General features: G+C 46.0%; 5 protein-coding genes and 1 pseudogene across 13 annotated transcripts; 2 read left to right on the top strand and 4 right to left on the bottom strand.

Annotated features, from left to right (window-relative positions):
- Positions 1 to 42,589: 42,589 nt before the first annotated feature.
- Positions 42,590 to 43,136, bottom strand: LOC112319731 (large ribosomal subunit protein eL21-like; annotated as a pseudogene).
- An 11,250-nt stretch (positions 43,137 to 54,386) lies between these two features.
- On the bottom strand, positions 54,387 to 79,542 carry MRPL22 (mitochondrial ribosomal protein L22). The gene is made up of 7 exons (XM_024577084.3): positions 79,450 to 79,542; positions 79,326 to 79,368; positions 68,433 to 68,568; positions 63,622 to 63,687; positions 62,755 to 62,832; positions 61,146 to 61,215; positions 54,387 to 54,683 (listed from the first exon to the last, which is right to left on the bottom strand). Exons 1-7 carry the CDS (start codon positions 79,475 to 79,477, stop codon positions 54,472 to 54,474), a joined length of 633 nt encoding a protein of 210 aa, XP_024432852.2. The 5' UTR covers positions 79,478 to 79,542; the 3' UTR covers positions 54,387 to 54,471.
- Positions 79,543 to 81,146: 1,604 nt separating this feature from the next.
- On the top strand, positions 81,147 to 119,066 carry GEMIN5 (gem nuclear organelle associated protein 5). 2 transcript variants are annotated; one of them, XM_024576994.3, is made up of 28 exons: positions 81,147 to 81,376; positions 82,300 to 82,460; positions 83,163 to 83,344; positions 86,073 to 86,224; positions 86,433 to 86,552; positions 88,463 to 88,592; positions 89,706 to 89,871; positions 90,708 to 90,920; positions 91,906 to 91,991; positions 94,026 to 94,108; positions 95,112 to 95,245; positions 96,802 to 96,875; positions 97,535 to 97,716; positions 98,280 to 98,419; positions 99,374 to 99,545; positions 100,165 to 100,401; positions 102,016 to 102,129; positions 102,539 to 102,661; positions 103,803 to 103,898; positions 104,331 to 104,468; positions 105,133 to 105,280; positions 109,933 to 110,052; positions 110,546 to 110,756; positions 112,261 to 112,509; positions 114,015 to 114,177; positions 114,720 to 115,224; positions 116,516 to 116,612; positions 117,179 to 119,066. In XM_024576994.3, exons 1-28 carry the CDS (start codon positions 81,211 to 81,213, stop codon positions 117,344 to 117,346), a joined length of 4,530 nt encoding a protein of 1,509 aa, XP_024432762.2. In that variant the 5' UTR covers positions 81,147 to 81,210; the 3' UTR covers positions 117,347 to 119,066. The 2 variants fall into 2 exon arrangements, with proteins under 2 accessions (XP_024432762.2, XP_045040894.2); XM_045184959.2 differs by having other exon boundaries at positions 103,800 to 103,898.
- A 1,901-nt stretch (positions 119,067 to 120,967) lies between these two features.
- Positions 120,968 to 139,226, bottom strand: CNOT8 (CCR4-NOT transcription complex subunit 8). 3 transcript variants are annotated; one of them, XM_045184961.3, is made up of 7 exons: positions 138,996 to 139,226; positions 130,767 to 130,950; positions 129,138 to 129,331; positions 126,388 to 126,549; positions 125,678 to 125,822; positions 124,286 to 124,396; positions 120,968 to 122,471 (listed from the first exon to the last, which is right to left on the bottom strand). In XM_045184961.3, exons 2-7 carry the CDS (start codon positions 130,881 to 130,883, stop codon positions 122,322 to 122,324), a joined length of 879 nt encoding a protein of 292 aa, XP_045040896.1. In that variant the 5' UTR covers positions 130,884 to 130,950; positions 138,996 to 139,226; the 3' UTR covers positions 120,968 to 122,321. The 3 variants fall into 3 exon arrangements, with proteins under 3 accessions (XP_045040896.1, XP_024432768.1, XP_045040895.1); XM_024577000.3 differs by lacking the exon at positions 138,996 to 139,226 and adding an exon at positions 138,775 to 138,947; XM_045184960.2 differs by lacking the exon at positions 138,996 to 139,226 and adding an exon at positions 138,571 to 138,693.
- Positions 139,227 to 145,701: 6,475 nt separating this feature from the next.
- On the top strand, positions 145,702 to 171,481 carry FAXDC2 (fatty acid hydroxylase domain containing 2). Its single transcript, XM_024576945.4, has 9 exons — positions 145,702 to 146,139; positions 159,128 to 159,175; positions 161,529 to 161,620; positions 161,736 to 161,839; positions 164,210 to 164,331; positions 167,245 to 167,450; positions 167,918 to 168,023; positions 168,445 to 168,611; positions 169,650 to 171,481. Exons 2-9 carry the CDS (start codon positions 159,128 to 159,130, stop codon positions 169,801 to 169,803), a joined length of 999 nt encoding a protein of 332 aa, XP_024432713.2. The 5' UTR covers positions 145,702 to 146,139; the 3' UTR covers positions 169,804 to 171,481.
- Positions 171,482 to 173,787: 2,306 nt separating this feature from the next.
- Positions 173,788 to 250,477, bottom strand: LARP1 (La ribonucleoprotein 1, translational regulator). 6 transcript variants are annotated; one of them, XM_053926998.2, is made up of 20 exons: positions 250,287 to 250,477; positions 194,625 to 194,686; positions 194,299 to 194,364; positions 193,723 to 193,779; positions 193,212 to 193,386; positions 191,908 to 192,036; positions 191,626 to 191,832; positions 191,365 to 191,527; positions 190,363 to 190,507; positions 187,277 to 187,451; positions 186,993 to 187,162; positions 185,153 to 185,545; positions 184,398 to 184,521; positions 184,062 to 184,267; positions 183,533 to 183,639; positions 182,583 to 182,734; positions 179,457 to 179,601; positions 177,707 to 177,816; positions 177,399 to 177,526; positions 173,788 to 176,042 (listed from the first exon to the last, which is right to left on the bottom strand). In XM_053926998.2, exons 5-20 carry the CDS (start codon positions 193,333 to 193,335, stop codon positions 175,833 to 175,835), a joined length of 2,688 nt encoding a protein of 895 aa, XP_053782973.1. In that variant the 5' UTR covers positions 193,336 to 193,386; positions 193,723 to 193,779; positions 194,299 to 194,364; positions 194,625 to 194,686; positions 250,287 to 250,477; the 3' UTR covers positions 173,788 to 175,832. The 6 variants fall into 6 exon arrangements, with proteins under 6 accessions (XP_053782973.1, XP_024432788.2, XP_024432787.2 ...); XM_024577020.4 differs by lacking the exon at positions 250,287 to 250,477 and adding an exon at positions 223,392 to 224,260 and having other exon boundaries at positions 185,153 to 185,542; XM_024577019.4 differs by lacking the exon at positions 250,287 to 250,477 and adding an exon at positions 223,392 to 224,259.
- Positions 250,478 to 288,358: the final 37,881 nt, after the last annotated feature.

Genomic DNA, 288,358 nt, shown 5'->3' with positions numbered 1-288,358 from the left:
TTCTAACAAGGCCTAATTCACAAGGCTGCCAGGGGGACTGAGAGACACAGGTCGCTCGAGTGCCCAGCTCAGGTACGCACTCCATCAACGCTGGCTGATACGATTGCAGCGAGGAAGAAGTCAGAGTGGAATCTATTTAAAACAGAACAAAAGGCCGCAGGGCAGGCTCCTTAGAAAGCAGACTCCAAGATGAAGTTTAGCGTGCAGGAGGTTTTATGAGGAGTGCTCTTGAGATCAATATGGGTGGAAGGGAAGGGAAGGGAAGGGAAGGGGAGGAAGAGGGAGGAAGCCAGGCTGTGATGCAGCCTAGCGGCAGCCACCCCACAAGGAGAGAGCTGAGGGGAAACCCACTGTTCAGAAATGACGCCCGTAGGACTGAGAAACCAGGACTTCATCACCACCCCCCGACTCCCCACCCCCGTGTCGGTCATTGGATGCAGGCCACCTGGGAGGGACTGACCTTGGCTAAGAGGACTCTCTACAACTTGGGCAGTCCCTCAAAGGGCCACCTGCATCCCAGAAGCCGGGACAAGTCCTCCAGCAGAGGGGCAACCGAGCAATAGATACAATGTGCCAAACACATCCACCAAACACACACACACACACACACACACACACAAGACAAAGCAAAAGCGTCCTCCGACCCTCTGGGAAGGAAAAAGGGCAGTCTGCAGACAGCAACCAAATCCAGTCATTTATTCGCTCATCACTTATTAATGCCTTACCATATGCCAGGCCCGGGGCTTAGGGCTTGTGAAACAGGTACCAATTCCATAGCAATAATAATAACGTTTTCTCTCAACTTTTTAAGGCATGGAAATAAAGTCAGGGAAACCCAAGAGGAAGAGATATCAAATCACTCGGAGCCAGGATATATTCTCAGGTGATCCGTCACCTGTCAGCCCAGTCTGGAAAGGTGTTAACGTGAATGAAGAAAGGAATGCGCAATGTCCCCCCCACCCCCAGTGATACATTAAGTTGTTCTCCCGGTGACTTAGTGCACTTGGCAAACTGTGTGCACTGCACAAAATTGAATTCCCAGGTTTGGGGAAGCCTGGGCTGGCTCGAGGTGCAAATGGATTTATTGCTTTAGGTACTTAAAATGCCTCCCACTAAATTTGTTGTGACCTTCTCCCCCTGCCCACAGCCCCACTTACCCACAGCCTGGGGCTGAGCAAAGGTTAACAGCGCACCCAATCAAACGAAAGCAGCCCCAGGGGGACAGGTCCCTGCTAGGTGAGGGATAGGGCAAAGTCCTTCAGGTGCTTGGAAGGCTTGGCTGCATTCCCCTCCCCGCTGCAGCAGCTTCAGCCCTCCAGGGCCCTCCCCACCCTGCCCTTGACCCGACTCACCCTCCCCATCTTGTCCTGTAAGGTATTCTCCCGAGGGGCCCTCAAGCACTGTTCTTTTGCACAATATAGCTCTTGCTTTTCTCAGTGACTTTCTCACCTGTTTGTGCCTTGTCTTCTCAAGAAGGTAGCAACTAACATTTCACATTTGCACAGCACAATACAACTTATGACCAGCTTCGGGGCCTCACCACCAGCGGAGAGGCAGGCCATGCTGGGAGGATCACTTCTACTCTGGAGGTGAGGCAAAGTGATGCCCAAGGTCACAGAGCAAAAAGGCAGGACAGACACCAAGCCTTCTGTACCACAAACTAGCCCCACTCACTGCCTCTCAGCCATGGGGACCAGGCCACGCGTTGGCAATGTGTCTTACACTCAGTAGGACAAATGATGCAGGTGACAGGCTGGGGGGATTACCTTGGAATCCACTGGGAGAATGGTCAGCCTCCCAGAGGCGCCCCATGCATGCAAATATCTTACCCAACTCCAGCTCACCTAGAGAAGCTGAAGGGCTTTTTTCCTCTCTGCATTACTATCAAGCCAAAGCAAAAAATTAAAATTTTGGAATAAAACATTTTTTCTTACCTTCTTTGTCCCAAACGATTTTAGGAAATATGATCCTCCAAGCCTGAATACTTTTCTTGTCAGTTAAGTTCTTGTTTTAAAATTTTCCCAGGCATTCCCTCTAAGAACGAGTCCTTGGCAGGTATTCAATCTACACCTTTTCTTGGACTCAGCAAACACTCACTGAGCACCTAGCTTGGCCAGACGCTGTGCTAAGTGCTGGGGTTCAGCTGCGGACCAGGCAGGCAGATTCCTGACCACAGGGGTCTTACAGTCTGCAGGATAACACAATTATTAAACAAGCAAGTACAGTGCAGGATTTAGTAACACCGCTCTTTGCAACACTGTTGATGGGCATTTAAAATAGCACAACCTTTATCAAGCGCAATTCTAGCCATAGCTATAAAAATTTCAAATGTGCATCACTTAGGACCCAGCAGATGCAAAAGTAACACAAAACAAACTGAAGTAAAACATCAGATACTAAAGGGCATACAGTTATAGACAGAAAAACATTCAAAAAATATTCATTTCAACATTGTTAGTAACAGCAAGAAAGGGGGGAAGGAGAAGGAAAAGAGGGAGGGAGAGAGGAATATAGGTTTTTAAAATTATGGTACATTCCTACAATAGAGTATTATGATGTCAATAAATGTATGAGTTATATCTATCTGTGCTGACTTGGGAAAACATTTATAAAATACGCTAAGCGAAAACAAGCGAGTTGGAAAACAATGTATGTATTATACATATCTATGTATGAGGACATGTCGCTAGCTATACCTATATAGGCACATATAGTCATGTATATGAGTATGTATTTAAAGTCAAAGGAACCCTGGTTGGTGTAGCTCAGTTGGTTGGAGCATCGTCCCGCACACCAAAAGGTCGTGGGTTCAATTCCTGGTCAGGGTACATACCTAGGTTGTGGGTTCAATCTCCACTTGGGGAGCATATGGGAAGCAAGTGATCGATATTTCTCTTTCATATCAATGTTTCTCTCTCCCCCTTCCTCTCTCTCTAAAATCAGTAAATGTATCCTTGGGTGAGAACTTAAAAAAAAAAAAAAACACTTTAAAGTCAAAGGAAAAAAATCAGAAAGGATACAGACCACACTGTCACCAGGGAATCTCTCAGAGGAATGGAATGGTAATGGTTTAAATTGATAAACTTCTGAACTACATGCAAAGTCACATTACTGTTGTAATTTTCAAAACCCAGTTTAGTAAAATGAGGAGTATGAGATGCTCTGACAGGGAAAGAAGAGAGTGCTATTTCTGAGCACCACAAAAGAGTTAGTCGCCCTGCACTTCTTGTCATTTTAATTGGTGTATCCTCTCTCTGATTCCGACCTGTCCCAGCAAGACCCCGAGCATTCTGCAATTTACAACCCCACCTAGCGGCAAACCCGAGTGAAATTCCAGCCGCCAAGCCTCTTAGTAGGGAAATACATTGTTTCGAACAAGGAGGGTGGATGTGATGGACTGCTTAGTTAAATGCCGTGAGATGCCTGGTGACTTGAAGGGGTCCTGGGGAGCCGCACTTACCTCACAGTTTGCTGTGAGGAGAGAATGAGCCAAGTATGTGTCAAGGCTATGATTCCCTGTCGACACACTTGCTGGCGCAAGAAACACAACTTCTCTCATTTTTTTATAAGGCAACTAAACTTCTATTTTGAGCTGGCAGAAACTTGTTTACAGTCGCTACAGTACCTCCGGCTCTATTCCCACCCCGACTACCGATGTGAGCATTTACACAAGAGTGGCAGGAGGATTTCGTCCAAGTTCATGGGGGGGGAGGGGGGGGAGAGCAGGGTGTCCGGGAGCCGTGATGCTGGGACTAGGGTCCAGGCCCACACAGGCTGTGGTAAGATGCCCCTGTGTCTTTGCATGTGGCTCCTCCAGGCCCAGCATCTCTCCCCAACTCCCCCAAGTTGGGCCACACCCCTTTCTGCTTTGACTGTGCCCTTCCTGGTGCTGAGCCCAGGGGCCGGGTGCAGGGTGTCCCTCTCCCAGGCCTACACAGTGCAGTGGTCTCATCATCACCTCTGTGCTCCTCTCCACATGGGGGTGTTTGTCGAGTCTGGATAGGGCTGCGGGGAGTTGCAAACGCCTCTGTCTTCCAACAGGCCTAAAGGTGGCTGATGGGAGCACAAAAGTCTGGAGGGTCTGCCCGACCTCTCCTGGGAGGAGGGAACACCGCACAGGGCCCAGTGGGGCGCCATGCAGGGAGGAGGGGAAGGGAAAGCATAAGCAGGAAAAAGAAGAGGCTGACGTGCCCTGTGCAAACGTGGTAGCATTGCTGATGTTTGGTCAGGGGCATGTCACTGCCTGGGCTTGAGTCCCCACTCCACCCCTCACTCAGAGAGGTCAAACGATTTCACTTTTCTTCAATGACAATGGCATCCATCTCAGGGGTCGTGGTAGGAACTGAGTGAGGTAGAGGGATGGATGCTGAATAGGTCTTGTCCCTTTCCATTCTGCTTACAAATAAAGACCAAAATTGGACGTGGGTCCATTGTAATTCGATTCAGAATGCTTTACCCACCACCCTCTGCCTAGGGGTGGGACGTGTCAATTGTCTGAACATGAACCTCATGCTGATATGGCTTATTCTCCTGAGGGATGAAGGACAGAGAGTAGTGTCATCTTCTATAGCTAAGCCTCTGGAAGGAGTGTCCAGGCCAACACCTCTTCAGGAATTGTAACTTCTCCCAGGGCTGCAGCTGGTTGGAACTAACGGCAGTATCTGCTCAAAGCCCCCTCGGGGCTTACTCTCAAAGGCTTGCTCAGAAAAGCCGACCACACATTCATACGTATCCTGTGAAGCCTTGAACCAAGGACCAAACCTCTCCCTGGACCGATGAAGGCAGAACCATCAGGAGGCTTGCTGACACAGCCTCCGGGGCTCTACCCCTCAGAGGGCTGACTCTGTGGGTCTGCAGTAGGGGCCAGGAATCTGCATTTCGAACAACTCCCTGGGAATGCTGCTGGGGTTGGTGGGAGACCATGCTCTGAGGACCACTGGATTAGGGAAAACACAGCTCAGTAGGAAGGGCCAAGAGGAACTCTAAGTCAGAGATTTGCACAGGGAACCCATTCTCCCTCAGGGTGAGCTTATAGGTGTCTCACAGGAAGGAGTGCAGTTCTCTTGGCATACTTGCTCGCTCTCACACCTATTGGCACTCTTTTTTTTTTCCATTAGAATGGAAGATGTTACATAGCTGGGGCCCAGGAAATTCCAGGCCTCATTGAGAAGACTTCCCCCAAGTGTCCCCAAACACTAGTCCAATATAAGCCACCAACACAGGACCAGGGAATCCACTATTCCCATAAACCCCACCCACACATTTCCTCCCGCCCATGTTCTGACAGGGAAGTCGATGTCCCAGGCCACTCTCGCCCTCTTGTGGCTTGGACCCCTCTTCCAGACTCAGGAAAGCAAGGCGGCCACTGGCCTGGACATCTGCCACTCACAAGTCCCTTCTCTAGACACTTCCCCCATGGGAGGAGATGGGGGGACCCTACTCCCTGCCATTTCAGGTTAGACCAGATATGAATAGACCTGACCCAAGGTCACCCAATCAGACTCACTCCTGGGCATTTGAAATTGGGATTCAGAGACATCCAGTCAGCGTCTGACATTGGCTGGGGCGATCATGATGCGGTTGCCAGAATTCACCAGACAGCCTGACAAGCAGAAGAAACTAATCTATAGAAAAACAGCACAGAGCAATGCACGCAGATGGAGACAGGACAAGCATATCCCTGTGGCATTCCAGACCCCAGCTCATATCCCTCCCTGGGGCCTTCCTTGCCCCCACCCCCCTTGAGTTCCACGTGATACTTGGTATCCTCATCATCGTTTTCTGTTTCCTGTATTAGCTAGCTCCACTCAGAATCTTGCATTTCCTCAGTCACCAGCTGTTCCTTGAGCATCCACACTGAGCCGGGTGCTGTCCTTGGTGCTGGAGAAACCGTGGTAAACACAACACGCATTCAGACCCCATGGAGATTACCTACAACCAGCTCCGTTATCTGCAACCCAGGACGCCAGTATAGAGAAATGCACACATGGGAGGAAAAGGTGTAGAAAACATATACAGTTTATTGAGCATCTACTATGTGCCAGGCATGCTGCTAAGTGCTTTACATTCACCTTCTCTCACAATAACCCTATGAGGCAGGTACTATTACCATCCTCCATCTGCTCAAGGACACATGGGATTCACACCTAGAGAGTCTGAATCTCGAGAGCCGCGAAGAACATTTACACTCACACACACAGAAAATCAGGCCAGCTGCATCAGCACAGAAAGGTGTCCTTTTGTTCTTTGTCAGGTGCTGGCCTCTCTGCTGCACCTCCACCCCAGAAGGCGACAAAAGTCAACCCCTCCCTCTTGGGAAATAACCTGGAGGAGCAGCTGGGCTTGATAATACTTTAATTGGACAAGGCCTTCCAAATGTGGCCTCCTGAGAACAGCAGGGATGCATTTCCACCCGCCTTTTAGAAAATGCTCCCTCCCTGGATTGCATATGAATGCTTTTAGGGAAATGCCAGAGAATCACTTCAAATGCTTTCCACCAGCGGGTCAGCACTTACCTACTGGATGCCTCCCCAGGAGCCCCATTCAGGCTCCCTCTCCGTTCCAACCCAGTCCACTCCCTACCAGAGCTGGGAGCAGCTCTGAACTGGATCGACGGAGGTGTGGAGAATCTCTGCCAACAGCCTCTCCCTGCTCAGTGTGAATGAGCAAAGCACTCAAAGGCCAGCCCAGGCTTCAAGCCTATAGAGCCTGGGAAGGACCCAGGCTTGTAAGAGGCAAGAGAGAGTAGGGAAGCAGGGTACAGAGACAGTGTATGCACCTCAGCTTCCTCATCTGCAAAGCTGGGAATCTCAGACCTGCCCCACCTAGGAATACATACCATTTACTGGGCACAGACACAGCGCTAAACACATTTGCACACCATTTTAAAGAACCCTAGTAGGAAGAGATGACTGCCACCCTTTTGTAAGTGACAAAACTGAAGTTCCAGAAGATACAACTGGTTCACATAGCTAGCAAATGGCAGAACATCATTTCCAAGTTCCATGCCCTTAGCTGGCTTCCCTCAACTTGTTTGGGAGGACAGAACTGGCTGTGAAAAGGGGAAAGGGCGGAGCCACCAGCATGTCCTCATAACTTGTCAGCAGTCAGCCTGACCCAGCTGGGTCTCTGCTTCCTTACCTCTCCCCACCCCCCCCATGAATTAAATTATCTGCTAACCCAGCAGGCAGGCTCCTTGGAACCATTTCTGGGATCCTAAAACAGGAGGCTTAACCCCAGAAGGCCTCAGCTGCCACCCAGCCCAGCAAGTTCACAGAGCTCTGACACAAGCATGCTGACAAATCCGTATTCCATCATCGTGGCTAGAGATCTTTAAAGACGGAAATCTGAGACGTGCCAGGGGAAGTGGGAAGTGGTATCAGAGTTTTTAGGCTTAGGATGCTTCTCTGAAGAACAGGAAATGTCTGCCTTAAAACCTCAGAGAGTGGAGCTTCTTGATAAGTTTGGGAAAACCTTTTTGAAACCCTTTCCGCCGCCCCGTACTCTCTGCTGGTAAAAATCACTCACACTCTCCATTAGTATTTTCTGCTTTGCTCTCACAGAAGCATCAGCATGAGCTTGCTCTCTCTCTCTCTCTCTCTCTCTCTCTCTCTCTCTCTATTCGTCCTTCCTGAATTCTCAAGGTTCTCAGCAGAAGAAAACAAAACTGAAACTGCCAAATATCCAGTTGTCTGTGGGAAAAGAAATCCTCACAGACACCTGCCTCAGAAACAGAAAGCTATGCTTTTATCCTACATTAGATCAGGTATGTCTCCATTTACAGAAGAGAATAACCAATATGTTAGAGCTAATTGTAACTCCCATGCAGTTTGTCCTTGTCATCCAGAGAAGACAGGATGGAAGCTCTATTAATGCCAGGCAGTATTGCCTTTTTCCACACTGCTCCGTCACCAGTGTGCAGAACAGTGCCTGACACACTGTGGGTCCTCAGTACATATTTTTTAACTCGTCCAGGCTCCACCCAGAGCTATGAATCAGAAACTCTGGGAGTGTGTGTTACAACTAGCCTTCCGGGAGACCCTGATGCACTCTCAAGTTTAAACGCCACTGGACTAAGCCCTGAGCAGTGTGGCTCAGTTCGTTGGAGCATCGTCCTCTACACTGAAAAGTTGTGAGTTCAGTTCCCAGTCAGGGCACATGCCTGTGTTGTGGGTTTGATCCCCTGGCTGATCAATGTTTCCCTCTCACATCGATGTCTCTCTCTCTCTGTCTCAAATCCATAAACATACTCTCGGGCAAGGATTTTTTTAAATATTACAAGTAGAACTACCACATGATTCAGCAATGCCTCTTCTGGGTATTTGTCCAAAAGAATTGAAATCAGGATGTCAAAAAGATATTGGCACTCCCACGTCCGTTGCAGCACTATTCACAACAGCCAAGATGTGGAAACAACCTAAATGCCCACTGACAGAGGAATGGATGAAAAAAATGTGGTAATACATGCAATGAGGTATTATGTGGCCTTAAAAAGGAAGTTCCAACCTGTGCTACAACATGGACGGACCTTGAAGACACCATGCGAAGTGTGATAAGCCAGTCACAGAAAGATAAATACTGCATGATTCCACTTATATGATGTATCTAAAATAGTCAAATTTGTAGAACCACAGAGTGAAACACACGGAAAATCAAAAAGGCTTTGAAGCAGGGTGCAGCCAAGAGGAGGGCCCCAAGAAGGGATTTATAATGGGGTCCAGGACTCGGGGTGTCCAGGAAATATTAGAAAAATGTATGTAGGATGTCTTCACCCCCACAGGCCTGAGCCAAGGGGGATGGGACACATGGAACAGGGCCATTCAGAGCTGTTTTGGGTAGCAAGAGCTTTGCAGCTAACCCCTGGCACAGTCATTTAACATATCTATAACCTTTAACTGGTTTCATGGATGTGTTAAGTAGCTGTGGCCATGCTTTGAGCCAGGGGGATGGGACCAAATTCCACCCAGGATGGGACTGGGAAGTAACTCCCCCTGGTTACAGGGCCTGCGTGAGAGCGTGGAGATGATTGGCTCCATGCCATGGGGCCACACCTGCCCAGACTTACTATGGCAGCCCAGTAAAGCTGGAAGAATACAGGGATGCTGGCAGGTGTAGCTGACTGTAGGAGGAGTCAGAAATGGGGCTGCAAAGGAAGATGGGCACTGGGATTTAAACCTAGGCCCGGCAGCCATAGAAAGAAGAGACCACGTGGCTTCAAAGAGTGGGGAGGACCACAAGGTTTTGGGGGAGAAAAGAGGAGACCACGCGGCTCCAAAGTAAATGGGGAGGAGACCATGCGGCTCTGAAGGAAGGAGTAGACCACGCAGCTCTGAAGTAAATGGGAGAACCACGAGGCTCTGAAGCAAGTAGATAGATAGAGGTCCATGTGGTTCTGAAGTGGGGAAAAGGACCACGCGGTTCTGAAGGAGAGTAGAGCGGACCACGAGGTTTTGGAGTGCTTCTTTTTGCCACGCGGCTTAGGCAGCAGGAGAGACTTTGCCAGGAAGAAAGGGGAGAAAGGACTCTTGCTGCTGGGCCATGAGAAGGTGCCACATGGCTTTGGATTAACTGGAGATGCAGCAGCCACACAGCTGATGGTGCCGGGAGCCTGAATCACGGACTTCTACTTCTTTTCCTGAGACACGGTACCCCGGACTGGGCACAGGGAGAGGGAAGGACTGTGCATCTGTGGGTATTCTAGAGGACTTTAGTATCTTATTGAAGACATTAGGTCATTATTCTAAGTTTGTGTAACTTTTAAATAAACAATTCCTTTCCTTTTCACCAGTCTCTGGCATTGAGAGACGTCTTTCCTCTGGTGGCGGGCATTGCGAACCTAGCAGGTGGGCGTGGGGGAAGGAACCTCCAGAGACAGAAAGGGGGAATCCTTTCTGTAATAATTTATCGTGAAGGAACCACCACCCGCCCCCCCCCCCCCCCTGCTCTGTAACAGCTTGGGCTTGCCCTGGCCGTGTGGCTCAGCTGGGTGGAGCGTCGTCCCATACACCAAAAACGTTGGGGGTTCGATCCCTGGTCAGGGCACATACAGGAGGCAACTGATCAACGTTTCTCTCTTCACTGTTTTTCTATGTTCTCTCTGCCCTCTTCCCCTTTGTCTAAACTCAATAAATATCCTCAGTGAAGATTTTTTTTTTTAATGTTTAAAAAGAAGGCATGGGCTTGACGGATTTAGTAAAATGAATCATTTTTACTGCTTCATCAAGGACCTTGACCTTTCTCTTAAAGCTACAAAGGGCCGCCGCCTTGATTCTCACGCGGACGCCGGCAGCACCCACCATGGCACTTGCACAGTCGGTGCACGTGTCAGCACAGTGAGGATCACAGAGTGAAACAGTGGTTGCCGGGCGGTGGGGAAGGGGACAAATGGGGGTTACTACTCCATGGGCACAAAGTTTCAGTAGAGCAAGGCCAGTAAATTCGAGAAGCCAGCTATCATCCGCAATACCACTATTGTACACATAAGACTTTGCTAGGAGGGCAGACCTCATGTGGAGGGTTCTCACCACAATAAAATAAAATAAAAACTTAAGCAATTAGTATTAGTAATAAATAAAAGTATTTTTAAAAGAAAAAAAGCTTTGGAATTAGAGGGTTCAAGTTCCACCCTTGCCACTTACTGGCTGAGGGATCTAGGGTGGCTCTCATCCTGTATTTCTCCGTCTTACAAAAACGGGATGCTAGCTCCCACTTCCAGGGAGGCTAGGATCAAATGACCAGTTGCACGTAGAGGTCAGTGTGACACTGGCCTTGCCCATGTAGCACCTGCAGCAGAGACCGTCCCACTGCACCCACACAAATGGCAAAGGCCTCACGAAGGAAGCATGGCTTCTTCCAACCTCCTCCTAAGGGGCAGATGTGCCAAGCCAGGGGGTTCTAAGACTCAGATGCCCACAGCCTGGTCCCCACCTGGACGGGAGGCATTCATAATCCCATTCAAAGTCCATGAAAGGCTCCTTTCCAGCCTCTCCTCGGTTCCAAGTCTGTTCCTCAACTCCCACCAGCTCCTGCCCTTTATTCCACTTTGGACAGTTTCCCGGTGTGTCTGGTGTGTGAAAAATTCTAGATGCTGCTAATCCTCAGTTTGCATATGAACAAAGGAAATGCTTTTCGTTCAGCTTAAACCTCTGAAGACACAAGCCAGGGGCTCACATAGGAGAGCAGCTGTCAGTACAGGCCAAGTGGGTAGCCTAGCAGAAGGAGGGGAGCCATGGGGACCACACCGTGATTCTCCACACGCCAAAGAGAAGCAAAGCCCCAAACCAAGAGCACCACAGACCGCATGACAGCAGGCTGAAAAATGCTGCCGACAAATCAATCCCCCGTCTTCGCAGTTTCCCAAGTCATTTAGCACAGAGGCATGTGCCACACTGGACCTGCTGAAATGAAAGACACGGCCAAATAGCTTTGACAAGTCGTGAGCCCATTTATTATGGCTTATAACCTCTACAAGGGAAAAGTTTGGAGCTGCTTTTTAGAATAAAACGCTTGTTTAAAACTTCATTCATTCGGCATTTACTGGACACTCATTCTGTATCAGGCACTGAGCTAGAGCCTGTGGATACAGCAGCAAACAAAAGAGAAATGGTTCCTACCCTCAGGGAAATTATATTCCAGGGGCACAGGCACACCGAACAAGTAGACAAAGAAGTAAAATAATTACTAATTGCAGGAAGCTCTGTGCAGGAAACAAATGAGGAGCTGACATGGAGGAAAAGAGTGAAGTTTGAGGAAAGAAGAGGTAACATTGTAGCTGAGACTCAAAGAACAAGGAAGGAAAGCCGTTACCAGAGATGTAGCATTGTATCAGTCCACGTATGTGGGATGCCCGGAAAGGCACATCCACAGACACAGAAAGGAGATTAGGGCTGCCTGGGGCTGGGAGGTGGGGATGGGGAGTGAGTGCAAATAAGCATGAGGTGTCTTTGGGGGGTGATGGGAATGTCCCAAAATTATTTTTGGTGGTTGCACAATTCTGTAAGTATACTAAAATCATTAAATAGTATATTTAAATTAAGTGAATTTTATGTCATAAAATTATCTTAATAAAATGAGAGAAAAAGAGGTATGGAGGGATGAACAGATAATGATAGAAATAGACAGACAGATGACTAGATAGATAGAGAATAGACAGAGGGAATGAGAGGCAGAGCCTGGAGCCCAGGAGCGGCCTAGTCTGCGAGCCCCTGGCCAGCCCTCACGAAGCTCTCCCAGGGCCTCTGGGCTGGCCAACATTCTAATCCCCGAATTAGAGGAACCCTATGGAACAGGACAGGTGTTTTTCATCTCACTTATCTTTCAGGTTGCTTTGATTTAAAACGAAGAACATACATTAATTACTAAGCATGCTACTTAACCTGATCTTGTCTGTATTATAACTGTGCCTGAATTCTGGTTAAAATAAAGAGAGAGAGAGAAACAGAGGCAGACAGAGAGAGGGCATGGAAGGTCACCACAGGTGGCATGGACGAGGGTTCTTCTGGGGGGAGGCACGTGGCCTGTGTGAGGAACAGAGGAGCCACCATGCTGGATGCAGCGAGAGGAAGGCGAGGAGAGTGAAGAGAACGCAGACCCGAGACCACACCTGGCCTCAGTGTCCACGGTGAGGGGAAAGGTGCTCTCACCTCTGAGTCCCTCAGGTCCTTCATGCTTTGGTGAAGAAACGAAGTGCAGAACATACAGGCAGGCCTGGTACACACTTGATGTTTTACCAACTGCTGCCCCACTCTTTCTCCCACTTGCTTTGCCCAACAGCCCACTCGGAGGAACTGGTTTTACGGCCTTCAGTTACCAGCTGAGGACCCTGACACACAGTAAGTCACAATGACTCGCCCCAGGTGGACGCAACTATTCACATGGGACCTAGGAATTACCTTTACATTATGAGCAAAATCTCTCCACATTTCAAACATCTACTTCCCCAATCCAGATTACCAATCTCCCTGTATCAGTTATCTCTCAAAGCATAACAAACCTCCCCAAAATTTAGTGGCTTCAGACAACACTTAATTTTGCTCAGAAATCTATGGGATAGCCAGACGATTCTGTTGATCAGACTCAACTGATCTTCCCTGGTCCCGCTCACATGTCTGCAGTCACCTGACTGGTCTGCTAGGACCTGGTTGGTCTATGATGACATCACTAACGTGTTAGGCAATTGGCTGACTGCTGGCTTGGGCAAAGGAAGTAACTGGGCCACATGTCTGCTGTTATGCAATAGGCTAGCAGAGCTTTTTTACATGGCCACTCTAAGTTTCTGAGAAAGCGAGGGGAGGGGAGGCCGCAGCTTAGAACTGGTACCTACCTCTCCTGCTGCATTCTGCTGGCCAGCCCAGAATCAAGGGGAAGGAAAATGGGTTCTACCTCATGATGCAAAGGGGTACGAAGACACATTGTAAGGCCATGAATACAGGGAGGCGGGAAGGATTATTGCCATGTTTGCAATCTATGAAAACTGCATTTCCACACACTGCAAGAGGTAAATTGCCCCCAAAGAGCTCATGATCAGGAATTATGCCCAGAGTCCTCCTCCCCTCTAGTCCCTGTCAGGTACCCACAGACACCTCTGGCTGTGAGGAAGAAGATTATTACATCTGTTCCTCAGTTTCCCTTCCCATCCCCACACCTCTGGCCCAGCCCCTCTCCCCTGGCCTGATGGATGGACAGAATGGGCCACTGATCCAGACTGGCTAAAGCTGCTGTAGCGAAGTACCACAGCTAGGTGGCTTGAAACAACGGAAATTTATTCTCTCACGGTTCTGGAGGCTAGAAATCCAAAGTCAAAATGTCAGCAGTGCTGGTTCCTACTCAAAGCTCTAGGGGAATTTGTTCCATGCTTCTCTCCCAGCTTCTGGTGGTGCCTGGCGATTCTCGGCATCCGTGGCTCGTGGCAGCATGGCTCCAGTCTCTACCTGTCCCCACATGGCACTCCCCCCACCCCCGTGTCTGTCTCCTCTGTTTCCTTATAAGGACCCCAGTCATCGGATGAGGGCCCATCTTAATCCAGTGTGATTTCATTTTAAAGAATTACATCTGCAAAGACCCCATTTCCAAATAAGGTCACCTTCTGAGGTTCCAGGTCAACGTGCGTTTTGGGGGCAACTACTTAACCCAGTACCATGATTCCCTGTTCCAAGTATTTGGAATCAAGACTTGGAAATACCTTTTGTCTTTATTGACTTTTGAACAGGAAAGACATATAAGGAGCCGAATGACCATTCCCTGCCACGCACACAAAAGCAGAGAAAGTCAGTCTGCAGAGAGGAAAAGAAGGAAGCAGATCTTTAGAAGCAGAGATGACAAATCATGCAAAACATGCTGAGACAGACCAAAAGACAGAGACAGACAGAAACGCTACACCTTGTTTTATGAGGGTTTCCAGAGCCCTGGCTCAGTCCCTCATGGGGCCAGGTTGCATTTCATAACCTTGAATTCCAAAAGCTACTCTGTATCCTTGCAATAAATTTCCCTCTTTGATATAGGTTAGCTTGAATGGATTATGTTTATTGCAACCTAAAGACTTCCATAAAGCCAGAGATGACATCATTGTCCTGCCAAGATGCTTCTTGGGGCCAGCCTGGCTACCGCTGCAGCAGGAAGGTGTCGGTCATGAAGTGGGAAGTCTTGTCCTGGACGTTACTGCTGTCTCCACTCATTGCACAATGTTACACATGAGGATGAGGTTCCCAGGCTTGCCACCAAAGCCTCTTTAATCTTGCAATGCTATTAGCGTGATAGCTCAGCGTAGACAATTAGGTGAAGGTATAAACCCACATACAAATAGTCACGTATATTCCCACAATCTCTTTTAGAGCCTGCCAAAATTAGGAACGTATCTGCCCTCAGTACTTAAATGATTCTTTGTTTTGTTTTTAATTTTCCAAGAAACACAGAGACACAAAGTGCTTTCACTATCCTTTTAATCTCAGCTAACTGCAGTATTTAGTGATTCCACAGCATATAATGGTCATTTTGGTCACTCAGTATCTTGTGAACATGTTATAGAAGTCTATCTTCGCCCTGGCTGGTGTGGCTCAGTGGATTGAGTGCTGGCCTGTGAACCAAAGGGTCACTGAGTTGATTCCCAGTCAGGTCACATGCCTGGGGTGCGGGCCAGGTCCCCAGTAGGGGGCGCACGAGAGGCGACCACACATTGACGTTTCTCTTTCTCCCTCCCAACCCCTCTGTCTAAAAATAAATAAATAAAATCTTAAAAAAACAAAAAGAAATCCATCTTCTCTGAGGATGAAGCCAGCACTCACCTAGTCTTCCTTGCAGCTCAAGTTTAAGCATGTGACCTAGCTCTGCCAATCAGACATAAGCAAGACTCCACGTTGAAAATGAACCACATGAGCAAGCAGGCACTGAGCCAGATCCATGCTTTAATGGGAGAGGTAGTGGCAGCGCTTCTGTGGTCCAGTCTCTAACGTTTTCAGCGCCAGTGCCAGTGTGCATGCTGAGCGGTAGTGCTGTGCCCCTGTTGAAGCACTTCCACGGTGTGAGCTGGGTCTGCTTCTGAGTAATTAGCCAGCCTCAAGCTTCATCTCTGGCCTTCTTAAAGATTCAGTGAGCCTCCTATACCCCTTAGTGAACTCCTTCCTCGAATAAACCAGCAAAAGTGGATTCTTTGCTTGCAACTAAGAACTCTGACTGATACATGGTATTCTGACATTGCTTCCCTTCCACCGTCCTTCCACCTGAAGGTAGGATTCCTCCACCATCCAGACTGTTCTGCAAGCCGGACAGCTGCAGGTGCAGGTGACTGCTCTGACCCCTTTCGCTGTTCGCCTGGACAGCGACTTAGAACCCACTCCTGCCCTGGAGACCCAGAAATGTGCATTACCTCACTCACAGAGAGGACTGTTTAATGGTTGGACCGTCGCTTTCGGTATAATGGGAAGTGTAAACTACACGATGCAAAACTGCGTAAAACATAATAATCCCAGTTTTGTAAAAATGTGGGTACACGGTCACATTTTTTGCATAGGAAAAAGCCTAGAAGGAGTGACTAGGCTGACAGATGTCATCTCCAGTTAGCCAGGTTGTGGTTTTACTGCAGCTGGTCCCCTGGTCACCTAGCTGGATTGAGGACAAGGAGACCACATTCCCTACTTCCACCTGATCCACTCAAAGTCAACACAAAATGCCGGGTTTCTTAAGAACAAAATGGGACTTATCTATTGGAGTTGCAGACAAATAAAGATTTGGCACTAACCCTGTGTTTTCTTGCTGTTCTACTCTAGGTCCCAGCAGGAGGTTTGCAAGATGCTAAGCATCGCCCTCAAGATAACATGGCTGGGGGAGGTTGCAACATTCACAATGGGCAAAGAGAAGCAATATGAGAGTTCAGCTCGCCGCTGGGTTCCTGCCAGAGATACTTGCTCTAGGGAAACCAAAGTGGTCAAGTGGCCTCACTGTGCCCGCTGATCGAATGGCTGTGACCTATGGCACACAGCCCATCATCTGAGCTCTGTCTACTCTCGATGCCTCCCTTGTTCCCAGCATCACTGGTCTCCCTCTCACAGAATCGTCTCTACAGAAGCAAGGGCAGAGCGTTCGCTGGTTATTTACTCATAAACAGGAGTAACAGTAAGATATCTAACAACCTGACGGGCACATCTGCCATCCAATCAGAACAGGTGCAGACAACAGCTCTCGGGGAGTATTCCAGAGGCTTCACTGTGCTTGGCATTGACCTTTTAGTTGTGGATCATGGGAAGGGCCAGGGCAGTGGGAGTACTGGGGTGGGATCACTCGGGCCTCCAAGCAGGATCCATTACCAACTGTATGGAGGTGATTCAATATTTTAACAACCAGGAAGGTCATATGAGTGCACAGTACCATCCACAGACCTGGGCAGGAGGGGTGCCTGCTCTGGCCCCCACATTTTAGATAGCCTCACGTGTCACAAAACATATATATGTTCACTTTAAATATCTTTATTAAATATAGGCACCTTCATCTGTCGGGGCTCGACACGAGGACGCATGGCCTGTCCCCTAAATACCTGCCGTCCAGACGCGCACGCGCAGGGCCCAGCGAAGCTGTTCTGCTCGGCCCTCGCCCTGTGTCCTTGAACAGAACCTGACCAAGTCTGAATGCCACAGAGGCTGTGGGCTGTGCCTCTGCTGATATCAGAGACAGTGATGCAGAAGGAGAGGAGGATTTGTGTGGTGGGAGTGCTTAGGTTAGAGCAGAGACAAGTTAATTAATTTGTCTAATCTTTCCACTAAGATAGCAAAATGTGATAGATTCTTGAATAATGAAGCATCATTTCCCAGTAGTGCTGAGTGTCCACTTTTTTTTTTTTTTTTTGCTTCTCTTTGTCCAATATGTTATTCCAGGCGTATGTACAAATTAGTGTGTATTCACGATTGTAGGTGGTGACTGAGGGATATTTACCATACTAAATAACTTACCTGTATGTCCTATCATGGAAAGATGGCCAAAATTCATTAGGTAAAAAAAAATAAGGTGCAGAACAATATGTACATTATGATACCATTTTTTTAAAATTTTACATACACAGAGATACACATTTGTACAGTCATGGTGAACTTCTGGGGTTTTCTGTCTTTCTGGGGACCCAGTGACAGGGGGTCTTACTCAATTTCATACCCTTCTGAAATGTTTGAATATTTTTTACTGTTACAGATTTCACTTTCAATTAATAAAAAGTGAACTTCCTTATACATTGAGTAAACTTCATTTTCTTTTTTATCTGTGTTTTCTAATTTTCTATGTTGAATGTATTATTTAGTGACTTCTAAAAATTCACTTCTAGTGAATGCATAAAAGTTATGGGAGGTGTAGACACCAGTCACTTTCCCTTATTAATTAGCCCAATGTACTTCCAAGGGTTTTCTGCCTCCATAACTGGGAACATGTGGCCTTCTAGTTGGGAAATGAAGCCACTGTGCAGGGTGTGTGTCTCTCTGTGTGTGAGAGACAGACAGAAAGACAGACAGACGGAGAAGGCAAGGACAGGGAGAGAGACAAAGACAGAATAATCACATCATCTGCCAAAATCTCCCTCGATGAGGGAGCCCAGGGAAGCAGCAACAGTAATCATGTTTTCTCCTGGGTGTGTCGGAAAACCTCCCCAGCATCACTCTCTTCCAGAACTCACAAGTCCAGGGCCACGTGGGGGGCATGGAGATTGCTAACAGGAGCTGAGGCAGAGAAAGAGCACAGTCCAGGCCCTGTTGGCAGGCTCATGTCAGCCCTGTAGACTGCAGGCCATTCACAGAGCCGCCGGCCAGCCGATCCTCCCCGGTCCCGGGTCATTCCAGCACCCACTGCAGCCCTCTGGCTTTGCACACGAGCTGTCCAAAACTTCGGAAGCAAGAAGTCTCCACAGTTTTGGGCTTCAGACCTCCAACTCCAAGTCCCTCAGCCTTCTTGTAAAAAAAAAGTGCCTATTAGCTCTATTTCATTTCTTCTCATTCTAAAAATCCACTAATTCATTTGGGGAATACAGGTTTCTTTTGATCTCTGATTGCCTGGCCATTCTTAATTGATAATCTGCCTTGAAAAAAAAGTCACCATTAGCTGCTCCACTTCAAATGCCCGAGGGCTTCAATTATGGAAGCCCCACTAGTTGAACAGAACTTTATTCCAAGGAGGCGAATCATTAAGGGACAGGGGACAGGGGAAGAGCAAGAGAAAGAAACAAAAAGAGAAATGGAGACACAGAGACCCAGAGTCTGACCACCAGACACAAGGAGGGAGGAGGCAGAGAAACAGAGAGAGAATGAATTCTTCAAACCTCCAACACCCAAACTGTCAGCCAGAAAGGCTTTCAGACCCTCCTGGCTGTTTTCTGAACTCAGACTTGGTGAAACTCCCCAGGCGCTTCCTCCTTCCTGCACCACAGATAAAAATAGGAAGCGGTGCTCCCTTTACCTGTCAGCTCCAGGGCGCTGGCAGCATCGGTGACCTTTCTAGCTCGCTTATCCATTATCCTAAAGGCCTCAGCATCCAGCAACCTTCAGAGTGAGCAAAAACGGGGTGGCACGGTGCCCTTGAAGATGCTTGAGTTGTGAAGGCTTAGGAGCAAAGCAGATGAGAATGGGGAAAAGGAAGCAAAAGAGGTGGTTTGTAGGGTGGGCAATGGTGGGGGGTGGGGAGGGATCTGGGAACAAGTTCAAAGGAAATAGACTTTACTACCAAGAACTTTGAAGTAATCAGCTCTTCTTAAAAGAATGCTCCGTTACGATGTCATTTATAGGTACCTTGGGTACAATTTCACTACTCAAGAAATATGTGTACAGTGTTCAATCACACCACTTCTGGCAGGAGTGGAATGCTTAAAATATCTGAGTAGAAGGCTTTTCTCTGGAATAGTTTATTGCAATGCAAAGCAATGTGTGCCCACGCGCGTGCGCACGCCCGAGCGACCTGACCCCAAGGTAGTGTCACAGGCACCCGAAAGCCCCACCGAGGTGACTGGCCACACCAAACCTTGTGTCCAGAGGCTCGGTGGCAAAGAAAGTCGGAATTCAACCCCCACAAAAACAGCTTGCAGATCACTGCTGCAGCATCTACTTAATTTTTTATCAATTTGCTTCGAAAAGCCTGACACAGGCATTTTCGAGCCCTAATCCAGGATGACTGCAGCTCTCCTCAGAAAATTTGATCAGCGAGCTAGTTGCTGAAGTCAGAGTCCAAATCCCTTAATCGGGGGAAACATGTTTTCAAATGATGATGCCACCTGGAAACGGCACCGCACCTTGTATTTTCCAAGTGCCTTCACCTGCACGGTCTCACGCGACCCTCCCCGGGGCTGGCGCTGGAGTCTGTGCCGTGCCCAAGCCTGTGCACCTGGGAAGCCATGTCCCAACTGCACCCTGTGGCTGAGTCAGGGACAAAGCCTCAACTTCCAGGGTCTTTCTGTGATGCCAAGGAAAACTTGCACGTTGACTGAGCCTCACAATTTTTTTTAATGAAATTTATTGAGGTGACATTGGTTAATGAGCAGAGACGTTTCACATGTACGTTTCTATGACGCAAGAGCAACACATTTTAATGTTGTGACTCCGCTAGCTCGGTGAGCGCTCACACTCAAGGTCCCCCCATCAGGGTCTCTGCTCCTCCTTCCATCTGGAACAGCCACTTCTTTCTCAGGATTCACGTCTTGGCTCCAAGGCCACCTCCTCAGAGAGGTCTGCCCTGACTGCCCCGCACTATGACATCGCTTGCTTCCTTGTGTACGTAGACGAACATTGACTACGTAGCAGTCTGTGAAATTACTTTCTGTGTTAGGGATCCTGTTGATGGCCCATTCCCCCACAAGAGCCACGAACAAGAGTCACTTGTTCACTCTCCTGCCTCCCACACCTACCACAACAGGTGCCCCAAAATATCTTCTGAGTGACGTAACCACTTCCTTGACACTCATAAACAACTTTGTAAAACAAAAAGGAAAGCATTATTATTCCCATTTTACAGATGGTGAAACTGAGACCCAGAATGATTAAGTGACTTGCTCAAGATCACACAACTAGAAACGGAGACTTGAGAAAAGAACCTGTGGGTTTGACATCAAGTCCAAGGCTACCTGCACCACATAGCTTTTTTAATACCAAAAGTTTGGGAAATGAGAAATTCTCATGAATCAAGAATTACTTTATGTGCCATCCATTCATTCATCAAAAATTCTGAGCAGTTACTAAGTCTACATAGTACATTAAACACTATGGTAGATAAAAGGATGTAAACAAGACACACTTTCTACCTACGAGGAGCGGACCGTCTTCTAAGGGAGTTAAAATAAGCACGCAAGCATCAACACGACAAAACAGAAGGTTTTAAGTGCTGCTATGGACCGAACTGTGCCTCCTCCACCAGATTTACATGTTGGAGTCTGACCCTCCACCACCTCAGAATGTAACCTTATCCGGAGTCAGCGCCTTTAAAGAGGTCAGTAAGGTTCAGGTGGTCAGATGAGTGGGCCCTAACCTGTGTGACAGTATTTGGAGATAAAGCCTTCAAAGAAGTGATCAAGTTAAAAAGCAGGCCCTATGGTGGGCCGCTAACCTCACCGCACTGGTGTCCTTACTGGAAGAGGGAGAGGCCCCAGGGTGCAAGGGCACAGAGAAAGGCCGCGTGAGGACACAGCAAGGGAGAGGCTGGCTGCAAGCAAAGGAGAGCAGCCTCCAGAGAAACCAGACCTGCCGACACCCTGATTTTGGGCTTCTAGCCTCCAGAACACTGAGAAAATAAGTTTCTGTGTTGAAGCCACCTAGTCGGTGGTATTTTGTTACAGCAGCCCTAGCAAACTGATACGCATGCCTTAACTGAAATGGAGAAAGAAGTTCAGAGACCAGTGAAAACTTTCAGTGAAGAAGACACCTGGCAATTTCTTAAAAGAGACTGAGTTTGATTTAGGGGTTTTTTTTTTACATAAAGATTTTATTTATTTATTTTTAGACTGAAGGGAAGGGAGGGAGAAAGTGAGAGAGAGAAATATCCATGTGTGGTTGCCTCTCACACACCCCCTACTGGGGACCTGGCCCAAAACCCAGGCATGTGCCCTGATTGGGAATCAAACTGGCGAACCTTTGGTTCGCAGGCTGGCACTCAACCCACTGAGCCACACAGGCCAGGGCTGATTTAGGTTTTTAAATGGCAGGTCAAATTTTGACATATGCAGTTGGAGGGGAGGGGGCAGCCAGCTTGAGTTGGAGGGGAGGGAGCAGCCAGCTTGACGCTGCCTTTCAAGGTCAGATTAAAGAACAGGATCTTATTTTGTTGCGGGTGGTTAGATCAAAACCAACACTGAGGAGCAGTCATCTGGCGTCCAGTGTAAAATGGGTTACGAAGGGAAGAGGAGGAAAACTTGAAGGACAGTTGGGAGATTCCATCAGTACTTCAGCCAAAAAGTGCTGGGGGCCTGTCACAGGGCATTCAAGGCTGGCGTGGACACTGTAGTCCTTGCCTTTGCAGCCTTCAGTCCCCTTTTCTGGTAAATGCTCCCTGACTCTCCTTTGGGACTCAGCATTCTCATCCTCATAGCTCGAGTTGTTGGAGGGAAAAGGACCCATGTGACGGAAGCATGCCCAAGGCCCGGCCAGTCTCCTGATTCCATTCTCCTGGCCACAGTGCTGTCCTAGTTTCTTAGGGCCAGGTGACTTCAGACAACAGAAGTTTATTTCCTCACAGTTCCGGAGGCTTGCAGTCTGAAATCCAGGTGTGGACAGGGCCACGCTCCCTCAGAAGCCTCTAGGGAGAATGCACCCTTTTTGAATTTTATTCAAAAAGACTCTATCTAGAACTTTTTCTGGAAATAATGGGAAAGACAAGCCTTATCCCCACAAAGTTCAATGTAAAGATTATGTAAACCAAGAGCTATCAGGGCCCCCCAGCCTACCATTAGAAAGGGACTGGCAGAAAGCAGAGCCTGAAGAAGGAGAAATGGAGCAAGGACTGATAGCATTCTCCAAGCCCCTGGATCCAACCATGCCTGATGCTGGACTTCTCAATCATGCAGATTATTACATTCTGTTTATTAATCCAACACAATTGGATCATTTAAAGCCAATAGCCCTAGGAAAATAGAATCAATAAGACTTGGGAAGTATCTGATAGCAGTAAGAGGAAAGCCAGAGCTACCTCCCAACCTGAGTTACTAGAAAAAAGTAAGCATGAGAATGAACAGAGGGAAATCTCTAGGAAAGTACGTTTTGGAGGAAAAATAATGAGGTTAATTTTGGGTTTCTTGAGCTTAAGACCCTAGGATGACATGAATGGGGCTATATTCTATAGGATGCAGGAAACATAAGAATCGGATACAAGGGAAAAATGATTATTGCCTGTCCTAAGTGTGATTTGTGCTAACACAGAGGGATGTGAGAGTTCAGTGCCAGAAACAGAAGTCACTGTAGACTTCTGTTTAGAAGTAGAACGAGGTTAGTACAGGGAATTAACTACTCCTGAAAAACAGCATTGAAGGCCAGGAGGGGCAGCAGTCAGGGCATCTCCAAGGGACTGTGGAGCTCAAGGCCATGCTACCATAGATAGAATCCCAAGGTCAGTAAGCTGCTGCCACCACTGTCCCTTAAAACCCTGGAGGCTGGTGGCTTGCCATTGGAATGCTGCCTCTTAACACATCTCCACCACCTAGTCTCCCAACAGCCGCAGCTGCAGACAGATCTCATGCAAGGGCAACTAACTGGTGGAACTTACCTTGTATCCGAAATCCTAGCTGCTAGAAAGATGTCTTAGCTCGCCAATCTCTCCACGCAGAAGGAAGAGGAAATGGCAGTTGAGAAAGGCACGTCGCAGATTCCATCACCAGGGATGAATGAATATGATGAATACAGTAAAGGAAGAATTAGTTGTCAGCGGGATCCCTGTACAGCCTTCAACGGGTGCCTTCGTGTGCTGCGTCTCCCTTTACCTGTCTCGGAAGTGAGGCAGCTGAACTGTGTGGTTTGCGAGGGTCTCTGTAGCCCAGCGATTTTAGAAGCCTGTGCAAGACACTCCAGCCCTGACTCAGAGCTAAACAATTGTCTTCCTGGGAGTATTATCTTCCCAGTCGACAGGCCAGCCCCACACATTTGAACATAATCATTACACACCTGGTGAGAAAGGCAGCCCCACATACGGTTTAATAATTCACGTTCTGATCCAATTACTGCAAATTCCATAAACAAGTGCTCATTAGAATACAGTCATTTCCTCCGAGCAAGCAGGGTTTTTAGAGGGGAAATTGCAATGATTATCTTCAAGATACAGACATGAATAATATAATCATTCCTCCTCTCCCCATTTCCCTTTCGTGAGGCCTCAGATGGGAGGCTTCCAGCCAGTAGCAGCTCAGTGCAGCCACCTGTCCCACTCTGGACCCTTTTGTCCCCTCAATATAAAGTCTTCTCTGTCTCCCCATCTCTTCATCAAAACACATCTGTCCTGGGTCCAGGGAGCTTAGGGATTTCCTAAGGGTCCTGTTTATTACTTACTCATGCTCACTTAACTTACTGCTGTACGTAAAATTGCAGGGAGTCTGGCGGGGCGATAACCAGGAGACTGACAGCGAGACAATTAACTGTATGGCTCTGAGCACTGGTGGCCTTTTTCTGGGTCTCAGAATCCCCAGCTCTAAAATAAGGGGATTGGACTAAACCAGGAATCCTTAACTTGGGGCACACAGGCAAGCCTTGGGGAATTTCAGCACTAGCCTAAATTGTATGCGTTAAGTTGGGTGTGAGGGACACTCTCGTCCCCAGTTTCTATTTAGAGAATAATGTGGTCCCAGAGACACTAACTCCATATCAACCCCAGGGCAGAGCAAGTGGTGCAGCTAAGACAATCAGTACTCTCTATTTCCCAGCTGAGGTGTTGGTTCAGAGAGGAGCATGTGCCTCAACATTACAATCAGATCAAGTCTTTGCTGGGAATGAGAGATACTCTTTCATGCTAGACATAAACAAGTAAGAATGAAATGCCAGGAACTTCCACCAGCTGTCTGGGAAGCTACAGGGGAGCTAGCCTTGGGATGAAGCTGACATTGTAGGAAGCAGAGCAGAGAGATATAAAGAAATGAGTGTCTTGGTGAAATTGTTAAAGTGCTAGATCAAGCTTTATCTGATTCCCCAGAAGTTTTTAGTTACATGAACCAGTAAATTTCCTCCACTGTTTAAACTGCTCTGCATAGGGCTTTCTATATAACTTGAAACATAAAGCAACTTAAATGATAGTATGTTTATTTGTGAAATGTCCTCAGGAGAGAAGCCATAGTTTCTGGGAGATCTTCAAAGGCATCTGTCACCTACAAAAAGATTTAAAATCCTTAAACTAGGAAAACCTCTAAGGTCCCTCACAGCATTAGCATTCTGTAATTGGATGAATCTGTAAGTTCTAAATTTCTGGTTTGACTGATGACATGTAACCCTTGCCATTGTGGAACAGTTTTATTTTTTAATAAATTTGAATTTTTCCATTACAAAAGAAATGCACCCTAGCTGGTGTAGCTTAGTGGATTGAACACCAGCCTGCGAACCAAAGGGTTACCGGTTCAATTCCCAGTCAGGGCACATGCCTGGGTTGTAGTCCAGGTCCCCAGCAGGGGGCATGCTAGAGACAACCACACACAAATATTTCTGTGCCTCTCTTTCTCCCCACTTCCCCTGTCTAAAAATAAAATAAATAAAATCATTTTTTAAAAAAAGAAATGCATATTCATTACAGAACATTTGTAAACTAAAAGAAAAAAAACTAAACAGAAAGACTACCAGTGTTAATATTTTGGGAATTTCCTCTTCAGATTTTCATTTTTCTATGCATAATCTTAGGGAGGCTTCCATGCAGTTGAATTCATATTATATGTGCATTTTGTATCACGCTTTTTTTCACCTGACATTGCCATGTAATTAATTCCCACATCATTACAAACCTTTTGTAAACAGCCTTCTAAAACGACTTAACATTCCACTGAATGGATATTCTGTAATTTGCCAGTCCTCAAATGAGTCTGATGCAGGGGGAGGAGGTGTTCATTTGTGTGCTTAGTTGTTCTGCTGTTCTCTCTCTTTTTGTACCCAAGGACTCCTTGCTGAATGCACAGGAGGAGCCGCCAGCCCTGGAGTGCCCATCCCAGCGTCGGACCACGGGGGAGGTGAGAGCACCATCCGCCCACAGGGGAAGTCCGGCCTTACCGTGGAGACAAGTCTTGTGGGGCATAGAGCTGTCCCTCCCATGACTTTTCCTCCACTTGGACAGAGCTCCACAGGGGTGCTCCTGGCTTCTCTCCCCACAGAGGGGGAGCACCCGCCCTGATGGGTGGGCTCAGGAAGGAGCCCCCTCACTGAGGGCCAGTGCACCCTCTGTTCCTTCATGCTGTGAGTTCAGCAGAATAGGCCCCAGTCTGGGCAGCCCTGCAGTGGCCCGTCCGTGTCCACGACAGGGTGAGAAGTCTTACTGTGGGGTTCGGTGATAAGAAGTCCCATTAATCTTCACAATCAGTTGGATTGGTGTAAAGGTGACATTTTGGTCACCTGTCTCCTTAAGTTTTGCCTTATCTCTCCACTGGTTCAGGACTCAGGCAGGGAGGAAGGATGCTATTTATCCAGCCCCTTCAAAACCACAACTAAGTCATTAACATCTTCCACTGCTGGCTGACTCTCTTCTCTTCCCCATCCCACAAGTAGGCTGTTGGGGTTTGGGACTCTGTTGAGCACACCTAGAGGAAGGTGAACCTTCTAGCCACCTCTGCACCTAGGCAATCAGTACTGTATTTGAGCCGATACCACAGACAACAGAAGTATTATTGATAATAGCCACTACCACTTATTGAGGGGTAATAACGTGTTAAATGCTTTAGCATTTAGTTCATGCTAACAAAACCCTATGAAGTGGATGTGGTCACCTGCATTTTACAAACAAGGAAACTGGAGTTCAGACTCACTTAGATGAAGGTCCCGGGAAGCCCATGCTCTTAACCTCCTGGCGCTGGTGCAGGCAGCCCTGCGGCTCCTCTGAGGTGGGGGGTGGTGGGGGGACAGGGAGGGTATGAGGAGCCTGTGCTCCCAGTGCACTCACCCAGCCCTGGTCATTCCACTAGGTGTGGGGCCCAGCCACGGCCCCTTTCTCACTGCATCAGTGTGGTTTCAAGGCACCTGATGGGGAATGGCTTCTGTTTTGAGGTAAAATTCACATAACATAAAATTCAGCACTTTAAATTGTACGATTGAGTGGCATTTGGTACAGTCATGCCTTTACCTGGTTCCAGAACATTTTTAATTGCCCCCAAAGGAAATGCCATTCAGCAGTCGTTCCCCATCCCCCACCCCAGGCTCTGGCAACCATCAGTCTGCTGTCTGTCTCCCCGGATTCACCTGTTCTGAATGTTTCGTATACCTGCCGCCACCTGTAGGAGATCTGCCGTGGGTGATAGCGGCTCACACTGTGCTCATTGTGTAGATAAAGGAGCAGAGGAGAGAATTCTTTCACTTTCCGTCTTCCCCTGACATCCCACTGGGCCATCGTGTGGCCTCTGGGCCTCCCCTGGCCAGTTCTCCCCCGACTCTCCCTTCACACGCACTCTAACACAACACAACACAACACTTCCCAGCCAGTGAGCGAGGAGCTGTGTCTCCTCCTGAGCAGATGACCCAGGATATCCAATGATTCAACCCCTTTCCTCTTGTCTCAGGACGGCCAAGACCACATGGCACTGGTTTTGATGAGGGTCCAGGAGTCCACACAGCAGCTGTTAGCCTGGACACAGGGCTCCTCCGTCAATCGAGTGATTGAACGGCCGCCTCCTCTCCCACCCCCATTAGCCTGGCATAGGACCTCTGAAAACAGCCTCCATCCTCATCACGTGTTAGCTCTCCTTTCCACCTGAATTCTAGTACTTCCCATAGTCGCTACGGCAGTGAGCAGTGAGACGACGGGTGGGGGTGCATACAGGGAGAGGCTGGGAAGGAATGACTTAGGGGAGCCAGGGCTTCAGTGCTGGAAAAGGACTGCGACACCTCTCAGGACCACCCTGCAGAAACATGTGCTCAGACAGAGACCACCTGGCTGCCTTTGGAAAACTGTATGGACACAGGGCACCTCCCTCGCAATATTCCCCTGGTCCTCACCTGACTCGAAGAAAGCGGCATTCACCGAGGGAAATCCCCACCATTTCCCAAGTCTGTTCCAATCGCTCGGCATCTCAGCCCAGCAGGAGAACCACCTCTATTCACATGGCAGGGAAGGGAAAGAGGACGAGTCCACGGGAGAACCAGGACAAAGGAGACACAACAGCCCTTGCCCCCTGTCCGGCCATGTCCCCCCCTGCCTTTTCTGAGTGTCATCTTGAATGTCCACTCACGATGGTGAGGCATCCTGGCTCTCCGCAGTCGTCGTTCTCGCGTTCCCCACCCCCACAAACACACACACCTCCAGCGTCCCCAAGTCAGCAGGCGAAGACTCAGGATCTCTTAGGGAGGTCATCGTGCAGCGGTTCCACTCATCAGTCAGGACATGAACGTTCTGTAGCTAACGACCCTCGCCTGAGACACTCAGCTGGAAGCCCGAACACCCCTGTCACTGATGTCCTCTGTGTCATTTTCCTAGGGCTGCCATAACAAGTGACCACAAACTGGGAGGCTTAAAACAACATTAAGTTATCATCTCACAGTTCCGGAGGCTAAAGTTCCAAAATCAAGGTATTGGCAAGGCCATGCTCCCCCCGAAGGTTCTGAGAAAGGATCTTTCTCTGCTGCTTCTGGCTTCAGGTGGCCGCCAGTAACCCTTGACGTTTGAGTTGTGGTAGGACCATTCCAGTGTCTGTCTCTGTGTTCCCATGGTGTCCCCACCGTATGTCTGTGTCCAAATCTCCCTCTTCTTATAAGTACACCAGTCATTGGATTAGAGCCCACCCTTACCAAGTATGACCTCATTTTAACTTCATTACATCTGCAGAGACCCTATTTCCAGTTAAGGTTGTGTTCACAGTTCCTGCAAGTTAATATTGGAACATATCTTTTGGGACAGTACAATTCGGCCCACCACACCGTCTAATAAGGACCAAACTGGAGGCCTGTGGCATATTAACAATAGCAAGATTTTCCTACTGTCCATGCCTGGGACCCCCCAAAATATATATTATCATCAATACCACAAAATACCAATAATTACTGAGCACTTACTAAGTGCCACACTCTGCACTATTTTATATGGATTTTCTTGTTAACCCTTATATTCACCCTATAAAGCAGGAACTATTATTAGCTCCATATCACAACTGAGGAAATTGAAGCTTTAGAATAGTAAGTAACTTACCCGAGGAATATAATGATTGGTCCAGGATTTGAACTGAACTCTCTCTAACCCCCAAAGCCCACCAGAGTTCTTCTGTACTTTACTTTCAAGCTAAGCTGTGTGACATTGGGCAAGTAGGCACCCCTATCTGGGCTTCAGTGCCCTTACCTGCAAAAACCAAATCTCCCCTAGGTTTCCAAGGGCTGTTCCTGCTGTGAAGCTGCTGCTTTAAGTCTTTTTTCCAATCACTCTGGCCAGCTGATTTACCTGTGAAACCCACTGCAGAAACACCTGCTTCCTCCCCACCCCTCCCCAAGAGCAGCCAGACACCTTATAGGGTGCATTTATGAAAGATTCAGATCAATAGGACGTCAAACACCTTTCACAAATTTCTGATATCAGGCTCTGCCAGCCTCATCAGAGGAAGTGATCAGTTTTATCTGCATTTATGCTTCAGGGAGAGCCTAACTGACCCATGGGGAAATTCCAGCTCCACCATCAACACATGCATCTTTACAGCACTTGGTGGGGGGAAAAACCTTGCATTTCTAATTTGTTTCTTATCAGCAGTGTGCTTCTGGAACTGACTGAGAACATCGAGTTTGCAATGTCTTTCACATGACTTAAATGAATAGTTCATATTCCAGTTCGAGAGAGCAGGAAGATGGAAGGGCCTTCCGTATTTCCTGATCCCTGCCCCCGGCGTTTTCCCTCTAGGCCACATTACGTGTGGGGCCCTGGACATCATGGCAGGATGGAAGCAAGCAAGGGAAGGGGGTGCGGAACGATGGGGTCAGAAGGTGACCCTAACTGGTGAAAAAACAAAGAACAGTGCTAAGTGTAAGCTGGAGCCAAAACGATCCCCCACTCCTACAGTGGATCACTTTTATTGGACACCACTGGTTCCAGGCATTTTCACTCGTAATGCTCTCAGCAGTTATGTGGAGCAGCTGTGTGATGGTCCCCCTTGCAGGGGCGAAAAAACAAGGCTCAGCTGGTAAACGAGATTCAGGACCAAGTGTGGCTCATTCCAAAGCCTCTTTGCTCCCCAGCCCAGGGGCCCAAGGACCACAAAAAATAAAACAGTCACCTCCCTCTTTCTAGAATTTACGTTGCTATCAGTGTCACAGCTGCCAGCTTCCAAGAGAATGCACTCTTTTTATTTATTTATTTTGTTCATGGAGGAGGAGACAAGATTTTACTCTAATAAAGCCAATAACAAATAAGATTCTTAGCTCAAGAGTCTCGGGCAGAATCAGTGCTGGAAAAGGATGCAGGAGCAAGGGGAGAAAGTAGCCCTCTTCAGCCCAAGTCCCCCTGCCTCTTGCTCCTGCTGCAAAGTCAGAATCAAGGGCCGACTGATCTCTGTGGTCTCCTAAGGCCTCCCCCTCATTCCCCCACCGCCCCCCATGCTGGCACTCAAGTCATGCAGACCTCGAGTCCAGTCCCAGCTCCACAAGCCTCCCTCAACCATAAGGTGAGGGTGATATTCATACCTCCCTCATAAACACCCTGAATCCCAACACGTCGCACTCCCTCCACTCTAGGGCCCCACTCAAGCCCAAATCCCTGCAATAAGCCCCTAATCTCCCTTCCTCCACTCATGCTCCCGCTAGCCACATCCACTACCCAGAAGGCACAGCGACCATATAACATGAGAAATACTCCTAAGTCTCGTAACTGTCTTGCTCAAAACAGTTTACAGTTTAAAAATCTCTTTGCTGTGGTCTTCGAGGCCCTCCCTTGTCTGCTTCCCTTACACTCTCCCCCTTGATCCCTCCACACCAACCACGTGGGCCTTCTGTTTCCTGAAACATTGCACAGTGAGGACGGTGGACGCCATTGAGTGAGCATGGGTGCTGTGTGGTCGTCACATTCAAAATGACTGAGTGAGTAGAGCAACGAATCTGTATCAAATTTTGCACTAAGTTTGAACACTCCCCCGTGGAAACTATTTGGATGATTCAGAAGGCCGCAGCTATGGACAACTGGTGACTGGCAGCTTTATCACGACAACACGCCTGCTCACGCATCACATCTCATGCAGAGTTTTTTGGCAAAACATCCAATCACCCAGGTGACTCAGCTCCCCTACAGCCCAGATTTGGCGCTCTGCAATTTCTGGCTTTTCCCCAAACTAAAATCACCTTTGAAAGAGAAGAGATTTAATTTTTCCCAAAACTAAAATCACCTTTGAAAGAGAAGAGATTTCATGATGAGATTCAGGAAAATAAGATGGGGCAGCTGATGGCAAGAACTGTGTGAGGTCCCAAGGTGCCTACCTTGAAGGGGACTGAGGTGTCATTGTCTTATGTATGATGTTTCTTGTATTTTCGTCAATAAATGTCTGTTTTTCATATTACAAGGCTGGACACCTTCTGGACAGACCTCGTATGTCATATAGATGGTGCTTAATAAATACTAGCAGAATGAATGAACGAATGAATGAGACCATGTAAGTTTTGGCCAAGACCGCCAATTGTTCTCCATATCCATTTCCCCCTCCTTCCTTTTAGTAATTAAAACCCCAGGTTGCAGTTGGACACATTACCACCCACCTCAAGGCTAAGTTTTCCAGACTCTCTTATAGCTACATTTGCCAATTTGACTAGGTTTGGGCCAACTAAGGTTGCCAGATAAGATACAGAATGCCAAGTTTACAGAATGTCAGAAAAACAACCAATTTTTAGTATAGTATATCCCAAATTAAAATTCCAATAATTGTTTTAGTATAAGTATGCTCCATTCAGAAAAAAAAAAATTATTGGATTTTTTTTATACGATCCAAGTGAAGCATAGTCACAGTGTAAATTTAAACAAAGAAACCAGTAAGATTTTGGGTTCTCCCAACATTGGTTCCCAGCTCCCTGGAGACACTTTGGAGTTCCATAACTCACAGCTTTGAGCTCTTGAAATAATCTCATGTCTGGAAACTCAGGGAGAAGAGGAGGAACCCAAAGTCCCTCTGCATGGGGGCTACCATTGGTCAGCCACAGGGCAGGGAGAAGTCTCTCTGGTCTCTGTGGAAAGTTCTTCCTTTACACCTGCCACCGCTGCTGCCTGGAACCCACTTCCCCACACCTTCATGTGGCTGGCTCTCTCCCTTCTTGGGGTCTCTGCTCCAATGTCATCTCTTTAGAGAGGTCTTCCATGACCACTCCATCTAAAAGAGAAGCCCCTGTCACCCTCCATCCTTTGGCCTGGCATTGTTTTTCTTTATGGCAACTACCACATCCTACTTGTTATTACGCGTCTAACTGGTTTATGTTCTGCCTTCCCAGGTAAAAGGTCAGCTCCAGGAGGACAGGGAATTGGTGTCTCTTGTTCACTGCTGTACCGCCAGCATCTCAAACGGTGCTCAGAGATGAAGAGGTTCTGGATAAATATTTTTGAATAAATGAATAAAAGATAGATATAGGCATGGATATAGACATAGATATGAATATACAGACAGATATATTGGTGTCACTACCAAGTCAGAGAGGCTTTACCAATGACTTCCTTCCACAGTGACAAGTGACAGAACTTCTATGTGCATCACGAGGCCGATGTTTTGCTAGAGAAAAAGCATTTTAGCATAAAGCTTGACTCCCAGGTGACGTGGAAACCTATGCCAGGTAGATGTAATGTTGCTTCAGAATGTCAGGACTAAAGGGATCTTAGATCCAAGCCCCTGCTGAGAAAACAGAGCCCAGGGAGGTGACGGGGGTCATGCTATGGCAGCAACTGGTATCTGCAAAGCACTTTTTAGTGTAGGAAACACCTTTTATTCACATCATTTTTTCTCATTTGATCCTCACAATTCCACTGGACAAGTGGTGGTAATATTGCTGGCATTATAATTATACAATCTATTAGCCTCCTGAACTATGCACTTAAGAGCGGTTAAGCTCTGGCTGGTGTGGCTCAGTGGACTGAGCACTGACCTGCAAACCAAAAGGTCTCCGGTTCAGTTCCTAGTCAGGGCACGTGCCTGGGTTGTGGGCCAGGTCACCAGGTGGGGGTGTGTGAGAGGCAACCAACTGATGATTCTTTGGAACATTAATGTTTCTCTCCCTCTCTTTCTCCCTCCCTTCTTCTCTCTCTAAACATAAATAAAATCTTTTCGAAAGATAGTTAAGATGGTAACTTTTATGTGTATTTCATCACAACTAAATATAAAACTTTCATATGCATAAAGTCTGTGGCTAATAGTTTCATATTTAACAGCCACTACTCTATTTTGCACAGGAAACAAGCTCAGAGAGGCTGTCACTTACTGGCTTCAACATGGGGACTTCTGAGACCAGCTCTGGGCCTGCCCCACAGGGAGAGGGCACCCTCACTCCACAAGCAGGCCAACAGCCCACTCCAGCTGCAAGATCAGCGCCCTGCGTTTGCTAAGGGGTCCCCTCATGAGCTTAACCCAGCACAGCTGCTCCAGCAACCTGGCGGCAGAGACCTGCCTCTTCCTTGACACTGTGCCGAGGGGCAGCTACTCCAACCAGACATCGGCTCAATACAGACCATGTGTCATTTACACTCACTTTTGTGACAATTAATTTGCTTGGGGATCAAGGTGTTCAGTGGTTAGATTAACAAAGAAAAATTAAATATTCCTGTGTCCTTTATCTCTTTGTTTTTCCACAGATAAGTCCTATCAGTGTCTACAAGATACTCGTATTGACAGCGTGTATCTATTCGACTTGCCTCCAAATTACACTTGAGAAACAAGAACACACCACAGTATTCTTGTACAGAAGTGGTGACCGCAGGGGGCCGGATATTAAAGAAAAACTTCCTGGCTTGAGACTCTAGTCCAGCAACAACTCGGTACAATGGGACTCGAAGAATCTGGCCCAAACGGGTCAGAGCTCAGTAAAGCCTTCTGGGAAAAACACATCTGGGGTTCCCGAGTCCCTATTTAATAGTGACACTGTACTGGGGACGCGGAAGGGTTTCGTCTCACACACCAGCTTGTGCTGATGTCGAAGCACTGTTCTGAGAAAGAGTGGGGGGCCCAGTTAGAGGAGCCCCAGTCACAGCGCGGAACAAACCATAATTTCATTTCCTTGCCTCCACCAGCTTCCCCACTTCACTGAGGCTGTGCTGGTCTCGTCCTGTGGGCTGCCCAGGGTCACTTCCATGTCAGGCCTCTTGGGGCAGGGCAGCATAAAGGTTAACTTAGGAACAGAGACCTGCGTCGGAATCTAAGCTCCATCGTTTACCACTTGTATGATCTTGGGAAGTTACCCAACATCACTGGTCTTGTTTTCTCATCTCAAAAAAAAAAGTGGGGGGATAATAATATCTCCCACCTCATAAGACTGTTGTGTGATTGAATGAGATAATATGTGCCAAGCACTGACTTGTGCAGTCCCGCTGGCAACAAGCGCTCACTAAATGAGCCATTACCAGACGCCCACAATGCCTGCTCGTGTGTTAGTCACGTCATACACTTCCACTTAGTGGTTACCTCCGGTTGATAGGATGGGTGACCTTTTAGTTGTTTTTCACTGTATTTTATTAACAGTAGGAAGTATTTATTGGGCGCATATTATGTGCGAGGCCCTACTGCAAGTGTTTCCTGTGTCTTAACTCATCTAATCCTCACGGAGTCCAATCATTCCATGGGTGGGAGGGGCGGGAACGAGCACCCAGGCAGTGTGGCTCCAGCACCTGCCCTCTTAGCTGCTCTCGTCTTGCTGTCTTTGCCAAGGAGTAGCTGTTACTTCAAATAATTTAAGATGCAAACTACACGCTTGTTGAGTGACTGTCAACTCCCATCTGAATGTGTAAGAACCTCAAGATTGGGAAATTGAGACGTCTTTTAACTCAGACTGAAATGTTTACGGAGAGCAGGGTGTTCGGCACTGGGCAGACGCTGGGAGGTGGGACCAAAGCGGTGGTGTCTCCTTTCAAGGTCTCGTGGATGTGGAAGGCGACTGACTCAGCATCGCCAACGGCTCACGTTTGTTTAGTGTGCCCCATGTGCCCCACCACTGTGCTAACAGCTTCGTCTCCTTTACCTCATCTAGTCCTCAGAACAAATCGATGAGATGGGTACAATTAATATCCCATCATGCAAGTGAGAAAACAAAGTCTCCAAATGGTAATACCTTGCTCAGGCTTCCAAAAAGAAATACCTGTATAGGCCAAGTGCCACGTGCTGCCACGGGAATGATTTACGTCCCTCTTTCCTTTCTCCACTGTGTCTTAAAAAGCAGGTCACCGGCTAGGTCCTGGAAACACTCCTGGCAAAGCGAATACCAACTTTTGAATGCACTCCCATCACTAAACATCAGTGCGTTTACCAGACAGTACATTCTGCATGCACACCCTCACAGAGCTAGGGAGTTCCGAAGACTCCCACTCTGAGTTTGTGGACCTCTTCTCACATCCTCCCTGGCACCTCTTTCCCACCTCCGGCACTTGCAGATGGCCTGAAGCTCAGGAGACCCTGCTGCCTTCCTGTTCTAGCCTGCTAATTCTCAATCGCAAGATGGTCTATTACACCTGATTTATGGCCTAACAGGGCTCAGTCTAGCCCACAACCTTGACCTTGTAAAATGCACAGGGGAGTGGGGGGAGAATTTACTAGTGACTGTGCTCATCTTAATGCACTGTAGGGAATTTTTTAAGTGAAAAAGTCTCAAGAAGCAGGGGCACTGCAAACAGCCAATTATGAATAACAATTGTGGGATGGCTGACTGCAGTTGATCTTCCAGCTCCTTGGGTTTTCATCTAATTAAATCTTTCATTTCCACCAGGCAGCGTGCACTGCAAGCCTGTGGCTGCCTTTGTCGGCAGGAGATAATCAATAGGAGAAATGTGGATGCATTTCAGCATTTATTAGCAGCTCAATTGGAAGTTGTTTTATTTTAATAACATCTTTGCCTTCTTTCTGTTCAGGGTAAATCGACAGCTTTGATGAATAAGAGACAACAGAAAACTGGTTTGTATTATCCCATTAAGAGTAAAGAAATCAGAGAATGAAAGGGAGCTGAGAGAGAAATTGAAAAACACTTTAAAGCTGCATTTTCTTTGTTCAAACAAAACAAAATGCCTTCCATTCACTTTAAAAGATCGTCAAACCTATCTGATTTCAGCTAGATATACCTTCCAAGACCATACCAATAAATTCCCTCTTTTGGAGGTTTTCCACCACTTCTATGTGCAGCTCATATTTAGTGAATCTTGGTTAATTTCCACTGGAGCTGCAATATGGATTAGAGAGAGCCAGGTACAAGATGAAATTTGTCCACCAGAAGTGAATGAACTCCAATGCCCAAATGCCCACAACCCCAGACGGTAGGCATGCTGGCGGAGGCCGGACACCTTAGGACAAACACAGGAGCAAGGCACTTACGACAACAACAACAAGGAGCCACAACAACAAGGCACTTACAAGAACCCACTGCGGGGTTTCAACTGGCCTGCGGGCCAGAAAGACCTCTCTTCGGAAATCCTGCCTGGTATGGCTCATCACTTACTTGACAGCATCATGGGAATATCTCTCATCCAAAAATCGGACAGTTTTGCCCCAGTGAGATACCACTTCACACCCATCAGGTTGGCGATTATCAAATAAATAAATGACAAGTGTTGGTGAGTCTGTGGGAAAATCAAGACCCTGTGCACTGTGGGAGTGGGGAGGGAATGTAAAATGGTGCAACCACTGTGGGAAACAGTTTGATGGTCCTTTAAAAAACTAAATGGAGAATTACCATATGATCCAGCAATTACACTTCTGGGTACATCATACCCAAAAGAAGTGTACGCAGGGACTTGAACAAATATTTGTACCCCAAGTTCATTACAACTATTCGCAATAGCCAAAATGTGGAAGCAACCCAAATGCCCATCAATGGATGAATGAATAAAAAAAGGGTGTATACAAACAATGAAATATTCTTCAGCCTTAGCAAGGAAACTGACACATGCGTGAACGAACTCTGCAAACATAATGCTCAGTGAAATAAGCCAGTCAAATTTTCTGAGGTACCTAGCTAGAGCAGCCAAATTCACAGAGACAGGAAGTCGAACGGTGGTTGCCAAGAGCTGGGGCAGAGGGAAGCATGGAGTGAGCGTCTAATGGGTGCAGAGTTTCAGCTGAGAAAGACAAAAGGTTCTGGAGGTGGATGGTGGCGATGGTGGCATGACAATCTGAATGTACTTACCGCCACAAAAGTGTACATTTTAAAAAGGCTAAGAGAGTCAATTTTATGTTATATATTTTTGACACACACACATACCAAATCTGTATATCTCAACCCCCAGGTATGGTTGTCCTCTGGTATTTCCCACCTGAGCATACAGCACATCCGTTCATCCAGCAGCTCCAGCCAGACACCTGGCACCAGCCCTGACACCTGCCCACTTCAGAGACCCCCATTGCCAAACGAATGCCCAGTCCACTTCCTGTCAGGCCCTGCCATCTCCTCTTACCTGAATTCTCAAACCACCTACCTAGTTTCCCCAGTCAGCTCAGGACCCACCCCCCAGGCCATTCTCCTCCAGCAACCAGACCCAGGTTTGACAGACACGAACCAGGTCCCGCTGCTCTTGGCTTCAACACTTCCCCCTGCCCTAGAATCAGATCTGGACCCCTCTCCAAGCCAGCGGACCTCCCTAAATTCCCCTGCGCCATATTCTCCCTCACTCTGTCCTTCCTCTAGCTCCTCAAACTCCCTAGGTTCCGTCCCCAAGCAGGGCCTTTGCCCACAGCACCCCTCTCCCTGGAACATTCTCCCCTCGTTGCTGGCCTGGCCAAAGACTCCTTTGCCATCAGGCCTCAGCACAAGTGGCACTTCCTCGAGGGCCCTTCACGGATGCCACATTGCAAAGAGAGTCCCTCTGCTCTCATCTCAAAGCACTCTCTTCTTTGCCTCCAGGGCACTTCTCACACTTCCATACTTGTGGATCCTCCCAGCCCGAAGCAGGAGACTGTCAGATCCTTGAGGATGGTGCCTTTGTCGGTGCCTCTGTCTGCCTTGGTCAATATTCCCAGTGCTGAGTCCAATACCTGGCCCAGAGTAGGTACCAATTTGTCCGAGGAATGAATAAGCAAAGGGATGCATGTTCTTCTAGGTCACAAAGAGAAGCAAACCCTGCCCTGAACCCAGACAGCCTCCACCTTTTCCGTTCTTAGGCGCTGGGGCTCTGATACCTCGCAGGGGTCTAAGGCCTGCTCCACCCACACTATCCCACACCCCAGCTCACAACTGCTTGGTGCTGGACCTACACACCCAAAGGTCCTCTGGCAAAGGGCCTTGCCTTTCCTGAGATAGGGGTAAGAGTGACGCTTTGTCAAAGACAAGGTACTGTAATTGATTGAGTTGTTTCCTGCGATGATATAAATCCACTGACAAATGCCACACAGCTGTTCATGCTCCTTGGTTTTCAATGTCACGCACCCTGCTGCATGAGTGAACAAATTCCTTGAAACAACCTGAGATCGGCGACACAGCTGGCATATAAAATCAGGTCTGTTGTTGCCAGGCTCCCCGGAGCGGTCCCGATCCCTTACCTCAGCAGGAATGATGACGCGGGGCTCCCTCACGGCTCTTCTCCCTTTGGCAAACCGTCTTCCCCGAGGTCACGCTCCAACAAACGGTAACTTGGGCAATGGCCAATGCTACAGTGATTATTATTGTTATTATGGACTCTATTTTACTCTCATTTAATTAGTAATTATTTTAAATTGCATGGCTGAAGAGCTGCTACAATGGGTGTTTCCTGGCAGTCAAGGGCTATTTCTCCATCCGTGCAGAAATACAGGCAATTTTGAGTCTGGTGGTTAGAGCTGTAGTGGCGAATCCCTCTTGATGCCACATGGCACAGGTGGCAAACACAAGGCCCACGGGCCGAATCTGGCCCTCCGCCTTGTTTTATCTGGCCCAGCACCTTGTTTCTACCCAGTGGCAGCGCCGAGCTCCTTGCCCCTAGTTAAGGACTAGTTACATTTATACAGCCCTAGAATTACATTTGGCCCCTTGAAGACAACTATGAGGCTAATGTGGCCCCAGGTGAAAATGAGTTTGACACTCCTGCCATACGGTGTCATCTAAGCTTGGTGTCTTTTTACAACAATAGTCTCACTTCTATTACCACTGAAGAGAAATATGTAAAACTGTTCTCTCTCTCGACAGAGCTCCCATGCCAGTGGGCCCTCGAGTGTCTGAGAGGAGGAAGCCTACCACCTTGCAGCACAGGTCGACCAGTTCCCTTCTGTGCACCACACAGAGGCTCAAGGTGGCAGCTGATACTTCACTGGCTCTGCCATGCGCTCGTCTTCTGTTGGGGTGACACCTAATGAATCGGGTAACAGACCAGGGCGAATCACAAACCTGTGTGGCCAGTGGGCACGTGGAAAGCAGCCTGGCTAGCACTCTTTTATGTTTTGCAGTATTTTAGGAGTAGTCTTGTTTCTACATTTAGGAGCAGCCTTATTTCTGCAAATAAATATGCTCTCTTCAAACCACTGAATCCAGGGGAACAAATAAGGAAGCACTCAACCAATGATGACGGAATGTTAAAAGGACACAGGGACCAACTTGTAGCGGCTCCCACTGGCCAAATCTGGGAGATTTTGTGCATTAACATAAATAGTGATCATAACTGATTGTAATCCACTGAGTAAAGTACTCAGTATCAGTACCCATGCTAAAGGAAATAAATAAATAAAAAGAAGAGAAAGCTCTTCTTTATAGTAGAAAGAAAACTAATAAACGTAGAAGGAATGATGACAGCATGAGAAAGTCACCCTTAGTCAACATTACAGTAGTAATTCAGCCAACAAACATCCGTGCATGTTAAACTCTACTGGGTGAACAGTGAACAAGGAAAGAGATATTTACATAGTAAATATGTAAATATTTAACTATCTCCTCACAAGACCCTTATTAATTATAAAAGGACTCCACAGTCACTTGACAGTAAAGACACAGCTGGAATATAAAACCAGGGGAGCCCCAGATTAAAAACACTAGTAACCAAACAGACATCATGTGCCCCCACGTGGGCTGCGATGAAAAAATATAAACACAGCATCTGGGACATCCCGGCCACAACGCGTAACCTGAGTCTGTCCAGGAGGAAAGAGATCAAGACCAAAATAAGGGAGATTTTGGTCTCCCTTATGGCCATTTTGTACTCCCTTTGGCCGTACAAAATGGACGGCCTACAAGTGTCCACCGTGTCCCTGTCCACCATGTCCATGCCACAAAACACCGACTCAGCCTATGACCCAGCAGTTCGACTTCCGTGCAAATACTCCAGCGAAGTTACAGCAAGGGCTCAGGTACCTGTGCACTCGTGTTCACAGCTGCGTTATTCACAATAGCCAAGAGGTGGAGGCAACCCAAGTGTCCAGTGATGGCTGAACAGATAAACAATGTGGAATAGTCACACAATGGAATCTTATTCAGCCTTAAAAAAAAAAGAAAGAAATTCTGACACATGCTACAGCATGGATGAACCTTGAAGATACTATGCTAAGTTAAATAAGCCAGTCACAAAAAAGGACAAATACTGCATGATTCTACTTGTATAAGGTACCCAGTGGTCAAACTCATAGAGACAGAAAGTAGAATGGTGGTTGCCAGGGGCTGGGGTGAGGGAGAAATGGGGAGATGCTGTTTTATGGGCACAGAGTTTCAACTTGGGAAATGAAAAGTTCTAGAGATGGATGGTGGTGATGGTTGTGCAAAGTGAATGTAACTAATGCCACAGAAGTGCACACTTACAAACGGCTACAAGGCTAAGTGTTAGGTTGTATGTATTTTACCACTGTAAAGAAAGCAATTCAAGCTTTCAAGTCAAACCTGGAACAGGGAGAAGGAGGTAATTTTTGGAGGTGGTAAGCTAATGGCACTGATAGTGATGATAGTTTTATAGGTGTATACTTATCTCCAAACACATCAAGTTATACATTAAATATCTACAGCTTTTTGTATGTCCATCATGTCTCAATATAGCAGTTTAAACAAACCTCGGTTCCTATTCTGACTCTGCCACTTACTAGCGCATAATCCTGGGCAAATTATTTAACTTCTTTGAACCTCTGGATTCTCATTTATAAAATAGAGACCATATTCAAGCTGAGGAGGAAGATAATATATTTAGCACAGTACCTGGCACACTGTAGGCATTTGAAAATATTAGCAAGACTATCAGTGCTTAGAGACATAAAATAACATACCATATATCTTCAGAAAACTATAGCTAGTTGGTATGGTTGGCATATGTGGTGATTAGCAGTGATGCTAGAATGAAAATCAGGTCTTTTGTGCCAAAATAAAGAGTTTAAACTTTGTCCTGAAGCTTGTGGAAGGTCCCTGGAAGTTGTGAACAGTGGGGGAAAATGCTAGAGAAGGCGGCAGAGAGAGGAGGGAAGAAAACACTAAGTTTCAGTTTTAGGGACATGGATGTCTGTATATTTCACTCAGTAATGGGCTTTCTCCTCTCCATTAACACAGATAATTAACACCATTGGCTTAAGGGAAAACAAATCATTAAAGGGAATGCCACACTTAACACTCTTACTTTGCACCCAACACTCAGAAGAGGGAACTGGGTGTAAGGTAACTGGCTACCCACTAAAGTCAAGTTACATTCAAGCACGAACTCCAGAAAGATGCTCTCCCCTCATCTCCCACTTGAATCACTGGATGGAGCGTACAGGGGCTTCCCGTGCTTCTGTGACTTAACCAAAGCTTCCCACTGCGTTCTCCATCTGTCCCCTGCCTTATGCCACGCTTCTTTGGACCCTGAACATCTGTGATGAGCAGGGCCGGGGCACAGGAGTTTTGCTCAGAGTACAACCTGCACAACAAGGCTGGCCTGTGTCACCCAACCTCCGCTCATTCACACTTCCTAACGTGGTTGTTGCACTACCACCGGGAATGCCATTCTAGACAGCTGCTCTCCACTGCTTTTTCTCTGCATCTGTAAGCTTGAGCTTTTACGTGAGAGCTCAAGGTGATGAAAAGAGGCGAAAAGCACACATTTCTCCTAGGAAAGCTGTTTTCCTGATCTGGTTCTGCTCAGTCCTCTAAATGAGATTTTTTACTTTACTAGGGTTTTTTTCCTAATTACATAGGTAATATACATTCCACCTAGAAAACAGCAAAAGTACAGAAGAACACAAAAATTAAAAATAAAAATTGCCCATAATCTTAAAATATTAATATATATCCTAGAAGGTTTTGTTTTCCTGGTTTTCTTTCTATGCGTAACTGAGTTACTCGTTTTTAAATTGGGCTCATGTTGTACACACATAAAAACTTACCTTTTAAAAAATAGCTATTCCTACATGCCAGAAAATATTCTTAGCACTCCACATGTTTTATGATTAACAGTGTACTATCAACACATCCCTATGTCATTCAAATTATAAAAACGTGTTTCGGTGGCTACAAGTACAGCACCCCGTCATGCGCACCAGGACCATGGCATCCAATGTATTGGTTGTTCCCCGCACAAGCCGTGGGCCTGGCACGGGGTGGGGTCTGCCTGGGGAAAGAGGAGGCACCCTTTCTAAGTCACACAGTGGTGCCATTTGGGCTAGCAAATGCCCAGGCATACAAAGGTAGGACAACCTAGCCAGTTTCCTGTCACGAGAATGCTTTAAGTCATTTCCAAATATCATGATTATAAATATCTTTGTGCACATCTTGCTAAATCAAAGAACAGACCGTTTTTGAGGCTCTTGTTAATGTTGCTGAACTTGCTCCCCTACAACTTCCCGATACCAGAGGTTTCCATTGCTTTTAATCCCAGACAAGTGAATGTGTGACAAGTATACACTTTTAATGGGCAACTATTTAATGACTAGAGAGAATGACTTTTTTTTTTTTTTCAGTATAGAAGTCTTTTATTTTTTTCACACTTATCATGCTATGAATTCATAGGAAATGGGTTCCAACAGCTCAGGTTCCTTTCCGTTAGTTCTCACAAAGTGTGCTTCTCTGGGTGGAGCAGGCTGATGCTTCAGTTGAACCCAGGTACCTTTCTCTTCAGCTTCCTTCTTTTTTTTTTATCATTTTCCTTCACACATTTCAGGAAGCTATCTTGACTCTTTGAGTCCTTAATATGCTCAATTCGTACATTAATTCTCTTGGCAAGAATCTTGCCCTTAACTTGTTTGTTTACGACAATGCCCATCGCATGCTGGGTGACCTTGTAGACTCTTCCAGTTTTGCCCTGGTAACATTTGTGGGTCATTCCTTCCTGAACAGTGCCCATTCCCTTGATATCTACAATATCACCTTTCTTGTAGATTTGCATGTATGTAGCCAAAGGAACAACTCCATGTTTTCTAAAAGGCCTAGAGAACATGTGACGGGTACCTCTCCTCTTTCCCTTTGTGTTAGTCATTTTGGCGAATTACTGGAAGATGGCGGTTTGGGCCAAAAAAGCAAGAATGACTATTTTTAAATGCTTTTTAGCAACATGTATTTCTTCCCTTGAAAAATGACCTACCCATATTCCTTGCCTGTTTTAGTATTGGGCTATTGGTCTTATTGATTTTAAGGGCTCTTTGTTTTTAAAGGATGTTGATCCTTTATCTGCAATATATCTTAATATTTTCCCCAACTGCATATTGTATTTCAATTCTGCTTGGATGTTTTAAAACCTGTGTGTCATTTTTAACTTCAGAATAGCCAAATCTATTGATCTTTTCCCTTTATGGTTCCTGCCTTTACTTTGATATGTGGAAAGCCTTTCTCCATTGCATGTCAGATGGAATTCACCCATATTTGTTTAAAATTTTTATTAAACATCTTATACCTGAGACCTAGGTTCTTTTAAACTGGCCTTGGTTTATAAGGCTCAGAGTCTGTTAATTGTGCTAAATCATGTGGCTGCTTTGGCTGAGCGCTTGGGGCAGGGAATGGGGAACTGGACGAGGAGAGGGCAGAGATTAATCTTTACCAATGGACTTAGCCTTTCTGTGCCTAACCTCTGTGTGTGTAAAATGTAGGAAATTACATTTGCACTCCAGTTTTACCTCTTTCTTTCTATTGGTCCTTGTACTGAAGGCTGCACAGTTGATGAATAATAATAAAACAAATGGCCATGTAATTGTCCTCCATATTATTGAGACAGAAAGAGAGAGAGACAGGCAGGGGGTGAAGGTGAGGAAGGGGCAGGGGAGGGAGAGACTTCTGCAATGGGCCTTTCCTCAGGGACACACTCCTCCTACCTCTTAGTAACCAGTACCCCAACTTCTGCGTGGCCTTTAAGCTTTTATCTCATATGCATTCATTATTTATATTTCCTTCGTATTTCTAAGTTTTTAATGGTTTTATTTTTTCATTAATACCTATTGTCCATTTGGAATCTATCTTACTATATGATGTAAGGAATCAAAAGCTATTTTCCCCCAAATGGTTTACCGATTATTTCACTGTTTATAGCACCGAACTGTCTTTCTGAAACTTTTGTTTGCTTGTTTTAATTTTTGGTCAGGTATCTTGAGATGTAGTTCTGTAAATTACATCTTTTAAGAGTAAGAGTGTAATTCTATAAATTCTGACAAATGCATCCAGTCATGTAGTCACCACCACAACCAGACAAGGAACTCCCATCATCCCAAAAGTCCCCTTGTGCCTTTTTGTAGTCGATTCTCCATTTCCACCCACCCACCCCCACTCCCAGCAACCTATACATAATTGTGCCTTTTCCTGAATATCAACCGAATATGATCATATAGTATACAGCCTTCCGAGACTGGCTTCTGTCCCTTAGCATAATGCCTTTGAGATTCACGCATGTTATTACTTCTGTCAGACACTCATCTTCTCTATGGGCAAGTAGTACTCCACTGGGTAGAGGCACCATGATTTACAGAGTCAACCTTTCACCCTAAGTACGATGCCAGCTGTAGGTTTTTGTAGATGTCCTTTATCAGATTCAGGAATTTCTAGTTTGCTGAGGTTGTTGGGGTTTGTTGGGGTTTTTTTAACTCATAAATGGATGTTCAATTATATCAAATGGCTTTCAGGCATCTACTGAACAACGCATCTCTGTCAGCTGCCCTGGGAGTAACAGCCTTTGCCACCCCAGAGACTTGAGGCTTTACTCTGCCGTCCAGGGCAGAGTGTCCAGGGCAGGGGGCACCTACTGATCACCTTCAGCCCTGTGGACCACAGAGTGTGCTGCCCTACCCCTAGAAGCTTAAGGCTTTAGATTTCTAAGAGGGAAGAATCCGGGGAATTCCATGGCATCTTGGGCATCCCCCCACCACCAGTTGCCGCTCCCTCGCCTGTACTCACAGGTGGGCTGGAGAGAGCCTCGCTCCTGCCCTGTGCCAACAGTTCTGTGAGCACCTAGTGGGAGTCTGGGGGGGGGGGGGGGCCTGTGTAGCTGACGGTGAACTCCTTCACTGTCTCAGCTATTCCAGGGCCCACGTGTGGATTTGGATGGTGGGCTATAGTTTGGCTGACTGCTTCCTATCCATGCGGAGAATGACGGGACCTCTGCTTACTGAGCTCCACTGGAGGGGAGACAGCCTGTGTAGCCCATCTCCCCTCTCAGAGCCTGTATCTCTTTGGAATTAGATTACTCGGTTGCCTCGCAAACTCATCTTTGTCATGGGCTCAACAAAAGCAATGGTTTCGTAGTTGACCATTTGCTCATTGTTAGGGCAGGAACCACGCACTTAGCAGCTTTCCACACCCTGAGAAGAAGCCTATGAGCGTCTCCGCTCCACCTTTATCCTATACCAAATGTGTATTTGAACCTGTGCGGGGCTATTTTTATTCTTCCACAGGAATCATGCTGCTTTGGTAATAAACCTTTCTTTCTAGCAGTGTAAGTCACCCCTCAATCTTCCAGAAATTCTTCAGCCTTTTATTAAGCTTCCCAGGTGACCTTAGAATTATATTGTCTAGTTAAAAAAATACTTTTGACATTTTTATTAGAATCGAAATGGCTGAAGTATTGAGTCGTGCCATCCAAGGATGTGGTATGCCTTACCACTGGTTTCAATCTTCAAGTTCCCCAATAAAGTTTTACAGCTTTATTTACATGGGTCCCCCATACATTTCTCATGTCAAGTTTATTCCTAGATATTTCACTATTTTAATGCCTTTTAAAATTGTATGTTCTGATAATTGTTAACTTAAGCATGTTTTGCACACTGATTTTGTAACCAACTGCTTTATTGAGCTCTCCTTACTTGTAATAATTTTTCAGTTGATTTTCTTGGGTCCCTAGGTATGCAATTATATGCACGTAATAATTTGTCTCCTGCTTACCAAAGATTTTTCATTTTGTCTTGCTGCATTCACTAAACTTTTAGGAAATATTAAATGGCCGTGGACAGGAGGCATACCTGACTTTGGCCAGAAACACCAGAACTGTTCCAGTGAGTATGATGATACCTGAGGCTGGTACGACAAATCCGATTACTCAACAAACACTCCAATCCCCTTTGAGCTTGTACTTGAGAGATGAAACAGCAGCCCCTAACATCCAGAAGCTGGCCAGGCACTTGCAACTAGTCCATGGGAGTAGCTGTTCCTCATGTTGGACATAAACCAACTCACACAACACCCATTCAGACAAGGTCACTCTGAGACCCTGATTAAATGAGGTCAAGCAAGTCCACACCATGATTTTGTCTAAGTGCAGATAAAAATAGGGTCACTGTGCCACCCACAAAATATCAAACATCCCCCTCTCTTGGTTAAAATGCGTGACTGTTATTTCTTTACCAATTATGCCTTTTTTCTCACCCTAGTTGGCCTTCCCAATATATGATATTTATTGAGATACTCTATCACAGAATTCTCACCCCCCACACACTTTGACAGCATCCAGCCTAGAGCGAATCCTTGCCTCCTTGGACTCTCCACAAATCAACCTATCAAAACCCAGATCCTGTAGTAGGTGCAAACACCCTCTTGTTGAGACAACCCATGGTTCCCCATGGTGGGTGCTCTCCCCCCTGGCAACGGTCAACCAGATGTGTGCAACTACAGTCGTGCTCATGGTGGTCTCTGGCTGCGGGAAACTGCCATACTTCAAGAGTCTGGAAAACTAAAAAGTCCATTTCCAGATTCTCTTGTAGCTCAGTTCAGTCATATGGCCTTTCTGCCAATCATTTATACCTATGCAAGGGTCAGATAAGGAAGAAAACATGAGGAGGCAGTCACGGGTTGGGAGAGTATGCGAGTATATGCTAGCAAGCACAGCACACAGGGATCTGGCCCTTTGGAGCAGCTAAGGTGGAATCCTAGTATTAAGCCCAGAGCATCGTGGGTAGTCTTTCTATCAGAACAGTCCTGTACTAGTAGACAAATTTTTTTTCTAGCTGTGTCATCCTGGCTGCATTGTTCTGGCTATGTTGCTCTAAAATCTAGTTCATGGGCCCACTTGGAAGTCCTTTCCTTGAGTTGTCTAATATTTTTAAATAATTCCCTTCTGCTTAAATTACCATATTTTGTCCTGCAGAAAGCACACCCACATTTTTGTGTGCATTATGCATGGGATTAAGTGATCATTATACCCATGTATAATGTGCATCCTTATTTTCCCCTCAAAAACTTAGGCAAAAGAGTACGCATTATACACGGCAAAATGTGGCCTTACAAGATGCTGTGATGAGAACCTTCTGCCTCAGTGTGGAGTCTCAGACTGAGGCACCACAGTAATAGGTAATAGGATGCCAAAATGATGTAAGAGTGTCACTTCCAACTCTCAAATATCATTCAAGCTCATCTTCTGGCCACTTCTAACTCAGAACCATATAGAGAAGGGGATGCTGCGAAGTGTAGTTCCAAGTGAACCAAGTGGGCCATAGAATGATCTAGCACATTCCTAAACAGGATTCTTAAATTTTTCCGTATTTTTATGCCCTTTGACCACAACTAATGTTTTTGTATTTTTTAAACTTAATCTCTATTGTAGTTTTTTTCCATTACCATTTGGTCCTTTTATAACTCCTTCCCCCAGCAATCACCACACTGTTGTCCATGTCCATGAGTCCTTTTTCCTTTTTGCTCAGTCCCTCCACCCCCTGAACTCCCCCGCCTCAGCTGTCATCCTGCTCTCCATCTATGAGTCTGTCCCCATTTTCCTTGTTAGTTCAGTTTGTTCATTAGATTCCACATATGAGTGAGATCATATGGTATTTCTTAATTGGGCTCATAGGATCTGTCCATCTCAATTTATTTTTCAAAGAACCAAGAGTTAGAAGTGTTCTGGTTTCAAGCAGATTATGTTTAAAGTTACTTTCAGAATAAATTTCTGGTTTTAGGGCAGTATAATTTTTAAAATTGGTCTATATAATTATTTGGGAGAATCTACTGAGGTCTTCTTCGTGATAAGCCTAGAATCAATCTTAGAAATTCTTACAGCCATTTGAAAAGCATAGGGATTCTCTGTCAGATAATTCGAAGTATTTATCACAGCTATTATACCATGTCAAAAACCACCTCAAATCTCAATGACTTAAACAATAGAGACATTCTCTTTCATGAGTCTGCAGGCCAGTTTGTAGTGATTTTTCTAGTCTCCACAGGGCTCATTCATGCCTGGGTAGTTTGGGCTGGATAGGCAGCTGTGCTGATGTAGGCGGGGCTCTCATATCCTTAGTGGTTAGCTGCCTGTAAGCTATGGGCACACAGCTCTCTTCCACATGGTCTCTCATCCTCCAGCAGGTTAGCTGGGGCTTATTTACGCTGTAGAAGCAGAGGTACCAGACAGAGGAAGCAAGCAAGGCCTAGACTGAAAACCTGCAGGCTGTCACTTCTGCCGTATTCTAGAGGCTAAAGAAGTCACAAAGTCAACCTAAATTTAAGAAGTCAAAACAGACTCCACCTCTTAACTAGAAGAACTGGAAAGATGCATTGCAAAAAGCATACAAAGAACAAAGATAGATAAACAGATTTAAAGCAGAATTTCTTACCCTGGAGTCCACTATGGGTAGTTGAAAGTTATAGATGACCTTCAGGAGATTTAGAAATTTTCTCAAATTGACTGCAGAATGTGTTCCTCCATATGTGCATCAGGTTCACTTAAACGTCTTTCCCTTAAATTCCACTGTTTGATATTAATATTACCCCCCCTTACTTTCCAGAGTGGGATTTTTATAAGTCTTCTCGAGCCATAAATGAAAATAATAATTCAAAGATGGCAGTGGAGGCAGACATGGCTCACTTCTTTGCACAACCACATCAAAATTACAACTAAAATATAGAACAACCATCACTCAGAACTGTCAGAAATCAAGTTGCATGGTAGTCTGACAACTATGGAATTAAAGAAACTACATCCACGCTGACTGAGCCAACAGGCTGGTACCATATCTGAGACTCCATCAACCTGGCTAACACTGTTTGACCCACCTTGGAGATGCCTGGAGTCTCTGTCCCACTCAACTTACAGGCCCACCCAACTTGCTTTTCCATATGAATGGCTGGTCTTGGCTTATGCTTCACAGCTTCCTCAATCCTATCAAACAAGCAACAGCTGGCCCCAGTGAGCGCCAGGCCTGGCACTAGCAGCAGCCAGCCTAGATTCATAGCTTGGCTTCTCCTGGGGATCTCCAAGCCCAGCATAAGCAGCAGCCATCTCAGATTGCTTTATAGCTCAGGCAGGGTGTCCCGGGGCAGAACACATGTGGGGGCTGACCTTGGCCTGCACCACATGGGAAACCCCAGGGCCAGCTACAGATCACGCTGGAGCACCACCACCCTGCCCCTGCATAGCTGATTCTCCACAGAGGGTGGAGGTTCGTGGTCAGTGGTCACAGCTAATCCTTACAGCTGACTGGCCTGGGTAAATCCCTCCCATTGATCTGCCAACAGCAACCAAAGTCCAACTACAACAGTGTGTACTCAGCCCACACAAAGGGCATAGCTCAAGTACCCAACCTGGGTGATAGGGGAGGCTGTGCCACTGGACCCTACAGGAAACCTACTACATTAGGCCACACTATGAAGACATAAAGTCAAAGCAGCTCTTCCTAATACATAGAAACAAACACAGGGAGGCTGCCACAATGAGGAGACAAAGAAACATGGCCCAAATGAAAGAACAGATCAAAACTCCAGAAAAAGAACTCAACAAAATGCAGATATGCAATCTATCATAGGCAGAGTACAAAACACTGGTTATAAGGATGCTCAAGGAACTTAGTGAGGACCTCAACAGCATAAAAAAGATCCAGTCAGAAACAAAGGATACACTAAGTGAAATAAAGAACAATTTACAGGGAAACAATAGTAGAGTGGATAAAGCCGATAATCAAATCAATACTATGGAACAAAAGGAAGCAAAAAGCAAGCAATCAGAACAAGAAGAAGAAAAAAGAATCCAAAAAATGAGGATAGTATAAGCAGCCTCTGATACAACTTTAAGAGGTCCAACATTCACATCATAGGGGTACCAGAAGGAGAAAATAAAGAGCAAGAAATTGGAAGTCTATTTGAAAAAATAATGAAAGAAAATTTCCCTAATTTGCTAACGAAATAGACATGCAAGTCCAGGAAGCACAGAGTCCCAAACAAGATGGATGCAAAGAGGCCCACTCTAAGGCACCTCATAATTAAAATGCCGAAGGTTAAAGATAGAGAATCTTAAAAGCAGCAAGAGAAAAGAAGTTAGTTACCTACAAGGGAGTTTCCATAAGACTATCAGCTGATTTCTCAAAAGAAAACTTTGCAGCCTAGAAGAGATTGGCAAGAAATAATCAAAGTCATGAAAAGCAGGGACCTACAGCCAAGATTGCTCTACCCAGCAGAGATATCATTTAGAATGAAAGGGCAGATAAAGAGCTTCCCAGATAAGAAAAAACTAACAGAGTTCATCATCATCAGACCATTATTATATGAAATGTTAAAGGGACTTCTTTAAGAAAAAGAAGATCAAAACTATGAACAATAAAATGGCAGAAAATACAAATCAATCAACAACTGAATCTAAAAAACAAACTAAGCAACCAATAGGAACAAAGACAGAATCATGGATACAGAGAGCATTTTCATAGTTGCCAGATGGTAGGGGGTGTGGGGGAATGGGTAAAGAGGTGAGGGGATTAAGAAGTACAAATAGGTAGTTACAGAATAGCCATGGGGATGTAAATTATAGTATAGGAAATGGAGTAGCTGAAGAACTTATACGCATGACCCATGGGCATGAACAATGATGGGGGATTGCCTGAGGGAGTGGGGGATGCTAGCTGGAGGGGGGCTAAAGGGGAAAATCAGGACAACTGTAATAGCATAATCAATAGAATATAATAAAAAATAATCCATTCAAGTTTCCATTGGACAAAATATTTTACTTCAGTGGACAAGTATGATTTACTTACCAATATTTCTTCTCTCCCATTCAACATATTTGTAATTCTATGATATATCCTACATCATATATTAACTGAATTTACAGTAGGCTTGTTTGACTTAAGAATAAAGGCTAAACTCTCATGTAGAGATCTGACCCTAGAGAGTTACTTCAGAGACAGAGGCTTAAGAAGAGATGTCCATTCCTAGAAGTGTTAATATCACACGCATGTGATGAGCCCTGCTTCAATAACTAAAATTGTTATTCCAACCTCTGTATTAAAATGAAATGCATGGAAAAACTCTAATTTTTGTTATCACTTACAGAAAAATACACCCATTTTATTTTGTGATGTTTGCAGTATACTTCACATGTCTTTCCCCCTGGGCTTATTGGGAACCTTATAAAGTTTGATAGATTTAACTAAGTCGGCACCAAAAAGAGTACATTACCCATCCACATCATGCCTCCCACATACATCTTGACTCATGGAAGGTTGAAGTGGTCCTAATGTTTATACTGTTAAAAAACCCAAGCTGCCATTCTGTTAACACAACTCTCTACTACTCCATATGAAATTTGTCCTTTTTATCCTTTCCCTTCATTCTATCTCTTTAAGGACATAAGTGTCCCCCCCCCCCCCCCCGATAAAAACAGTAACTGTGATTCAGGGCACCTTGATATCTCCTCCCATAGTCCTGTCCCTCTACTTTCATAATATTCAGCACAGTAAACACTTGCAATCACTGATTTCCAGTCTGTCTTTCCCATCCTAGCGTGAGCTGCGCGGAGCTGGGGCTGTCCTTTCACTGCCTGCATCCTTACCACCAGGCATATACTGGTTGTCAAATAAATTATGCTGGATAGAAAAACAAAAACAAAAGCTACCGTAACCTTTTTTTTTTTTTAATCCCATCAAATGTTAAAAGTCAGGAGGATGGTTACCTTTGGGGAAGAGAGGTGGACAGTGTTGGGGAGGGGCACGAAGGGGCTTCAGGGTTGCTATCGTGTTCTATTTCTTCAGCTGGTTACGCGGCATGTTCACCAGGTGGTCATTCACTGAACCACATACTTGCGATTGTGCACTTTCTCAAGGTGCTTCACTCCAACAAAAAGGTTGAAGTCTATCATAATTCTCTGACAAAGAAGAAGGAAATTACAAGCGCTCAGAGATCGCCATTATAATTTTAAAACATTAGTTTAAGAGTAATTAATAAATGTTAGTTTCTAAACATGTAAACTGCAAAAGCGGGGACCAAAAATGTTCCTACGTGTTAGAAAGGGCACTCTCCACCATGGACACTAGCCAGAGGTGTGCACTCTGCACCAGGCACAACGGGACAGACTCGTGAACTGAGGGGATGTGTACTGACAGGCTTACAGCAGTGCTGTGTATACACTGCTCCACGTTAGCCGTCATCACACTCTTTAACACACCAGAAGCGGTTCCAAATGAAGGCTTCGGCTTAGATCATTAGCAGACTTTCGTCATTAAAATTCAAGACCTGTTTTGTCCTTAACTTTTTCAGAATAGTTTTAACAGCCTGGTTGAAAGGTACAGCAGTACCTTCATTTACATAATTCATAGCTACGGAGTCCACATCACCACCTGGCTTGTTTTACTCACACCCACGCAAGTCAAAGCTCCAAGCCAGGCTAAGAATCATGGAGCTCCTGCACTAACAAACAGCAGAGAGACCCTCTGGCCCAGGGTTCTCCAGCATGCACATCACTGAGGCATTTGTTAAAAGTACAAGTTCCCTGGGATCCCACCCAGGTGCTGATTCACTTAGTCCAAGAGTAGGGCCCAGGAACTTGAATTTTTAACAAGTTATTCCAATGATTCTGGAGGAGGTAGTCTACAGAGAACACCAGGACTCTTGTCTTACAGATGAAAGAAATGGAGTCCAGGGAAGGAAGGGACCTGCCAGTCCTTTCTCGTTACTGAGTGTGCCAGAACTGGACAGAAGGTCACCTTTACCACTTGTGTTTTCCCATGATTCCATGCTACAATAGCTTAGGGCCCCAGAATGAATCTGTCCTAAACCTCTGTGGCTTATTCCACTGAGCCCTCTGCTTTTTTGCCCACACATGCGGCTCAATGAGGATGCACAAAATCCCATCTGTGTACTCATTGGCTATGCAATACTTTAGAAACCTAGCTGAAACCACAGCTCCAACACTTTCAAGCTCTGTGAACCTGAGATAGTTATTTGAATTTTGTGTGCTTTGGTTTCTTCCTGTATAAAGTGGCAAAACAATACTATGTTTGCAAGATGTGAAGCTAATGTAAAATAATACTAGCACAAAGCTTGGCAAATAATGAGTTTCCAGTAAATAGCTATGATTAATGTCAACTTAAAACAGGGCACTAGAGAAATTCTCCATTCGATTAGAAGAGTGTTCTCAAAGTGGGATCCCCTGCAACAGTATCACGTGGAAGTGCTTGCTTAAAACACAGATTTCTGGAACAAGACCTAGTGAATCAGAATCACTGGGGCAGAGCCTGGAAGTCTGCACCCAGACTATTCCTCTGCACACAAAAGTGTGAGAAACAATGAACCAGGGCTGTGGACAGAGTAGCTTCTTATCAATGAAAACAAGGGTATCAGGGAGAGCCCCATAGTACTGAACACGCTCAATACTAACAATTTTCCACTAACAAGAGGTAAATGGGCGCCACCTGCTGCCTTGTTTTAGAATGCAACGCTGAGGTGTGTTCAATTCCTCTCTCAGTAATTGAATTCACTCTGAAAAATGATTCAATCCTAAACAAGATATCCACACATTAGAAAATATTGTTAGAACGAGACATGAAAACAGTCTTTATTAATAACCAGAATAAAACTTTCTGAGTTAAAGGGTTTTTGGAGTTTTAGATTAAATATATCTAATAAGCTCCTGTAATTTCAGGTTACTGCCAAAACAGCCAAGGAAAATCAAGCCCCTCGGCCACCGGCCTACACCGACAGCGAAAGGAAAGCAGCAGCACAGGATGCCCTGACGCCTGCAATGAGACCACAGGCAGCTGTGCGCACCTCCAACACCGCCTCCCCCATGCCCAAGGGAAAACCAAGTGAAACAAGGAGAAGCTTTCTTGTCCTGTTCTCTACTCCTGTCCAGTAGCAACACTTCCACCTGCAGGACACTGGTTAAAAAGTTAACATTCCCTTCTAAAGGTACTCGAAAAAGCCTAGTGAATTACAGTCTGCTGCTAAGTTTAAAGCTGATGTGCCCTTCCAGATTGCTAATGCATAAAACATTCCCAGAGGCTCAGAGAGATGGGCAACCTTACAAAAAACTAGCAGTTGTACATCATATTTCAATAATTCAATGACAAGTCATAAAAAGCATTTGTCTTTAATTATTGTTGGGTTTTAGGAAATAAATGGCAAGCTATATACACTGTGGAGGCAGGAGTCCCCATCACAGAGTGTGAATGATGGTCCGGTTGCGAAGCTCCTGAATGTACTCTTGGGCGTGGGTGACTGCTGTCTTTGGCGCCTCGCGGGGAGGGGGAGTGCCTTCCACCAACTTCACAAAGTAATGGCAGTAAACCTTCTCCATGATCCCAAAGCGACCTCTGCCATGGTAGCGAATGCGTTTCAGGTACTGGCCTCTCCCTGAGGTGGACTCGGCTAGACAGGGAAGAAAAAGAGAATTGTAGGAGATGACTGTGCTCACAAGGCTACGCAGCCCAATCCGTTCAGTACTCTGTCCTTCCCCTGATTGGATTCTAAGGCTACATGAGCTCTCTGGCTGGCTAGAGCAGGCCTGTCTCAAAACACGGGTCTCCTGAATACCTACTGTGGACCAGGCTCTGTTCTAGGTGTTGAAGAAACAAGAGTGAACCAGACTAGCAAGGACCCTGCCTCCAAGCTGGGAACATTGCAGAGGAGAGAAAATAAACATGTCATTTCAGTTAGTGACAGGGACTATGACTAAAATAAAAGTGATGTGACAGAGACTGATGGGGTGTAGGGGGGCAATTTCAGAATGGGAGCGGGTGACAAGGGGCATCCTCGAGGAGGACACATTGGAGCTAAGACCAGATTGAATCATCCATGCAAAGATCTTGGGGCAAGGTGTCAGGGCAGAGGGAACAGCAAGCACGAAGGCCCAATGGTGGAAACACGCTTGACTGTTTCAGGAACAGAAAGAGGACCAGCCTGTTGAAGCACAGGAAGCAAGCAAAGAATGGTACAAACAGGGACCAGAAATGCAGGCAAGATTACATGGAGCCCTGGAGAGTCAGGTAAGGAGTTTTGATTTTATTCTAATTGTGATGAGGAGCCCCTGGAATCAATGGCTCACAGACATTGGTCCCTGCGCTGGCTCCATCAAACGGACCTAGGGAATGCATTTTAAATGCTGACGCTAAGACCCCGTCCCCGGACACTCTAATTTAGTATGCTTGAGGTGGGCCGTGGAAATTACATTCCGAGTGAACACCCCCACTCCCACCCCAACTCTGGTTCCCCGACAGTTTTAGGAACTCTAGCCTCACAACCGCCCCCTCTCCGCCCACTCCCCATTCTGCATGTCAAAGCCTGACCTGGTAAAATGTGAAGAAGTCTAGTACAGAAGAAGACAGCTGTTCACCCACAGTAAGTCAGAGTACTAACCACCTTTTGCCATTTTCTGAATTGATTGATATTTATTTCTTAGTTAATTTAATAAGCCTTTTAGAAGGCAAAAATCTATAGACTACCTATCAATTTAGTCCACGGCAACACTCTCCATGTGTATCGTCACACTGTGCTGTCACTTCACACACACAGGGACTGCACCAAAGTGCGCACCAGACAGCCCCTCACTGCAACCCACGGAAGGGGCCCCGGCAGGAGCGCCCTCGCTCTGCCCAACGGAAAGCTAAGGAGCCGGGGATTAGGAAAACTGCCTAGGGTCTCAGTAAGATAAGGAAAGCCACTGCCCTGGTACCAATTTCATCTACAGGGCACTAACGAAATGAGGTTAAGAATGTCCAAGGTGGTCAAAAGGTACAAGCTTCCAGTTATAAAAAAGGCAAGTCAAGGGGATGCAATGCATTGCATGGCAACTACAGCTAATAATACTGTACTGCATATTTCAAAGTTACCCAGTGAATAGAGCTCAGAAGCTCTCGTCATAGGAAAAAACAGTCTGCATCTATGTATGGTGATGGATGTCAACCAGACAGTGAGGTGGTCATTTCCCGACACATACAGATAGTGAACTATGTTGTACTGCTGAAACGAGTATAATGCTATATGCCAATTACACCTCAATAAAAAAATTTCAAGGAATTTCCAAAGAGGAAGCAGCATTATACAAATCACTTTATAATGAAGTGTCAGAGGTCCCCTAGACCCACCTGTCAGGAGGAAACGTACAAATAAGAACGGTGACGCTGGGAAGAGTGTGGGAAACTTCTACAGAGCATTTCACAAAAATGATGGCTGCTTCATCCACAACTACTTCTCTACCCAATGTGTGGCACCGACTTCTGAATGCTCTCAGATAAGGAACACACTCCGGTGAAAGAAGTTTCCATACTTACTCACAGTGCAGCGCTACACAACATATCAAAACACAGTGATCCACACTGTCAGGTCTATGCTAACTTCCATTTTCCTTCCATCTTCCCCCAAACACCGAAGAGTAGATGCTCATTACCTGCTAAATGCCAGTCATGACTGCATCCTCGGGCCCTGAAATATCATCTGCCTATCTTTATGGCACATAATGCCACCATTTTTTAATGTCCAAACAAAAACATAAATTCTTCTGGAACACCGGGATGAATACACTCTAATGTGAAAACACAACAGTCTCTCCGCAGTCTGAGTGCAACCAGGTCTGGGAATGCAGATTCCAAATCGGTTTTTGATCTCCCCTCCTCAAGTCTTTTCTCCACTAATTCTGCACATTGGGGGTTTCAAAGTGCATTTGTATGGAACCATTGCAGTTAAAATGAAACAATACATAGAAGCCCACTGTCGGGTGGGTCTGTTCCAGCTGAAACATGGGTGGGGACAGATTCAAAACCATGCCATTCATTCACCCAACTAATAGTTCTGAGCTCCTACTGGGTGCCAGGCTCTATCCTGGGCTCCAAGGACACAATAATGAACAAGATCTCGAGAAGCATTTCTGTTTGAACCAGCCCCACCCCTGGAGGCCACACAGCACAACTTCAAAACCATCGCTTACAGTTAATAGTCTTAAAGCACTGCCTTACTAACATAAAGCTCTTAAACAAAAACTTTCTATGGTTCTCCTTTCACATGGTTTTAACCAAATGCCACAGGCTGCTACGTTCACCTCTCTGGCACCGAGGCCCAATCCACCCTCCTTTCAGTTCTATCCTCGGTAGAATCCTCTACTTCCTTCACACTAGTCTACTCATCATACCACCCAACTATGGCTCCTTCCAAACTACATGCCTTTGCTCATGGGGCCACCTCACTTTGACAGTCATCTTTTCTCCTCAACACTTTCAGATCCCCCAAAGCCTCTCTCCAAAGGTCTAACTTTCTAATCCATACTGGCCTCCTCTTCTGTACACCAATTCCATTTATCTCTATTACTCTTTTTGGTCCCAAACCATGTAAGTGTTCATGTTTCCCCTTCTTCAACCAAACTTCTACTCCTTTTATATTGCCCCAGAAGTCCAGGCTCCACGAGAAATAGAAATGACTTTAAAACACACCTGCTGCTAATTAATGTCATGTTTCCAATACAGGCATCTCTGGTAAGTTCACTCAAATTCTAAACTAAGTTTCAAAGTTTTCCAAGAACGTATAATACTAAGAGTGTACATAGTTTTATTCCAACTCAGAAGAACAATTCATGCATCCCTCCAAAGGGTTACTACTGCCAAAGAACAAAACAACGTGTGCTAAACGTTTGAAACAAAAGACATACCATCACCTAACTAGGTGCGTAGTGTGCCCATGGAAGGCACTCAAACACCTTTTGAATGAAAGAAACATTAGGACATCTCAAAAATGGGAACAACTCTCTAAAGGAAATGCCCAACAGAAACCATGGATTTAAAGTAATGTCAATATTTCTGTTACTAATATTTAGGGGAATGAGAACCTTGAGGGTTTAACGTTAGTAACCCTCCCACCCCACCTCATCACTCTCAGCCCATAAGACTAATTTACAAAGTCAGTCGATCAGTTTCTCTAGTGAGTCACTCTAGATGCTGTGAATCACCAAGCAGTGACATTTTATTAGTCCATGTCCACTTGTTAAGGCTATTCACAGTGTCATCTGTCATCATTATAAGTTTGAAAGGGAAATGAACTTTCAAAGTCTGTGGTCATGCAACACCAGGTATTAGCTTTAGACTGATGACAGGCACTTGAAGGAATCACTGTATAATGAGAACATACGCTACCAAAGAGCACTTCCTTTAAAATACCTATGCTTGCTTATTTCAGGTGACAGAAGGAGCCACGGCTGAGATGAAATGGTAGCCAACAAGCAGCCAGTCTTTTGAAATCTTAAGAGAAGTCTATGGAATAAATTGTCTAGGCCTTTTCCAAGAACACAACACCATTTTATACTTACCTACGTTTTACAGGTTAGAATCACTAGGGGACATACCCAGGCCCCTCCCTAGGGCTTCAGATCCAGTAAGTCTATGGTAAGACCCTGGAATCTGTATTTTTCTTTTTATTTTTAATAGTTTAATTTATTTTTAGAGAGAGGGGAAGGGAAGGAGAAAGAAAGAGAGAGAAACATCAGTGTGTGGTTGCCTCTCATGCACACCCCCAATGGGGATCTGGCCCACAACCCAGGCGTGTGCCCTGACCCGAATCGAACTGACAACACTTTGGTTCGCAGGCTGGCACTCAATCCACTGAGCCACACCAGCCAGGGCTGGAATCTGTATTTTTAACAAGAACCTCAAATGATTCTTATCCGGGAAGTTTGGCAAATACAAGGATAAAATGTCTGATACATCACAGTAAGACACTTCATCTTCCTGAGCATACTCATCTCTTTTTCATCCATAATGAAAAGAGGCAATGAAATACTTAGCAAATGAGTTTTTAAATCATAAGACAAATCCAAACTACCTGTCCGACTTAAGAAAAAAGATTTTTGCCCTGGTTGGTGTGGTTTGGTGGACTGAGCATCAGCCTGAAAACCAAAAGGTAGCCAACTGGATTCCCAGTCAGGGCACACATGCCTGTGTTGCAGGCCAGGCCCCCCCCCCCAACCGGGGCGTGTGAGAAGCGACCAGTCTACGTTTCTCTCACACATCAGTGTTTCTCTCCCTCTCCTTCTCCCTCCCTTTCCTGCTCTCTAAAAATAAATAGTAAGTCAAATATATTTTTTTTAAAGAGAGATTTTCACATGGAACTACATGAAAAGAGGGTGCAGGTGGGGCAGAGATTTATCAGCAGAAACGTACCATAAGGAAACCGACGAGTTAAAGGCCCATTCACATAGGATTGGTTAAGTTTATTTCCGCTTAATGGCAACAATGGACTTTGTTCATTCATTTAGGGGGACAGGATTAAGCTCCTCACCTTATCTCTCTCTACTACAATTACTAATGTGGACTTAAAGACAAATTCTATTTCATTTGTGTCTGAATCCCATTACAAAGTATTGTCTATCAGCTAAGAAGCCCAAACATTCCTAAGAAACGGAATAAAATTAATTAAATTTGATTTGTTATTCAGCCACAGCACAGGAAAGGTCACCAAGAGGTCTTGAGTAAATGCTCTTGCTCTTCATCCACTTTGTCTCTTCCAATCATTCTGGGCTCTCCCAGCATTATTTACGCATGCTGCTCCCAGAAGAAAATGCCTATGATTAACTACTACGGCCCTGTGTCTTCTGAGTTGCCATACTGATTTCCTTCTGCATCCATGCATGTATGAGAAAATATTTAGTTGTACAGGTTTCAGCTTTAAAATAAGATACTTCAATTGAAAATCTCTACTCGTTTGAATTTCAGAAGTCTCTGTCTGGTTGGAGCATCAATTCCAGGTGAGCTGAGGCAAGACTTCGACTGAACGAGAATAAGTACCTCTACTAGCACAGCAGTTATGTGACAAAGCAGGGTTCAGATAATTTTTTTTACTCTAATTATTGAAAACTTGTAAGGTACAACTAATTTCACCAATAATGATTCAGCCTTTTTTCCTCTATTCGATTAGTAGTTCCCTATATCTTGAATTTAAAGTATCTTTAGATAAAATAATCCTTCTTTATAAAGGCTTGGCAAATGGAAAAAATTTTGCTTCGACATCAACATCTTTGTTTGATTACAAAACTGCTGAGGTTAGGAGTAATCGCTGCTGAAGTGAGAGAAAAACATTAACTCCAACTACTGTTTCACTTTACTGTGGAGTTGGGAGGGGGCAAGAGTTCTATAATAGATGTTGATCTCTTTCTGGAAAAAGGGCTATGTGAAGGTATGCTACAAAAAAAAAAAAAAAAATCTCTTATATTCTGTACAAACGCTTCCCAAAGCACTTCACTTACATGAGTTTAATCTGACGTGGAACGAGCACACAGAACCAGAGACAATGCTTCGGGATGTAACACTGAAGGGAAACAAATGCACCCGGGTCATCTGAGTCTCCCAAGGCACCTTGACATTTACAATTCAACAGATGTTCCACTCTGGTAACTAGACGGTTAACTCACAGGGCACCTTTGTAGATTAGGCACGAGGCTCAGCATATTATAAAAAGGATTGTTTTAAATCCACCTATGATCCCTTTATTTACCTCCTTCAGGTTGAGAAATAATTCATTTAGAACGAAATCAGTTATGTTCTTTCTTAGTTTTATTATGATTAAAGGCCCACTCTGTGTAACATCTTGGTATCTATTACTCAATAATTATTGGCAGTAGGTTTCACAGCCTCAGTCTTATTAAAGAACAGGTAACAATAAGGCAGTAAGGTTATTACCATTTACAACAGATTAACATTAGCATGCTGAAGGCTGAAGAATAAGCTATTACCAGCAATTTTCACTGGCAAACCCAGTCCTAAGTAATTAGGTGTCAAAGACTGTTGCTAGATAAAGAACTTGGCATCGCTGTTAGAGGAAATTGTCCAACACTAAAAAATTTAAAGATCTTACCTATGTATAAATTGGATCTGAATTCCACATTGTGGTCTCTCACTGCCATCTCTTGTGCTTCTAAAAGAATCTTAAACAAGGAAAAGAAAGGCATTCATATGGCGGACCCTGAACTAAAATGGAATTAAATTTCTCATTTCTTGCTGTTATCTCTATATGACTGCTAATCACATGCCTCCATTTTATAGTCAATTTTAAAAAGACAGTATCAAGTGATAATGGCACTAAGGAAAATGGATACATAAGCTTGCCTTCCTCAGACAAGAATTGCAAATGCGAGGAACACAGCCCATCCAGCTAAGTTTTCAATGGAATGTGTGCTGTGCGGGAGAAGATAGCAGCCCTCGTGGCAGTACCCTTGGTAATGAATATTGTGTCTTTGAGTCTAAAACTGGCCAAAAAGTTCAAGAAGCTCAAGAGCTAAATTTTATTGAGAATACTTAAACTTCAGATCCACCATAACCATTAAGACAAGAAGAGAAAATAATACTTAAAAATTTCCTTTAAGAATTATTAAATTTAAACCCCATACATATTTTGAATTCAGTCAACTTCCTCCAAAGCACATTTTTAAAAATAGGACAACTGTTGTTGGAAATAACAGGAACCAGATCTTTCACTCCTTTAAAGGTAAAAGAGCGCAGAACAAGGCTGGGTACGTAACGATGCTTAATAATTGCATTCTGAATTGAATTAAATATAGTCATTACCATGGAACTTCTTAAAAGCCTGAATCCATCAATCTTAACTATTCACCTACTAAACTAAAGGATAAGATCTGACTTCAGGTGAGAGATTTAACTGAGGGATGGTAAATAATGCTGATACCCCTAGATGTCTTCGAGACAGCTTTTCGAAACAAGAGCTGGCGCAATGACCGTCAGCACATTTATACACAGAATCAGCTATGTTTACAGCTGGGTCTTTAAAGATCATCCAATCCAATCCCACCTAGCTTATAAATTAAAGAAAACAGGACCAGACACATGAAGTGTCTTGCCAGCGGTCACAACAGAAATATCAGAGAAACGGCCAGACTCCAGGTCTCTGCACTCCAGGTCTCATGTTCTCCACCCAACTCATTAGAAAGTCATAAACTCTCAGCTGTGGAATTGACCAAAGAAAAGTGTTCTAAAAACTATATTGTCCTGACCAGTGTCAAAGTGAAAGGTTGCAGGTTTGATTCCCCATCAGGGCACATGCTTGGGTTTCGGGCCAGGTCCCCAGGTGGGGGAGTACAAGAGGCAACCGATCGATATTTCTCTCTCACATTGATTTTTCTCTCCCTCTCTTTCTCCTTCCCTTCCCCTCTCTGTAAAAATAAATAAAGAAAATCTTTTTTAAAGAAATAATATGTCAAGCCCCAAACCATTAAAAAATAAAATTTATCACTATCACTTCAAAGATAAACATCTGGTGTAAATAAAAGTATCTCAGGAAAAAAATGCTTAAAGCGCACTACATCCCAAAGGCATGAGAACATTAATAAAACTGAGCACCTAAATCTGTATTGTACGGCCTATGCATTAACACCCGGAAATTCAGAATTTAGGCTGAGCTTAACACCTGCAAGCCAACTATGCACCCCTTGCCCCAAATCTGAATTTACCTCTTTAATTATTTGGGCTCCTTTCTTGTCACTGAATTCCAATTGAGCCAAAGCCTGATCAATGGACATTCCTTGAATCTAGAGTTAAAGGGTAGCAGACAAGAAAAAATATATTAGTTTACAAAGTCAATGTTCTCTTTTCAATGAAAAGAAAAGGCCTTACATGATCTAACTTCTAAAAATAGCTAAGTAGTTATAAGTCAATTATATCCCAAACAAACTGGGGAAAAAAATTTTTTAATTAAAATAGTTAACTAAATGCAGGCAGAAGAGAAGTTTGAGAAGGGATGCCATCCTCATTAAGTTATAATCAAGCTTAAACACTGTTCACCATAAAACCTAGATTGTTAGTAGCTCAATAAAATTAAAGGAGAGGGCAGACATGGCAGAGAGAGGTCACGGTTGGCAAGGAGCACGCTGAGCACTGAAGGCAGCCCTTTCTCCTGTGGGATAAATGCATCACATGCATATTTGCTGTGCTTGTCTCCACTCATCCCGACATTTCATTAAAAACAAAAAACAAAAAACTTAGCAACAGTTTTGAAACACGTTGAATCAACTGTTACAGGTGAGTAAACCTGCTTTCTCCATTCTCTGGCTACAGCCAAATTCCTGATGCCTTTGTTCTAAATATCTACATATCCAATGTGACACATTTTCTCAGAAGAAAGGTGAAAATTAAGCAAAATTCCTCACCTCTGGGCAATCATCTTTGGATTACCTACCAGTTGCCTGAATATGCAGTTATACTCCTCGCTTTTTAGAGAAATTGCAGCATTTTTTTTTTTATTTTTCAAATCCTGGGGGAAAAGTCATAGCTTAGCTTCTTTTCCTAAGTATTACATGGTAACAGTCATTTTAGCTTACCAATTTTGCCAAATACCACATCTTGTCTCTGCTGTACTTTATTTGTCTTCGACAATGGTAGATTTCCTGCCAGATAGGAAAAAAACTTCAGCAAGTTTATATCAACAAAACAGCAACATACTGTTAATAAAGTTTTGACTTTCTATGCCCAATAAAAATGCTGCCATAAGAAATAAAAACATTATTAAGATTTTGCAGATTTCTTTTCCCTAAACAAGGTTATATATTTTCCAAAGTCTCACTATGATACAAAAAATTACTAAGGGAAAAATAGAAACTATAAAATTGCTAGTTTGTGCCAATATTTCCTATATTTTTATCCAGAAAAATAGTAAAAGATATGTGAAAAGCATTTTTAAAAAATTTAGTTGGTGAAAAGAACAAACAAACATAAAGGTACAAGATAAAAAGAGTCCACTGTTAGTGAAGAGAACAACTGTGAAACAGAGAAAGTAACTACTTTTATAGGAAAGCCAATATTCTGGGCATTTGGTCAAGAGCATGGGCACTGGAATCACACTGCCTGGGGGTTGGAATACTAGCTCTACCACTTACTAACCACAGGACCCCCGCTACTTAACCTCTCTCTGCCTAAATTTCCTCTTTAAAATAAAGGTAACAGTACCTGCTTCACAAAACTGTAAGTAAGGATTAAATAAAATAGCCTACATTTAAAAAAGCACCTTACATTGCCTAGCACGTGGTAAAATCTTAGTAAATGTTAGCTTTTGTTACCTTCTATTTACAGGGGTAGGTATATCCTATTTAATTTTTTTTTAATCAACCATCCATTAAACAATGTATGGTTTACAAAGCAATTATAAAGCCCAATATTTCATTGATCTGACACATGGAGTTCGGAGGGGAACATTTTACAATCCTTTTACACAGTGAAAATCGGAGAAGTCAAGTGACTCGTCCAAGACTGCAAAGCTTGTGAGAGACAGAGCTGTAACGGACGCAAGGGTGCCCTGCAGGGAGACATGCGCACACTCCTGATGCAACGTCTGGCAGGTACATCTTCAGAGTTCCCCTCCTGACTCCGAAACCCACATTCTTTCCATACCACATGCAGTTAAGTAACCTACACACTCAATGAGGGAACGTTAAACTAGGATATAATGTGCAAAATAGTTATTCGAATGAAGTAAAATTAGGTCTAAATTATGGAACATGTGAACCAGTAACTACATACTGCCACTTTAAAAGAATTAGGAAACATTTGTTAAGGCACACAATAGCAAGGACACCTCAGAATTTTCTAACGTTCTGACTCCCGCAGGAAATTTTCAAATGCTTTAGAAACAGCAGTTTTCTCCGGTGGCCACCTTTTAATCTGTACCAGATTTCATCTGAGTTGTAATAGAAGCTGACAGGCTGAAAACTGTAGCAATACCCTAATTACATTTTCAGCAGTAAAGTGTCTTGGGGAGCACGGAAGAGGAAAGAACTGTCGTGACTGATAATATTAATCTGCAAAAATTAACACACACAAAAAACCCTTTTATATAAAAACCTTTCAATTCTTGGTATCCCGTGGTGGGCTATCTTTAAACCTGAATTGCATATGATTATCTTCAAATTGTGTGAGAAGGATACTGTAATCCCGACAAGAGCATGGGAAAAAAGGGACTCGAGAGTTTACAAAAAAGGAGAAAGTTATCCAATCATCCTCTTCTAAAACTAAAAAGCTCAACTTTTACTTCAGGCAGGTGCAGTGCCTAAGGATACTTTCTGAAGAAAAACCAAAGTCTCAGTAAATAAGCCTAGCATGGCAAATAAAGTGGCAAAGTTCGAGGTCAGAAGGCCTGGTTAAATATCACTGATAGTAACTAGCCTATATGGTACATGAGGTAAAGTCGGGATATAATGCACAAAATAGTTATCCAATGAAAAGTAAGTCTAAATTATGAAACGTCAAAGCCAGGAACTTCTAAAGAAGTTAATTTATTTTTAAATGCATATAATAACTCAAATGACAAAAACAGTGTTACCTAATAAAAGTCCCTGCAAGAACTTCATGGGAATCCACATTAATAATGGATGAGCAAGACTTTTCATCAATATTTTAATTAATCCATGAATTGAAAATATGGCTGTTACAGAAATAGTTATTCAAACAGTTCTGATGTGCAGCGTGGGGCAAAAGCAGGTTTACCGTTTGTATGGAAAATGATACAGTAATAAATAACAATACAAGAATAAACTGTTTCGCATACTCAACTGTAAACCTACTTTGGCCTCATGATGTAGTCTCACTACACTTTTAATTTATTTAACATAGCCTTTTTCTCAAAGATACTGCAAAAGCAAACTCAAGCCCAAATTAAAAAGTAGGACTATCTGTAAAGAAACTGCATTAATTTCTGTCTTACTTTCTTTACCATGGTGAAACCACATGTAAGTTAAGTCTACACAGGCAACTACATTATTTGGGAATTTGTGCTAGCTAAATTAGACAGGTCGTCTTAAAAATAACAAGAGGGGCCTAAGACGTGCCTAAACTGTATGCCCCTAAGATGTACTTGGTACCCATCCGCTGTTATTGGTTCAACTACGTTTATTGATGCTGACGATCAGAATGAGGTAGAACGGGAAACATTATCTGGCCCTCTGTTAAGTTAGAAATGAAGCCAATTTTTAAAATGTCTGCAGCGAGCAGACTGGCAAATCCGAGGCGCGCTGCACGTGATGGCCCAGTGTACGAACTACGGGGCTAGATGAGCAAGTCATTTTCTGTTCATAAGGTGGGTATTTATGAAGGGCACTAATATTTTGGTCATAATAGGTATTAGTGATACACCAGTGTCAATTTACCAAATACAAGACAATAAAGTCAGAAAATATTAAGGTATTTTCCAAAAGTCCCCAAAAGGATTACTCACTAAAACAAAATCTGTGCAAAATAGAACATCTAATTAGGTTTCTCAAAGTGCCTACATAAGATCAAGCCAAAGGTCTTCACACAGGCACTTGTATAACAATTAGGAGAAATGATACAAAAAAGTTAATCAAAGTAGTTTCAGGAAATGTAATACAAAACAAACGGCTGGATCGACATTGTTCTTCACTTGCTGAAGTTAAGCGAGTGGCCTACTGGTAACTAGTTTGATTTTGACATTTGGGATACATCCTGCAGTACTTTGTTTTAATATCCGAAAAAGACTCCTTATGCAAAATATAAAATTTTGCTCTTAGATTCTGGACCTGACAAATACTATTATGACTTCTTTACTTCCAATTAATATCTAAGTTCAAAGAGCTCAAATAAGAAAGCTCATTAATTGTAGGAAATATTTATGATAAATTTTGCAAATATATAACATTTCTAAATTTTGGTTAATTACAAAATGGAGTCAATACTTAATAGTAGATTCTGTTGTAAATCTAACTTTTACGTTCTAATAGCACAATAAAATATAAAAATGAATAATGTATTTGTTTAAACTATTAACATCTCCTTCTCCTCCTATTTCCCAGCCAAGTGGGAACTCTTTAAATAAGTAAATTAACTCCCTTAAATTAGAAAAGAAAAATAAAACATAAAACTGTACTAATTCAGACCAATACCTAGACAGCAACTGAATCTTAATAAAATTGATGCTGTCAAGCTCCCAAATGGAAATACGTGGATGATACTGATTAGCCAGGAGACTTCAGTCCCAAAGGCCTTTAAAAGATGTATACTAAACTGTATGACTTATAATTAATACAGTAACTCTATTTCTAAAGTACTTAGCACAGTTTATTTTCTTAAGGATTCAAATGTTCCCATCTTGTTTATACTATTACTACTTGCTTAAACTTTTCAACAGATGTAAATATATTCAACAGAAAATTCACAATAAGCTGGAAATTACACATATCTCAAACAAGAGCAATCACAAGCAATTGAAGAAGGTAAAAGAATTCTGAGCAGCTAAAAATAAGATAAAGCTTGATTAAATTCAAACCTTAGGTTCAAAGGTTTGTGAATTATAAATCGACCAAGTGTGTCTATATTCAAATATAAAACATTGGAAAACCATATATGATTTAAATACTGGCCAATGGTTTAAGTCATTCTTGCCAACTCCTCACGCTCCATGATCAAGATCTGTGAGGAAGCCCTGGCTGGTGTGGCCCAGTGATTTGGGTGTCACTCTGCAAACCAAAAGGTCGTTGGTTCGATTCTAGTCAGAACACGTGCCTCGGCTGCAGGCCAGGCCCACAACCAACTGATGTGTCTCTCGTGCATTGATGCTTCTCTCCCTCTCTTTCTCCCTATCTGTCCCTCTCTCTAAAAATAAATAAATAAAAACTTCAAAAAATTCACTAGGAAGCCTCTTGGAATAAAAAATCAGCAAGTCTCAAACTATTAGCTCAGTTTTAGAGTTAAGGCTTCTATCCAGGAACTAAAGGAAGGCAGACAAATACAATCTTTTTAAACTTCCAAAGAGATAAATCTAATATATTTTCTTTATCCATTAAAGAATCATACCAATTGCTTTTTTTCTTTTCTCAGCATGGAATAATAAATCATTGCTAGCCACATAAGAGTGAGAATTCTTCATCAGAATTTAGAAATTGGCCCTGGCCAGTGTGGCTCAGTTGGTTGGGTGTCCTCCTGCAAAGCAAAAGGTGGCAGGTTTGATTCCCCGTCAGGACACTTGCCTGGGTTGCAGCAGGTTCAGTGCCCACTCAGGGTATACGCAGAAGGCAACCAAACAGTGTTTCTCTCCCTCTCTTTCTCCCTCCCTTCCCCCATTTCTAGAATCAAGAAAAGAAAAAAATATTTTTTAATTTAGAAATTAGTTCTACCCCAAACTTACTGCTGGTCTCCGAGGTTCTCCAGGCAGTTGTGGAGGATAAACAATTTTATTCTTCTTCTCCCATCTTCGAGAAACGTCAAGAGAAGCACTTGTGTGGATGTGTGACTGGGGTAAAACACTCTGAGATGAAAGAAGCCTGTAAAACAACAGATACTTAGAATCTTTTTGCAGAGCTTAGTATCTTCTGAACCATCTAGGCTTCATTTTGACAGAAACTACTTAAGGATCACGAGTGGATCTAGATATATTCACTAATAGAGGCTGCTTTTACATAAAATAGCACAAAGAGCTAGTTTATTCAAGGCTAAGAAGAGTGACAAGTTAATAACTTGCATAAGTCAAATAATAAATATTCACCCAAGATCTCTTGCTCTCACTAGCTAATAAATACTGACAGTATTATAAGTCAGCCCAGCTGGAAAGCAGATTTAAAGAAGACATAATGGATCCCTGACCTGACGAGTGGATTTCCTCAACTTTGTTGGGCAAGAAGACAAAGCATCATTTTACAATCCCTAAGAAATTAATCGATAAAGCCACCACAAAGTGTATCCTGATGGAAGAACATATCACCCACCATCCATGAAACAGTCTTTCCACAAAAAGTGAACCTGAACCGATCAAGCCTCTACATTCAATACAGGAAAAACAGAGACGGGAACATATCAAACAACACCAGGAGAATCACTCAGCAAAATACAAGATTTACAAAACCCTACAAGACAAAAACCCATTTTCTTCAACAAACTGTAAGTAGAGGGGGAGGGGGAGAGAGCTGAACAAAGAACCTAGAGATTAAGAGACTTAAGAGAAATAATTCATTTCAATGTGTAAACTATTATCATTTCAAAAGTATGACAGCTACTTAACCATTGGAAATTTGAATGTTAAATGGACATCTGATTCTTCTTTATGAGATATGCAGTGAAATATTTATGGAGGCAATAACACTGGGGCCGGGATTTGTTTCAAAATAAGACGGGGGAGAGTAGAGGCTACGGATAAAACAAGATTAGCCATGTGTTAAAAATTGTTGGAGCTGAGCGTTGGGTCCATGGGGTTCACCACACTGTCTGCTTTTGTGTACGTCTGGATACATCCAAGTAACGCATGGAACTTCAGTGTTTCCCTACCGCCCATGGTTAGAATCCGAACTCCTGCACAAGACACAGAAGGCCCTTCATAATCTAACCCCAACCAGGCCTGTCTGCTTGCTCATCTTATGACCTCGCCACACAGACATTATTTATTCCCTAAATAAGGCAATACTTCCGTACCTTTACCCTTTTGCTAATACTGTTTTCTCCCCCCTCAATGTCTCCTGAATGAAATGCTTGTCCTGTTTAAAGTTCCACCTCAAATGTCACCTCAGTGTGAAACATCATCTAGTCCCCCTCCCAGACAGCCATTCTCTCAGCTGTCTCAGTCCTTTGCTCTTCCAGCAATTTGGCAACGAGCTGGGCCACTGTACTATAATGAATTGGCTACAGAACAGTGAGTGCTGTAGTAAGGGTATAGATTTGAGCATCCTAAGGGCAAGTCTGACGTCTTTCACGTTCCAGCGCCAATGACAACATCTGGCATATGAACGATGAGTAAATACTTAACCCAGACTTCAGTGTACGGGCAGATTCCCACGCAATACATGGAACTGGATGACTTACTTGGCAAGGTCTTGGTTTGTAGCCCTCAAACCATTCAGACTAAAGAATTTTTTAAATCCAATCCTCTCCTAGTGGCTCATTTCTCCTCCTCTACCTCAAGTAACCATTTTATATCGTAATATTAAGATCAGTGCCATCTAAGTACCTGACAAAATTTGTACCTTTGCCATATGCATTTATATTCCAATGTTTTAAATGAAAAGCACAAAACTAGAACACACGATGTCAAAGGGCAGGACTTCCTAATGAAACTATAAGCCAGGTGATGAGGGCAGAGACCATGGAGTCAAGCAGACCTGGATCTAAATTCTAACTCTGATTTACTAAGTGAATGATCCTGGGGAAGTCACGTGACTTTCCAGATCTCAGTTTTCTCGACAGTAAAAGGAGTAATAACAGTAATCACTTCACAGGTTTCTTCAGAAGCTCAAATGAGATGCTGGAAGTTAAATACTTGACACCTACTAGGGCTCAATAAATTTTACATATTATATTTAGAATGAGGAGAATAATTCTTCATTTTGTTGTTGGTAGATGAATAATTAATGTGCCATATCCTACAGTGTCTGAGAGATGATAAACACTGATGGCTACTATTAATTTTATTTATTTTTTAAAAATGTGTTTACTGATTTGAGAGAGAGAGAACAAGACAGTGAGAGAGAGAGAGAGAAACATCAATGTGAGAGAGAGACATCGATGACTGGCTGCCTCCCACACACTCCCCAAGTGGGGACCAAACCCGCTACCTAGGTATGTGCCCCCACCGGAACCAAGCCCCCAACCTTTCGGTGTATGGGATGATGCTCCAAGCAATTGAGCCACACTGTCCAGGGCGCTAATATTAATTTTAAATTAAGCCCTTTGAACAGTTAATCTCTCCTGTTCTCAAAAAAAAAAAAAAAAAAAATCCTGTGAACTGTAAACTTTGTATCACACAATTTCAAATCTTCTCATGTTTACAGTCATGATCACTTATGTTTCTACTAAGCTGTAATTAACTTTGGGTACACTAAGTTCGCTACCTCTCTAGGACTCAGTTCTTTATCTATGAAAAGAGGAACTGGACTACATCGTCTCCAGGGTGTCTCTAAATGCACTTCTGTCTCTACTCCAAATAGACATGAGAAAGGTATTTTGGTCGTTTGAATGACCAAGTATGTATTTCTTATAAATCCCAATATCGTAATCCCCCATATCTAGCTCAGTGTCTTGTACTCAATCCTCAATACATTCGATGGATTGATGCTTAATAAATTAAACACACTTTGAATTAATAATGACAAAGCTTTATGAGTACCTATAATACTTTCAGGGCTCAAATTGTTCACAAAATGAATTATCAAGTAAATACATAAATTAATAAAATTAATTTATTATTATTTAAAATTTAATTATTAATAAAATAAAATTATTATTCCAAATTTGGTACTTAATTCAGAGGATTGGCTGTGGGAAAGAGGGGTGGGGTGGGTGGAGGGGGGCAAAAAGAAAAAAATTGGGACAACTGTAATAGAATAAACAATTTTAAAAAGTATGTTATTTGCAGGAACAATTATAGAGGACATATGGACAATAACAACGGGGGGTGGAAGCAGGGGAGGGAGGTGGAAAGGGCTGGGGTGGGGGGAGGGTAGGGGGAAAAGGCAGAAAACTGTACTTGAACAGCAATAAAAAAAAATAAAATAAATTTGTTTTAAAAAGTACATTAAATCCAAAGTTCTTATGTGCCCTCTCCTGGCCAGCTCTTAGAATAACACTAAATTTAAAAATATAAAATGCAACAATCATAAGGTAAAATTGAAAATAAAACCAATTCAAAACTTGAGGCTTTTATGACACCTTTTTTATGCGAGAAAGCTTATGAAGGGGTCAGTTGAGAAAACAAACTCAAGAAAAGGAAGCTGGTGGGATTAAAAAAATGTGGCATGGGTTATTGCTATTGTTTTCCAACAAACATTAAATTTTAAGTCTGCCTAGAGCTCCAGTTTACTGTTAGCATTCTAAAAGATTCTTAAATCTTCTTTTAAAAAAAAGCACTGAAAGACACCTATGATCAATTTTTATCATTTTGAAATTCAAGTGTCATCACTAATAATAGCCTTTCATTTACTACGAATCTCAAATCCCATTAACGTTACTGCATCTCCGTAAAGTGGGTGAAGGTGAGGAGCTGTGTACTTTCCAGAGCACTCGTACACACAGTGTACACACCGGTGGCCCGCCGTAAGGGGAGGCCGCCAGAACTCACGCAGAGAGCAGGTGGTAGACTGAAACTAGCATATGAAGCATTTCCTTGCTCTCATTATTCCAGTGTTTCCTATCTACCAATACTTGAGAATTAAGTGTATCACTTCTTGTACTCTACCCATAGTCTACAGGCACTGAAGAGTAGTAGATATAAGCCAAACTTTAGATTAAGAGTTAATTCAGTTTGGCAAAACAGCTGGATACAGAGTCAATACCCAGAAATCAAAGGCATTCCTGTACACCAACAACGAATTTGCAGAAACAGAAATCAGGAAAAAAATCCCATTCGATATAGCAACAAGAAAAATAAAGTACCTAGGAATAAACCTAACCAAGGAGGTAAAAGACCTGTACTCAGAAAACTACACAACACTGAAGAAAGAAATTAAGGAAGATACAAACAAATGGAAGCATGTACCATGTTCATGGATTGGAAGAATTAACATCATCAAAATGGCCATACTACCCAAAGCAATTTATAGATTCAATGCAATCCCTATTAGAGTACCCATGACATATTTCACAGATATAGAACAAACATTGCAGAAATTCATATGGAACCATAAACGACCTCGAATAGCAGCAGCAATTTAGAGAAAGAAGAACAAAGCAGGAGGGATCACAATACCTGATATCAAACTGTATTACAAGGCCACTGTAATCAAAACAGCCTGGTACTGGCATAAAAACAGGCACATAGACCAATGGAACAGAATAGAGAGCCCAGAAATAAACTCAAATCTATACGATCAATTAATATTCGACAAAGGAGGCAGGAGCATAAAATGGAGCAAAAACAGTCTCTTCAACAGATGGTGTTGGGAGATCTGGACAGCTACGTGCAAAAAAAATGAAACTCGATCACCAACTTACACCATACACGAAAATAAACTCAAGATGGATAAAAGACTTAAATATAAGTCGTAACACCATAAAAGTCCTTGAGGAAAACATTGGCAGGAAAATCTCAGACATTCCACGCAGCAACATCCTCACAGACACATCCCCTAAAGCAAGGGACATAAAGGAAAGAATAAACAAATGGGACCTCATCAAAATAAAAAGCTTCTGCAGGGCTAAAGAAAACAGCACCAAATTACAAAGAGAACCAACAGTATGGGAAAATATATTTGCCAATGATACCTCAGACAAGGGCCTGATCTCCAAAATATATAAAGAACTCACACGACTCCACTCCAGGAAGACAAACAACCCAATTAAAAAATGGGCAAAGGACTTGAACAGACACTTCTCCAAGGAAGACATACAGAGGGCCCAGAGACATATGAAAAGATGCTCAGCATCACTAGCCATCAGAGGGATGCAAATTAAAACCACAATGAGGTATCATCTCACACCAGTCAGAATGGCCAACATAAACAAATCCACAAACAAATGTTGGAGAGGATGTGGAGAAAAGGGAACCCTCGTGCACTGTTGGTGGGAATGCAGACTGGTGAGGCCACTGTGGAAAACAGTATGGAATTTCCTCAGAAAACTAAAAATGGAACTGCCCTTTGACCCAACAATTCTGCTGCTGGGATTATACCCTAAGAACACTGAAACACCAATCCAAAAGAAGCTGTGCACCCCAATGTTCATAGCAGCACAATTTACAATAGCCAAGTACTGGAAGCAACCGAAGTGCCCATCAGCAAACGAGTGGATCCAAAAACTATGGTATATTTACACAATGGAATTCTACGCAGCAGAGAGAAAGAAGGAGCTTATACCCTTTGCAACAGCATGGATGAAACTGGAGAGCATTATGCTAAGTGAAACAAGCCAGGAAGTGAGGGACAAATACCATATGATCTCACCTTTAACTGGAACATAAGCAATAGAAGGAAAAAGCAAACAAATTATAACCAGATTCATTGAAGTTAAGAACAATCTAACAATAGCCAGGGCGGGGGTGGGGGGGTGGGGGCGGGGATAGTTGGTAGAGGGGATTACAGGAACTACTATAAAGGACACATGGACAAAACCAAGGGGGAGGGTGGAGAGGGGGGAGGGAGGTGGGTTCAGCTGGGGTGGGGTGGAGGGATGGGGAGAAAAGGCACACAACTGTAATTGAATAACAATAAAAAAAAAGAGTTAATTCAGATAAGATAGAGACTCTGAAACTTCGTAAAGTCACTGAAAGAAAGAACTAATACTTCCTATTTATTACTCAAAGTTCATTTTGAAATTCAGAACAAAGTATACTCAAGTCCCAAGTGCAGATAATACTGGCTTCAGGCTCAATCTTGAGAATATCATGCTATTATATTCATCAAGGTAAAAAACTCTTTGTTCCAAATTTACTTCTGATAACATTAAGTTAATCCTGCACTGGAGACTGAATAGAAGAACAGCCTCTCTCTTGCCTCATTTAAAATTGAAAACAGCGGGCTGATGTGATATGCATATTCTGATAACTCAATATAAGAGTTATTTTGTGAAAGTCAAGGACAATCAAACAAGGAAACAGTTTTGCAAACAAGAAAAGTTAAATTCCAGCAACCTTGGACAATGATATGCTCACTGTCTCAACCTCTGCACTACTGACATTTGGGGCCAGATCATTCTTTGTGGTGGAAGGCTGTCCTGTGCTTTGTAGGATGTTTAGTAGCATCCCTCACCTCTACCAACCACATGCTAGTAACAAACACTGCATCAGTTGTAAAAAATGAAACTATCTCCAGACACTGCCAAATGTCCCCTGGGTGGCAAAATTGCCACCAGTTATTAGCTAAAGTGACATTAAAAAGAAAGAAAGAAAGAAAAGAACAATAAGCAGCGCCAGTGACTGCAGAACAGGAAGCATGAGCTCTCTGCTCCGAAAGGTTTCCGTTACTGCGTCATATGTGTGTGGGTGGGTAGGAAGCTATATTTTCTCACTTTGTAAGCCAAGGTTAACTGTTTCAACTGCTAAATTTTACATTTTCATTTGTAAACTCCAAGTGGAGCCTTAAGCCTGCCTGGCATTCCTTTTGCATTTCCTGTGTCCATTTCCTCTCCTTGCCCCTATAAACAAATATCATACCTCTTCTTGCTAGTCAAACCTCCATACCTCCTCCCTCACCCTCAGTCTCAACGGAGAACCATGTTTATTTAGCTAAGAAATTCAAACAAGCTCCCACCACCTAATCCGTACACCTACCTGCATCCATGCCCATACTTCCTTACTACCTTCTCTAGTTACTACGCATGAACAGTTTATGCCCTGGCTAGGACCACTCTCATCCCTTGCTCTCTAGATCCCATTCCTGCTCTCCTACTCAAGTATATTGCTCTGGCAATTCTTCCTTCCCTCTCACCATCAGCAACGTTTTCCTCTCCACTGGATCACGCCCACTGCCAAACAAATACACTCCAACATCTCCCAACTTAACAGCAACCCTCCCCTAACCAGGTCCTCCAGCTACCGCCACAAAACTCTATTGTGTGCTGCACTAACCACTAGTGTGCACTCACTGTGTGCACTAGTGTGCAAGCACTGCAGTACCTCGCGCATCACAAACAGATGCTTAGGTTTGCCGGGAGGTCCCAGTGCAGCGACTCCTCGATTATTATGAAATCACAGACACAACTATGACTGTCGCGTGCATTTTTCTGGGCAGATGCTCTGTGGCGTTCCTCATATTCTCAAAGGGGTCTGTGATTCAAATTTAGGAACCACTGTCCTAAAAAGCAAGAAATCACAACCCCTCATATCAGAGTAAGATTTAATTAAGAGAGCACAAAATCAAGTGTTGTGTTGTCAAATCTTGCCGGTCATGGCAATCAGAACATTGAAAACAAAGATGAATAAAAACTGGAGATAATTTTTACCCTTTACTTTGGAAAAGTCTCTTAATGGTGACTTCACTAGATAGAAAAGTAGGCTAATTTATGTTTCAGTTTCTTACCTTCTTGCCAACTGTCGTATAAAAGTGGGTCAGCAGAGCCCTGGCTGGTGTGGCTCAGTGGATTTAGCACCGGCCTGCCAACTACAGGGTCGCCGGTTCAATTCCTAGTCAGGGCACATGCCTGGGTTATGGGCCGAGTTCCCAGTAGGGGGCTGCATGAGAGGCAATCACACACTGATGCTTCTTTCTCTCTCTCCTGCCCTTCCGCTTCCAAAAAAATAAAGAAAATCTTTTGAAAAAGAAAGTGGGCAATAGATAAAATATATAACCTCATCTAAGATTTTCAAGTGGTTAATGATTGGTTCCAGCATAAAAATGTGATTCCATGGAAAGAGCTTCATGGCACTATCATCCCCCCATTGCACCTCCACCATGCCAGGCACTGTACTAGACATCTCACTACTAATGCTCTTCTAACTCTCACAACCACCCTCTAGCGTAGGTATCACCCTCATTTTGTGAGATGAGGACACTGAGCCTTGGAGACAGTAAGCAAAATGTTTAGGGACATCTGTCCTTAGCAGAGACCGCCTCTGACTTCTGCAGCCCAGTGTTTATTTGAATATGGAGATCACATGGCTGTAGTACTTTTCCCACCAAACTGCTAATTCATGACATTTCCAACTTGATTTTTCTTGTGGAGATTTTTAAACTATGGACATCACAGTCACTAGTGCCTTCAAGCTTTTACACCAGCCCTTCATTTCCAAACCACAGAAACGTACTCTTCACTCTATTTGAACTTAAGTCCCCTCTTCCCAAAGAACTCCCCAGAGAAATTTCTTCTGGGCCATTCACTCTGTCCCTCCCATGGTGTGCGAGAACACTATTTAAAGCCAGAGAACTTTTGTTTAGATCCTAGACTTGCGACGTATTAACTATGCAACCTTTAGTAAGGCACAAAACTTCTCAATGCATCCATCAGTAAAATGGGAGACTTGGAATTCAAAGGCTAGAAACTATCAGTCTGCTGCCAATTACAGCCTACAGAGAAGTTTTATGTGGTCAGCAGCATCTTCCTTAACGCAGTTCAAACCCTTCACATGAGGAACGCACTCTAAATTTCAGTTGCTGCAGGCCCCACCACACTCTCTCATTTCACATAGCCCACTTCTCCCAGTTTATTCACTTCTAGCACCTGTACGCAGTTAGTTTCCAGTTACTGAATTAGACGATCTCTAAGATTTTACAGGTATCGTGAGCATTATTCACACCTTTGCTACTTAGTTTTCATGTGATCATCTCCCTGATAGAAAGTCCAGAACAAGGATTCATAAAATTCCGTAATTTCAGAACTAGAAAGAGCCTTAAGAGATTATCTAGAAAAATCCAACCATCCTATAGGACACGGATGAAAAGACTGAAGCCAAACTGCTTAAGTTACTTAACTCAGAGCTTCCCAGTTTAAATCAGCCAGGACAATTTAAATCAACAGACATTAACAAAATCTTTATTTAAGACCCTACGCTGGAGCTACAAAGAGAAACAAACAACTGACCCTACCTGCCCAGGGTTCACAGCTAGTCAAGGGCACTGACACACACACACAGGAAGCGACTCTTCAAGGCACACATGGCAAAAGGAAGGAGAAATCAATCTCTTTCATTTTTAGTGAGACCTGGGAAAACCTCCTGAAGGTGAAACATTTGAATAGGGACTTAAATAATGAGCAGGACTGCTGTTACAGACAGGAAGTGAGGGCACAGCATGAAAAGCCAAGAGGCAAGTAAATGCACAACATAAGCAGAAGAAAGTAAGTTAATCGGCGTGGCTGGGGTGAAGTGATACAGGGTAGCCTAAGATAGCAAAGTGTAGACAAATCCTTAGGGCTGTACCGCCTATCGTCTTCATTAGCATACCTCTTCATCCCTTTTAACCAACCACCTAGGACAGAGCTAAAAAAAGGGAACTGAATAAATGTTTATTGATTTTAGAGAAAGAGGAAGTGGAAGGAGAGAGAGAGAGAGACATCGAAGTGAGAAACACGCATTAATTGGCTGCCTCCCACGGCACCCCAACTAGGGATGGAAAAGGCTACCTAGGTGTGTGCCCACTGGGAATCAAACTCCCAACTTCTTGCTGTGTGGGGCCACCCTCCAACCAGCTGAGCCACACTGGCCAGGGCTCAGTAATAATTTACAATGACAGAAAGGGTAATAGCAACTAGCATTTAGTGTGGGGTTATTAGACGCCGTGCACTGTACTAAGAATTTCATATGCATCAGCACATTTAATCCTCACTTTCAAAAACCTATCAGGTCGGTACTAACACCCCTCTCAGAGCATATTAGAAGTGACACTGAGACAAAGTAACTTTCCCCCAAAAGTTAAAAAGTTGATTTGCACCCAACTTATCTGTCTCCAAAGCCTATATAAACCAAAATAAAGGCTAAGAAATGCACCGATCAGGAAATTTACAACCGACTATCAACTTCCAAATATCAGTCGCTGTGCTGCAGAAGAAGGACAATGAGAAGAGTGCAGGAAAGGCTTCTCGCCAGTCCTGACCCAACGGCATCCCATAACCCTAAACAATGCTTTTGTCCAGAGGCCAAAGAACAGTCTAGAGAGTACAGTATAAAGCTTCAAAACCTCCTATAACTGGGGAACCTTAGGCAACTTATCTTACTTTTGAGAGCTCCAAGTTCCTTGTCCGAAACAGGGGTGCAGCGGCTCGAACACTACACAGGATGCTATGACAATGAGGTAACGCTCAGACAGCGATTAACACAGTACCAGGCACGCTGTAAGCTGCGGCTGCCCACAACACAGTCCCTGCTCGTGTGGACACGCTGCTACAGCCGTCACTAGGGAAGCTGGACGCGGCCACAGGGCTGGGACAGTCTATCGGTGTCCAGAAAGATCAGAAGAGACTGTTTAGAAACACATTTACGATATCCCTTGGGGAACAGGTAATCCTGATGCCCTGAGGCTACGCAATAAGGCGGCGGGATGATGAGGTGAGTCCGCGGTCACCTCCACAGCCCCAGAGCCTAGAGCAGAGTCCGGCATGGGGGGCTCTTAGTAATTGACTGACAGACTGGTAAGGAAACCTTGGGCCCTTCCGCAACCCCGAGGCGACTTACCCCAAGGCCAGCTTCCCCCTCAGATTCTGCATCCATAACGCACCTGCAAAAGCAACACAGGCGTCAACTTAGACTCCCACCTCCACTCCTTTCTACCGCCCCTGAACCACTGAGAAATCCTCACCCAAGCGTCCTAGAGTTGCCGCCGCCATCTTTCTCCCACCCTCTACGGAAGCCTCCGAGCTCAGCCAGGGTCCGGATGAGGCGCATGCGCAATTCCCCGCTTTCCTCCCGGACGGAAAACCCTGCAGTGTCCACGCCTGCGGTGTTGTCATGGAGACCACGAGCACGCGGCCGGCGCTTCAGTTGTGGTCAGCCCAGATTAGTTTGGGAATGAATGACTTAACAAAGGCTGAATACTATGACTTTCCGGGAATTCATCGGGATCCAGAAAAATTGCTAAGCCTTTCTTCACAAATGGTCTGAAAGGATTAGGACAAGAGGGACGTGAACAAGCCACCTAACCTGGGTGGGCCAGAGTTTTCTAGCCAGTAGAATACAATCATTATCCCTAGAGCAGTTTTGTTTTAATATCACTAGAGATCACGTGGAAAGCTCTTTTATAAACAAACAGTTCAAATATAAAGTATGAGGTCCTAATCCCCATTAGTCTCAAATTGACCTACAAGAGAGAAAAAGTTAATGATCATCTGGCACTTGGTACCACGTGTGGCCAGCCGGTGCTTCATTAAATCTCACTATTCCTCACAGCAATCCATCAAGGCGTGGATTATCATCTTCCTTCTTCCAATGAAGATTTAAAATAGATTAAACCCAGTAGTCAATCTAGGGCTGCATGCCTCCAAATCTACCGCCCCTACCTACGGCCAACTACACGTTTGCCGTCTCTGTATGAGGATGGATGTCTCAGGTCTCATCTGCTGCATTGCAGGAGTGCCAGATACCCACGCAAACAAGCACTGCGGGTGCAGGAGCGTGTAAGCGCAGAAATCCGAGCATTTTAGCGTGGACTGAAAGGAAACTTCCATTCTTTTTCCTCCGCAGCGCTTACCACATAGTTTCACACAGGTGGCACTCAATCAAATTGAGTCACTCTATTCTTCCGGAGTCACCAAGAACCCACAGACAGGATTTCCACCCAATCGCGCAAACTCTTTCTTTTTGGAGCTCTCATTTGAACTTTAATCTTTTTGTTAGTTGGCTTCTTGTAGATGTCTTAAAAGCAGAGACTTTCAACCTTTTCCATCTTGTGGCACACGAACTACTAAAATGCTGTGGCACACCAAAAGAATATTTTTTGCCAGTCCGACAAAAATTAGGTATAATTTTAATTCATTCACATTGGACGGATATTATCGTGTTGGCTGTTGTCATTTATTTTATTTGACAATCTCAGGGAAAAGAGGTCAGTGCCCCTGATGAAATAGTCGGGTTTTGCACATTTTAAAAATTCCCGCTGCACATCAGTGTGCCCCAGCACACCGGTTGAAAATTGCTGCTTTAAAGAATCTCCAGAGCTAGCGAAGTGCCCCGGCGCACAGCGTTCAAAAAATACTTGATGGGACAGCATTAAACAGGGCCAAAGAATAAACTGGCAGTGCGGGAAGATGACTCCACCAGTCATTTTGTACCTTGACTGTAGGAAGCGAGAACGCCTGAACCCGGGGCTGGTCTCAGGCAGCCACAGACCCTGCAGTCCCCGGCGAGGTTGGGAGTAGAGTGTTCCCGACGCGGTCCCGCTCTCCGAAGCCCTGGGGCGGCTGGAGCAGACGCGCGGTGCGGCCTGGGCCTCTGCGCGCGCCGTAGCGGCGGGTCCGGGGAGGCGGGGCTCCGAGCTTGGCCCCGCCCCCTTCCCGGCTACAGCGTGGGGCTGCAAACGGTCTGCCCCAGTGGCTCCTTTCCTCTTCTCTAGTGGCCCGTGATCATGAGCCTGGAGCCGCGCACGCTACCGCCCTCTCCTAACTGGTACTGCACCCGATGCAGCGATGCCGTGCCCGGGGGCCTCTTCGGGTTCGCGGCGCGTACCTCCGTCTTCCTTGTCCGCGTGGGCCCAGGCGCGGGCGCGATCCCTGGGACGCCCCCATTTCGAGGTAATCCCTCTCCCTGCCCCCACTTTTCCTGCACTTCTTGCGTTCCCTGGAGGTTCCCTTGGCGTTCCCTGTACGTCTTCAGACGTGCTGAGGCTCGAGGAGATAAAATGACTTATCTGAAAGCACATGGCAAAGCTAGTACCAGCATTGGCGGTTTCTGATTGTGAGTCCCTGGATATTTTTGTTATACCCTAAGTGAGATCCCTCTACAGACGGAGAAACTGAGGCTCAGGCAGGGGGAAGAGTCTGCTCACAACCCCTAAGCTGAGTCGCGCTCCGATCTCCAATATTGAGCTACACAACGTTGTGGATGAGCTGACCCGCCTCCTGGCGCTCTCACGTGGGGACTCCTCGCTTATTAGAAAGTATCCCTGTCTAGACCCAAGTATTTTTAACATCTATGGCCTCCCTCCCCGACCCAGTGCGCGCAGACCCCTTAAGACCCTTTCTGGGGTCTGGGAGCTGCCTACAGCACCAGGCCCTAAGCAAAGTCCTACAAATATATGACACTTATTTCTATAAGACGAATGAGTTGAGCCAAGTGCTTTTAGGCGCCAAACAAGGTTTTGATTATACCTAGGGATGCGGCATGCTAGATGTTCTATTCCAAGAGATCTCTGGCCAGATCTAAATAGGAATCACAGTCTTCATTTGGGCTGCTCCTCACCGTGTGAACTAGGCACATCAGGGAATATGATCAGCATTTTTTACACTTGAGATGACTGAGGCTCAATGAGATAAAATGACTTAGCTGGGGTCACATGGCAGAACCAGTGGGAGCATTTGGGATTTCTGATTGTGAGTCCCTGGACATTTTTGTTATGCCATGGGATAAGAGAGATCCCATTCGTCATCTAACATTAGTATGATTTGACCAGAAATCTTAGGTAGCACTTTAACCTGGAATCTGGTTTTGCTTGCAGTCATAGGGGAGTTGGTGGGACACACGGAAAGAATCTCTGGCTTCACATTTTCTCATCACCCGGGGCAGTACAACCTTTGTGCCACCAGCTCCGACGATGGAACTGTGAAAATCTGGGATGTAGAGACAAAAACTGTTGTGACAGAACATGCACTTCATCAGGTACCATGGCTTACTGGTTTCCCAGACTTGTTAGAGATCTGTGCCAAGGTTTCTTTTGCTTCCAGTATAGTTTTGCTAGCTAATCTGTGCAAGGTAACTTTTATAATTGTGTTCATTAATTAGTTAAGAAGCTCTATATTTTAGGAAACATTTTTGGAAGGCAACACTTACAAACCAAAGGTCAGCAAACTACCCTGTTGCCTGTTTTCTGCAAATTGTTTTAATGTAATATAGCCAGTCATTCATTTAAGTATTGTCCACAGTTTAAGTATTGGTTGCTTGCATGCTACATCCACAGAGCTAAATAGTTGCAACTGAGACAATGTGGCCCACAAAAACTAAAATATTTACACTCTGGTTCTTTACATGAAATAGACTCCTGATATAAACTATAAATCAGTAAATGAAACTTGCTTCTAAACCAGATTACTTGATAAACCTGCCTTTTCAGAGAATGGAGGAAAGGAAAAGACTTAATTACTCTTAGTATGAACTTTTCCATTAAGCTATTAAAGGAAAAAAAATATTTTAAATGGTTCTTTGATGCTCAATAGTCTAAATTCTCCTACCATTTTCTATACAAATGGTCCTAACAGTATTTAGTAGTATCTATGATGTGCCTAGTATTATACTGGTTAAAAACTAAGTAAAAATTCAGCATTGACAAATGAGAAGCAAATACATCTTTGTTTTGTTTTAAAGCACACAATATCAGCATTGCATTGGTCTCCTCGAGTAAAGGATTTAATAGTATCTGGAGATGAAAAAGGAGTAGTTTTCTGTTACTGGCTGAACAGAAGTGACAGCCAGCACCTCTTTATAGAACCCAGGACGATTTTCTGTCTTACTTGCTCACCTCACCACGAAGATTTAGTAGCCATTGGGTAAGTACTGTACTGTCGGTATTGATCATTTATTTTCCCTCAGGGTCATAGTTTGCATCTGCTTTACCTTCTCCTGTCCCTTTATTCCTCAAAGGAAACCATCTGCAGGTATTAACCACTCCCCCTGAGCCCTTGGGATCATTTATTTATTCCTGTAACCTCCAGGCCCTACTGTCTCTCCCACCCTGTTTTTAATTCCTTGGTTTCCATGATATTGTAGTTTCCTCATTCTTCACATCTGATTTCTCCAGTCAACCTCCAAAGGTAGGAACCATCCTCTTTCACCCTTTCTCCCTCTTTACTTGCCCCTGGATATAACTTTTACTCCAGGAGAGTCAAATGGCCCGGCTCTGTCTCCCTGGTTCTCATCTCTAGAGTGGGAACGTGATCTGGTGTTGGGATCAGTTTCCTTATGATCACCAAGGTTGTTTCACACGAGCTGCTTGAGTGGGCCTCCCCCTTGCCCTCACCACTGTATTTACTTCTCTCCCAAAGATGTCTGTTCCCTCCGGTTTGAGGACTGGATAAGAGAAGTCCGACCAGAGAGGATTTAGGAGATGGGGTTGGGGAGCTAAGGTAGTCAAGTATATACGGAGACAACTTTCTCACAAAGTTTGTTACCAAAAAAATGTGCATAGACATAAAGCCAGGCAATATCTGGAGATCAAGAGAGTATTAAACGGGAGATAATGGGGCATGTTTTTATGCTGACGGAAATGAGGCGGGAGAGGGAGAGCTTCTTGTGGGGGTAACCTGTGGTACATACAGGAGTGGTGTGGAGAAGTCAGGAGGGGACTGGATCCAGGTCACAGGTAGAAAGAGCAGCTGAGACTATGGAAATGTGTGCGGGGATGTTTGTAGATCTGGTAGGGAGAAGGGTGCTTCATTATGATGGCTTCAGATGAGGCATAAGTCAGAGAGAGGATGGAGTCAAGTTCAGGGTGAGGAAGGGCCTGGATGCGGGAATAAGGTATGAAGACAGACACCTTAGGGCATAGGAAAATGAACTTACTGAGGAAAATTGTAGGTCCAGTGGTCCCTGATGAGGGCCAAGCTAAGGACGATGGGCATGACTTTATCCAAACTGGTTGAGAAAGGAGATTGTTGAATACAACCAGGTTTGAGGTTTGGTGGTGTAAATAGCCCTGAGGGAGAGGGGACAAGGAGATAAGTTATTTTTAAAGGAGCAATTATAATGATGGGCCATGAAATCTGTGCTGCACTAGGGGAAGGGTCGGCAGACAGGTGTGGATGAGTAACTGAAAGCGCAAGGGGCCTGTGGACTGGCCATCTCTGTGCAGCGGGAGCGCTGCTGCAGCAGGGGAGGGGGGACTAGAGAGAGGGAGCAGGAAGGGTGCTAAGTAGGGGTCAGAGAACGTTAAATCAAATTGGCCTTGAAAGATGAGCTGCAATTCATGAGAAGAGTTTGAGGTACACTCAGACACAGGATTAAGTGAGAATGAATTGTTTTCCAAGGATCTTCAAAATGGTGCTTATTCCCTGAAAGCTCAATCGCCTGACTCTTAGGCTACGTAACTTGGTGGTTTTCAAAGTCTGTGTCTTCAAAGATTGATATATTCTATTATTTTATTTTTTAATAAAACTATCATGGAAAAAATATTTACAAAAGGAGAAAACTAAGTAAAGAAAGCTGTAGATGGCATTTTCCCCTGCAGAATTACGTAGTGTGTGGGAAATACAAATTAAAAAAACTGGAGAGCGGTTTTGCATTTTTCAGTAGAGCAAAGAGGTGTGTGCCTTATATCCAGACAGCTCCATTACTGGGCATCACACCGGAAATTGTCTTGTGTGTGTAAGAACATTAATAGCAGCACTTTTTTGTTTATGATATAAAACGTAAGCCCTTCGGAAGGGAAATGAACAGAGAGATGAGGTATGTTCACACAGTGTAGTGCTGCTCAGCAGTACAATGGCTGACCAGGAACTGGGGTCCGTTACATTGGCAACGTGGCTGATCGCACACAGAATGAGCGAAGAAAAGCAAGCTGCAGACAAACAGACCACACGATACCATTCATATGAAGTTGAAAAGTACACAAAATAATTCTGTGTCTTATTTAGGAATATTAGGAATATAAGCAAAGAAAGGCTAGGAATGGTGTAACACAGAATTCACAATTTTCAGTCTCCCTCCGGGGAAGAGAGGCACAGAGTTTGGTTAGGGTGAGAGACAGAGCACATCAACTGTATCGGTAATTATTTTTTCTTAGGCTGGGTGGTAGATACTTTACATCTAAAATACTTTATCACTTTAAAAAAAAAACTATTGGAATTTCTCAGTTTCTTCTGATAACCTTGGAGCATCCAGATCTAGAATTTAGAGTTCTGCTGCTTTTGCTAACTTTATCGTTAGAAAGGCAGGATCATTGGTAAAAAGGAGGTGTTTTTTGAGTGTATGAGGACAGTTCGTCTCTAATTAGAGGAATTGCTGGGCCCCTATAAGACTTAGGACCTAAGTATGCTCCAGTTTGACCTCTGCACCAGGCAGCATGCACACTATTACTGTGACAAGAGTGCGTCATGGAAGAGGGTTTAAAAAATCAGGAAGCTTGAAATGAACACTTTGGGAAAAGGATAAAATTAATTAATGCTTGTCTTCTTCCCTTTTCCCCAACCCCTAGTGCACTTAACTTTTAAAAATGCACAGCAACTCCTAAGCCAAAATTTTTACTGGAAAACAAAATATTTTCCAACTCTTGTTTTTCAGCTACAGGGATGGCATAGTGGTTATAATTGACATCAGCAAGAAAGGAGAAGTTATTCATAGGCTTCGGGGCCATGATGACGAGATCCACTCCATAGCTTGGTGTCCCCTGCCTGGTGAAGACTGTTTATCCATAAATCAAGAGGAAAATTCAGGTAGAGGTCGTTTAAGGGAGGGATCTGTTGAGCTAAAGAACACAATGGGGAGAACTGTATCACGTGAATTGTTTTTAAAACGTTAGGTTTTACAGATGAGGTCTGCAAAAGAACAGCTAAGTTTCGGGAACTCTTGTAAACTGTTTTTCCTCTGAGATAAGTGCCTGTTCCATGCAAATTAAAAACAAAATTTCTGTGTCTATCCTAGAAGAACCTGAAGTTCCTAATGGGAAAGTTAGGGCACAAACTCTAGTGACAAAAGGTTGCTACTTAGCCACTGGAAGCAAAGATCAGACCATTCGAATCTGGAGCTGCTCCAGAGGCCGAGGTAAGATTGATGTTCGATGTTTCTTTTGTGATATAACCTATATTGATCCGGTAGAAGCAGGAGGTTTTTTATTCTGCCTTGTTGTACTCAGAGTATACCACCTGTCAAAAGCAATTCATTCACTTTACTGTCCAGAAAGTTGTTTCCCAGCCTAGCCTGGACTAGAACTGTCTGTGCTTAATATCTGGCTTTGGTATTGGTGATGAAGGTTTCGGATACATTCATAGAAGGATTTCTATTTGGCATAGAGGATGAGATGTTTGCCATGAGATTGGGAATATTGGAATTTGGCAAGGCCTGGATCAGAGGAATGACAAAGATCACTAGAGCTAGAGCTTTTAATGCACAAATGCAGAGTAAATAATATACACCCAATAGAGAAGTACATGTTTAAATGTAAAAGTTCAGTGGTGCAAATCACGAGACCCTCAGGCATTCAGCCTTCCCAGGCATTTCTTTGAACAGAACTTTTGCCTTAAGATTGAGAGAAACTCCACGCAGAGTGGATGTTACCTGTATAGTAAAAACTCTAGCCTTTCTCTTTATAGCAGTCTTCTCTCTCCACTTTATTGAAAACTATAGAAGTCTTGTCATCTTTGTCCAAATGAGTTAGTACATGTAAAGCAAGTAGCACATGTAGGGCTTAGTCAGTAGTAGCTAGTAGCATAATTTGGGGACACAGACTATTTTAAGGTTTGTAGATAGCTTTTAGACATACTTTGGCTGATTCTCCCGAGTGGGGACATCAGGGTAAGAATCCGTCTAGAAGGGTCACCTCTAAACTTACAGACAACAGTCTCCAAATATACTAAATCAGAATTTCTAGGAGTTGGGCCCTGGCACATGTATTTTTAGAAGTTCCACCAGGGTCCTGATACACCATAGGAACTAAGAAACTGGTTAAGTAGCTTGTCAGGACAGGAGGGACTTCCCTGTCACTGCATGTTAGCTGCCACATTTGTGTCCTTTGTTGGATTTCTTGCCAACTAGAAGGAGGAATCCCACCTCTGTCCTTCCAACTTTGGAGAATCGGATTGTGTTACCACGTGGGTAACTTATTTTCCCAAACAGTATTCCTGATGTGTTTACTGCCGGAAAAAGCTTGCTTGACTTAAAGTAGCTAGGCTTGTATTAACCACTGTGCATAATAATGTTACCATGAGGAAATGAGGCCTGGATTCTAAGTAACCAAACTAACAAACTTGGAAACCACAAACTGTACGGTAATCCCCTCTCACCTGACAGCAGTACGTTCCAAGAGCCCCAGTGGATGCCTGAAACCGCAGATAGTGCCAAACCCTACATATATATTATGCCTCTTCCTGTGTGTACCTACCTGTGAAAAAGTTTAATTTATAAATTAGGCACAGTGAGAGACTAATAACAATAATGTTAATAATAAAGTAGAACCGTCATAACAATATACTGTAATAAGTTGTGTGAGTGAGTGACTTGGGGGTACTGTTAGATAAAGGGTTACTCGCACACAAGCACTGGCAGACCACAGTAGTCTAGCTTTTGCTACTAAGTGACAAACGGGTGGGGAGTGTGTAGAACATGGATGCATTGGACGGAGCGATGACTCATGTCCAGAGTAGGTGGGAGGAGTGGGACAGCACAAGGTGTCACCACGCTACTCAGAACAGAGTACAATTTACAACTTATGAATTGTTGTTTCTGGATTTTCCACTTAATGTTTTCGGACCATGACTGACCACAGGTAACTGAAACCACAGATAGTGGGGGGCTGCTCTGTTGCAAATTGCTAACAACTCACGCATGTGTCTGTATTCTGCCTTTTGTGCACACTATACACGGGATTATTGTGCCCGTGGTAGGTAGGCGTTATACACAGCAAAATATAGTAGTTTCGTTATCTTGAGTGCCCATGGACCTTCTTTAAACTGCAGGTGTGATGACCTTGAAGTTGCCCTTTCTAAAGCGAAGAGGAGGTATAGACCCAACTGTAAAAGAGCGCCTTTGGCTGACACTCCATTGGCCCAAGGATCAGCCAACACAGCTGGTATCTAGCTGTTTTGGGTAAGTCTTGTTTTGGTTCATGCTCTTTGACATCTTTTTTCTTCTATAGCCTCAGGAATTCCTAGACTTCTTTTTCTAGACACAGAAAAAGATGGAGAAGGCAATGGCTGAGGCTTATGGTATGACAGGCCTCTCGTAATAGAAAAATCGTGAGACCAATGAGATCTGTGTTGTCTGGTAACAAGAGTTGTATAAAGATAAAGTAAGTACAGCCCGGTGGTTAAGAGTGAGACCTCTGAAGTCAGGCAGAACTGAATTTCAGAATCAGTCGTGACTTACCGGCTGTGTTGATGAGCAAGACCCTCCACATTTCTGAGCTTCGGTTACTTCACATATAAAAAGGAAAGGTTACAGTATTTCCTCTCTCTTAGGATGTTATAGCCATTCATTAAATAAAATTTGAGCACCAGCTTCTGGTTGCTTGAGATAATAAGTGAATTTAGCCCTGGCTGGTGTGGCTCAGTGGACTGAGTGCTGGCCTGTGTACCAGAGGGTCACCAGTTCAATTCCCGGTTAGAGCACATGCCTGGGTTACAGGCCAGGTCCCCAGTGGAGGGCGTGTGAGAGGCAATGACACATTGATGTTTCTTTCCCTCTCTTCCTCCCTTCCCCTCTCTCTAAAAAAAAAAAAAAAAAAAAAGTGAACTGAACAGAGAAGGCCTCTGTTCTTAAATCATACAGGTAAAGCGTATAAAAACCCACCAAAACAATGGCCATGGCCCTTCACCAACCCCCAGCATGACTCATAAAAGAGATACTATGTCTTAAAGCTTTTGGGACTCTGTGGCATTTTCTAATTACAGCTGTTAGGAAAATTTGTTCAAAGGGTAGTCTAGCACAGTCACATGGTCCCAAAAGAAAGAGAGATATAATAAAGTGTCCTTCTACCTCTGATTCCCAGAGCTACTCGGTTCCCCTCCCTATAGGAGTGACTGTTGTTGTGTATGCTTCTGGAGATAATCTGTGTGTATTTCAAAATACACAGTTTTTCTGTCCTTAGAGGAACAATGAACAGAAATTATTTTGTAACTGAGGGCCCACACTCTTTGGCCCAGAATATCTTCTTTCCAGATTGCTTGTGCGAGACAGCTGATGCGTGTTGTTCCTTCGCAGAGGTGAACTGCTGTTGTGGGATCTCACTCAGTCTTGGAGACGGAAATACACCCTTTTTAGCGCTTCATCGGAAGGGCAGAATCATTCGAGAATCGTGTTTAATTTATGTCCGTTGCAGACTGAGGATGACAAACAGCTGCTGCTCTCCACATCAATGGACCGAGATGTAAGAAAGCTTATTCCACGTTCAGCACTGAAGGGCAGTGATTTATGATTTAGACGGATTTAGAGGGTTTTTTCCAACCAACGCCAGTTCTCATGTCGCACCTTACCCCAGTCCCAATTTCAGAGTTACCATTACTGATTGGCACTAAATCCATTAACAGCAGAGAGGCGGGGGAAAGCAAGGAGCCACCGAAACGCCTTTTTGTTAAAGCAGACACCAGGGAGGATGTGTGAGGTCATTGTGCTTTGGCTTTACTATATCCTTGTCTGTAGGGTAGTTAGTTAGCAGAATCATCTGCTCTTGGTGAAATCTCTTTAAGGGAGAACTGGCCCTTACTCTTGCAGTTAAGTTAGGCCCATTTGATAGCCTTTTTCTCCCAAGTCCCTCTGTTAAACCAGTGACACTTAAAACCTTAGCACTGTTCTTCTCCTTGGTACGAAAAGATATTTTGCTTTTTGAGATAACAACTCTGATTTTTTCACTATCCAGAGGCTATCTTCATTGCTTAGAGTTTGCCGAAAGAGGAAGTTACCAATGTTCTCTAATACAGGAATGTGGAAAGGCCGCTGAACTTGTGAATGGCAGGCCTGGGTTCCAGCTAATTGTATGCCCCTGAATTCACTTGGCATCTCTGGGAATAAATGCATACTATCTTTGAGCTCTACAATTTACTAGCTGGTTTTTCTCCTAAGAGATACTTTTCCAGTTCCTATTAGAATACTTAAGTTACATTATACTTACCTACTCCCTGAACCCACCTCTTCTTTGAAATGTTGATTTTTCCCCCCCTGTTTCTCCAATCCTTATATTTAGGCACTAATCCTTAATCCTTCCAGGTAAAATGCTGGGACATGGCTACCCTGGAGTGCTGCTGGACCCTGCCCTCCCTCGGTGGCTTTGCATACAGTCTGGCTTTCTCCCCTGTGGACACAGGCTGTTTGGCCATAGGCGTCGGGGATGGCATGATCCGCGTGTGGAACACTCTCTCCATAAAGAACAACTATGATGTGAGAAGTTTCTGGCAGGGTGTCAAGTCCAAGGTTACAGCGGTAAGGATGCTTTCTTTACGCTTGCTGTGAACTTTTTTTCAAGTAAGTAATTCTCTTTTAGAAAGTATCTTTTCACTTAAATGAACTCTATTGAGAATCACAGGTTGTTCAATGGTATGTTCAATAAAGTTTGAAACTAGGAAAAGAGAACGACCCTCTCTGACCAAATCCACTATCTCCAAATTTAGGATTTAAAATTAAAGCTTTGTTCAAGTCACCTAATAGTGACGTGTTTTCTACTAGTAAGAAATTAGAAATAATCTGGATGTGCATTCATGGAAGATACATTAAGTTAAAATATAACTACATGTTGGAATGGTATCACACTTTTAGAAATGATAATGCAGATTTTTTTTGATGTAAAAGATGTTAATGACCCACGAAGAATGCAAATTACAAAAGAGAAAGCACATTATAAAATCGTATGTATAAATTTTTTGTTTGTCTCCAAAGTGAGACATCTGTTGTAGCCATTTAGTCTAAAAGCAATCTTTTTGGTTTAAGAAGAAAACCAAATAGTGCAGGAGTTTACAAAGCAAAAACGTTTTCCTACTCTGCCCTCCACTCCATTCCCCGCTTCCATAATGCAGAGAACTACTGTGGGCAGTTTGTGGTGTGTCCTTCCGAATGCTGTTAATTACTAATAGAATCATGTTCTCTGGATTGTTCTGGCATCTTTTACCCCCACTCAACGGTGTATCATGTCCATCATTTACATGTTGGAACCTTTTTTTCCAATTGTATATATCTTAAGTTTATTCACAAAAAAAACATTCTGGAAAAATACAATACTGGCAATGGGGAGTTTTGGATAGTGAGAGTACAGGTAACTTTTTCTTTGTACTTAATACATCTTTGTTTCTCTTCAATAATGAGAATTTGTAAAATTAGAAGACACCAAGAGCAAGGAAGTTTTCCATTTAAATGCCTGCAGGATAACCTGAGAACCCCCTTAACAGTCTGCCCTTCCGCATGCCCTCTGCAGCTGTGCTGGCACCCAACCAAGGAAGGCTGCCTCGCTTTCGGGACTGATGACGGGAAAGTGGGACTGTACGACACCTACTCCAGCAAGTAAGAGAACAGGTGGCTCTTGGGTTGGGCCGGGGACCGCAGGGTCCGTGATGGGGGCTGAGTTCAGAGACCTGGACGTCGGCAGAATTGGCCTGGGAAACATGTTTAAGATTTTGGCACTGAGACTGAGGCTTAAAACTTGGGATTTAATTTTTAAAAATATTTTTCAGGTGATGGTGGTTCAGCGCATCTGACCTGTAGGAATTTAAGCTATTTGCTTTTCTTTTCCCTCAACTTTTCTTTACAAAACTTTCGGGCATCCATGAACACTGAAGGTCTAGCACAAAGAACAAACACCTCTGTTCCTTGGAGGGAGATTCAGCAGTTCATGTTTTGCTATACTTGCTTTATCTATGTAACTTAATAAAATTAACGGTAATTCCATCATGTGACTTCATATCCAGCCATAAACAAATCAAATAGAGTTTTGTTGGGACCCCGCCACACTCGGCTGTTTTACGTCTTGTCTGGGGCTGCGCTGCGTTCATAGCTCCGCAGCAGAGTGGACTAAGCGTGACACTGGCCACACGGCGTGGAGCCGGAAGTGTTGGCTGTCTGGCCGTTTGCCCACCCCCTCTGTAGGTCATTCGCCTCAAGTGAAAATCATGCTGCGGAACCAACCTTTTGCAATTAGTTAAGTACTTACGCATAGTCTACATGTAATTAACTATTTTTTCTCCATTTTTAATTCTCAAAAAAAACCTGTTTCCAAGAAGCATTTAAAAAAATAAAACTATATTATTTATTTTTAAATTTAATCTTTATTGTATTTTCTTGGAATTGCTTTTTAGTCCCCTTGTGCCCCTCTCCCAGCAATCACCACCCTGCTGTCCATGTCCATGAGTCCTTTTTCCTTTTGGCTCAGTCCCTCCACCCCCTGAACTCCCCCCACCCCAAGCTAACATCCTGCTCTCCATCTATAAGTCTGTCCCCATTTCTCTTGTTAGTTCAGTCTGTTCATTAGATTCTACCTATGAGTGAGATCATACGGTGTTTGTCTTTCTCTGACTGGCTTATTTCACTTAGCATAATGTTAAAACTATATTAATTTAGATAGCTCTGTGTCATCACAGAATTGCCTACGAATTCTGTTAAATTCATATCTTCTGGTTATTAAAAGCTGAATATTCAGATTAGCACTAGAAAAGGCATGAAGCAGGGAAGGATGTTGCTGTAGACGTACTCTCGGGCATTCAGCTGGCACCGCTGTCATGTTCTTTCAGCCAAAGGAATTTTGGGTTATTGTCTAGAATTCTAACAATACATAGACATATGGAAGTAAATGGATCAACAGCTAGTTCAGTCATAGGTTCTGGAATCCTGCCATTCCAAAATCATACCAATACAGTAGACACTAAAGGTCATAACCACACTAGCTTTTACTGACACATCACATCAGCAATCCTAAAAGAATACCCTTCAGAGGAAGGTTTCTTTTAAAAAAACAATCAAAAACTTTATAGTCTATCTAAAAATCTTGTCTTAGTTTAAGAATGTGATGTTATGACAGGGTAAACTAAAAATAACTTAAGTCTTTTACTTGTGCGGTGGGCACATTTGCATGGTGATGACACATGCTTAGCAGTAACCTGAGCTCTGGGCTGAGCAGTTTGCATTTTCTATCTAGTCCTGTTTTTCTCTCACTGTGATGGCCTTTACACTGCTGTATAGTAACTACAGTGATAGTAGAATATTTGACATTTAAGAAAAGTGGGCAACTCAGAGGGCGAGACAGGGAGAATGATTACAAATTGGCCACATGAATGGGTCAGGAAGCGGGAGGAAGATACCATTTTTTTTCTGGGTAAAATGTGTTTGAGACTTACTCATTTTGTTAGTAGATCTCATTACAGGGCATGTGATTTAAGTATTTGCTTCTTTACAATCAGCTGTTTGGAGAAGGATACTATTGTTTTTCTCCAGTATCAGCAAGGAATTTTATAATGGGGACCTTTTACGTAGGGGAAAAAAGGTGTTTTTCCCACTATGCCTTTTTGTTTTAAATCCTTCTGCTGCAACGCCCCTTCCCCGCAGGCCGCCGCAGATTTCCAGCACATATCATAAGAAGACTGTGTACAGTTTAGCCTGGGGGCCGCCCATACCCTCCATGTCGCTTGGTAAGTGTCTGAGCCGTTCTCTTACAAACTCGGGAGTATTCTCCTTCTTTCACTTAGCCCCGGGCCTTCAAGAGTCATACATATTCTGGTGCAGTGACTGCTTGGTGACTGCTTGTGCTGTCTGCGGTGTCCCCAGGGGTCTGTGAGGGCAGGGGTGCTGGGTGATGTCAGAAACCATTCACCCGTAATAAGCCTCCCAAAGCTCCAAAGCAGACTGAGAACTTCTCAAATGATCCTGTTGCCTTTCGTAGTGTTCTGACCCTTTCCCTCTCGTGGCCCCTCAGCCTTATCTTTCTTATTCCTAAAGTGACAGTTTTTTCAGAATATCTTTTAAAATGAGTGTGTTCAGCAAAAATCTTTGGTAAACTTTTCTTACCCCACTGTAAATTTCCATAGCAACTGTGTCACACAGGGATGATGGTGTAAATCATCAGAACTCAACAGCACTGCAATTTAGCTCGTTCATTCACTCAACAAGTGTTGGCTGGATCCTTGATTTGTGCCAGGCAGAATTCTAACAGTGGTGAAAATGAAATTTGCCCGAACAGAAACCCGTCAGAACCACCGTTTGCTTCCTAAAAGTCAACAAGAGGACTGCTGTAACGCTAAAGGAACCACTGCTTTGAGGACAGCTCCTTATAGTTAGTCGTAGGAAGTCACGCAGCCATGCATTTAATTGCCCAGACAGCACGGTACTTATTTCCAAAAGAAAAGGTAAACTCTTAAAACCGCTGAGAACTCAGAATCTAATTCCAGCTTTGGCATCCGTACTATTATGAATGGCAGAAGAATATTTAAAACAAACATGCTGCTTTATAAATATTAATGTAGAATTTTTAGTATACCGATTGTACTCCTACTCCCAACAATTAGGTTCAGATGTAAAGAACTGTGGCTTTCTTACAATGTATTAATGTAATTCTATTAAAACAGTTGATAGTGTGATACGGTTGTCCTCTAGCTGGTAGAGTGCAAAACAGACTAGCTTTCTTATCTCACACAGGAGAAGGAGACAGGCCTTCCCTCACTTTATACAGCTGTGGAGGGGAGGGGCTTGTCTTACAGCATAACCCTTGGAAGCTGAACGGAGAGGCCTTCGACATCAACAAACTCATCAGAGACACCAATTCAATCAAAGTAAGTTCTTGCGGTCTAAAGTCTCCTCTTGGTCTCCGTATCTTGGTTTCCCATCTTGCATAATAAATGCCATTATTAGAGCTATCCATTATGCGTACTCAGATTTCTTAGATGTTCTTTAAAAACTCAGTGAATTTATAAGTTATAACACATATCTTAAATTCTTTATCCTTGAGTAAAGCAAGGAACTTAATTTAAAAAATGTTTCAATTGGAATGGTGATTTAATATAAACTTTCAGATCTTGGGTATAAAAGCATCTTTTTCAGGCCAGCCACTTCCTCCAGAGTGAGGCCTTGGCAAAAAAGAAACCTTACAACATGGTGTCCAAGTGTGGCTGCAGGGTATTTTGCTCAAGAAAGAATTGCCATTTGTTTTTCATTTTTTAGTGAAGTAATTACGGATTTACACAAAGGCTACAAAAATAATACAAGTAATTCCCTGTTATCCTTGACCCAGATTCCTGCACTTAACCACATTTGCTTTCCCAGCCTATCGATAGATCTGTGCGCCAGAACTATCTTTTGAAGTAAAATCATAAATGCTGCAATTTCCCCTGTCTTTCAAAAGAGCATTTTTTATTGTTGCTCATTAATTTTGTATTGCTAGCATAAAAATAACATTTTGTCATAAACTGAGTTTTTATTGACTACATTCCTCCATTGTCTTTTAATTTTAAGGTTTTATTTACTTATTTTTAGAGAGGGGGGAAGGAAGGGAGAAAGAGAGGGAAGGAAACATCAATCGGTTAAGAGAGGGAGAGAAGTCTCCATCGGTTGCCTTTTGACCCCCCCGACTGGAGACCTGGCCTGCAACCCAAGCCTGTTCCCTGACCAGGAACTGAACCAGTGACTTTATGGTTCGCAGGCCGGCACTCAATCCACTGAACCCCACCAGCCAGGGTCCTCCATTGTCTTAAATATTGTCTGAACACTAACATTCAGCAATGAATGAGAGAGACCAAATTCCTGTTCCTAATGAGCTTTGAGCTTTGTGGCGGTTGAGTATGTGGATCAGAAGGTCATACAAGGAGTTGGGGCTAGAAAAACAGAAGTTTAGAATCCCTTCCCGTGAATGGTAGTTGGAGCAGCTGTGAGCATGTCCAGGGTGATCTAGAGACAAGGTGGGGCTCAGGCAGCCTCAGGGCACACCAACATGGAGAGCTCAGGCAACGTGAAAAGAAACAAACGGGGCCGGAAGATAAAAGGCATCGTGCATGGTTTTCGCTAAGGAGACCTGACCCCAGCGTTGTCAGAGCCAGTGGGTATGTTTCATTCTTCGTTGTGGGATAAGGGTCGTGTTAATGTAGTTCACTTCACGAAGTTAGACACTGCAGGCATTTAGTATTCACAGGCCTCTTTTTGTTCCAGTTAGGAAATTATAATTAGAACATTATTCTTTGGTTAATTATGTAGATTATTTACAAGAATGGCTGTTGTATAATTTGAACATTTTTTAAACTCTAGGGGTTTATTTCCAATGCTGTCGTCATTGATTTGTAAGATACATGGAGAGAACAGTGTTTTTTAGTCAAGATCGGTTTATTTTGCTTTCTAGTACAAATTGCCTGTACACACAGAGATCAGTTGGAAAGCAGATGGCAAAATCATGGCTCTTGGCAATGAAGATGGGTATGTATTTGTTTCTTTTAAAAAAAGACTTTGTAATTGTACATATATTTGGTCACAAGCCCGTTAATGGCATGTGTGATTTCAGTTGGGGAAGCCCAGTTGGTAGTTGATATTCTGATTTATCCTTGATATCTGTGAATGATCCAGGAGCTCTCTGCATCTTTGAGAACTGTAAAATAGGTTGGATGTTTTCACTCCAAAGACAGCGTTTGCCTATTGTGTGTGTGGCTTCACAAGCATCTCATACAGTGAACTGCCTAAATCTCCCTTCAGTTTTTCAAAGTGAGCCTAGCCACAAGTCCTCTCTGGAGGCCTCCCGGTGCCCTCCCACACTGTCCACGGTGACATGGTCCTAATTCAACCATTGGTTCATTTGGTCGTCTTTTAGCTTCTCCCTCCTACTGTTTATTACAAGAGCCTGATAAACACAACCTCCCAGAGATTTGGGGGATTTTTTAAAGCTGAAAATTTTTGTTTGAGACACAACCTTTTGTACCTGATTCTTTGTAAGAGACTGACCTTTGCAATGATAGATAGGGTCATCCTATGCCTTTTCACCTTTTACCTTTCCTTAACTGATGGAATGAAGGAGATACCTATTTGCATTGGCTGTAAATTGATTATCCATCTTTCTTATCTTGGTGTCTTTCCTATTGTAGATCAATAGAAGTATTCCAGGTTCCCAGCCTGAAGCTGATCTGCACCGTTCAGCAGCACCACAAGCTTGTGAATGCCATTAGCTGGCATCACGAGCACGGCAGCCAGCCGGAGCTGAGCTGCCTGATGGCCTCCGGGTCCAACAGTGCCGTCATTTATGTGCACAACCTGAAGGCGGTCACAGGTAACTTCAGTTTCTTCTCTGCCTGGTGTGCTGCCCTGTGTTCAGCTACTTTCCATTCTGATCCCTGTAGTTTTTGACTTTCTTTTGGCCTTTACAATTAATGTTATTCTTACTCTTATTTTTTTCTGTTTTCAAAAGTAATATATTCATCTTATTTAAAATAAGGAAAATTTCAACTATGACAGAAATGGTAACTAAGAAAGTATTGTTCCACCCCGGTTGGTGTGGCTCAGTGGATTGAGTGCTGGCCTGAGAACTGAAAGGTCGCCGGTTCGATTCCAAGTCAGGGCATATGCCTGGGTTACAGGCCAGATCCCCAGTGTGGGGCGTGTGAGAGGCAATGGATTGATGTATCTCTTGCACACCGATGTTTCTTTCCCCCTCTTAAAGAATGGTTTTTGCCAAGTGACCCCCCTAAAACACTGTTCCAGTTTGGACCTCTTCCCTTATTGTTCGAGTCCTTATGCACACAACCCGCATCCCATTCACACGTTTGACTGCATCCCGCTCTCACAATCCTGTACGGTGGGTTTCGTTATCCTCGTTTCCCCCTTGTCTTTTAGAAAGCAATCCGGAATCTCCAGTGACCATTACAGAGCCCTTCCGCACCCTCTCGGGGCACACAGCCAAGATCACCAGTCTGGCGTGGAGTCCACACCACGACGGAAGGCTGGTGTCTGCCTCCTACGACGGGACAGCTCAGGTACCATGGCGGCTCCGAGCCTGTGGGTCCTCCACAGTGCGCCCGAACTGGGACTCCCTCCTCCTTTCCCCGGTCACGTCCGTTTTCCTTCCCTCACTGTTACCTCCCACGGAAAGGGATTTTCTGAGTGGTAGAAGGCATTTTACTTTTATTCCACATACCTGGGCCCTTGACAGGCGAAGATTGGGTGTTTTTGTTTTTACTTACTTAGATGAAAAAGGAAGTATTAATAGAAACTAGCTAAATTCTAGTATTTTTTTTAAGATTTCATTCTGACTTGCTGTCAATCTGATGGACTTATAAATTGATGTGAAAAGTACTTGTTGCTGTTCAAGCACAGAAATGGTGGCTAATAAGTCCTAAAACAATTTTTAATAAGAGGTTGGTAAGTCAGAAACCTCCAAGTTCTAAAAAATAAAGCCACGCTGCCACTCTAGAACCCTGAGTTAGGAGTTTCGAGTATCAGACCAGAAGAGACCTTAGGAACCGGAGGGCAGATACCTGTGGTGGGTGTCTCTCCCAGTGCTGAGTTGTAACTGAGCTGTCCGCACAAAGCTGAGAGCCGGGAAGGGCTGCCCTCTGAGAAATGAGGACTGGTGTAATCCAAGAAACAGCAGGGACCCTGGCCAACTGCCCGGCTTTACATGGGACAGAAGAACCACCTGTAGAAATCAGAGCCTTCGGCACACACCACACGTGCAGGAGTGGGCTAAGTTAGAGTCCTCCTCACAAAGAACAAAGCGCTCCTTCAGGACACTGAAGTCCACAGGCCGCCGTTAGGAGCCTACTCAAAGCCACCCCCTGGAAACAGCACTCTCTGGAATTGAACTCCTAAGAGAGAATTACAAATCGCGAGAGGAAATAAGTGGGCACAGACTTTTCTTTTTTAGGTTTTTTTCACTTATCCCACAGGACGGTAGTATAACTGTAAATTGTGTGTGGCTTCGGTTTTAGGTGTGGGATGTCCTCCGGGAAGAGCCTCTGTGCAACTTCCGAGGGCATCGAGGGCGCCTGCTTTGCGTGGCGTGGTCCCCCCTGGATCCCGACTGCATCTACTCAGGGGCAGATGACTTCTGTGTGTACAAGTGGCTCGCTTCCATGCAAGAACACTCCCGGCCTCCTCAAGGTCAGTCAGACCTTGGAGCCCGTGAACACTGGCCCCCTGCCACTCTCCCTTCTCAGTAACTGAGTTAATCGGGGTCAGGCAAGGAAGACGTTCCTGCACGCCCTTCATCTAGTCAGGAAAACGCTGGGCAGGCCTCAGAAGTTTCAGGGCGAGAAGTCAAAGGGAAACTGGGCTTGTTCTGAGCTGAAGGAAACTAGGGAAACATAACGAGCGAGTGCTGCATGTCATTCCTGTTGCTCGGAGACATTCTTGGTTAAAACGGATGAAACCTGAATGAAGTATGTGGAGTAGGCGGTAGTAATGTATCAGTGTTAATTTCCTGATGTTAATGGTTGTGCTGTGATGATATAGGAGAATATCCATTTGTAGGACCCATACTAAAGTGATCAGGGGTAATTGGGTATGGTGTTTATGATTTAACAGAATCCCCAAAGGGTTTGGTTAACATTTTGATAATGTAACTAAAAATTGTGAAGGAAGGGAAAGGGTAAGACTACAACCCAAAGAGCATAATGAGGGTTTGGAGGCTGTCTCCTAGAGTGTGGTTTTAACCAAGAGTATTTATTATTTATGGTAGTCTGTCCTTTTTTTTTTTTTTCTTTCATCGTGATTCCCATAGGCAAGAAGAGTATTGAATTAGAGAAAAAAAGGCTCTCTCAACCTAAACCAAAGCCCAAAAAGAAGAAAAGGCCCACCTCGAGAGTGTCCGTGAAGCAGGACTTGTACGATGGGAATGAAGAAGAGGGCCTGAGGGAGAGCGCAGGGCCTGTCGAGAACGGCAGTGTGTCTGACCAGGAGGGCGAGGAGGAAGCCCCGGAGCTGGAGTTACCCTGTGGTGTCCCCTCCGCCACTGTGGGTACGTTCCCTGTCACTAACTCTCTAGGACCAAACAGTCGTGACCAGTAAACAAAGGTCCTGACCTACCTGGTTTCCCAATTCCTTAAGTGGCACATTCAGTCCCTTGGAAACTACATTAGGTTTGTTCACAGGATTCCTTTAAGCCTCCAAATACCTTTAAGGTATTAAAAGGGATTTAGTAGATGATTGGGATAGAAATAGTGAATTTCTGTAGGGGGAAACTTCTTATCAATGTGGGCAGGGCAAGCCTATGGGACAAAGCAGAGCTAGGGCCTATATGCACAGAAACTTACGTGGGAAAATTCTAACAATTTGACATCATCGTCCACGCTTACTGACGGAAACCACTGTCCCTGACAAACATCTGGCCTGCGAGCTTCGGCCACTCTGGGAGTTCGCAAGTTCTCACCCTTCCTACCTAGGTTTATACCTGGTTTTTTCCTGGAAAGATTTACTAATTATGACTAAGTTCTTTCAGTCTGTTAAGCTGTAGTTGTTAAGCTATAGGGATAGTTCTCAGATTTCTCACACAACTGTTTTTCACTGGCCGGGAGCTCAGGTAGTGCTGGTAAGCCAAGGTTGCGGGTCTGATCCCCAGTTAAGGCTCATACAGGAGTGAGTGGAACAATGAATCAATGTTTTTCTCTCTCTCTCTCTCTCTCTCCCCCCGCCTTCCCTCCCTTTCTCCCCCTACCCTTCCCCTCACTAAAAATCAATAAATGAAAAAATAATAAAATTTTAAAAACTTTTTCAGTATTCCATCACTAACTTCTAAAAAAAGCAGTCTACTAATTTGAAGGGAAAAAATGTCAATGGATAAAATTTTAGCACTTTAATCATTTTATATATTTACCTTAAAGCTCTAGTGCCTATTACCTTTAAAATGAATGACTAAATTGCAAACAATATAAATGGGAGCAGTGACTCATGTTTAATTCTAAAACCGTATGTCAGTGAGACAGAATTAAAGTGGCCAAAATGCAGGGCACAGAGTCATCCCTGACCCCTCCGTCCCAAGGCGTGGCTGTTGGACCTATGGTTTGGATAAATAAAAAGCTAAAAGCTTGATGGATTTATTTTTTAGGTTCATCAAAATACTTTATCACAAAATGACTGCACAGAAAACATCCTTCGCCCCTGTAGATCAGAGCTTGTTTTGTTTTGTTTTGAAGTTCATGGTCGTGGTATGTTCAGGATTGACTCTGTATCACATACCCTCCATCTGTTTTCTATTAGCAGAGTTGTTCCTTGTTTGTGTAATTAAACATGCAGTCAGTACTTCGTCATCTAAATATGTTAAAAGTCCTCTGTCACCTGAGCAACGTTTGGGAACTCCTGGGCCTCTGGTACAAAGTTTTGGAGGCTAGGAGCTTGTAACTTCCCCTAGGTCAATTAGTCAAAGTTACAAGCAATAAACTTTTACAGAATCCCAGAACACAGCTTGTGAGGTGGGAAGGACCACCCGTGCTTCCTTTCGAAAGCGCTTTACCTCGTATTTTGGATAATAGATAAAACTGCACCGTTAAGCCTGGTGTAGTTCTTAATTTCTAAAAACAACTCGATTCTACATTGTTCTTATCCAAACTTTCTCTTTTTTTCCTCTATGATGTAGTTTCTAGAGAACCAGTCATCTGCCCTCCAGTTTCCTTAGGCTTAGAAAAGCCAAGAGTCATCGTTAATAATAAAGTCACTTCACTGAAAAAGGAGCCATCGAAAGACAAGCCCGGTTGGTATCTGCTAACGAAAGTACTTTATTGAAGCATCCTCAAATGTCACGTGCAGCTCGAACTCAAACGTGTGTGGGGTTTTTAAGTGCTAAATATTTATGTTTTGATCGTATCTCCGGTTTGGGTCATGTGTTTTAAACATTTTTTAGTACTTGACGGCGTGGTGTCTGCAGCTGTTGGCACTGCTCCACAAGTGTTCGCAGGGTCGTGTGTGTGTGTGTGTGTGTGTGTGTGTGTGTGTGTGGTGAACGCCGCAAGCTGACTGAATTTCAAAGCGTCCTTACAATACTAGAGGCTTTCTATGCCCAGCAGTGTCCCTCCAGTAGGTTGCAGTCACACACTGGGCGTTCAGGTACATGTTTCTGATCAGCTGTTCTTTAGACAATCTGTACTTCTGTTACTTTTCAGAAGCCTTGGTCAAGAAGCGAAAAGCCCGTCTCATTCTTCCACTGAGTACAAGCCTGGACCACAGGTCCAAGGAGGAGCTTCATCAGGACTGTTTGGTGTTAGCAACTGCGAAATACTCCAAAGGTACAAAAAGACACTTCCTTGGCCCATCCATAGTCTTCTGGGAACTGGCACACGGGAGGTGCTTGTTTATTTGTTGAATGAGTGTGCAGACAAGTATCCAAACTTGTTTGTTTCTCTGCATTCTTTTCCACCCTTCCCTTCCCCACATCCCACCGCCAGCGGCACTCCGCAGAGCCTCTGCTGTCTACCGCTGCACTGTTACTGTTGCAGGTGGAGTTCTAGCAGCCCTCTGTGTGCTGGGATTGGCATGAGGGCCCAGTGTCTCCACATGGCTCACCAGTAGTATCGTCACGGAGAAACAAAATTGTTTGCTTACCAGAAATACACCATAATACGGCAGTTTAAGAAAAATTAATGAAGTTTTAATTTACAGAAGGTTTTTTGGTTTTAATTTTTCAAAGCTCTCATCTAATGCCCGTTATTTTGATGTTGGAGCAATTATATTTTTTTAATTTTTGATTGACGTTGAAGAGGGATATACATGATAAAATGAAATTCAAACAGTATGAAAAGAAAGTAACCCTCCTACCCCTAACACCCACGCTTCCAGTTCCCCCCCAAGGCCACACTATCACCAGTTTCCCGTCTTCCTCCAGCGATGCTCCATGCTGTTACACACAGAGCCCTCTTTTTGGAACTTTGTGATGAGTTTCTATAACTTACACAGTTAACCACATATTCTTACATTATTCCCCTTATTGAAAAATTATGCAGTTGACTTTTTTAAACAGAGAATGAGTTTTGAATCCCTTTGTGGTAGATCCTAGTGAACACTGAGGATACTTCTTGTTAGTTTTTTTTGTTGTTTTGGATTTTACTGCATTTAAATACATGTTAAATTTTGGGTTGACTTTTTACATTCCTTTTTTTCCCCCCCCTAAAAAAATCTTTCTTTGAGCAAACTATAAACTAAATTGTCTCATTGGGCTGGCCCAAGCTAAGCTTGACAGACAGGAAATATTTGCATATTTTGCTGCCTTCACAAACAGCAGGGGTCTCTGTTAGAGCAAACAGAGGCACGGGACTCTTTCCGCAGGGTCTGAAGTTGCTATTCTGGGCATAATCTCAGGAAGGAATTAGACAGAAGACAGTAATCTATGTAATCACTTCGTCTGATTATTTTGTCTTATTGAATTAGCAGAACTAAATGAGGGTGTGTCTGCTGATCTGGAGGAAAGAGTCCACCTGGGGCTGTTCACAGACAGGGCTGCCCTGTACAGAATGATGGAGGCTGAAGGTGAGGCAAGTCCCGTCAACACCGCCCCTCCATCTTTACGCTTCCCTAATGTGTTTCTTTATTTTGGTTGCTATGGCAGCTGTCCCCATTCCCGGAAGCTCTGTATGTACATCTTTTATGGCTGCCATCCAGTGGCCTCGTAATGCTTAGTTGTACGTGTCGACTAAGTAGCTTTTGAGCTCCCCAGTCTGATACTCACAGATCCCTTGTGTCCGTCACAGGACCCTAAGCACACAGTGTCCACTCTGAGTGAGCGGGTGAAAGTGCCTGAGTGGGCTTCAGGCCCCATTATGAACACTCTGGGAAGCGACTTGCCCAGCAGTGAGTGGCTGCCGTTCTAGGCGTTTGGTCCTCTCTTCGTCCTGTCTGTAGAAGTTAGTATGCACAGATGTTTCTGATGCACCTCCCAAACATGATCTCTCCCCCACACAGGGAAGGGCCACTTGGAAAATGGCCACCCCGAGTTATTTCACCAGCTCATGCTCTGGAAAGGAGATCTGAAAGGTGTTCTCCAGACTGCGGCGGAAAGAGGGGAGCTGACAGACGGTCTCGTGGCCATGGCACCAGTCGGTATGTTCTTTTCAACCAAAGCTCTGTCATCTCTAGGATATGCCCACCAATGGTGGACAGTGTCTTGAAGAGTAATTTGGCCACATCTAATATATTAAAATGCACATCCCCCTTGACTCGGCCATTGCACAACTATAGGGATTTAACTGCATTCACACGTGCAAAGTGACATATTTGGAGACTACTGTTGCAGCATTATTTGTGATAGCAAAAGATCACAACTTCTGTGTCCATCAGTGAGACACCGGTTACATCTACATAGTAGAAGCTCACATACTGAATACACCCTTATAACCAGGACCCTTACCGAGAAACACGGCACTGCCAGCACCCGGGTGGCTTCCCTCTGGCGCCATTTCAGTCAGTGTCCACACAGCCCACGCAGGCAGCCACCCTCCTGATAGCCACACTTTCTAGACCGTTTGAGTGTTGTGTGTGTTACATAATAAAAGAGTTTATGTTTCAAAATGTTGGTGTGCAGAGGGGTAGGGGAAGCAAATGATCTATAATGGCAATTGAGGTATCTAAATTTTCCGCTTAATACAGTGACCAAAAAGGTGTTTTCAACCTAAATGTACATATGTACTTTTTTTTTTTTTTTACCCCCTTAAACCTGCTGCTTATTTAACCACCATTTTCCTGTTCTTTTTTTTTTTTTTTAAAGCTGGCTACCATGTGTGGCTGTGGGCTGTGGAAGCTTTTGCCAAACAGTTATGTTTCCAGGATCAGTATGTCAAGGCTGCCTCTCACCTGCTTTCTATCCACAAAGTATACGAAGCTGTGGAGCTGCTGAAGTCAAACCATTTCTACAGGTCTGTGAAACCCCTACAGAAGCTGAACCAACAGCTGGACATAATGTGAAATGAATCTCCTTAACAGGTCTGACATAAACCTATGGTCAGTAATCACATGAAACATACAGAGATACAGGTATGCTAGCTTAACGAACATCAGTGCACCCACCACCTCTACTTCCCCAGTGTTAGCTATAATCAGTATGTGCCACTGATCTCTTTTTTATTTAAAGTTTACCTTTGTAAACTGTAGGGGGACTCCACCTGCAGCCCCCCAGCCCCCACGTCCACCATGCATGAGAATAAGTCTACCAAGACGTGATCTGCTTGGGGACAAAAGGTGGCTAATCTCTCAAAGGAGAAGGGCAAGGAGCCTGTTCCTCAATAGGCTTTTATTAGGTTTAATTTGGATAGGAATACAGGGCTATATGTAAAGCTCATCAGCCATTGTCAGACAGTAATGATCAAACAATAGAACATTCAAAGAACTATGAGGGCTTATTCTGAGTCAGGGTCAGATAGCTAAAGGGCCATAAAACTTTGGGGAACAAACTCATTTCATGCTTGGACCCTTATCATTTAAATTGAGGGTATTAGCAAAGTAGGTTTCATAGGATTTTATGCATTCTTTCTTAGGCCTGATTGCCCCAGGGAACTGCCCATTCCAGCACAGGGCCACACCCACCTCCAGCATTGTTTCAGGCTTAAGGCATTGTTTCAGGCTTAAGTCGGGTAGGGGAAGTAAGGCAGCCAAGAGATTAGGAGACTTCTTGCAGACAGAATGAGGATGCAGGCTATGTCAAAGCTGAGGGGTGAGGGTCCATCAGCCCCTTTTTCTATAGCACCCCCCCACCCGCGTCCTTCCTTGAGGGCCCCTTCTTGACCATGCCTGTCTTAGGTCCTCTCTCTTCTGAGGAATCTTACTCATCATCGGCTAACCAGTCATCCACTCGGGGCCTATAGGGTGAAGTGAAAGGGGGCAGAGGCAGAGCCTCTACAAGGAAGATAAGCTTTGTCTCCTTAATGGCTTATGGTCCCAAGGCCTCTCACTCAGCCTTAACCACTGAGGAATTAGGGCTTCTGAAACCAGGCAGGGCGGTCTTTACAATGTATGTTACTTCAACACAAATAGAGAAGACAGCATGAGACAAATGGAGAGCTTAATGAATTAGTAAAAGAGGAACTCCCGCTTTAAGCTGCACAGATGAAAAGACAGAGTTTTCCATCTACCCCGAAAGTTCTCCCGGTGCCCCAGCTGTTGGTTTTTTAAATATAACGCTCCAGATTTAGTTGAATTGCTTTACCCAATTCTGTCCTCATCCCTTTTCTGGACGTAACCACCCTCCTGAGATTGGTATAATCCTTCCTGTCCAAGTTCTTCCACAACAGTGCAGTCATGTACTGCTTAACAACAGGGGAAATATTCTAAGAAACGTGTCGTTAGGCAAGCTTATCATTGTGGGAACATCATAAGTGCGTGTACACAAACCTAGATGGTATAGCCTACTGCACATCTACTGGGCTGTAGGGTTCCACCTAGGCTACAAACCTGTACAGCACACTACAAAACACAAGATTAGATCAAGCACAAGATAAAATGGTGCAAGGTGAGCACCAGATGTTGGAGACTGCAGGTGTAACATGGTGTACCGTTTTAAGTAGAAAGAGTACGCTTTTAAGTAATAATAAAAAGTATAGTAAATACCTAAACCAGTAACATTGTACGTGATTGTAGGTGCCACACTTTCATACAGTTGGCAGTGCCGTAGGTTCCTTTACGCCAGCAGCACCTCAAACATGTGAGTGATGCGTCGCACCAGGACTTTGTAGCCATTAGGCTACGTTGTCACTAGACAGTAAGAATTTTTTTCAGCTTGTTTATAATCTTATGAGACCACCATCATATATGTGGTCTGTCCTTGACTGAAACATCATTATGTGGCATTATATATGACTTTATATGTGTAAATACCAACAATTAAAAAGGGTAAAATATCTCCTATATACAGCATATAGTTAGTTAGATCTCGTTTTTCATCCAGTCTTATCGTCTCCTCCTCTTAACTGAAATGTCATCACAGTTTACCCTCAAATACGTACCACTATTTGGTACTGGTACCAAGAATAGTACCACTTCTCGTATACATCGTTTTCTCCCTTCCTCCTATACTTTCTGCTGTTGAAAAGTTTTTTAGTCATTTTAAAATGTTTTTTCTATTTGCCCACATACCTGTTTCCAGCACTTTTCATTCCCTACGTAGATCCAAGTTTCCAGTCGCTCTCAATTCCTTCTTCACCTGAAGAACTTCAGCAGTTTTTCTGCAGTATAGTTCTGCTGGCGACAAATTCCATCAGCAGTTTCTGTCTTTCAGCGCTTCACAGCGGTCGTTTTCTCTTGCTTTGCATCATTTCTGACTTGACTGCATTTGTTCCTTTTCTAATGAACTTTATTGGTTAACATATCGTGTAAATTTCAGTTGTACAACATTGTAATACAACACCTGTGTACTCCGTCTGTAGTCTGGTTTCTTGCATTACCACATTGTGACCCTCTTTTCCCTCTTCATGCTCCCCTCATCTTTGTGACATAGGAGCCATGTGTTTTTTCTCTGTTTTTAGTACTTTCTCCCTCACTGATTTTTAGCCATTTTAGCCATTTGATATGATGTCTTTGGTGAGACTCTTTTTGTTTATCCTCTTTTCGTTTGACTTCCTTTAGAGTGTTGATCTTTTCATGGCTTATTTGGAAGCTTTCTTAGGACAGGTTTAGAGGAATCCATACTCGGGGATTAGTTTGCCCTCCTGCCTTCTGGTGTCTTTCCTGAATGTCTTGTGTACTGGGCTGGCGACAACTCGAAAGTCCCCAAGCCCTGAGTGAGCTCTGGGGTGTTTCCCTGACTGTTCTTTATCCAGCCTTAGTGAGTCTCCTACACATGCAGAGACTCAATGGCATCCCTAAACAGAGTTCTGGAGCTCTTTCTCCGGACAGCTTCGTCCTTCCCCTCAAATTCCAGTTGCTGCTTCTCTTCTCAACGCAGTGAGGCTGCTGAGGCTGTGCTGGGGCTGCCCGTAGGTAAGTGGCTTTAAGAAGCCTCGACAGTGCTCATGTCATTGGTTCCCTTCTCGCCAGATGGCAGCCCCGCACTGCCCAGTATCTGGAAACAGTTGTTTCGTGCACATTTTGTCCAGTTTTTTGTTTCATGGCAGGAGGGTTAACCCTGGGCCCTGTTACTCCATCAGGGCTAGAAGCTGAGGCCTCAAAAGACTTCTTAGATGTTGCCCTGTCTATATTGCCTTCATCTACAATACCTGCAACTCAGAAGTTCTATGTCGTTTGGAAAATATTAGTTCACTGAGTTGTACGATCCTCGAAATGTTAACATGTTTCATTATAAAATACCAAAAAAGATCACATTCCTTAAAATCAAGCTCATCAGAAACATCTTTAAATTTTAGGAAGCTATCAAACCCACAGTAGCAGGCATAAGTTTTTTCAATTCTAATTTTCACTTGAAAGCTCAAATTTTATCATTGGCAACAGTACTTTTGGTTGTTCTCTGTGAAGGGACAGACTTATTTAGTTCATTTTTGAGAAAAACTCTGCTAAATACCCAACACTGAATATCCTTTGTCGAGTAGTGATCCTTTCAAGAAGTGATGAGGTTCCATGAAAAACAAGCAGGTAGTTCAGCTTACGATTCTTTCATACAAGTTTTTCCCAGAGTCAGCCATCATACTTTGGAATGCAGCAAAGAATACAAAATGCCCTTCCCGCTTTGTCACACAGAATATCAAAAAGCATGGGCTTGCCCTGGCCGTGTGACTCAGCTGGGTGGAGCGTCATCCCATACACCAAAAACGTTGGGGGTTCGATCCCTGGTCAGGGCACATACAGGAGGCAACTGATCGATGTTTCTCTCTTCAGTGTTTTTCTATGTTCTCTCTGCCCTCTTCCCCTTTCTCTCTAAAATCAATAAATATCCTCAGTGAGGATTTGTTTTTAATGTTTAAAAAGAAGGCATGGGCTTGACGGATTTAGTAAAATGAATCATTTTTACTGCTTCATCAAGGACTTTGACCTTTCTCTTAAAGCTACAAAGGGCTGCTGCCTTGATTCTCGCGTGGACGCCGGCAGCACCCACCATGGCACTTGCACGTGGTACACGTGTCAGCACAGTGAGAAAGGCAAATGATACCTTAGCATTGTTATTAAAGTTTTTAGAATATTTTATTTATTTATCTTTAGAGAGAAGGGAAGGGAAGGAGAAAGAGAGGGAGAGAAACATCAGTCGGTTGCCTCTCACACAACCCCAACTGAGGATCTGGCCCGCAATCCAGGCCTGCGCCCTGACCAGGAATCAAACCAGCGACCTTTTGTCTTTCGGGACAATGCCCAACCCACCGAGCCACACCAGTCAGGGCTAATAGAGTTTTAACCTCGACCCTCTGAAAGAGTCTTGGGGACCCCCAGGAATCCACAGGACTGCTAACCTGGGAGAAGAATTGAGAACGGCGTGTGGCTTTAGCTTCCCGTGTATGCGGGAACACAGGTCTTTATAAGAAGTTGGAACAACACAAAACGGACAGTTTGCCCTGTCCTGCAGCCCCTCCTAGGACCCCCTGACAGAGAAGCCTTTTCAGATTGGCTGATTGTGTGTTCTTGCCTCCAGAGAGGCCATTGCGGTTGCAAAGGCCCGGCTGCGCCCAGAGGACCCAGTCCTGAAGGACCTGTACCTCCGCTGGGGAGCCGTCCTTGAGAAAGATGGCCATTATGCCGTAGCAGCTAAATGGTAAGCCTCAGAGAGACAGGAGCGCACCCAGACGCAGAAGAGCCATGGCACAGAAGAGCAGGATGAGAATAAAAGGGATCAGCTTAGAGGTGGACGTAAAGTGACTAGAAAATTAAAAAGCGTATGTGTATTAAACCCAGTTTTGTAAGACCCATTGAGATCTACCACCATAACTATCTAGGAAACCCCAGCAGCGGTAAGAAATTAAACCTTTCTCTAGGAATGTCTTGTACCATCAAGAAAAACGGGAGAGAGTGACTCGTTTGCTTGGGTTCAGTTCAGCAAGTATTGAGATTCCTTTATGTGCTCAGCCCACATTATGCTGTCTTTCGTTCTCTGTCGCACTGGTCTCTAGTGGAAGGCAGACACACCTGGGGCCATAGGAAAGCACACGAGATGAGGAAAAGCCAACAGAAAGAAATAATTTGACCCTCTGGGGAGGGGCAGGAGATCTGTTTATGACACTTTGTTTGAGTTTTCTTTTGTATTGTAGCTATTTAGGAGCCGCTTCTGCTTACGATGCAGCCAAAGTTTTGGCCAAAAAGGGGGATGCAGCATCACTTAGAACGGCCGCAGAGCTGGCTTCAATCGTGGGAGAGGATGAGTTGTCTGCTTCCCTGGCTCTCAGATGTGCCCAGGAGCTGCTTCTGGCCAGGAACTGGGTGGGAGCCCAGGAAGCCCTGCAGCTCCATGAAAGTCTGAAGGTCGGTCTGTTACTGCATCTCCTGATATTTAAGGAGGGCCCCAGATCCTTTTCTCCCTGAACTCCCAATGAATAACCCAGTTGCACAAGCTGTACTAATTTGGCAGGTGTCCTGGACATACTGTCCCACTGAGGTACCATGGCTTGTCAGTTGCTGGATGCAGAGTAGGAGACGAAGTGGTCATTCCCATTAATTCCCATTGCTTATCAGTCTGTGTTCAACATCCACGAACAGACTAGTCAGCTCGGCCCCTCCCTGAGCTGGCAGTCTAGTGTTTGTTCACTGATGCCACGGGCACATCGCCGAAGAGGGAGAGGGACTGGCCTCTAACAGAAATCGTGGCGCTCTGCCTGCGGCGCCCCTCCTCAGCTGTATGCCTTGAAGTGTGGTGAAATCGAAACATTCCGTTAAATGTTCTGTTCCCACGTGGTGGAAAATGAGTAACACGCACCGCCTATTTGATACATCACAACCGAGATTGCTTTAGAAGCTGCAGCACACTCTCCTAGTCTCCAAAACAAAAACCTCGGGTCCATGTCAGATGACTTTGCCTTGTCAGGTACTCACAGGAATTTTTTCAGCTCCCCTTTCCCTTAGGAATAACGGAGCCTAAAAATAGTTCCTAGCTGAATATTCCAAGCCCAAGAAAAACGCTAGGTGAGGAAGTAGCTTTCTGGGAACCGCAAAATGAAAAAGGAAGCAAAAGTAGCACACCGTCAAAGATGGTGTCACTTGGTATATTATTTACAAAATGACTAAATCTGGAGAAATTTTAATTTATCCACAATAAAAAGTTTCCAGAATGGTCATTTAGCCATTTATTTTTTTTCTCCTAAATAGCATCCTTAACAAACCAACTAAACCTCTAAGTTTATGCTAAATGTTCTTCTCTGATAAGGGCTATTTTGGTGGTAGGGAATGGAAACTTTCCCAAGCTTAATTGAGAAAATAGTAGTTATAGGTATACACAAGGAACCTCAAGGCAAATGAAAACCCAGCAAAAATAAAATGTCTTTCCAGGCCTTGTACTGTGTTTCTGCTCTCTGCCGGCCAACTGCCTCTGTTAATCCTATTTGGACATGGCCCCTAACTACTGCCCCAGCTCAGAGATACAGTCTATGTGCTCCAGTGCCTTCTGCCCATCGGGCTCTTCTCTGTATTCCTTAATCTCAAGTCTGGGCAGGGGGAAGACAGATCTTGGCTGATCTGTACGTGGTTTAAGTTACAGTGGGCAGGGCTAGTGTTAGGGTTCCATGTTATAAAAAACGGTTGTTTGGGCTCCAAGGGTACGGGTAGGAATTCTTCCAAAAGATAACTGGAAAAACTGTCTGCTAGAGCACCTCTTTTCCCCCTTACACAGACTCACTTTGAGCAGGCAGCCCACTACGGGGGTTTGGTTGCTACAGATGTAAAGGGGCATACTGTGAGAAACTTAAGGAAACTGTTCAGGAAATCGAGCATTTTCCCTGCATAATGGTTCCTCTTCTTTGTTGTTGGATTCCAGGGTCAGAGACTGGTGTTTTGCCTTCTTGAGCTCCTCTCTAAGCACCAGGAGGAAAGGCAGCTATCAGAGGGCAAAAGCTCTTCTTACAACGCCTGGTCCACAGACACCAAAGGGCCCCTCGCAGAGACGGTGACTGCCGTATGGAGGAGCGCCTTCGGCCTGGACACCCCAGAGCAGTATCAGGCAGCCCTGCAGCAGCTGCACAGTATCCAGTACCCATCTGCTACAAATAACACTCCCTCCAAACAGGTACCCATGAGCTTTTGATGTTAGTCACTCCCTTGTAAGAATTCCTTAATCCATGTCAAGTATAATAAGGAAACAAGACCAACGCCAGTTTGCATTTCAGAACAGACTAAAGCAGGCCCAGGCAACCTGGAAAAATCCCTTTCAGACTAACTAAAGCCCTTTGGCTTTGAGGTAGATTTAAATCAGCATTCCCTCTTAAAAGTGAAAAAAGAAGTCTAAAAATACAGAAAAGCACAGAGAATAACATCAGTACCCATCAATTAGAATTAACAAATGTTCATGTTTTGTCACTTTTGCTTCCTAGTATTTGGGGATTGGTTTTGTATTTTCTTTTGTTTTTTGGTAAAGGAAGAGCAGCAGCGGATTGCCCCGGCCCGTCCCCCTTGCCTCGCCCGGGCACCAGAGGCAGCCCGCGTCAGACCATGTGTGGTAGTTTGCGCCTTGCTGATTGCAGTGACCGTTGTCTGTAAAATCTATGCATGTTGATGCAAAGAGATCGAATTGATTCATTCATTATAATTACTCCATCCATCATAGCTCAATTTATCTGCTTTCTCTTTTAAAAATTAAAGAACGTTATATCATTGATGAATGAGACTTCATCAAACAGTATACCACTTTGGAAAACAGTTCGCGGTTTCTTACACAGTTAAACATTCACGTGCCCCATGACCCAGCAGTCCCACTGCCTGGATATTTTACTAAAAGAAACGAAATCGGTGTCCACAGAGACTTGTGCACAAATGTTCATTATAACAGCTTAGCTCACAATAGCCCAAAACTAGGAACAGCCCAGATGTCCATCAGCTGGTGAATGGGTGTGCAGGCCGTGGCGTACCCGTGCAGTGGGCTCCTATACTGTGCGGCAGTAAAAAGGAACAAATTTCCTGGTGCACAAATATATCAGGGAATCTTGAAAGCATTGTAAGTGAAAGAACCAAGGCAAAAAGACTACATACTCTAGAGCTGCATTTATATGCATTCTAAAAAAGACAAAATTACAGGGGCAGAAACCAGATCGGGGCTGGGGGTACTGTGGCTACAAAGGGACAGGTGGGAATGTTTTACAATGATGAAAATGTCCTGTGTCTTGATTTTGGTCGTAGTTATAGCATATATATTGATCTAGGTGTATATTTGTGAAAACTTGTCAAATTCCTTACTAAAACTGATAAAATTTTTAAGTTATCCTCCAGGTTTGCTTCTTGTTATTGTGGTTTTAAATTACAGCTTTTAGTTCCAGAAGCTCACTTTTTTGTTTTAGTTAACTGCAAATGTCAAGGTGTTTCTTACACGAGCAGACTTTAACTCAGACAGTGTGTGTTGCTTTGCACTCAGATACGAGTTTCAGATGGGGAAGCAGAAACGGGTGGTGGAAGGACACCTTTCTGAAATGCGGACTCTGCGCACTTCTGTCCAAGTGCAGCTAACAGAAAGGTTTCTGGTGGTGTCCTAGTGCTTTCCGTGGGAGGCGGTTTAACTGAGACTCTGGCTTCTCCCTCCAGCTCCTGCTTCACATTTGCCATGACCTGACCTTGGCAGTGCTGAGCCAGCAGGTGGCCTCCTGGGACAAGGCTGTGGAAGCACTGCTCCGGGCGGTGGTCCGGAGCTACGACTCAGGGAACTTCACCGTCATGCAGGAAGTGCACTCAGCCTTTCTTCCTGAGGGTAAATGACCCCCACACCAGGCAAGGGAAGGCACCGGAGCGCAGAGGTTACTGGCCAGTGGTGTCGTTTAGTAGAAAGTTTGAATTCCTTTACCTGGCCCTGCCTGCCTGACTGCCCTACTTCCTTTCCCACACACAGTGTAAGGGCGAGAGAGGTAGCGCTGTGCTCACAGGTCACTGGAACAGGAGGGGCACAACGAAAGGTGGACATGCCTTGAGCTGCGTCATTAGTCACTGAACTAAATCACTGTGGTTCTTTTCACAAACACATTAGGGTCCCCAGAGCCTGCAGGACAGATTGAATACTTTTCCTGTTGTGCTTTGACTGACTTGTAGCCTGTGGCAACAAGAACATTGTCCTAAGCCAGGAAATGCTTCGCTCTGGCCGGCTTCTGGTAGACGGCACGTGGTCCCATGGGTCGCGGTGGTGCTTTCCCTTGGAGTCTGCCCATTAGGGGCACAGGAAACAACGTGCAGGCAGGAAGGCAGACTTCTGGCAGAGAGAGAAGTGCACGGTCCTAAGTCCTTTTCTTCTTTTCCCAGGCTGTGACCACCTAAGAGACAAGCTGGGTGACCGTCAGTCCCCTGCCACGCCAGCCTTGAAGAGTTTGGAGGCCTTTTTTATGTATGGGCGTCTGTATGAATTCTGGTGGTCTCTCTCCCAGCCTTGCCCCGAATCCAGTGACTGGGTGAGGGCAGCTCACAGACGGACAAGCTCTACTGAACAAGGCCAGCCGCTGGACGGTGCCAGCCCTGAAGAAAGTGGTGCCCCCACTTCTCAGCCAGAGCCCAGCAGGCCTCCGGAACTAGACATGAGACTCGCTGAAGAAAGTGAGCGAGTGCTGAGCGCTTGCAAGGAGCTCTTCTCAGAAAAGCACGCCAGTCTCCAAAACTCACAGAGAACTGTTGCTGAAGTTCAGGAGACTTTGGCAGAAATGATCCGACAGCACCAGAAGAGTCAACTGTGTAAATCCACCGCGAATGGTCCTGATAAAAATGACCCTGAACAGGAAGCAGAACGGTCCCTCTCTAGTCCTCAGAGCCAGGGGTAAGTACCGAGTCCGTACAAGATGGTATAAAAATGCCCAGCTGCGTTCTCATATAACCAGGTGAAAATCAGCGCATGAAGGGATTGGCCAGGACACTAGGAAGCAACGTCACACAGTGATGAACGCATGGGCTTGGGAGCCAAATGGGGGTTCTGATCCTCGCCCTTAGTGACCTCAGGCAAGAGTCAGTATCTGTGCTATAGTTCCCTCATCTGCAAATGGAGTACAGCTCCTGCCTTCCTCGCTTTGAGAGTTTAAAAAAATCACGTGTTATTAATAACGATTAATATAGTAAAATCCTACCTTTGTGCAGTAAGTAGATTCCAAAAAAGCCCACTCATGTAAAATGAGTTGTACTATTGCATCATTAATGAAAACCACTGGTATTCAGTTGTTTCGTACTATCACAGAAAATACAGAGAGAGTGGTGTACAGAACTGCTCGCTGAAGTGAGAAATTCTACGTGACTGCAGTGTTGTAGAACCCTAACCACTTCCACTGAAAACAGGGACCAGATGGGTGACAGGAGCCCGTCCCCAGGCACTGCAGAGCTTTCACTATGACGAGGCACTTTGCCATGGTGTTTGCAGTGATTAACAGCTATTGATTGGTTATTATGATGAGAGCCCTTTACCTTATGTCCCCCAGCACAGGGCCTAAAATATAGTCACTAGAACAGTTGATGATAAACTTACAGCTGTTATTACTAACTTTAAAGAATCAAAATTAAGCTTTGAAGCCCTTATATTTCTTGCTCTAAAAATATTCCCACTGAAATCTTGAGTCCAAGTTTTGAGTTAACTTCTCCAATAAGAGTCCACACTCTTAAGCAGCTGAGTTTGGTTTTAATAACAAGAAAAACACTGGAAAGTTCTCTAACCCAGCAGCTCTTAACCTTTGGGTCACAGTATCTGAGAAGCTTAACACACACTCTTCCCAGAAAAACGTGCATCTGTACACTCCCCGGTAAGAGCACCGGCTCTGTCTGACCATTCCCAATAACTCTAGGCCACCGAGGCCCTCTGCTCTTGGCTGCAGGTTGAATCACTAGGGTCCTACGTTTTCATTGGAGCTCTGTGTCTAAGAAGTGGGGATTTTGAAGATGATAGGGAATAATACTGCATTTTGAAAGCTTCATGTCATTTCACATTAAAGTGCCTTCTGTTGAACTTTGTACTTAAAGATGGGAGATAAAGACCCAGGTGACAAAGGAGTTTTATTTATAGATAATAGTTAAAAGTTGCCCAGGGCAAGACATAGTGACTTACACTTTTTATTATTATTTACTAGTAAAGAAGCGAAGAATGAGCCAGTTTCTCTGCCTGAATTAACCAAAAGGCTTACTGAGGCGAATGAGAGAATAGCTAAGTTTCCTGACAGTGTTAAGGTAAGATTTATAGCAATTCATTTGGGAAAACATTACTTTGTGTATTATCAGCAACTATACCAAATTCTTGAAGGTCATCTACTTTTCCGTTCAGTTTCTGAAATCTTTACGCATTTGTGTGCTTAAAATGTTAGGGTCCCTTTGTCTTTGGTTAGCTAAAATGTCTTGTAAGAGTAGAATTATTGACAACACAAGCAATTTTGAGAAATGTAACAAATTCTGTAATTGGGAGGTAAATAAAAATAAAGTTGCTGCCACGTATTTGATAGTTTACAGATGGATGGGTGTATTTGGATGTGGCTCTAGTAGTAATAGAAACAGGGCCTTTTAAACAAATTGGCATAGCGCTCTAGAAGGTATGGTTGTATTTGCTGGAGGACGTCCCAGCAGCCATCCCAGTTTTGAGTGCTATCTGTCCGCAGAGAACAAGACATTGTGCGAGAAATGGTTCAACTGTGCCTGAGAAGTGTCGGTAGATGAGATGTTGGGTTACAGGTGCCCGCTGGGCAGGTGTCTGTAGCTCTTCTGCAGATGCTTCCTTGTTTCGTTTTCATGTCATCTTTCAGACTTGGCCCTTCCCAGATGTGCTGGAGTGCTGCCTCGTCCTGCTGCATATCGGGTCCCAGTGTCCCGGCCATGTGACCCAGGAAATGCAGCAACAGGCCCAAGAGCTCCTTCAGAAATACGGCAACACTGAAGTTTACCAAAGACACTGCCAGACCTTCTGCACGTGAACTTTTGAGGACCTTTAAGATAAACTGTGCCAAATTCAAAACGTCTGACACCTTTCCCCTCTGCCAGACATTCCCTCTGATCCCTAGATGTTTTTGCAGTGATCCAGATAATACAAGATGAGGGTCAGGTTTGAACCAACTGTACACTTACAACACAGTGCAATCTGACTTTGGACTCACTTATGGTTTCCTACTGAAGGACGTTACAAGCCAGTAGTAGTTATTTGAACTAATACCTGCAAGAGTGACTGTTGATCATCTCTAAAGCCTTATGTAGGTTTCACCCAAAGAGGAGAAACTTGTAATCACCCAGAGTGTTATGTTCTGATACACAAGCTACCTTTATAAATGCTTCCCTGATCATAAACATGTCATTCTTGTTCGAGATAGAATTGCCACAGTTCATGACTATTGGTATCATCTTTTAAATTGTGTTTGTTAACTTGGGCTCTCCCCTTCTGCTCTACTGCTACTTCTACTGACTGTGAAATAGGCCTTACCCATTATGGCGACTCTTTACCCTCTGTCTGAACTTGAGGTCAAAAGTTTGGTTTTGTTTCATGTATCACTTACTGAAGAGTTAGAAGAACAAATAACTCAAATGTGTCTTATCCCTTGGGTTTTAATGGTGATCAGAATAGCTCAGGAAGAAGTGACTGTTGCAGTCATTCTTAATCTTTTTTGGACCACAGGACCCTTTGAGATTATATTGAAGCCACAGACGATCTTTGAAGAAAAATGCTTATTGCTTCCTAATTTTGTACACATAAATTTTGGATCATTGGACTCCGACTTTTGGATCCTTGTGTAATGGGACCCTACATACAAGTCCTTGTTTTGGTGGGTTTTTGTTTGTTTTGTTTTGTCTTTTGGCTAATAAGCATTCTTTTGAGTTCACCTCTTCTCTTTGGTTATGTGAACAGTGGAACAAAGTCAGAAACAGATGTTCCTGGAATATCCCAGTTGCTAGGACTTAACCAATTAGTGTGGTGGGGTTGAGAGGGAGCACACTTTCCCAATAATTAGAACTATTTTCTTTTAGAGTTCATTGCGAAGGCTTTTCTGCGTAAGTGTCCAGTTTATTTTTCAGTTTTTTCCTAGGGTTGGGATTATTGTGGGCAGCACTAGTGAAATTCACTAACAGGAACTCTCTAGGAAGGAAAAGGTTTAAGAGGAGGTTTTAAAGGATGTGACTTACTGGTTGGTTGGTTGTTTTAGACCAGCTTTAGAATTTAAAAATGCTAAACTCAAAAGTGGAAAATACTGATCCCCATAGTTTTTTATGCAGTTAAATCCACTCTAGGAAGAAGATGGTTGTTAGCAGGGGCTAGAGAACCTTCTTGGTTGCAAAGATAAAGACATGACTAAGCAGACAACTAGCTACCAGCTCTACAGTCTTTGCTAAAATGGACAAAAGCTTCCCTTGCAGAAATGGGAAAATATTCCCTTCCACTGGAGTAAAGAGCAGTATGTGTTATTCAAGTAGAAATTCTAACCTTTCTGGTTTACCAAAACCACCACCTGTTGGTGGAGGAATCCTGCATACTCCTATTCCTGCCTTGGTAAGAACAAGATTACTACTTGACAACTAAGCAATAAAACTACCCAATAGCATAAAATAACAAATATCACAATTCTATCTCCTTTCAAACTCCTCTCTTTCCAATACTAGGTAATGTACTCAAGCTACTCTAATTTGAATAAATGGTTTTTATTTCTATCTCTGTAATTATCAGAACCCCAAAAAGCCAAAGTACTGAGTTCACTCAAGCTTTCTGAGTGGATAAAACATACCATTAAACAACTAAAGAATAAGTTTTGGTCCTTTACCCCATCCAAAGTAAATTTTCTTTTAAGGATGTTATTTATTTTCAGAGAGAGGAGAAGGGAGGGAGAGAGGGAGAGAAACACTGACCAGCCGCCCCAGCCCACAACCTAGGCATGTGCCCAGACAGGGAATTGAACTGGCAACCCCTCCGTTCACAGGCCGGCGTCCAATCCACTGAGCCACACCAGCCAGGGCCCTCCAAAGTAGTTTTGAAGGTGTCTAATACAAACCACCATCATCTTACCCAGATGACTGCATTCACCTCCCAGTATGCTACATCTGCACTTGCCTAATAATTCTCCACTCTTCATTTTTTATATGCCGATGACTCTTCTAAATTGCACACCAAATCTCGTCAATACCATTTGGAGAGGAAAAAAAAAAACCTCAGTTGTTTCCCACTGCTCCGGAGCAAAAAGAGGTCACCTTGAATGTGGCTTACAAGGTCCTGCTGGATCCCAGCCTTCACCTCTTGGTCATCTGTCAAGATATTCTCATCCTTGCTCTACGTTACAGCCACACTGGTCTAATTGCTGGAACCCACCAAGTAAGTTCTCGTCATCTCAGGTTTTGCCCCTGACCCACTCTTACTTATCTCTTCAGTCTCCGCTTCAATGGCCTTTCTCCAAAAAGACTGTCCCTGAACCTCAAACTCAAGGACATCAGTGTCCTGTATTTCACAGTTCACAAATTGTATTTTTGGTAGCTATTTACTGTCTGGTAGCACAGGTAGACTGCGAACTCCAGTGAGGATAGACTGTTTTCCATGTGCTGTTTTATCCCTAGCACCTACTTAAATTGTCTAGTGGAAACTTACTGAATGAGTAAATTATGAAACTGAAGGAATATTCATTAATAGCCAGTACTTAGAGGTCTCTAAACTGCGCTCATTCACACCAGCACTGGCTGACAACTAGGCTTGTGGCTGGTATTCAACTTTATTGGGTTAGCAGAACTTGAATTCAAGAACGTTTAGCAGTGGATGTGGAAGAGGAGAGTCACACCCAGTTAGCATTCTCCTGGTTCATCTTTAGGAGCATCCCTTTCTGCGTATAACCACTCACACAGCCCTGCACACACTCATACGTACACAAGGTGAAGCTCCTGCCAGTTCCACTCTACTTGTGCCCTTTTTTTAGCACTTTAATAAGCTCTTATCTTTCCCATGCAATAAAGGACCAGACCCCCACTCAACACTGAATTACTCAACACCATCTGAACATTTCTCCTGACAAGTCAGCAAGTCTGCCCTCAATTGTGGCCAAGATGATTCCTATTTTAATCCCCATCTGGAAAGATTTGTGCAGAACTCAGTCACCCACACACCAAAGCACCTTGGCTGAAAACCACTGACCTATGCTGCTTTTACCGCAAATCTTAGTAATATACATCTCACATCCTGTAAGTCAGCGTGCCAGTCAGAATCCTAGATCTCCTGTGCCTGACTTCTTACAACCGCATGTGTTTTTGTGCCAACAGAAGGGGCTAGAAATTAAGTTCTGAGGATATCAGAAATTCAATTTGTATATAAGAATTCCACTCATTAACAAGCTAATTCACCATATATAATGGACTGGTCCCCCAAAATAGTTAAAGCTGGGTTCCAAGAAGGCCCAATAATGAGCGAAGAGTGTGAAGTGATGACTCCATTTACACAGCTGCTCATTAAAAGCTTCACTTTGGGAAATGGAGACATGAGTTTGGGGACAGACAAAACGCTTCTGTTACTGACAGCAAACGTCTATGTCTAAAGCCAGAAATTCAAGCTATGAAAGACCAAACTTTCGTGCCAATGGTTAAAAAGGAATCTTTATTATACAAAATTAAAAACATAAATATATTTACAAGCATCTTAAATACCAGCTTATAATACTTGACATTTTTGAATCATTTCAAATTGAGTTTTCTATAAGCTTTTAAAATGCAAGACATCCACTTCAGTGAGTTACCAGTTTTCATTTCCACCACCATTGCAAATGGATTTTTGGTTTTTCAAAATTGTCCATACTGTGGTCATTCAAAAGAAAACACAGTGTACTTTTTAAATGACTAGTTTGGGGGCAGGGGGGGGATTACAGTCCTGAGCTTTCTACCCCGGGTTGTGTGATATTACTCCAAGAGAACTCTATAAACTGAATTCCTAACTGCCCTGTTTATATGAACCACTAAAACTTTTTAAAGACTCAGATCCCTGGTACTCACATTAATCCATCTCCCTAACTTATCAGGTTGCTGGCAGGAAAAGCAGGGAAAACAGAGAGGAGAGGTGGGAGAATACAAATGGCCCTCTGAAATCACAACAGACTTATAATCCAAAAATCGGATCTCAACTAATTTCCTTCAGGATCAAACCCATGATTTTATTATATGAAAACATAAAATGATTTCAAATGATGCACATGTGACAGCAAATCTCAGTGGCACAACAGCACATGAAGACACTTAAGTGGTTAACTTAATACCCACTCTCGTGACTAAAGAGCAGACAGATTCAGTAGAATTTTAAGGAAAGTTTTCATTATCTAGTCTTCAAATTTCAGCACTGAGAGTGTAATTTCCATATAATAGTATATATATAAAAAAAAAAAAGACTAAGTATGAGGAAAGCAAATGTCCTCAAGAAGTCTCAAAAAAAAAAAAAAAAAGGAAGGAAGAAAGAAAGAAAGAAAAAGGAAGACTCAATTGCCTATCACCCACACTTAACAAGAATACCATTTTCTTCCACTTCTCCTGGAAACCCTCAGCTCAGCTGAGAATCATAGCACGAAGTCTTTATCCTCAGAGATTAGCAACAAATTTAAAAGAAAAAGAATGACAACAGGTTAGAGTTATATACATTTTACTAGTTTGGTTCTCACTCATCCTGGATATTTTAAAAGGTGTCAAATGAGCCATGGATGCTGGTGGCAGGAGGCAACTGGAAAAGAGGCCTGGGGATGAGGAATAGGTAAGACTTGTTTACAAGTGCAGAGCAAACTCCCCTCTTCTGGATCTAAAAGACCTCTTCTGTCTTCGGTAAAACAAAATTGTCTTTCTGCTCAATGCAGATGGCAGTTTGCTCAAAAGCAGCAGTTCTCTCGGGGAGGGAGGTAAGTGTTCAGAAAGCACCACTCTGGGGTCGGGCCCACGCTGCGGAGCCTCGGGCCATCACTGCTGCATGTTGTTGATGATCGCCAGAATGCTCATCTTCTCCTGGGCAGAGTCCACATCCTCATTCTGCTTCTGGGCCACTCCTGTGCCCAGGCCATAGAGCCGCCCACAGTACTTGGCATCATCAATACTGTCCTCAAAAAATAACTGCAGAACGGGACAGAGAACCCATGGTAAGAATCGCGCCAAGAGCCATGCCAAGAATCATGTCAAATCTCAATACTATGACATCAACACCTCCCAGCTCTCTTAGAGTCCCGAAAAACCTAGCCAACTAGAAACTGTTCCCTAAAGAAAGGTGCCAAACCCCTTCGTGCTCCCTTCTGAACAGACGTCTGTTTCTCCATGAGTTCTCTTACTGCCAGGAACCCTGTGCTGCTGCTGCTTAGCAGAAATGTCCCATTTTCCCTTCATATTTTTTGGGGGGGGAAGAGCGTAAAGATTTTATTTATCTTTAGAGGGATGGAGTAAGAGACACATCGATGTGGGAGAGACACATTAACTGGTTGCCTCTCGCGCGCCCCCAAACAGGGACCTGGCCACCACCCAGGCATGTGCCTTGATCAGGAATTGAACTGGCGACCCTTTGCTACACCAGCCAGGGAAGGTCCCTTCTCTTTTTCACACACATTGCAATGGTTGAGAGCTTGGGCTCTTCAGACTGGCTCACCATGTGGCCTTACAAAAATCACTTTAACTCTCCTTAAGCCACTGTTCCCTGACTTTAAGACAAAGTACTGTAACAGGTTGTCTGTCATGAGTGAGATCATTGACATTAAGCACTTACAACAGGGGGTTATCTCAGCCCTGGAACTAACTGGGCAGGGTAAGTCTTTGATGGGGTGGGGGGTAGCTTGTCCAATGTATTGTAGGACTGCACGGTGTTTAGCAGCACCCTTGGCCGGTAGCATATTGCCCCCTCCACCCCCACAGGATGTGACAACCAAAAGTGCCTGCAGACACTGCCAGAAGTATTGTACTTCAGGGGGCAAGATCAGGAGAATGGTGCTTCCAGCTTTGTTCTTTCTCAAGATTGCTCTATTTGGAGTCTTGTGGTTCCACACAAATTTTAGGACTGTTTGCTCTATTTCTGTGAAAAATGCCACTGGGATTTTATAGGGGTTGCACTGAATCTGTAGACTGCTTTGGGCAGTATGGACATCTTAACAATAGCAATTCTTCTAATCCATGAGGGCGGGGCGTTTTCCCACTCGTTGGTGTCGTCTTCACTTCTTCCATCCACATCTCATAGTGTTCAATGTACAGGTCTTTGGTTAAATGTATTCCAAGGCATTTTATTCATTTTGATGCAATCATAAATGGGTTTTCTTAATTTCTCTTTCTCAAAGTTCATTATTAGTATAAAGAAACACAACAGAATTCTGTGTATTGATTTTGTATCCTGCAACTTTACTGAATTTATTAGTTCTAATGGGTTTTTTGTCGGAGTCTTTGGGGTTCCCAAATATAAGAACATGTCATCTGGAAATAGTGGCAGTTTTACTTCCTCTCTTTTGATCTGGGTGCCTTTTAGTTTCTTTTTCCTGCCTACAAGTTCTGGCTAGAACTTCCAATACCATGGTGAATAAACTGGTGGGAGTGGACACCCTTGTCTTGTTCCTGACCTTGGAGGAAAAGCTGCTAAATACGATCTTAGCTGTGGGATGAGTGGGTGGTCTAGCAAATGTGTTCACATTACAGAAACTAGAAGAAAAACGAACAATCGCAACAATTAGAGCTGCCGGGAACACCAAATACACTTCTAGGTTGGGCATGCGGAGTGGTCTCCATTTCAGAATGCTTCTTTGCTTCCCAAACTACATTTAATATATTGAATATCCTAACAAACCAAAAAACAAACAGAAAAACAACTGCTTCCGAGGTGATCATCAACTTCCAACAGAAACTATAAAGCTAAAACAAACCTCAGCCACAAAGGTCCTCCAGCCCCTACGCCTTACCTCTTTCATCCTGAAGAACGCCATTCCTGTCAGCAGCGAGTCTGAGCCTGCCTGATGCTGCCTTCCAATTCTCTGCAAATCCAGCTGATCAGCAACTTCCTGAAGACCTCCCTGGAGACACACGTAAGGAAAGCAGAGATAATATTACAGGCCCAACACTCCTCTACTAGAATCAACTACGTCTATTTTGGAGTTTCTTTTGGTGATGAAAAGTGGGAACAGGCGATTTACCTATCAGGCCTTTCCCCAGCCCTCCAAATAATACATTGTATTATATTCCACTTTTCATTCCTCTCTTTATTATGAATTTTGTCAGATTTCTACCCCATAAAGTCCTAACTGCTGTAAAACAAGGTTTAAGAAACAGTAAATGCCAATCTAATTCAAGAGAGCAAACCTCTTATGTCAATAATTTATTAGGGTAGTGAGTTCTTACACTGTTTAGGAGAGCAACGTTCCACCTTTTCACTTCATGAATAATTACTAAAATTCTTTGGCATGCCAAAAAATAATAATAAAATTACCTACCTTTTTGCTCCAAAATAACTTTTTAAAAAAAATCAGGTGCCTATACTTCTATATAAGGATATCTGGATACTAAGAATAAACCAATCAGACAAAGCCTAACTATGCAATGTGACCAATAAGATGTAACTCTGATTATATGACATATACTTATGGTTCAAGACAAGGAATTCACACTGAATGGCTACTGTTGTGTTGGCTATTGTTGTGTTGGCTTATGTAACTTTTTTTAAATTTACTGATTTTAGAGAGAGAGGGGGAGGGAGAGGGAGGGAGTTAGGGAGAGGGGGAGAGACAGAAACACTGATTTGTTGTCCCACTTATTTGTACATTCACTGGTTGCTTCTTGTATGTGCCCTCACCAGAGACTGAATCTGCAACCTTACTGAATCAGGGCAACACTCTATTCAACTGAGCTACCCAGCCAGGGCATAATTTTTTTTATTTGACAATCTAAGGGGAAAGAGGTCAGGGCCCCTGACTAAATAGTCAGGTATTTCACATTCTAAAAGTTCTTACAGTGCACTGGTTGAAAATCATTGTTGAGGGTGGAGACCTCCTCTGATCTGAGAGTCTGGTACACTACAGGCCCCATTCCTGACAAAAGGCACGTACTCTGCACGTTACACCAAGGTTCACGTGCTTCATGAACCTTGAGAGAAGCAGAGGGGCTCCCTTCTCGCCCAGGTTAAAGACAGTAAGCACACAAATTCCTGTGCCAGTCAGCTCTATACACAACCTGTCTAGCACAGTGCTGGCACCTAGCAGGCGCACAAGAATATATGCTGAACAAATAACAAAGCAAAATGACAAGTTGGCTTTTTTGGCTTTTTGTTGTTACTGTTACTTGTATTAAAAATATTGTACCTTAAGATTTTTGCAACTCTTCATCAGGTATTTCACATCATAAATAGATGGGAAGAAAAGGTTCAGAATATGAAAAAATTCATGTTCCTCTTCTGGCAAGCGAGAATCTGTAAGTAACTTTACCATGTAGCCGAAATCATAGCCACTGCAAGGAAAGGAGGTGAGAAAGCAGCACTTATTAGGCCCCAGCGTTCAACCGCTTGATTTCTCATAGCTTATGACGTACCTTTCAGTCTTCCAAAGCAGTTTATCCTTCTATAATCTGAACTTCCCATTAAAAAATAACATAGACTAACATGGAAGATATATAAGAAAACCCGAGACTTTATACATGTGAGTTTTTATTCATCAAAACATTATAAGTACTGAAAAAGATAAATAACACTAAGGAGAGTCAGGCTTTCAAGTACATAGGAAACTCCAGGCCAGCCACTCAAAAGAAAAAGACCACCAAGCACTTCGACCCTCCCCCCATCTTTCCACTGTAATACACCCACTGACAGCCACGTGACAGAGCCCACTACTGTGTGACACAAACCAGTATGCCCTCCAAAGTGCTGTCTGAAACACAAACATGAGTTAACAGTTACTGTCTCAACTTCGTAACTGCTCGGGACCAACAGAGGAGAGCCAGTAAGACTTCAAAAGTAACGCTAAGAATTCAATTCCCTGCTCCCAAATCAAGAGAGTTCTCATTCTCTGGGGCTGACCTGTGAAATGAAAGCCATTTGACGTTGTCACACAGAACTACCCCTGATGTCATAAGCAGCTCTGCAAAGTGCAATGTGTCAATCCCTTCCTCTTCGTGCTTCTGAAACTGCAGTCCTGAGTTAGCAAGGAGATCGATGGAATCCTGGGAGTACATGTCCTCTCTAAAAAAGAAGGTATTCGCTTCTTAGTGGATGGATAAGGTAACACAAGTAGTGAGCATTCGTAACTCTGGCATAATAGTTCACTGTAAAGATATATCACTTAACTTAAACAAGGAATATTTAAAATAACACAAAAGTAAAGAAATAACTCATTTTCCACTAGGTTTCACTGTTTTCCTTTCATTTTTCATATAAACTTGGGTTAGACAACTATAAAGAAAACCACCACAATTTTCATTTTTTCCACTAAATTAAAAACAGTGTTGAATTACAATCTTCTATTCTACCTCAAATAAACGTTATTTTAAACACATACACAAACTCTGCAATGAAAGTATTACATTATTCTGCATATTATGTTATCATCATGGTACAAACATGAGGCTTTGGCAATGGACTGAAATAATGCAGTAAAGGAAAGATCCAGATTATCTCCCAGAATTATTCTAAAGAAATTTCTAAAACACATGAACAATAATAAAAAAAATTATTCCTGAGCTACCAAATGCTCCCGGTGCCTAGTTAAACAAAGCAGTATTAAAGACCTGGAGCCCAAAAAGAAATACACTAATACCACCTCAAACAATTAGCAAAATGATAGACTCCCCCCAATTTTTCCCTTAAAAATTCTATCATCCTCAAAAACTTAAAAACAGAATTACCATTGATCCAGCAATCGCATTTCTGGGCACACAACCAAGAGAACTGCAAACAGGGTCTCGAAGAGGTATGTGCACATCCGTGTACGTAGCAGCACTATTCACAACAGTCAAGAGGTGGAAGCAACCCAAATGTCCATCAGCAGATGAGGAGATGAACAAAATGCGGTCTATACACACAATTCAATTTTAGGGAAGAAATTCTGCACGTGCTACAACATGGATGAACCCTGATGACTTTACACTAAGTGAAATAAGTCAGTCATAAAACAACAGATACTGTAAGATTCCACCTAAGCAGAAAGTACAATGGTAGTTACCAAGAGCTTGGGGGACAGGAAAAAGGGATTTGTTATTTAATGGGTATAAAGTTTCAGATTTGCAAGATGAAAAAATTCTGAAGGTCTGTTTCACAACAGTGCACAAGACAGTAGATTTTTTTACCACAAATTTTTTTAAAATTACATCACAATTTTTCCACTACCAGACAGGCTTCAGTTTCAACCACCTTTGATCAGCACCCACCCTATACCTTATTTTTACTATGAAAGATACTAACCCTCTTTTACAATTTAAGAAAACTGAATTACAAATGGGAAAATAACCGACCTAAAGTCAACCAGTGAAGAAACAGCAAGCCCTGGCTGATGTGGCTCAGTGGACTGAGCACCAGCCTGCAAACCAAAGGGTCGCCAGTTCCATTTCCAGTCAGGGCACATGCCTGGGTTGCAGGCCAGGTCAGGTCCCCAGTAGGATGAGAAACACATTGATGTTTCTCTCCCTCTTTTTCTCCCTCCATTCCCCTCTCTAAAAAATAAAATCTTTTTTAAAAAAGAAATGGCAGAACTTCAATTCAAATACTAATCTCTTAACTGGGAAATTGGCTTAATTTTAAATAGCCTTATTGAGATACAATTCACATACTAAACAATTCACTCTTTTAAAGTATACAATTCAACAGTTTTTGGTAAAGCACAGATATGCAACCACCATCATTTATAAATTATGTCATCACCTCAAAAAGAAACACTGTTGCCATTAAGCAATCACTCCCCATTACCCCAGAACCTCCCTAACCCCTGCTCTAGAAACCACCAATCTATTTTCTGTCTCTGTAGATATGCCTACTTTGGACATTTCAAATAAACAGAATCACATATGGGGCTTCTTTCCTTTCCCTTAGCATACTTTCAAAGTTCATCCATGTATAGTATGTATCAGTACTTCATTCCTTTTTACTGCTCCATAACATTAAATTCCATGGATATACTGTTTAATTTATCCATTTGGCAGTTCAGATTTCGGGGTTGCTTCAACTTTTGGGTCCTTATGAATAATGCTGCTATGAATATTCACATACAAGTTTTCACATGGGCATGTTTTCACTTCTCTTGGACATGAGTGAAATTGCTGGGTCATATGGTAACTCTACGTTTAACCTGATGAGGAACAGCCAAACTGTTTTCCAATGAGGCTGTATACCATTTCACATTTCCAGGAACAATGTATGAGTATTCTGATTTCGCCACATCCTCACCAGCATTTGTTACTGTCTTTTTGATTACAGCCACCTAGTGGGCGTGAAGTAGTATCTCACTGCGGTTTTGATTTGCATTTCTCTAATGACATGACTGAACATCTTTTCACGGGCTTATTGGCCATCTGCGTATTTTTTTTGGAGATATGTCTATTCAGATCTTTTACCCATTTTTAATTGGCTTATTTGTCTTTTTATTGTTGACTTGTAAGAGTTCATTAAGAGGAACTTTACTTTCTCAGATTCTCTATTCCATTCTCTGCTTGACTGCTTCATCAAACCCTTACCTGGGTTCGGTGGAAACAAAATTTAAAATTAAACTCATTTAGAAATCAGTCTATACAAATGTAGCCATTCTAAAAATAACACTCAAAAGTGTCTCAGACACTTACGTAAGGTTGAATTTGAAGTTGAACTGCCAAGTGTTGATACCAGAAGGATATTCTCCCTTCTCATTTGTGAATGTAAGGCCCAGCTGGATAATTTTTAAAAGGTCAACATTGCACCGTAAAAGCTGATACTGGTAATCTATGGAACTACGAAATTCACCAATTGGTCGTACCACAACACCTGGAAATTCCGTGTCCTGGAAAAGGAAAAAGTCTCTCATCATCAGGTTTCACAAAATACTGGATGCTGAATTGTTCATTCATAAATAAAAATTTTACCTCAATTTATAAAAGTTAGGTGACAAGTCCCAAGGTTGAGCAGAAAAATCTATCTTAAAATACAAATATTTATCTTGCCCTGGCTGATGTGGCTCAGTGGATTGGGCACTGGCCTGCGAGCTGAAAGGTTGCTGGTTTGATTCCCAGTCAAGCCACATGCTTGGGTTGTGGGCCAGGCCCCCAGTTGGGGGCATGTAAGAGGCAACCCATCGATGTTTCTCTCACACACTGATGTTTCTCTCCCTTTCTCCCTCTCTTCCCCTCTCTCTAAAAATAAATAAATAAAATCTAAAAAAACAATACTGATCTTGTTGACACCTAAAGCAGCACTAAAATCATGCAGCTTTGCACAACAATTTGCAGATCCTGTGAAGGACTGGAATAGGTGACAAACAACAGGTAGATATATAGGCAATTAAGAATATTCTAGCCCTGGCTGGTTGGGTGTTGTCCCACAAACCCAAAGGTTGCTGGTTTGATTCCCAGTCAGGGCACATGTCTGGGTTGTGGGTATGGTTCCCAGTTGGAGCATGTGCAAGAGGCAACCAACCAGTCAATGTCTCTCTCTCACGCTGATGATTCTCTTCCACTCTTTCTCCTTCCCTTCCCCTCTCTCTAGAATCAATAAAAAAAAAATATTTTCTAATATTCTAGGTTGAGAACAATATATGAATAAAAATACAAAAATAGGGAAGTGAAAATACCATTCAGAAAAAAACAAGAGCCATATTTAGCTTGAGTAAAAAGAACAAGACCATAGACCAACCTAAAGACTTAATTCTATCTCTACAGCAGAAGTCACAAACTCCACTCAGCTCATGTACAGGAATAAAGCAAACTAGGTATGAAAATGGTTACTAGTGATGGGGGCTGGATGGAACAAGAGTACGTGCCTCTTCTAAAGGAGGCAGGCCCTCAACATCACCATAACACACAGCCACACAATGGCAGGCAGGAATGTGGCCCCTATATCGCCAGATCTTCCCAATTTTTCCAGAGATGGCAAAAGTCTGGAATTTAAGTAAGGGCTCTTGATTTTTAAATGCTGGCAAATAATTTTTAAAAACTGTTTTAAATACTATACAAATTACCGTATCTAAGGCACAGATGTGCTCTACTGCTGACATACTTCTGCTTTGAAGACTTTCAAACACACAGTAACATTACAAAAATATAGAGAGGTTACATCCTTCTCAGATATACTAGCTACCATCATGTTTCATGAAAACAATATAACCCTCCATCATGTTTAATTTACCATCACTTTAGTGTAATCATTTATTTCAAACTCTCACATTAAATATTCCCTAAGCCCACACCAGAAGGTGAGTCAAACAAAAGAGAGCTCTTTACCATCGCGATATAACTGTAGCTGAGCACAATTTCTCGGATCTTCCTCATCTCTTCTTCCAGGTTGCTGGCCCAGACTTCACAGATAACCTGGCTATTCTCCACAAGTGCTGCAGGCATCCTGAAGAGACTCCGGAAGTCACCTTCAGCTGACTACGACAGAGGGCAAGCCAATGGTCGATCTGATCTAGATTCAAAAACACATTTTGTATCACATGAAGTTACACATTGTTGTATCAACAAAACAAAGGCATCAAAACAATATTTTATCATGTCACCAATTTAAACTAAAATATTAAGACTATTATAGTATTTTTTTCTCCACACACACACTCAGTTCTTTAACCTAAAGAAACTAAAATTATTAAGAAACCTGAAGAAACTTTTGCCCAAGCTTCCCTTTAGCAGAGAAGTAGAATCACCCACCCTAAATCAGTTTTCTGCCCTATCCAGAATACCTAAAGACTAAGAGTCCCCTGTAACCACAAATATGCCCTTATCTGTAATTTTCATAGCTTCACAGAACTTTGCTCAGAGACCAAATCACAGAAATGTTTCTAAAGGAATCACTGTAGCCAATTTAAATGTACCTAGGATCTCTGAAAGCCTGAAAGAATGTGGACCTAAACTCTTACATTACTTAAGTCTTTACACCTATATGATGGATATGGGTACGGGACTCCCCTCTCCATCCTCCAAATAAGATAAATTCTTTTTCCCTACAATTTAAAAGTCAAATAGCAGTAGAGGCAATTGATGAACTTAATATAGTGCCTCCTTAGATTAGTGCAAATAGGGATTTAAGTGGTAAAACACTAATTTCAACCTTAACAGCCACAAGAAATATGTGAATTTGAGTTATTAATGTCTACTTTTAAACACTTAATATTGCAAAGAAACCAAGCAGCAATTCAACAATCAAGATACAGAGATAGCAGGTATAAATAGTTCAATCAAAAGCAGAATGACTGCCCTGACTGGTGTGGCTCAGGGGGTTGGACGTCATACGTAACCACGTGCCTGGGTTGCGGGCCAGGTCCCCAGTAGGGGGCGTGCCCCTAGAGGCAGCCAAACATTGTTGTTTCTCTCCATCTCTTTATCCCTCCCCCTCTCTAAAAATAAACAAACAAAATCTTTGAAAAAAAATTTTTTTGAACAGAATAACTGATGGTATATATTCAGGGAGGAAGCAGGAGGAGATAGTATTCTGCAAGATAAAAACTCAACCTGGTTTAACCTTGGAGTAATGCTGTTATTTTAGCAAACTCAACATGAGATGCATAGTCATAAGAACACTAAAAGGAAGTCGCCATAAGGGCATCTACTTAAAAGGCGACGCCACCACATGTATCCTCAACACAGTGTAAGAGTAGGCACCAGTGTACGTACTCAGGGAAATTCCTAGAAACAGGAAAATGAACGTGAGTGTCTTCCAAAGGGCAGAGCAAGGAAAAATCTTTGCTTTTCAGGAAAACAAAATTGGCATTCCCAAGTGTCATCATTTCTCTCAGAAATTTTTTTTTCTTTTTATTGTTGGGACTAATTTAAGTTTTGCTCCTCTTTGTAAGTCTTCTAGTCAGAATTATGTTCTTGTGGATGTTACTTTGCTTCCAAAATTTTGTTTATTCATTGCTAGAGTCTCTAAGTTTGTAGAGAACGGGAAATACTATTTCAGCATTGTGTACTTTTTCTTACTGACTAGTAGGACCATTTACAGTTTTTAAAGCTTTCTGACCATGAAATAATTTGAAGAGGAGGAAAGGACTATTTCTTCTTCAAAACAGAGACAGGCAAGGGCTGCATTCATAATACAGATGAAATATACAAGTCAGCCCTGGCTGGTATGGCTCAGTGGACTGAGCGCCAGCCTGCGAACTCAAGGGTCACCAGTTCAATTCCCAGTCAGGGCACATGCCTTGGTTGCAGGCCTGGTCCCCAGTAGGGGGTGCATGAGAGGCAACCACACACTGATGTTTCTCTCCCTCTCTTTCTCCTTCCCTTCCCCTCTCTCTAAAAATAAATAAATAAAATCTTAAAAAAAAATACAAGTCAATATGGTACTTCATAAAACTTCATAAAAATTGAGTTATTCCATTAGGTAGAAAATTTCCTCCTATGACTGTTTGTTTGGGTTTTTTTTCACTCCTAAAAGCGGCCATAAGCCCTGGCTGGTGTGGCTCAGTGGACTGAACGGCTCAGTGCATTGAGAACCAAAGGGTCGCTGGTTCGATTCCCAGTCAGGGCACATGCCTGGGTTGCAGGCCAGGTCCCCAGTACAGGGGACGTGACAGGCAACCACACACTGGTGTTTCCCTCCCTCTCTTTCTCCTTCCCTTTCCATCTCTAAATATAAATAAATAAAATCTTCTTAAAAATGTGGCCATGGACTTATTTAATAATTTCTATTTATCAAAGAGCAGCAGCAAACAAGCCACTCATCGTTCAAACTGTCCAAGGATTAAAAAATGCCTGTGATGGTGACTTGGAGGCATGCACAAAGTGTGCCTGAGCTCCCAGGGGCTCTCTTCAGTGTGGTTCTGAGAGTGATGATTTGCATGTTGCTTGTCTTTGTTGACGTAAGTCCACCAGGAGATCAGCATTAAGGTAAAAAAATTGTTTTTGTTAGCTAGATGAGATGTGGGTGCAGTTCGGTTCCTCTAAGTCAAGGGGAGTGCATAGTTGAGTGCTAAAAAGATCCTTAGTTGGTTCTCTAATTGGAAGCCCTAATTAAGCTCTGATAAGATCTCTCTGATGGGTGGAGGGATGGGGAGAAAATGTGGACAACTGTAATTGAATAACAATAACAATTTTTAAAAATCTCTCCATTGATGTTTTGACATCATCCCTATTGACCTCTTCGTTCAGAGATCTTTTAGCAGCTGAACAGACAGATGTGGGCAATGACTACCATTTTATGTTACAAGTGCCAGAAGATACAACTGTTGAGGGCAAAAAGTCACCAGGTGTTAAACAAGTGGAATCAGACCACACCTTGGTCCAGCAACCTTGGCACTTGGGAATTCTGGCTAAGAGAGAATTTATAGCCAAGACTCAAATACAAGGGAAAGTTTATTTAGAAAGTCACAGGAGTCGAAGTGAGCTGTGGAAGAAGTGGGTTCAGGAAACTAGTTACCGAGGCAAAAGTAGGGCCTTTGGAACTCAGGAGAAAGAGAGAGGCAGGAAAACACACGTTGGGGGAGGGTCTGGGGGAAAGGCACAAGCACACTTCACAGAGAGCAGCTTTGCTGAAAAACTTCTAAGAAACCAATCTGTCAGTTTGTAAACAACCTTTGAAGATTCCATTTATTTAAGGCACTCTACACTTTGACATATGTTTCTCTGAAATCACAGCAGACTTTCTATGATTACTCTGAAATTTAAGTAGACTCTGGTATCTTCCTAACAAATGTAGGTGGGCACTCCTTAAAGGCAGCGTCCATTCGCTCAATCTGTACACATCGGGCATGAATGAAAGGCTTGCAAATGAACCTCAGAAAAGGGCAGAACTTCAGACTGAGTGTGCACTTTACTATCTGACCATGATTAAGAAAATGTTGGGACTCAGAATTTTTAGGTTCTAAACCTATACCAGCAAAAGGGCCTTAAACCATTTCTATGCCCATTAATGTTAAATTGGTAGCACTTAGCTTCCTTATTTCCCTAACTGAAACAATGTACTTCTTTTTTAGGGTCATTTCAAACACAACCATAAATTACTTTAGGGAAAATGAGTATCACTCCTGGAGATGTTTCCATAAAAGCAAAAGCAACAAAAGGGACCCAAGCAAAAAATGCCTTTGGCCTCCAAGCAGCAAAGAACAGCTTAAAAAGGGGACAATTAGGTATTTCCACTAAACCTTAGAACCAGATTCCCCAGCTAAAAGACAGTCTTACAGTCTAGTCAAAGACAGTATGAACAACCATAATGGATAATTACTACAGTGTATTAAAACTTCTCATGCCCTAGCTGGCGTGGCTCAGTGGACTGAGTGCCAGCCTGCAAACCAGACGGTGGCCAGTTGGATTCCCAGTCAGGGCACATGCCTGGGTGGTGAGCCAGGTCCTCAGTGTGGGGCATGCGACAGGCAACCACACACTGATGTTTCTCTCCCTCTTTCTCCTTCCCTCCTCCTTTATCTAAAATAAATAAATAAAATATTTTTTTAAAAAACCTTCTCAGATAGGCCCTGGCCAGTGTGGCTCAGTTGGCTGGAGTATTATCCCGTAACCGAAAGGTTGCGAGTTTGACTCCTGGTCACAGCACATACCTAGGTTTTAGGTTCAATTCCCAGTCCAAGTGCTTATGGAAGACAACCAACTGATACTTCTCTTTCTCTCTCTCCCTTTCTCTCTCTAAAAGCAATGAAAAAATGTCCTTAGGTGAGGATTGAAAAAAATTTGTTTAACTTCTCAGATAGGTTTAAATCCATGAGTCCATAGGGAACTAAGAAAATAAACTTAATTGGTGACCACTGGAGAATGCCAGTGAATCAACTGAGTATTTTTTAAATCATATCTTGTCTTTCCTACATAAACTGTACCTTGAAGTAATCAAATAGCTGAGGGTTTTTCTTCAGAAGTTATACAGCTAATAAGTGGAGATGTATATGCAATGACAAAATATCACCATTTTGTGATTCCTAATGAATAATCATAATGGCATTTATATGGAATAAGCAGAAAAGGCAAATCTATAAAGACAGAAAGACTATAGTGGTGGGATGGGGACAGGAATGGGGATTAACAGAAAATGGGCATGAGGCAGCTTATTGAGGTGATAGAAATGTTCCCAAACTTAATTACATTAACTGCAAAACTCATTAAATTTACCAGAAATCACTGAACTCTAAATAAGCAAGTTTTATAATACTCAAATTATACTTCAATAAAGCTATTAAAAGTCACAACGGCTATTATCACAAAAAAAGAGATGACCAGGTGGTATGTACCACTTGACAAAAACAGTCATGTGCCACTTAAGAGAATACATTCTGAGAAATACAAATGCATCATTAGGCAATTTCATAGTTGTGCAAACCTCACAGAACCCAGTTAAAGAAACCCAGATGGCATAGCCCACTTCACACCTAGCTACATAGTAGAGCCTATGGTTCCCAGGCTGCAAACCTGTGCAATATGTTAAAGTACAAAACAAGGCAAGATTGAGTCAAGCACAGGAAAAACTGATACACTCAAGAGAGTCTGTAAACACCAGACGTACGAGGCTGCTGCAGGTATAACATGGCGTACTATTTCATAGCAAAACTTTTTTTTGTAAGTTGAAACAGTTCCCTCTAAATAACAATAAAAAGTATAGTATATATAGTAAGTACACAAACAAGTAGCATAATCAATTATTGTCACTATCAAGTACTATGTACTGTATGTAATTGTGTTACACTTTATACGACCCGCAGTGCAGGAGGTTTTACACCAGCGTCACCTCCAACGCGAGTAAGCAAAGCGTCTCATTCAATGTAAGGACAGGCATGACATCACTAGGCATTCTCGGCTCCCTTACCACCCACAGGACCACTGTCACACGTGCACGCCACTGTTGGCCAGAATGTTACCCTGCACGTGACTGTAGTTTTGCCACCCCTGACCAAAAATGTAATTTGAATCTGACCACACCTCCAAATTTAACTATCAATTTTCAGGAAATGTAGAGGACAGAGGGACATGTTAAATGACACCACAGTAATGCAATTAGCAAAACCAAGAAACTACACCAGGAAACTACAGAACCACCCAGCTTCTTCAACAAATTGTGAGAAATTAAACTAAAAGGCTCTTAGGAGACACATCAACCAATCTAAATGTATAGATCTTCGTTGGATCCTGCTTTAAACAAACAGTTACCCAGGGCAAAAATGCTATTACGTTTTTGAGTCCATTAGAAGTTTGAACAATGCTGGTTTTACTTTTTTGTTTTGGATTTTTGTGAGGGTTTCCCCCACTACCCCCCTGTTTTGGGTATTGTGTCATATTGTGGTTATGGTTTTTAAAAGTCTTTATCATTTAGAGATAGTGCAAATTATGTGACTGGTATGCAATGTGACTCTCCACTTCAAAATAACAGTGGAGAAAACTCACAACTTTGTACAATGCTGTCTTCCTCTACATTTTGCAGGTAAAAAACTGAAACTCAAACAATAATTTAAAAAGGAAGCATCACGTGACTTCCATTTCCAAAAGAATATTTTTTAAAAAACTAACCATAGTTATACATATCTGACAAATGGGGAACACAAAACCAAACTATTGGCAAAAATATGTAGGACATTCTTACACCAAACTCTTATCTAGGAAAGCTGTTAGGAAACAGACAATAACTTCCAAGCCCCTAAATGTAGTGCCACTCAAAAACTGAAGAATCATAGTATGCACATTTATCTTAGCATAAATTACTGAATGCTAGCCAAAAAGTGAAATAATAATAATAAATAATGCCAGCAATTCTGCCAGCCCCTTTCCTTTCAGTGAGCACATGTTCCAGAATAAGCCTGAGATGGGAATCACAAACACACTGTTCTCCTTGGCTAGTCTTCCTCCTTTCAAGCCTCTCGGTGCCTGCATCTCCCAGTACCTCACAGTGCAGAATGACTACGCCCTCGGAGTATGTGATTTGTGCAACACAGTCCCTAAAGATAACTTAAATACTTCATCTGGTTTACAAAGACACAGTAACAATTTTCAAACCTGAAGGAAAAACTGAGCCTGCTGGATCCACTGAGAAACAGGCCTGTCACCTCCTAAAGAATTTTTAAGGATGAATTTGATCACATTGCAATGTTTGCCTCCCCGGCTGACTTTAAAACGACTCCACATGAGCTACTTTGGTCCAAACGAAAGCAAAAGACAAGCACTAATTGATACCTGTTGTTTCCCAGCACTAGACTGTGCCAGAAAGAAAGGTCCCTCGCTCGCTCTCACACACACCGCCCCCTAGGAATTACTGAGAACCCTGCCCCGTACTGATCTGCAGTACAATCTGTTCAGATCGTTCCCGATCACCGCTAGTGTAAACCAACTCCAAAACAAAGCTCCTTGCTTACCCCAGAAATCTCTAAAAGAGCAACTGATGATACAGCCACGTGAAAGCTTTCTCCGCAGGCAATCCTGAAAAGAATGTTTTGTTTTTCTGCTTTTGTTTCAAACCTAAGTGTGCAAGAAAACAGAAGACACCACATCCCCCTTCTAGAGGGCTGAACAAAGGCTTTGCAGCGCATGCACAAGATGGAAAAGGAAGCAGAAGCACATCAGAAGAAATGGCAGCAAACTGCAAGAGGGTCCGCTCTACAGACGACCACGGACCGCAGTCGCCGCCGCTGTCTTCCCGGGTCCCCCAAAACGCACAGTGTCGGAAGACACTACCCTGGACTGAACCGCAGTAAAATCATCCATCGGACCCGGGCCAGTGAGTTGGCTCCTCCAGAGCAACAGCTCAAGTTCATAAAGCCACCGAACAGCAGGGAAAAGTTGCGGGGCCACAAGAACCAAGAAGGGGGAAGCCTGCAAGGTTCCAAACTCACGTCACCATTCTCTTCGCGTTCTGGATTACCCACTCCCTTCTCACCCATCCCTCCCCAACCGCCCCCCACCACCCTTTGTGCAAAACAATGAAAATTACAGGCCTTGGGGCCAGACAGATCTAAATTCGAAGCCAAACCAGCGACTAGCTGTGGGGCTTTGTATAAATTACTTAACCTCTCTCATGCCTCAGTTTTCCTACCGCATGAAATGGGTTTAATAATAGTATATACCCCGGAAGACTGCAATAGAAGTTAAAAAGAATGAAGCATACCTAAGTATTATGTAAAGTCTCGGCACACATCACTAGAATACTATTACCCTGTGGCAGTGGGTGTTAAAATACCACTATTCCACGGGCCTCTCTCGTCTCACACACCCTGACTTCAACACGCCCCACTCCCCTTCCTCCCACAGGCCCAGATGGCCTCCCACACTCTCGCCTCACGTCCTCTCTGGTAAGCGCGGGCCCGCTTACCCTGACCGGCGGGGCCCGCGAGAGCGGGCAGGCTGGCGGGCGGACTCCGCGGAGCGGGAGCTACGGCCCCTGACCCTGCGCTCTCTTCCCTCTGCCCCGGATCTGCTCCTAGGATCGAGCGGGCCAGTGAGACGGGCGCCCTCGTACCCAGAGCGGCCTTACGCACCGCTCACCAAACAACACGGTTGCACCACTCTACCCAACCGATCCTCCCAACTCGCCTGCTCCTTCACGTCACTCCACACGCGCGCGCGCCTGACTATGCCGACTCCTCCCCTTCTGCGCGCCCTGGCGATTCCCTGCGTGTTCGCCCAACCGGTGAGCTCGCGGGAGAAAGCGCGCAGGCGCAAAACTAAGAGGCGCCGCACAAATGGCGGGGTGGCTTCAAAGGACGCATGCGGAACACGGCCCGCCCTAGGCCTTCGCGAGATTAGTCGCGCTGACTCAATTTAATCTTGACCCCTATTCCTCCATTTTGGTTCTCTCCCGGGCGCCGGGGAAGGGGCGTGGTCTAGAATTAGCCCCTCCCGTGTGGGCGTGGCCTGGATGGGCTACGGGAAGTGGCCGGTCAAACCAAATTCCATATTACTCCTTCTACCCCCTGCTTTGAAGGACCTTAAAATCTTTGGTAGGAGAGGACTTGGGGGAAGGTTGGTGGGGCGTGATGCTGATGCTTCACTCTGTACTAATGCGCCCCCCTGAACCCTTCACTTACAAAGCATCTACCTCACGGCTTTCTTCCAGGCAAACAGTTATTTACAGGTGGGGACAGCACCCCCAAACCGAGTGTGGGTGACGTCCACCAAGGCCCGCCTCCCTCCTCCCGGCCTATAGGAGCCGGGCGAGCAACGTTACCATAGCAACGGGCCCACCGGGACCTGCTCGAGTTACAAGAAGGACGTGGGCTCCCGTGGGCGAAGCATCCGGCGAGCACAGGCGTCGCCCAGCCTTCCGAGGAGCTCCGAGACTTGGCGGACGCTAAGCAGGCTTGGCAGATTTTCAGTGCGAGAGCAACGGGGCGCAAGCCTAGCCTAGGAGGACCCTAAGATCCCCTACGCCACCCTCCTTAATTCCTTGTAAATCCTGTTTGTACATAAGGCTGTTTGCCAGCGCCTGTCCTTGGCATCATTTAAACAGGCTGAGATGCATCGCTGCCTCGTGGCCTCCAGCAGTGCGAAAGAAGACAAAGCCCTGAGCTCCTGCACGCGGCTACCAACTCCCGGTCCCGGAGAGAAGGTGTGGACGCCCCAAAGCACGGCTATAGGCTGTCACCCCAAGTCACTGGACCTCCTTACTTTTAAACATTTCTCCAAAATCCTACTTCCATTTCCAAAGCTGGATGCAGAACTGGCCTTAAGCAGCAGTTTCAAACTGGATTCCCAAAAGCTATTCTCTGGAAGATGACCCCCTCACCCTGGCCCCCAGGATACAGTATCAAATGCACTTTCTGAACTCCTTTCCCCTACAAATGAGGGTCTGTCTGCTTATCTGTAACATAGAGATGTAACTATCTCACAAAGTGGCTGCATTATTAAGTGGAAAAAATACCCTACACTGAGGAAAATACATGTGTATCCAATAAATAATTGTTTCTGGCGATCTCAGTTTGTTACTCCTGAGATGTTCAGACTTTGTTAGCGCTCCGCTGCAGACTTGTCATTCCGTTAAGCAATGCTGTGACGGAGAAGGCAGGCAAGACACTCCCTCCCCTTTGTCCTGTGAGTTTCTAGTATCCTTTCACCCCCTTATAATTAGGTTCCGGGAGGGAACCTGACCAGCCCTATCAGGAGCTAGTCACATGAAAAACAGCCTCCACAACCCTTTCTTGGAATTTTGTTTTTTCCTGCAGCACTCAGGCCTGGTATGCATTGAAACACTCAAACAGGAAACATCTCCATCCCCCCAGCCCCTTCACCCAGAACATGGTGTTTATTTCTCAAGTTATTGAAGATAAATGTAAAACACAGATGGTTCACATTTCAGGGGGTGTTGGAGTGTTTGTTGTAAAGTCGGGGGTTTATACTGCACTTAAACTAGTTCGAAATTAGAACAAAGCCACTGGCTCTCCGTGGGAGGAAGGCCCCGAACAAATGAGAGGGTAGTTGGAGAATATATTAAATAATGTATTTCATATTTACTTTTTAAAACTATTGTTTTTGAACTACAAAGTATAGAAAGTGCTTGAACACATCTTCTCAGCTGGGAGCATACAGGTTTAAAAAAAAATACTAGTTGTGAAATGGATCTTCTTAAGAACCAGTCAGGGTGATATCCTTAGCCAGCCAGGCCTTTCTGTTACTCCCAATTCTAAATGAATCTAACAGGGTGCATTTCTTAAAATATAAGATATGTATGAAGATAAAATGTAATACAAATATTTGGGTTCAAAATATTTTGAAAATGGAGGAGGTAAATAACTCCAGGCACATAGCGCCATTGTAAATCACCCTGTGAGCCCAAGTCTCAAACACCTTTGTAGCCCTTAGAGCAGGGTTCCCCAACCCCCGGGCCCGGACCGACACAGGTCCTTCCTTGGCCTGTTAGGTACCGGCTGCCAGGGGAGCTGGCCTGAGCTCCGCCTCCTGTCTCGCCCCCACCCCTTCCTGAGCTCCGCCTTGTGTCAAACCCGGTCCGTGGAAAAACGGGTCCCTGGTGCCAAAACGGTTGGGGACCGCTGCTTCAGCGTGCTGACTCACTTGGAAACCCATCAATTGATTGATTCCATTGGCAGAGTGCTCCCTCCCCGCCCCAAGTAGCCAAGGTCTGCCACTTTGTGTAATGTTGTCTTTTATCAAATTATATATTTATCTTTACATTCAACTGAAGAATGCGTCCAGCTGGCTTTTTTCTTGCTATAGCTGGGACTAACTTTCTCTTTTCTCATTGTGTTGTCTCTGCTTTTTCTACATAATAGAAAAACCTCCTTCTGACTCTTGAAAATCATCAACAGATTATCAAACTTGTAAGTATAAACCAAACACATTTCATGACTATGCATTTCAGTATTATCTCGATCTTTCAATGACAACCTGAAAAACCTGATCGCTGATGAGCTCAGAGTTCATTTTTTAAAATCCAGAACTACATAACTAATCTATTTTATTTGTACTTCATTTGATTTCCTTTGATCTTCCTTCTCCCTTGGAGTCTGCTGAAGTAATATTTAAAAATCCACCAATAATAATAATAGACCTTAAGACTTCCCAAGCTGAGAGGGTCTGTAAAGATGTTCTAAATAAGTCATTCCCCTAATTTCACAGAAAATCATTAAATAACTTAAGGTCACCCAGCTCCCAGAGATAAGACCGGGATTTGAGTCTTCTAATAGGAGATTAGATGTTTCTCCAGTTTCGTTCATTTGCTCTGGGCAGGGGCCCGTGTTGAGCCTGGAGGATGCCCTGGCGAAGGAAACAGACAGGGTTCCTGGCCTCCTGCAGCTTAATGTTTGGTGTCAGACACTGGCGACAAAATAAGTGAGTAAACAAGCACTGAGTAAGAAATAAAAGGGTAATGCAAAACTTGGAAAACTATCATGAAGGAAAGGAATGGGCCAGTGACAGAGAGTAACTGAATTGGGGACAGATAGGGGAAAATTGCTTAGGTCAAAGAAGGCCTCTCTAGGAAGGTGCATTTAGGCAGACACGAGGACAAGAAGGACCGAGTCAGAGAGAGAAGAGCAGCATGAGGAATCGGGAGCAGTAAAGTTCAGGCAGAGGAAAAAGGAGTTTTGCATGTAAGCGGTAGTACCAGAAAGCCAGGGCAGCTTTGGAGAGGGGGAGCAAAGGCAGAGTGATCCGAGATGAGGCCAGAGAGGAAAACAGAGAGGCCAGGTGAGCCAAGGTCTGGGAGGTGTCGACGTAAGAAACATTCAAACCTGTAGAGAATTTTTGGTGAGTTTATTTGAGCCAAACTGACCACAAATGCCAGGAAGCAACATCTCAAGGGACTGAGAAGCGCTCTGGAGAAGACAGTCTAGCACCTTATTTTATACATTAAAATCAAAGGAGGAGCCAGAAGGGAGTTACATGAAATCTGTTGGTGATAGATTAGGGGAGGCAGGAGAAAGCAAAGCAGGGAAACCTCTGGGATTGGATAAAAGGTAAAATGATAGACATACTTCTTTTGCATAGATGGGTACAGGACAGTTAACAATCAACAGTGAACAATAACAATGAGGCGATTCGTGGTCTCGGCTTGTGCCCAAGGGGTTTGGGAAAAACTGGACGTTACTTTGACATTCCAAAGGTATGTTATCATAGATGCAAAAAAGACAATAGACAGGCTTAGCTAAGGTAAAGATTGACCTTTGTTAGGGAAAAATACCGGCTTAGGACATGACTACCTGCCATGACCTGCTTTTAGTTAATAAGTTGTCATTTCAGACCATCCTTTGTAGTTACTTTAGGCCCCGAGTTTGTAAGGCTGCCTCGCAGATCTCCCCTGAATTTGTCAGGTTGATACAGAGTCCGGCAAAAATAACGCCCCTCCTTTTATTACAAAATCTCTTATTACAATATCATAAGCATATTTTTAAAAGAGTAAAAATCATAAGCATGTAATTATGTAACATAACAATATCACACTCAAGCACACCATATGACATTTTAGATGAAAATGTTCAAATTAAAACTATAAATTATTACCCCCCTACTATTACCCTACCAACCACACCCAAACAGGCCTTACTTCTGCCAGACCCTGTAAGTGGCCCCTTTTCTTCTATAGAGGCTTTAAAATTGTACCCTGTTCCAAAAACCCAGAAGGATTTTCTTCACCGGATGATCTGAACTGACTCAGGTTTTTAAAGTTTACTTTGACTCCTATAGACAGACGATGGAGTAAAAGCAGGGACATTTTACTTTGTTTATTTGAATTACACTAAATTGGATAAGAAAAGACAGCTAGCTTCTCCCAGGCATGGTAAATGTTGCCTATGGAAATGTTAGGCAACAATTTAGGTAATTTTACTAGGTGACTCTGACTGAGAATTAATTGCCACTCCATCTTTTTGATTATTATTATTGTGAAAGTCCCCAAGGCTGCTAAATGAATATTCAGTATGTTACAAGGAAATTGATCCCTGCTGTAGATCTCTTCCTATAGGTGGGCAAATAAAAATATAGGTCAGTGGGAAGAGATGGAACTAAAACTCGTCTTTGCGGATCCTCTCTTCTCTCCCTCCCTCCCTCTCCGTGGCGTTACATACGACAAATCCAGCATCCCTCACGTTACTGCCAGATCTCAAAAATCTCTGTGATTTTTTTTAATATGACCAGTATTGAGTATCTTCTTTGAACTCCCCTAACAGCCTGTAATGTTCTAGGTACAATGGGACCCAAGGCTTCAGAATATCTCGGAAGTTTCTAAGCAGCTGTGTCTGTTTGGGGTGTGGGGTAGGGAGTGTATTCCAGAAAACTTTAAACAGAGTTATAAATCTCAACTGTAGATTATCAGATTTTTGAACTGGGAGGGGCCCCTGAGACCCTCTAATCCATCTGGCGCATACAAATGAGAAAACTGAGACTCAGAGAAGCCAAATTCACAGAGCTGGTGGGCGGCAGCTCTCAGGTTGAACCCAAACCTGCCTTCTCCCAGGACCTCAGGTCCCCTCAAGAGCACTTCCTTTAAAGGAGGCCAACCAGGAAAGCTGAGCCATTCCTGAAAGATGGGATGGAGAGAAACCCCGGGGGGCACTGGGGGGAGATTCTCATTGGGGCAGGCTCTGCTGAGGACCCGTGTGCCAGAGTTATTAGCGCATGGAGATACACAAAGCTCCTATTGGAAATGATTATAGAAAACATTACCTGCTCCTCCAGGGAGTGTTGACCATATCATAAACGAAAAAAAAGTTCAGCAAGAAAAGAACAGAGGGCAGAAGAGTGGACAGGAACAGGAGGGAAATACCGGGAGGGAGGATCATTATAAGCAATGGCACGGAGGTAAGGAGTACCTGAAAAGAGAAAAAAAATGTCTGCCCGTGGCAAGCGAGCAATAAATACCTGCGCTTGACAGTGATGCTCAGAGCATTCGAAAGCAGAAGATGGTGAGGAATAATGTTCTGTGAGAGCAGCTAGATTCAGGTGGGCCTTGGGAGGCAGGTAGCAAGGTCTGATCAGTACACAAGACAGACTTGTTCAGCCAGAGGATAGATACATTATATAAACAGCTGGAATATTGAAAACAATATCAGTACACCTGGAAGGAGAGATGAAGAAAAACTTGAACAAGTTGTACAAAATATAGTTAATTGGTGAGCAAGCGTTAAGTGTTTATTGAGTGCTTGTATTGTGCAAGGAATCAGGCAGGGAAAAATAACTAAGACATATAATAAGTCCTTTATTGGCCAAATAAAGTAGGACACACCTCTATGATGGGGCAGGGTGCAGCCAGTAAAAGCAATGTGGTATCACGGAAAGGTACTATGTAAACAGTCTCCGCGTTTGAGTTTTAAGTCATAAAAGTCGGGAGCAGGACTAGCACATATGTGTATGCTGTTTCTAAAGAACAGGGGCATCTAAGTTTGTATTTACATAAACAAGCTCTGAACAGATAGGAAGAACACGGGGGGAGGAGTGAAAAAAGACTCCCTTTTCACTGTCCTCTCTTTTGACCCTTGTGTATCTCATGTCAGATCCAGATGTTGCCTATTCAAAAATAATTTTTAGAAATTTAAAGATGAAAGCTCTGTTCTTTTTCATAGGTGCTCACCAGTTTATGTCATGGGTCCTGGATCCTAATCTCACCTGTTTCAATCAACATGTACACTTCACCTCTACAGGTGTCCCTTCCTAGACTCACTAGTATTAGCTGATGCGCCTCTTCTCCTTTGCCCGCCCTCCGCAGCAACAGCAGCAATAAAAAGAGTCCTCTGGTCCAAGTAACCTTTTTATCTACTTGGACTGCCTGCTTTGTGCTTGCCACATTATCTGACACCCACATCTCTTATTGAACCTACCTCCTATGGGACAGTAACTTTTTCTTTAGTTGAGAAGATGAAGGAAGTTTAAAAAGAAAAAAAATAATAAAAAGCCCAGAGTTTAGCCAAATGCATTCCTTCGGGCTCCTGCCTGAACTTCCTATTTCCTCTGGGCTTAGAGATGATGTTCTTTGGCAAGAAGGGCGCTTTTTGTCTCCAGTCCACACAAACCCACGCTTTCTTCTCCTGTCACGTGCCTGGCTCAAGCCAGTGGGCTGCTGTGTAACTCGATCTCAGTGGCCAGCCTCTTGACCCACTCCAGTAACGACAGCCGGGCACAACAGGATTAGGCGACAGCAGTCACTGAAGCAGGAGCTGAAGGGGAAGAAACAGCAGCCTTGACCTGTGGCTGGGACCTTGGAGGAGCTGGAAAGCAGCCCACTGCAGAGGTAAGCGGGAGCTGCTGGGGAGAGGAGATGTTTGACAAGGTCAAGACCAGTTCAAGTTCATTTAAAGAAAGGCAAAGTACATTCTTCTCACCTCTGCCACCTCCTTGTCCGCTCCACTTTCAGTACAGGTGAGATCAATGTCTGAACAAAGTCCCGGGATGTTTTCTTCGTTCTCCCTAACTTCCTTCTTTCTTAATGAATTCTAAAAATGTTTAGATTGAGGTTAAGATTGGTTTATAACACTATATAGGTTTCAGGTGTACACCATGATAATTCAACATCTATATGTACTATGTCCTGCTCACCCGCTGAAGTCGAGCTTCCACTCATCACAATGTGGTCCGCCCCTTTTACCTGTTTTGCCCTCCCTCCAACCCTGTTCCCCTCTGGTAGCCACGGATCTGTTATCAGCCTCTGTAAGTTTGCTTTTTGGTTATTTTGTTGTTGTTTGCTCATTTGTTTCTGTTTTTGTATCCCACACATGAGTGAAATCATATGGTATTTATCTTTTTCCATCTGACTTACTTCACTTAGTATAATACCTTTAAGGTCCACTCATGTTGTCATAAATGGCAGGCTTTAGCCCTGGTTGGTGTGGCTCCGTGGATTGAGTGCCTGCCTGCAAACCAAAGGGTCACTGGTTCGATTCCCAGTCAGGGCACATGCCTGGGTTGCAGGCCAGGTCCCCAGTAGGGGACAGGCAAGAGGTAACCACACATTGACATTTCTCTCCCTCTCTTTCTCCTTCCCATCCCCTCTCTCTAAAAATAAATAAATAAAACCTTTTAAAAAAACAAATAAATGGCAGGATTTAACCTCTTTATGGCTGAGTAATATTCTATTGTGTATATACCACACTTTTCTTTATCCATCTAGTTGTTAATGGACACTTAGATTATTCCCATATCTTTTTTTTAAATTGATTTGAAAGAGAAAGGAAACATCAATTTGTTGTTCCACTTATTTATGCACTCATTGGTTGATTCTTGTATGTGCCCTAACCGGGGACCGAGCCTACAACCTTGGTGTAAAGGGATGATGCTCTAACCAACCGAGCTTCCCAGCCAGGGCTTTCCTTATCTTGACTATTGTGAATAACGCTGCAATGAATACAGGTGTACATATATATATATTTGAGTTAGTACTTCATGTTCTTCAGATAAATACCCAGAAGAGAACTAGCTGGGTCTTAGGGTAATTTGAGGGCTCCTCCTCGTGTTTCCCACAGTGGCTACACTAATGTACAATCCCACCAACAGGGTGCAAGGGTTCTCTTTTCTCCTCATCGTCACCAACATTTGTTATTTATTGCCTTTTTGATGACGGCCATTCCAGCAGGTGTGAGGTGATATCTCACTGTGGTTTTGATTTACATTTCCCTAATAATTAGCGATGTGGAGAATCTTTTCATGTGCCTGTTGTCTATCTGTATGTCTTCTTTGGAAAAATGCCAGTGTAGAGCCCTTGCCTATTTTTTATTGGGTTTTGTTGTTATTGTTGAGATGTTTGGGTTCTTTGTATATTTTGGATATTAACTGCTCATCGGATATATGGTTACAAATATCTTCTCCTATTCAGGAGTTTCCCTTTTCATTTTATGGATGGTTTCCTTTGCTGTACAGAAGCTTTTTAGTTTGATGGAGTCCCATTTGTTTATTTTTGCTTTAGTTTCCCTTGCCATTGGAATTAAGTTCACAGAAACAGCATTAAGACTGATGTCCAGGAGCCTAGCATTTGTTTCCATCCATGTATTTTATGGCTTCAGGCTTTGCACTCAGGTCTTTAATCCATTTGGAGTTCATTTTTCGGTTTGGCTGACAGATAGTTGTCTAGTTTCATTCTTCTGCATGTGGGGCATTTTCTCCGTGCGCAGAGTGCCCTGTATGTCTGTCACTGGTGTCTGCATCCTCTGCCTCTATTCGTACCACCTCCCTCCCCTGACGTCTTGTTTTGGTAGCAGCTGGCGGCTAAATCTGTTGTGTGGACTTGGGTCTGGCTTCAAAACCATGTGTAGGAGAAACTCCCAAGTCAGAACTCAAAAGAGGAAGATCTAACTGTAAGAGACTGGCAGGAAGCAGCCGTGGTCTAATTGCTTCTCTCTCACCTACCAAAGCCATCTGGAAGCGATGGGGCCAATTGTAAGTCTTAAAAATGTAAAGCCCAAGATAGATGTGTGGGCTAGGAGCTAGGTAACCATGTCAAAGCTGGTTTTATTAAAAAAAGAAAGAAAGATTTTATTTCTGTATTTTTAGAGAGAGAGAAAAGGAGGGAGAAGGAGAGAGCAAGAGATACATCAATCTGTTGCCTCTCACATGCCCCCACCTGAGGACCTGGCCTGCAACCCTGGCATGTAGCCTGACTGGGAATTGAACCCACAACCTTTCAGTTCACAGGCCAGCATTCAGTCCACTGAGCCACACCAGCCAAGGCCCAGGCCAACGCTGTTCTGATGCAACATACGGAGATTCATCAACAGTTGCTCTGGGTTTAGAATTGCTAGTGGCTGGTAGTACCTACTGCGGGTACTACTTATTTGTGCCGATCCAAACACACATGTAGGCCCGGGCAGAGTGTTTTGGAAGCCTGACTTGTGTCAGAAACTGTGGAGTTCGGGACAAGTCAGTTCTGTTATCCAGGCTTAACAAAGTTTACTGGTTGAGATGCACACAGTCGGTGTGCCGATGGGAGTGAACAATAGGCCCAGGCTTTTGGGTTCTCACCCAAGCCCTTTGGAGCTCACGGCAAGCAAGATAAGCTAGACAAGACACAGCCAGACTTGTGGTCTGCTTCACCGTCTCACATGCAACTCCAGCTAAATCTCTCTGGTTGGGGTGGAAAGATTCCACTCTATTGGGTGAAACACAAGTGCAGTGAGCAGCAACTTGTGACCTTAGACAGGAAGGCTGTTAGTACAGGGAAAGGTGCTGAGATGTTCAACAGCCAGTGCTGGGTGCATTCTGAGGGCAAAACACAATGCTTTTCATTCATTTCCCCTTCTTTTACTTGTTCAACAAATGCTTCCTGGGTGTCTGCTACATGCCAGGCTTGTGTTTGCGTCTCTAGCTATAGAAAACAAGATGGGCAGGCTTTCAGCCTCTAGGGCATGCAGCCCAGAGGGGCCATCAACTCAGGGGTTCAAGTACAGGGCAGCAGTGAAAAGGGAGCATGGCTAAAACTGTCCAGAGGGAGTTGTTTTGGTCCCAGAGTTTTTAACCTTTCCCTTCATGCATTTCATCTTCTCGAATGAATACCTTTTTCCCTAAAAGTCTCACTGAGGCACAGACCTCGGTCACAGCAGCTCCTCACACCCTCTTCACCAGAGCCTTTCAGCTGCACCACTGCATTTCAGGTCCGGCTCCTCAGCCCCGGGAGCAGATTGCCCGGCCTTTGCTAAGGATACAAACAGCCTGAAATACCAGAAGCTTCAGTCCATGTCATTAGCCCTCTCCCTGGGTCATTCCCCACTGAGGAACTAGAATTGCCTTATTCCAAAAACACATGTAACACTAGGCAAAAGGTTAGGAAGCCTGGATCTTGCCAGGAAGTGTGTGGAGTTTGGAACAAGTCAGTTATGCTTTGTTGGCTTTATCTCCTTGGCTATAAAATAGAAGCGGTAGACCAGATGCTCCACAAGCTCTTTTCTTCCCCCTTCTCTAGAAGTAACTGTAATAATTTTACAAGAGGTTTACAAATAAACCTTGCACATTCACATAAAGATTATAAATCTTATACCTATAAAATGGGAACATTCATCAACCCTGCTGGATATCCAGACACCTGGAATCTGAAAGAATCTGGCTACAGACAGATAAAACATAAAATTAAATCCTCTCTGCTCCCCCCACCCTTGCTCCGTACCCCTGTCCTGTATTCAGATCCTTGCGGTCATGAACCTCAGCTGTAAGCTCACGGTGTCATTTACCTAGGTTGAGAGAATTGGCTGCTTTTGAAAGAACCACACTAAAAAGTATCTAATCTGAATAATCTCATAATACATATCAAATTCCCTTTAACGAGGAATCAACTCATTGTTATAAAGTATCAGAATACTTACTTACAATGTATTCATTTCTTTCTTTTCCCTGAATACATTCTCATCATAAATTCTATTTCATCATCTCCTCCTATATACTTTCTCATTTGGAAAGATCAAAGTTACATAGTATTACTTTATTAAACAGGACAAGAAGCATGTCTCTCTTTTTTAAAATTTTTATTGTTATCCAATTACAGTTGTATGCCTTTTCTCCCCATCCCTCCACCCCACCCCAGCTGAACCCACCTCCCTCCCTCACCTCCACCCTCCCCCTTGATTTTGTCCATGTGTCCTTTATAGTAGTTCCTGTAAGGAAGCATGTCTTATTTACCTTTGTATCCCTTCAGTCTAGCAATGTATCTAGCACAAAAGGAACCTTTCTTGAAAGGATGATTGATATTTTAGAAAACCATGTTTTACCCTGGCCAATGGCTCGGTTGGTTGGAGGAGCCTTGTCCTAAATGACAAAAGGCTGTGGGTTTGATCCCCAGTCTGGGTGCACACGGCAGGCAACCGATCAATGTTTCTATCTCACATGGGTCTCTCTCTCTCTCTCTCTCTATTAACAAATATGTTCTCGGGTGAGGATGTTCTGTGTTTCCTTTGGTATTGAAGACACACACAGACACAATATCTAATCCACTATGCATGGCAAACAGAGGCTGATCTCATTCTTTTGTGTCCCATTGCAATCCTGATGCCTACCCTGCACTCACTAACGTCAGCACATTCTATACTTTGTGCAGACTCAGTTGGTATAATGAGCGCTGAATTCAAGCTTACCACTAAATAGCCATGCAATTTGAAGTTGAATACTGAATATCTCTAGGCCTCCATTTCTTCAGATGGAAAATGGGGGCATTGGAAAAGATGAGCTTAAAACAACTTCTAGTTCTTAGATGAGAGACTTCAAAAGATAGAGAGAGGAAGCCCAATCAAAACGTGATGATTATAGTACTTTAACATATTCAATATTTAATAATTGTTCATTTTGTTTGCCAAAATTTCTTTTCTTTTCTCTTTTTCTTTGAGAGAGAGAAACATTGATTTGTCGTTCCACTTACTTATGCATTCATTGGATAATTCTTGTATGTGCCCTGCCTGGGGATCGAACCCACAACCTTGGTGTATCAGAAAGATGCTCTAATCAACTGAGCTACCCAACCAGGGTGAGTTTGCCAAAATTCCCAACGTGAGCACTACCAGTGGCAACGAATGTTAAGGTGTTTCCGTGAGTGAAGGCACATCTGCCCACTTCGTGGCTTTCCTGGAATCTTTCTGACGGACTCTGTTCACTTAAAAGTGAAAACATGTCTGCAGACAGCTAGGGATGTACAGAAAACAAGCTGCTTCGGCATGAAATATTCAGTGGAATGATAGGATTGAGTAGCTTAGACGAGTCTGCCACCTAGATAAGGATCTTGGGAGATAGCATATGAGCTATTGGCTTAGCCAAAGAACAAATGGCAGGTTAGGAAATACTTGGTTGCTTCTAATGAAATCAGATGTCAACAGATAAATGCTGTGACTCCTGCAGCCAAACGATCCCTTCACCATCAACAGATAAACAGTCACACTCACTTTGGCCAGAAGGTTTAGGTGGAGCAGAGGGTCCCAAGGTCAAATTTATCTATCAGCCTTTAATCACTCAGTCTCAGCAACACTCAGTTTTCATAACATGGGTTCAATGGGCATCAGCACCCTGTCTTTTGAAGTCAACCAGAGCTCCCTCCTCTCAAGGTCAAAGTCTATTGTACTTGTATCAGCCCAGTTTCTCTTGGGTTTTGTTGTTAATTTTAATATCTGGTTTTGTTTATTTATACTCTATCCCCAGTCTCCATCTCAAAAGAATTTGAGGTAGCTTCCGATAAAAGTATATACACAGAACAGCTTCAAATAAGTAAAAGCTTATTAGAAACCTTCAGGCACTTACTAGCTATCTCCCATACTGCTTTGATGCGGTGGAGGAGCTTGTGATCGGCAACGGAAAGAACAAAGTGCTTCCGTGCTATCGCTTTGCCTTCGGACCATGTAAAATTGTTAACAAAAAAAAAAGGAGGAAGATGAGGAAGAGGAAGGGAAGGAGGGGAAGAGGGGGGAGGAAGGAAGGAGGGAAGGAAACAGGGCATCGGTTCTTAATCATCATTGTTACCTTTAGCAATCTAATGAAAGCCATGGAGCTTTCTACCCTGAAAAATGACCATGGGAAAATTGGCGTACGATTTCAAGGGAGACAAAGACTTCTCAAAGCCTGTCAGGAATTGAAATTAATCTGACTTAGAGTAAAGGGACGGCAAATTACGCTGTGACTCTTCAGTAAAATGTTTCCTATGAGTGGGCACTGAATTTGTTTTAAAATGTTTAAATGTTTCTGTAGTTTTCTGAGTAGGTAAAATATGCTCGCGGTACAGAATTCAAAACAGAAAATAGTCGTGTGGTGAAAACATAGCCTTCCGTCTATCCTGTCCCTGAGCTGCCCAGTTCAGCTCACCAGAAGCTACCATTATAACCAGTTTCATAGACGTCTTTCCAACGCTAGCCTAATATTATACATTATTTTATTCACACATAAACAGCATGCAAATACACACATGCTTGGTTGCATATGTTCCATGTTGCTTTTTTCACTTAATACTTCTGGCAAGTACACACAAAGCTGCCTAATTTCGTTAATGGCTACAGAATGTTTCGTTACTGAATGTAATATAACTTGTTTAAGCAAGCTTCTCTTTTTTATTTTTATTCTTTTTTAAAAAAATTATTTACTTTTAGAGAGGGGGGAAGGGAGGGAGAAAGCGAGGGAGAAAAACATCGATGTGTGAGAGATACACGGCTTGGTTGCCTCTTGCTTGCCCCTAAATGGGGGCCTGGCCCACGACCCAAGCAAGTGCCCTGACTGGGAATCAAACCAGTTATCTCTGTTTCTCAGGCTGGTGCTCAATCCACTGAGCCACACCAGTCAGGGCTAAGCAATCCTCTTTTGATGGAATTTAAGTTGTTTCCAATCTTTAACCATTAAAAACAATTGCACAATGCTTTGGCCAGGTGGCTCAGTTGGTTGGAACATTGTCCCAGAACCAAAAGTTTGCAGGTTCAATTCCTAGTCAGAGTGCATGCTTGGGTTGCAGGTTTAGTCCCCTTACGGTCCCTAGTCTGGGCGCATATGGGAGGCAACCTATTGATGTTTCTCTCTCACGTGGATGTTTCTCTCTCTTCCATCCTCTTGCTCTAAAAGCAATGAAAAAATGTCCTTGGGTGAAGATAAAGAAAACAAAACAAAAAACAATTTTCACAATGAACATCCTTGTACATACATCATTTTTAATACACAGAACTACATAATAGAAAAAAAATCCCAAGAAGTATAACTGAACATTAAATTTAACTCTGAGTTTACTGGCAGCCAAAGCAAAAAGGGTGGGGGCGGGAATAAACTGACTATTTCTTTTTTGCACTCCACGAGAAAGCATACCGCTTCTTCCTAAGAGGAAAACTTCAGTGCCCTAATTAATTTCTTCATAGCAATTTGTCATCTGTATCCTCATAAAAAGTGCACTGCTTCTTTTGGGGAACTAAATAATGGTGTAAGGAATATCTTCAATGGTAGATTTTAAATTCACGTGGCAGATTCTACATCTATCTTGTTTTTAAAAAAAGAAAAACAGGAAAGTCGAACTAAAACCCAGCCTTCCTTGGATGAGCTGGAACCCGGGCTTGGGAGGGAATGTTCAGTGCTGAGGTTGGAGACCACGTGTCCATGAGCACAGAGGAAGCCTGTCCGCTGTCCTCCTTTAAAGATGTCCTGTATGTGCCAGATCCCCTGCCCTACTTGGGATTTTCTTAGCTCTGGCCCAGACCTTTAGCCCAGTGCTTTCTATATGGATTTGGAATGATGGGTTTATGCGTCTAGACAGTGTTTCTCATTTCTCTCTGCATCTCCAGGGCTCCTTCACAGAGTAAGTTCTTCATAAATGTTCTGGGAAGGATCGGGTCAGCTTCTGAAAGATCAAAGATCAAGTCTCATTTGCTTCGCAAGCTCTTAGCAAAGATAGTGGTGATGATAAGACACTGGAAAAAAGCCAGAAAGGAGACTTTGACTTGTAAGTGACATTCCCATGGCATGGCATCTCAAAAAGAGTCCTGGAAACTTAAAAGGCAGACAGACAGACAGACTGACTGACAAATGATCCCCTCGGTTCACTTCCCAAACAGGATGCTTATCTCAACATCTCAACAGGGTCAACAGAACCTTTCACACTTCCTAACGAGCACTGCGGAGGGAAATCGTGGTGGTGCTGAGGCTCCACTTGTCTGCAAGTGGTTTGCTCTCCAAGTCTTTCCCAGCTTGTGGTGTTTCCTTTAACATTTGCTTCCTTGTTGTTAAGACCCTTGGCAGGCTTTCCCCAAAGGGACCTAACACCACTACCTTCCACATACTTAATGATCTGTGCTTTTGGGGATTCCAGGCAGCAGGCAAATTGCAAATGACATGCCTTGCCCTGGTCAGGTGACTCAGTTGGAGCATCATTCTGTTCTGTGCGCCAAAAGGTTGTGGGTTCAATTCCTGGTCAGGGCACATAACTAGGTTGCAGGTTCGATCCCCACTTGGGGCGCATGTAGGAGGCGACAGACTGATGTTTTCCCCTCTCTCTCTCTCTCTCTCTAAAATCAATAAATGTATCCTCAGGACAGGGTTTTTAAAAATTAAAAACAAAAAACAAAAAAGAAATGACCTGCCTCATCCCACAATCCTATTGCTGTGCAAAGAAGGGTGGCTTCTCTGAATGGGGCCTTATCCACCATGATGACGGGGGCCAAACCCAGGACTGGGCCAACCGGAAATGCTCTGGACCATGAAGGGGGAGAAAATCGCTATTTAAAGGAGAATTCTTTGGAATCCTTATCGACCCAGATCTTTAGGTAACACTGCTATCCTAGATGTAGAGCACGGGCATTGCCCAACCACTTGGGCAATAGGTCACCTGGGTTCCTTCATCCTGGTCACGTGGCAGAGCCAGCTGGTCTGTCGTGCTCCTCTTCAGCCAGGTTATGACACTACGTAATAGGCGAGGAGGGGGAGAAACTGGAATCCTCACACGTTGCGACTGGGGATGTAAGCTGATGCAACCACTGGGAAAACAGTTTGGCAGGTCCTCAAAAGGTTAAATACAGTTATCATGTGACCCAGCAACTCCACTCCTAGGCATATATTATGGAGGAATTTAAAAATATGTCTACACATGAATTTATGCATGAATGTTCATAGCGTTTTTCACATTAGTCACAAAGCGAAAACCACCCAAAAGTCCATCAACAGATGAACGGATAAACAAAATATGGTCTATCCGCATAAGGGAAGGGTGCTTGGCAATAAAAGGCAGGAAATCCTGATACACGCAGGAACACGGGTGAGCCTTGAAAACGTGAGGCTGAGTGGAAGAAGCCAGTCACGGAGCCCCACACGTGGTATGACTCCATTGCTCTGCAACGTCCAGAGCAGGCAGGTCCACAGCCGCAGAGTGGATTAGTGGTTGTTTCGGGCTGGTGGCGGGTGGGGGGTGGGGAGAGGGACTGGAAATGACAGCTGAGGGGCGCGGGGTTTCTCTCAAGGGTAATGACAATATTCTAAAGTCGGTGGGAGTGGCGGCTGCACAGCGCTGTGAATATTCTAAAAACCATTGAAATGTATGCTTTAAATAGGTGAATTGTATGGCATGTCAATCATATATCAAGAAAGATAGTTTTAAAAAGAAAGAACAAATACAATTTTAAAGTCCCCTTAGCTTCGCCAGCAGAGCATGTGGTCAGAATTTTGGATTTTTGCCACACTGACAGGTGAGAAATAATACCTCCTTGTCCTCTCAATTCACATTTCTCTTTATGGGGGAGGTTCAGCATCTGGCCAACTGAAATTCCAATAATATTGGTTTCTTTTTATCATATACTAAGCTCCCATTTCTGTTTTAGGCCTATTACTTATTTTCTGGACTGTCTAATCTGTTATATATGTATACCTACATAGGCTAGTCCCGCTCTTTCATTTATTAAATCTTGGCAATAAAACAGGTAGTGGGGTACTCAACAGAGTGAAGCTGCCTGCCACTCAAACACCCTCCCCCCAAACCCAGCCACTGCCCCAAGCTGTCACCTTCCCAGAAAAGTTGTGCCATTGTTTCAAACACAGAGAAACACTGTATGTTTGTTGCAAAAACACTTAATAAGAATGCTGAGACATGTGATAAGGAAGGAACTGAAAAAGGCCAAGACTTAAAAGGTCAATCACGAGGGCACACAGAAGTCACCAGAATACATGCTGAAGACGCAGACCATCAGAAAAGTTAAGCGATGAATACCTTGAGAATTAGGGCTTGGGGGTGGGGGGATGCGATGGCGGTCACTGAAGTCCCAGTGACCAAAGGCAAGTCTGTGGCAGGGTTAGTCAGATCTGTGGATGCTACACGGAGGGGTGTGAACCTGGACTGAAGATTTCTGCCTTGAAGGGCCAATTTGGACACCAGTTTGAAACACTGGATGTTCACGCGTAAGAGATGGCAGACACAACCCTAACACCGCCAACAAAACACACAGGCTACGCTGCTTCCAGAGACGGCAGATGCACTGGCCTTGACCTCAGTACGGGGCCACCACTGGGTCAGACAGGCAGTGCTGGCACAGGAACAGGATGAACTGTCGGAGACTGCACCCATCTTCGTAATCCAGCGGGATGCAGGCAACTGCTGTTTCTGAAACCCTCCTTGCGGGTATGGGAGCAGGGCAGCAGAAACGCGGTAAGCACGCGGCCCCTGCCGGTGTGCTTGCCTGTCCCCAGCGCCTTCACTCGGCTTGCGGCGCTTTCCAAATACACGGGGGAACTCCAGAAAGTCTCTACCTTATCACATTTTACAGTTCTCTGGAGTATGTGTATAAGTGTGAGGGACATATTTTTGTCCCTGATAGTACTGAACTAGCTTGTTGTAAGTGAAATATCTCCCCCAAACTGAGATCAAAACTCTAGTTCTAAGTACTGTGTAATCTACTTAGAATAAAGGGTTTTATTTTTTCATTCACAGTAGTTTATCTCTGTATGCACTGTCTCGTGATGCATAAAAACCACAGCTGGAAAGAGCACGCTTAATATGTTTACACGGCCAAAAACATTTCTTTTAGCATATATAATAGACAATGACTTTTTTGGGTGTTTTTTGTTTATTTTGCTATCTAAGTAGAGATGCAATTGGTTTTTAATCTGTATTCATCCCTTTTTAACATTGGAATTGTCACCCAGTAGCATAAAGACTACTGTTTGGATTCCTTCCATAAAAAAATAATTTTGTGTGTGTGACCATTTTCTTTATGTAGCTAGGGAAACTCGGCAACACCACATTAAAAAATAAAAATGAGCAAACCTTCGTTTCTCTACTTATTAACGATCGGTGGTACTAAAGACTCCCGGGAAGGTTTATTCTGTCGCCCCTACACAGGGAGATCTCAAACACGCGGCCAATGCTTCTCCTTCTAGCTGGTCCTCGTTAGGCCGCATTTTAAAAGGAGGTTCATTTGTGGCCTTTATATCTGTTTACTGTTCCACAGGTCTGTTGATTGTTTTCAGAAAAATCTTGAGCCTTGTAGTAAACCAATCAACAAATAATAACAAAGAATATAAAATTGAACCCACTTAGAACAACTGTTTAAGTCCTGGTTAGATCATTCCTTTATCTTATAGCAATAACTCTTTAATAACTTGGTGAGAACGGAGTAAATACGTTTTTTGAAAAGCTTTATGATATGTTTTTATAGTTGCTAGACCTACTATCCCTTGTCCCCTTCCCCTCCACCATTCGTCTTCCTTTCTGGTGTTTTGCTGCCTCTTCTTGCTTACTTATTTCTCCATGTAAATTTTAGAATCAGTTTGCCTGGTTCCAGGAACAACAACAAACAAACCTGTTTGTGTCCATATTGAGATAACTTTGAATTTCTAAGTTAATTTAGGGGAAGCTGATGACTTTATGATGCTGAGTCTTCCTATCCAGTTATGTGGCGGGTCATTCTGCTTGTTCAAGTCCACGTTAAAGTTTTCACCTAGATTTTGCATATGTCATGTTCAGGTTACTAGGTATTTTTATCCCTCTTTGTTGTCTCATCCATTCTTTCTTCTAACCATTTGTAGCTATATATCAAGACTATTTGAGCTTTCACTGGTTGGTTGGAGTGTCGTCCCCTACACCAAAAAATTGGGGGTTCGATTCCCGGTCAGGGCACATGCCTGGTTTGTGGGTTCGATCCCTGGTTGGGGTGCCTATGGGGGCAGTGGGTCAATGTTTCCCTCTCACATCAATGTTTCTGTCTCTCCTCCTCTCTAAAATCAATAAACATATTTTAAAAATATTTTTTAAGACTCCTTGACTTCTGAACCTTAAATTTTTTGTCCTACTTTTTCAACTTTTGTATATTTGTTTACAATTGTTCATCGTTACCAAATGGTGGGGGGGGAAAGAATGGATGGAGAGAAACTGAAAGCTGTAGACAAAGAACTTTGCTGTAAAGAAGAGCAAAAGCGTGAGCAGTAGTGAGCATGGGAGATGAAGTCAAGGGTTTTTGTTTGGCTTTAAAATGAAATACTATAGCACAAGGATGACGATCCACATGTCATTGGCAGTTAGAGGACGGAGTTTTCTTCTGGATGAGGCAGAGTCATGCTGGCCTGAGGGTGAAGCTATTCAAAAAGAAGGGTTTGTCGCAGCCCATGTCTGAGGAAGCCCATGCCAGGGAGACAAAGTCCCATTGTCGACCCCTGACTCCTATTACTGATGCCCACAGCAATTTTTTAAATTCCCCATGAGTAGCCAGCATTAAAAACTCACTGCTAGCCATTCTCCTTGACTTTCTTCATTCCCTATGTCCTTGGTTGCATATGAAATGACATCCAGACTCACCTGTGCTTTCTTATTTCAGATGAAGGGAGAAGCGAGGAGTCAGCTACATGATGAGAAGCCAAAGCAGGTAAATCCCAACCACCCAACTGGTAAGGATGCAACCAGTGACTCTCTCCATACCTGTGCTTGCGGCATTATCTGACGTCTTCCCCAAGGTTTAGGGGTAACCAGCATACGGGTGATGAGCCCATTTCAGTAGCTGAGCCAAGAGCACTTATGAGCAAAGCCCTTTGCCTGCATAAGGGAGCAGCCTGCTGATAGCTACCCTACCATTGCCTCTTGGCCCTTGAAGTGCCCCATGCCTCAGGCCTTCGGAACCACCCCTCTCTAGCCCTGCTCTGGGACACGAGGAGCCCACCAAGGCCTGGACACTGGGGCTGGGAACCAGCTCTTGACCCCAGCTCACTTCTGCACCGCATGCTTCTGCCCTCCACAGAGATCTGTGTTCTCTTTATACTCCCTTCACCTGGGCTGCTGGGGAGAGAAAACCCCACAATCCCTGGAAAAATATCCAACCTTAAATGTGAAATTAAGGTGTTTGGGTTTTTTTTAAACCTCATCCAGGGACATTTTTGCCATTGCTTTTAGAGAGAGAAGAAAAGAGAGAGAGAAATATCAATGTGAGAGGGAAACATTAATTAACTGCTTTCCATACACACCCAGACCAGGGATGGAACCTGCAACTTGGGTATGTGCCTGACCGGGAATCAAACCTATAACCTTTCGGTTACAGGATGACGCTCCCAACAACTGAGCCACACTGGCTAGGGCATGAAATTGAGGTTTATAACTTGATTAATCTTGATTTGATTAAACTCAAATGAGCCCTTATTGGGTAGCTCAGTTAGTTAGAGAGTTGTCCCAATACACCAGGGTTGAGGGTTCAATCCCCGGTCAGGGCATATACAAGTGTCAACCAATGAATGCATAGAGAAGTGGAACAAGAAGTCAATATTCCTCTCTCTTTCAAAAATCAATAAAAACAATTTTAAAAGACTCAAATGAAAAATTCCTAGCGAGTTGGAAAATTCATGGAAAGGGTCCTCTGAATTCCAGAGAAGGAATAATTGCAAAAGCCCAAGGTAACCTGTCTGACAAGCTTCGGGATGAGCTTGGAACGGCCTGTGTAATAGAACAAGTTCCTCTGGTCCTGTGGGTCCAGCCCTCAAGGAGAGACAGGGAGAAGGAGAGGGAGAGGAAGGCCCATTGCCAGAGCTCAAGACCCTGATGAGCGCAAGCCCTTCAACAACTTCTCACCAGCCGTGGAAAACGACCTGCTTCTCTTCGGTCTTTTGATCAAAGGTGGGGTGGGTAAGTTGAGAAGGAGTGATTCAGTGCAGACTCAGGTGGCTCTGAATGAATCAATCAAAACAATCTGCTCCCCCAGATCTCAAAAGTCCGGGTTGAAACATAGTGTCCTATTCAGTCCCGTCGGCTGTGGCCCAGTTTACTAACTGCAGGTGTGCTGCAGGCACACAGGGGCCGGCAGCTCCAGTGCTCTCCCACGAGAGAACGTGAGCGGACTCCATCCGGGTTTAGAAACATGGGATGTAAGGGACGTTTGTAATTCCTGTTGGTGGCACAGTAGAAATCGGTGACTCACCTGGCAGCCAGTGTTCCCCCTCTCCAAGTCTAGGACCATCTTGTACAAGCATCAGGCTTGCAATGATCTCTGCTTTAGGCTCTGGGGGATGTCTCAGCAGCTCCCAATGACCGCCAGTGGTCTGCGCTTCACCCCTGGAAGTGCGTTTCATCCTGCCCAGCTGGCAACCTTGGCCAGTCTTGCCGGAAGGCAGAGGAATTATTAAGTCAGAACATATGTTCATTTACTCTTTCTTCAAGGGCAAGCAGGTGATGGGGATGGGGAAATAGACCTGGCTATGGGTACAGTGAAGTCCCTGGGTCCTCACTAAGGATTCTGCAGACTTTCTATGACAGCTGTCTCAGCCTTGCAACGAGCTGGGGAGCTTTTAAAAACCCAGAGGCCCAGGCTCCACCTGCGACTCTTATGTAATTGGATTGGGGAAGGGCCTGAATATCTGAATTTTTAAAAAGCTCGCAGGTGATTCCAATGTGTACATCATGGGCCTCTCTGCTCAACAAAAGGACTGGTGACAAAACCCCACAGCTGCTGGAAGGCTCGCCTGGCCTTCTCTGGGTGACAGAATCGCCCGACAGTCTCTCTGCAGTCAGGCTGGTCGTTCCCTTGGCTGACCTCGAGCTCTGACGTCCATAAACACACCCGTAAACAGCCACAGAGCTCTTGATAAGCTGCCCACAGGAGCTGGGGAAAGGTCGGCAGATGTGCAGTGCTGGTGTGGTTGAACCCTGGTGGCACATCGCTCCCGTCAGCCTCCTCAGAGAGCGCACTGAGTGGGGCTGCAGGCTTGCTGGGGCCTGACATTTCTGTCTCCTCCCAGGAGGGACACATCTGGGGCTCCATGAGGAGGACAGCTTTCATCCTGGGTTCTGGCCTTCTCCTGCTTGTGGCCTTCTGGAACTCAGTCACATGGTGAGTCCGTTGGGTCAGCTTTAATTCAGGACCTGAGGGCAGTGGGGTGGTGGTCTGGGGTCAGAGCGCCCACCAGTCTTCACCCAGAAACCTGAGTGATGTTTTTTCTTCCAAGGCATCTTCAGAGATTTTGGGGTGCTTCTGGCTACTTCTGGCAAGCTCAGTGGGAGAGGCTGCTGTTCACCTTTGAAGGGAAGGAGTGGATCCTCTACATACTGAGTGAGCCTCCTCGACCCCTAGCACTGAGGGGTGGAGCACATGACTGTAGTTTCCCTCCTGTTCTGTTGTCTTGTTCTCTGCTTTGGGACTCACCAGAACACTCTTACAAGGAATAAGGACTTAAAGTTGAGGGCGGTGGTAAGCCCTGAGAGTGCTAAGCTTGGGGGCAACCTGGAATGGATGTCTAAGGATATCAAACAAAACAAGTGGAGAAAGGAGATCTCCCTCCCCCCAAAAACAGAAAAATGAAAAAAAGAAATAGTTAGTGTGAACATGAAGACATGTTTAGAGCAATAAGCCTGCTTTCAGGTGTCAGGTCCACAAGTACAGAGAGCAAGCTCCGTGGCACGTGAGGCTGTGTCCTTGGTGCCATCTAGCTCTATGGGGCTGGATAGCAAGTGGCCACTCAAATATTTACTGACAGCATGAATGGCTTGAAACAAGCCCGAGGAAATGTAGTGGAAGAAAAAAGCCACTTCAACTATTTATAACCACATAATCTACAAGAGTGAGTGTCCTCATTCACTCGAGTAAGAGTTATCAGTGTTACTCTGTGCTAAGCTTGTATGGAAGGTATAGGGGTATTTAAGATAAAGTGTTTGTCTACCCCACAAAAAACTACAGCATGGTCTAGAAGGGGGATTTAAAAAAAGTGTCAGTTGTCACAAAGCAAAAGTACAAATAGAACGTCCTCTTTTCAGCTGGAAGGACAATCTGAAAATGGGCTGAACATTAAGTATGACTGGTTCAAAGGAGTCTTAAGCAGTCATCGAAAAGAACACTGCAGATTGCAAATGTATGAGGGGAAAATGTGGGAAAGCATTCTACATATTTCTGTTACAATGATGAGACTACTACTTATTACCTTGGCAATAAGCAAATATGAGACAAAAAACAGTTGCAATGGGAAGTGTTAGAGTTGGAAGAAAGTTCAAGGCTATGGCTTGTGGTTTTCAGTCTGTATTCCTCAAGGGGCCCTTGGATTTCCACGCAGGCAGCCACCCTCATGGGTGGCCCACTAGGCAATCACCAACCCAACATTTTTGTTTCCAAAATAAAAAAGTTCATAAATATATGCTCATTGTTAAAATAAAAATCAGACAAATCATATAACCATAAAGAAGGTGAAAAATCACCCAATCTCCCATATCCAAGAAATAACCACTCTTAAATATATTAGTATTAATCTCTTATATATTTGATACATGGTTGAATTTGTGACATCACCTTTTTCATTTTTACTTTTTTAAAGACTTTACTTATTTATTTATTCTCAGAGAGAGGGGAGGGGAGGGAGGGAGAGAGGGAGAGAAACATCAATGTGAGAAACATCAATCATACACACCCAGACCAGGGACCAAAACTGCAACCTAGGCACGTGCTCTCACCAGGAATTGAACCAGCAGACTTGCGCTTTGTGGGAAGATGCCCGTTAACTGAGCCACACCAGTCAGGGCAAGACACCACATTTCTTAAAGCTTTTTTTTTTTTTTTTCATTGGATAGATTGTGGACATCTTTCTCTGTCAATTGATATAAATTTACTTAATATTTCAAGCTGCCCATTCCATTCCAATGTAGTCTATTTCCTACTAATGGACATTTAGGCTGTTCAAATGTTCTGTGTTCATTGTAAATGATGTGTTATTAATTATGCTGGAGTGACAGGCGTCATTCAAAACTGTCCTGGGCGAACTGGGAGGCGTGGCCATCCTGTTCTTGTGTTATAAAAAAAAAAAGTTCTAGGGTTGAGCCTAGGAAAGGTTGAGTCTAACAAGGTCAAGCAGGTGTCTGTGCTGTGGATTGCTCACGGCCATGAACACACTAGTCTGGACCACGACTGTCCAGGAGAATGCAGTATGAAGGCCGTCTGACCCAGAGGCCTGTGGAACATCCAGACACCTGAGGTCGCACTGCTCAGTTAGTAGGGTAACGGAGATTAGGCCCCTGTGGACTCCTAGTCCAGTGCTCATTCTGAACCATACTGTACTTCCTTTGCTTCTCCGTTCCTTGGAAATTCAAAGGGTTCAAGGGGCACAGACTCTCAAATGCCAGCCTACACTGATTTATATTTTAGAGCATAGACTTTTTTGGGGGGGGGGTCTTTAACCACCTAGAAGGTTGTCGTTTCTGTATTATGACTAAGAAAATAAGAAAAGACACTCCTTAAGTAGTGACCTGTTCAAGTTTCCCTCAGCTAGTTTGTCTCCCAGGACTACAGGTAGGTCCCCTGGCCTTGAGCACCAAGACTTCTGTGGCCAGGGACGGTCTACAAGGCCGCCTGGGTCACCGTCAAGCATGAGGTTGGCTAACACCTGTGCAGGGAGCACCTGAAGTCGCCCTGACTGCCCCCTCTGCTCCCCGACCCTAGGTATCACCTACGTGCCCGTTATGTTCTTCTGGGGCCTCAATGGGCTTCTGCTGGTGGTCGACACGACTGGGAAACCCAGCTTCATCTCCCGCTACCGGATTCAGGCTGGCAAGAACGAGCCGGTAAGCGCTGCTGCAGCTCCTCCTGGCCAGGGCCCAGAAAGTGGATGCTGAAGCCACGCTCTCAAAATTCTCACCCCTGGCCCAGGAGAGGCTATGGCCAGGGTGAGCCAAGTTAGGGTGTACGAGGCTCCCTCAAGGTAGAAGGTCAGAGAGAGGAGATAGTTGGGCCCATATCTCAGAGCCAGCCATCGAGACTACTGTTTTGGTCGTCTGATGACCCGCCCCGCGCTGTCCCTGCAGGCAGCTCTGCCTTCAGCCACAGGAGCAGGAAAGCCATGGAGGGGTGCCGAAACCACGGAGAACAGCCGTCATGAGTGGCTGACCCCGTTATCGTAGATGGGCAGTGTGGATTCTGAATGTGTAGGTGGCAGCTGTGTTTTAAGCAGGTCCTCATTCCCAGTTACTCAATTCAACCAGCAGTGTTTAGTTTACCCACGATAAACAAGGCCCAGCCCCTTTTTACAAGGAACTGGCTCAGGTGGGGAGAGAAGGCCAGCACGCACGTGTACTTACACAGCACCCGCAAGTTACCTACTCGGTGCTCTGACACTGCCAGGAGCCTTTTTTTAAAGATTTTATTTAGAGGGAGGAAGGGAGGGAGAAAGAGAGGGAGAGAAACATCAATGTGTGGTTGCCTCTACTGCACCCCCTACTGGGGACCTGGCTTGCAACCCAGGCATGTGCCCCTACTGGGAATTGAACCAGTGACACTTTGGTTTGCAGTCTCGCCCTCAATCCACTGAGCCACACCAGCCAGGGCCCAGGAGCCTTTTCTTACCCAACAAGGAAGCAGTTGAGTCTTCAACCCAGGTTCTTTGCCCAGCTCCACCCAAATCACACCCTGGCTTCTTTCCCAGAGGAGATAATCATCTCTTAGTGATCTGCCCAGGTGCCTGGGTGGAGCATCTCAGCTTGCAGGGCACTCTCCCCCAGCCCAGCACTCCAGAAAGCGGGCACTCTCCCCCAGCCCAGCACTCCAGAAAGCGGAATGGGTGGGAGGGAGTGTCCTTGAGCCAGGCTTTCAGAAAGCTCCTTCTTGAACCAGAGCTTGTTGGCCTTGCTCACTGTCCCCCTCACTTAGGACAAGAGCTGCCAGCCAGCCAGGGGGCTTCCTCCAGGTCCAGGTTGGCTGGATAGACAGGAGCCTAAGCGCCCAAGACAATGCTTGGCCACTGAGAGCCCTTCGCCTGTCAGACCATGGGGGTCTCCTTACCTGGCACTGTTGACTAGATGCTCACACCTTCCAGGCAGGCACTGTAACAACAACCTTAAGGTTCGGATGAGAAAACGGGAGGCTTTGAGACACGACATGGGCAGAACCATGATTCACACGCAAGCTTTCAGACGCCAGGCCACCTCAGCTCTCAAGAATATCACCTAACACGGCAACACTTCCCAGCCTACAATGATTGCAGGGCCACGCAGGGAAGGGGTCACATTTTGCAGAAGCTGAAGTTCAGAAAGGACCAGTGACTAGCTCAAGGTCAGGCTGTAACCAGGAAACAGAGCCAGGGGTCATCTCACCTGACTCCAGGTCCAGTGCTCCTACCCTGTGTGCATTGCCAGGTAGACACACACAACTAAGAAAGAAGCCCCGGAGGCCATTTAACTTTTGGCTGACTCCAGAAGGGCCTGATCCGTCTCGAGACGTCAGAAACAGATCCTCACATGGGATCTGAATGCTGCAGGCATTCATAAGATCCATCCCTGTCTGTTTATTCTCCTGGATAGCTAGTTCCCACCTCTCCTCTTTCCTCAAATCTCCCACACTGCCTCCCCTAACCTGAAGCAGGATGGCCTTGCTTCCTCTTCGCTAAGTAAAGTGGAGCAAGCAGAGGAGAGTTTCCAGACTCCCACCGCATGCTCTGCCTTCCTACTGGATACAACAGGGGAGCTCTCCTTGCCCCGAGGGATTACAGCCACCCCTCCGTGACCCGCGCACCACAGCCCAGCACCACCTCCTGTTTACTCCAGGAAATTGTTCCCGCCATTCTCGCTTCTCTTTCAATGCATACTTTTTCCCTTCCTCTCCTAGATTATTCCTCTCTGGATTGTGAAAACATCTTAAAACCAAACAAAAACCCTTGACTTCATCTCCCGTGCTCACTACCGCTCACATTTTTGCTCCTCTTTGCAGCAAAGCGCTTCGTCTACAGTTTTCCATTTCTCTCTGTCCACCCTTTCTTCCCCACCATTTTGTAATTATGAACTAAACATATACACAAAAGTTGAAAAAGTAGTACGCTAATCACTTTTACACCTCACCCAGATCCACCAATTTTAAACATTTTACATTATCTTTACCAATATATAAAATTATACACATCTATGCCTATGCAATTTTTTGCTCAAGCATTTGAAAGTTCCAGACATGATAAAATTTCACCCTAAATCCTTCAGCCTGCATCTCCTAAAATAATCCCAAGCTGGAGAAAGAGAAAGGCAGCTACCTGGCTCACTTCCTTCTGCGCTCCAGGCCCGTCCAGTAAGGCTGGGCCATGTCAGGAGGCAGGTGACTTTGATCCCTGCATCTGATTATGGTCAAGGTTCCCCGGATGAGGAAGGGCTGAAAGGCTGAATAAGGATGTCAGGCTGAGAGTTGACAGTCTTCTCCAAGCACCCTGGAGGCCCCCAAGGGCTTGGCCAGAGAAATGGGGAGGACAGTGGTGATAGCTGCAGACCCAGGAAGGAGACTGAAGGCTGCCAGGAGAGGAGTTTCCCAAAGCAGGGCCCTTAGCAGATGGCTCCACCCCAGGACTGGGCAGTACTAAGGGGCTGCAGCAGACATCCCTCCTATCGTCCACTCTGGATGAGGGCTTCCTGTGAGCAGGTCACCGTGGAGCCTAGTTTCCGGAAGGAAAAGACCTGCTTCTCAAGCCCTTATCCATCCCCTTCCTCCCTTCCCTCGGGCAGGTGGACCCTGTGAAACTCCGCCAGGCTATCCGCACAGTTCTGACCAACCAGTTCCTGATCTCTCTCCCCATCATGGTCCTCCTCTACCCCATCTTCAAGTTGTGGAGAGACCCCTGCCGCCGGGAGCTGCCCACCTTCCACTGGTTCCTCCTGGAGCTGGTGGTCTTCACTCTGATCGAGGAGGTCCTGTTCTACTACTCACACCGGTGAGCAGGAGCCCTGCCCGAGCACAGCTGGCTCTGCACTCTCCTCCCGCTCACGAGGAACCTGAGGCCTTGGAATTGCAGGCCGGCACCACCTGGCCTCAAAAGCCTCCCATGAAGTAGCTAAGAGGGAGACAACTGTTCCACACCTGACAGCTTGAGGCAACCGAGAAAATGTCCAGAAAAGAGCGAGCCTTCTCCATTCACGTGGGTAGCAGGGCTTTTCCCATTCATTTCCCGAGAGAAGCCTTTCTGAGCTTCATCCCCAGCTAATACAACTGAGATGGAGAGGGGCAAAGTAGCCCACCCCCAAATATGCAGCAGAAGAGGCAAGGTAGAACTCAAATGCAGGGCTGCATGACTTCAACCTTGCTCCATAAATGGAACCCCGGTCCCTACCTTTGGTTTCTCCTGGTCTGGTGGGGGAGGGAAGGAGACCGGCAGATTGCTAACTATTAACCATTTTCCAGGCTCCTTCACCACCCAAAACTGTACAAGAAAATCCATAAGAAACACCACGAGTGGACGGCTCCAATAGGCGTGATCTCCCTCTATGCCCACCCTATCGAGCATGTGGTGAGTAGAGCTCTGCTCTCCCTGGAGGCAGAAGGCACAGGCCCAGCCCCTTCCCTGAGGTCTCCTGCAGAGAACCAGCCCGTGCGGGCCCCTCCTCCTCCCCACTGAAGAGTTCTCACTCACTGCTGACTGAGCATACACCAGGTCATGCTAGATGCCCAACATGTTACCTCATTTAATCTTCTCAAGAACGCCTTTCATCCTCATTTTGCTGACAAGGAAGCTGAGGCTCAAACCATTAATAACCTGCCCCAAGTTACAAAGGTGAATGATTCCAGCAAACCAGGATCCTGAAACTCTTTTGGCTTCATCAGACCTGATTCAAGGAAGTCTTCCTGGTACCACCCCAGGGGAAAGGGGGCCCACCGCTGGGTCCCCTCCACCTCCCTGGGGCCCACCTTCCGACAGTCCTCTCCTTCAGGTCTCTAACATGCTGCCGGCGGTGGCGGGCCCCCTAGTAATGGGTTCCCACTTGTCCTCCATCGTTGTGTGGTCTTCCTTGGCCTTCGTCGTCACGACCATCTCCCATTGTGGCTACCACCTGCCCTTCCTGCCTTCGCCTGAATTCCATGACTACCACCATCTCAAGTAAGGCCCCCCTTTCCTCTGTGGGCCCCTGGGCGGTAACCTCCACCTTACTCCTGGAGCTTCCGTTAGCGGATGCTGGTGTCTCAGTTTCATTGTGGGTGCTAGTGCAGGGAGAGGTCTGGAGGTGGGGAAAACAATGGCCACGCTGGATCCCAGGACACCTTGCTGTTTTCCTTCTTTCTGACACTGGATCTTCCTGCAGCTGGGTTTTTACCCTTTATTTAGGTCCTGGACCCTCTGAGCATCCAACATGAGCTATGGGCATTGTCAGAAAAATGTATATATACATATAAACCCACCTTGACCAGTGTGGCTCATTTGGTTGGAGCATTGTCCCTTAGACCAAAGGTCTGTGGGTTAGATTCTTGGTCAGGGCACACACTCAGGTTGTGGGTTCAATCCCCAGTCAGGGTATGTATAGGAAGGCAACGCATCAATGTTTCCTTTCACATTGATGCCTTCTCTCTCTCTCTCCCCCCAACCTTCCTCTCTCTAAAAGCAATGAAAATATGTCCTCAGGGGAGAATTAAAAAAAACCCTCCTGCATGCAGTTCAAAGGGACCTGTGCACTGAGAGCCTTCAGGCTTTCTCAAGGGTGTCTGTGACCTCCTGCACCAGAAGCACCTGAGATGTGCTTTGCAAACACTGGGTCCTAGGATTCACTCTAAATACGCTGAATTGAAGTGTCTGGGGGCCAGGGAAGGAGGAGCAGGGCCCAGAAACCTGCATTTTAACAGGTATTCCAGGGGATTCTGATTCAAGTAGTCCCTGAACCTACTGCAACAAACCGAGTTCTGCCACATGATCTGACTTGTGTGCATCGCAGTCAGAGAGAGCTTTTCAGAGGGAGATGGCAGATTTTCAGTCTGGAGGTGCCCTGGGAATGTGTGCAGCATCTCCCTTGGTTATTCTGATGCAGGTGGTAGGCATGGTGGGGATAGGTGGGGGGTAGGAGAGCTTGGACAGGTGAGAGAGGCTGGTGCAAATGAATTGTGGAGATCTGCACATGGGCCTCCAGCACTCTCCTCTCTCCCCCAGGTTCAACCAGTGCTACGGGGTGCTGGGTGTGCTGGACCACCTCCATGGGACTGACACCCTGTTTAAGCAGACCAAAGCCTACGAGAGACACATCCTCCTGCTAGGCTTCACCCCACTCTCCGAGAGCATCCCCGACTCTCCGAAGATGCAGTGAGAGGGTCTGGGCGCCAACTTGGTCGTCCCTTCTGCTGCAGACTACCAATGTGGCCTGAGGCCTCCAGATCACACCTAAGGACTTCCTCCTTCAGCACTAAGGACAGCAGGGGGAGGGCAGGGGTGGGGTGGTTTCCAAGAAATGCAGGCGAAGGCTTTCCCAACTGCCCTGGTTATCCCTCAAGGGGGCCTGAAGTTCACTTAAGGAAGAGGGACCCCTCCTTGGGTAGGCAAGATGGAGAGAATGACAGAGGTAGCAGCCACACTGGAGGCAACGTGGCTCCAGAGAGCCCCTTCTGCTGCCAGGGTGTAGGGGAACTAGGACAGTGCTTTACCCCTTTCTTGTCCCCAGAACTTCTCATATCTGACTCGGGCCAGGGCCCCAACACCCTGGCTGCAGTTACAGTGGTCAAGACCCCATCGTCCATCCCAAACACACTGAGTCAGTGACAAAGCTCCCATTTTATCTTGGACCCACGGCCAACAATCATCCGTCTCAGGAAAGGAAAATACCACTGTGGAAGCTCTTCCCTGGATTACAATGGAGACATCAGAGAGGTGCAGCCCAAACGCCAATACCTTCAGCTGTCCCTGGGAACCATAGCCAGGCCCCGGGACCTGCTAAACTGGGGGCCCTTAAACCCCCCGAAGGAAGGATCCAAGTTGCTGACCTTTGAGACCACTTCACTGAGGCCCCTAATGAGTCTCAGAAGCAGGACCCAAGTCTAGAATTCTCTTCCTCCAATGAGAAGGCAAGAAAAACACGGCTGAACAAAGGGCAAATCCTCATCTGTTCCTTTAGTTTCAACACCATTTACTCAGGATTTTAGTGGGGGTGACTTTTCAAGTGAAATCTTACCAGGAACCTTGTCTAAAAACCATAGCTGCTTGAGCTGAAGCAGTTCCCTCACTTACTTTTCCTTGGCAGCCACCAACATTGCTGGGGACCTGTGGCTCCCAAGAACCACCAAAGACCACTCCAAAGGCCACCACTGTCAGTTACTAAATTCTTATACATACTTGGGTCTATGCCTGCACTCGCAGTTCTAGAACGTCTAGGTAACCACCCCCTGTAGCTCTACGCCTACTTTAAACCTGACATAGCCAAGTCTCCGGCAGAACCATCAAAATGGACCGGTCAGTCCTAGGACCCCAGAGAACCTTCCCAGTAGGCTAACTGGGTGCTTACCAGGCAGTCCTCCCTGGCCTTGCCCAGCCCCTCCCACTTCTGGCATTGGTGCACCAGGCCCCTCCCCAGGACAACCCGTACCCTTAGCTTGAAGTACAACTCCAGTGCATGGACGCTCTAGGTTACCACAGCCGCTGGCCTGCAGCCATAACCTGTTCCTACATTTAGCCCATCTTCAGTATACTTAACAAGGGTAGGAAATGAGGAACATGGAGAAAGAGGAAAAATGGGAACATTTTTTCCTCTTTAAGGTCTTGAGAGTTTAAGGTTATAGCAGGGTGCCTAGGGGGACAAGAGGCTGTCCTCTCACCCCCTGGGGCAGGCAAGTAGCTGGGCCCTGTCAGAGGGGTCAGGCCCTGCCCTCTTCTGCATCAAACAGAATGGCCCTTGAGGCTGGTAAGCAAATAAGGCTCGAGAAGGTTGAGGTGGCAGAAAACAGTAGATGTGAAAGGAGGAAGCATGGAAAATAAACTGGTTTCCTTTAACTCCATTAGCTACTTCAGTTTTTTCTCTCCAACACTCACGATCCTGTGGCTTCTGGGAGGTCCAGCAGCACAGGTGCAACCAAAGAGACCAGTGGCCTTTCACAAGGTTCCCACCAGGCTGTGGAAGCCAGAGTGAATTAACTGTCTTCCTGTCCAAATCAGTCTGCAGAAGCCCTGGCCATGATCTACAGTCTCCGGCCTGTGGAAGCCATGGAAGGTGTTAAAGTACCTGCCCACCTGACAGATGGTAGAATTCTCGGAGAACCATTTCTGAGGGGCTGCTCAAGTGCCAGGCACGGGAAACAAACAGTTGTCAGATGAATGAGTCAATGTGGCCACACCTCATTTTTAGTTTCATAATTATACGTGTAGGCCAGACTGGCATTCACAACGTTACTACTGCCAGCGCCTGACCTCACAGGTTGGGGAAAAGCCAACAGCCCAGAGCCCAGCCACGATGGGGGCGCAAGATGGTGCTCTTCCCCAGCATCTATCCGTAGGGCTCTGTGGCCGACCCGGATTCCCAAAGGCCAGTGCTGAACTTTATACCCCAGCAGGAGAGTCTGTCCAGTGAGGGGCTGTGCCAACCCTCCTGTGAGAAATCAAAGCAGCCTCCACCTTCCGGGTTGTCTCTTCCCACAATACCAGTGCAGGAAACCCTGGAATTTGAGCTGGTAGACGGTGTCTCTTTCTATGGCTTTGGCTGTAGCTTCCACATCTTCCGAAAGACACAAGGTGAACACGAATTCAAGACCGGCAGCACCCATGGCTGCTGAGGAACCCCCTCGACGCGCTAGCAGCCCCAGAGGCAAAGGGTTCACGTGCAGGCCAGGATTCTTCCCTCACACCCAACAGCTGCACCCCAGGTAGGCGACCAGCCAGTATTGTGCCTTTTCAAGTTTTTATTTTTATACATTTTTTTGTATTAAAAAGAAAAGCATAATTACCACAAATTACAAAGGACTAAAGCAGACTAGAATAATGAATGAATCACTTCAGCCTGGAACGCAGATACTCTCAATAATATTAATGTTATAATACAAGCTCATTCAAGTATTTTACATTTTTTTGTCCTTTTAAATGTGACATCCAAGCACATGGTAAAGATAACGTACTATGAGCGTAAGGTGGAACCTTCTCCGCAAAGCCAGATGACACGTTTTCCTCTCCAGTGAGAAATGGGCCATTAAGTTCCAATCTTCTCTGCCACCAACATGGCTGAAGGAGAGGGTGGGGTTGGGGCAAATCCAGGGACCCACCACACAGGAGATAGTTGGGGATCCCATTCAGGAGGGTGCCCGATGATCCAGACCGCTCTACCCAGGCTTTTGGCAAAAAAACCCACCCCAACCCTACTCAGCTAAGTCTTCTTTCTTGCCCTTCCTCCCCACTTCGAGGGCCTTTCTCAGCAGCTTACTTTTTCTAAAATCAATCACCAGGGAAGGTGGGGGGCCGGGCGGGGGGGGGGGGGAAGAGCTACAAATGAACAAAACAGAACATTAACAACTTTGACATGGGGGCTCAGCACCTCGATCTGAGCCCCAGGGGTCCAGGCTGGGGCAGACCCAGTGGCGCATCTCTACTGGTAGCGCATACTCCCAGGTGCAGGGGAGGGCGACAGAGACCTGCCCCTTCACAGGGCTGCCGCACACAGGCTTTCTGGTGCTGGGCGCCCAAAGGCTGTGCTGGCATGGCCCAGGCCCGGGAGGGAACAGGATGAAGAGGATTTGGGCGAGCTGTTGCTTTGTGTCTCAGATTTTGGATCCCCAGGAGAGGATGGTGGGTGTGAAGTGGCAAGCCCTGATGGCCCCTGCCACTCCTGGCATGCTTGTCACAGATACATCGGTCCTAAATTCAAGTGTCTTCAGAAAGTGAAGATGTAAACTACTCTTTGCAACATCAACTCCTAACATGTTACCCCCCCCCCAATCTTTCTCCCCATCCTCAGCCTGTGTTGAGATGAAGTCCTCACCTCCTCACCTTGAAAGGGCTCTCTTTCTGGGGAGGGTCAGGGAGAAAATGGCAGCGCCCTGGCCTGGGAATCAATTCTAGATCAGAACCACCTCTTCCCACACTCCCAAGGCTTCCTTGTGCCCCCAAACCCAGCAGAGGACAAACACTGAGGTTTCTGTGGTGCTGGATACAGTACAGGGCTGAGCGACCTGAAGGAAAGGGGGAAGAAAGCAAAAGGAGGCCGGGGTGCAGGAGCCATGTCTGGTACAATGTGGGGCAAGCACCAGACGGCAGGGAAGGCCTCAGACCCCACTGTCACAGCAGAGGCCCGATACTCGCCCTTGGCTTTTGAGACAACTTTGCCTCAAGAACTGAGATGCGCTTCCCAACATACGAACCACTGGGAGGGCAGAGATGGGAAGGGGGAAGGCCAAAAGCAATGAGGTGCCCAAGACAAAGGCAAGCCCTTGCCAGTCTGGGATACTGTCTCCTACTCCCAACCTTTGGGCCCAGCAGAGGGAGCAATTGAAAAAGAGGGCGAACGAAGCGTCACCGATCGAGCAACACTACCAGGAACTTCTCAGTGCTGCCTGGTCCCCACCGGAGGTGACATGTTGTCACGCACACGCCTGACACACAGCCCAGTCTGTGTGGGCCAGTCCTTCGTCATTCTCCCCAGCTTCAAATGCTGGCAGACCCCAACCATCCCACTGCCATTCACAGCCCGATCCGTGGCCGGAGAAGTCAGGTATACTCTATGTCCACATATACCTTCCTGCCGTGGGGCTTCTCCAACCGGCAGGGTTCTCCCCAGTCCCCAGCTCCTCCTTGCCTCCTCATTCCTCATGGCCAGGCAGGGTCAAGTGGAGGGTGGGCAGAGATGGCTTGCAGAAGGGGATGCAAGGTGGGGAGACCACACCAGACCCATAGGAGAACGGCATTTTTCTCCACCTTTTATGAGACAAAGCCTCCTTGAGGTCTCAAAGATCTTTCCGGGCAACACAAAAAAACACTTCCAAGCCTCGGCCTGCCAGGTGTTCATCTCTCCCCCTGAGGCGGGGAGACGGTCAAGTTGAGGACAAGTGTGTCACAGCTCCAGGCCAACGCTCTTCTCCAACAGTCTGAAGCAAACTTGGCCGTGGGGTAGGATGCAGAGTGTCACAGCAGAATAGGGCCTGGCACGAGGCAACAGCAAGCAGAGTGAGGACATGACAGTGGCAGCAGTGTAGACACAGGACGTCAGCTTCAAACGATGCAACAGCAGGGATGCTGGGGCACGGCTCTCACCCGAGCCACCCCAACTCTCTTGCCTCCAAGGCTGGAGGCACTGTCCATGCAAATCGGTCCAGAGAAAGGTCCTAGCCAATCCAGCCCAGGCACATCCAGAGAAGGTGGGAGCTTGAGTCGACTCCACTGAGGAAAACAGGCATTTGGGTATTTCTGATTCCCGCTCCACAATAAGGCAACTTTTAAAAAAAATATTATTTCCAAGAACAAAACAAAATAAAACAAAAAGAATTCCAAGGGTAGGAGATAAACATCACTTTCTGTGGATTAGGTGGGGGTTTTCTGATTTTTTTTTTTTTTGGTCTTTTATGGTTGGTTTTGTCCTTTTTTTTTTTTTTCCTTCTTCCCCAAGGATGGAAAGGTCAGAGAAAAATAAAATAAATCATCTTTCTATAGTCTTTTCTGGTATGAGCAGCGTCTCTCTGGGCTGGGGAGTATGGGGCATGGGAAGAGGGGAGTGAGGGGAGGCTGAAACCTCCCCCACCTCCACTTATAGATCCTTTGGTTTCCTTCTCCCGGAAGATGGCAGAAGGGCATGGTGGGAACGCAGGGAGAGAACACGACGATGGAAAGCCCAGGATGATAAAGGGGCCAGTGCTCGTGGGGCCCGGGGCGCTGCCAGAGCCTTCCACGGGACAGTGCTGGGCAATGGTGCTCACAGGGCCTTCGTGTGGGCTGCATAGTTGGCTTGAGAGGGAGCAGGAGGCTGTGGGGCAGGGACCAGGGTTGTGGCATATCAGCCGTGGGCAGGGCTAGAGTGATTTTGGTAATCCAAATGAACTATCAATAATTTAAAACTTGATATATATATGTATATATATATGTATATATATATATAAAATCTCCCCCTGTCCCTCTGTCCCTCCCCCCTTAGAAGAAGCTAGGATGTGAAGAAGAGGCATGAAGAGAGGAGGGGGAAGGGGACGTGTGGAGGCTCCTGCCCAGGGGCACCTCTGATAGCCCAAATGGTGTACACATTGCTACTCAGCACGAAGGCCCATCCTAATGAATCTGGGCCTGTTCCTTCTCTGTCTCCTCTCCTGGGACTGGCACCCCCCCATGGAGTCTTGCCCACTCCCATCCCCCCACAGAAACCCCCCAGGGCTATAGGTTTTTTCACTTTCCCAAAGTCTGTGTGTCTGAGTGCTGGCTTGTCCATTTGGCATCTTCCCGGATGGGCTGGCCGGTGGGTGGTGTGGGGGGTTGGCTGACCACGGTGGTGGGCCTGCTGGAAGACTGGGAGGGGCACCGCTTCCTGCCCTCACCACTGCCACCTCCTGCTGCCACTGGGTGTCGCTTGTGGTTGCCCTCTTCACCCATGGGGGGCTGTGATAGAGGAAGGAATCATAGGTGATTAGGGGGCACTACCCACACCTGTTCCTCCCCTCCTGGCAGGGCTGTCTGAGGAAACTCCTATTTCCCACCGGAAAATGTTACGTAGCTAATGAATAGGCTTAATCCTAAGAACAAATGACTAGTTTTACTAAGCACGTCCCCATGCCAAAACCACACACTCTGCTATTTTATGCACTTACTCATTCATGGGGTCCACACCACCCTTGGATGCAGATACACTCATCGATACTGCAGACAAGGACACTGAAGCACAGAAAAGTAATGTGCCCAGGGTCCCCATGGCTGGTAATTGGTAGAGACAAAATATGGACTGGGTCCACGCACTGCTGAAGCCCAGGCTTATCCATAGGAGTTTCTCTTCCCGCTATGAGAAGAGATCACTGCTAAGGGATAACATGAGGAATGTGGCCTAAAACAGGCTGAGACATCCCGGCTCACAAGGCCCAAAGGCTCCAGGGGACTGCCTCAAGGCCCTCAAGGCCCTCAAAAGGACACTGATCTGGAAGTCAAACCATGATCAATCCAGTCGGGCTGCGCCACTGCTGAAGGTCTTGTAACCTTGAAGAGAGCTCCTTCCCTTTCTAGGCGCCAAAGCTGAGCCCACTCTGTCCCACCCTAATGAGTCTTCCTGTTACAAGGGTTCTCAGCACATGCCCCCCCTCCATCCCCCTAAGGAGAGTGCGCTTAAGGAAGGACAAAAAGCGACTCATCTTTATACTGGGAGCCCTAGGCAGTGCAGCCAGTATCTCACTGGGTGGCCATGGGCTTATTTACCTTTTTTCTAAAAGGTTTCAAGGGAATAGTAGCATGTGCCTACATTATAAACTCTGAAGGAAGAAGAGTCTTTCACTCATCACTGGAGTCCCTGAAGACCCCCCCACGCATTCCAATTACTCCAACTACCCTTTTCCTTGAAAAACCCAGTAGCAATAACCCAGATCCACCACTGGATGTCACCATTGACTTACTACTCTAAAAAGACAGTGGAGTGGGGTGGAGGTGGAGAAAAAATTGAACATAATTTCCACCCTGACCGACTAGGGCACAGCAGCAAGGAGGACAGTGAGATAAAGGGAAAGAGCACTGTGACAGTTCGGCCACTTCTACCACAGGTAGGCGAGGGAGGCGGGACCGTACAACCCCTTCCAATTTGCCTTCACTGTCTACTTCTCATGCTGTACTTTACAGAGGCAGAAACCAGGTCCAAACTGGGGCAGGTGGTGTCCCTGACCTAGTGGTGCAGCTGGGACCAAAACCCAGGTTTCCTGATCTCGGGTCCAGTTTTCTTTCTAGGACAACCAGGCTGAGAAAGAGACTTTTACTCACATCCACTCGGAAGTCTTCAAGACGTCGGAATTTGCCGAGGTATTCTTGAAGTTTGGGGTCAATGTCCAAATTTTTGGCTTTGGAATATTTCAAGAAGGCCCAGAATTTCTCCAGCCCATAGAGTTGCCCTGTAGGGAAAGAGGAAAGAGAGGTAGAAAGAGCTGGGCTGGTGAGGAGAAGCTGTGACCGAAGAGGCTCAGAGGAGTGAGGTGCGGTGTGACCCGGCAGAGCCAGGTCAAGCTGGGGGGGTAGCGGGGCAAGGCCTAAATAGCCAGGGCTCTCCGAGCGCCCGCCACTGGGGCTCTTACCAGCTTCATAGTCCTTCACCGTTTCCTCCTGAAAATCCTTGAATATGTCCAGCCGGAACTTCTTTTCCAGGCCGTAACTGTAGTATCTAAAAAGGCACTCCAAACCATACCTGCAGAACACAAGGCAGTGAGACGGGACTCGGTTTCTTCATTTTAAACCAGGCCAACAAGCCCGCGTGACAGGTGAACCACCAAACGGTCTGACGACAGCGGATTATCAAAGAAACGGCAAATTCTGTAGGAAGGCTAACGTTCACTGCCAGTCCGGGCGGCTCCAACATGAATGTGTACAGCCTGCCAGGGGCCAGCAACCTCTGGCCAGGTGAACAGCAGCCCCTGACCACGCCATTTGTTTGCTCCAGTTCACTTGTGAACTGTCGTTGGCTGCTCTCTGCTACAAGAGAGAACTGAGTAGTTGCAGCTGCAATCACAAAACAGAAAATATTGCCTGTCCCTCTGCAGAAGAAGCTGGCAGTCCCTGGGATAAGCTCTCTGGAAAGACATCTGACCGTGCCAGTTAGTAGGTGTGTTCATGTCTTCGACTCAGAAATATCACTTCCAGGAACACCTCAGGGAAATGGCCAAAAATGCAGATTTAGATTTTACAGGTGTCCCCTAACTTTTCAGAGAAGAATCATTACACAAAATCTAAATGTGTAAGAATAGGTAAGTGGTGAAGCAAAACATGGTAAATCTGTTCAACGGAATAAGCTATCAAAAATTACAATGTAAATATTCACTGATGATACTGACAAATGCTTTGAGATATTATCAAGCGGAAAAGACATGTTTCAAAGTGTCATGTGCAGAATTAACCCATTTTTGTAAACAAATGTGTAAATTTTACATCTGTATATGCAAACAAAGTCTAAAGGGCATATATTTAAATATATTAACACTGGTTATCTTTGGGAGTTGGTATTTTTTAAGTGATCTTACTTGTATTTTCTAAGTTTTCAGGCAAAAATACACTAACTTCTGTAAAGCACCAAAAAGTCAAACAACATGGAGGAGAAAGGCTCGTGCTTATAAATGATAAATGAAACACAAAATGTGTCCCGTTCACAGGATGATCTAAAAAAAAACATGAAAATGGCAGAGCTTTAATACGGGTTGTCTTTGGACTAAAGCTTCCTGAGCGTTTCTGTACTTTTCAAATTGCTTAGAGAACAAATTTTACTTCAGTAAAAAAGAGAAGAATCTTTAAGAGGCTTTTTAATTAGTCGAACAGCGACGACAACCTAGACACATCCATCCGTTGCCTCCCACGTGCGCCCTGACCAGGACGGAACCTGCAAACTTTGGTGCACAGGACGACGCTCCCATCAACTCCGGCCCCAGCCCCGGCTGGCAAGATCTTTAAAATATACCATTAAATAGAAACTCAAGAAGCAGAATAGAGGCCATCTTTTGTGTAAACAAAAGGGGCAGGGAGACGACACAAGTGTATGTCCACGCTTACACGGGCGAAGTATGTTCGGAAAGACGCACACGATTCTAACCACACTGGCTGACTCTGGGGAAATGAACTGGACGGCGGGAGAAAGGGATGAAGAGACTTTCCACTATGTAATCTTTAAACTCTTTGAATCTTGAACTATGTGAATAAATTACTCACTCAAAAACAATAAATTTTAAATAAAGTACTTACACAAGCCATTTCCAGTTACAGTTCTGGAAGCAGACCCTTCAGGGACCCCTAGTCACCTGCTAAGCACCAGCTTGAGCTCCTACCCTCCAACACACTCACCTGTAGCCTTCTTTGGCATCCTCCAGAGCCAGCTGCTTGAACTCCTCATACATCTTTTTGTTGAAGTGATCTCGGAGGAAGAAGGACCAAAATCGAAAGAGAGTATTCATCTCCTGAGACTGGCCAATGCCCAAGCGTTTCCGCTCTGATGGGGAAGAAAGGACAGATGTGTCAGGACCAGGCTGCCAGTGCTTCACAGGACAAACGGATACCAGAGCTCAAGGCCCCTGGTCCTTCCTCCAGCACCTCCCAATTTCAGGGTTCTTCACCTGCCCCCCATGCCCCAGTCTTCCAGGAGACTTATCGAGCACTAACTACTCTGTGCCAGGCCCTGCTGCTGGGCGCTGGGCCTGCGCCTCACCAGAGGCAGGTGACACGAGCTTCTAAGCCAGGTCATCTGGGTCTGGTTCTTCACCTCAAAACAGTATTGTGCTCAAGCGTAGTTAGAACAAAGAAAAGCATAAACAACGAATAGTTCGTACATTCCAACAAGTTATTTTCTTCATTATTCACTACTAATAATTATTTTAGGAGTCCTACAATATTAACAAGTACAAAGAGGAAACATTTAAAAAACAGCACACAACATCAAAGCACAAGAAACTAAAAAAAAAGTCAATGAATTTGATAAAAACAACTTAAAATCTTTGTGCTTCAAAGGACACTACTAACACAGAAAAGACAACCCACAGAAGGGGAAAGTTTTTTGCAAATCACGAATCTGGTAAGAAATTTGTATCTAGACTACATAAAGAACTCTTTTAAGTTGTTAATAAAGACAAATAACCCAGGTTAAAAAAAAAAAAAAAAAAAAAAGCAAAGGATCTGAATATCCCTTTTTCCAAAGAAGACATGCATACAGCCACCATGGAAGACTGTTCGGCATCATTAGTTATCAGGAAGGTACAACTTGAAGCCCTGGAGGTATCACTTCCTACCTACTAGGATGGCTGCAGTGGAGATGGACAATAACAAGTGATGGGAGGATGTGGAGAAATTGCTGCCACTTTAAAAATAGTTTTTATTGATTGATTTTGAGAGAGAGAGGAAAGAAGAGAGAGTTGGTATTCCACTTATTTATGCATTCGTTGGTTGATTCTTGAACGTGCCCTGACTGGGGATTGAACCTGCAACCCTGGTGCATCAGGTCCATGCTTTAACCAACTGAGTTACCCAGCCAGGGCCGGTGCTACCACTTTTGCAAACAATCTCGCTGTTCCCCAAAAGGTTAACAGTAGAGCTACCACATGACCCAACAACCACTCCACTCTTCCACCAAAGACAAATGAAAACATGTCCACTCAGAAACTTGCATAGGAATCTTCATAGCAACATTATTGACAGACAGAAAGTGGAAACTCAAATGCCCATCAATGACGGAGAAACAAAATGTAGTATATATCCACAAAATGGGATGTTATCTGGCAAAGAAAGATAATCAAGTACCGATTCATGCTACACCATAGACGAACCTTGAAAATACGCTAAGGGAGAAAAGAGAAATCACGAAGAACCATGTATGATTTCATTAATACGAAAAGTCCAGAAAAGGCAAATCCATAGAGAAAGAGAGTAGACTGGTGTTTGTGTAAGCCTGGGAGGATTTGGGGGCAAGGGAGAGTGTTAAAGAATGAATGATAAGGGGCACAGGGCTTCTTTCTGTGGCAATAAAAATGCTCTAAATTGTTTCCAGTGATTGCATTGTACAGTTTCATCATTTTATTTATTTTTAGAGAGAGGGGAAGGGAGGGAGAAAGAGAGGGAGAAACATTAATGTGTGGTTGCCTCTCGAGCCCCCTACAGGGGACCTGGCCTGCAACCCAGGCATGTGCCCTGACTGGGAACTGAAGCTGCGATCCTTTGGTTTGCAGGCCGGCGCTCCACACCACTGGCGCATTGTACAGTTTAAGTGGGTAAATTGTATGGTATGGGAATTGTATCTCAATAAAGCTGTTATGACACACACACACACACACATCCATGCAGAGGAAGAGGAAAGATGAAGAACCAAGCATTTAGCAGCCATGCTTTGCTGAAAGAAAGCGGGCCGGGTGAGGTACTAACTGCAAGTGAGTATTAAGACTGGTTTCGAGCACCTTACAGCCAACCTGACAGAAACCTGCAAAGGCATTTCATCTGTGATAAAAGGAGACACATGGGAGCACCTAGAGAGGTTCTTCCTTAGACTATTATCTAGAGCAGGGGTCAGCAAACTTTCTCCTGTGAAGGGCCAAAGAGTCTATTTTAGGCATTGCAAGTCACATATGGGTTCCCTCCACAACCCCTTAAAAATGTAAAAACTGTTCTTAGCTGAAGGGCTAGAGAAATAGGGTGCTGGCTGGACCTGGCCCACACCGTAGTCAGGCGCCCTGTCCTAGAGAACGCATGCTGCCTCACGCATACCTTTGGTGACAGACCGTGGATGCAGGGGACAAGGGCTGAGTTGATAGTCTGGCCAGAGGGAGGGTAATTGTAGATTTTTAAAAAATCCTCACCTGAAAACATTTTTTCATTGCTTTTAGTGAGAAGAAGGGGGACAGGGAAGCATCAACTGGCTGCCTCCTGTATGTGCCTGTACCGGGAACCAAACTCACAATGTTTTGGTTATGAGACGATGCTCCAAACAACGGAAGCACACCAACCAGGGCCAACTCTGGATATGTATTTTTTTAATCATGTTTTTAATTTCAGAAAGAGGGGAGGGGAGGAGAAAGAGAGAGACAAACATTGATGTAAGTGAGAAACATCAATCAGTTGCCTCCCGTGCACACCCCAAGCAGGGATCGAACCCGCCATCCAGGCACATGCTCTGATTGGGAATCGAGAGACTTTTCGGTTTGCAGGATGATGTCCTGCAAAACTGAGCCACAGGGGCAGGGCGTGCGCACTCGCGTGTGTGTGTTTAAATATCAACAGAAGATATAAGAACAGGAATGTTCTGAACACCAGAGCCTTTCAGTCTCCTGTATTCCAAAACTACCTAGCCCGAGTCTAACTTCATTTTTTCTTGCTATGTCACACCACTTGTTCTGGGGTCAGAGAAAAGCCACCTATTCCACCAGCACCGACGCTCTAGATCTAAGTAGTAGCCCCAGAGGCCCAGCCCCTTCCCTCCGTGCTTCTTACCATTAAGGCAGCGCCTACGATACTTGTGGTAGACGTGTTGTGTGAAGCCATTTTCCTTGAGCAGCTCATGGGAAGGATGCTGGAACTTGGGCAGCGACTGAGGGGTACAACCATAGCTGCCAACCGTAGGTGTCCCTTCTGACGGGCTGGAGCTACAGAGGCCAAAAAAGAGACAGAGTCACCAGGTTTCCCAGAGCAACTGGCTATCAGGTTAGCAGGGGTCCCTCTAGTCTTCTCCATCGGCCAAGATCCAGCCTCTTACAAGACAACAAACAAGGAGGCCCAGGTGCTGTGCTAGGCCTCTGACTTATATCCATGGGTCTGACTTGCTCTTTGCATCAACCTTCAGGGAGTTCTACAAAGGGGTCACTGAGGTTGATAGATTGGAAGACTCACCCCAAGTCATGCAGCTGTGTAAACGATGCAATTTGTACAATGCCAAACCTGAGCCCTTAACCACTGATCTATCCTGAGTTAACATTCACCTTTCCTGAATGAGCAAGTATGGGTTAATCCATCTACATTTTTATTAAAATGCCTATTTTCGGTATGTACCACCTTTGCAGGAAACAGAGTAGTGCCCCGGTCAGGAGCTCCCAAACCTTGCTTTGGAACAGGGAACACTGGGCCTATTTTACTAAAAACGAATACAAAGGAGTCTGGGTCCTTCCCCTAGTGGGACCCAGGAATGTGTTTTTATTCAGCTACCTGGCTGTCCTGAGGTAGGCAGCACATGTCCTCTTTTGAAATCCACCTGAGAATACTCTCTGAGAATCCGACCCCACGCGGCTGTGACACCGCTGATTTAGAAAGAAGCCCTCTCTCCAGGCCTTGCATGAAGCTTTCTAGACTAGTCCTGTTTTTCTGGATTTAGACCAAGGCCCCAATCTCATGGCGCTCCCCGCCAACCCAGAACCAGCTTGGCCTCCCCCTGCCCCACAGCCCCGCACCTGATGGAAGCAGTCCGCGGCCTGTGCTCTCGGGAATCCATCACCCACCCCACATGACTCTCCAAGGGTGGATTGGAGCTGTGTCTTGTCTTCCTTTTCCGAGGCATCTGCAAAGGTCAGTCCAGGACTCGTTATTTATCATACTCACACAACTGCGAGGAGCGTCAAGCATTTCGTAGTAGATCCCTCATGCGTGTGTCCTCTCACAATCTACAAACCACTTTCCTATCTATTCCCTCACAACGCCCACATCTTGGAGATGCTATGCCTATTTCACAAAGGAAGGAGTCGAGACTTAGGAGCGAAGTGATTGCCCAAGTGACCAAACCTGGTCAGTCCTCCTTAGGTCTCCTCACGGCTCTGTGGGGCTACCACTCCCACACCCAGGTGGGCCCACCAGCCTAAGAACACAGAGCAGGCGGGGGATCTGGCACTCTCTTGGTTTAGACAAGGCAAGGGAGAGAAGCAAAGCACTGAGATACAATGAAGTGGGCCCGAGGTTCCTAGCAGCCCAGCAGGAGCGCCTCACCTTGGCATCTAGTGTCCGTCCTTCCTTCACCACTGGGTAAAACCGTGAAGTCTGGCTTGAGTCTTTGAGCTGCGGTGTCCGGGGAGTGCGGGGGGTCCTGGCGTTGCGGTAGTTTGGCGACTCTGGGACAGTGGTTGGTAGAGAGCGGGCGATAGCAGAGGGCTCAGGAGCACCAAACAACTTGTTGGCCAGGGCATCCGTGGGAACTGCAGAGGCAGAGCGAGGTCAGCAAGCAAGGGCAGGCCCAAGACTGATCTATCCTTGGAAGGCCCCCCCCGCCGCCAGAGGGCTCTAGACCCTCCAACCCAGGCCAGCATCCCCAGTGTCACCCTTCACCTTGTTGGAATCGGGGTGGCCCCGGAGGGACCTCCTGGTTGGGATCCACAGGCGGCTCAGGGGTTAGTGTGTCAAACTGCTCCCGGCTGATCATGTTGACTTTCTTGAAGTTCTCGACTTCTTGCTACAGAGAATACGAGACGGGTTGGGGAAGATGTTAGTAAGAGGACTGCCCTAGCCTGTTTAGGAATCAAGACCTGCAGGAAACTGGGGAGGGCAGCTCCCACAACCACATATATGGAATTCTGGTCCCCAGGCTCTCAGCTGCCCCATCGTCATTCCTCAACCCCAGTTACCTGGGCACAAGTGTGCTAACCCAGAAGGGCGAGAACTCGCCTAGCCCTCTCTGCAACCAGACAGATCGGGACTCCAGCTCCCCAGGAGCTCCATGCAGACTCCTCCCAAATCTCTTTCTGCTACTCTCTTCACCCCCGCCAAAAGCACCGCTACTTACTGCACAGGCCCACCCAAGGCCCACCCCCCCACACATATACCCACTCTATAGAAATCTACAACAAAGGTTTTGACTGTTTCCAAACAGCAATGGTTTTTAAAAGACCTATCTTTTCTCCACTTTCCAAACACAAAGCAAGCTCCTCAAAAGGCTTTTAAACTTTTATATATACTTAAATACTTAAGAATAGAAATGACAATCTAATCCTTTCTGTGCCCAAGGTCATGTAGGTCATTAGCCTTCCCCCCCATTTGTTATAGGCACCCCAGACACCACCCTCACTGCTGTGTCTGAACCTTACCTTGATCTGGGAATACTCAGGCTCGAACTTTGCAGTCCACAGGTCTTGCTCATAGTAGAAGAGCCCATCATTAATGACCTTGGCCAGCTCAGCGCTCATCTTGGCACGGGAGGTGTGGTTGCCTGTGCGGTCCCCCCCTGGGTGCCGGCGCATGTAAGGTGGAGTCTGAGTGACAATGAGGATCTTGTTGACATCCCGGTCATCAATCTCATAGTCAGAGTCTTCATCAGACCAGGCGGTGAAGGTGTTCTTCCGTCCGTCCATCTGCTCCATCTCCTCGTCAAACAGGAAATCCAGTTCCTCTTGCTCATCCTGATCCTTGGACATCAGCTGCTGAGAGGGCAGCTGCTGAGGCAGAGAGGCCTGTTGGAGGAACCTGGGCTCCTCTGACTTCTGACACAGGGACAAACCAAGGGGAAAGAGAATCACCAGGGTGTCCTTAGACCAGGTTCTGTAGCTGTCCTACGATGGAGGCCTCAGCCCTCAACATTGGATCATCACAACTGTGTCCTGATAATGCCAGTAAGTCATATATATGCCTTGGAGGCAGCTTCATGGGGAAAGGACGTCCCATAGGATTCCAGGTTTCTCTACATACAGCTCACATCACAGTCATTCATAAGCAATGAGACGACAAGTTCCCTGCAGGCAGATACTATGTTCTCATTTACCCTCATATCCCACACAGCACCTAGCCTGGGAGCGGGCATGCAGCAGTTCAGCAGGTTGAATCATCCACTTATCATCATCTACCCAGCACCTCCCCATAAAACTTCACGAGGCCAGGACCACATCTGCCTTGCTCTTCTTCACATCCTCAGTATCCAGACTGGGACCTAGTGACAGCAGATGTTCAACTACTTAATGAATGAGCAAATATCCACTGGTACCAGGCCCTGCATGAAGAACCCTAAAGCAGAATAATAAACAGGACAAAGTTCTTGAACTTAAGGAGCTCACAGTTGAGTGGGAGAAACCAACCACCAGCTGGTCAAGTGCAAGGTGGTATGGTAAAGACTACAAATAGGACTTGTACAACTATACAGGGAGAGGGGCCCTTAACCAACAGGGGCAGGAATGAGCAGAGTCAGGGAAGGCTGCCTGAAAAAACTGATTACAGTGGTACAATGGAAAAGGGGAGTACAGAATTCAAAAGACCCAAAGCCCAAGGTCATCTCTGAGGTCTTCTCACAAGCCCCGGACCAAAGAGGGTGCAGGGAGGGGAAGGTGGATAGAGCAAAAACCTGCTCCTAGAAAGGGGGGCAGTGATTCTAGTCTGAGAGTGAAACATTTCTCGAACAGCAAACTCAGTTTGTACTCTTCATATATCGCTTTACTATATCTATAGCAGTCTAACCCCTCCTTCATCTTGAAGATGAGGCCTTGAGATCTTAAACAAGCATCCCAAAGTCGCCGGCCACCAGAGACAGGAGACCTGGGTTCTAGACTACAGACTCCAACTGTACATCCAGGCTACGAATCTGCTTCCTCTCTCCCCTCTTCTGAGGGGCTTATTTAGGTGCAATGAGAACAAATGCAGGGAAAAGGCACTTAAAATACAGCCCCAGGGATTTAGATGGGGCAAAAAGAACAGCCAAGCATCAAGAAACTTGGAACACTGCTGCCTGCAGCTGCATGCTCTCCTCCCGTGAAAATCACCACTGACAGTGGAAACAGGCCACACCAACCTCCTGCAGTCACTGGTGACCTCAGCTCACATTACCACACTGAGCCGCCAGCTTGCCCAACAGCCCTTCAGAGCCGAGAGCCCTGTGATATCCCTTCCAAGCACTCTAGCCTGGGGCCCTATAACCCAGGGCAAGTGACAGGCCTCACCCACCTTGAGTCGTGCTGGGGAGGGTCGAGGCCTCTTTTTCACTTCAATCCAGTTCTCAGAATCCAGGTCAGGCAGGCTGGCAGACAGGCCCTTGGGCAGTGTCTTTAGGTTGCTGACCTCCTCTGTTTTGGTTGGCACTGGGGTGACTGCACGAGGAGAGCCAGGCGCCGACTCTGAAGGGTGGAAAGGTGAGGTCCTTATCCTTCCCGTTCCCCCTCCTGGTACCAGCCCTGAGAAGGCCTGCTGGCCGGAGGACGAAGGCACCCGTATGCCGGTAGGGTACCTACCTGTCTCCTTCTGGTAGTGCTGGCGGGGCACAAACTCAGGGCAGTTGAGAAGCTGGGAGAAGTCAGTCTGGGAATAGTCCACTATTGGGGGACCGGGAAGAGGCCATTTCTCTGGCTCCTCCCTTCTGCGAACTTTCTCATCAACAATCTCCACCACCTTGCTGTCTTTTAGGGCCTGCAGGAGGGAAGGAGGGAGAAGAGGGAGAAGGAAGCTTTAAACAGACTGAGATTTAGAAGCCGGCAGATGACCCCACGGGCTCAGGTGTTAAGTCCAGTGCAGGCAGAGGAGTATTAGAAGGCTGGCACCAGCCTCCACAACTGGTAGACAGCAAGACATCCTACCTCTGACCCTGCCATCTATATCCAGTAATCTGCCCCAGAGAAACACCTGCACAAGCAGGTGACACATAGAAGACTATTCACAGCAACGCTGCCTGTAATAGGAAAAAACATGAACACTCCCTTACTGGCCACCACACAGGCAGGTTAAGTAAGTTATGGCGCATCCACTCGATGGAACACTGCTCGGACATTAAGAAGTAGCTTTCCCGGTGCTGAGGTGGAAGGAGCCACAAAAAATAGGTCTAGGTCAGTGAATATAAAATCTCATTGGTGTTTAAGTAAAAACATATGAATATAAATTTTTCTAGGAGTCACAGGTAAATTGTTACAAGTGTTTGTCTCTAGGAAACAGCAAAGAGTAGAAAGGGGAAGAAAGTTTTCCTTTAAATAAAATCTTCTAAAGACACAATGAAAACACTTCAAAGTGTCACTGCATCCCCTGCTGGCGAGGCTGGGGACAGAGGCACTCTCACATGCTGCGGGTACAAACGCAAAAGGTCCATGTCCAGGAAGAGGATCACGTGACGGCTAATAAAATTGCATCCATATCTGCCCTTTACTTCAGCCATTCTTCTTCTGGAAATTTATACCAAAGACACACTGGTGAAACCATGAAAGATATAAATCCAACTGTAAAAGGGACAGAGGAGTAGCTTTCTATTCTATACTCCTATGCTCCCAGGTATATTAAGTGAAAACATAAAACAGGTGGAGAAATACACGTGTCACATGTTACCATTCATCTAAGAAAGAGGAAAGAGACAAATATGTAAGAAGCATGTGTGTACTTTCTAATGGAATGATTCAAAAAAGGTTACCTATAGGGGAAGAGTGGGGAGGAAAGGTAGAAATGGGAGAATTTTAAGTCAGACTTCTGTGAATATACTTTTGTTGACTTGGAATCATGTAAATGTGTTACATAAATGTAAAATAACTTGAGAGCAAAATGAAACTAATATATCAAATTAAGGATATAACCATCCAAAAATTATTTTCTTACGTTGAAAATACAGTCATTTCACTCTACAAGTAGAGGGGGGAAAACCCAGTTTTCAGTAGTTGTAGAGATATTATGAAGGCAGTTATGACTCTGTAGTCCTGACTTTTAATAGAAAAATAAGAGTATATAACCTCATGATGCACTAAAAACAAACCACCCCCAACAAAACCTCTAGGAACAATGACCAATCCAGTAGCAATTAATACCCCTTTAACTCAAGTGTGTGGTATCTAAATATTATGTACCATTTCCCCAAAATAGAAGAACAGAGGTCCCCGAAAAAAGGGTCAATCCCAGAACTCGAGCAGGAAACGTACCGGAGGTACCAGCGCCCCACTGGCCAAATGCGGGACAATGTGATTGAGCATAATGACCCCAATGGGTTGAAATAAACAAAATATGCCTGAATCTGGAAGTTGATAATGATAAAAATTTTTAAAAAGTCCAAACCTCACTGGTTACCTTTGAAGGTTATTGGGGATCACTGGCTAATAAAGGTAAAGATCAAGCATTCATCTATCCTTCCTGTACAAATCGTATGTCTGTCTCTTGGTAACTAAATAGTTGGTGAAGTAAAGACCCTCCTCGAAGAGGTATTTCAGCTAACGAAGGGAGACAGAGTGACAGAACTAGAGTGTCATCATTCTCAGTTCCCAGTGATGGGGGACAGGCAATGGTCATCGATAGAAGCTTTATCACAAGGGGAAGAATCAAATTATCTATCAAGTACTCTTGACAAGGAAGAGGGAAAAAACCCCAAACCTGAATCTAACCAGGCCTTTAGATCACCAGTTTACAAAAAATCTGGCGTACAGAACATGTTATGACACCACTGCATCCTACGAGACATATTACCCAGTTTATTCAAATAATGAATTACAAGAAAAAGCGGGGGGTACCTAAGACAATACATGGGTCTCATAAAGTACTAAAAGAAAAACATTTTTTTAATCTAACCCGAGGACATTTTTTCACTGCTTTTAGAGAGAGAAGGGAGAGAAAAAAACATCAATGCGAGAGAGAAGCACTGACGGCCTGTCTGCCATGCGCACCCTGACTGGGGATTGACCCCACAGCCCAGGTATGTGCCCTGACTGAGAATTGAACCTGCAAATCTTTGGTTACAGGACAATGCTCCAACCAACTGGGCCACACCAGCCAGGGCCTAAAAGAAACTTGTTTGACAACTGGAGTGAATTTGCAACTGACCAAATATTAGGTGACCTTAAGGAATTACTAATACTTTTACACAGGATAATATTATTGTGGTTATTTTTTTACACAAGTATTTATCTTTTAGAGATAAGTACTCGTTACCTGCTATTTTCTTCAAACTAACCTGGGGGAGGAAACAGATTAGTGGGTAGATGGAATTAAGACTGGCCATGAGCTACAATTGCTGAGGCTGGGTGATGGGTTCATCACACCTTTGTCTGCTTTCGTATATGTCAGAAAATTTCCATAATGAATGGGAGTGGGAGGGAGGGGGAAGGGAAACGAAAAGGGAAAGGGGGGGAGAGAGAGAGAGAGAGAGAGAGAGAGAGAGAGAGAGAGAGAGAGAGAGAGGGAGGGAGGGAGGGAGGGAGGGAGGGAGGGAGAGAGAGAGAAAAGAAAGGTGGTACGGAGAGAGGCTGGCCAAGCCTTGGATCTTTTAGCAGAGGTAATCAAATGGGGACCCAACCCCAGTTTCGTAATTCAGGACCATTCTTTCCCCTGACCCCCAGCCCCAGGGAGGGAGACATACCGCAAAGATGAGAGAAATGTCAGTGGTAAGGGCCTGTACTCGGTGGAAGGAAGCAATAAGAGTGATGGGAAGGAAACCGTCAGCATCCATTTTCCGTCGCAGGAAGAAGTCTCGCTGTAAATTGTCCACGCTGAAGTAGTATTCACTAGGTGGAAGGGAGAATAGGTATGACTGCTGCTTCATTCACAAATAGGTCTTCCCTGTTCTGCTGTGTACCCCAGCGACCTCAGCAGCCTCTAACTTAACCCCTGAATCCCCAGTGTACATACACTGCTTTTTAAGGACTGAAAGAAATGTTATCCACTTGTGGCTCCCTAACCTTGGGTAAAGCCATTTCCTCTGCCCTTCAGCCCCTTTGCATGCCTGGCAAAACCCATCTCTCTTCTGCTTCTAAAATGCTATCACGTTCTACGTGCCTCAATGCCACAATCTATTTCCTTATGCGGCTCCCTCACTGGACTGAGAGATATTATAGTGGAGTAGTTAGGAGCTAGGGCTTTGCAACCAAACAGAAGTGGATTCAGCTATGTGCCTTGTCACTTACTAGCTGAGGCAATGGGCAAGGAACTGGGTCTGTCTGCTCATCTATGAGATGTGGTTAAGACCCAGCTCAGAGGAATTAAGTCAGTAACTGCAAGATTAAATAAATATGAGAATGTCTGTCAAGCACTTAAACTCACCAATGGTAAGAACTGAATAAACATTCACCAGCATTCTGGCAATGCAGCCGTTACAAACAGAAGCACAGAAAGGGGTTGAATCTAGACATTTGCTCTCTATTTTGGAGCGGCAATTTATAATTTTCTCAAGGTAAATATGGTATTACTTCCCTAATAAACATAACTTTGTGAAAAATTAGTTTAAAAGATGAAAGTTATCTTTCTTAGCTCCAGCCAGGGCAGCAACTGAAGGGCCTGTGCAGCTCTACTTTGCCCTGCTGCCAAACTCAGGTGGCTCCCAGACCCCCACCCACCTCTCCAGAGAAGGCTCCCACCCACTCACATCTGGCGCTTGATGTAGTCTTTGAGCAGCTCCTGGTCCACGCTGTAAAGCTCAGTGCTGCTGACATTGTCAAAGTAGTAGGTGATGTTGTTCATGTATTTGTGGGTTCGAGGCCCCTCTGCACCATCAAATTTTCGGTAGCCGAACTGGTAGTCAAAATGGGCTACAGGGAAAATGAGTGCCATGAGGGAGAGGTGATCCCTGCCCACCGCCCCGCCGCACTCCCTGGGACATCCCGGAGCCCAAAGGGGCCTCACGTACTTCGAGCGCCACCCCGGCCGCGTCCCCGGCCACGACCACGCCCCCGTCCACGGCCGCGGAAGGAAGCCCGTGCCCCACCAGCCCCATCACTCTTCACACTCGATGTCTCATCCTGGTCGTGCCAGGCAGGCTCCGGTTTGGTTTCTGGTTGCCAGGCTGGGGTAGGGGGGGCCATAGGTACAGGCACATAGGGGGCAGGCTCAGACCCTGTAAGGAGAGAAGGCTTTGGCTCAGGTCTGAGGGACCTCCATGCCCAGGCCCCCCATAGTAGGTGGCACATACCTTTGATCTCCCCGCGGTTGGCAGGTGTGTGTCGTGGCTCTGGTGGGCGGGTAGGGCGTGAGACCAATTTCTCTCTGGACACCTCAGGCTTCATGTCTATGTGCAATGGGACCCACTTGTGTTTGTTCCCTGGAGGACAGCATGGGCACACGGGAAAGGCTGAAGGAGGTCCTTCCCAGCCATCACACCCCCAACCTTCTTCCCCAGTTTGGGGCTTCAGGCCTGAATCACAGTCTGGTGACCTTGGACACATTCCTTTCCCATGCTGGACATCATTATCATCTCTAAAATAAGGAGGTCATGGCCCTGGGTAGTGTGGCTCAGTTGGTTGGAGCGTTGTCCCATAAACTGAAAGGTTGTGGGTTTGATTCCCAGTCAAGGCACATGCCTAGTTGCAGGTTCAGTCCCTGGCTGGGACATGTGAAAGAGGCAACTGATTGAAGCATGTCCTCAGGTGCGAAACAAACAATAAAATAAAAATAAATAAAATAAAAATAAAGTAAAATAAAATAAATAAAATAAAATAAGGAGGACCCCCTGGGGTCCATGGACCCCAGGGCGATGGACACTGCTGGGTGACTCTTAAAATCGATTTCTCCCTGGTCAGAGAATCCCATTCTGGAGCTAGACACATGGCTGCCCAGAATCAAGATGGCATTCCCCAGGCTCCCCTTAGGCTTGTGCCAAAGGTCTGGTTATGAGAGCTGTTGAAGGCAGTCAACCCCAGGTGGAGTCCCTAAAAGGGAGCCACTCTTCCCCTTTCCCTTCCTGCTAGCTGGAATGAGAAGGTAAGAACAAACTGTCTTACACGAGAGGCACCAGCACACCAAAAGCAAGATAGAAGGAATCAAAGAGTTGTCATTCTGGGCCTGGTCTACTTACACTGAGCTGTCAGGTGAGAGAAGTAAACTTCATCTTGTTTAAAACACTGTTACTCTGGATCTCTATTAGAGCAGCCGAACTAGTGCCCTAATCTTAGCTCCAGCCAGAGCAATGAGAACTCTTGTCTTTAAATGAAATCTTCCACAGGACAGCAATGCATCAACACATACGAACAATACAGAGGCGGGGCTTCACCTGTCTTGTGCACTGCCAGAGCCCCATGCTCGGAACAGGCTTACCAAATGCTTGTTTAGTGAGAGAAGAGTCTGATGGATGTGAAGACCGCTGGCCCAGGGGCCTGCGCCAGCCAGCCTCCCAAGGACGTTTCAGGGACCCCCCGAGAGCCCTCTGCAGCCCTCACATCCTGCCATCTCACAGTGCTGCCTGCCACCTTCTCCCAAGCCCTGTTCCAAGTCACTCACCTTTCTTCTTCTGAACCCCTCGCTGGCAGTCCTCATCCCCATTCTTCTCCTCCCCTGATTCATCCGATTTGGTTTTCGGGCTCTCCTTACTATCACTCCCCTCTCCTTTCTCCTGCTCCTTCATGTCCTTTTTGGGTGGCAGCTTACGGGCAGGCTGAGACTTGTGGGACTGTGGCTGCAGCAGGAAGTAAAGTGACAGGTGTGGTGAGTCTGAGAGTCTCTTGGGATGGGACAGAGGGAGCCCCTGTCACTAGAAAGATAAGGCAGAAGTAGCTGGTGCATGTGAGAACAGGTTGGGCTGATGTATTCTAAAGGTCCTGTTTTCACACCTGAGATGCCTTCACTGGGAAGCGTGGTCCAACAAGCAGGAGGTGGGAGACAACCTCCCAGACAGAGGGACTGGGGCTTGCAAAAGTCAAATGTTTACTCCCTGCAACAGGACCATATCCAGGTAGTCTGGGGGGCGGGGGGGGATGGAGGAGCAGCTGGTCCGCGGCCTGTCCACACCTACCCTATCTGCCAACTGGAGGCCGGTGGCCACAACCAGGGAAGGACCTAGACCGTCAGCCTAGAACAAAAGCACAGGGAAGGACAGGACTGACCAGGAGCCTCTCCTCTGTTAGGACTAAGGACAGCTACACAGCTTCCCCAAGACATGTGATCTAGGGGTACCTGGCCAACAACCACTCTCCCGCTTCACTCACTGGCAATCCAAACGCAGTGATGGAAAACACAGGTTCTGGAATAACGCAACACGCGTGACTTCCAAGTCCCACTTGGCCCTCAAGGGACAATAATTAACCTCTCCCAGACTTAGTGGCCTCATCTGTAAAAGGGGAATTATTAAAGGGCCTACCTTGGAGTCGCTGTGAGGGTGAGATGAAATGATGAACAGACAGCACCTGGCAATCCCTCATACACAGCCAGGGCTCAAACGGTGACTTTTAGCTATTTCACTGCTGCCCCAATTGTACCACCCACTCCTCTTAGGAGTAAGGTAAGACCTAAAGCTTTGAAAGCTTGAGAAGCCAAAAATGTATACATGTAGACAGAATTCCATCCTAGACATCCCATCCCTCCAACTTACCTGCACACTCTTATGGGCTATCTCTCCAGGTGTGGGCCAGTTGATTGCATCTCCAAAGTCACCAACCTGCAAGGCACATTCTGTGAGGGCTCTGGGGTGACCCTGCCTGTGCCATTCATCCCCTCGCCCCAAACACAGCTCCATCAAGAGATCAGAGGCCAAAATCAGTCTGCCCACCATCAACACTGGAGGCCCAGAAGCGGCTCCCCTGCTCTTTAGAGAGAAGCCAGAACAACCTGGCAGCTCAGAAGCACCCGGCTAGAACAGGAAAGAGGTTGCCCCCTCCAGCAAATCCTCCCCTTGGGCTGCCCACTCCCACTCCTTACCTTGCTGCCTTTACGCTGTTTGGGAACTGCTGCCCTCACCACCTTGGCTGGAGCAGAAGGTTCTGAGGGAGCAAGAAGGGAGAGATGGTTATTCAGAACCTGTGGGACAGGGCCACCACCAGCTCCTCCCTGAAATCACCACTCCTGCTCACCACGAAGCCTGCAGGCAGACAGGGTAGCGAGTTAAAGGGCAGGTGCTCAAACACCAATGCCAATTTTACCAGCCTTTCTGAAGAAATCATAGAAAGTGAGCTCATGGAAACAATCGCCAGCCCCAAACCCCAGGAACTGGACTCTGAGGTGGGAGGGCTCCTGCAGCCCTATGCCCTCTTGTAAAAAGGGCCCTGAGGCCTGGAGAGGGTGAGCCCAGGGCACACTGAGTCCATGCCAGAGTTAGCTCTCAGATTCCATGAAAAGAGGGTCTAAAGAGAGGGCCTGAAAGACCCTCTTTGATTCTACCATTCTAGAAGACTGGGTGTGAGCAGACCTGGACTAGCGGTCATGGGGAACGTGAGATACAAACTCTAACTCGGCAACCCAGAAGTCCAGGAACCTCTCCTAAGCCCTCACACAGAGGGCCAGCGTGGTCCTCAATGACCTGTGGTCAACAGGAGAGTTAGCCACTCGGGAAAAATTTCGTCTACCTTGAAGTTTCCAAAGAAAAAGTGAACCCCCCCCCCACCCCGACATCTGACTCAATGGTTCTACCTTTAGGAATTTATCTTAATGATACAAATTAGACAAGTGTTTAGAGTTATGTGCAAAGATGCCCATCAAAGTGCTGTCTATAACTTCAAAACATTGAAAATAGCTTACTGCACTTTGGCAAGTATAACGTGCGCCCACGTTTCTGTGCGCACTATACACGGGGTTATTACAGCCATGGCATGTAATCACTACACCCATGTGTAACGCACATCCTTATTTTTCCTCAAAAAGTTGGGCAGAAAGGTGCGCATTATACATAGCAAAATACAGTACATGTGCAACAGTCGGGAACTGGCTCAATTAAAGTTTAACAATGTTTATAGTCATGAAAAATGATGATCTTTACTGATAGGAAGAGGTAAATAATAAATGAGGAAAGTTACAATCCTACTTTTGTAAAACAAATAAAAATGTGTATATTCACATCTAAATAGTGGCCACTCTGGAAGGACATATAACTAAGGAGTTATGGAGTTTAGTAGTATGTTTATAGTGATTTAATTTTGTTTGGAATTCTCTAGCAGTTTCAAAGACAGGCATAAGCTGTGAAAAAGAAAACAGTGTGTGTGTGAGAAGGAAGTGGCTGTAATGGGTCTGGTCCCCTCTACACCTACAGTTGTTTTCTCAACATGTTCTGAAGAACAAGAGTTTCTGAACCCTTCCTCCCCCAGAGACCCGTGGGACTCTGCTCACCCACTTCTCTACCACTTTGCCCCTACACTCCCTGGGCAGAGAAATTTGCAAGGCTGGTCTCAAAAGGAATGTTCTACTCCTTGACCAGACCCACGTTCCCTTAATGAGCAGAGAGAGTCCTGGCCTGACTCAAACTGTAAAGGCACTGCATTCTTGGCTTCCGCTCCAGAGAGGAGCCACTGGCCCCTCGAAACACCCTACTCAACTCTGAGACATGAAGCTGTGGAACCCAGTTCCACAGCATGCCCAGCCCCAGTGCTAGGCAGCAGAGAACCAGAAATCTTTTGGTCCCTGCAGGTTAAAACCCTGAGGGCCAGAGAGCGGCTTACTCCACACTGATTTTCTTGCTAATCCCAGTTGGCCCAGAGAAGCCTAACACCACCCAATGCCCTGCCGAGGCTGCTTTGAATGAGGACACTGGCAGAGGCAGCCATTTCCTTACAGGGTCAGCCTCCTCCATGACACCTGCGCTATGCTGGCGATTGCTCCTCCTGGACCGGTACTCCCGGCCCCACACTCCCTGCACACTACCAGGTCGAACACAGGCGAGTGCCTGCAACAAGTTCATTAACAAGGTGGAAAAGAGAATCAGGTTTGGTTGATGACTTATTCCTGAAGACTTTCTTGGAAAAGGCAAGGCAAAGTTTTAAGGTCATTTTCTGTTTCTTCTAACAAAAACGCCTTCAAAATTGGAAGAGTCAGATCCTATGATCACCCTGCCTGATATTTTGTTCACCAAGATCATGAAAGGACATATGGTCAAGTACAAAAAGTTCAGTCTCCAGTTAAGGGGAGAGTGCTCCCGCCACTAAAAGACCCCACTGATTCCCTCTGCCTCCGCTAAATCCCAAGCTGGCCAGGGAATGTGGCCAGTCGGGAGACACGCAGGACATTCTTCAATTAGTCTTGCGTGAAGTTTGCTGAAAAAGCCCTACCCTTAGCTAATGACCATCTGTCCCGAGGACCCACAGTGGCCTGCTCTTGTTCTGCTCCCAACTAGGGTCTCAAGCTGCCCCTATCCCAAGGAAGAACAAAGTCCCCCAAGAGACAGAAGAGTCCACTAGGGAGACAGAACTACTTCTGCCTTTAAAAAATATTCCTAGAACTGTTCGAATCCTGTGGGACCTGGGAAACTCAGGAAGGCTGAAGAGCTGCTGTCAAGCCCTGAGGGAGTGGCCAGGGAGGGTGGAAAAAAAAGACGAGGCTTACTGACCTCAATCACACATCCCTTTCAGAGTCCCCTCCAAGCCTCCCACCTACCTTTACCAGGTGCGCGCGCGCGCACACACACACACACACACACTACACACACACACATAGCACCTGGCATCTGGAACAACTCCCTACAAAAACCAAATCTTTGCACAGGCACCAGCCCCCCCCCCAATTCTGAAACTTGCACCAACCATCCCTGACCCAAGCTCAGCTCAGAAAACACTCAAATCACCACCCTGCACCTGCCTAAGAGCAGCTGTGAAATGTTAGAGCTGCAAAAAGGACCCCGGCTCTAATGCCCTCTGTTTGCAGCCAGGGAAGGGGCTTCCCCAGGAGAAGCCAGTCTGGGAGCTGGAAGTCTCACCCCCTTGTCCAGTCGCTGGTCAGCTCACCAGAAATCCTGTGTCCACTGGTGGGAGGACAGGTTCAAAACCTGCCTAGTGTAACCTTAGGGCGCTTCCCTGGTGTTTCCTGGTAAACAGGGTTACTGATGGTAGGGAGATTTTCTCAGGTAGAGAGGGAGGGAGAAGTGGGGCGGGACTCACGTGGGGACCCCATTCTATGTGGGGAGGAAGGTGGCAGACAGAGGCCGTCAGAGTGCCTCCTCCTTGACTATGGCAAGTCAGGGGCTACTGGTTTTGCGGAAAGGGAGAAATGCTGCTCTCTGTCCCACAGGCCCACAGCCAGCCAGGAGCCAGCGCGGACTCTAATTCCAGGGGGCAGCACACAAGAAATCTCCATGTGTGGTGGGAGGGGCATCAGCAGACTTTTCAGGATCATGTATCTGCACAGCCAACTCACTATTTCTATTTAATATCATTGCATGGTGGGAAGAAGGAGTTAAACTAATGCGGCTCATGCAGGATGGCAGGAAACAAGGGGTGGGTGGAGAGGTGGCCAGGCAGAGATGGACTAGTAAGTGAGGTGGTGGGGGCCGAGAGGGCAGCTTCCCAGTAAAGGGGGGGGAGGGGGGCTGACCACTAACCTGAGACTCTCTGTCTCTCTGTACCTCAACTTTCAAATGTGTGACACCCCTTTATTCAAACACCTTAGGCAAGAAGGACAGCATGTTCTTAAGCACGCGGACGCTGTTATGTGATGCACTTGGGCTGGAGTCCTTGCATACTCTGCACCTTGCAACTTCAGCTTCCTCATCTGTAAAGTGAAGTCCTAACGACCTCATAGGGCCGCTGTGACAGGTGATCAGAGCACAGTAAGAGTGCCTAGCACACAGCAGGTGCTACAAACAGTCGACTTTTTTTTCCTCCTCACCCAAGGACATTTTTTCATTGCTTTTTAGAGAGTATGGAAGAAATAAATATTGATGTAAGAGAGAAGCATCGATTGGTTGCCTCCTGTATGTACCTGGACTAGGAATTGAACCCTCAACGTCTCAGTTATAGGATGATGCTCCAACCAACTGAGCCACACCAGCTAGGGCAATACGCTTGACCCTTAAACAATGCAGGAGTTTGGGGCAGCAACCCCTGCACAGTAGAAAATTCACATTTGGCTTGAGTCCCAAACTTAGTCGTCCCTCGGTATCCATGGGGGATTGGTCCCAGGACCCACCCCCAATAAAATCCACGACTGCTCAAGTTCCTTATATAAAATAGCATAGATAGGCCCTGGCTCGTGTGGCTCAGTGGACTGAGTGCCGGCCTGAGAACCAAAGGGCTGCTGGTTCAATTCCCAATCAGGGCACATGTCTGGGTGGTGGGCCAGGTCCTCAGTACAGGGTATGTGAGAGGCAACCACATATTGATGTTCCTCTCCCTCTCTTTCTCCCTCCCTTCCCCTCTAAAAATAAATATGTATTTTTAAAATAGCATAGATCAATACAGAGAAGTTGACCTACATCTGCAGATTGAAACAGTACAGGTATTTATTGGGGAAAAAAACCCATGCAGTTCAAACACATGTTCAAGGGACAACTGTAAATGCTAAATATTGCAATTTAAATGCACAAAGAAGTGTAACATTTCCAAGCAATCCCTATCCTCATCAGTAAAGAAACCATAAATTAATCTCTCAATGTGAAAAAAATCAAAGCACGTGGGAAAAAACTCATGGGGGTCAATTACCTCAATTCACTGATCCAGATTACAGATGAGCCCCTCCCAAGCCCAGCTCTTCTTCAGGACACTGCCCTCCAGAGACAGGCTGGGCCCCAGGGCAGATTTCCCCAGGAAAGAGGAAAGAAAGAGGGGGAATTTGGCAGCAACCCCTGGCATGCTAGAGAGGAAGGAAGAGCATACGGTAGGCCTAGAGCGCCCTTTCAGTTAAAATGCAGCCACTCAATTTTCTCCTCAGCACGGAAGTGGAGAGCCTGGCCTCAAGTAGTCTCTTCCAGCTCACAAAGGGCTAAACCCACAAACACCTAGAACAAAGCCAGATGAAAAGACAAAATGTTTTCTATACTGTCTTGTTCCAGAAAGACCCCTAAAGCTGCCGACCTTTGAATTTGAAATAAAAGCTACCTGCATGGGCCAGATCTGGGAAGTCCACGGACCAAGAACTTGGTCAACGGAGGGGAAACCAGCAAAGGTCTTCAGGGGCAGAGGCACGTGGGTGAATCAAACTCATCAAGCAGGTTGTGGTAAGAGGAACTGGCAAGGGAGAGAGAGAAGCTGCAACTGGACTTGAGGGACGGACGTGGGTGAAAGGTGAGACGGGGCTGGGCCCAGGAGAAAGCCTGTGGGACCGAGAGTGGGTGGCCGGAGGACTAGATTTCAGGCCTGACTGCCAGGAGAACGGGCAAGGCCAAGTGTTTATTTTGGGGCTGGCATCATCGCCTGGAGAGACTGGCATCTGAAAAGGCCGAGTTTACCCTGACTGCAAAGAGGTAATTTGTTAGGCTTTGCTTAAGTTCACACTGCCCCCCCCACCTGCTGCCCTATCCCTGGCCATTCAGTTGACCTCCTTAGAGGGAGCCCTGGGAGCCCTCACAGAGCCCGGGTGAGGTGCTCCTGCTCGGCGCTCTCACAGCCTCCCTTCTAAGTGTCAACTGCCTGGTTACAAATCTAACCCCCACCCTACCTCCACCAAGTGCTCCTTGAGGGCAGACACAGGCTGCTTTCACAGCAGTAATCCCAGCGTCTAGCTCAAGGCCCGCAACACAGCTGACCTCCGTTTATTGAATGGCAAGTTCACACACCCATCTCCTCTACCATTTTACACCAGAGAAGAAAAAGGCTTTGCTGTCCAAGTGCTAATTCCCAAGGCTACGGCCTCAACTCTCAAGTCTTCAGCAGGGAGCTCTCCCCAGGCCAGGAGGAAGAAGTGTCCTAGGCAATGCTGGCTCCTTGGAGGAACCCAAGCCCCAGGCCTGCCTCAACTCAGAGGCAACTGATTACCCATCATCCATGCTTGGTCCTCAGCCAGACACTACTCATCAGTTCTACCACCTTGGGGACACTACCTACCACCCTCCCTGAACCTCACCTTCATCAACTGAACAAAAGATGGTCATATTAGGTCCACAGGGATGAGGAGAGAGAAGGCAAGATCTCAATCACTGAGACCTCTCATCAAAGCAGGAAAGATGCTAGCAACAAGCTGTGGCTGAGCCAGTAACGAGTGCAGACGGGGTGTAGCACTTACCAGATGCCATGCAGTGTTAAACACTGAGACAGTTCCTCTAATTGGTCTCATTTTACAAACGAGGAAACCAAGGCACATGGTGTAAGGTTTTTTGCCAAAATCACAGCCAGCAAGCAGAACAGGATTGGCAGCCAAGCAGTGTGACTCTAAAACCTGTGCTCCTAACCAACAGCAGAAGGGTCCACGTTACTCCTCAGAGTGGCCAATGGGGCAGGCACTCCACGGCAGGGCTATCCCTACACACTGGGGAAAATCAAGGCCCAGTGCAAAGAAACCTAAGTCCACAGGGCAGGGCAAGTGACGCTCTTAGGTCTGGGTGCGAGCAACCTGAGAATCCCCTTCTCCCCGACCCAGAGAGAGGGGAAACTGCCACCAAGCACACCTAGGTGAAGCCCCTACCTTTGGCACCCCAGGCACCCTGGGTGGAAAGAGTCACTGCTTCCAGTCCACCTGACAATGACTCTGCCCCCACCTCTGCAGAGCAGCAGCCCAGACCATGAGTGAGGAAAGTCAGAGGAACCATCTAGGGCAAGCGTGAAGCAGGCAGGAAAGGGTGCCTGGGTTACATCACCCACAATGTCTGTCCATTCCAGGACAGCCTGGGGAGGGGGTGGAGTCACAGAGGAGCTTGGAGACCTTTCATCCCATCCCCACGGGCCCTAACACTCCTAAGCAGGAGCACTCTACTACAGAGTAAAAGAAACACGGGGTTAACCCTCCTCACCTCGCTCGTCAGTTCTCCAGCGGCAGCTGCTGTTGCCACCAGTCCTCAGAGGCCTCTCTCTGCCCAGCCCTCCTACCCCAAATGCCCCCCAGACCTGCAGACGAAACACGGAAGGGAACTGAGGGGTGCCCTTGTGGGAAGGGAAGGATAGAGAGGGAGGGAAACCTTCCGAAGGTCAGACCATCTGGAGACTCCACTCGAAGGACCAGCAGCCAGCCCAGGAGTGCAGTCTGTGCCCCCAGGCTTGGGAGGAGCCGCAGGGGCAGGGCTCAGTCACACGATGCCACCCAGCCCTGCCCAGGACCAGCCCCATCAACTATCTTTAGCCCTTGGTGACCCAAGCAGCCTGGTGTCCACACTCTCCCTGCACACACGGGCCCTGCTGCCCTCAGATTGCTGTGGCCCCATCCATTGCTGGTACCGCCCCAATGCTGAAATATATCAGCAGGCAGTGAAGTCCCTGGCCTCCAACTACCAGCTCCTCAACCTACACTTTCTGAGCAGCACACCTACTTGGTTCTGTTTAGAAGAGTCATAATAACCACCATCTTTTAGTGGATGGGTGCTGAAGGTGCCAAAAACTGGTCTAGTGTGTGTGATTTTACTTTCTATGTGCAATTTTACTTAACTGCCTCAAAAACACTATTCCAAACTGAGGGAAGGGACTCGCCCGAGGTCACATGGTATACATTCCATGTCAGGCTACTCATGGGTCTCAGTGTAAATCCTTCCAAGGAGGCCCTCCCTGACTGCCCAATGAAAGTGTTTCCCGACCTGAAACTCTGGATCAAGTTCTCATTCATCCTGTAACTTGGGGCCTTCAGAGCACTGACCACCTCCTGAAATAGTTGCATTTGTGTGTATCCCAACCATTAGACCAACCAATCACTGAGCACATACTATGTCCTTGCAAGGTTCCAAAGCGCTTTCCGTGCAGCTCAGTTATTTTTCACACCACTGTAGGAGGTAGTTGTAATGATGACTCACTCCCTGATTGTAGACAAGGAAACTGAGGCTCAGAAAATAGGCTAAATGCCTTGCCCTAGGTCACGAGGCCAGTAGGTAGCAGAGCTGGGAGTAGAAACCCAGGTACGGCCTGCCTCCACCGCTGGGCTTGACCAGCCTGTACCACACACTGGGCAGAGAACAACTGGGAGGGTAGGGATCTTTTCTGCCCTGTCCACTGGCTCCTGGAACCCACTACTGCAGCCTCTGCATGGCAGGCCCACAGTAAATATTTACTGAGTGGAGGAATCCACAAAGGTATAGGTGCTTCTCGAAGCACTTCCAGAAAATTCCTCAGAGGGAAGAAAGGTTAACCACCTACCCCTTTGCATTATGACTGAACGGCGCGGGTGCCACAACCCCCTTTGGAGCCCAGACCTAGGCTCTAGCCTCCGGAGTTGGAACTGGCTTGCCTCCATGTGAACACCAGGGGGCAGCGCTGGGAAGCAGAGGTCAGAGGAGGTGTGCAGCAGACAGCACAGGGGCTCCAAGAGGTCCCAGAGGTCCCCGCCATCAGCTTCCAGGCCCCAGGCGGTGCTATAAATCACAAGGCTGGCTGGCAGCCCTGGCGCAGGGTAGCACAGGAGCCAGCTAAGGGGGCAGTACCCACTCGAGAGCAGTGGAGGCTCCGCCCTTAAACATAGGGCTAGTGTTGCCAGAGCATCTGTGTTTTCAAGAAAAGTAGAAAAACAAAGTATCGTATTTTGCCATGTATAATGAGCACTCATGTTTTTGGCCCAAACTTTCAGGAAAAAGAACTTTCATTCTAATTTTTTAAGTAATTAACTAATTAATACTTAGGTACTTGTTTTTTGTATTATGAAGGAATTTAGCATTTATTTTTGAACATATTGTGGTATAAGAAATTCTATGTAACAAAAATTACAAAACACTAGAACAGATACAAGGCATTTCAGGTACTATTTTCCCTAAAAAATTTGGGCAAAAAGGTGTGCATTATACAACCAAAATACAGTAGGTATCAAAGCGAACATTCCTGCTTTCTAAACGCTTTAATCAACCCACATTTTAAAAACCCTTCCGCACACCATATTTGGCCGGCAGGCTCCCTAGGCCTGAGGCCCAGGGCAGCCATCAGAAGCCAGGGCCCCGTTAGGAGCCACTCCCCTCAGGACGGTCCCCAGGCACAGGCAAGCTCTGCTGCCTGCCTGACCCATTACCCTGGTGTGGGAGGCTGCAGACCTTAAAACTGGGTTTCCCTGTCCTAGTGGTCACCCACCGCCTCAGGTATGGCAAACTCATTTTTACTGTCCTCCATGTAGGGCACCCTCTGCTGGAAGTGGCTTCTGAATCCTGAGGAAATTACTCTGGATCATTACTTTTGGACAGGAAACTGAGGCCCAGGAGGGGCCAGGCTGTGCCCGAAGCGACCTGTGAACTGTTGTGGAGCTGACCCTGGACACCGAGTTCCTGCGTCCAGACCCAGAGCTTTCCTCATAAGTAGGAAAGCCACCCCCCCGCACCCCAACAGGTACATTCCGTGCACCACTGAGCCCACGCACAGGGCAGGGGCAGGGCCTCAGGGACCAGGTATCAGAGCAACTGTCCCTCCCTGTTTTTAAGAAAACTGACTTCTCCCATGGGACAGGAAAGGAGAGGAGCTCAGGGTGCTCTTGAGTGAAGTGGGTCCTGGAGGGGGCTGCCCCCACCCCCGCCCCCATCTTGACTTATTCACACTTCTCTTGGAGGACCAAAGACTGGACCTGACCTCTCTCTGGAAGACGTGGGGTGGGCAGGCCTGACCAGCCATCTATCCAGTGGGTGGCAGGTGGGGCGCCCTTACTAACTGGTTTCTGCTCTCTGAAATGAACCAGCTTCAACAGCTCCAGCCCTGCAAGCCAGAGACACCTGGTAACTACGGACTCCACCGAGATGCAAGGGGCTTGCCAGTACCCCAGGAACAGATGGGGAGTTGGAGTTCTTGGGTAGAGACTAACTAGTCCCCCCAGGTTGTCCTTGCTCCCCCCAGTAGCAGCTGATTTCCCTCCCTAGGTGAGTTCGGGCCAGCCGTGGAGGCCCCTTCAGGGCCCCATGCTATGTCCCAACCGACAAAGAGCAGAGCCCTGGGACATACCATGGGTGTGGAGACAGGGGCCCCTGAAGCACCAACAGGTACAGTATTCTACCCCTTCCCCTTTAGCAAATGCAGAGGGGGACAGACCCCTGCCCAAAAGCCCACCCCACCACCAATTCATGAAGCTGCAAGGCTAAGAGGCAGGACAGGGCAGTTTACCAGCATGCACTTTGGAGTCCACCTGAGGAACTTCTCAACACCAGCTGCCATCAAGTAAGTCTTACAAGGCCGGGAGAGGGGGTCCCATAGGACCCATCTCTCATGCAGCCTGCAACTTAAAAGGCATTCACGGGGCTACACAGGAGTAAGGGCCAAGCAAGCAGGTTCACGAAGAAGAAAGGCACCTTACGTGGAAGCTCGTAGAAGAGCCAGGCTTAACCTCTGTTTTTCCGAAACTGTGAATGGGGTTCATGATAGCTGCTACCACACAGGATTTAAGCAGCTCAAATGAGGTCGTAGTTAAACAAAGAACTGGCATAAATGCATGACAGTATATTTTTGTTTGTTTTTTTGAGGCAATTCTTAAACCTGGTGCTAAATACAGAGAGAGAGAGACAGACAGAGAAAACGAAAACTATGGTTGTAATGGCAACAACTCAGAATACCTAAATATGAATTTAAATACGAAATTAAATATGAGTTTCAGCCCCAGCTGGTGTGGCTCAGTGGATTGAGTGTCGGCCTGCAAACACCAAAGGGTCGCTGTTTTGATTCCCAGTTGGGGCACATGCCTGGGCTGGTGGTGGGAGGGGGGGCCAGGTCCTCGGTGGGAGGCACATGAGAGATAACCACACATTGATGTTTCTTTCCCTCCCTTTCTCACTTCCTTTCCCTCTCTCTTTAAAAAAAAAAGTTTAAAAAAATATGAATTTCAGATAAATAGCAAGAAATTTCTTTTAAAAAATTTCTTAAAAGTAAGTATGTCCCATGAAATATTTGGGATACCTTAAAGGATTAAATTCAGATGTAGCCAGGTGTCCTGAATCACCTGCCAAATCTGGCTACCACAGGAATGAAGGACCATGCCCCATGTTCCCGGACTAGGAGTCGCAGACTGGATGCCAGTCCTGGTGCAGAGCCTACAGCCCCTGCTGCAGGAGCTGGGCAAAAATTCCCACCTGAGTGTCTCCACTTTCTCCATCCACTCAGAGGCCTGTGGTCAGAGCAGGGAGAACCTGCCTTCTGCAGTCCTTCCAGTTCTAACATTCTTTGATTTCAATCACTGTGCTCACTGATCACTCGAACCACAACTTCAGATGAAGTCAGCTTTCTAGGCAGCACTTCTTACACCAGTAGCGGGTACATGGGTTCTTGTTTTAATATTTTTTTTATTTTATACTTACGTTCTTTGTATTAAATATTCAGTAATTTCTTGAAAAGAAAAAAAAAAAATGGCAGAGCTGTACCAGTGGAAATGGAACCTAAGCCCCTTCCCCTCTTTATCTCTCACTCAGCTGGAGTTTCTGTGCCGAGACTGATAGGAAAAACCCTCACTTCAAGATGGGAAAACTGAGACCAGTGAGCTAGCAGGCTTGCAATACCATTTCTGTAATCTAAGGACACCGTGGTGGGGGGACAGCCTTGGTTAAAATCCAGATTCCTGCCTTCCCCCCAAGCTCCAGAAATCAAGTTGGGGAGGGGTGCAGAGTTTCGGCATCTGCAGCTCGTAACCAGTTTCCTGCGCAATGCTGACGCCAAGTGATGTTTGAGAACTGAGCTGCCAATGAGTGAGACTGCCAGGAAGGACCCTGGTCTCCAACCCCCAGTAGTCCAGGGTCCTATTCTTGCAGACTGCCATGAAGAGGCTCCCGAGAGCAGCCCATCATGCACCCCCTTCAATTACCCACTAGTCCGATGTGCAGCATCAGGAACCAAGACCAGGAAGGTCAAGAAGCCACAAGCTGAGCGTCTTGACAGATGTGAGGTCACAGAGGATCAGTCTGGGCTGGGCTCAGGGTTCAGTTCCACAAGCTCCAAACTATGGCAGTGCCAGGGTGAGAAGAATGAAGGCTCTGAAGAGAAGTGCCTGCCTGCCTCGTTGTCACAGCCAAAGAGCCTCCTCTCCTACCCTAGGCCTTTTTGCTCACCCAATGCCCTGAGGTCTGGGTCCATTAAGGAAGAATGGTTACACTTACTAAGTGTTTATGGCAGATCTCCTGCCATGGGCCTTTGTGCATTAGGTTTTTTAATCCTCACGAAGGCTCTCAATTGTAGAGAAGGCTCAGAGACTAAGTGTCTGGCCAAAGGTCACACAGTGAGAAAGTATCTGACCCCAAGGATCTGAAATCCCAACCTACCCTAGGCCTGCCTCTCTTAGCTCTGCAGGAGACAAACACTAGGTTCTTTAGAGGTCCTCAAAGCGCTCCGGCTCAAACCTGCAGGCCCTACAGAGGACAGAGGCCATGGGCACCAGAACCCACTTCTCTGAGCCTATTAGCTAACCTGCCAACTGGGGGTAACACCACTGAGCACAGACGAAGAAGGGCAAAGCAGAGCCAGGGATCAAAGCACTGTGTATTGCAAAGACAATGCTCTAGGGTCGCCTGCAACCCAAAGGCCCGGGCTCTGGCCCGCACCAAGCTCAGGAGAAGTGTGCTTCCTCCAGCAGATCAGAAAGGAGAGGATGAAGGAAAGTGCAGAGCCTACATTTAGGACAAAGGACGGGCAGGAGAGGGGAACAAGAGGTGGGAGAGCCAGGTTTTCTCTAGGCCCTGCTCCAGGGACCCACGGGAGAGCTGAACAGAGCGCAAACCATCCATCTTGGTAAATTACCTTTCCTTGCTTGGTGACCAGGGCGAATCAGCTCATAAGATACTTCCTCACACACTATGGCACCTAAGCATCAAAATAAAGTTTGAGGTAGGAAAGGGTGGCTGTGGTTCCCCCATTACAGCATGTAGAACTAAGACACAGCAAGCTTCCTGACTTGTCCCCAAAATACCACCTTGCTTTCTGAGATCCCAGCTCTGGGCTCCTGCCATCGTATCTTGAAACTTGGCCCTGGGTAAACTTCCCCAGCGGCGGGGCCTGTAAAAAAGACAGTCCCTATTCTCTTGAGGGTCCAGTTTATACAAGAGCTTTAATCTTTCTTTTAAAAAGATTTTACTTACTTTGAGAGAGGGGAAGGGAGGGAGAAAAGCATCAATGTGTGGCTGCCTCTCGAACTCCCCCAACTGGGGACCTGGCCCACAACCCAGGCATGTGCCCTGACCAGGAATCAACCTGTGACCTTTCGGTTCCCAGGCCAGCGCTCAACCCACAGAGCCACAGCAGGCAGGGCAGGGCTTTAATCTTAAACTCCACTGTGACTGAATGATCTTGACTGCCTGGGACCAATTAGCAATGTCGGCTATGGGCAGAAGGGATGCAGCTATAAACATATTTCTATTTCCAGTTTGGCAATGACTGAAAATGCTCTTCATCTCAACAACTGTTAGTCCACACTGTGTACTGTGGACACAGAAAGTGGGTAAGACTGCCAAGGGTCCAGTCACGAAATCGATAGCTGATGTGAGAGCTGATACGGGTGGTAGTGGGTTCAGTCTTTCCCTCCAGGGGCCACTGTTCTCACCTCCGGCAAGGTCTGCAACCCTTCAGCCCATGGTCTTCTGGAAGATTAAGGCAAGATCCAGGAAGAACAAAATACAGAAGCACAAGTGACAGTTAGGGAAAGAGTGCCTCTGTGGAAGGAGCACTGGAATGGGAGTCAGGAAAATCTGTCTGCTTCCAAGGTCAGCCTGGATCACCCAACTCCACCAGCAGCAGCTGAGTGGTGCGATGGTTAAGGGCTGGGGCTGGAGCCCAGCTCTGTTACTTCTACCTGGGTGATCTGGGTTTCTGTAAATGGGAGTGTTTCTAACCTAATGGGATCGTGAGGCTTAAGAGAGTCTGTATTTGGAAAGTGCTTGGAAAAAGCGCCTAGCACATAGTAAGCACTCACTATTGCACTGGATGGTGTGGCTTAGTGGGCTGAGTGCCAGCCTGCAATCTGAAAGGTGGCCTGTTCAATTAATTCCCAGTCAGGGCCTGTGCCTGGGTTGCAGGCCAGGACTGCAGATGGGGGCGTGCAAGAGGCAACTGCTTGTTTCCCTGGAACATCAATGTTTCTCTCCCTCTCCCTAAAATAATTAAAATCTTAAAAAAAAAAACAAAAACAAAAACAAAAAACCTTGCTAGCTATTATTTTGGAAGTTTACACACATGTCTCTGAGTATCTAATTAAGGCCACTGACATTTTTCCACCCCATCCCAAGCTCAGTGGTGAACCTCCTATCAGGTACCTAGTCCTGGATGTCCGCATAGTGCCCCCCACCCCTCCCAGAATCATCTGGAGGAGCTCATGAGTAAGGCAGCGTAGTGGAAGGGTGGGCCTGCTTCCTGGAAATTTAAGAGCAATTCTGGGTAACACCTCCTCCATTTGAGCAGGTCTTCCTTTGGCCTTCTCAGGGTGCGCCAATGGCTGCCCAATGTGTGTGTGTGGGGGGGGGGGGGGGTGGCGGAGGCGATAAAGCTGAAGGCCTAGGTCTGGAGGACCAGGAGCAACAGCGCTGGCCCTGGGTCTGCCTTGGCACTTGTGCTGCCAGGCCAAGTCCTCTTCTAATCTGCGACCCTGCAGCACCAGCCATTCAAAGGAGCTCCTGTTTCTCACTCCTTGAAGGACCAAGGCAGAATAAAGTTAAGACCTAGCGTGGCCTTCACAATACCTTTGGTGCCACCTCGGAGACTTTGGCCAAGAGACGACCCCAGCTTCCTGCAAAACAAGAAACAACTAGATGGCTTTCAAGGCCCCTCTGGTGCTGGCCTTCCTCAAGTCTGCAATCTCCAAAGAGCTGCCACCTTGGAGGGGCAATGCCAGTGACGATGCAAGTCAGGAGAAGGGACCGGGGAGGCCTGGAATGGCAGCAAATATTCTAGAGCAGCGACAAAAGCCAAGCTGCAGCCAGTGGGGAACTTTAGCAGCCTCTCCACTCCCAGACAGCAGCCTAGCATTCCCAGGCTGCCAATGCCCTCACACCCTTGTCCCTAGTGCTCAGTAAGAGGGCCTCCCACGCAATGGATAAACAGTGATGCCCACAGTTGCTGGACAGAAAGGCCAAAAGAGTCAGTATCTTTTTAAAATGTTTTTGGAGCGACTACTGAGCCCTTAGTACAATTTGTCACTGTGCTAAGTGCCTCCCTTGCAGTATGTTGCCAAAGGGAAGACCGGTGTTTTCTCTTCTGACTTTCCCTTACTAGTTGTGCTTTAGAGGGGGGAGGGGAGAACTGGCTCTGCCAGTTTCTTTACCACTCTGACCCTGGGTAGGTCCCCTAATTTTCATAAGCCTGTGGAGAAGGAATTTCTCCCTGAAAGGAAGCCTACCACTACCTGCCTCAAGGGCACTAGTAAAATAGGAATAAAGTGTTTTGGAGAAATCAAAAGATGGTGGCTTACTTAGAATCCTCAAGTCTTGCAGGCCCCAGTCTTGGACAAGTGTCCTGCCTCAGGGCAAGAATGCAAAACCCCAGTCACCTTCTCTTCCCTGGAGCGGCCCCACCCAGACTGTGAAGCCCGCGCTGCTGGGTGCCGCAGAGACTGGGCACAGGACCACCTTCCCTGGACACAGCCAGTCTCCAAAACCCCAAACATCAGTAATCCCGTCCCTTTACCTGAAGGCCAATTCAAGGTCTCTGCCCAACCCCAGCCTTCCTATGAAGGAGCAGGGGATGGCCAGCAGCAAGCTAGTGATATACCTAGAAGGCAATTCCATTTCACGGGCTGAAAACTAAGGCACAGATTTGAGTGGGGGGTGGGAAGAAAAAAAAGAAAACCAGGCCTGGTGAGAAGCACATGTGTCCCTGCACCAGGGGGGCAGGGTTGTCTGACAAACTACCGATTATTTAGAGATGCCTCACCAAGGCCAACCCATGTCCCTTTCTGCACCCATGCGGCCCAGCTGCTGTTTTTCCTATTGCTGGACAGCTTCCCTCAGGGATGTCTGGTGGACTTTGGGGCACCCCAGGACAAACCCATTGGGGAGGCCTTTGCCCACCTCCACCGGTTTCCTCTTTGTACCTTGCAAACCCCAAAGGAAGCTCCTGGAAGGCAGCTGAGTGTGGTGCAAACAGCACCAAACTGGGCACTGGGAGTGTGTGTGTTTCAAACACTGTAACCCCGTACAGCAGCCTTGGTCGGTAGCTCTCCCTATGTGGGCTGCTTCCCTCAGCAAAGTGGTACGCGCAGGCGCAGGTGCACGGTCCGTGTGAATTCTGGGCTGGGCTCAGTGGTCTCAGACCAACAGCAGGGGCCTGCAGGGGGGGTGTGCCCGCCCTTGCAGAGGAGCAGCACGGGCCAGCTCCTTGACCTTCCTCATCAGGGCTGCTCTGAGCATTACAGAAGGCAAGTGCCCGCAAAAGCCTGTGTTTCTAAGTAGGGGGAAAAAAAAAAAAGCTCACAAAATAGGACCCCAGGACTTAGAAGATGCGTGTGCACATACATACGTGAGTCTAGAAATGTACTAGCATGTGTGCACACTGACCATCTGTAATGTGGCTGGTCCAAACTGAGACGTGCTTTAAGCCTGTAAGACACACTAGATTTTAAAGACTTATTACAAAGAATATAAAATACTTCACCAGTAATTTTTATATTGATATCTTGAAACAGTATCTTGGGTTACATTATTTAAATTGACTTCACCTGTCTTTGTTTTTTTAAATATGGGTTTCAGAAAATTTTAAATTGTACACGTGGCTTGTACTGCATTTCTATTAGGCAGCACTGGTCTAAAAGGATATGTTTGCTTCATGGTATTTATGGCAGCTGGTGAGACATTATAAAGGGATTTGTCTTCTCTGCTAAAACACATTTAGATATTTTTCTACAATGAACTGGTGTTGGTTAAGTTGAAAAGATTTCCCCTTTGAGAGAAGCTAAAAGGCCCAACAGACAATAGTGTTTCCATTCCCCTTTGGTAACCCAGAGCCTGCCCCCTACCTCCTCGCACTGGCTCCAGGCAGCGCCTGAGAAACCACAAGGTCAGCACTGCTCTTTCCAGCAGGTCACCCGTGGCCTAACAGAGCTGAAGAGGAACGCTTGTGGGGGAAGAGAGGCCAGGGCTCCCCAGCAGGACCAGAAGTTCCAGGCCTGGCTCATACCCATTCAGGGTGGCCAAAGGGGCAGAGCTGGGACCTCCAGGCCAGGCCACCCGAGGCCCACAGAGGCCCACAGAGATTCCTACTGCCTGAGGATTTGTGTGGGTCCTCTGCCAGAAAGCTCTCTGGGTGGGGTATGTATACTTCTGTGGTCTGGGAGACTGCAAAGCCATTAGATTAGCAAGGCAGGAACTGGAACCCCAGCCTCCTCCTAACTACTGCACAGCTTTGAGCAAACTGCTGGACCTCTCTGACTCCTGTTTTCTCATCTGTAACGCGGACTGTAACGGTAGCTAGACCCCAGAGGGGTGTTGTGAAAATGAACCCAGACTGTGACAGAGGTGTGCGGTGGCTCAGACGCAGTCTGGCCTGGCTCCCCAGGCATCTGTCTTCACCAAGGCAAGCTACCCATGAGGCAGATTCTAGGACATCTGACTAAGCCAGGGACATACTGATAATGGCCCATTAGCGAGGGATGAGCAACTGCACTCATGAATGCAGGATTCAATCCCTTCGTAAGAGTTGTGAAAAAAACGAAGGTCCAGCTGGGAGAAATGAGGTGGGGGCAGGGGCTGAAATCAGAACTTGGATCCTGCCCTGGCTGGTGTGGCTCAGTGAATTGAGCACTGGCCTGGAAACCAAAAGGGCATTGGTTCGACTCCCGGGCACATGCCTGGGTTGCTGGCCAGGTCCTCAGCTGGGGACATTAGAGAGGTAATTGACTGATGTTTCTCTCCCTCTTTCCCTCCCTTCCCCTCTCTGAAAACAAACAAACAAACTCTTAAAAAAAAGAACTTGGATCCCTAGACTTTCAGCTCAGGAAGCTTCTGACTGACCCCCCCTCAAGATCTTACCTGAAATAAAAAAGCCAGGGCAGTTTCAGACAAGAAATCAGGAACAGAAAACTACAACACAGAAAGGCCACGTCAGGCTCATTCCCCACTCCCAGGCCCCACCATCCCTGCCTCCAGCTCCTGCTGGTACCCCCACGCTATTCACTCACACACCCTCACTCCACCTCCTGGGACAGACCAGGGAAAGCTGGTCTAGGAAAGGAAACCACCAACACTCCTCCTGGATCCGGGGCCAAGAGACCCAGAACCAGGGGAATAAACACCTGCCTGCCTCATGCCACCCTTCTGATTAATGGGCACAGCACAACAAATTCAGCTTCTGGATAGTTTAAGAGAGGAGGGAGGAAGTAAGAAATAGCAATCAGAAAACTTCCTCTTTAAGTAACCTAGTCCCAGCGGGGGGAAAGCTTTAAAAAAAAAAAAAAATCAGGCACGAGTCACCATGCCACCATCCACTTCTTTCCAGGACTACTGCAGAAGTCTCCAAAAGGGCCTCCTTGCTTCCATCCTGACCTCTTCCTGCCCCGACCCCAGTCCATTCTCAACAGAACGGAATAATCCTGAAGCAAAAATGAGGTCACGCCACCCCTTTCACTATTTTCAAAACAGGATCCAAACTTCCTAAGCTGGCCTCCAAAGGCCTCTTGTTTTTCTGATTTTTTGAGCCCCTCGCCCTTCTCTTGTACTGGCCTCTCTGGATGTTCCTTAGAGAAGGCTAGCCTCGTTACCACCTAGTAGCTGACGTTCCTCCAGGCTAGAATGCTCATCACCAGGCTCCCCATCAATCCCACTTTGGCGCACCCTAGAGGCATTCCCTGACACCCTGACTGAAGCCACTCCCGGCCACATACCCCCAATACTTCTTATCACACTGCCTTTTTTTCCCCCCACAGATTTCATTTATTTACTTTTAGAGCAAGGGGAAGGGAGGGAGAAAGAGAGAAGAGAAACATCAATGTGTGGTTACTCCCCGCACGCCCCTCACTGGGGACCGGGTCAGCAACCCAGGCATGTACCCTGACTGGGGATCAAACCGGTAACCCTTTGGTTTGCAGGCCAGCACTCCATCCACTGAGCCACACCAGTCAGGGTGTGCCTTTCTTTCTCTAACAAAGTACTTACCGCTATCAGAAGCTGCCTGTAGCATTAAAGATGGCCACAAATTGACATTCCTCCCATTGAAAGGCAGGACCCATGACCCCTTCCCTTTAACTCTGCAGGATCTGTGACCTCTATCAACATGAGGTGACAGTGGTGCTGAGGCAGCGTGCAGGCCCAGGACCTTAGAACACGGACAGTATCTACTCTTTTGGACACTCTCTCTGGGAGCCCTAAGCCACTACGTAAGTCCTACTACTCTGAAACCACTGTGCTGGAGAGGGCACTCCAGCCTGGCTGGATGCAGCCTTTCAGCCATCCCTGCCAAGGTACCAAACATGTGAGCAAAGCTGTGGTCGACCCTCCAGACCAGGATGCCTGCCACCTTCACTGCGGCCATGCAGACAAAAAATCACTTGGCTGAGCCCTGTCCAAATGCTGACCCACAAATCAGTGAATAAAAGGGCTGTACTAAGTTCTGGGGGTGATCTGTCTGGCAGTAATAACCAGAACTACCTCGTTGGTTTACTGCACTTCCCCGTAAGAATGTAAACTATGAGGGCAGGCCCCTTCAGTTCCCATCAGGATTCCGTGGTCTAACACTTAGCAGGTTACTCAAATGTGTGAGATGCATGCTTTTCATTTTGGCAGCAGCCAAGTTACTTCTTTCACAAGAAAAAGGTTAGGCTCAAGCCCTGGTGCTTCTCTAGATAAGCCTGAGGACTCTGAATACTCACTTCCTTTAGAGGAGTCAGCTGACACATTGACCCTGGCCTCCTAGACCTAGGCTCTAAAGCGCAGGGCCAGAAGCGGGGGTCTTAGCAGCCACCCAATCTAACCAGGCACAGGATACGTCAGAATCTTCTAATTAATATTCCCAGAGGTGGGCCCCCACTGTCTCACACACTGCTGAGGCCAACCACAATCTTCTGGGGCAGCTCACCTGCCCAGCATTTTCCAGAAGCCCAGGTCAGAAATGCCCCACATCTAAGCAGAAGAATCCCACAGCCTTGGCCAACCTCTCGGGATGACCTCTAAAGGGAAAACCACCCCCTTTAGGTGAAATATTTATCACCAACTGCACACTCTTGATCTCCAATTTGATATAGCAAACTTAATCCTAATGGGAAAGGACCATAGAAGGTCTTCTGGCTCCACCACCTTCATTTTCAGGAGAGGGACAGGGAGTCCAAAAAGGTTCATTAAGTCGCCCACGGTGTCTTACCAAGCCAGCCAAACAGCTGGTACTAGACAGCTGGTCTCCAGTTTCCTGCCCAGATTCTCCACCCCACCCCTACAGGGTCACACCAACAACTCTTGAGGAGCAGCTCTGCCATGGAGAGGCCTCTCTCCAGTGTGTGTGGTCCCCAGAGAGAATGGAATGATCCAATGAGGTCCACAGCCTAAAAATCAAGACCATCATGCACAAGGCCCCTAGCCAGGATCTTTCCCCTTTCCACCCCAAGACACAGTAACATCTGCCTTAGCTGGTTTCATATCTAACAGGGTGTCTGAGCTAGAAGGGACCTTAGAGATTGAGATCAAAGACGCTATACCCATTTCACAGATGGGTGAAGGGAGCAGCTGCTCACTGGGGTCCAACATAACCCAGCTTCCCTGGCAGCCCATACCTGAGCTCTCAGACAGCTTTTCACTGCTGCTCTGGGGCCTTAGGCCACCATGCCCAGAGGGGTCACGTCTCATCACCCTCAGTGGGTAAGGACTCCCCTCTAAGAACTGCAATTCCTGCCCTCCCTCTCAAACTCTTCTCCCAGACTATGTTCCTTCAGCTTGTAGGCTGGAAAGGCACTGTCCTCTCTCCTTTGTACAATAAAACATACAAAGTCTGAGCCCACAGGCCTTATGCTGGCATCCTCGTCTAAAGGGAGGCTACGCCCCACCATTGGACAGAGGCTCAGTGTGGCCAGGTCTTTGTATTTTTCCCCCATAACAGCTTTATTAATATAATTCACATACTATGCTTCTCACCCACTTAAAGTATACAATTCAGCCCTGGCTGGTGTAGCTCAGTGGATTGAGCACCGGCCTAAGAACCAAAGCGTTGACAGTTCAATTCCCAGTCAGGGTACAGGCCTGGGTTGTGGGCCAGGTCCCCACTAGGGGGTGCTCAAGAGGCAACCACACATTGATGTTTCCCTCTTTCTCCTTCCCTTCCCCCCTCTCTAAAAATAAATAAATAAAATCTTTGAAAAAAATAAAGTATACAATTCAATAGGGTTTTTTTTTTGGGGGGGGGTATATTCAGAGTCTAGCTTCTTAAAGAGAAGCTGCAAATCTCCAGGTTTCCAGATAAAATTTCTTGATCTTAAAATATAGGTGATTTGCCCTGGCCGGTGTTGCTCAGTTGGTTGGGTGTCATCCTGCAAAGTGAAAGGTTGCCAGTTTGATTCTTGGTCAGGGCACATGCCTGGGTTGTGGGTTTAGTTCCCTTCTGGGGTGTGTATGAGAGGTAACCCACTGATGTTCCTCTCATTTGATGTTTCTCTCCCCCTTCCTTTCCCTCTCTCTAAAAATAAATAAGTGAATGAATGAATGAATATGATTTTTTAAAATTCAAGGCCAAAACCTGTCAGTAGGCTGGCCTGGGCCTGAGGGGATAAGGTGGAAGGTGCCCATTTGTGACTCCAAGATGTAAGCCCAATCACTGCAGTAACGTGTCTTTTTTACCCCTGGATTCTGGGGCCTGACACCTAACTCAGTGTTTCCTGAAGAACAGACCTAGGGAAGCACTCTGCAGAAGTGCAGCTGCAGAGCCCCACAGCAAACTGCCACCCAAACTGATTAAACACTATCACCACGTCAAGGAACTCGGTACCTCCTGCGGCAGCCAAATACATCTGGGGGCACTTTCCTTATCTGTGAAGTGGGCATAGAAAGATCACCTGTTCAGACTGCATGGGACAGAACACGGAAAGCACCCAGAAAAGGTAACTGTGGTATCACTACTATTACTCTCAGGGGGATCAAAAGCTTCAATAAGCTAGTGTGTGTGACAAGGAAAGCAGACGCCATACAGAGCCCAGGTGGACCTTTCACCTAGGTGGCTCCCAGCCACTGTGGGACTTCAGTTCCTCCGAGAAGCCTGCACCCTAACTTTAAAGCAGGGATGAAAAAAGACTACCTTGAGGTGCATTACGGGAGGGTAAGGTGGTTACCACCATAACTCTGGAAGGTTATTACAAAGCACCCTGTAAACCAGGCTTCTGACAGAGGGGTCATCTGGGTTACTAACAGTGTCCCAAACTAAGATGGGGAAGCCCCTCACCACACATGACTGTCACCCGGCAGCTTTACAAAATGCATAATCATGGCCCACACTCCTCACTGCGCACCCACCCACCCAGGGATTTGACAGTCCAAAGGCACAGCCAAAAAATGGTACTGTCCTTCGGATTCTGGACTTCCCTAGAATCTCTGGGAGACTCCCTAACCTATATACCTGAAGAAGCTGGCCAGGTGGTCCTGGTAACTATTATAAATAGAACTACTTGAAAATTAAGCTAACTCCTGACTATCCATCCTCACTTAGGAAAGCCATGGATAACCCAGAACAGGTGCTTTTGGATGCAGCTTCTGGAATATAAACCACTCACACGTGTGCGGAACGTTGTAACTTATGAACTGGGCCACCCCCACACTTAGTATCAATTGGTTAGTCCCATTTTATGAATAAGAAAAACAGAGGCAGGCAAGCTGTCTAAGGTCACTAAGTGAGAGCAGAGAGAGGTACTCTGTCCATATTCTGATTTAAATCCCATCACCCACATCCTTTGCTCCTTCACGCCATTGCTTCCTATACTTACATTAGGCACCAAAACTTATTTCCTATCATGAACTCCCAGCAAGGCAAGGCTGTCCTCTCTCCCGGCCACTCCCTTGGGTTACCCTGGACCAGCCAAGGAGGTTTGTGAGCCCAGATTGAGGCACCTGTGAACTTTCTTGAGGCCCCAAAACTCTAATTACCCCCTTTCAGCTTGCCGTGGATTTTGCAAACAGGGGCACTCCCATCTGCCAAGCTCTCCATTTTATAGAGGTTTTTGTGGTTTTAGGCCTGCTCCTCCTCCTTTCCCTACCCACCTCCCAAAGGGAGAGAAACAGTGCTGAGTAACAGCTATAAAATGCTTATTCTTGCCTAGGTCCCACTGCCAATGAGGTGGGTCATCCAAGAGCCTCTGCGTCTTGGGAGGGTCAGGGTTCAAGATGACTTAGACTAACCACCTTCTCACCACCCCTAACTCTTCCCTCCCTTGCAAGCGCTTACCTCCCAGCTAGTGTAAAACCCAACCCCCCTGCCCAGAACGAGAAGGGACAGGGGAGCTGAAGGTTCTGAATGAAGACCTCCCCCCACCCTTCCCCTTCAGAGGATGTCCTAATTGTATGCATTCTTTTTTAAAAATTTGTTTTTATCGATTTTTAGCTATAAAGGAAGAGAGGGGGGAGAGAGAGAAAAACACTGACTTGTTCCACTTATCTATACATTCATTGGTAATTTCTTGTGTGTACGGTGACTGGGGATGGAAGAAGCAACCCTGGCACATTGGGACGCTGCACCAACCAACTGAACTACCAAGAAGAGAAAGTGATTTGACTACGGGAAAAGAGCTTTAAGCCTCCACTTATCTAGGTTAACCCAGCAGTTCTTAGCCAGAAGTGTATAATACAACCAGTTATGGAGTTTAAAACAAACAAAAAACAATCATAATACCTCTGACAAGTTATTCATTGTTTAATTAACCTAAAATGATCAGATTTCCTCAACTGTCACCAAAATGTCCTTATAACTGGTCTCTTCGAACAGGATCCAAACAAGATCCACCCGGTACATTTGATCGGTATCTGCACTCTTTTTCATCTGTAACAGTTCCGTTTCTAAAAATGCCATTTACTGACCGATAAAGTGATCTGTGCTGTAGAACTTCTCACATTCGGGAACAGGATAACTGCTTCCTCACCATCAGTTTGTTCCTCTGTCCCCACAGATCTATGGTTCTACTAGGTCTGGGTTCAATTTTTACCTGGTGGGGGAAATTTTCAGACAATGCCGGGCACCTGCTACTGTAGCACTGCAAGGCACACGCTGCCCGGCTGTTCCAGTGTCTGACACGGAACCCCAACCAAGTGAACCACCTAGGTTCCTGAAGCCAGGAGCCACTCCAGCCCTCACGGAGCTTGGATGCGAAATTGGAGTTTTGCCCACTACAGCAGATACAAACACACACGTGCAAAAAAGAACTCTATTTTGGTTTCTTTCACTTGTGGGGAGGGTTTTTTTAAAAAGTGTTTTTGATACTCAAAACCTTTGACAACATCTAGACCTACCACAATTCTGTCATTTTACAAAAGGAGAAACAGAGAAAGCATGGGGGTTGCCGGTTTCCACAATGCTGGTCCCGAGCAGAATCAGAAGTGTAACAAACAGATCCTAATGATGGTGATCACTTACTATGACAATTTTAAAAAAGCAATTATAAAATAGGTAGCACTTAACAGATGCTCTGTGCTTGGCACTATGCAAAGGGCTTTATAAATATCATCTTCTCTAATTCTCATGGCCTTCTGAAATAACAACTATCATTCTCATTTTAAGAGTAACAGTGGCTCAGAGAGGCCAAGTAATTCACCCAAGATTGCACAGCAAGTTAAACGCAAAGCTGGATATATACAAATATACGACCGTTCTGTTGTACACCTGAAACTAACATAATATTACATGGCAATTATAACTCAACAAAGAAAAAGCAGTAGCAGCAAAAGAAGCAAAGCTGGGGCTTGAAAGTGCAGACTATGAGATTCCAGAGCAGAGCTCATACTTGCATTCCAGGCTACTTCTAGTGGTGGGGAAGGAAGAACCAGGGGCTCAAGTAGGCCTGAGGCTGTGAGGTCTTCACTCAGTGAAGACTGATGCCCAGATCCAAGGATTCCTCACCTAGTGTCATGGGGTATGGGGACCTGAGGAAGGGCCCAACCCCAGGAAGGAAAGTAGAGAAAAGAAGTAGAAGTTTATTTGAGTCCAGTTCAGTGGACCCCTGGGGTTGCCATAGGCTAACTGAGATTATAACCCTTTTTTATTTTGTGCCATCAGCTATACTTCAAGGGACACAGAGAAAAGTGATGCCCAGAACAGAAACACTCAAGTCTCAACTTTCCTTTAAAGAGAAATCAAGAAAAAGACTGCAGCACTGGTCAGTGTAAGTCAAAGCTGCGGCACAACCAAGCCCCTGGCTCCCCATAGCGGGCTGAGGGAAGGCTCAGCCCACTGCACGGGCACGCAGCCCCAGTGAGCTTTCCCGTCAGTCAGACCAGCAGAGAGCACACGTGCACTCCCCCAACAGGTAAACTTAACCAAAGACAAATAAACAAGTTAAAACTGACTTTTAAAGCAGTCATCACACCACATTCCAAAGCAAAAATAGCCAATTCCTTGGGGAACCAACATTTAAGATTATCTATACCATGCTCTTTATGTCTGTGGATAAGCAAGATTCCTTTTTAAGAAGATGATCCCACGTATTTCATGGAGTACCAGTACAGTATCAGAAAAGGAAAGTATTACTACATTCTCCAACCCTCTCCTTTTACAGGGGGGGGGGGAAAAAAAAAAGAGACCCGGGAAGAGTCCTGGAAAGCCCCACAATCTCAGTCTCCCAGACGTGGTATAACTGCTACCACACATCAGGCGCTGGGCTAAATGTTTTACACATATCACGGCGAATGCCCACAACAGACCCCAGAAGTAAATAAATCATTATTTAATCCCTACAGACAAACGGGGAAGCTGAGGCACAGAATGGGTAAGGCATTTGCTCAAGGAGGCACAGCTAGCTAGCAAGTGATAAGAGCTGGTGTTTGAACCCGTGTGGTTTTGACCCCAGAACCATCATTTCTTCTTTTAATTAAGATGCCCTGTATCTCTCGTACTTATACTAAAAGAGTTGTGGCTAGGAAACGAAAAAAAAAAATGTAAACGTTTTCAAAATATTCTCAGGGAGGGAAATACAAAAAGCCAAAATGCAAATCCCAAGATTTGAAACTACAGATGTAAGACGTGGAAGCTTAAGCCAGAATAAAGAACCCCACAAGCAAGGGGGGAATATCAAAAAACATCTTTTATTACTAGTTACTGCATGTGTCCCTTAAAGAACTAAAACACTAGCATCTGAGCCAAAAGGAGAGCTAAAAATAGGCATTTGCAGCAAGCTTTGGAAAGCTTTTTGCTTGCTTACGAGGCACTCATTTTTGTAGACTCCCCAAAACATATGCATCACAGAACACAGAAACTCCCAAGACCACACTGCCACTCCACTGGTGTCACATTTAAACCTGTCCAAGCTGCAAATAAAATCAGGGTTGGAAAGGGGCCTTAGAGATCCACGTAGACTACAAAGAAAGGACCACCTAACCTTACCAGACAGACAAGTCAATCATGAAATTCTCTCCTCTAAAGCATCCAAGCCCTAACTACAGATTAAACGGAAGCCACTGAATTAATTCAGTTAGTCTAAGACTATGCCAAAGTTTCAAAATCAACGAGTAGACAAGACACTTTCTTGCCTTAAGATTCCAGAAAAAAAAACAAGAACAGAGCAAATGTATCTGACTCAGAACTTTGCTCTGGGCAAGCAAGCTGGCTTCTCCGCTCAGAGAAAAGGTGAGATGTCAGCCAAGCTGTCTTCTTCCCACGATCAATAACCCTAGAGACGCACCCTATCAAGGGCCCCTGGACTTGCTCAAAATACCAGCTCAGGCACCCAATACCACCTGATGTCATGGCTGATTTAAAACCCACAAGGCAGGTTCACCATTGGCTAAGCAGCAACAGCAGCCAGAGTAAGTAGCCCCATTTAAACTTCTGAGGAGTGCTCTCTCCTGGGGATGATTATAACCCTTTGAGTTTAAAGAGGGGGAAGGACCAAAGAGAGTCTTAGTTGCTTTCCCTCCCTCTGTGGGTGGATCAGGAGGGATATGCAAGAAAATGGAGGTTTCAGCACTGCCCTTTGCATAAGAGGGCTCTGGAAGGGAAAAGGGGGAAGGGCAGGACAGAAGGAAGAGAACCTTGTTTGAGATACTTTAGTAAACCCCCAATGACCCCTCCACCAAATGAAACAACCTTAAAAGAAATAAAAATTGCAACACGCCATGTTCAGAATTAGCTGTTCTGGTTCTCCTAAGACTATGAGTGATCCTACTCCCTTGAAAGTGAAGGAATTAAGCTCCCCTCTGCAACTTTCCCCATTTTGATGGTGTAAACCAGTCAGCCTCAACCAGCGACTGCAGAAGGGGAGGAGTTTTGAAAAAGCACTAGGGCTACGGCCACAGGCCATCCTCTAACTACAATCGGATTTTGATACTGGCCCACTTCAAAAGGACCCCAAACCAAAGAATCCTGACGCCTTATGCCCCTACGCGCCGGCAAAGAGGGAGAGAGGGCGAGCTCCCAAACCAAGCCGATGGTCTATTCTCGGCAAAGGGAGGCCCAGACGAGCCTCCATATTCCCCACGGTCTCCCTCCCCATGCTGACAAGGCTCCTTTGGGATTTCCTGCACCCCCACCTCCCCCGAGACCCGGCCCAAAAGGACCAAAAATCGAGGGAGAGCGCGGATCACATGCCGCTCCCCGCGCGGGGAGGCACCACGTTGTCCCGGCTGCGGAGGAATGCCGGGAAGGGGGGCCGCGCACTCACACTCGCGCACACGCACACTCCCGACCGCGCCGCCGGCCCGCAGCCGCCTTCCACCCCCTGCGCGGCGGCGGGCACCGAACGCACAGGCTGAGCGGCCGCGAGCAGCCCGCGGGCCGGCGGCGCATGGCGCCCAACTGTCACCCGCCCGCCCAGCCCGGCCACTCCCTCTGCCGCCGCACGCCCCTCAAGCCGCCGCTAGCCCCTTCACTCGCCTCACATTTTCCGCCAACCCCTTAACCGGATTCCCCGCACTCTGGCCATCCCGCCCCCTCTCAAGGCGGAAGGTCCCCGGGATCCGGGAGGGAAACCACCGAATTCAATGACACGTTGGGTTTCCTCTTCTCTCCATTCTCTCCGTAACCGACCCCTCAATCCGTCGCCAATGGCGATTCTACCGCCTGGTATCATCTACCCGAGAACAAAAGTTGTTAACTTTTAAATCCCGAGCCCTTGCGGTCGGTATGAACTCATCGCCGGGCGCTTTGCTGCCCATGACATATGCTCATTAAACATTTACAACATGGGGACGATCGCAATGCTACCAAAACGGGGGTCGTGGGGCGGAGCGGGAAGAGGTGGCTTCCCGAGGAAGGTTTAGGCTGGAAAGCGTCTCTCACGCCAACACGAGGTGGGAGCGAAGGCCCTTTGCACGGAAACCAGCGCCCACCCGCTCCCGGCGGGGTAGGCCCGGACCACGCCGTTGCCCACTAACCGCTGGGTCCTCCCGGAGGCCGGGTCCTCCGGCTGGGGCAGGTTCTCCAGTGTGTCTGAGAGAAGCGTTCACCGACCCAAAGTAGCCAAGAAATAATTTTTTAAAAAATTCTCAAGTCACTACGACCAGCGGCGGACCCCCGGGCCCTGGAGGCCGCTGGGGGAGGGGACGCCTCTGTCCCCGGAAGAGAGGCCCCGGTACCCAGGATAGCGAGCAGGGAGACCCACCTGGAGGGGACTGTCCGTTCACAGCGGCTAGGACCGGCGGCAGCGTGTTCTTAGTCCACGGGTTCACCTTGGGCGGAGGGGCCTCCACGAAGTCTCGGCGCCCGGCGCCCGCGGCTCCAGCCACTCCTCCGGCAGCGCCCGGCTCACCGCCCTCCTCCCCGTCGCTGAAGGCCAGGCCCTCGGCGCTGGGCGGCTGAGGAGGCCGCGGGCTCTCGCGCTCCAGCTGCCCGGTGCCCTCCTTGTGTGGCTTGGCGCAAGGCGGCCGAAGTCTGCGGCCACTGCTGTCCGGCTCCCCCCCTCCGATGTCGTTCGCCCCGGGTTCGCCCTTGCCCTCAGGCGGCGGCGGCTTCTTCCTCATCAGCCCGTGCTCTTCGGCCTGCAAGAGCGGGGCGCCTCCCGGCAGCAGCGGCTCCACCTGAGTGGCCATCTGCGCGCCCGCCCCCCCCGGAGAAGCCGGGCGCGACAGAGGCAGCCTCCCCCGCCTCGAACTTGGCTCTCAGAGCGCCCGCGACGCCTTCCTCCGGGGCGCTGGGACCCAGTCCCTGCTAAGGGTCGGGATTCACGCTAGGCGCGGCCTCCCTCCCGGTCGGATGCCGCCGCCGTAGATCCGAGGCCCGCTGGCGGGGCGGGGGGGGGGAGGAAGGCCCCCCACTCTGCGGTCCAGGCCTCCTTGGCGCGCGTCCCCCCCCGCCCGTTTCTAGCAAGGCAACCCCACCCGGAGCCTGGCAGGCTATTCGTCCCGTCCCTCCCTCCCCCCCGCCGCCGGGACGGCCCGAGCTTCCCGGCTCGGGGGCTACTGCAATATGGACGGACGGGGGAGAGGCGCGGTGAGCGGAGCCGACCACGCGATCCGCGGCAGGCGGCGGGCGGGCGCGCGCCTCGCGACGCGGCGGGCGAGGGGAGGGACGGCGCAGCGGGGGCGCGCCCGCCGGGGCCGACCCTGGGCGACGGGCAGGCGGGCGCGCGCGCGTACGGCCTCGCGGGCCCGCCCCTCGCCCCGCCCATCGCCTCCGATTCCTCTGAGCACCTCCCAGGCTTGGGGGTGAGGGGTGCTCAGACCCGACGGGGGCGAGCACGTGCCTGATGCAATTCGGCAGTGGGGGGGGCAAGGAGGGAGGCTGGAGACGCGAGGGGGGCGGGGTGAAAAGGGGGAGGTGTCTTAAAGCGCCAACACTTGAGAGCGGCCGCAGGTGGAGCACATGGGAGCGAGCCACGCGGCTGGCCGGGCCTGCTGGTGCTCTCTAGGCTGAGTGCACCAGGTTCGGCGAAAGGAACCATTAATGTCATCTTCGACTTACAGGATGATGGTCGGGGGTGCCCATCCACCCCGAAGACGCGCCGAGGTCGCCCCCGTGGCACCGTGGCACCCCACGGGTTTGGCCCCTCCAGGCCCCGCTCGGGTGACCTTGGGCGAGCCGCCCTCACCTCCGCGAACTGTGCTCAGCTCCTCCCAGCCAACCCTGGGGACACTGCCGGGAGGTGTGTTTGACGCCCATTCCGGAAGGCGGGTCCTTAACCCTTGGAGGCAGGGGGCGCCTAGGAAGAGGGAACGGAATTACCAGCCCCCACCCCGGCCAAACCCCTAAAACTGGGTATTTATGGGCAGGAAATGTCTTTCAAGTGAATTTCGTTTTTTCTGCAGGATTGTTTTGGGCGGAGTTGAACCGACCCTTGATTGAGACTCGGGAGGTCTGAGATTTTATCCTGGCCCTGGTGCTGCCCGTTACCAACTCAGCAGCAGTCACTAACTCAGGGGGCCTCAGTTTCCTTAGCGTAAAACGAAAGAGTGGTGTATGACCACAGTGATTTCAAACTTTACTGCACGTTCAATTCGATAAATATTTACTGACCTCATACTGTGGGAGCCTTTGGGTTCTAGGAAACTGGGGTTTGGCAATAAACCAGGCTGACAAAGTCCCTATCCTCATGGAATTCACATTCTAAGGTGGAAAAAGAGACAATTAACAAAAAATGTGATAAACAAGTTCTTGTCTAGTATCCATGAAAACAGTACTGATTAAGTAATATGTTAGTGTAGATCAGCTACTTTGGTTTGGATGATGAGGGAAAACTTTGAGCACAGATTCCAAAGCATGTCTAACAAGACTCCTTGGGTGCTTAGCCACCAGGTGGTCCCACACTTCACTTGGAGAAGTCCTTGCCTCTTAACTTAGTCTGTGATCCCACCTGCCCAAGACAGAACAGCCTGGAAATGTTGGCCATCTCCAAGACAATTAGCACCCACAACCTGGTAGATAGAGGAGAAGGCTGATTGAAAACCTTCTTGGAACTTTCCCTCAGGACAAGGTTGGCTGTAAGGCTGTTGTAACCAGGGCTACTGGGGAGAGGTGCTGGCGGGGATACCCAGGCAATCTGATGTCTAATCCCAACTCTTCGTAACTTGAACTCTGCACCCAGCTCTGCACACTCCCTTGGGCTCCATTTGCTGGTGGGAAAATGGGGGTAAATAATGCTGGACTTGCTTCTACCCTCTGAGCTTTTGTGAGGAGTCAAGTAAGACAATGTAAGCCAAAGAGCTGTGCAAATTATAGAGACTGAGGCCAATGCCTCAAAAGAGGTACTAAATAATGATTAAACGGATCTCAGTGAATTTAAGCAGGATTTTTCATAATTGTGCTATATACACCTTTAATCAGAAGGTAAATTGTTGCACATTGCCACTGGAATGCATTATTTTTTACTGTATTTATTAATACATCATTCTTAAAGAGGGTTATTCACACTAGGCCACAGATGGCAAACACAAGGCCCACAGGCTGAATCCCGCTCTCCGCCTTGTTTTATCCATCCCGGCACCTTGTTTCTACCTAGCAGCAGTGCCCGGGCCCCTTGCCACTAGTTAAGGAGTACATGTATAGTCCTAAAATTACATTTGGCGCTTTGAAGGCAACCACAAGGCTGATATGCACCGCCCCCCCCGGTGAAAATGAGTTTGACACCCCTGCACTAGGCCCTCTTGTCGACTTTGTTAATAGGGGACATAATAGTCATCATTGGTCATTCTTTTCAATATTCCTGTCATTGGAGGTAGAGGGGAAAGGTGCCCCCCCACCCCGGACAACTCAGTAGGGGACTCTGAGTACGGCTCTATGTGGACAAGTAACCCAGGTCATACACTCAGCACCCAGTCTGAACTGAACAACTACGGCCAGGACCTGCTGTGAGGAGGCTGGAGGGGCGCTGGGATCTGCACACCCTGGGCCTGCCCTGCCTCAGAAAGGGACTTCTGGACACCTGTGTGTCATTTTACAGATGGGCACACAGGCCAGAGAAGACGAGACCTGCATGAAATTACATCTAACACTGAGGCTGTTGGAGCTCGAAAAAAAAGAATCGGAACGATTACTCAATCTCCGTGTTTTGTTGATGAGGGCACTGAAGTTGAGGGAAGGGAAGTTACTTATCCCAGGTCATACAGGTAATCTATGGCAGAGCCAGGTCTCACACCTGAGTCCACTGATCCTAAATCCAGTAGCTTATTCTGCACAGTGGATTTGGGATTTGAATTCAGGGTGGTTTTTTGTTTTTTGTTGTTTTTTATTCCTAACCCACACAGCATTCTACGTGCTTGTGTTTAGTTTTAATACTAATAATGATCCAACAATTAAGAGTAGCTTTTATTGAGTAGTTAATATATGCCAGGCTCTATGAGAAATAATTGACATTCATTATCTCCTTCAGCCTCACAATGAACCCAGTGAGACAGGTGTTAATTCTTTCCACAAATATTTGTTGAGTTCCTACTATGTGCCAGGCACTAGGCTAGGCCCTGCAGGTGTTATTATCTTCAGATACAGACAATTACAAAGTTCAGAAAGGAAAGGAAGATGGGTAGCTGGGTCCTAGGCAGCAGCTAAATATCAGAGTGGGCTTTTTCAGGGCAGTCTAACTCCACAGACCCAGTTCTTACCCGCCACCCCACACCGTAAGGCCTGTCTCTCTTTCCTCCATTGCCACATCCACAAGTATGTACATAGACCCGGAGAAGATACTGAAAATCTTGAATCCTGTCTCTCCAAAAGGTACACTCAAACTGAGGGGAACCAAGTAATTAAGCAAAAAAAAAAAAAAAAAGAGGTAAGACAACGTGTGATTCAGGCAAAAGGGACAAGGATCAGACTAACTTGTGCTGTACCCATGACTTTAACACATCACGCGCTGAAAACACAGACACACAGAGAAAATCAAACTTACAAAACAAAAATGATAAAGGGGGTCCAGATACTTATTTGTAATGAATTGTGTGTTTGTTTGCTCCTGGCACTGACAATGTCCTAAAGAGAGACAGAGAAAGCCGAATGAGGGACCAGAGAGCCAGGAGACCTGGTTTATAACCTGGGCTTCATCTCTGGCTTTGCCAAAAGACTCTGGGCAGCCTCCTTCCTAGGCTTCCATTTCCCCATCCACAAAATGAAAAGCATGATACCTGCCCATCTGGCTCATGAGGGTGAAGAAAGATACAGCTTCCGTGAAACTTTATTCTGTCTTTTTGGGGGCATAGGTAAAAGTGGGGTGGGGGTGGTTCTTTGAGTTATCTGTGCTTATTAGGAAGGAAAATTTCACACACTTGGATGTGCAGTTTTATCTCTCTTTGAGTTCGATTTTCCAAAGGACCTTGTATTTCTGGGAGAACTTGGACTGTATCACTTATCTGCTTCTGATATCGGGGCTCCTGGGCAGGAGGCCTCTTTACACTGAGACGGAGGGGTGGGTGGGGTCAGCAAAAGCAGGGGCCTTGGCCAAAACAAACAGTGCCAGCTGGGGAGTGTTTTTCCAAACCCTGAAGATTCTTGGGCCTTCTGGTACATGCCAAGAAACTTCAGTTCCTGGGAGGAGGCTCAGCCTAGGTCTCCTCTTGGGAAGTAGATGTCAACAGCAAGAGTTAACCTGTAAGGCGAGGAGTAAGGGAGGGTGCTGACTGTTCCCATACTACCTGGTGAACCCCCAGGGCAAACCTTCCCTGTAAGTATGATTATCCCCATTTTAAAGATAAGGAGGTAAGCTGCTCAAGGGAGCTGGTAAAGGAACAGAATGGGTTTGCAGTGAAGAAGGTCTGAGAGAGAATGAACTCTTAACACATTCATTGCTCTGAGGTAGAGAGAGGCACCACCCCAGCCTTCTCCTCCTCCATTCTACCAATACAGCCTCTCTTCCTGGCCTTGCTACTCTCCCTGGCATTCCTGCACTTCCTAGGTGGTCTCATGATAGGCTTCCCCACTAACTGTTCTCCCTGCCATATATATTTATATGTATATGTTCACACACACACACACACACACATACACTAGTTCCCTCTTACCCAAGGAGGATGTGTTCCAAGACCCCCCAGTGGCCGCCTGAAAATGCAGACAGTACTGAACCCTGTATGTGCTGTTTTTCCTGCACGTACATTCCTATAATAAAGTTTAATTTATGGACTAGGCATAGTAGGAGATTAACAACAGTAATAATCATCTAGAAATGGTATAACAGCATACCTCTCGCTCTCTGATAACCAATCTGGTAACTGAGACAGCTACCGAGTGACCAACAACTGAGCAGCATATACGGTGTGGATGTGCTGGACAAGGGGGTGATTCATGTCCCTAGCGGGACAGCTCAGAATTTCATCACACTACGCAGAATGGTGTGTGATTTAAAACTTATGAATTGCTTATTTCTGGAACTTTTCATTTAATATATTTGGACTGCAGTTGGCTGCAGATAACTAAAACCACTGAAAGTGAAACCATGGGTAAGGGGGAGCTACTGTATATATATGATATATATAATATACATTATATAGATAATTTTAAATGATAAAATATAAAAGTGAAATGCATTAACTTTAGCAAACAAAAAATGTTATGTCTTGTGAAGCAAAAGCCACATAAAAGCCCACCCCCCACAGGCAATCACTGGCGACATGTTGGTGTATTTTCTTCTAGTATTTTTTCTATGTATATTTTACATAATTGAGGTCATACTGCACAGCCAACATTTTCATTTTTTGCTTCCCCCAACACTTTATCATGAACACTTTCTCCACATCACTGCAGAGCCCCTCCATACAGTCAGTTAGGTGTCATCTGTTAAGCACCTAGGGCACCCCTTAACCTCAGGGCACACCTTCTATTTGTATCACAGCGCATTTCCCAAGGGGCTTTCACGGAGACAGGACAAACACGATTGTCTCAGCTGGTATCTGAAGAACTGAGCCCCAGAGAAGTTCAGTGACTCACCCCTGGACGCCAGGGCAGCAGACGCAAGATCAGAACCCAGGCCCCACCCCTGCCATTCCGGGTCCTTACACCACACAACAGGAGGCGCAGATAGCAATGTAGAAAATGCAAAACCCCATAGTCAGACAGACTCAAGTAACCATGTTTAACCTCTCCAGGGTAAGGAACACCCAGGTTCATGGAGACAGGTGGAAATCAGCAGCCAACATGAAGGCAGAGGCAGTTTTCCCAGCAACACGACCATAACTAGCCATAGGCACTGAGCTCCCAGGACGGAAGGGCCCTGACCTAGGGACTAGGGTGGAAACAATAAAGGGTAAGACATGCTCTCTGACCCGGGAGCAAACCTCTCCACACTAGCACATTGTTCTCTTCACGGACCACTTGCCTGTCCTTTACCTGTGGCACAAGGAAAAAAAAAAAAAGCAAACATTTGGGATCAACAGTTGGGTTCAGGTTCAGGTTTGCCTACTTCCTAGCTGTGTGATATCAGGCAAGTTACTTCACTTCTCTGAGCTTCAGTGTCTCCATTTACAAAATGGTGAAAAGGGAAATACTTGTCTGATAAAATTCATGATGCCTTTGAGAACTTCAGTGAGCCAATATCGGTGAAAGGGTTTTATAGTCCCAGCCCCGCCATCCACCAGCTCCTTCACCTCTCTCAGCCCCAGTTATTTAATCTGTAAAATGGAGCCGGTAACAACACCTACCTCTTAGGGTTATTGTAAGGACTGAGTTAATACATGCAAAGTATTTAGAACAGGACAAATAGTAAGTGCTCAATAAACATTCACTATGATTATAAAGAGGGTAGGAGTCACTGGCATAGAGTCAAGAGAAACATTCTTCAAATCTCAGGAAGAAAGCGGAGCAAGTGCTACCTTAGTCTGTAGTTGAAGAAACAGGTTCAGAAACATGAGGTATTTATCTGGAGTCACACTGCTAGTCGGTGGCAGCTCTAGGACTTCTAAGGAGTCCAAGTACAATGCTTTCCCCCTCCAGATAACATCCTAGGTGTTGCCAGCTGTCAGCCCTCTGGCGAGTTACAGCCCCCGTACATGTTTTCTTTGGCCCACACAGTGTTTTTTTTTTATTGAATTTAACTGTGATTAGATGGGTCCAGCACACACTACCAGCACAAATGTTTGATGTTCCCAGCCAACTACCCACATTTAGATCCCTGCACAGGCTGATGCCATGCCACTCACTATACACATCGTACTGTCAAGTTCAGGAGACTGAAAGGGAGGCAGAGAGGACCACAGGCCACAGGGATGGGGAAGAGGTAGTCAGGGAAGCCTTCCTGGAGGTGACTGTATTTGAATGAAGGACTTAAAATTGAGGAGTGGGGTGTGTCCAGATTAAAAGGGAGAGTAGGGGATAGGGCAGATTGCTTTAGCATTTGGTGACCTTCAGGGATGTCTTTGACTTTCCCTACCAAGGCTTCTCTAGGCCTTTTCCCTGGCAAAGAAAAAGGAAGAAATGAGCTGCCTTTCATCTCAGAAGAGGCCATATGACTCCAGAGGTGCAGAGTCAACACACATTGTCAGTGTTTGTTGATTGAGCAACTGACCTGTGCCAAGATCCCTGAGGGCTTGGCCCTGTGCAAGGCACCTGCAGAGACAAGCTATCACAGGAGCTGAAACATGATAATAACAGCAAGAATGGTACTCATAGCAGCAGGGGCTGGGAACAGGGGCTTTTTGCTTAGGGTGGCACTTCCCAAGGAATATTCCCCAAAATGTGAAGAGATAGTCCACCCAGATGATATCTTTCTGGGAAATGAAATAATTTGGGTTAAGCAAAGTTAAATGAGTATTTTGCTATAAGGGTGTCTTGGGGTCCTTAATATTCATGGTGAATCTTTAAAAAGGCGGTAGTGATTGCAGCGGCCCCAGACTCTTGCAGCACAGAACAAATCTGGGCCTGGTAGTCTGTGGAACCCCCTCTGAGAAATGCTGACTCAGGTTTGCCAAGGTGCTCCCTTTCAGATCGTGGCATTTAGGAAGATGTCTGCCTTCCAATTCCGGCCCCGCTGCTACTTCCTATGGGACCTAGAAAAGTCCCTTTTCTTCTCTGGACTTCAGTTTTCCCATTAAAACAAAAAGATCTGGGTATTCTGGAAGTTTCTTCTCATCCCAGCACTCTTGATAGAGGTTGCTAATGTTTCATTCCTCTGCGGCAAAAAGGATGAGTGCTGGCCACAGGAACGAGGTGGGAAAGAGCGCAGCATGCTGGTGAGGCTGCCCGCCTGCGGGTCCCAGCAACAGTCACAGAATCAGAGAGGTTTGCCAATTCTCACGGTGTCCCACAGCACTTGAGTGTCTAGATCTGTGACGTGAGTGACCTAATTACCTCATATGGGCAAAGGGCAGGGAGATCACTAGATAAAAACGAGGAATAAATAGCCTAGCCCATTTGTGTGGGTAGCATTGCCTGGTGTGTCTTCCCTGAGGCTGCAGGGTGACTGGGCTCCTAGGCAGCCCCTCAACTGCGAAAAGCAGGAAATGTTACAGAATATCTGCCACTCCGCTGCAAACACCCCTCCACTAACTCCATGTTACAGCAAGATAAACTCCAGACCTCTTACCTTGGCCCACAAAACACTGTATGCTCCAGACTCCAACCACCTCCAACTTCTCTCTTTTCCTCTCTCTAGCCCCTGCCATGGGCCAGCCCCTCAAACACATGGGGCACATCCTAGCCTAGGGGCTCTGAGCATAGAGTTCCCACTGCCTGGATCATGTTCCCCCAACACGCACACACACACAGACACCATACACTTCTCATCCTTCAAGCCTCAGCTTGAGGGGCCCCTTCTCAGAGAGCCTTCCCTTGACCAGCTTGGCTGGCATACTCCATGTCCCTCATAACACAGTTCACAACCTTCGATATTATGTGTTTGCCTGCTTTTTGCCCATTTCCTCCACTAACGTGTAAACTCCATGAGACTGGAACTTACGGCTATTTTGTTCATTTTTTTAGTATCCCCAGTCCTAAGCACAGTGCTTGGCATAGTAGGTAGTTAATATTGTGTTGAATGAGTGCTGTGTGGCCTCTGGCACGTTGCTGTCCCTCTTTGGGCCTCTGTGTTCCCACGTGTGAAATGAAGCGGTTGGACGAGGTGCTGCTGAGGGCCCCTGGAGCTCTGACTGTGGTCCGTGACTAGTACCTGGGCCTCAGGCCCGGGAGTGAGCCTGGCGTGTGGCATCCCCACAGCATTGCACACAGTGCACTGATTTAATCAGGCGGCAGGCGCCCTGTAATTTACTTTCTGCTGTTCCTCCGCCCCAGTCCATGGATTAGGGACCATGCTGTCAGATTTCCAGGATGACCACGCACTGCCACCTGTTCTCCCGACTCACTGATCCTGGTGCCTGCGAGGAGAGGAGGGCTGGCGGGTCAGGTGGCCTGGGAGAGGACGTTCAGTCTGGAAACTCAAGGGCCAGGAGGACTCGTCACTGTCCTGAACTGGAAGACTGGAATTTTCGAGAGATTTCATCAAATCCTCTCATCTCTGCTTAGAAGGGACCTTCCAGGACCCTCGGCCAGCCCGCTGCCTTAAGCCTAACTGCCCTCTACGCAGGGCTCAGCAATGATCCACTTGAAGTGCTCAGTAAGGGCCACACCGCCTGTCCGGCCGCTCACCTCGCCAACAAATAGTTTGTTTAGCAAGTTCTTTAATCAGCAGCATAGTTAAACACGATGCAGTGCAGGACAGGACAAAGGGCCCGGGCTCGGAGCCCAGTGGCCTGGGAGGAACCCCACCTCTGCAACCGACTTGCTGTGTTTGCTTGAGCAAGCCACGACCCCTCGCTGTGCCTCCATTCCCCCTTCTGTAAGAGAGGGGCAACCTTCGCTGGGCTGTTGGGAGAGTCACAAGTGTTAATACCTAGTGGGAGGGCAATAAACGTCTGTAATTTACCACCTATGAGTGTTCTTATTGTTTTTATTATTGAATTTAGATCTTCTTGGACTCTTCTCTAGGAAGGTTTGTTTGCAAAAAAGACAGCACTGGGTCCAGCTCAGACACAGGCCTGGGAATTCAGAGGGGTAGGCTCGCTGGTGACTGAGAGAGTATTCATTTCTCTGGGCTGCAGCATCCTCACCTGAGAAATGGAGTGTGTATAATCCCTACCTGGCTTTCTACCATAGAACCCATGTATGGATCAAAGGTGAAATGGAACAAGAAGGCTTGGAAAAGTGAAAAATGTTGAAAAATGTGAGGGATTCGTCTTATTTTGTTGGAGAAGCCCTTTCCTCTTTTAGCAAGGCACATTAGCTTCCAAACAGCAAAACAGCTAAACTCAACCTATTTGGCAAACAGCGTGTTTTTCGTACTTGTTGTGAATATGAAGCTAATTCCTTCAGAAGGTTCTTTCATTAATGTACCGGACCAAGCAAATTTGAGAAGTGTTTGTTTACAAGCATTTGGTACATTCCTACAGGATGCAGGGCTTGGCGTAGCTGATTTCTGCCACCTTCGTTTATTGTTATAACTATCGATTATTTCTTTAGTTTCTCTGCTTCGGGAATGTGATTGGAAGGATCCGGGTGGAGTGCATCCCCTCCAAAAATGCCAGCAGCACAGAGTAGCGCTGCATAATTTCAGGAAGTCTTCTGTGACCTTGGCTCAGTACCTGTCCTATCACATGGGCCTAAGGCTGGAGGAAGCCCCTAAGGGCCAGCTCCGTCATTGTACAGATCTTAAACCATGTCCCGGGAGGGGAAAGTACTGGCCCAAAGTCACAGCTGGTGAACAGCAGAGGCTGGACTGGATAACCAGGTCTCTCGACTCCAAACTCCATTCTCTTTCCCACAGTTGTATGGAATCTTGCAATTTTTCTAAGTTAGCTGATTTGGTATCGAAATCTTGTAATTAATAGGGGTTTACATTTGTTAAAACTCATTGAGCTGTCCACTGAAAATCTGTCCAATATATTGCTGTAAATTTAGCTGAATTTTTTAAGATTTTATTTATTTATTTTTAGAGAGAAGAGGAGGGAGGAGGAGAGGGAAACATCAATCAGTTGCCTCCATAGGCCCCCTGACGGGGACGGAACCCACAACACGCCTGTGCCCTGACCCGGAATCAAACCAGTGACTTGGGAGATGATGTCCAACAACTGAACCACACTGGTCGGGGCTTAGCTCAATTTTTTAAAAAATGATACAATGTATGGCAGAGCCCTATTTCGTGAGATGGTCAGTGTCTGAGGGCAACATTTAGGGCAAAAATAATGTATAACCTGCAGGTTGACGGAATGTGCTGAGGAAGGCAGCACATGGGAGCCAGCAGTCTCTCAGACAGTGTTCCGCGGGCACGATCACAAGCTGCTGCTTCTTCAGAAAGTCCGGACCCGATGCCAGTTGGCAGGTAGAGGTCAGGTTGTGAGAAAAAGAATGAATTTCTCCGTAGGTGGCATTCAGGAGGGTGAGAGGTACAGGTGGTGACCAAGACTGCTCAGGGAAGGGCGGGCACAGTTTCCCACCTCAGACAGACAGACAGACACATACACATGCATGCATGCGCTCACTGGCCTCCCTGAGCAGATTCCTGGAACAGGTAAACTGAGGGCCTGGAGCTGGAGACAAAGATCTGACGGTCCCTGGGACCAGCGTGTGGGTGGATTCGGGGAAACTTCGGGGTCCCTGAGTGGGAAGGCTGAGGGGAAGAGGGCGGGGGCAGCGCTGGAAAGCTGGAGCAATGGGAACACCTCACTCACGATGACAGGGCTGGGGTGGGACCCCAGGCGAGGAGCAGATCAAAAAGAGAGACATTAAGACAACAATGAAACCTCTACCCCATTGCAGCCTGCCTTGATATACACAAAATTTACATAAGTTAAATTCATATTGTTGAGGTTTTATTTTATATGTAATTAGAAATCACTGCTAATAGTTAATGTTAACATAACAATAACAGTAACATTAGGGCAAGCTTAATCTGTGCCAAGCACTTGTGCTTTGCACGAATTCTCTCACACAATAACCCTGTGAAGTAGGTACGATGGATAAACCCATCCTGCAGAGGTTAAGTTGCTGGTACAAATTCATTTCTAAGTGTCAGCACTACGTTCAAACCCACAGCAGCCTGATCCCAAAGCCTGCATTACGGACAGCCTGGCTATTCTGCAACGCACTGACCTGTCCCCCTGTTCACGGCTCCCTTCATTAACCACAAGCACATAGTTTATGTGCTACTTAAATCGTTCAAACAGCACCCTTACCACTCTCTGATGGCTGCAGCATATTTGTTTCAAAGATCAGACAAAGGTCGACTTTCCTCTAGAAGTCCCAAGCCATATAACATTCCAGGCGGGTCCAGGCAGCTCATGAACGAGACAAGCCTGGGGGACTAGGGGTGGTGTGGGATTGTGGGGCCGTACCCCAGACATGCCCTTCCTCATCTGTACCCGAGCTGCACTGCACACTGCAATAGGACACCCACCCTCCTCCCAGCACCCACTTCCACCTGAGGGGAGGGGAATGCGCAGACAGGACAGTCTGTCAAATATGGTCATTGTAACAATATGCTTTGTCTAGAAAGAACGATTGCAATTATGTAATTAACACTTTGTGTTCAGACATTTTCCTCTCTAAGGATCTCTGAGTGTCTTACAGATTATTTAAATATAGATCACATACATTGCTAGAGACAAAGTCTATAGTTTCAGAAGATAATTAAAATTCCCTCCCCTTTTGGAATTAAGAGAATTGCCTCTGGGATGAGTATTATGCCCACCAGACAGATGAATAGATCTCAACCAGAGAATTCTAAACACAGGGCTGGAAAAGATCTTGAAGATCAATTTGTCCAGGAAAAACAAATAAATATCCAATAAACATAATACCATTTGAAAAAACCCTCTGCTCCTGTGGAAATTATTAATTAATTACAGCACTCCTCCCCACTAAGCCTGGACTAGTCCTCAGAATCATTCTCTATGCACCACCCAATCAGAGTCGAACCCTATTTGCCGTCCTGAAAATGTGTCTCCTCTCAGCCTTCCAATGTGACAGAGGGGACTGCAGTTCAGAGAGGTAAATTAACTCGCTCAAAGTCGCACAGTCAGCAAGGCAAAGCTGAGGCTTTCAAATTTCTGCTTTTATCTTAATCTCTACCCTGATTCTTGGCTCTGTTCAAAATTATTCAATACTTGGTAGATTATAAGTTTTGCACCAGGTTCCTCTTTCTTGAATGGGCTGTTTGGGACGCCTCTTCCAGCGATGTGCTGCGTGACAACGGGCCTCCTTTAACCTCTTTCGGGGTCAGGTGTTTGCATGTGGAAAATGGAGCTGGTAATCTGGGTTCGTATTCCTGCCTGTCTTCCTAGTAAACTGGAATGCTCTTTTGAGAAATGTCTGCTGCTTACATTTCTTTGACTGTGGGGAAAGGATCAGACATTTTGAGAGCATCTTGTCCAGGTAAGGTGCTGAGCACCTGCTGCCCTGTGTTTTTGCTTTGCTAGAGAGTAAAACAATGAAGCGGGACACTGGCTGGCTACAGTGGTCTGACTTGGAAGGAAGTGGCCTTTAAGCAAGACTTTGGAGATCAATAGGGTTAAATGTTTCTTTTGATTATAAAAGTAATACATGGTCATTACATAATGACTGGGAAAGACAGAATGTCAAGGGGAAAATCACTTATTTCCTTTATGCATAAACCATGTCAATATTTTGCTTTATTTTTCTCTTCTAATAGCTTTTTACTCCATGCATAAGTATTTAGTTTTTATTCTCCTTCCACATGGTGTTTGCTAATCTACGCACGTCACTTTATATTTTGATTTTGCGAAAGTCTTAATACACTATGAGAGTGCTCCTTAACCCAGTAATTCAACTTACCTAGAATAGCCAACAGAAACGCGTGCATGCCTGTGCTCTCCAAAAGGCATATGCACGCAGCCCTTTTGTGCCAGCCCCATCTGGAACCGACCTGCCCGTCCACCGACAGAGAGGACAGACACATTGTGGCACACACACCAAACTGGAACCTGTACAGTGATGAGAATAAACTAGAGCCACACATAGCAATGTGGGTGAATCTCACAAACAGGGTGCTGAGCAAAAGGAGCCAGACCAAGAGAGAACACACCATATGACCCACTGATGTAGCCATGGTATAAGATGTCAGACCCCTCAGGGACAGGGCTAGTGACTAGAAGGGAGGCAGCCGGCTGTAGATCACACAGTACAGATCCTTGAACAATACAGTTTGAGTTGCACAGGTCCACTTACATGTGGGTTTTTTTCACTAACTACAGTTGGCCCTGTGGATCTGCAGGTTTTCCCCTGTCTGCGGATTCAGACAACTGCGATGGAAAACAGTATTTTCACATTCCCAACGGTAGTTTCCCAACTGTGGGTGGAAACTATTTGGATCCGTGGTTGGTTGAATCCACAGATGCAAAGAGCTGACTACAGTTAAGAGTTTGGGGAGTCCAAGGTTATACGTGGTTTCTAACTGTGCAGGGGTCAGCACCCCTAACCCCTGTGCTGTTCAAGGGTCAAATGTTTAATTAGTTGGTGAAAATGTATCAAGCTGTACATTTACATTTATGACTTGTGTACTTTTGCATATATGTACTCTATGTAGGTCAATAAAACATTAATTAAGTTGTTGTAGGAAAATAAATCCATCAGGCAGAGGGGCCGAGAATATCACTTTGGCAGAAGGAACTGCACAGAAAAAAATCTTAGGGGCGGAAAATGGAAAACAATCCAGCCCGCCACACTGGTATTCCAATATTCTGTATTAACAAACTACCCCAAACCCAGGGCTTAAAAACAATTACATCTATTTGCTCATAACTCTGAGTTGGCCATTTGGGCAGGACTCAGCTCCATAGTGCTGCTAGTCTCACCGAAGGCCACTCATGGGGTTGTAGTCATGGAGATGGATGGGTTGGGTAGTCCAAGGTGGCCTGTGCTGTTTACCCTTTTTGCCTGCTCTAGAAAAATTAATCTGGGCCCTTTAAATATCCTTTCTTTTTTTTCTTTTTTTTTTTTTTTGGCCAGTTGGCAGTATGCTGTTTTGTCAGTAGAAAGAGCTGGAGAGAGATTACAATAAGAAAGGGTCTTTGCTTCCTGGTTTCAGGGGCCGGCTCCCTGGGCTCCAGAAGTGTGAGTGGGTCCCCCACGTCCAGCTCGTGCAGTGGTGGCTCCCCACCATCTTCTGTGCTGCGCAGCAGCATCTGGAAGCCAGTGGCTTCCCCAGAAAACTCTCAACTGATTTTGTAGCAAAGTGTCTTTAGTGAGACATTTCCCTGTGAATGGCTTTCCTGGCGCCTGACAGGGTATATTTCCAACAACTTTCAGAGGATCGTTTCTACCAAGTCCACTGGCCTGGCAGGGTGCCACAGTGACTTCTCTGCCATTTGGCAGACACGGCCATGTCCTCTCCAATAAGATCTGGATCTCAGCCCCGGGGTGCTCTTCCTCAGGTGCTCTATGGCAGCTCTGGGGATTCGTGGCTGCTCCTCATATCTGCTATTTCTGTTTCCTTAGAGTTCTCTTTACTCCTTATTAGTCATTTCCTTGTTACTCCACCCCCCATTACAATAGTAATTCTTTATACTAAGTGTTCCCTGTTTAAAGTATTGTGCGGCTTCTCTCCTGGTTGGACCCAGGCAGATCCATGCCTCACTCATCTACCTGATGGTTAGTGCTGGCTGTGCTTGTCTCTCCATATGTCTCCAGCAGGATAGGCTCAGGTTTTCTTTTGATTTTTCTTTCTTTCTTTTTTTCATGGCAGCTGAGTTTTAGAAGGGTGAATGCTGAAAATGCAAGACCTCTTGAGGCCAAGGCTACGATGTCCCATAATATCATTTCAACCAATACCTATTCATCAAAGTAAGCCATCGGACAAGCCCAGATCCAAAAGGAGGAAAAACAAACTCTATCTCTTGATTGGAAGAGTGGCAAAGTCACATTGCAAATGGGCACGGGTGCAGGAATGGGAGGAGCTGTTACAGCCGTAACTGCAAACAATCTACCACAGACCCACTGCATCAAACACAGCAGGATACTTTTTGAAAGTAGAGTCCTTAACTCTACCCCAGGGCTGCTAAATCCAAATATCTGGGGTGGGATCTGGGAATCTAAAACTTGAACATTCTCCTCTTCCTACCCCAGCCCAGCTAATCCATAGGCATTAAAACTGGAGAACCATGAACCCATGCTCACATAGTATTTATTCTCATTCATCACCCTGAAGGTATCTTTCTATTGTCTCCTGGCTTTTATGATTTCTGTTGAGCACCTGTCAGTTTTACTATTGGTCCTTTAAGATTTTCCCCTTACCTCTGGTTTCAGCAGTTAGAGGCCCTAGTTCAGGTTTGTCTGGCTTATTCAGCTTGGTTGGTTTTTTTAAAAGATTTTATTTATTTATTTTTAAAGAGAAGGGAAGGGAGGGAGAAAGAGAGGGAGAGAAACGTCGATCGGTTGCCTCTCACATGACCACAACCAGGGACCTGGCCTGCCGCCCAGGCACGTGCCCTGACTGAGAATCAAACCAAGTGGTTCGCAGGCCAGTGCTCAGTCCACTGAGCCACGCCAGCCAGGGCTGCGTGGGGTTTGAAGTGATTCTTAAATCTGTAGCTTGATGTCTTTCACCAACTTTGGAAAATTACTGACCACCATCAAATACTGCTTCATTTCTCTTTTATTCTCTCCTCTCTTCTTCCTCCTCCCTCTCCCTATCCCCATTCCCTACTTTCTTCCCTCTTCCTTTTCTTCTTCGTCCTCTCCCTCTCCATCCCCCACTCTCGGACTTCAGTTACCAATATTTAGACATTTCAACATGTTCCCATGACTTTTTTCTGCATTATATGTCCTGTAGTCTGGGCACTTCCTACTGACCTTTCAGTTCACTAATTTTCTCTTTGCCTGTGCTGCTGTACTGTCCTACCCACCTACTAAGTTCTTAACTTCAGTTACTGTATCTCAGGCTTAGAATTTTCACCTGATTCTCCTTGATGGATTCTAATTCTCTGCTAAAATTCCCCATCTGGTCACAGCATTTCTTGAATATATTAATCATATATGTTTTAAAACCTATGTCTTATAATGTCAATATCTGGACCTTCTATGAGCCTGTTTCTTTTGATTCTAAGATTTTATTTACTACAGAGAGAGGGGAAGAGAGGGAGAAAGAGAGAGAAAGAAACATCGATGTGAGAGAGAAACACCGACTGTACACACCCTGACTGTAACTGAAACCATAACCAAGGCATGTGCCCTGACCAGGAATCGAACCAGTGACCTTTTGCTTTGCGGGATGATGCCCAACCAACTGAGCCACACCGGTCAGGGCTATGAGCCTATTTCTATTGCCTATTTTTTTCCCTCTTGGTTCTCAGACATTTGGTCTTTTTTATTGAGATGTCAGGTAAATTTTGATCTAATGCCAGATATTGTATATGAAAAAAATATAGGAAAATTTGAGGTTCTGAAAAATCAGAGAGATTTTTTACTTTTGCTTCTGGCAGGCATTGAAACCCACCCAAGTCCTAAAGAAATTGAATTGATTAGATGCTAGCCTTCAATTTTGTTCGGGCTAGTCTATTTCTAATTCATCTCTCTTCCTAGGGTGTAGCCCTTTGGGGGTTGCATTTGAAAGCCTGGGATGTTTATTAGGGACATTGCTCTTTGGTGGACCCTGAAGCTTTATAACACCCCAGATGCTCTGCTCAGCTTCTATCCATCTCTTGAGAAGCAGCATATGCCTTGAGGGGCAGAGAGGCAGCTGAGCATGGGGCTTACCTCTCTGCATTTCCCTTATCTCTGGAATCTCGACCTCCTCAGGTCCCTGTTGCTTCCATAGTTCTCTATTGCTTTCAAATACACACATACAAACACACACACACACAAATTTATTTTGTTCAGCATTTAGCTCTTCTAACAATTCTCAGTAGGAGGGTGGTCTTCAACAAGCTAGTCTATAATTATTCTGATTAAAAAATCTCTCACTCACCTAGCATTGATTTATATTATATTTTTTAGTGGGCAGGGACCATGGCTTATTCCTCTTTAGTGCCAGGGCTCCCTTGCTTTAAGTTCTAAAAAATACCATTTGAATAAATGAGTAACAGTGAGTAACAGTTTATAAATTGCTTTCACTTTGACAATTTTTAAACTGTAGGCAAAAAAGGAATTACCTTTCTATATTACTCAACATGAGGTCCAGAAAAGACCTACTCAAAGGTTCCCTGACTAACCAGAGCTCCAGGCTAATCCAGAACCAGCACAGTGCTCTTCCCCGCTGGGCAACACCACACTATAATATAATGGTCCAGAACTTCATGGGCTTGGGTGTCAAGCACACCTGCGTTTACATCCCAGTTCTGCCACTTACCAGCTGTGTGGCTTTGGACAATTTTTAGATTCCTCATCTGGTAAAGGGGAGATGCTAATAATAGGAGATCCTCAAGATACTGCTGTTGCAAAGATTAAAGTGAGTCAATGTGTATAAAGTACTTGGCAGAGTCCCTGAATCTGTAAACGGGAGTTAGTATTTGAGGGAGGGCTGGCGTGGTGCACAAGGGGTCTTTTTTCTGTGGGTTGCAGAGGTAGTGCAGCAACTGGTGATATCTCACCATTGTTTTATCCCCAAGGGCTGGGGGCTCTACCCCTGGAGCATTATCGTTTTCTCCAGCCAAAATGCCCACCTGAAGTCCTGCTGATAATTTCACACCCATGAAGGTGAGGGTGGGGATAGTCCTTACTTCTTAGGGGTCTTCAGGACCCCACTGCCTGCTTCCCTCCTGCTGAAGGCTTTCCTGAAGCCTGGTAGTGAGGGGTGGATGGAGAATCAGCAGCCCTGCTGTCAGGGGAGCTCTCATCATCCTCTCCCACTAGTCCCCAAACAAGTCCATACGGCAGAGCGGTTAAAAGCACAAAATCCAGAGAAAGATAGACTTGGGTTCAAATCCTACCTCCACCATTTCCCAGTTGTGGGGTCTTGGCTAAGTCCCTTAATTTCCCTGACTCAGTTTCCTCAACTGTATAATGGAGTTGATAACAATAACAGTGCCTACTTATAGAGCTGTTGGAAAGATTAAATGAGACACAATAAACAGTACCTCTTACTTTTTCTCATGTTATTTCCCCCTAGAATGTCAAGGCGGAAGGAAATAGCACAGCTAGAACTAGAACCTGTGTCTTCAGACACTCCCTGTCTCCACCTTTGCCCCCACCACTCCTAACATTACCCGTGCTCCAGGATTGAGGCTGGGCTTCCCAACTTCCCCCATCATGGTACATGATAGCATTTGATACCCCTTGGTTTAAACTAATGAGGCTGTTTGAAGTCTGAAGGTCACCATCCCATCAGAGTTGGGGGCTCTGGTTACCCCAGGCTCCACCTGGCCACTTGAGACCCGAGGGTTCTCAATCTCAACACACTTGTAACTTTTCACTGTCCCCTAGCTGGGGACCTTTGGGTTAAGGTGTTGACAACCTCTGGTAAGAGCCAGCATTGCATTGCCCAGAGTGACACATTAACCCATTGTTGGTAAATCAGTCTTGGACCAGTTACTTAGTCTTCTATCAGGAATCCAGAGGCCAGAGGCCAGAACATGAAAATTGGGAAGAAAATCAGATGTTCATTCCAGTCCAGGCTGTGCCTCAAACTCATGTGATCTAGGGCAACTCACTCCCTTTCCCTGGGACTTACTTTGCTATCTCAGGCAGAAAGGAGTTAGACTAGAGGAAAGATCCACATGGTCCCTTCTGGCTCTGATATTCTAAGAATCAGGGATTCTATGAATTCCCCATTGCTTGGCTGTATTCTGTTCCTAGTGACCTGGTTCCTGCCTCTGGTTCATAAAAAGTAGCAAATGGTAGACTCACCCTCCCACCCCCAACCCTGCAGGTCCTCTCAGGTTTATCCACTTGTTACTGGCTAGTTTCTGAAAATAACCCCATGTCTGGCCCAGACAGAAGGCAGAGCCAGACATGTGCCCTGTCCCCATCCACAGAATCCCTCTGAGTCCCCTGCATGTCCAGCTTCCCCTGGCCACCCCATCAGCATCCAGGAGAGAAGCATTTCTACTGGCCTGAATCATCTCTTCTTCCCACAGTTCCCAGGGCTTGCACAATTGTCTGCACTCACACAGAAGGCAGGGGCGAATCTAACAGCAGGAGCGCAGCAGCCGCCCTGCAGGAGGAGGTAGGGAGGCTGGAGGCAGATACCCAGGAGTCTGGGTTGCATTGCTCTGGAGGCTGGACTTGGCCTTGTGGGCAGTGGGGAGATACCACAGACCTTGAAACAGAAGGACAGGGTCAGAATTTATGGTCAGAAGGTGTTTGGACTCCATGAAATTAGACTGGAGCAGAGAGAGTGAGATTGGGGCTGTTCGAGAAATGCATGCCAGCGAGGTGACATGGCAGTAGGGACAGCAAAGAGGAAGAGTTTAGGGTCAATTGGCAGACTCGGTGACTGACGGATTGGTTGTTCAGCCACAAAAGGGACTGTGTCACTGTGCTGGGTGACTGGGGTTATACTGGCATGGTGTAAAAGGACTATCTGGTTTGTTGGGATGGGGAGGAAGACCCCACAGAGGGTTGAGAAAGGGTCTCAGGCTAAGAGACAAATCATTAAAATCCCTTCAGTGGTTCTTGATACTTCTTATAACTTTCTCTTACTTGGTCCTCTCAACCCTCAAGTACTGTCTCTGTTTAGCAGATGAGAAACTCAAGGTTGTGGCAGACCTAGGACCTTGAATTCAGGTCTCCTGACTCTTGGCCCCAGAAGACTGCTTCCCTGAATGGTTGGCAGCAGAGGTAGCCGGAAGTTCACTTCCCACCACCTGCCCCCTCCAAAGCCCCACCCCAGCCACCGAACAGCAGTGTGTGTCTAGCATAGTGGTTTTCAACCAGCGTGCCGCAAGAATTTTTAAAACATGCAATACCCTACTATTTAGTCAGGGGCACTGACCTCTTTTCCTTTAGATTGTCAGATCTAAACTGACAACAGCCAACCCAACAATAACTGCCCCGTGTGAATGATCAAAATTATACCTATTTTTGTCAGATTGGCAAAAAATATATATTTTTAGGTGTGTCACAGAATTTTAGTGATTAGTTTCTGCGTGCTGTGAGAGGGAGAAGGTTGAAAATCGCTGCTCTAGCACCTTCCTCACTCTCTCCCTCGCTTCGCTTTCTGTCATATGAAGTGGTAGGGAGGGCCAAGTGAAGGTTTTTGACATTCTGACACAAATGGGTGATCCCTTTTTTACAGAGGAATCTTACATAAACCACTACAATGAACTCGATTGAAGAAAACCCTCTCAGGCGGAGGCAGAGGTGGTAGACACAGAGGTATCTGGACAGTTGGCTCACTTGCCCGCACCCTGTTGCAGCCTTCGTGAGACCTCCAGAATCCCTGGGGTTCCATGGCGCCCACAGTTTGCAAACCCCTGGACAAGCTGACTGCTGTTTGGACATCCTCTCAGCCTGTGTCAGCAGATAGAATTCAGGAACTTGGATGGAAAAAAATTCTACCCTTATTTTCACTAACCTCAAGCTTAAGTCTGTGTTCAGTTATGAATGCAGACAATGACCAGAGCAATATTGACGGTTCCTGTCGCTCTGTCATCGGGAGAAATCTCAGGTATTTTCATACCATATTATAGTCTTTGGAGATCTCTTGAAATATCAGTTATGCTCCTCATTACCTTAAAATTACACGTTATTATATCTGCTGCCAGATCTCCTGAAAGTGTATTAGTCTATCACAAACATTTAAAAATATCTTTGTAACTGTATTTTGATATGATTGGTTTCCCTTGTAGTCTTATGCACTTAAAAACATTCTCAGCAGGGACCTACAGGCTTCACCAGGTTGTCCGAGGAGTCCACGGCATCTGTAAGGTTAAGATCCCCAGTCCTAGGACTTCTCTTTCAGAACAGAGAAGGCTGGGGAGTGTGCAGAAGCCTGCCAAAGAGGGTATGTAGGGCCTAGGATCCCTGGGGGCCCCATGCTCCGATGTGCACTCTCTGAGCCCGAGGAAAATGAGACAGGAAACTGGGGCAGGAGCAAAGGGACTCTAAGAAGTGGAGCAGAAGCCAACAGGCCAGGCTGGCAGGGCTCAGTCCAGTGGGACGGAACAGAGTTCCTTAGCCCCAGCGCCAGCCAGGCTTCTTAGGGGCGGCAGGACGCCTGGCTCCTAGTCTTACTTCTGTCATTTCTCCTTCGTTCTCAGCTTCCTTCTCTGAGCTAATGCTGTGGCAGCGGTAGTGGCCTCAAGGTCAAGAGAGCCCTGTTCTGGATCTTACTCTGCCTCGCCCTGCTGAGTGAGGGTGGACGAGGCATCTTCCTTTCCCAGATCTGTTTTCATTTCTGTATAACTTTTGGCATAAGGACTGTGACAATACCTTGCCATGTGACAGTACCCTGTCTCAGTAGACATGGATGATAGATCTCGGCACATGATCATTCCATGCCCTTAGGCAGCTTCAGAAGCCTTCTCAACACTCTACCAGTTACTTGGAATTAGCAAATGAAGTGAAATGTATTTGCTAGTATTGGACTAAATGATCTACAGCCAAGGCACCATCCACATTCCCATCTCTACAATTCCAGGGCTCTAGAGATCTGATCTCAGAAACCCAATTAAGACACTAGGCAGATGCGAAGGCCTGTAAAGCTTGGCTATTTCTGAGCCGTGTGTGTGTGTGTGTGTGTGTGTGTGTAACAGAGAAAGAGAGAACGGTCTCAGCTGGGCTATAAATTTTCTCTCATGCACCCTACAGCAAAAATGGGGTCAGAGTACGACACTCAGAGGCTGAAATCTCAATCAGCCTCCTTGGAGAGATAAACGGAGGCATGTGGAAGTCAGACTCTCTTTCTTTAAAGATTTTATTTACTTACTTTTAGAGAGAGGGGAAGAAAGGGAGAAAGAGAGGGAGAGAAACACCAATGTGTGAGTTGCCTCCCACACACCAGGGACCTGCATGTGCCCTGACTGGGAATTGAACTGGTGACCTTTCAGTTCGCAGGCCAGCACTCAACCCACTGAGCCACACCAGCCAGAGCAGAAGTCAGACTCTTTGGTCAAAGTGTTGGGAATAGGCATCACACCAGGATTTGTGCCAACAGGCCCAACATGTCCCCAAGCATTTTGTGTCACAAGGAATATCAGACATGCAGTGCAATGGAATGCTGGTGACAAAGTGTGAAATAACACTGGCCAACTCCTGGTGTCACTCACACAGACTCTGGTCACACACAGCCAGAGGGCCAAGATGTGGATGTGCTGGAGACTGGTGACTTCTCCCCCAAGAAGCACAGAAAGCCATTAAGGAAGTTATTTCAGAGTACTAACTTGTTCAGGTTACAGCTAAAGCCCAGAAAGATACCATAATTTACCTAAAGTCACAGCCAGTTTCAGCCAGTACTAGGGCCAGGGCCCAGGTCTCCACGGGCCTGCAGGACCAGGCTGCTATCATAAACACAAAGTGGTCTGGGTGGGTAGTAGGGAGTGGTGGGGACTGTGGCATACCAGAGATCACATGTGCCATTTAAAGGCAGCAGCTTATAATCAGTTCAAGTTGATTGTTGGCATATGAGAAGGTGGACCTATAGTGCCACATCTTCCTTCTGATTTTTAAAAGAGAAATCAGAGCCCTGGCTGGGTAGTTCAGTTGGTTGGAGCATCATCCTGATCCGTGAAGGTTGAGGGTTCAATCCCTGGTCAGGGCACATATAAGAATCAATCCATGAATGCATAAATAAGTGGACAACAAACTGATGTTTCTCTCTTTCTCTAAAATTAATAAATAAAAAAATGAATAAAGAAAAGCCAGAATCTAGATTTTTATATTAAAATGCCTGTTTTCAAATGTCAACGTCTATTTTTTTAAAATGTCAAAACAAAACACTGTGTAGGCCAAAGAAAACACACCTGGGGATTTCAGCATTGGGCCTGATTTGCAACTTCTGGTGAGATGAGTAAGAGCCCAGGCTCCGGATTTAGACATCAAAAGGTCCGAATCCCAGTTCAGCCACTTGTTAGCTACAGAGTCTTTCTTTTCTTTTTCTTTTTCTTTAGATTTAATTTATTTTTTAGAGAGAAGAGAGGGAGAAAGAGAGGGAAAGAAACATCAATGTGCCTCTTACACGCCCTCAACTGGGGACCTGGCCCACAACTCAGGCATGTGCCCCAACTAGGCATCGAACCGGTAACCTTTTGGTTCACAGGCTGGCGCTCCACCCACTGAGCCACACCAGCCAGGGCTGAGTAATCTTATTTAAGATTTGTAGCTTCAGCGCTCCCATTTGTACAATGGGAATAATATAATGGGCTACTGTGAGGATTCAGTGGGCACTAAAATGCCCAGCACAATCATTAGCCCATGGCAGATGCTCAGTAGTTCCTCCATCGAAGAGCCTCTAAGCTTCGTGGTGGTTGTAGGGATTACCCATACCCAGTCCATCCATCTCAAACTTATTTTTCTCCAAGGCGTGGGTGCTCTGTGTCCGTGGAACTCTCAGACACCCAACGCCCTCGAACATGCTCACACACACCCCGCACACACCCTGCACACGCCCCACACACACCCTTGGGAGGCTTTTCAGATGCCAAGGCTGGTTACCAAGGAAAGATGTTTAGGAGGCTTCCCTGGGGCACAGCTGCAGGCGTCTAGTGTCGGTTAGAAGAGAGGCCTCCCCCGCCCCTCCAGCAGGGGGCTGGCTCACATGGCCTCTCGGGGGTCTTCACAGCATTAGAACATTTTCAACTTTAATTTTGTTAGCTCCTGTGCACATGTACACAGCTTACATGCATCACCTGCCCAAAGGGGTGGCTGCCTCCCTGTTTCAGGGAAACTTCTGTTCCCTCATTCCATCTCATTTTCCCCGCCGCCCTGCTGGGTGGGGAGGGGGCTCACTGTCACAATCCCCTAAAACTGATTTGCTTGGCAGGGAGCTGCAGGGGATGGGAGAACAGGGGGAGGAAGCACAAATGAGGTGCTTGGTACCTTGACAGCCACCCCTTCCCCAAGCAAGGAGCAGCAGGCCAGTGCCCTTGGGGGACTGTGCTGGTTCCAAAGCATTTGCTCATCCAGTGTCACCCTGGAGCCCCTGCTGCCCCAGATGGGGGCGGGTGTGTGAGGAAATGGACCCAAGTATCTTCCTCTGAATTGGTTTATCCAGCCCACTCGAGCCTCCAAGGATCAAGAGCCCTCCAGATCTAAGATCCTCTAGTGGAACATGTGGTTTCTGAGTTCCTGTCCTAAGATGCACCCCCAACTCAACAACATCAACAAGGGCCACTGGGTAGCCAGCACTTTTGACATTCCCCCCACTCCCCAGCCCACTGCAGAATTTAGAAGAGACTGAGGCATAGAAAAGTGACTTGCTCCCAAAGTCACCAGTAGGTCTTATAGTCTGTATTCAAACCTAAGATGGTCTGACTCCCAGGTCCACACTTTAATCACATATTATACTGCCTCCTGCATTAGGGCCACACTCCAGGCCTGGGTTCAGTTTCAGGGGTCATTAGAAAATACCATTATTCAGTGAGCTGTTCCCCCTGCTTTTTGTTTGTATGAGTCTACATTTCAAAAAGTCCCAATAAATGGTATTTCAAAAAGAAAAAGAACTTAACAAGCAGCCACGATTCCATCATAATCAAAGCTTCCATGAAATTCACTATTTCATTTAGTCCTAAGAATAATTTTGGTAGGCAAGCATTGCTAAGATTACAATGACCCCTTTTACAGCTGGGAAAACTGAGGTTCAAGGAGATTAGGCAACTTGCCTGAGATCAAGTCCTATCTCCTGATTCCTAGCACAAGCTGTGTCTACCATTTACTCCCAGCTTCCAGGTCTTGCACTCACTCCTACCTGTTCACATCACCCCTGGCCACCCCCCAGCAGGGGCCCGAAGGAGACCACAGATCCCTCATCCAGGCTCCCCAGCCTCAGCCGGAGGTGGGAGGAATCCAGTGTGGAGGCTCCTGGATGGAGCAGTCCATCCCCATATAAGTTTTCAGGCCGAGGCTTCCGCTTTCGAGAACACATCTCATGTGTGAAGCAGCATTGTAGAGACTGAATCTGGGTTTGAGGTGTGATTGAAGTATTTCTGCCTGGTGCCCGCTTAAACCACACAAACTAGATCTAGGGTTCTCCCACCTACAGTCCCCCTTCTCTAGAAATTACCCACAGGTGCCCTATTTCTCATATTTCAAAAGGCCAAATGAAAACCAAATATTGATTCCAGATAAAATCTCACAGAGAGACTAAAACACCACATTTCTTTGCTTTTGGTTAAACTTACATCAGCTCAGTAGTATCACTATGTTCCTGCTGACCAGAAACCACTGATTGGCCACCATAGGGCCCCAATTAACATACAAGGGGGAAAAGCAATTAATGACATTACATAACAGGTACAGCTTGGCAGACCAAAATCTTTCAAAACAAGGGGGTGTGACAGGAGAAGATAGTAAAAGGGAAAGCTGACGTGGAAGTTTGAGCTCCTTATTTTCCCAGATGGGGAACAGGAGGCTCAGAGAGCTGGAGGAACCTGCAAGGTCACACAGCATGGCTGGGACCAGCACCCAAAGCTTCTGCCCATCGGGAGGGGCCTCTGCCCACCACACCCTGCTATGCTGAGGTTCAAGAAGCCAGACCATCGAGACTCACCAGGGGTCGGACTCAGAGCTGAGGGGTCAGGACAGGGAAACGTCTTCTTCCTGGCACCAGTGGGCTCTTTCCTGGCAGGCAGCTGCCAAGGCCACGTTGTCTTTCCTCCCTGGGAGTCTGCCAGGACAGCTAGGCCTGGAAGCCTCCCGGGAAGCCAGCCCTGGGTGAGGTGAAGGAGGCCTCTCTGAAGAAAGCACTCTCTAAGACCCGGAGTGACTAGGCCCTGGGGTCACAGTGTGGCCACGGAGGGCTTAGTTACTCAAGCCTGCCTCCTGGCATCCAGGGACCTCTCCAGGTTGCATGGCTGGTTTTCTTGCCAACTGCTAGGTGCCTTTAAGAGAGTGATCGTAATTCATTGGCTGAGTCAGGCTCCCCCTACCTCTTTACCTGAGCAGGTGAGAGCAGCAAGGCTAGGGGCAGGCCAGGGACTCAGGTGAATAAACAAACCCTGGCAAACAAATGGCTCCCCCTTTCCCACACCCTGGTCCTCTGCTTCCTTTGGTGCCCTTACCCCTAACCCCAGGGACAACCTGGGGGCAAAGAAAAGGCAAAACATTCTGCAAAGTGCCTAGGGCTGTTCAGTTCACAAAGCTTCATTATCTCACAGTAAGCCTAGACCAGTACTATCAACTTGTCTTCTCTTTGGGATGGAGAAACTGTCCTTGGAGGGGCAAAATGACTTGTCCCGCTCCCACAGCTCTAGGAAGGAAGGTGAACAGAGTAAAATAGTGCGAGGATCCGAACCTGAGTCTCCTGGTGCCACTTGACCACACCACCTCCCTCTTGGTGAAGCCTTTGGCCATCAGTTGCCACCTCTGTAAAGTGGTACAGCCATGCTTGTATGTGAGTCTACACTCACGGGATTGAGTGTGCCTTGTTGGATGCAGAGCTAAAAGGACTTTGGAGACCATCCAATCCAACCAGTTAGCGGGCCTGCTTTCATTCAGCAGGCACTGTTATCCAGCAACTATTCTGTGCAGGCCTGTTCTAGGTCCTAGGGATACACCAGCGAACAAGTCAAAGACCCTAGTCTTATTGCATTTGCACTCTAGAGAGAGGGAGATAGCCATGAACAAGTAAACAGGTTATATAGGTAATAGCACCACGAAAAATGAAATAGGCTGATATGATAAAGTAATGGGATGGGGGCGGTGACTATTTTAGATTATGTGGTCTGGGAAGCTCTCTCTAAGGAGGTGATCCTGAAGCTGAGACTTGAATCATGATAAAGAACCAATCATTAGAAGAACTGGAGCAAGAGTGTTTCAGGTACCAAGAATTGCAAGTGCAAAGGACCTGAGGCAGGTGTATTTGGAGAAGAGAAAGCAAGCTACTATGGCTATAGTATAGTCCAATCCCTGTGCCTCTTTTTTAATAGATAAGGAAGTGATTCAGAGAGATGAGTTGACTTGCCCAAGATTCCCTTCTCGCAAATATCCCCTCCCCTTCTTTTTTTAAAATTAAATGTATTGGGGTGACATTGGTTAATGAGAGTATATAGGTTTCAGGTGTACAAGTCTATGGAAATACATCATCCCTATATTGTACTGTGTGTTCACCATCCCAAGTCAAGTCTCTTTCCATTACCATTTCTCCCCCCTTTATTTTCTGCTACCTCCCCCCACCCCCTTTCTCTCTTTATCCTCACATGTTAGGGTGGGAGACAAATCTGGAGCTCACTGGCATAGGTGGGTTACCAGCCCCACATTCATTCCATGAACCTGCGGTGCCATAACCTCATGCTTCTCCAGTCCGTAGACATGTATGAACTCCCAGAGGGTAAAGGCCGTGGTTTTTAGAGTCTATCACACTGAAGAACAAAATCCTGACCAACAGAATACAGTATGAAAAATTCCAGCAGTAATGAAAACTGCCCACAGTCACATGGGGTCAGCATAGACGCTTCCTGCTGAGTTCCTCTGCATTTCCATGTTCAGAATTTTTTACTCTGATTTTTCAAAAGGGCTGCCTGTTTTCAGCCATCATACTGATGGTGGTAGCGTTGGGATTGTCACTCTGAAACCCTTGGGTAGGTGGTGTGGGATGAGGCAGTGAGTTGGTAGTGCTGAGAACCAGGACTTCCGGTGTGAGAGAAAGGAGATACAGATGAAAGATGAAAGGGGTTAAAGAAAACCGTTTTAATTCTGAATTTGACTGGAAGTTCCAGTAGGAATTTTTTATGTAGCTGATCTGAAAACAAACAAACAAACCTTATAACCTAGCTCTGTCTGCTGTTATCAGGTATAGAAATAATGACCAGCGCTTTAGTGAGCACCTTTAATGCCCGTACTGTGGTCTTGAAATATGACTTCCCCTTAAAGGAACCCTGGCTCCTCAAAAAAATAATAGGTGATTCAACTTTGAGGCAGAAAATGTACGTGTACTTAGACTACCCTTTAATGCCACGAACCAAAGAAGCTGGAGTCGTGGCAAAGGGACTCAGAAGACACCCCAAACAGGCTCCCATTGGCCGCCAGGACAGTTTGAACATCAGCAAAGAAAACAACTGTAATGGGTTGAAAAACATCAAATATATTTAAATCCACAAGTTCAAAATGATATATTACAAATAAAAACCTTAGTGATTATCTTGGAAAATATTAGGAAATCAAGTTATAATTTTGAAAACTGGTTAATAAAGGGAAACAATTGAGCACTTATTGTCTTTCCTGAACAAACTGTGCCTTGGGCAACCAAACAGTAGATGAGAGGAAGCTGCTCTTTACATAAGCATTCCAACAAATAAAACGAACAGGACTGAGGAAGGATTGACTCAGACATCACCACTTTGCAACTCCTTATGAATTGGCTGATCTAACAGTATTACAAAAAGAGAAAGGATTAGACATGATGGGCCTCTTGATGGAGTTAAACATCACCCTAGGAGGAGATCATGTCCCACAAATCAAACAGGAGTCTGATCAAGCCTTGAGAGCAGCGGTTGACAAACTTCTTCACTAATGGCCAGGTAATACATATTTTAAACTTCACAGGCTACACAGTCTCCATTGCAACGACTCAGCCTGATGCTGTAGCACAAAAAGCATCATAGACAATAGCTAAACAAATGGGCATGGCTGTGTGCCAATAAAATCCTATTTACAAAAAGGGTGGGGCTGGATTTGGCCCATGGACTGTACCATAGTTCGATCTCACTACCAGTTTACAGGAAATACGTAAAATGAACCACAGGGATGAAATAAGCAATAGCTAGACTGGGGAAAGCCTAGCATGATTTCTTTAATGAATGAATGTCAAGATATTAAAAAGGGAGAGAGAAAGATGGAGCGGGCAGATGAAAAGACGCTTAAGAAATACTGACCGATCACAACGTACGGACCTTTTCAAATCCTAACTCAAACAAATATAAAAAGAAAAAAATTACAGGGTAGTTGAAGAAATGTGACCACTGACTCAAACATTTGATAAGGTTAAGGAATTATCGCTGACATGTGGAGGTGTCTGACGATGCAATGATGTCCTGTTTAAAAAGGGGAATCCTTATCTTTTTGAGATACACGTACAATATGTAGAGATAAAATGGTGTGATATCTGGAATTTGGCTAAAAATAATGGGTGGTGGACTAGAAAGGGAACAAAATTGGAATGGAATTGGTCATCGTGAAGGTGTATAAAAGCGATAGGTTCATAAAAGTCCATTATACTATTTTCTCTCATTGTGTAAATACTTGCAAATTTAACCATGAAAAGTTAAAATATCAGTCAATGAACAAAATTGTGAAGATACAACAAATTCAAATTTTGGAAAGGATATGGGCAAAGGGTAGCTCTCACAGCTGGTGAGAATGTTAATTTCTAAAGTAACTTTTAAGAAAAATTTTATGTATTTATCTTTAGAGAGAGGGGAAGGGAGGGTAAAAGGGAGGGACAGAAACATCAGTGTAAGAGAGAAGCACCAATCAGTTGCCTCAAGTATGCCCTGACTAGGGATCAAACCTGCAACCTAGGCATGTGCCCTGACTGGGAATTGAACCAGCAACCTTTCACTTTGCGGGACAACGCCCAACCAACTGAGCCACACCAGTCAGGGCCTAACAACTGTTGAGAGCAATTTCTGTACACCTTGTATTCCAAAAATTCCACACCTGGATATATATCAAGAGAAACTTTAGTCAATTAAGAGACATATAGAAGCATTTTTTAAATAGGAAAATACCAAAATGGGTAAATTATAGTACATTTGAACTTTGAATCATAGGGATGAGGGGAGGCTATGGAATGCAGACATTTGCAAATGGCAACTACATGTGGAGCTAGGAGCTGGGGCCCCATCAGGAGAGATTTAGCTCAACAGATGTTGGCCTGGTGCCCACTCTGGGCCAGGCCCTCTGCTAAGTGCTGGGGATACAGAAACGATGTCCCTTAAGGGTCCAAGGTCTAGATATCAGAGCTGGAGGGCTCTAACATATCATCTAGCCCAAGCTACCCATTTTACAGATGTGCTAACGGACGCCCAGAGAAGTTAAACGACTTGCCAAGGCACACATTTGGTTCGTGGAAAAAGTGAACCAATTCAGCTAGATCTCTGATGCTCAGAGAATCAGGAGATCTTGGAACTACACATTTTTAAGGTGAATCTTGGCTCTGTAACTCACTAGCTGTGACCTTGGCCCAGTTTGAAATGTATTTTTGTTTAATTTTTTTTAAAGATTTATTTATTTTTAGAGAGGGGAAGAGAGAGAGAGGGAGAGAAACATTGATGTGAGACAGAAACACTGATTGGTTGCCTGCTGTACGTACCCCAATCTACTGGGGACTGAACCTGCAACCCACGCATGTGCCCTGACCAGGAATCAAACCTGTAAACTTTGGGTTTGCAGGACGATGCCCAACCCACTGAGCCATACCGGCCAGGGCTTGGCCAAGCTTTTAAAAGTCTCCTTCCTAAGAAGGATAATAATACCTACTTCATAGGTTGATGTAAGGATTAAATGAAATGTAAGGATTAAATAAAAACCTTGACCCTGTAACAGAAAAGAAGTAAGACCTCAATAGATAGGTTATTTACTTGTATTATTATTAATACAGAGTAAAGCTTTAGCAAAAGGACAACATGCTACTTTTCTGTTGCTCTTAAAATAGTTAACCCCACACTTGTTAGAGCCAGGATGACCAAGGCTCCGTACCAAGTTGAAGGTTTGTTCCAGGTCAGTTAGGTGCTTCAGGCCCAGGCCCTTCCCCAGGCATGCACGTGTAAGGGGCTCCTGCCCACCCACCCACTCTGCTGTGACCATCTCTGAGGCCCTTCCTGAGACATGACAGGGTAGCACAGCTCTGCACTCTGTATGGAGCCTGTTCTGCTGCCCTGAGCCTCAGCTCCCTGAAAATGAGCACATTAGAACCCACCTCACAGGACTGTTGTGAGGTTTAAGTGACCAAATGCTTAGCATATAGTAAGCCCTCAATATATTGGAGCTATGATGTCCACACTCCCTACCCTCAAAGTGCTTCAATCCAGAGCGGGTAGAGTCAGAGCCCACTTCATCCTTCCCATTTCACCACACGCTGTCACATTTCAGGCCTGGATCAGGGCCCAGAGGGGCGGGCTCTAACAAGGACCGAGCCAAATGTCCTCTGTCTGAAGCCACCCACACACTCACCCCATTCCCAGCTCTTCAGAATTGCTGGGTGTCTCTGGCTGCTGAAGCCAAAGCACCATATGCCCTGAATAATAAAGTCATCTAGAAAGTTCCCTGTGGTGAGCTGGGCACCACACTCTGGTCTGCACGCTGGGGGCCAGGCAGCCAGAAATATCACATAAGGTCTGCCCTCAAAGCCAAGCTCCTGTCCCCAGCACACCGGAGCCACGGCGCCCGGGGAGTGTCAATAGCCAGTTCCTTCCCTTTACTGGTGCCTTCCTCTTCCAGTGAAACCATTTGTGCAGAGTCTAACCAAACGCTCTCAGTGGGTCCAGGGACCATGCGTCCCAGCTTTCCCAAACATAGAGAGGCAAAGCCGTGGTAACACTAACACTAATACACAGGGTGGGGCAAAAGTAGGTATACAATTGTTCCTATGGAAAGTGATGCAATAGTCAATAAACCATGATGTACGAATAAACTCTGTTTCATGCACTCACAACTGTGGCCCACCCCTGTATATTTGGTCCACCTGTGGAGGCAGGAGTACAGTTGTTCTCTCAAGCGGATGTGGAAGCTGTAAATGGGCAGCTGCTCACAGGCCGCAGGCCCCACGGACAGCTGGTCAGCTGGATCATTATTCACAGTGAGCTCCTTGTGGGCAACGGCTGTGCCTTGCTCCCCACTCTGCCCAGCACTCAGCACTGAACACCACACCTAGTCCTGAGTGGTTGCCCGGAACATATTTTCAAATGAATAAAGTTGCTTAGTTAGATAGTCAGCCAATGGGTTTGGATGCTTCTATTGCACATTCTCATAACAGCCTGAACTTTTCCTGCTCAGTGCTTACCGTACTTGTAATTCAGTAATTGTACAAGTAATTATTTATTGTGTGCCTCCCTGACAAGACAGTCAGCTCCTCAAGGGTAGGGACTATCTCCAGTATTGTTCACTAGTTGTATTCCCAGTGCTTAGAGTGGAATTTTGCATATAGCTGGCACTCAATAAATGTTTGTTGAATGAATAAATAAGCACAGATGGCAAAGAAGGACGTGGTCAGTGGTCCAACCCACCTGCCAATCTTGAAGGCCTGCCCTGCTCTAGGTACTAGGCCCCACTACCAGGCCAAAGGAAGCCGGCCTAAGGTTCTTTATGTCAAGATACTGACAGTATTATCAGAGGGTTGGGGGAATGGGGGTTTGCTAATGCCCAGGCTCAGCTGTTCTTAGAAAGAGTCTGCTTCCTAGAAAGTCTGTCCATTTACGAAAGAGACAACGTTCAACGGGAAGCAGGCTCATCTGCTAGTTAACTGGGGCCTTCCCTTTGCCGCTAGTTGGTGATGAGGATATTTGTCCTGGAGGTAGATGTACTGAATTTCAGCCTGCAGTTAAGCATAGAATCTACTCCGCAGAGTTTTTAGTAGATGTGTAAATACTACAGGGCCTGACGATGGCATGGATGCTCAGTAATGCCACCTAGAGTTGTTTTTGCCATCCATACACTGCCTTCTGAGACTGTCCTTGGATGAAGGGCACCCTGGATGCCACCACTTGGGTGAAGAACTGCAGGGTGGAAGTGTGGTGGTAGGTGCTGGGCTTCACCAAGGCATTTCCTGGGCCCAAGCTGGCCAGACTGCTGGCAAGAGGGAGTGAATCATCTCAGTGTCAGAGTCACTACTCAGTCTGACGTAGGGAACAGTTAGCCCACTCATTCCTTAAGTCCAGAGAGTAGACCTGCTTTTTGCTCAGCTGGATCCAGGAGCTCAGGCAACATCGTGGGGATGTCTCTTTCCTGTCTCCATCAGTGCACACTGCTGTCTTCTGTGTTTCAGAGAAGCTCAGCCCCCCAAGGTGGCCTACATACATCCTATCTTCTCAGCTACCACAGAAAAGAGAAAGTTTCCTTTCCCCCAAATTCAGATCAAACCCGTAGAATCAAGTCGCACTGGCTGTTATTGAGTCACATGATCACCCCCGAACTAATTATATGGCCAGGGGATGCAAGGCTCTGATTGGCAGAGCTGAGTCACATGCCCACCTCTAGCATGTGGGCCACAGTAGGCTTCACAGATGGGAAGGGAAGTTTCCCCGAGCAGTGTAAGGTTGCTGCTCCCAGAGAAGGGAGAATGTTGCTAGATCAGCAAAACAAATCTCCCCTGCAGATTGCAAACCTCTCTGCAGGTCAGGCGACGAGGGCAATGTCACAGTAAAACCAAACAAACATCAGTTTTGTTAGACAAATAAAGTGGTGCGATCTGGAGGGATTCCCAGCGGGTAAGGGAGCATCACTCCCTTGTCTACCAAAAGACCTGTTCTTGAGGCTCTGGACAGGTAGCTCAGTTGGTTGGAGCACTGTCCTGATACCCCAAGGTTGCATGTTTGATCCCCCGTTGCGGCACATACAAGAATCAACCAATGAATGCATGAATGGGTGGAACAACAGATCAATGTTTCTGTCTTTCTCTCACTTAAAAAAAAAAAGGAAAAAAATCAATTAAATGACTTGTTTTATAGGGCCCAGATTAGGGTGAGGCACTTGCCTCAGGCAATAAATTAAGGGAGGCACAAAAAAAACTTAGTAACCTAAATAAAAATGCTTGAATGAAATATTTAAAAAATAAGAAAACACAAAAACTCTATAATAAACAAAATACCAAAATTTAAATAAAGGCAGGATGAGTAATAGTGCCATGGAGAGCCATATGGGCGCTTGGAGCAAAATGAAAAATCGGAATTACTGATCCCACTTTTCTTTAAAATTTTGGTATTTTGTTCATCATGAATGTTTTGCCATTAATTTTGATTTTTAAAATGTTACACTAAAATGTTATTTATCTTGATCACCGATTTTTTTGGCAGAACCCTAAATGTTGTGCCCCAGGTGGGTGCCTCACTCCCCTCTCCCTTGTCTGGGCCCTGCTGTCTTACGTAGGATTTGCTGGAAGCAGAGAGGAAAAACTACCCTGAAGTGAATGGATGTATCTGAAACTGACCTTCCCTTGTGGGAGGGGCTCTGGGCTGGAAGGGGGGCCCTGGGATCAGCCTGGTTCTGCCACCAGCGTGCTGTTACGCTCTTACCCTGGGAAAATGTTTTCCTCTCTATCCTCAGTTTTTCCACTTGCATATGATGGGCAGGGCATGATTAGTGGTTTTCAAGCAATAGAACTCAATCTCTCAATTAGAAAACAAATTTAAATGGAGCTGTGGTGGGTGGGCGGTGTGTGCTGAGGTAGACCCATCTGCACCTCTGTCCCTCCATCAACTCAACAGCCCCTACAAGTGTTCCATGGAGCCCTAAGGAGTTCCAGGGAATATGGCATGAAAACCATTGCATTCAATGACCTCTAAGAGCCCTACGCAAACCCATTTTTCTGCCTGTACACATTGCAGTTCCTCCTGTCTATTCTTCATTTAGGTGTTTCTCCAATGGCCCATAGTTCCCTACCTCAAGGAAACCACAGCTGCTATATTTGAAATGCTGTCTCCATGGTCCTGCTCTAGTCCTCCTGAACCAGACTCTCCAGGGCCTGGGCCAGGATACATCATTTTCAACAATCACTTTCCTGCCAGTTGATGTGTTACCATAAGTAGTTAACTGGTTATTAATAAGAAAGAGAGCACAGGGAATTAGACATTGAGTTTAATAATCTGGGGAGCATAAACCTGCATGCCTAGCCAGGAAGCTATAGCATTTACAGACATCCACTGAAGTGATGGGCCCTCTGCAATTATTTCCACAGAACCTCATGAGTTACTTTGTTTTAGAGCTTTTGTTACAACTGTCCTTCTGAAAGACCAGGGTGATGGGGAAAGAAAAAAACAGGAATATTCAGATAAACCCAGATAAACGAATCAAGGTTTGCCAAGTGGAAACGGATCTCAATGAGATCTCCAGGGACCGTTTCCTAGACAGAACTTCCTGGCAGCCCCCATAGTTTGTGCCCCAAAGAAATCATCTGTGCATCTTTTCTTCTGAAATGGCACTGGTAACCTCAGGGGTCATTTAGTGAATTATCAGGTTTCTTATTAGTACATTGCTGGGTTCCTGGGAGCTAGGAGTGAGCATGGCCATAAAACTGTCAAGAGAATTCATTTTCAACTTTGGAAATATGGTAGATTCGTGTCAACTGTAAGGGAAACAGCCATTCATTCACTCATTTTTCCCCCCACTCAACTACCATGGCAGATTCATGGGTGCATAAGATATTTCATCTGCCTTTTTCCCCGGCTTTAATGAGATATATTTCATACACCATACAATTCACCCATTTAAAATGTAAATTCAATTGTTTTTAGTATATTAAGGACATGCAATCGTCACCATGATCAATTTTGGAATATTTTTATTACCTCAAAAAGAATGCTTGTACCCTTTAGCTATCATTCTCCAAAATCCTCTACCTCCTCAGCTCTGAACAACCACCAATCAGCTTTCTGTCTCTATAGATTTGCCTGTTCTGGACATTTCATTTCAATCAGTTAGCATAATGTTTTGGGGGTTCATCCATGCTATAGTATGTATCAGTATACCAGTCCCCTGTTATCTGCAGGGGATACCTTCCGAGACTCCCAGTGGTTATCTAGAACCATGGTATACACAGTTGACCTTTGAACAGTGTCGGGGTTATGGACGCCAACCACCTGCACAGCTGAAAATACGACCATAACTTAAATTGGCCCTCTGCATACTTGGATTTCCAACCACGGATTAAAAATACAGTTGACCCCAATGCAATTTCAGAAAAAAGAAATGAAAAAAAACACAATTACTATTTAAATTATAATAAAAGGAATAAAATACCTAGGAATAAACTTAACAAAGGATGTGAAGCGCCTCACATTGAAAACTACAAAGCATTATTAAAAGAGACTGAAAAACACACAGTGAAGTAGAAAGATACTCCATGTTCATGGATTGGAAGAATCAACATAGTTAAAATGTCCATATTACCAAAGCAATATACAGACTTAATGCAATCTCCATCAAAATCCCAATAGTATTTTTTATCTTTTATTTATTGACATGAGAGAGAGAGAAACATCAATTTGTGCATTCATTGGTTGACTCTTGTATGTGCCGTGACTGGGGATAAAACCTGCAACCTTGGCACACTGGGATGACACTCTAACCAACTGAGTTACCTGGCCAGGGCCCCAATGACATTTTTAAAAGAAATAGAACAAACAACACTAGATTTGTGTGGAATCACAAAAGACCCTGAATAGCCAAAGCAATCCTCAGAAAAAAAGAACACAGCTGGAGGTGTCATACTACCTGACTTCAAATTCTACTACAGAGCAACAATAATCAAAACAGCATGGTATTGGCAGAAAAACAGACACACAGACCAATGTAACAGAATTGAGAGCCCAGAAATAAAACCACATGTATATGGACAAATAATTTTTGACAAAAAATAGGAGCCAAAAACATACAATGGGGAAAAGAAGGCATCTTCAATAAATGGTGCTGGGAAAATTGAACAGCCACATGCAAAAGAACGAAACTAGATTACAGGTTTTCCCCATGTACAAAAATTAATTCAAAATGGACCGAAGACCTAAATATAAGATCTGATATAATAAATTACATAGAAGAAAACATGGGTACTAATCTTACGGACCTTTATATTAGAGCACATTTTATGAATTTGAAAAAAGGCAAAAATAAATTAATGGAACTATATCAAACTAAAAAGCTTCTGCACAGCAAAAGAAACCACCAAAGAAACAAAAGTGCAACCAATTGAATGGGAGAAGATATTTGCAAATAACAGCCCTGACAAGGGGTTAATATCCAAAATACATGAAGAACTCACGCAACTCAACACCAAACAAACAAAAAATCCAATTAAAAAATGGGCAGAGGACCTGAACATTCTCCTGAGAAGACATACGGATGGCCAACAAATATGGGGAAAGATGCTCAATTTCACTAACTATTAAGGAAATGCAAATCAAAACTACAATGAGATACCACCTCACACCTGTTAGAATGACTGTTATCAACAAGACAAGTAATAACGAGTGTTGGGGAGGTTGTGGAGAAAAACGAACCCGCATTCACTGCTGGTGGGAATGTAAACTGGTACAGCCGCTGTGAAAACAGCATGGACCTTCCTCAAAAAACTAAGAAGAGAATTACCATGTGACACAGCAATGCCTCTATCCCTCTTCTGGGCACCAAAACATTTGAAAACATTTAATCATGAAGTTATATGTACCCCAATGTTCACTGCAGCACTATTCACGGTGGCCAAGACATGGAAATAACTGAAGTGTCCTTCGACAGATGATTGGATACAGAAGATGTGGTACTTATATACTATGGAATGCTACTTCACTATAAGAAAAGATGAAATACTGCCATTTGCAACAACATAGATTAACCTTGAGAATATTATACCAAGCAAAATACATCAGTCAGAAAAAGCTAAGAACCATATGGTTTTATTTATATGAGGGATATAAAACTGAAACTCTTAGACACAGACAAGAGTATGGTGGTTACCAGAGGGAAGGGGGTGGAGGGTAGTAAAGGGGGTCCAATATATGGTGACGGAAGATGATTTGACTTGGGTGGTGGGCACACAGTACGAAATATGGATCATGTATCATAGAAATGTACTCTTGAAAGCTATATAATCTTATTAGCCAGTGTTACCCCAATAAATTTAATTAAAATAAATAATATTTTTTGAAGATTTTATCCACTTATTTTTAGACAGAAGGAAAGGGAGTGCGAAAGAGAGGGAGAGAAACATCAATGTGTGGTTGCCTCTTGTGCACCCCCTACTGTGGACCTGGCCCGCAACCCAGGCAAGTGCCCTGACTAGGAATCAAACCAGTGACACTTTGATTCGCAGGTTGGTGCTCAATCCACTGTGGCCCACTAGCCAGGGCAAAATAAATAAAATATTTGAAAAAGAAAATACATACAGTTGACATGAAAAATGTAGGTTTGAACTGTGCAGGTCCATGTAAACACAGAGTGAACCTGTGCGGTTCTAACCCATGTGGTTCAAGGGTCAACGGTATACTATGTTTTTTCCTATGTGTACACACCTATGATAAGGTTTAACTTCTAAATGAGACTCAGTGAGAGATTAACAATACCTAATAATAAAATGGAACAATTACAACAATATATTACACTAAACGTCCTGTGAATGTGGCCTCTCTCTCAAAGTATCTTATTGTCCTGGACCCGCCCCTCTTTTGATATGAGACGACACATGACACCCTTCTTCCTGTGATGAGACGGAGCGAGATGAATGACGTAGGCGTTGTGAGCTAGCACTATACTGGGGCTGGAACACCAGCACTGCCTTACTGTGACAGGAGACCTGATAATCCAGACGGCTACTAAGGGATTAACAGGTGGGGCGCGTCTACAATGTGGAGATACTGGACAAAGGGGTGATTCACTTCTTGGATGAGACGTCCAGAGATTTCATCACACTACTCAGAAAGGTGTACGATTTACAATTTATGAATTGTTTACTGCTGGAATTTTTCATTTAATATTTTTGGACTATAGGTGACCATAGGTAACTTCAACCGTGAAAAGTGAAACCACCGATAAGGGGAACCATGCACTTCCTTTTTACGGCTGAACAATATTCCACTGTGTGGATAGGTCACATTTTTGTTTATCCATTTATCAAGGGATGGACATTTGGGTTGTTCCCACTTTCTAGCTATTCTGAATAATGTTGCTATTCACATCTGTGTACAAATTTTTGTGCGGACATGCTTTCCCGCCTCTGCTTTCGAAGAGCTGCTGGTCTAGCAGATGGAGGTGCTAAAGCTGGACCTACATATTACCAGCGTTAGGGTGTTGCAGGAGAACAGGCAGCACAACGCGATGGCTAGCAGCACTGGTTCTGCCTTTACTAACCGAGTGATCCTGGGGGTGAGATTCCTCACCTTCCTGTGTGTCCGGTGTCTTACAGATAAAAGGGGTCGATATCTTCCTTATCTTACGGGACTGCTGTGAGGATTACCCGAGACAATGCATGTTTGAGGCTTAGCACCAACCCTGGCACATAATAAGTGCTTAATAAAAGTTTGCCGTTGTCATTTTCATGCTGGAGATTTCTAAGAGTAAGTTTACTAACAAACTACGCACTATAGTGATGGTAAAGTCGTCATTCTTTCAACAAATGTTTATTGAAAACTTTATTAACTTGGCACTGTAAGGTAAGTACAGACCTGAATCCTACTTCCAGGAGTTTGCAATCTGCAATCTCAATGGCAAGACCCACTGGCATGCATTTCCAAAAATTAAGATTCTCCTTTGTAATCACAGCACACTTACCACACCTCACAAAATTCACAGTTTCCTTATACTCCAGTCCATAAGCCGATTCCCCCATTGTCTAGAAATATAGTCTTCATAGTTTTTTTTTAATGAGCCAAGACACAAGCACAAATCACATCTTACATTTAGTGTTAGACTGTTGCATCTCTTTAAATCTAGAACCTCCTCATTGCTTTCGCTTTTGTTTTGAGGACATTGACTTGAAAGAGCTTCTATCACTTGCCTTATAAACTGTCCCACATCCTGGAGTTGCCTGACTGCTTCCGGTATTTCTCACGTTCCTCCTTCCTCTGAAATTCCTCTGACGTGAAATTCCATTACCATGTCCTGATGAGATTCAGACTCAGCATTTTTGGCAGAAGCCAACACAGGTGAAGCTGGGTAGTTCCCTGCATCCTATCAGGAGGCAAGCAATGCGTGGTTGTCCCACCCTTGGTCGCAGGTTAAGGTCACTACAGGCAGATAGAGGAGGAAGGAACTGGGAAGAAAGGAAATCCCTCCACAGGCAATGGTGTTTGAATAGGGCTTTCAAGGGTGTGTAGGAGCCTGTGGGGTGGAGAAAAGGGAAAGAAAGGGGTTTTCTAGGTAAACATGGAGACACAGTGTTGGGAAAGTAAGGAGCTTCTGGAAGTAGGAGGTGGTAGCCAAATGCGGTTGAGAATTGTTGTAACAGGCACATGGGGTGAATTTACTATGTTCCGGGAACTACGCTAAGTGACTCACTTAATTCCTCACTGGGTGCTGTGGAGTGGGTGCTACCACCCCCATTTTAAGGGTGTGGAAATCAAGATTTAGTGGTATGTGGTAATTTGCCTAGGGTCATAGAGCTAGGAACAGGAAGACATGGGACTGGAATCTGAGGGCCTGGCTCCTGACTGAGTCTCTGCCTGGAAGATCACGAAAGTCTACGTGAGGCTCACAGGGCCGCAGACTTGGAAAGGTAGGTTGGGTGGAGGTGCAGGCAAGCCTTCTAAGGAGTTCGGGTGTTATTCCAGCGGCAGGAGGGGCGGGACCACAGTGCCTGAGAGCGAAGCTGCTGGAGTCAGCAACTCTCACTTCTCACTCCAGCAGGTAGAAGGCTCGGGGCCCCTTCTGGCGGGCTGAGCCCAGGGAACGGAGATCCAGGGAGGAATTCAAGTGCCTCTTCAACCCCCCTCGCAGAGCCCCACTCTGTGGGCATGGCAGGGGATGAGTCGGGACCCAGGAGGTTTAGCCCTCTGGACACCCCCGTGCCTTCCAGTGCTCAGAGAGGCTGGGGTCCTGGGCAGGACCCGGCGGGAGTGGCACCCACGGCACCCACGGACCCCAGCTGCTGTGAACAGCTGCAGTTTCCACCACGCCCTCCCGAAGGCTAGGCCCCCTGTGGGGCCACAGGTGGATTGCGGGCTGCAAAGAGCCGATGAGAGGATCGGCTTTAACCTTCCCAGGCCCAGAGAGGGGAAGCGACTGGCCCAAGATCTCACCGTGAGACAGTGGCAGAGGCAGGACTGGTCGCGCCTCTTGATTCCAAGTCTCTTATTCTCCCAGAATGATGTTTATTTCTGAATTAAAAAGGAAGAAGACACAATCGCTGCGGACTGGCTACGGGGATGCAGAATACTCCGGGGACTCCTTCCTTTTTTATTTACATTTGTCCCCTTGGGGAGCCCTCTCTGAAGGACCCCGCGAAGGAGGAAGCTGCTGCTCCGGGTGCCCTCCTGGACTGGCTGCTGTCACCCAGCCCCGCATCCCCGCAGGGCCTACGCATCTGCCCCATCCCGGCCTCCAGCCAGTCGGGGGTGGGTGAGCCCTTTGTGCCGGGGATTCCCCGGCGGAGCTGGCGGTGGGGTGCAAAGCCTGGGCCCTGCGGCTCATCTTTCAGCCTAAGCAGGGAGGATGCAGAGGTGCGGTGCGCAGGACTGCGCTAGGGCCCGGCTGCCTGGGTTCCAATCTCTGCCTGGTACTCATCAGCTGTGTGGCCTCAGCTGTTCGCTTATCCGCTCTGTGCCTCTGTTTCTTTATTTCTAAACTGGTGAAGATATAATAAGTGTGAGGTTTGGGTGTGAGGATTAAATAACATAAGTAGTATTCTAGGGCACAGTAAGGTGCTTGCCACATGATAAAGCCTGGTTTTATTATTATTTTTAATTGTATTTTTTTTCCATCCCCATTTATTCCCCCTATACCCTCTTCCACCTCCACCCACGCTCCCTGCCACCCCGCCGGCAATCACCACACTGTTGTCCATGTACATGAGTTCTTTCTTTTTTTTACTTTTTTGCTCAATCCCTCCACCCACAGCACCATGGTTATTATTATTGACCTGGCAGTCAGTAGGCTTGGGTTAACCCACCTAGGAATTGGACAAACCTCCAGATCCTGCATGAGACCACGGATACCTCCCAGAGGAGGGGCACTCAGGCTAAAGCCCATCTTGATTCCCAGAGTTTAAAGCACAGCTGGCATTTGGGGTGGGAGACAGCAGCCTGCCTGCCCCTCCCCACAGCACTAACCCGGACTCAGAGGCCTACTAGCTACGCGCTTTGGGGTAAATCCCTTCATCTTTGTGACTCAGTTTCCTTGATAAAATGGGGTGGTGACAGCGTGAAAAAACTCAGATCTCTGACTATGTTTAGAATGGAAGGAAACAGCAAGAAAAATATTTTTCCAAAGCATATTTGATAACCTGGAAAAATGATGCCAATGTACGTGCAGTGTTTGTTTTTATATTCTGAATTTCTTATTTAAAAATTTCATGAAAAGATGCATTAATACACCCTTGTGCTAAAAGATTCACAGTGTAATGTTAATCAAAAAGGGCAATCAATTGTATATGAAATGTGACCCTAAATTTGTTTTTAGGAAATATAAATACACTGACAAAAGACAAAGATAAGGAAATCCACCAACATTTTAACAGAGTTACTACCTCTGAGTGGTAGTTTACTGGTGATTACTATCTTCATTTTTATTTTTCTATATCTTCCAGTTTTTTTCTAATGAGGATACATTACTTTTATAAACAGAAGAAAAGTACAATTATTTTTAAAGAAAATTAATGTGTTTATTTTTTCCCAACTATAAACTATTTTATTTTTATTTTTTAAAGTATTTTTTATTGATTTAAACTAATGTGTTTAAAAACACGCAAGGCTGAAATGTTTCCTATGTGGGAGTAATCAGAAACCTTTAAGATTAAAATTCTGCTTTTTATCTCTTTTTTCCCCTCTATCTCATTGACATTTTTTAAATTGAATTTATTTGGGTAACTTTGGTTAATAAAATTATAAAGGTGTCAGGCGTACAATTCTATAATACATCATTTGTGTATCACATTGTGTGTTCACCACCCTGTAAAACTCTGCTTTCTAGAAGCATCCTGTCCCCCAACCATGGGCCAGTCCATGATTTTTTCTCTTCAAAAGCCTCATACAGAGCTCCCTACTCCAGTGCTTCCAGAACATCACCAGCCTCCTTGGCCAGAAGTTCCTCTTTTGCAGTTAGGCCTGGCTGAGCCAGGGGAGCCGTGGGCAGTGCTCGGTGGAGCTGCAGGAGACCCTGGCAGTCCCTGCAGTTGCCAGCTTACTTAGTTAGCTGAGGAGGCCTGTTACCTTCCAGTCTAAAAACAAGCCGTGGCATTCGTGGCCCCCTGGCTTTGGGTTATCTGCCTCTTCTGTATGTTCTTTACAATCCATGAGGGGGTTCTTAGAGTCCTCCCACAGCCTCAGTGAACCTAGAAGCTCAAACCCTCAATGGCTCATTTCCTTCAGGTCAGCTATTGGCCAACTTCCTTAGTCTGGCATTTAAGGGCCTGTAGGATCTGAACCAAGTTTCCTGACAACTCCCACATGCCAACCAAATGGCTTGCTAGCCAGTTGCACAGCTAGGACAGGGAGGGCCAATAACGACTGAAGAGGGCTGAGTAGAAGATGCAACGGAGAAAGGTGGGGACAGTGGCAAAATGGAGAAGCACAGCCTTTCTAAAGGGACTGTCCCTTCTCGGTGGCAGTCATGGCTGTCTGGTAGCATCTTCCAATTTTTTTTCAAAAGGATTAGGAAATCTGGACCTTTTTGTGAAATCTCCTGATTTTTAAGTACTTGCAGCTAATTCACCAAACATATTTTGCCAGTCTGCTGATCACAAGTTGTGACTTTTCATAGGAACACATCGAACTTTTCTCCCTCTGTACCTCTGCTTTCGCAGTTCCCACAGCCAAGAACACCCTCCCACCCTTCTGGGTCTGATGAACTCCACCTAGCCTGCCAGGCCCAGTTCAAACACCACCTCTTCTGCGACCAGTCCTGGCTGACCTCAGCTGGAAACAACATCTCCTTCCTCGGGCAGCCACCAGTACGTTAGCTCTGAGCCTGTCCTCATCCCAGTCATGAGTCCGATGTCCACGGATAAACTGTGAGCTCCTGACACATGCAACCGGTATTTACGGAGCACCTGCTTTGTTGCAGGCACCAGGCTAAGAGAGAAATTACTATGGCCAAAGGAGCTAATAAGAGGCCAGTGTGGCCGAAGCATGGACAGAGAGGGGGAGCATGGCAAGGGGTGGGCTGGGAAGTGGCCGTACCACACGTGACCTGGAAGGCCACGAAAGGGTTTGATTCTTATCTTGAAATGTCTATTTCCCCCTCCCTCACCATGTTGCTTATGGGTGGCACTGCGCATGGACACTCCCACAGAGAGCACAAGACAACAGAAACTACCTTTACAGAGCACCTGCCATGAGTCACACGCTGTGCTGAGCCCACGTGTCCAGTTCAGTCTTCCTTCCTTATCCAAACAAGGAAGTAAGTACTTCCTTTTTGAGGGGGGAACCTCCCAAAGTGGAATTATCTTCTGGAGGGCGGGTCTCATGTAGTATAGGCCTCCCCCACTAGGTAAGCGTTCTAGGAACCCACCTGTAGCAGTGTGCCAGCTGGCGATGGTGTGAGAGGCTGCATTCAGCTCTAGTGAATTTTTTTTTTGAAGATTCTATCAGTGTTTGCCTATTTCATGATGGGTGATTTACGAACGCACCTGCCCACACCATACTGAGTGTTCAGCAGTTTTTGACCAAAAAGGCATGATCCCCATCCCCACCCTCCCTATTCACCTGATCTTGCCCTGAGCAACTTTTTTTTGTTTCCCCCGATGAAAAAAGTCCTCAAAGGGAAACATTTTGCCAATGTGGAAGAGGTGAAACAAAAAACAGCAGAAGCACTAAAAGGCATCAAAATCGACAAGTTCAAAAACTGTTTTGAGCAGTGGAAAAGTTGTCTCGACAGGTGTACTGGATTAAATGGAGAGTACTTTGAGGGTGACTAAAGTTTAAACGTGTAAGAATAAATGCACAATTTTTTATAAATAAATTCCAGTTTTTTTGGGTCCCCCCTCATATCCTTTGATTCCAATTGAACAGCTGAGAAAATTGAGGCAGAGAGGATGAGCAGCCTGCCCACAGTTACCTGGCTGTTAAGGGTCAGGCTGGAACCACGCCCAGCTCTGTGGGATCCAAGCCCCGCCTCTTGGTTGCCAAGCAGCAGTGGCCCTCATGAGTAAACAGGAGGCTGGGGTAGTCCCGAGCCTTGCTACTCCAAGGGGGTCTGGGGGCTTCTGGTACTGGCATCACCTGGAAGCTTGTCAGAAATGTCAGATCTCAGGTCCCACCCCTCAGTCCTAGTGAGTTAGCATCCGCATTTCACAAGAATTGTTGCCCATTACAGGCTGAGGAGCACTCTGGTAGAGAATGATTCAAGCAATAATTGCCTTTGCAGCCCTTATACAACAGCCTAGTGTCTCAAAGGCCTGGTCTCCAGTGACTTGAAAAGAATTTACAGCCATATTGGCCAGAATTGCCAGCTGTCCTATCTGCCCACCAGCCCCGGTGTTGTCTTCTATTGCAACTCCAAGGGTGAGGCTGTGAAAAGCTACATCAACTCCAGAGAAGGGCCGCTGCACACGCTTTCTGCTCAACTTCGTATGAATCTGCCCTCACACAAGAGTCAAAACTGCGCAAACCTTCTCCTGGTTAATTACTGCTACAAATCACCTTCCGCGTGGGGCCTGCTCTCAACCGCCAGGTCGTTTTCTGGGACTCACCCTCACCAGATAATTCCCGTTCTTAGTTGCACGCCAGGGAGGCCGACGGTTTGGTAGAAAAGATTAGTAGACGAGGAAAAGCTGGGCGTGCAGGCCACAGGTTGTGCGACTGTGGGAAATGCCCACCTCCACTTCCCCATCCCCACTGACAAAAGGATAGGATGGAAAGGGTGGACTAGATTAGGATCACTCACTAGCTCCAGGGCTTGGCAGATAAGGTGAAGGAAATTCAGTGACCTAGGTGAACAGGAGGGGGTGGGGAGACTCTGGCAAACTGGAGGATGCAAAGCCCTGATTTAAAAGGGAGGCCCGGTCAGCATTAGGCTATTGTTTGCCTTTTAAGTTTCCACCAGATGCCAGAATTTAAACACCACAGGGAGGGAGAGGGGAGGAGTCAGATCCCCAACTCGTTTAAAGTTAGAATATATGCCAACACCGGGCCCACATTTCCCGTGACAACAACACTTCGTGAGGCAGGAAAAGATCAGGTGCAGGCCAGATGTGTCCGTGGGCCGCGCGTTTGCCGTGCCTGGGCTGGGAGTCACCCTAATGTTATGTGTGTATGATTCCACCCTACGTGAAGCTCTTTTAGAACACCACAAAGACGCTGAAAGAAGGGCGACGGCGTCCCTCCCCACCGCGGGGCTGGCTCTCATCCGCGCCCCCTCTAAACCTTCCCCGGAGAGGGCCGTGCGCGGGGACTCAGCCCCGTTGGTGGTGGCGGTGGCGGTGACGGGTCGCACGGCTTGGCTTCCTTCACACCCAGCCTACACGCTGGTCTACTCTCCCGTCTGCTCCGCAGCGGTGACTCAGCCTCCGGAGCTTAGGGAGGGGTCAACTTGGGGATCGGGGGAGGGAGGAAGGGCGGAGCTCCTAGGGAGGCGAAACCCCAGACCCCTCCTCCTCCCTCCGCCCGCTGCCATGGGCTGGGGTGGAGAAGGGAAGCGGAGAGAGTGGACGTGTGTGTGGTGGGGGGCGGGGGGGTGGATAGAGAGGGAAGGGAAGCGAGGCAGAGAATCGCAGAGTCAGAGTCGGTGGGGCTGGGGCAGAGAGGGAAGTGTGTTGTTCTAAGACTCCATTCATCCCCCAGCACTGAGTTCCCAGGTGAACACGTGGTTTCTAGCCGCACCCACAGGCCCACACTGCCCTTGGATTACTGCTGGGGAACGCACCTCTATCTATTTTAGTTTTTAGAAAGTTTTTATGAGTTTATTTGAGCCAAACTAGGAATGCACCTTTAGACACGGATCTTTAGTGAGCACCTCGGTGGGCAGGAGGCCTTGGAGACTGGACTGGGCTGTTAGAAAGTGACAGAGACACCTGATTGGGGGGTCCTGCTTCCTCGGGGCTTGCAGGGGAGAGAGAAAAACCAGAGCGCATAGCCACAAGTGGACATTTAAAGGGAGAAAGGATCTACTGGCACATTTTGCTGGGCTGCACAAAAAGCCTTAACACAAGGCTGAATTTGGAAGGTGCCCCAAGGAAGTTACCTTAGCAACATTTTCGTATTGTAAATGAATGGATGAAGAATGGAATGGGCTACGGGAGCATGTCCGTGTATCTGAGGGGCCAGGTAGGGTTTTTTCATGTAGTGTTGCACGTCTGTTTGAGATGACGTATTGGAGTGCATCTGTGTGTCTTGAACATGTATGTATATTTATTGTTAAATAACAAACGTTCAATGAGTACATTTGAAGGTCTAATTGGCTTTCTCGATCAATTCATGAACTGCATGGCAGCCCATCTAGCAGGTAGAGAGGAGCCGGCAGAAGCAGGACAACATGGAAGGTTTTCACAGGCAGAAACTGAGTGGAACGAGAAAGTTATTAGCAAAAGAAAAAGAGAGGATTGTTGAGGGCAAGGTTAAACTCCCTTAGGGTTTGGTTGTGAATGTGTGTCTGTGAGTGTGTGTGTATGTATATATGAATACATTTGTGAGTCTGAACATTTGTGACCAGGGTTGGAGTGTCTTGAGGGGGGGTGTGTGTGTATAAATGAGAAGGTACGTGTTTCTTGGAGTTGTGTGGATATCATTGTATGTATCTAGATATAGATCTGTAGCCATCCTGTTGATTTAATCTGTCATAGGACCATGTGATTCTTAAGGGTTGGGCTAGTCAAGGCATTTCTTAGAGGAGGAGGTCCTTGGCAGGTGGGGACTGTGAGTGCTGGCCCAGTGACCGTCCACAGCAGTGGGAGGTGGATTGGGCCATGTAGGCTGAAGCAAGACCAGGGCAAGCCTTAGAGGCCAGAACACCCTTGTCTTGGCCTCCTCTGGCCTCCTCTGCCCTCTCAAGCTGCCCCAGCTCACGGTGCTCTACCTTGTCAGCGCTCCTCTGCAGAGCACATGTCCTTGGTAGTTAACAATAACAAACTTACGGAGCACTTACTCTGTGCCTCACCCCCCCCCCCCCGCCCCGAAAGCACTTGACCAGCTCTACGAGCCAGAAACTTAGTATCCCCAACTTTACAGAGGGGAAAGTGAGGAGGTAAACTGCCTGTTCCTGGTTACACGGCTAGTGAGGGTGCCTCAGACTCCTCCCAACCGCTAGACCCGGGTCTCACAACCTCAGTGCTACTGACATTGGGGCTGGAGAATTCAGTGTTGTGGGCCCTATCCTGTGCCCTGTAGGATGTTCAGCAGCATCCCTGGCCTCTATCCACTAGATGCCAGCAGCACCTCCCTCCCCAGTCGTGACAGCCAAAATGTCTCTAGACATTTCCAAATGTCCTCTGGAGACAAAATCTCGCCAGACTGAGAACCACTGTGCTAGACTCTCCTGCTTCCCAGGATAAATGTTTTCTGAGGGGCTGTGCAATCACCACTTTGTCCAGGGGCTTCGGCCGGGCCTCTTCTTCCACTGAGAGCCCCATTTCCATGCAGGTAGCTCCTCGCCTTTACCACAAACAAGGGAGTTACCAGCTGGGCCACCGTACCCAGAAACTCAACCTCTCTGAGACTCAGCCAAAGAAAGCACAGGGCTCAGCACCACAAAGATCCCCCTTATTATTATTATTACCCTTTGAGTCACAGGAGTTCCCTGAGGTCAGAGCCATGAGGGAGAGGGCCCTGAGCCAGCGGACCTCTTCTGGCCAAGCTCTGTGGACGCTGCTGGTTCTGCGAATTTGCTTTCCCAGTTCAGTGAGAAGAGTACAATGCTTCAGTGCTGGGCCAAAGCCGGTCCCATCTGACACTCTTATATCTTATGCTGTGTCATCTTTGCAAATGAAGTGGCCGGACTTTCCCCACCCGCAGAACCTGATTGTAAGGAGCAGTCAGAGCCAGAGCAGGTGCTCAGGAAGGGCAAGGCGGGGCCAGCTGCAGGGTTCTTTCTCTGCATGTCTGGGCGAGCAGAGTGTCCACACCGCTGTGGGGCCGGCCAGTTTGGCTGGGGAGGGCCTGGGCAGCAGGTGGAGAAGACTGCCGTAGCTCTGCCACATGCACAGGTGGCCTGAGACTCCTGCTACAGAGAAGACACAGGTGACAATGCCCACAGAGGACTCCCACGCCACCCCTGTCTCTGCCACTCTGGGGAACTCTCTTCTCTTGATTGTGTGTCCTGCGGCTGCACCACCTCCCCCTCTGCTCCTTCTGCTCTCCTGCAGTGCCTGCAGTGTCCCTGATCTTGGCAGGACCTCTTGTGGGGCTGCAGAGCAGAGTGGTTAAGGGGGAGGATCCTGGCCCCTCATCACCTGGGTCTGTGTGATCTTGGGCAAGGCATTAAACCTCTCTGTACCTCAACTTCTTCATTTCTAAAATGGGCATACTGAGAGGCCCTAGCCGGCAGGATTAAATGACATAATACATGTGAAGGATCCTAGGCAGGTGGTAAGTCCTTAATAAATCACAGCCACCACTGTTGCTATCATTCTTGATTAACCATGAAATGCAAACGAGCACTGACTAGTTGCCAGGCACTTTGCTAAGCCCTGGACAGCTTTCTCATTCCACCCCTTTAACAGCTCTATGAGGAAATGCTATTATTCGGCCCACGACGGTGCAGAGGAAGGTCAGGGACACTTGCCCAGGGTGGCACCACTAAGAAGAACCTGAGCCACAGCGTTGTCAGTGCAAAGCCTAAGTACCCTGACCTCCAATGGCAAGCAGATTTCACCGCAGGAAGGAGGGGCTCCTCTCCCACTGGTGTGTCCCCAAGAAATCCGAGAGGCCTGGAGAAGAAGGCAGCGTGGGGGGGCCCTAGGCTGGGGTGGGAGTGGGAGGTTATGTTCAAAGAGGGAGACGTTTCCCTTTTTCAGCTGTTGACGAAATCACTGAAATCATGGAGCCCAGTGGGCTGTGGCCTCCTGACCTCCAAGAGGAGTCGCCATGTGTTTACTAGTGCGGAAAGTTTCTTTCACGACAAGCTGGGGTATACAGGGTTCCAGCGCGTTTTGTTGGAATCAGATTGTAGGAAAGCTGCCGGAAGGCATTCAACTTGCTGCAGGTCAGAGGAGCCGGCACTTCAGAACCGGTGAAAGAGGACGCTGCTGTCTTACCAGGAGCTGTGAGAATGTGGCCAGGGCAAATATATGAGAGGACGGGCTCTGTGGAACAGTTAGCTCTTCCAACACGAGGCCAAAAGTGACAGAGAGAGCTGCGTAAGTTTATTTTTAAAGAAATTCAAGACGTTTGTCCTCGTACTGTGACCGTGTAGTCATATTAGTTAGTTATTGCTGTGGAGCCGATTCCTGCACAGTTTAGTGGCTTAAAATAAGTATTTAGTCTCTCACGGTTCCTGTGGCTCTGGAATTCAGAAGTCATTTAGCTTCCTAGGCTCTGCCTTGGGGTCTCTCATGAGGTGGCTATCAAGATGTCAGCCAGGGCTGAAGTCATCTGAAGGCCTGATCAGAGCTGGGGCATCCCCTGCCAGGATGGCTTACTCACACGGCTGTCGGCTGTGGGCAGAAGGCCTCGGTCCTTCTCTTGCGATCCTCTCTGCAGGCTTCTTCAGCATCCTCACCCACTTCCGGTGTCACACACCATCACTTCCTGAATATCTGTGGCTTACACAGGTCAGCCCTGCTCAGTGTGGGAGAAGCCAGGGACGTGGATACCAGGACGTGAAGTTCATGGGGCCAGGAGCTGGGCTACCACAGTGGTCATTGTCGCCAACGTGTTCATTTTCTATGGAAGACTCTGGAGTTCAGATCAATCCAGTATTCAAGAGCGTGCTGCGAACACCAGCAGGTGGGGAGCTGCTCACCCCATGGCTTCATTATCTCTGGACCTACCTGTGGGGTCCTCTTGGGGGCAGGGCTCCAACAGTGTCCCAGGATGACTCCATCAGTGATGAAGTTGTCTGTGCCGGGGGCCAGCAGGGTACAGGGGTTAGGGAGCTTGGACCATGCAGACGAGTAGAACTGGATTCAAATCCTGAGTGTCGTATTAGTGACTGGGGGACTTTGGGCAATTGGCTTAACCTCTCTGAGTGTAAAATGGATTAAGATCAACTTCACATCACACCTGTCAGAATGTCACTCATCAACAAGTCAACAGACAAATGTTGGTGAGGATGTGGAGGAAAGGAGACCCTCATGTACTGTTGGTGGGAATACAGATTGGTGCAGCCACTGTGGAAAGCAGTGTGGAGTTTCCTCAAAAAATTTTTAAAAATGGAACTGCCTTTTGACCCAGCAATTCCACTTCTGGGAATATATCCAGAGAAACCCAAAACACTGATTTGAAAGAATATAGGCAACCCTATGTTCACTGCAGCATTATTTACAATAGCCAAGATTTGGAAGCAGCCCAAGTGTCCATCAGTAGATGAGTGGATAAAAGATCAGCTCCACAGCGTCAACAGCGAGATGAAATAAATGCTGACAGAGTGATGACGATAGGAGTCAGGTGCTCTGCCAATGCTGACTCATAGGTTTATTATTAATAGCGATAACAATAAAGTAATAATAATAGCTCATGTTTATTGAGCAACTATTATTGTCAGTCTCTGAAGCTTAGAGCAATTAAGCTCCTTGCCCAAGGTATACAGCTAGGAGGGCTGGGACTTGAACCTAGGTCTGCCTATCTCCAAAGCTAAGATGTTGGATAACTTGTTTGTTCACTTTTGGCTTCTTCTTTGGCTTCTTAGTAGTATACGGACATACCATCATTAGTTAACTATTCTTTCTATTGTTGATACTTGTTTTTAATTCTGTGCCATTGGCAATGAGGCTTCAGTGAGCATCTTTGCTGGCCAGGCATTGCACAGAGCTTACCATGTGCCAGGGGCTGCGTTGGGTACTTGATGCTTGTACCTCACTTAATCTTCCACCAGCCCAAGCGATGACACTCAGCCAGGCAATGACTCTTTCAGGCTCTTGTCTAGCACAGAGTGCCTTTTAAGGATGGAGAGTCTCTTGCTTTTTCAGTCCTGAAGTTCTTCATCCCAATAGGGCCCCCAAGGAGTGAGTGCCTGTTATTCCTCTGCAGCAGGCTCACTGAGAGACCCCGAAGGCTTGGAGTATGCAAACTCAGACAGATATTGGTGGGTTATCACCAGGCTCTCAGCAGCCTGGGATCATCAGATGTGGCCCTGTATCAGTCAGGATAGGCCAGGTTATGCTCCAGTGACAAACAACCCCACGACAGGGACTTACAACATCCGCTGTGGAGTGCGATGGGCTCTGTAGTCAATTGCACACTGGCTCTTAAAGCTTCACCTGGAAGTGATTCATTACTTCCTTTCACTTTTTGTTTTTGCCAAAGCAAGTCCCATAGGCACACTCTAGGGGGAGGGGTGTACATTCATCCTATCATGTGCTAAAGTGGGAAGGGCTGGAATTTTTAAAAAATTCTCATCCAAGGACATTTTCCATTGCTTTTAAAGAGAGGAAAGGAGAGAAGATGGGAGAGAGAGAAATAATGATGCGAGAGAGAAGCATCAATTGTCTTCCTCCCCATATGTGCCTGGACCAGGGATGGAACCCACAACATAGGTATGACCGGGAGTTGAACTCACAACCTTTCTGTTACAGGACGATGCTCCAACCAACCGAGCCACACCAGACAGGGTGAGAACTAGAATATTTGGCAAATAGCACTGAGGACCACCGCGGGTCTTGTCTTTAGCTGATAATTTAGAAAAACAGTTCAACAATCCTAAGCACATTTCAGAACAATTAAGACCAGGCCAGAAGCACCTGGGGGACTCTTAGTACTCTGTCCTGGAAGAAAAACTTGCCTCTAAACCCTCTCTTTCCCACTTCCCTGAGTCCCTGGGGGTCTAGGAGGTAAGGAGAACAGAGGATGCGGGTCCAGGAAAATGATTGGCTGCCACCTTGATCACAGGTGGGCGGAGCTCTGAATTCTGGACAGTACTAGCCCAGGGCGACCATGCATCTGGGATCTGGGGCAGTGGAAAGGGCCCTGACTCCAGTCAATATCAAAACTGGAACGAGTCATCTGGAAACAACCTAAACGTACCTCACAGGGGATTTACTGTACCAGCCGTAATGCTAAATGTGAGAGACAAACGATCCAGGGTTTATACAGTCATACCTCAAAACAACAACAAGGATGCATGCAGTTTATGCCACTTATGCAACTGGGTGCCACACACGCTGAACAACACTGCACACATTGTTCTCGATGCCTATGCTACACGCGATGGTGGAGGGGGTGGGGAGGAAGGGCTGCAACAGAGAAGGGGCTTCAACCTTGTTTGTGACTAAAAAAGAAACACAAAGGAGTGAGCACATGTGATGAACTTTTAACAGCTGTCAATTCTAAGTAGGACTTGGATGTTCGTGACGTTATTGTTTGTATTGTTTTTTATGTTTTTAGAATGCAAAAGGGGGACGCTTGCTTGGTCTCCTGAGGTCTCAGTTTCCCATCTCTAAAATAAGGCAGTAGCCCTGGCTGGTGTGACTCAGCGGATTGAGTGCTGGGCTGTGAATCAAAGGGTTGCCGGTTCAATTCCCAGTCAGGGTACATGGCTGGGTTGTGGGCCAGGTCCCCAGTAGGGGGTACATGAGAGACAACCACACATTGATGTTCCTTTCCCTCTCTCTCTCCCTTCCTTTTACTCTGTTGATAAATGAATAAAATATTAAAATAAAATAAAATAAAATAAAGTAAGGCAGTAGATCCAGACTGGTGGGTTAGTATGAGACAACAGTACTTTATAGACCAAAGATATTTTGGGGGAAAAAAGACCTGGGGAACTGACAGAGATGTCCATTTAATATTTTGCCCAGAATGGGCTTTTACAAATGCCAGTTATCATCTACGAAGGAACATATTGACATGAAATTAGTGGGAAGGACACAATCTCAGAATGAACCAGAACAATTTTTTTTCTTGTTTTCTAACAACTTATTTAGTAAAAGAAACCCATACTTATTGTAAAACATTTGGAAAACTTATTGAGAACAAAATAAAAGTTATCTACCCCTATTCTCACCACCCAGAGGAGAAATTACTCTGAATATTTCAGCTTTTTTTAATAGTTTTATATATGTATAGTATATTTCTAATTTATATATGACTACTATTCCTTTGTCCTTATTGTAAAAGCAATACATTAATGGGAACTCAGGGAAAAAGATAAACAGAAGAAAATGGAGAGATTAATATGTTGAGATTCTCCTCCCATACTCATTTTTCTCACTTCATCTGAATTGAATCCCCACTCAACCATCGGACTGGCAGGGCAGGTGGAATCCAACTCTGAGCTCGACCAGGCTGTGCCCATTTTAAATTCCTGGGAGGGACAGGGCTTGCCTGAGGTCCCCCCAGGATGCGGGCAGGGCAGGGGTGAGGCCCCGCAGCTCCCAGGCCCGCCCCGCCCTGGTTCAGTGTTCTGTCCCACTGCACCCTGCTGCCTCCTCCGCGAGCAGACACAGGGAAAGAGGACTGGGTGACCAGGGCTTCCCCAGCTCCAGCTAGAACACTGGCTAACAAGACTAGGACCTTCCCATTTCACAGACGTCATGACTGAGGGACTGCAGACGGTCTGCAGAGGCTATACCCCCAGACCAAGGGACCCCAGAGCAGGGATTCTCCCATGGTCATGTTCTGCCCCTTCACCAGCGCCGGGCCCAGCTCGCCTCCCTCAGCTGGGACAGATTGGTACACGCCCAGGGATGTTGTAAGGCTGCAGCCTCGAGGCTGGCAGACTTCGGATTTATTCCTAATTTCTCCATGTGTTAGCAGTTGAAGGGTCCTTAGAAATCTGCTTTGCTGACCACGCCCATCCTGGATTCAGGTGAAGAAAGGGGAAGCCTAGAGCATCCCCAGGTCTAGTCCAGGGTCCCGTAGCCACCAACTGCAGTGCAGCCAGGGCCAAGGTCTGACATGGGTCTCTCTTGGCCAGTGATGAGCCACATGCAATTTAGCAATGACCTCCAGCAGGGCAGGCAGAGGAGCGAGGCACAGCCCCAAAGAAAGAGAATGCTGCGTTGCAGAGTCCACAGTCCAGGGTGCCTTCATCCACAAATGTGGCCAGTGCCTTGCTCTCGCTGAGCCATTCTCAAACTTTTTGGTCTCAGGACCCCTATATACTCTCCAAAATTACTGATGACCCCAACATCTTTTGTTTATCGTGGTTACAGCGATCAACATTTGCTGTGTTAGAAATTGAAACTGAGATATTTAATAAATATTAACTAATTAATGTAAAAATAACAAGCACTGTAACATCATCTATTTTATGAAAAATAACCATACTTTGGGGAAAAAATAATGCGAAGAGTAGCATTGTTTTACATTTTTCCAAACATCTTTAATGTCTCACTTAGCAGAGGATTAGCCGGACTTCCCACCTGCTGCCGTATTCAATCCGCTGCGCGATATCATGGCGCGCAGCCCCCGGAAAACTCCCCTGCACGCTCACAAGAGGATCAAAGTTAAAAAGGCAAATAACATCCAAGTCTCATAATGCAAGCTGCTTTGACTTCACGGATTCCCTGAAAGGGTCCTGGGGATCCTCGGGGTCCCCGGCCCATGCTCTGAGAACCGCTGGTCTACGCTATTGATTTAGTCCTCACCCCGACGCTGTGAGGTGGACCCTGTGGTCATCCTCATTCTCCAGATGAGCAAAGGGAGGCTCGGCCAGGCCAGGGGCTTGCTCAAAGTCGCACAGCCAGCGAGTGGTGTCCGGGTTCGAACTTAAGACCACCGACTCTGGAGAGGAGGCACGGGCAGGAGGCATGGGGTAAGGAAGGAGCCAGAGGTTCCGCGGTGACCCAAGTGCGGGGGAGAGGCCGAGTGGTGGTTAGGGGTGTGGACTCGGGAGCAGTGTGCGTAGACCCACCTCCCGGCCTCACCCCGTCCATGCTGTTCGAGCTGAGGCAGAGCACTGGGCTTACCGGGGCCTCAGGTTCTCCCTCTGGAATATGTGGTACGATCTTTATGTTACAGGGCCTTTAAAGGATTAAATGTTAATTCGTGTACATTATAACAGTGCTCAATAAACACCGTAAAAGTATACATTTTTTAGTGGGTATAAATTTGAGAACAGTCTGCAGAGAGGCGGGGGCACCTATAACATGGGTCCTGAAGGCAGGGGAGGGAGAGGAGACGGGTGAGGGAGGGGGAAGGAGGGTCTGTGAGGCTGGGAACAGGCTGCTTTCAGGTGGGCAGAGACTGAGGTTTGACTCCATGGATTTGAGGTGTCCAAGCCAGCCCTGAGATGGGGTGTGACAGGAAGGCCAGCCTTGCCTGCTCCAGGGACAGAAGCCAAGTCCCTTGTTCAGGGTCACCAGCCTAGCCACTGGGGACCGAGACCTGGCCTTCAATTTCCAGGCTGGAAGAGCCACTGACCCCCTGCCTCTCCTGACCCTGTTCAGGGATTAAAGCCACAGGCTTGAGCTCCCCTTCTGTCCTGCTAGCCCGCCTCTAGAAAAAGAGTCTAGAAGCACATTCCCTTTCTCTTTTGGTGGAGGAAGAACCTGAATCCAGAGATGGAACGGATGGCCCAGTTCACATGGGAGGCTGGGGGCAGAAGGCCCAGGACACCTGGTGTCTGGTTTTGGCACTGTGCACAGGCCACACCTCCCCTCTTGCTCAGCAGGGACTCGTGACCTTGTGCTTTTGAGGGCAGCAGCTCTGGCGCTCCACTGCCTGGTGCAAGTCTGGGCTCTGCCACTTCCAGGCTGTGTGACCTCAGTCAAGATGCTTAACCTCTCTGTGCCTCATATTTTTTTGTGGATCAAATGGTAATAATAGTTTTACATCCTTCTGTGGGCTATTGTGTGGATGAAAGCCAGTCGATCCCTGCAAAGCACTTAGAACACTGCCTCGGACTCAAATTCTGTGTGGTAGTTAACACTGTGACCACATCACCAATGTCACCTTCACTGTCCTCTTCAAGGCCTTGAACACCGTTAGGGGGCACAGTGGGGTGTCTGATAGAGTGCCCCCCTTGCTTTGTGCGCGGCCCTGGGAGAGCTGGGTAAAGGCCGAGCTGGATTCCGGCCTCTGCGTGGAAACTGACTCACAGGAGGATTTGCAGGTATGACGGTTGCCCTACCTGGGCCTCTGGGTCCCCAGCTAGAACAAGGGGGTCCGTTTAAAAGTTTTTTTTTTCTATTGTGCTTCAAGCCTCCTGATAATCCCTGGGCAATAATGACCGTGGGAATGCGTACGGCGACTCACTGCAGTATCCTTTCTAAGGTAACAGCAAACACTGGAAAACAATCTCAATGTCCTTTCTCATTGGAGTTTTAAAAATAAGGGATTAGCAGCCGCAAACTGGAAATAATCCGAAAGTCCATCAACAGGTGAAGGGAGACGCGAACTGGTACCTCCTTGCAAAGGAACGCTCCTCAGCCTAGAAGGGAACGGAGGCGAGGAGCGCAGCGCACGGGCGCCAGGGCGGATCTCAAAAGCCGCGTGCAGAGCGAAGGAGCCTTACCCCAGAGGGTGCCGCTGCTCGACTCTGCTTACGTGACGTTCTGGGAAAGGGAAACCTAAACTGTGGGGACAGGAAACGGCGCGGAGGCTGCCTGGGGCCGGACGTGGGGGGGGTTGGGGGGGGGGACACGGACGAGGGATTGATTACCAGGAGGCGTGGGGGAGCTTTTCCGGGGACGGAAGTGCTTTAGACCTTGATTTTGGTGGAGGTTACATCACCGTATGATTTTCTCAAAGTCATTGAACGGTACTCTTAAAATGGGTGTGTTTCATCGTATGTCAGTTATGCCACAATCAAATGGACTGAAAAATAAATGATGATTCACCCATACAAGCTAGGCTCTGGTTTTGTCAAAAAGAGTGGGCGACATCTTTGGCACCAGTATGAAAAGACGCCCATGTGACTGTAAATGAGAAATAAAGGCGAGTTATAGGACAACACCGGTGACACGGAGGGTCATCGAGAGCTCACCAAGGGCCTCGCAGGCATTACTTTGCTAATATCCAGGTGAGGGTTCACCGATCAGAGAGCGGGAGGGTTAGTGTTAGTCGATGGGCAGGGAAAAATCTGGAGAGACGAGCCCAAACTGGGCCCAGGGATCACGTCTGAGACGTGCACTTCTCGGCACTTTCACTTTCAATACCATCTATTTGTTATGTTTCATTCATGGCAACATGCCTGAGTTAGCTTTGTAATCAGAGAAAGCAAAATAGACTTTTAAAAATTACTAAGAAAAGCCTCTGTTTTGTATCTCTGTGCCCAGGGCCTGGGTGCCAGCTCTCCATGCTCCTTCTCCCAGACAGGCTGCTGCACCTGCCCGGAGCTGGAGCCCTGCTGATAAAGGCCAGGCCTGCATATCATGTCCCAGCAGGCCCTGAAGTCCCATCCATCTGGTTCCCCCAGGGAGGGTGGGCCCTGGGCCCTGCTGATCCAGGGCCCTGGAGATAACGGGAGCTGCAGGGGGTAGATGGTGGGGACCAGTGGGGCCAGGGTCTGCAGCGTGGAGGGGCGATGGGGAGCCAGGACCTTGGCAGGCCTCTCCCTGCTGGACAGAGGAGGCTGCTGAGACCCAGGGAAGGCATGACCTGTTCAGTCTGTATGTGTGGACCTGGCTCTGTCTGCTGTGTGGCCCTGGGCATGTGAAATCCCCTCTCTGATTTTCAGTTCCCCTGGGATTCTTTAGTTCCAGCCTGGTCTTTTTGGAAGGAACCTGGGCCCTGAAACTGCCCTGGCAAGTCCCCAGTGTATGAGCAGACGGCACGATGTCCTCGGCCTCCAGGTTCAACTTCCAATGGATATGTGGCGGTTCAAAGCCACCCTCGTGACCCTGACCACATGTGCACGTGCCCTCCTAGGCACACTCATGTCTGCAGGCCCAAGGGCAAGCCAGGCCATCTTGGGCCAGGCCATATTTACATGTCCAAAGGTCAGATGCTACCTGCCAGAGAAGGCCTCAGCTGGTGAGAGTCTGCAGCTGGTGCCCAGAGAGCAGATAACGTGTGCCTTGGGAAGGGACAGGCAGCCCCAGGAGAGGGAGGGGTGACTATGCCACCCATGCTGCCCTCTCTGGAAGAGCTCCGGTTCTACAGTGGCTGCACTGTTGTGGCCCTGCCTGGGGGGTTTCTACCTCCCCTACGGGTCTAGGAGCACATCCAAGGCCACTTAGTTCGGTTTCCCTGAGCCCACACTTGCTCTGTACTGCCTGCCACTTCTTTCATGCCACTGGGTACTTCCACCTCCCTGAGTCTCAGTTTCCTCATCTGTAAAATGGTGAAAATCACAGCTCTTACCCGATAAGGTGCAGAGAAGAATGAGGATGCTAAGGTAGTGTGGGTGTCAGGTGAGTGGAAAGGGCTTCACGTAGGAGTCCCTACTTTTAGGGATAGCTCCATGCTCTGGAAGCCCCCAGTGTGTGGTAAGAAGGCTCAGAGACCTGCCCCCTGAGTCTCAAAGGCATGGGTGGGGCCTAGAAGTCCCACCTGTCCCCTTCTGCCTCTCCCCTGTGGTATTTCCCACCCACTTTCAAATTCCCTCTTCCCTCCACCACTTGTCACCTCCCCCCATCCCTACTGTCCCATGTAATGAATCACTCACACTTCTTAGGTCAATGGATGCACAAATGTAACCTGGGGGCTCCCAGTCTGGTTGTGCTGATGGGATCTGTACATCAAAACCTAAAAAAGTGGTACCTTGTCAATGAGTATGTGCCCCCGCATGCACAGGGGTGTGTGCTAGGGGGGGTCTCTGCGTGGGAGGGGGCCAGAAGCATTTCCTTTTCTCTTCTCTCCCACCAGGACCCTCTGCACCATGCAAGTTATGACTGTTCACCCGCAAAGAAGGGGGGAAGCTGACGGTAGCTCTGACTATGACAAAAATAGCAAAAATGTCTTTGTATCAAACTGGCAGAAAGTGAACGCTGATGACCTCTGGGGTTGGCCATGCCACGGGAGACAGGCTCAGCCCCCGCTGTGGGTGAGAATGAAAAGGAACACACCCCACCTGTGGGCAATGAGCATCTCTGTCAACACAACCACACGCAAAACCCACAACCCAGGGATCGTCCCCCTGGGAATCTCTGCGGCAGAAAGGCTACCACAGAGGCATCTGTGAACCCACATTTGTGAGAGCATTTTTTTTCTGTAAAAGCATAACAGTATTGGAAGAATGTCAAACGGCTACCTACAGAGGGGTGATTGCCTGGAGCTTTTGTGATCTGACCGCACTATGAAAGACTCTCCAGCTTCCAGAAGGCACAGACTCCCGCAGAAATGTTTCCGAGATTCACTGGCAGGTGAAAGAAGTAAGTAAAGAATAATATGTAACACATACAGAAACAAAGCTACTCTTTCCTCCTTGACAAAGGTATGTAGCAACTCAGGTTGCTACATAAAGGCATGGGAAAGTTCTGGGAAAAAAATCCATGCCTAATGATGAACTTAATTCATGCCATTGTCCAGCTGACTGGGAAGTGACCTAACTCTTAGCCTCAGTTTCTTGGTTTGTAAATTGGCGATATAACAAACCTCATAGGCTCGTGGTGAACATTAATACAATTATTGCAAGTTATTTGGCATATAACAAGCATTCCACAAATATTTAGGGAAATAAGGCAGAAATCAATTTTCAACTAAGCTTTAAAGGGGGGGAGGCTCGTTTGCCTGTCTTTGCTGCCACCTAGTGGTCATAAGTGAATCAAGCCCAGGCTCACCAAATCCTCTCACTGCTCGAGCCTTCTTAGGACGCTCAGTCCAGGGAAAACAGAAGGCGAGCCATAGAGGGCATTTTAAATGTTCTAATAGCCATATTAAGAGAAGTCAAGGTAAGCATGGGAAAGTGATTTTAGTATTTTAGTTAATGCACTATATACAAATTATTATGTTTTGACTTGTAATGAATACACAATTATTAATAAGATATTTTACATTCATTTATTGAACCATATCTTAAAAATCCAGTTTGTATTCTGTACTCACAACATGGCTCACTCTGGAGGCTGACTTTTCATTGGAAATACTTGATCAGTAAACTATAAAATTTATAGTTGACAAATATACTCACAAACTGATGCTCCAAATATACCTAAACGTTCTTCAACTGAATCAAGTATCAGTTTTTACATTTAATTTAATAAAAGTGAAACTTCAGTTCCTCCCCGGCACAGGCCACATTTCAGCTGTTCAGTAGCCACATGTGGCCAGTGGCTCTTGTACTGGACAGTTAGACATACAGGGCATTTCTGTTATTGCAGAAATTCCTACTGCATAGCACAGCTTAGAAGAGTGCCTCGTTTTCATCATTTCCTAAGTAAGTGGGTATCAAGACAATGATTGGACAAAGGATGAAAGGCAGTTTTCAAAATACTGAAAATTTATCTTGAAAGGATGAAGCTAGGAATAGCGTAATAACAAACACGTCAAGGAGAAACATTAGAAGTACACCCACCCATGTCAGAGAATGACAAGAATGCCCTTTATTACCACTTCTATCTAAAATTGCACTAAAAGTCCTAGTTAATGCAATTAAGATAAGCAAAAGAATAAAGGAGCATAACTCTTTTTAAAGGAAAACTATTTTTGTCCATGATTGGATCAGGTACCTTAAGAACCCAAGAGAATCAACAGTCAAACCTTTAGAACCAATTCCAATTTCTCAAAAAGTTAATATGGAGCTGCCTTATGATCCAGCAATTCTACCTCTGGGTGTATATATATCTGAAGAAACCCAAAACACTCTTAAAAAAATAAATGCACCCCTATGTTCACTGCAGCATTATTTACAATCGCCAAGATATGGAATCAACCCAAGCGCCCGTCAATCAACGAGTGAGTAAAGAAGATGTGGTACATACACATGGTGGAATATTACTTGGCCATAAAAAAGAATGAAATCTTACCATTTCAACAGCATGAACAGACCTAGAGAGAATTCTGGTAAGTGAAATCAGTCAGTCAGAGAAAGACAAACACCATATGGTTTCACTTATGTGTGGAATCTGAAGAACAACATAAATGAACAAACAAAACAAAACAGATTAATCCATGCAGAGAACAGTCCGATGGTTGTCAGAGGGGAGGGGCTTGGGGGACGGGGTGAAAAGGCGAAGGGATCGAGAAGTGCAGATTGGCAGTTACAAAATGGTCACGGGGATGTAAAGTACAGCCTCGGGAATATGGTCAGTAATACTGTAGTGACTGTGTGTGGTGCCGGGTGGGTGCTGGAAATATCGAGGGGACCCCTTTGTAAAGTGTATGGTTGTCTAACCGCTATGCTGCACACCTGAACCTAATAGAAAGTAATACTGAATGGCAACTGTAATTGGAAACAAAGTTTAGTCAAAAATAACTACATAAGTAAATAAATAAAGCCAATGGCAGATTTCAGTAAATGGTATTATAAATAGGTAATGGAAAAGAAACCATGTTCCCCAAAGCAAAACCAAACCAAACAGCAACAAAAACCCAAAACAAAATTATACATCCAGAAACAACCTACCTAAAAAACATCTTTATGGGAGCAATTATAAAATTTTACGGAAGAATGTAAAAAAAATCTAAATTATGGTAAGATATATTTCAATTACTGGTAAAAGATGCTAGTTTTTCCCAGTGTAATCTATAAGAGCAAAGCAGTACAACCAAGGCCTTTTGCAGAGTTTAATACACTCGTTCTAGAGTCGCATGGAAGAGGAAACACAGTCAAGAAATCTGTGAAACAAGAAGACCTAGAACCCTCTCCTATCAAACAGCAAGACTTAAGATAAAGATAGATTTGGTATGTGTAATTAAGAGACTACCCCCCAGGAATACGTATTAAGGAAAAGCAAAGCATAAGGAAAACTATTTCCCTATTTTACTACTTCGGTCATGAAAAAAACCATTAAAGTGAGATAGCCTTTTATACCCATCAGACTTGTAAAACTCAAAAACGACACTTTCCAGTATTGGGGGTGAAGTGGGAGAAGAGACTCTCTTGACACTACTGCGGGGGTGGGGGAGGGTAGGAGGGGAGGGTAGGAGTGGAGGGTCGGGTGGGCTAGTGCAGGAAGTAGGAAGGAGTCAAACTTTCCTGGGCAGCAGTTTAATGACCGTATGTATCAAAACATAATAAGCCATAGTTTTTGACTCAGAGGCTGCTCCCATAGATGTTTATCAGCATTGCTTATAATGGGATAGTACTGGAAGCTGGTTAAATGTCCATCAGTAAGGGAATGGTTGAATAAATTATGGTTAAGTCCATACAACCGAACATCATAAACTATTAAAATGGTAATATAGACCTATAGCATTGACATAGATTAATAATTAGTAAATAATAGACTCCCTACCACCCAGACATAACTGTTGGCAAACCTTTTGTTTATGTTTTTGCAGCCTTTTTCCTGTGGGTTCACACACATGATTTTATGAAATCATATCATATGTATTACTCCATAACTAGTGTTTACTTAACTATGTATTGAATGCATACTGTAACTTTTTCAAGAAGCATAGATTAGTTTTATACTAAAAAAGCTACTATTACTAATGTCCAGTTTTACATAGTGCATGCTCTTCTAACAATGCAAACAGGGTGGGCAAAGCTATGATCTCTTTGCCTCTCCCTCCCCAGGAGTCGCCGCGTTCATGGGTGTGCATCTTTTCAGACCTTCCCCCAAACTTTCAGGCCGTTTGCATTCAAACATAGATACGGGCGCACATAGAGCTATGTGTGTACATGATTCTGTAG

This window comes from Desmodus rotundus, chromosome 6 (genome assembly GCF_022682495.2).
Source record: "Desmodus rotundus isolate HL8 chromosome 6, HLdesRot8A.1, whole genome shotgun sequence".
Lineage (NCBI taxonomy): Eukaryota > Metazoa > Chordata > Mammalia > Chiroptera > Phyllostomidae > Desmodus > Desmodus rotundus.
Note: the sequence above shows the minus strand (reverse complement) of the source record. Positions and strands in the feature narration are given on the sequence as shown.

Bases quoted from the DNA above. Each gene is read 5' to 3' on its own strand.
- MRPL22 (XM_024577084.3), bottom strand. From the start codon at position 79,477: ATGGCGGCGGCAACTCTAGGACGCTTGG. The intron at 62,833-63,621 runs GTAAGCTAAAAT...CTTTAACTCTAG, and splicing joins TGTGGTATTTGGCAAAATTG to ATTCAAGGAATGTCCATTGA. The intron at 61,216-62,754 runs GTAAATTCAGAT...TCCTTGTTTAAG, and splicing joins GAGCCCAAATAATTAAAGAG to ATTCTTTTAGAAGCACAAGA.
- GEMIN5 (XM_045184959.2), top strand. From the start codon at position 81,211: ATGAGCCTGGAGCCGCGCACGCTACCGCCCTCTCCTAACTGGTACTGC. The intron at 94,109-95,111 runs GTAAGTGTCTGA...TATCTCACACAG, and splicing joins CATACCCTCCATGTCGCTTG to GAGAAGGAGACAGGCCTTCC. The intron at 115,225-116,515 runs GTAAGTACCGAG...ATTATTTACTAG, and splicing joins TCTAGTCCTCAGAGCCAGGG to TAAAGAAGCGAAGAATGAGC.
- CNOT8 (XM_045184961.3), bottom strand. From the start codon at position 130,883: ATGCCTGCAGCACTTGTGGAGAATAGCCAGGTTATCTGTGAAGTCTGG. The intron at 126,550-129,137 runs GTAAGTGTCTGA...CTTCTTTTTTAG, and splicing joins AACTTCAAATTCAACCTTAC to AGAGGACATGTACTCCCAGG. The intron at 122,472-124,285 runs GTAAGGCGTAGG...CCCGTTCTGCAG, and splicing joins CGTTCTTCAGGATGAAAGAG to TTATTTTTTGAGGACAGTAT.
- FAXDC2 (XM_024576945.4), top strand. From the start codon at position 159,128: ATGAAGGGAGAAGCGAGGAGTCAGCTACATGATGAGAAGCCAAAGCAG. The intron at 161,621-161,735 runs GTGAGTCCGTTG...TTTTCTTCCAAG, and splicing joins TTCTGGAACTCAGTCACATG to GCATCTTCAGAGATTTTGGG. The intron at 161,840-164,209 runs GTGAGCCTCCTC...CCCCGACCCTAG, and splicing joins GTGGATCCTCTACATACTGA to GTATCACCTACGTGCCCGTT.
- LARP1 (XM_024577019.4), bottom strand. From the start codon at position 223,818: ATGGCCACTCAGGTGGAGCCGCTGCTGCCGGGAGGCGCCCCGCTCTTG. The intron at 191,833-191,907 runs GTATGTGCCACC...CTCTCCTTACAG, and splicing joins CAACCGCGGGGAGATCAAAG to GGTCTGAGCCTGCCCCCTAT. The intron at 177,527-177,706 runs GTAAGAGCCCCA...CTTTCCCTACAG, and splicing joins GGTGAAGGACTATGAAGCTG to GGCAACTCTATGGGCTGGAG.